Raw genomic sequence first — 233624 nt, 5'->3', positions numbered from 1 at the left:
ATCTTTTAGATTATAATATAATAGAGAGATAATTTATCTATAAACTATAAGAACTATCTAAGTTATTTATATTAACTATTATAATAATTATAATAATTATTATAATAATTATTATAATAATTATTATAATAACTATACCCTGCTATCTAGCTTATTAGAAAAGGAGATAAATCTACCTAATTAAATAAAGCACTTCTCTACTATCTTATTAATAGTAATATATCTTTTAACTCTATTTTAAAGTTAACCTTTAAGTTTTTTACTAGCTTTATAAACTAAAGATAAATACTACTATCCTTTATAATAATAGCTAAGAATCTTAAAGCTAAAGCTTTAGCTATCTAGATAAAAGTTCTTAATAAGATTATTCCTAGTTTAAAAGTATCTCTAATAATTAATATATAGATAATATTAAGTTAGAAGTATATATTACTTAGTATTATAGCTTACTTTATAGATAAGGACTAAAAATACTATTACATTCTTCTTAATATACCTAATATTATAAAAAACTATACTATAGAGAATATAGCTAATATAATTATTAATACTCTCTAGAAGCTCCTAATAAAGAACACACTTAAATTCAACTATATTTCTATAGATAATACTTCTAATTTCAAACCTAAAATCTTATTTAAGTTCTATAGGTCTATATTTAATAAAGTATTACTAATAGTTATTTATATTTAATACCTTACTTATATTATTAACCTTATAGTTTAAGAACTATATAACTACTTTAAAGTTACTTATACACTTATAATAAGTAATCTTATATAATATATATTATATACTAATAATAAATAAATTACTAAGGATATTATACTACTATAATAAACCTTAATAAGATAGTAAGCTACTTCTATTTTATAGAATAATAATCTTAAAAATTAGTTAGATAATAAAACTCCTACTAATTAATATCTAAATAAGATATTAGACTTAAAAAGCTAAATTAGAGTAAGAGGTACTTTAATACTTATAATAGTAATTACTAAAGTAAACTACTCTATTTCTTACTTTTTATCCTTATTATTACTTATCCTCTTTTAGATTTACTATCTTATACTTAAGATTAAAGTTAGTTTAATATAATCTATATAATTCCTAAACCTTTAGAAGAATAATAAAGATAAGAACCTTAAAAAGCACCCTAAATATCTAATTATTAATATAAAGATATACTAGAACTTAACTATATTAATATTAGTCTATACCTTTAAACTTTAAACTTTAATCTAAGCTTAATTTATAAATTATATTAATAATTACCTATTTAAGCTAAATAATCCTAAATAGCACTAAATTTAAGTTATTCTTAATATCTCTATATACTTCTTTATTATTATATATATTTTAAGTTAAGATTAATCTATTAATATTACTTATATAATCACTTTTATAAAGATCTATAATAATTATTTAATAAAGTACTTAGAAACTATTAAGAAGCTTAATAATAATAAGAATTCACTTTAAGTATTAGCTCTTTTAGAAGTAGTATAAGTAGTAATAATAAAACTAAAGAAGTATTAGTTACTATAAGAGTAGTAATAGTTTCTTTATATATCCTCTCTATTCCTCTCTCCTATATTAATATTAGATTTAATAAATAATAATCTAAGATTCTATAGTATTTATAAAGCTTATTCTAACTTATTAAAAGATATAGCTAGAGCAGAGTTTACTTAAATCTATACTAAGAAATACTATAAGGAGGTTCTATAGAATTCTAATACTAATTTAGATAAAGCTTATAAATCTATTTATAGTCTAATAGCTTTAATACTCTAAAGCTTTAAGAAATAAGTATATTATTATACTTTTAATATTATTATAATAATTATATTTATAATAATTTATTATAATAATTAATATAATAATCCTTTTATAATTACTATATTAATATAGTTCTTTAGAAGTAAATAGATACTTTATCTTAGAAAATAAATAATATTATTTATAATTTCTTAAAGAAGTATAAATACTATACTACCCTTCTTTCTAGAAGTATAACTAAATCTATATAAAGCTATTCTACTAAGTAATTAATCTAAGACTTCTAGAAAATATTAGAATAAGAGATAAAGTATTATAATCTCTATAATATAACTTATAACTATCTTTATATTATCTTAAGTTCTATCCCCCTTAAATAAGTATTTAGCTTTAGTTAATATATTTATCACTATATATACTTTAATATAAAACCTAAAATAATTTTCTATTAACTCTTTCTTATAATTTATAATAAATATTAAGACTAGCTCTTATTCTCCTATTTAAAGCTTTTTATTTTAGAAAACTTTATACTTTATAAACTAAATAAAGACTAAAGTATATTAATTTATTAAATATTCTAATATAAAGTTCTTAATATTAAGAATTCCTACTTTATTATTTATAAACTTATTATTAAGTATACCTAAGATATTATTAATATCTTAAGTAATAATAATAATACTTAAGACTTAGTAGAATTAGAGTTTTTAGATATAGAACTTACTAAACTATTTAGCTAAGTCTTAAACTTTATAAATAAGCTAAACTAAACTTCTTAGATATTATTATTTAGCTTATAAGTATTATAATAAAGTTTATAAACTTTTAGAAGCTCTTTATTATTATTAAGTTAGAGAAGTAGTTAGAGAATAAGAGGGTAATTAAGTAACTAAAAAACTATAGAGGAAATAGATTATAGTAATTTCCTATTATTAGAAATTAGTAATATGCTATAATAATATAATTTATTTCTTATATAGTTTTAATATTTTAATTTAGACTTTAACTCTTCTCTAAACCTCTCTTAGTATATTATATTTATAAAATAAACTATTACTTAGAACTTAAATTATAGTCTCTACCCTACTTATATACCTAATACCTAAATAAAAAAGCCTTACCTATTACTTATACCTACCTAGTACCCACCTAGGTACCCCTCTATACTTATAGACTATATAGGTATATACCTATATAGATATCTATAGATAGCTTGAAGCCTACTCTAGACTCGATAAAGCTATCGTTGACGCTTATCCTAAGCGTACTTTGTTTCAGAGAGAAAAACTACATTGAGTCAGTCAATTCCTTCACGCTATTGGAACTAACACATTACTGACTGGTACATAGGGATTACATTCAAGTCGAAATCAAGCGCTTGGTTTCGAAGTCTGAAAATGTGAAGAAGTCATTCGTCGACGCGGAGAGGACTGATCAAGCCATTGAGAAAGCATACGAAACGCTGACAAACATCTTGCCGTTCACAATGAGTGATAAGGCGGATTTTGAAGTTAACAGCCTACCGCAGACTAGCTGCAGCGCCTCAGAGAACATGGTCAAATTTGACAACGACACATCTAATTCCACGTCTTTAGAAAGAGCTCTGGAATCTCAAATTGGAGATACTAACCTGGCTAAGGAAGGTTTTGAACTTGTGCCGAGGAGCCAGTCGCATCTGAATCAGACGAACTCAGACATCGACCTCTTGGACAGGATAACCGACGACCAAATCATGGTAATAGCTGATCATGTACGACTCCAAAGGGCCACCCGGAGCTTTGCAAGGGTGGCCATGGAATGGAAACACAAGAGGGAGCATGGTGTGCCATCTATCTCGACCGCAGAGAACAACACTGGTATCGCGCATTCAGAGGAGATCAATCCCGCCTGGAGTACCGAAAGCTCAGCGGAAGCCACAGAAAATACAACGGCCGAGCCAAAATTCACAGTACCTCCATCGGCAAAGTTCCCTGGGACGCAGGCAACGTTCGATTCAAGCAGTTACACTCAAAACGTACCTCGTGCACCGTTTGAGGCTACGGCTGGTAATTCGACGCCGTCTAATGATACTTATTGGAGGATGCCGGAATACTCATCCCCACATTCAGAGCCAAATCACGATTATAGCTACAGCCCACAACCTGGATCATACCGTGGCTCCCAGATGCCAGCGTCATCCCCTCTTGGATTCCAGCCTTCCGTACACGATCTGGAAAAAATCAGATTGCAGGAGGAACTAGCTTTTCTTCGTAGTGATCGGGCAAGAAAAGAGGAGGAGGAAAAGAACAGGCAGAAGGAGAAGGTTAGACAAGCCGCCGAAGACGCTATTGCGAGACGAATAGAAGATGAGAAAAGAGCCAAGGCCGATATCATGAGAGAGCAGGAAATAAAAGCACTCAAAGACGCTCACGATAAGTTCAAGGCAGAGGCAAAAGCAATGAAAGAAGCTCACGATAAGGAGCAGGCGGAGGCAAAGGCAATGAAAGATGCTGATGCTGCAGCGGCAGCGGCAAAAGAAGCTGAGGACCGGCTAGTTGATGAAGTGAGAAGCCGTACGGAAGCCGAGATCAGGAATAAATTTGAGGAAGAACGAAAAGCCGAACAAGAGACAAAGAGAAGAAGTGGGTTGCAGAAGCTCTTTAGTTGGAAGTAAAAAGATCGATCGAACGGAGTGTTACTTGGGGGAACAGATGCGGGACTTTGTCGCAAGGATGCAAGGTCTTTTTTGGGCCCATTATACAGTCTGCACTTCATACATACCCCTGAGGCTACAATGCTATTGTTGATTATGCCGGAGGCCTGGACGAAGTTAGCAACTGTAAACCTTCAAACTGTGATCGGAGCCGGTACTGCGGGCCCGGGCTTCCGACCAATGCCCGGTGTGGGGCCAAGGCCGTGTCCGCAATCCGAGAAGGCTGGCTCTTACACCCGAATGTCCGCGGCCATTCATTAGGCAGAGGTGACTTGTCAAGACATCAGTTTTGAGCGAAACCACTTTCGATATCTCCACAACATCCCCTTGGCATCGCAATTGACAATGATTCGTCCCCAAGATCCTTTTGGCTGTGGGTCTCCCAGGAAGGGCCGTGTGGACATGATCTGCAGGGGTTATTCAGCGGTCTGGCTTACCAAGTCCTGAACTAAGACAACTTCGACTGAGAAATTCTGGCTTCCTTTAATCCGACGAACTCTGTCAGCTTGCTGCTCGAGCAGTTGGATCATGAAAATCTTCAAGATACGGAAATAGCGCCCGGAAACAGACTGTGTCGGGCTTTTTCCTTTTCCCCGGATTTTGTTAATGCACGTCGCCGTAATCCCCCCGCACTCACCCCCACCGATGCTGACATGGTGATGGCATCGGCACCCTCTTATGTATCTCGTTTTGAATCTGGTCACTTTCTACGAAGTCATGGACAGTTCCAAATCACTGCTGAATCTAACACAAGATCTCTGTCAACATGCCAGATTCAAGATGAAAGTAACCCAACATTGATAGTCTTGGAGAATCTCCAAGAAGCAGTTCAGCCCAAGCAGGCTCCCTTGCTCGACCCCGCGAATTCAAGTGCGGAGAAGCAGGCAAACTAGCAGCGTGCCACCCGCCGTGCGTTAATGCACCCGCCCCCCAATCTGGGGTAATTCGAGCCGCCAGCGGGTCCCCCGAACTGCCCGTATCAAGGCATACTTCAAGCTATTCGAGCACGACGCATCCTTTCCTCCTAGGCGTCTCCAACACGGCCGCTTCTGTGATTTGCCCGGGACATTCCCCGCGAGACCCGCGCTGTGGTTTGGGAACCCCCGCGCGCGCCCGCCCAAACGGAGGGCAGCTGCTTGCGCACTATCGTCTGCAGCTGAGAGACAGGTTGAGACAGAACCCTGCGCGGGGGACAGGCAGGCAGCTCTGGTTGCCAACCTTGGTAGCTCCGCGGCCAACGAAACTCCACAGATTGGCGAAACTTGTTGAGTCGGACAGGGCGGACACCCGCATCTTTTGACGCGAATTCGCACACAGAAGTGCATGTCTACGGGCGTACAGCAGCACTGAGGCCGATCTATCCCCGGACGAACCCCTCATCCTACGTGTCGCGATGAACCCCGTCAGGTGATGTCACGACTCAGCCTCCGGCGCGGAGGAACGGAAAGCTCTCTCTCTCTTCTTCGTGAGGGGTAGCATTGTTCATAAATGTTGCTGCTGGACCTCCAAGGTTGACGATAGCTTCGATTATCCCAAGCCCGGACTACTCTTTCGTTCGCACGCACGACTAGATCGTCCTATCCGCGAACACTGCACACACGCACGCACCATGGCTGGAGCATTTCCTCACAATGATCGGATCGAGCCCGGCTCGGTAAACCTTCCTGCCCGCCCGTATCCCCCATCAGTTCGCTCGACATCGGTTGATGCGGGGAAGGTGGCGGCGGACACCATCAACGCCTTCAACGCCGCTCTGCGATCAAAGAACTACAAGGCGCTCGCGGACCTGTTTGTCTCAGACGGCTACTGGCGCGACCACCTCTGCTTATCCTGGGACCTGCGCACTCTCAAGGGGAGGGAAAAGATTCAAAAGCTGCTGAGCGGTCGGTGTCGTCTTACCGAGGTTGCCGTCGACACATCTACCGAATACAGAGCTCCCCACCTGGCTGCCCTCGACGCTCACGGCAAGGTCCAATGTCTGCAGTTCTTCATCAATGTGAACACCCAAGTAGGCCCTGGCCAGGGTGTCGTTCGTATGATCGAGTCTGATGGCAAGTGGGAGATTCTCAGCTTCTTCACCGCCCTCAGAGAAATCAAGGGCCATGAGGAGCCTCTCCGGCACCGCCGTGAGAAGGGCGTTGAGCATGTCGGCATCCGAGACGGGAAGAACTGGAAGGAAAAGAGAGAAGACACAGTCAATTATACCGACACTGAGCCTACGGTTGTCATCATTGGTGAGTAGGCCTGAAGCTCTTGCGGTAAGGAGAATGCTTACACACTCAAACAGGTGGAGGTCAAGCCGGGTTGACTGTTGCTGCTCGTTTGAAGATGCTCAATGTGAATGCATTGGTGGTTGATAAGCACGGTCGGGTTGGCGATAGCTGGCGCAAGAGGTATGGGAATCGCCATGTTAGGAATGTATTTTGCTGACTTTCGTGAACTACAGATACCATCAGCTCGTTCTCCACGACCCCGTCTGGTACGACCACCTACCATACATCAGCTTCCCACCAAACTGGCCCATCTTCACTCCGAAAGATAAGATCGCCGAGTTCTTTGAGTCCTATGCCAATCTCCTCGAATTGAACGTGTGGACCTCAACGACAATGACCAAGTCATCCTGGGATGATTCCAAGAGGCAGTGGACTCTGACCCTCGACCGCCAAAAGGCAGATGGCACGAAAGAAACTCGAGTCCTGCACCCAAGACATGTCATCCAGGCAACGGGCCACTCTGGGAAGATGTTCTTCCCCGACATCAAGGGGATGGGCAACTTCAAAGGCGACCGGTTGTGCCACAGCTCCGAGTTCTCCGGCGCGAAGCCCAACTCCAAGGGCAAGAAGGCCGTGGTTGTCGGATCATGCAACTCAGGCCATGATATCGCACAGGACTTCTACGAGAATGGCTACGACGTGACGATGGTGCAGCGCAGCTCGACCTGTGTCGTCTCTTCAGCCTCCATTACAGAAATCGGCCTCAAGGGCCTCTACGACGAAGACTCACCACCAGTCGACGACGCAGACCTCTGGCTATGGAGCTTACCAGCCGAACTATTCAAGTCTCTCCAGATCGGAACGACAGAGCTGCAAAACGCCAACGACGCCAAGCTCCTCCAAGGCCTGCAGAAGGTTGGCTTCCAGCTCGACATGGGCCCCGGCGGCGGGGGCTTCTTCGTGAAGTACTTCCAGCGGGGCGGTGGGTATTACATTGACGTCGGATGCAGCCAGCTCATCATCGACGGCGAGATCAAGATCAAGCAAGGGCAGGAGATCACAGAGATTCTGCCTCGCGGGCTGCGGTTCGCCGACGGCTCCGAGCTCGAGGCGGACGAGATCATCTTCGCGACCGGGTACCAGAACATGAGGACCGAGGCGCGCAACATCTTTGGCGACGAGGTCGCCGACAGGATCGGTGACGTCTGGGGCTTCGACGAGGAGGGCGAGTTCAGGACCATGTGGCGGCGGAGCGGGCACCCCGGATTCTGGTTCATGGGGGGCAATCTCGCCATCTGCCGGTACTTCTCTAAGATTTTGGCATTGCAGATCAAGGCCGTTGAAGAAGGCATCGACCAGGCTGGGCAGCCCGACCCCTCGCCCAGGCTCTAGGTTTTGATACCCGATGGAGTTTGCGTAGGGTGCTGTGATTAGATGCGGGCGCAGAAGATGTAATTATTCCCTGTCAGACAGATTCAATGGACGTTTTTTCTCAACGCTCACATGACCACTAGCTCTCTGTCGGTGAGCCATCTTGCGGGACCTGATATCATCTCGACCCCTCAGTGCAGGCTCGGATCTACGGCGGGAATGGCGAGTCGAAATGAGTTCCCGCTCTTCGTGCTAGACAAGCCCAAAGACACGTGAATTTCTGCCCCCAATTCGCGATTCCACGTTGCCATCACCAAGTGGGCACTACAGGGGCCGCATCGTCAGCTTCAGGAAACTGATCAGCGCCGAAAGACGGATTGGGCCAAGTGAAGACACGGTGAAATTGCACAACTCTCATAAAAAACCCTCTTTGGTCCAGCAACGCAGAGCTTAAGACCCAGCCTTATGCCCATCTGTTGATCGCGTCCCTGGCCGATGTAACGTGAGCGTCTCACGTCCACTCATTCCGATCGCCGGCACGGTGCCCTCGTGGCCCTCACAACAGGCCTGACTGCCACCCACAAGGTTCTCCATCCTCCAACACAAATCTTCTTTTGCAACCCGGGAATATCGGAGGCCTGAAAAGGGTCTTTTAACCTCTGTGGACCTGCTCAATTGCGCAGGCAGCCTGGGCTATTTTGCCCTGTTCGCCGTGAGTGATGGCCATCCCATCGGCACCTACCGGCCGATTTCCTATCCACCCTGCGGGCAGAAGATTTTCGTCGCAATGCCGATCACTAGGAGAATATTGGGAACTATTGAAGCTTCTAAGGATTTAGTTTTATCTCTCGTCCTCTGGCTTGCGAATTTTGGTTCTCTCCGGTGAATTTAATGGAGAATTTTGCATCATCAGAGATGCGCGCGGTGGTTCCGAGGTGGGCTGATCGTCACTGTCAGAATGTCAGTTGACATTTAGCGGCTGCGATCATCGACTCCTTCGCACTGACAACGCCACAAATCTGTTCTCAACTGCGCCGGCTGTTCGTCGGCTCGCCGGAGCACCGGAAAGAACTCTTCGAAGCCGCACGTTCTTCTTCAGCCGTTGGAACTAAAATGAGTCCCTTTTGTAACCGGTTTTCAGGAGCATCGGAACAGTGGGCCGTGTTCCAACACGAGGCAATAAGCCCGCTACGAAAAAAAGCAATGTTCAGTGGTTCACGGAGGTCGCGCAATGTCTTAACGAGAGGTTTTCCAGAAGGAGAGAATAGAGCGAAATGTATGCACATGCGCCGCAGACAAGGATCGGAATCCGCGCAGATTCTGCGACGCGGGACCATATCCATAGTAAGCACCTCCACCACACGCCGAGGTCGCACCGCCGGTGATGTTCCTCGATTCTGTGGCCCTCATCACGTCACTCATCACAGCATCTCCCACAACCCGGCAGGGTCGTTGCAAATTTACCAAGTCTGCCGGGAACTCACAAGTCCGTCCGACATGAAAGAAGAAAACCTAAAAAGCGTTATCCCACTGGCGAGCGTTGCGTTGACACAAGTCCCGAGATGCAGGCCTCGCACCTGCGTCGAAGCTGATTGGAGAGGCCATCAACACGCTACGCAAGCGGTCGTCTGCTTCATTCAGGGGCCGCTGTCTGGGCAGCAGAGAAGAATCGGTCTAATGTTCTGCAGCAGCAGCGGCAGCCAACTGAAGGATTCCCTCCTCCCGGCACAAGCATCTTTTCGATTTGTAAACCCCGGTCGGCGAGCTGCGTCTGCAATTGGCCCGCGAAGAAGGTCATCTCACACCGGGGAATCATCTGTTGGGGCAGAAGCCTCGAAACATGGGAGGGCCCCTGGTCATCGGGCTACCACCCTACGGCCTAGGGTGTGGTCGATTCTCACTCGTTGGTGGGCCTGGCGGGATGCTCATCTCCTTTCCCCGGACTGGTAACTATCGGAGGCAATCCCTGCATGATGGCCTTTCTCAGGGCACCAATGCCACTACGCGAGGAGATCGAGTTGCCCTCGACTAGCGCACTCAGCCTCTATTACGACGTTCAACCGAGGTGAGGTACACCCCATGCCGATGCAGAATTTCTCGGCTGGCGCTGTCCTATCCCACCAACGAGCCTGAAGAAAGACATTGTCTTGTGGAGAGACGTCTTATGTGTCTGGGTTGTTTCGATCTGGCAGGGCTGCAGGTGTGCGGCCCGGGGGAGGGAAGACCAGCGTGTGCGATAATAAAGACAGAAAGTTCGTCTCGTCTGCGGCATCTTGTCTCCCCTTTCTTGGTCAACTGTTCTTTTCTCTTACATCAGCCAACACCACTACCATGGCGGCGATACTACCGACAGCGTACCCGGATGCGAGGCAGCAAGCCCAGAATGGGGCGGCGGTGGAAAACATCGACCACTCTCTCGACGGAGAGTCCAGATTCGGCGAGATCGTTGCTATCCTCATCGTCGGCTCGGTACTATCATCAGTCGCGGTCGGACTCAGGGCGTTCACGAGACTATGCATGCTTCGGACGTTTGGTATGGATGACATGGTCATGATAGCGGCACAGGTAGGCCGAAGGTTCTCAATACCGACCTGTACAGGACGAAGAAGCTGATGGGGTTTGCCAGGCACTTGCACTTGGTTCTGCAGTAGCTATTGGACTGGGTGAGTCGATTCATCATCCGATATGATGGTGTGCAGCATTCTGATGATCAACCAATAGAGGGACAGTACGGCCTTGGATCTCACTCATGGGTACCACCTCCCGAGGACTACGTCCCATACATGAAGGTACATTACCTCGCTCTGACATCTTCTTGGAGACAGTGTACTCATAGTGTTGTTAGTCCTTTTACAGCTCCGTCGTTGTGTACAACATCGCCATCTGCCTCGTCAAGATTTCGATTCTCTTCCAATACCGCAGAATCTTTGCCAACGAGATCATGCAAAAATTAACCATGGGAGGGCTGATTTTCATGGGGCTCTGGACCTTCACGCTTTCCATCCTTCTGCCACTAGTGTGCTACCCAGTCGCCAAGTTCTGGGACGACAGCATAGACGGCAAATGTCTAGACTACCTGACGATATGGTACGCGATGGCAGGCGTCAACCTGGTGTCCGACTTCGTCATCTTCAGCATGCCCATTCCCGTCATCAAGTCGCTCCAACTCCCACGCCGACAGAAGCGCATGCTGCTCCTGGTGTTCGGCCTCGGATTCTTGTAAGTCAGACGAACTAAGCAGCTGCAGGTGTGAGCGCACAGGATGTATGCTAACGTCGATCTGTGTCACAGTACCTGCATCATCTCCGCCCTTCGGATCCGAACCCTCCGCGTCGCAGCCGATACCAAGGACCCGTACTGGGACAACGTGGATGCAGCCACATGGTCGTTCCTGGAAGTCACCATTGGAATCCTAGCAGCATGCCTGCCGACTCTCCGACCGATCTTCGTCTCCCTTCTGCCTCGAATCTTCAACGGGTCCTCTTTCCATGGCAAGAGCAGCGGCAGACCATCGAGATACGCAAACCCCTATGTGCAAGCGAGCCACAACGACAGAGCCACCGGTCCGCTGTACAAGAGCCAGCAGCCGCCATCATCAAGCAGCACGGAAGGCCTGAACCACAATGAGGACATCGAAATGGGCGCTCGCGAGGCCGAGTCATCAAAGGACTACACAGTCACCGTGACTGCCAGCAGATCAAAGAGCCCCGAGAACAAGCTTAACCGGCTGAAGAGCCAACGAGACTCTGCTGAGAGACAGGTTATCGGACAGATCATGACAACAACAGTTGTGACACAAGAGGTGACGTTTGAGCGACCGACGAAGTCTTGAAGAGGACGGGAAGAGAATGAGCATGATGTTGAATGATTGAAGCCAATGACTAGAATAATTAACAGTAGTAATTTCTTGTGTTGATTGAACTGCCGCAACACCACGGTAACGTTACGGTGAACTTCCGTGTGCATTCAAATTTTTCATCGCGGCTAGATAACGGAGATGGCCTAGATTCTTGTACGAGCTCCCGAATGCGGGTGCCTAGATCATTCACGAAACCGAGGATGAAAGACATTGCGATATTCCGCAGGAAGAACTTTGGGAAGAATTGTGGGCAAAGCGGACAGAAGAACAGGCAGCCATTTTTGGGCCAATTAAGCTTACATGGACAGCGAGCAGCCCACTTCACCTTCCATGTCCAGCTTAGAGAGCGAATCCCACCAGCAATAATCCGGCATAAAAGCCCAGTTCTGTACATCGCCCCGCTCCGCGTGCACTCCGCCAAGCACACCGGGCCGAGCTGCTTGGCTGCCTCCGTCTCCCGACCCGGGGTTCGGATTCTGATGCAGGACATCAACGGGAGCGGAAGAGGCTTAACTCCCCGATTGTTGCCGGTAGTTGAAGGATCGCGACCAGGGTCGTTGAAGAACCGTCGCTGAGGACTTCGCGATAGACGTTCTGGATGCCTTTCGCGGTTTTGGCTGTTCCCCACTCCCCCTTTCATAAGTCCCATCAACCCTGGGCGTTCGGGTCCACGATCACTTCATGCACACTTGACGGGTGCCATAAGGGCACCTCGCTTACTATCTTCATGAGTCTAGAGTTCTTAAGACTTAATCTTAAAAAAAAATTAAGCCTAAGTGATCATGAGGTCTTCGGCTGGAGCAGTCCGTAAACAGGCAGCAGTTAATGGTGGTGGGTGGGTTCTGTTGATTCTTCACACCACTTACCTTAAGTCGAGGTTGACATGATCATATAAAACTGTTTGGCCGTATCATTTAGCATTCTTCTCTGATGCCGTGATCGACACCGACGACAAGCACGCACATACAACACCATGTATTGGTGGACAACCGCTCTGCTTCTTGCGGGCTCCGGCTTGCTCACAGAGACCGTCGCCTTTCCCGCAAACTTCGACCACCGTCGCGATGACGCTCCCATCGAATCGCATCCGTTCGCGGACTTTGGGCCAGTCGGACCCTCTGTCGTGAAGCGCGCTGACAAGCCTGATTTGCGCATCTTGCCGCTCGGGGCGTCCATCATGAGCGGTGTTGGATCCAGCAATGGCAACGGGTATTGACAAAGATAACGCGTTCTATGTTGTCCGTCAGCTAATATGTTCCAGCTTGAGGAAGCCTCTGAGAGATGCCCTCCGATTCGACGGTTACGAAGTTGACATGGTCGGCGGTAGAAACTCGGGAACCATGAAGGACAATGTGCGTTACCTCAGATGTTCATCGCGACTCAGCTACTAATGTTGTAACAGGACCATGAAGCTGTTCCGGGAGATATTCTCACGGAAATCCGCACGCGGCTCCAGCACGCTCTCGGATACAAGGTAAGTGCCGGCACTTGAATCATTTTTGGCCGCGCAATCAGCTAATTCCCGACAAGGCCAACGTGATCATTATCAACGGAGGCACGAACGATGCAGTGCGAAACATTGACACCGGAAACGCGTACAGTCGAATGAACGATATCCTTAACGACATCTGGAACTCCGAAGACATGGGCGAATCCTGTGTTATCCTGTCCACTCTCCTGGACACATCGGACCCAACCGGCACTGTCCAGCGAATCACGATCAACAACCAATACCGAACACTGGTCAACGACAGGAAGGGCGATGGCAAATGCATAGTCTTGGCTGATATGGATCCCGAGGAAGGATCGCAGCATGGATGGATCGACGCTTGGGAAAATTGGAGAGACTACACTGACAACGAGGACCCTCATACGCACCCCAACGTAAGGCTCAATCACGAACCAGCTCTTGTGACTTTGGCTAACAGCAGACTTCCAGGACGAAGGGCATAAAAAGATGGCGTACATCTTCTACAAGGGCATTCTCAAAGTTCTTGCGACCGGCCAGGTCATGCCGCCATCCACTGAGTTTGAGGTGGCTGATCCAGTCTGCGACAAGTTTTCTGGCACCGGCCTCAATCCTGGTGGAAAGACGCAAAGAGGCACTGGCAACGACGACGACGTCTACCGTCACTACAGCGAAGAGATGGGAGTGAGTGAAGTCACACGAAGCCTGTATTTGAATGTCGGCTAACCCGAGAAGATCGTCTGGACTGCCGAAAGCGAGTGGGATCGAGACCAATGGCGATTCGCCCGGCTGTACTCGAACAAGTACGACGACTTTGTTGCATGGGTCAAAGTCAGCAGCACCGAGAACGTCTTTGCTGTTTGGTGAGTTGGGACGAACTCCTTCTTTTGGGTGTTATCGGCTAATACCCTACAAGGGCAAACTCGGCAGACGGAAAGGGCAACTTCGCCCAGGTTTCTGACCTCTCTCCGGGCATGTACTGCGAGCCTGCCGGCCAATACTTTATTGACATGAACGGTGACGGCCTAGACGACTTCGTATGCATCGACAGCAAGGGCAACGCACACCTGTCGATCAACAACGGCGACGGCAACCGATCAGCAGGGAAGCCACCTTCATTTACGGCTCTCGGGCAGATCAAGACTGCCGAGACTTCGAGTCGATCCAACGTGCGCATGGGTGATATCGATGGCGATGGACGCGGCGATTACATTGTCATCGATAAGCTCGGCACTGTCACTGTCTGGCGCAACGGCTGGGTCGACGATAAGCCAAAGTATTGGCAAGCCCTGGGTACTCGATGGACCGATCAATACACTCGGGACATCACGGGAGTTCAATTCCACGACATCAACGGAGATGTAAGTTCGGCCTGCTTTTGATTTGAGAACGTGTGAAAGGATTGGGACTAAGTGCTCGCTTAGGGACGCGATGATTGGCTTTGGACCGACAAGACTGGTGCCACAACAACCTTCACCAACAGCCGCTCTTGCAAAAGGGGAGTGGAAGGAAACGGCCTCAACGTCGCCTGGCGCCAGGGCTTCTTCGAAACCGAAGGCACCGGTCCTACGCACAAGGGTGTTCCTGGCTATGTCACCAAGGACGAGTCTGATCTGCGCAAGCGAGTTCATTTCGCTCGAGTCTACGGTGGCTCCTCCTCTTTCGGCAACCTCTCCCTGAAGGACTACGTTTTCCTCGAACACACAAAGCTCTCGAACGGAAATCACAGCTTCAAGATGCGCATCTGGAAGAACACTGGTGGTGGCGCATCTAAACTAAAGATGGATGGTAACAAGTACTGCAACATGGTCGGGCACGAAGACGGCCGTTCTGACTACGTTTGGGTGTGGTCTAACGGCAAGATGGAGCTCTTCATGAACCGAGGCAAGAAGGCTATCTCCGACAATGACGCTGAAGGGTTCTGGGACTGGTCGCCCGGTGTGATCTGGACGCCCCCTTCAGCGATGCATCGACTAGACCTACACCTCGCGGACTGGGATGGTGACGGCGCATGCGACATTATCTACGTCAACCCGGAAACAAACGCGCTCAGAGTCTTCATCAACAACTATCCCAAGTCAAACAAGTGGGAATTCAGCGAGACCTCCGCCCCGAGCCCAGGTTGTGGGGAGAAGAGAGGAGTTGGTATCAACGACTGTAGGTTTTCAAAAACTCTGTCTGAGATGACAATGGGTGCTAATTAGACTAGTGGCCGTCCGTTTTGCGGATCTGACGGGCAACAAGCGAGCCGATTTCCTATGCCTCCGTCCAGATGGATACGTCTCGGGAGCTCTCCACCAAAATGACGGAAGCTTCAAGGACGTTGGCCAGATCAAAGTCGCCGAGGGCCATGACCGGGCGATGTTGCGCTTTGCCGATGTCAACGGCGATGGCAAGGACGACTTCCTGTGGATCGAGAAGTTCTCGGGCGACACGTTTGTTTGGTACAATGGTGGCGAAGACAGCAGCCGGCCTCTGGGATCTGCGTTTTACTGGCGCCAGCAGACCGAAAAGGCTTATGCTGGTCTCGCTGCCGGCACTTGTCTCTTCTATACCGACCTTTCGGGCGACTGGCGCGCTGACGAGCATTACGTGCTCGAGTCCCTCAACAACATTGCCGAGACGTCGTTCAGCCCGGCATGTGGTCTGAGCAACGTCGAAGGCGATGATCCTGAGGGAGTGGTCGACCCTCAACTCCCCGTGAGACCGGATGACAACGGCGACGACGAGGTTCCCGACGGCGTTTGTGCCTACCCGATCCTTGGCACGACGCAGTTGACGCTCCAGAATACCTGGGAAAAGTCAGGCGCTGCTGACCATCTGAACAAGTATTTCAAGACGCATGGTACGGATGGCTGGTCGACAAACTACTTGTACGACATTCTTGGTACGCAGCATGACTGTGGCGACATCTTCTCAACAACTTGCACGCCGCCAACTTCGCAATGCTCCACGTACGACCCCAATGAGGCATTCTTTGTCCACCAGCAGATTGCCAACTTGCACAGCGGAATGTTCAAATGGTGGGGCATGATGGTCAACGACAGCGTCAGCGCTCTCGGCAGCGACATCACCGACATTGTGGATACGTACGGCACCCCCAGTGAAGACCCCGTTACCACGCTGAACATGCTCGTCGGCCTCTTCACCAGCCTGGCGGGGATAGCGGGAACGATCGGAGACGCTTTGCCTGGAACCACGGCAGCCGGCCTCGGGAAGTTTGTCAACCCGATGACTTTGATAGCCGGTGTCATTGCCATCACCGCCACCAACGACTTGAACGAGCCCACGATTGACCCTGAGGACCTCGAAAAGAACCTGAAGAAGAGCTACAGCCAGATGTTCTCAGCAATTTCGGACAGGGCGAGGAGTACTCTTGAAGCCACGTTGAATGGAAAGCCGCTTTCCGGGGAGATGCTCGAGAGAGCCGGCGTGGCTTCAATGCAGGAGTATATCCAGCACCAATTCGCTGATGGCGCATGGTTGAGTTCAGAGTTGATTGGCGACTTGGTGGATGCCATGGCGCAAAACGTTTTCCAGAAATTTGTAAGTTTCTTCTCAATGCCGTCATTATATTTGATGCGGGAAATCGCTTACTGACGAGTCGCGCAGAGAGAATATGCCTTGGTCAAAGCTATCAAGACCAACAACAAGAGACAGTACATCTTCCTCGTCACTGGACCGAAAGCGAAGGTAGTTTACAACGTAAGTCATGTTCGCGTCATCAAACGGGCTGAAAAGCTGACCACACGCCGCAGAATGAACTGGTCTACATGAGTCAAGAGGCCTGCGAATCAATGTCAGCCCGTGTTTGGCACGATGATGTAAGTTGCCCCCACAGACACGAAGTACGCGCGATTCCTAATCATCTTTCAGTTGTGCCTTGCGATGGGGTATACCGAAATCAACGTTGCCGATAAGCAGGTCTGGAAGACTATCGGAGACACGGAAGCCGACGGCATGAAGCAGTGGATCAAAGACTTCCGAGCGGCCATGGTCAACAACTACGAGTGCTACAAAAAGAAGGGCTCTGATGGCAAGCTGGATGATCCGGAGTTTCCGAAGCCTTTTGATGCGGGTGCCACGATCGAATATCCGCAATGCTTTTGGAACATTTGGTCTCATGAAGATCTTGATTAGGGGAAAGGGGATGGTGGATTACGGCTAAACGCCCTTAATCTTCTTTGTATATATTTCAACTCTGCTTCGCGCACTCTTTTGACTTTCGTTTGTCAAATAATACATAATATCCATGTATCATTTACACAGGACATGCTTAGCTTCTCCGGTTCTCGCGTACAGTGACACGTCAGCGCCGTATCCACGATCCTTCATTTCTGGTACTGGAGTCTGGCTCACTGACCAGCTCATCATCACAAAAGACTTCCCAGACTTGTGCATTCACAGAGGCCTCTCGGGAACCCAGACTATGGCTCGTTCTTCCGCCATTCCGTCTCACCCCGGCTTTCTGCTAGCGAGTTAAAGGTCAGCCGTGTCTTGGCAACCTCGACGATGACCTGGGTAAGTGGGAGCCGTCGCAAGTTATCCCGAAGATTCCCCTGCGCTCCCGAAGATGTCCCGCCATGGCTTGTATGTGAGTCTGGTAATAACCGGCACGACAACCGACGCAATTACTATAAAAGAAATATATTTGACTAATGTTTCTTTTCCAATTGCAATGCAAAGCTTACGAATACTCTTTTCCGTGCCACATAATGGTATTGGGAGCGAGTGCCGCAGTCGCCGAGACTGTGGAATCCCCTTGCGACGATGTAGGGCGTCATGTAGGGCGCAACGACTACGAGAAGATGCTATCTGGTCAGCCGTGAGTCCCACATGTAATGCATTTGTCGTCTCTGCTGACAAATATAAGGCACGACTGTTTAGCCCCAGCACTGATCGACTTGAGAAGACGTGCGTGTCGGAGAATACTCAAGTATAACAACACCCTCTCTCCAGAATCTTCGCCTGTGGCAGAGCCTTCTTTTCGAGATACTCTGCTTCGAGAGATTTTTGGGAAGACTGGTGAGTCCCCATGGGTTGAACCTCCTTTGACAGTTGGCTACGGCTGCAACATTGAGGTCGGAGATGGCTTTCTCGCTCAATCGAAGTAAGTCACCCCCTCAGCCATTTCTTTCCAGCATTCCACAAATACTGACCACGACAGTCTCGTGATTCTCGACAGTGCAATGGTCAAAATCGGCCACCGCGTTTCCTTCGGCCCATCTGTTACGATCATGACGGCGACGGAAGGCAAGGGGTCCGGCGATGCATGGCGGAGGCAGTGTGCTCAGCCAGTCTTCATCGGAGACGACTGTTGCATCGGCGCAAACGTAACCATCTTTCCAGGAGTATCAATTAGAAGAGGCTGCAAGATTGCTGCTGGAAGTTTCGTGCGAAACGACATACCAGATTTATCAGTTGCACTGGGAGGACCGGCCAAAGTTGCGCCAAAGACGTCGAATTTGGGTTGTCGATGACTCTCAGAAGCTGTCTTTTCTACCACCAAAGAACTTCATGGTAGCTGGCCCACGAAGCTGTCCTAGTCGGATGCGACAGTTGGCGAAGCGACAGCCGATGGACCTTGGTCGCGTGACGACTAAGGAAACTCGCTGCCATCGGCAACTTTTCAGAGCCTCCATCGCGGGTTTCTCCGCTGTTGAGCTGATGCGGTCATGCCGACATCTGGGCTGATCAAGAAGCTCTTGACATTCGCTTGGTGGTGGGCCTCCTAGCGAGTCTGTCGGCCCTGCATTCCGCCAGAAGTGGGCCAAAAGGAATACGGGATTCTTCCCGAGCGCTCGCCCAGCATTGTCTTCCGGACTTCAGCCGAGACAGACGCGGGCCTGGTCAATAGCTACCAGGGGTGCTTTGTCTTGGGCAATTCTCCGCTTGGTCTTCAGTTAGCTTTGGTGTTCAGGGGTACGCGGTCTTCCTCTGGACCGCGACTCACGCGTCTCTTGGCTTCGCTGGGCGGATGCCGCGACACCCAGATCTACGGCCCGTTCTATCTCCGGATGTAGCTATTCGAGTACGAACAGAACGGCGCTGTTCCGAGGGCAGCTTCCGAGCCTGATTGTCCATGAAGTACCCGATCCGACCTGACGGTAGCTTGGCGCTGAGTGGCTCGATGTCGCCAGCCCAGTCTGGAGGAGTCAAAAGTGGAACAGTATGTCTTCTTGGGCATGAATTACCGTTTGAGCGCATGATGGTCGCATCGCTCCAGTAAGTTGTAGTCTTTAGAATGAGATTCACATGAAATGTTTCGGCCTAGAGCGCTGACTATGGGACTCTAGACCAGCAAAAGCCGCCCATTACTAGCCAAGTTGAATGGACGCAGCACTGCCAACACCACGATGAGCTAGCTGACATCGCAGCCGTCGCAACATATCCGTTAGCGATGACACAGAAATCTTGTATAATTATCCTACTTATGTCTCGGACTCTCGCACAACCCGAATCGATGGTTGCTGAGGGCGACAGTCCCCCGACCTGACCATGTTGGCGCTTCCAGCTGCCATTCGATGCTACGCCAAGCTAGAAGGGCCGTATGTCGACCCCGGTCTGCATCGTGGAGACCCCACAAGCTGACATCCACACCTAAGGTGAGCGGCATGGCATCGTGCCCCCTTTACCGCAGTCCGCGCGCAGCAATTGCGATGTCTAGAACCTGTGTCCCACTGAAGTTGCGATGGGGGTGGAATCTCTGGGGTTGGATGGATTCTCCGGGGCTGGGCCACAGTGTTTCGGGCAACCCACTCGCTGGTTCAACTCTGACGACATGAAAGCCAACAGTGGTACGGTTTCTTGGCCTCGGCCGCGTCGTTACCCAAGAGGCGGCTACGATTTAAGTGCGGAGCGCTCCCTCAAACTTCAAGCCGACGCCGTTTCGCTTGTCACCAATCTTATCGACTTTCCAAAATCCTTCCGTGTTGTTTGGCGACCCCCACATCAGCGTTGACATGAAGCAGCCGTCAGGTGGAGAAGCCAAGGCCGTTGGTCATGAATTGGCCAGTGTTCTTCCCAACGATGGCATTCCATGGTGGAAGAAGAGCCACCTGATCAAGCTCAACTTCTGCATCGTCTCCTTCATGCTGTTCACCAGCTCGAACGGCTTCGATGGCTCTGTCATGAACGGTTTCTTGGCCTTGTCTCAGTGGAAAGACTTCATGGGCAATCCCACAGGCGCATGGCTTGGCTTCATCAACGCCATGTACTCTCTCGGAGCCGTCATTGGCTTTCCGCTCACCGCAATGCTTTGCAACCGCTGGGGCCGCAAAATCGGCCTTTGGCTCAGCGTGTTCATCTCCTTGGTCGGCACTGCACTGCAAACCGCTGCTCCGAATCAAGCCGCGTTCATTACCGCCCGTTTCTTGATGGGTGTTTCCCAGGGTCTTTCGGTTGGAGCGCCCCTGTTGATCGCCGAAAACGCGTTCCCCACGCACCGTGGAATTGCTTCAAGCATGGTCGGTCAAGCGATATCTTTGGACTTGATCTTGAGTCACCTAAGCTAACGAGAGAAAAGTACAATTCGGGCTGGTACGTCGGTGCAATTGTTGCTGCGTGGGCGGTACGTCGTTAACTCTGTTCATTCGTCTCATGCAGCTAAAGACTAATGTGTGATAGACCTTTGGCACAAGGAACATGGAGGGCTCAGCAGCCTGGCCAGCGCTCCCCGCAAAGCAAGTAAACTTGTCAAGTTCAATCAATCAATTAATTAATTATAAAGCTATCGCTAGTCAATTAAGTTAAGTTTAAGGCTTAAACTTAATTAATTACCTTAACTCTTTTAATAGGGGGGGAGGGGGGCTACTAGGGCTTATAGGGCCTTATAGGGGGGCCTTAGGGACCCGGAAAAGTCCGGAAAATCGTTAATCTAGCCCGACTCTCGGCCCCGAAAACCCGGCTCCGGGGCCCCCCTTTTAGCCCCCCTTCCGGCCCCCCTTCTGGGGGCCTCCCCTCCGGGGGCTACCCTCCCGGGCCCTAACCTTCCGGACCCTACCCTCTAGAGCCCTCCCCTCTAGAGCCCTCCCCTCTAGAGCCCTCCCCTCTAGAGCCCTCCCCTCTAGAGGGCCCCCCTCTAGCCCCCTCTAGGACCCCCCCTCTAGAGCCCTCACCTATATATGGGGAAATTTGCCAATTAATTGCAATTAATTAGTAATCAATCAAGTATAGCATCGCGATGTGGCAATCAAGTCAATTATGGGCCTCAAACTTGATTGATTGCCTTGGGGTGGGCGCTGAGCCTGGCGTATTCCCTCTGGCCTGATGGCGCTTTTACCCTTGATGACTGTGCCTGCTCTGTTTCTCATGGATGAGTCCCCCCGATGGCTGGTATCTATGGATCGCGCGGACGAGGCAAGAATGAATCTTGCTAAGGCCCACTGCGGTGGCGATATCAATGCACCTCTTGTCACATTCGAAATGGTCGAGATTGAGGAGACTCTGAAGGCCGAAAAGCTTGCTAATGAGAGCACTTCCTGGGCTGACTTGTGGTCTACTCCGGGAAATCGTCATCGCCTTTGGATCTCTGTCTCGCTGGGCATCTTTGCCCAATGGTCTGGTAAGTCAAGTACCGGTTCAAGTCACTACACAGAATGGGACTAATAAGAGCATCGTGTAGGAAATGGAGTGGTATCGTATTACTTGGCGATCATTCTGGAGTCTGTCGGTATTACCTCAGTCACGGATCAGACACTCATCTCCGGATGCCTTCAGATCTGGAATCTTATTTGGTCCGCGGCGGCTGCCATCTGCGTCGACAAAGTTGGGCGCAAAGCTTTGTTCATGGCTAGTGGTATCATCATGCTCGTCTCGTACATCATTGTAACGGGTCTATCGGGAAGCTTCGCGACGAGCGGGAATGGTCCCACTGGAATTGCAGTTGTTCCATTTTTGTTCATGTAAGTCTTAACGCGTTCTACCTCTATTTTGATTCTATGCTAATGTGTCTACAGCTACTTCCTTGGATACGATATCGCCCTCACACCCCTGGTGATCTCATACCCCGTCGAGATCTGGACGTACCAAATGAGAGCTCGCGGACTGGCAGTCTGCCAAATGGTCTCGCTTGGGGCCATCTTCTTCAACACCTTCATTAACCCCATCGCCCTGGACGCCATTCAGTGGAAGTACTATTTTGTCTTCGTTGCGATTTTGGTCGCAATGCTGGTGACGGTGTGGTTCACTTACCCTGAGACTCGAGGACGAACACTCGAAAGCATCGCCTGGCTGTTTGATGGAGATGAGGCAAACGTTGGTATTGCCACCGCTGAGAACACACTCAAGAGCACCAACCAGCATATTGAGGACCATACTACGGACGAATCTCAGGAAAAGCAGTGATTGAGATTGCGGAACACTCGAAGAACTAACACATGCAACCACGCATGACGTGCAGCAATTACAAATCAGAGTTGGCGATGTTTCTGTAGAAGGCAGAGTCAAGAAAAAGGCTTGATTAAATTCCATTTTCCGAGTTCCTCTTAATAATGCTTCTATGACACGGCCAAGTGTTACAGGTCTTTTTGTAAAAGCACTCAGGCTCTAATCTGCCTATCTGAATCTTCCTTTCTCTTGTTCGCGCCTCTGAAGCCATCAGCTTGGGAGAACCAGCTTACCATCAGCATCTAGATATTCCTTAGCAATCACATCAACTGCTCGTCTCAGCCTCGTCACAGATTCTCGGATCTCTTGCTCGGTGACAATGAAAGGTGGCGATACCACAACTGAATCCATCTTCCAAGTTCCGGGGAACCCCATGTTCTTCAGCACAAGAACGCCCTGGTTCTCGACCGCTTCATCCACCACTCGATGTGAAAAGTCGTCGCCCATCGGGAAAGGTGTGCGCGTCGCCGGATCGCGCATGAACTCAACAGCCCACAGGAGCCCACGACCGCGGATGTTGCCTGTCAGTGGGTGTTGACCGAGCTCTTCGTGCAACAGCCTCCCAAGAAGCTCGCCCTGCTTTCTCACATTTGACAGAAGGGCTTGCTCCCTGATGATCTTCTGAACTGCGAGCGCGGCCGCGCATGATGTCGGATGTGCCTGGAATGTGTGTCCGCCTGCCAGCGCGCCTTGTGGCGTTGCAATCGCGTCGAAGATGCGTTGGTGAACTAAGACTCCAGAAACCGGGATAAAACCACCACCAAGCGACTTTCCGATCATTTGCAGATCAGGCCCGCTAATTTCTTCTTGCTGCCAGGCGTGAAGCGTGCCTGTCCTACCCATCCCACATAGAACTTCGTCAAGGACCAGCAATGCCCCATACTTGTCGCATATCTCTCGTACAGCCTTGAAGTAGCCCTTGACTGCAGGAACGGAGGCAAGTGTTGATCCTGCAACGGTTTCGGCGACAAAGGCTGCGACCGTGTCAGGCCCAAGACGCTGGAACTCTGCCTCAAGCTGGTTTACCAGTCGCTCGAGATATGCTTCGTCAGACTCTCCGTTGAGCTTGCCGCGATAGGAGCAGCAGGCATCCACGAACGACACATTCTCAGACATCCAGTGCCGATAGATGTCACGGCGGCCCTCGTGTCCTGTGATACACAAAGCACCAAGGGTATTGCCGTGATAGCTCTGCTTCCGTGCGATGAAGTTGATACGTTGCTTCTCTCCCTTTGCAGCCCAATACTGAGTAACCAGCTTCAGCATAGCCTCGGTCGCTTCACTGCCTGAACCTAGGAAAATTGCTTTGCTGAGACCACCAGGATTGCCTTCAAGTATGTACGAGGCCAGCTCTTCCGTTGTATCTTCACAAAACCCGCCACCTGAGAACAGGTAGCCTAATTTGCTGAGTTGTTTGGTAACTGCTTCAGCTACCTCAGGTACATTATGCCCAAGACAGGCTACTCCAGGCCCTCCCGTGGCGTCGATAATAGTTCGCCCGTCATCGAGGGACAAAGTCGTTCCCGAAGCTGAGACTATGCGCAGAGGCTTTTGAGAGAAGGAGCGGTGGAAGATGCTTGAAGTTTGGAAAAAGTCGTTCAGAGCCATTGTGGAAGCCCGAGAATATAGTTCATGAATGCCGTTCTTTTGCAAGTCAAGGGCTTCGGCCTGAGTATGTTGCCAGGGTTGGCAAGTTTTAAGGAGACTGGAGAATGATAATCTCGATGTCAATCAAATTTATCATCTGAAAGGCAGAGCGATGTCGGTGAGTGAACAGAACTGCCGCAAGGCTCCATGGACATCGAAGTCATAATTTAGATGGGGAGTTGCTTCTGCCACCGGCGATCTTAAGGCCCTCCCGACAACAGCCAATCAAAAAATGCGCGCCGGAACCGCTCTAGATCTGGGGTAAGCTCTTAGTGTTGGGCACCTGCTGGCAAGGGGAGCCTTGTCGCTGATGACATGCTTTATCGTGCGAGATACGACCCCAGCTGTACTTTTATCGCATCAGCCAATCATAAAATGCCCGCCAGAACCGCCCGGCTAAACGCAGGCGGGAATGCCCTCAATTCTGCAGCCCGTGTAGACTAGGGAAAGGTCTTCACCGCGATACGGTGACTGCTTTGACCGCTTTTGGAGAATCGGGGTTGATGACCGACAGCTTAGGTTTAGAGGACGAGGGGCTGACACGGCTACTCGATTCTAAGGAGCAATGTTGGTAACGTTCAGGAAGCATCTCCGATAAAGCGGAGCAAACTTATCTGCACTGCAAGGAAGGGGCTCCGGCCTGAACTGTACCGAGAGATAAGACCTAGAACCACACTACGCCGTATCGCTCAACACTTCAATTACTTATTCGAATGTCCTCATGAGACGTGAATTCCGCCACCGTCGTGAACCATATGTACCTTAGATGAACACTTTTCCCCTTCTTTCTTTTGGTCTTCTGCTTTGACCCAAGCGATCAACAACGTCTTGGTGTCTTGGCTCGTAAAGCAACTCAGGTCTGGTCGTTGGGCAAGACTGAATGACGTCCGTCGATATGTCTGACTCACTACGTATACCGCATGAGGGTTCTCTCGAACAAAAAAGAGCCATGGACAAGGCAGGCCCGCAAGTTGACTTCGAAGACGGCGATGTCCAGAGTGGCCATGTGGACGCATCCGACCACACCCACCGAAGACTGAAGCCCCGGCATATTCAGTTGATTGGGATCGCTGGCACGATCGGCACTGCGTAAGTACCCACGAATTTACCTGACAGGCAAAATAGTTCTCTCTAACATGGTTGACGATAATAGGCTATTTGTCAATATTGGAAAGGGATTGCTGAGTGGCGGTCCAGCAAGTCTGTTCATAGCGTATTGCTTGTGGTACGAGCGTATCTTTCACGAATTATCCGTAACCTCGAGCTGATAGATACAGGTGCCCCGTTGTGCTTTCTATTTCCCTCTGCATGTCAGAAATGGCGACGTATCTCCCGGTCTCTTCACCTTTTATTCGCTTTGCTGGCCGTTTTGTCGACGAATCTTTCGGCGTTGCAGCGGGCTACAATTTCTTTCTATTTCAAGCATCGCTATGTGAGCAAAGCACTCCAATCAGTCCTCCTGACTTAGTGCTAACATACTCATGGTGCCATTTGAGATCACCGTCTGCAATGTCGTGATACGATACTGGACCGATGCCATACCAGTTTGGGCCGTCTGCCTCGTCTTTCTTGCGCTCTACGCCATCCTCAACTTTGTCGCGGTCAAGTTCTTCGGCGAAGCAGAGTTCTGGCTTTCCCTCGGAAAGGTCATTCTTATTGTTGGCCTAATCTCCTACACATTTGTCGTCATGGTTGGCGGTAACCCAAGGCATGATACTTTCGGATTTCGCTACTGGTACGACCCTGGTGCATTCCAGGAACTCTATCGGGAGGGCTCTCTCGGCCGCTTTCTTGGGTTCATGTACTGCCTCATCCAAGCTGCTTTCGTCATCGCTGGTCCTGAGTACGTCTCGATGACCGCAGGTGAGGCCGAGAACCCAAGAAAGGTCCTGCCGAAGGCGTACAGGTCGATATTCTGGCGACTCACAACTTTCTTCGTTCTCGGATCTCTTGCTGTTGGCATCGTTGTGCCGTCTGATGACCCAAAGCTGAAAGAGGCGTACTCGAGCAGCAAGGGAGGCGCCGCTGGATCACCATATGTGCGGTCGATGGATATTCTAGGCATTCCTATCCTGCCTCACATTGTCAATGCCTTGATCTTGACATCCGCCTTCAGTGCCGGCAATAGCACAACATACTGCGCAACACGAACTCTGTACGGCATGGCTCTCGAGGGCAAGGCCCCTCGCTTCCTAGCCAAGTGCAACAAAGCCGGCGTGCCTTACTACTCCGTTGCGGTTGTCATGTGTTTCGGCGGTCTCTCCTTCCTGCAGGTTTCCAACTCGACAGCGGTGGTTCTCAATTGGTTCGTCTCTTTGGTCACAGCCTCCCAGCTGATCAACTTCTGCGTCATCGCCTTCACCTTCACACGTTTCATGAAAGCATGCAGCGCCCAAGGAATTTCCAGAGACTCACTGCCTTATAAAGCACCGTTCCAACCCTACACGACTTGGTTTGCGTTCACTTGCTGTTCTGTCATGGTCCTAATCGCTGGATACAGCATCTTCATCGACGACAACTTCACTGTCCCTGATTTCCTCTTTCAATACATGATGGTAGGCGTGTTTCCGGTGGTGTTTGCTTTCTGGAAGGTATTGAAGAAGACGAAGTGGCTGAAGCCCACCGAGGTCGACCTTACGACCGGCGTATGGGAGATTGATGTTTACACGGAGAACTTTGTACCCACGCCTTCAAAGACGGCGTTTACACGGGCGCTGGACAAGGTATTTAGTTAGGTAAGCGTCTGGATAGAAAGGTCGCGAACATGTGGTTACTTGAGGTAATGTTGCAACAATTGCTGCCAAAATGAAGATCTCTCTATCGATAGCCGTCGGTGAGAGATGTGATATCAAACGATGGAAAGCTTCCACTGCCTCCTATCCAAAACATCGCGCCAATCGACCTCCTTATTTGATAATCGAAGTTGCCAAAGCTCCTCGAGAACTCTCAGCGCGCAGTCGTAGTTGTAAAGATGCCGGGATACCACGATTGACTTCATCTTCGTTCTTATCGCCTCGATGTCGTCCGGGTGGCTGATCTCTCCACCGCAGATGAAAAGGGGAAAGAGCAACGAGCTCTCAACAAGGCTCTTGTGGGGAATCTTGCGTAGTCTTTCAATGATACCATGAGCCAGCGAGGGGGCCTTGGTCTGCAACTCAGTGCTGCCTGGAAAGTTGCGACGCACTACTCGATGAAGATGAAGTAAGGCGGCATCACGGTACATCTCGGCAAGGTCGACTAAACCCTCAGACTGGTCAGCGGTGTCGTATTCCCAATACAGCAACTCTTCTTCCAGCCTCAGCGCCCTCTCTCGACAAGCACTCTGGACGAAGTCCTCCTGAAGATGCGACTGCATCATATCGGCATTGAGCACGCTTGTCTCCGAGATCAGGAACAGTAGCCGAGACCCAACTCCGAATAAGCTGTCTGGGGGCTCCCTCTCTCCAAAGAACCAATAATGCCCTGCCACCAGGAGAGGCCGAGTATCTGCGGCCACAGCCGCCATGATGTCGTGGTAAGCGAAACTGCGTAGAAGCCATTGGCCCTCGAAGGAGCAAAACGAAGTGGTATCCCATGTTGCATCTCCCTTGTCGCAAACAGACCGCATCACTTCATTCGCGCCGATGAGATGTGTAAACCATTGCCTGGTGTCGCCAGATATGCTTTCCAGGGCACACTGTACCAGACAACAGGCCATCTCAATCTCCGGCTCTCGCTTAGCGGATGAGATCAAGGTTGAGAGTGATCGCAACGCCCTTCCCCGGCATTGCAGAGCTAGCCTTTCGTAAGAAGCTTCCAACTGGGCCAGATGGGTCGATGACCAAGCTATGATAGTGTCGAGGAAGGCTGGCGAGTCCATGGCAAGTGGCAGGAAGACCGATATGAAGCAGTTGTTTTCCAGGTTTGTAGTGATCAATGCAGCGAGGGTTTGGGTGTAATATCGCAGCACCACCCTTCTTTGAGCCGCGAAATCTTCCGGAATCTGGGCGCCTCCATGTTGCAGCCAAAAGGCTGAGATGTCCGGAGTCTTGGTAGTCAAAGAAGCAGACGGGCCACGTGGTTCGGCGGAGGGGTCTTGAGGGACCGACTTTCGTGGGCGACCGCGTTTTCGCGGCTGTTTTAGATCCTCTCTGCGGCACATGAAATTCAGGCGGCTACATGCGCCGCAGATGGGATAGACCTGATCGCATTTCTTCTTGCTGTTCACTCATGTTGGCCAAGTCGTCGACGCGGGGAATGAACACTGAGACCCACCGATCGCGACACGTCAGGCAGCCGTTGCGTAGGCGTTTTCGCGACATGCTTGCTTCAACTTCGCTAGCCATGGTCTTGACCTATTGCTGCGGAAAGCTGATGATGCGACTGCCAATTGAAGACCAAGACTGAACGGCCAAAACACCAGACTTTGGAGGGGTAAAGTTGGGTTCATGCAAGCCTTATCATCAGCAGCCTTCGGGGCTTATCTATCTAACTAAGCGACATTGCAGCTACTGAGTCCTTTTTTCTTACTGCGCGAGGAGTCGAGCCCTGAACCTTGCGCACCTTGTTAGCTTCCACTCTCTCAGAGCCACCCACTATTGAGAGCACACGTCGAAACACAGTTGCTATCAGTAAGAGTTCTTCGCCATGTGTTTCTTTTTGATAATGCCACTCTAATTCTTTTAAACAATTATGACGCGTGGAAAGCGTTCACTCACCAGCCTCACCTAAGTACCGAACGCAGCTGGCAGGTCTTCTGGCACGCGTCGTGGCTCATTCCGGCTGACCCTAAATGGGCCTCGCCTTTCTAAGAACCGTTCTCGCACAAGTCACGGGAGATGTGCCATCCACGCTATTCTAATTCTGACGTTCAGTTACCGAATCAGCGGAAGATCTACTGTCTTAAATCCGGTGGCTTTCCACTAGGACAAGCTAGTGCCAGCACGCCCCTGGCCTTGACTAAACCAGCTGAGACGCCGGGGGCCCGAGGGATGGCATCATTGTTTCCTTGGTCTCCCTTGATATTCAAACCTTTAGTGTCAATCTTCCTTGTCTTCCTGCCAATGAACACCTGAAAGGCCCATCATCCATGTCGTGATGCCGCACTCCGCCGCCGACAGAAACCTCTGGCTGGCCTATGCCAACGCAGTCAAGGAGGCCATCCAGTTTGAGCCAACGCATGGTACTGCCCTGTACCTCTCCAGCAAGGCCCAGAAAGGACCCTTTGCTTCGCCACGGATACCTCTGGAATACACCAATGCCGGCATCTATGAAGCTGCGAATAATCATCTGCGAACAGGAGACCTTTTCTATCACCCGGCTTCTCGAGATTCTTATGTGAAGTCTCTCAGAACGTGAGTTGCTTGGCATTGAGAATAGGTAAAACTGCTTAGCTGATCACATTGTTATAGCTTTCTCCAATCAGTTGATGCCGTAAGCGAGGTCTGCCAATCCGCTGCTGAGTACGCGCTTCAACTGACATACACATCTACAGGGTGCCAGGGGTGACGTTCACATCAGTATCGAGAGCTGTATTAGGGAGCTCGAAGATAGCCTTGAGATCTACGAAAAGTCCGCGGATAAGGCTCGCCGCACATTCAAAAAGCACTCGGATGTGGGCATGACTGGTGATTCGACCTTTTCGCAATGGCACCAGACTAATGCGCCGGCGTTTTGTAACTCTATTCGAGATGTCGAGGTTGCATCTGATGCTCTTCTAGCTGCAGGAAGCGTGCTCATTGGACCACGAGCGCAGAAGTGGAATCAAGACTTGAGAAAGCTCCTGTACGCAACGATGTCAGAGCAAGAGATACCAGGGTGAGCCAGAACCAGACATTCACGATATAAGTCCTGGATCTGACAGAAAAAAAGGATGACAATGCCGATTGACATGGACTTTACCCTCAGATCAGGCGAGAAGGCTCAGAAACTGCTCAACAAAATCAAATTGCGTAAGAAGGCAGGTCCGTCAAAAGTTGTGGCTTGCGTTCCCGCATTCTATTGCCCCGACTACGAGAATGTGGTCAGGGATTGGATCGGCGCGGGCCGTCGCGATGAACCGGGTGATAGATTATATGTGCGTTACGCAGAAGGAGAAATAGCCGACGAGGGCGGGTTCGGACATGAAGAGCAGGGCAACAGTTTCAAGTTCACCTACCCACCATGGCTCTCATTCTATGTCGACGGACACGAGTTTCCTTTCAAGGCTGTCATGCAGGACAGCGACGTGGACATCACCATATCTTTTGACAACCTAAGAATTGTTAAAGTCGCCCCAGGCGCATGGTAAGTCTTCGTTAATCCACTTCATCCTTAGAAAAACAAGGTCTGAATTATCTCAACCAGGAATTTAGACAACCTTAGTTCATCATATCCTCGGATGAAGGCAGGCCTTTCTACGGACACAAAGAAGATCGCGCAGCCTCATAGACTCGTTGTGATCAATAATTTGGTCTTGAGGGTTTCATTCAGCGGTCGAGTCGTTGCAGAGGTTGCAAAGCAGCTGAACAGAATACAGTACTACGGGGGATTTCTGAATGTCTTGGGAGTCTCTGCAGCAATAGACCAAGACAGGAGCACGGATCAGACATCACATACAGCCACGTGGAATGCTGAAGATGGTGTCCTTGAGGTCATCCCAACCGTCGATGGAGGCTTCGCAACATTCATTGGGACGGTTGGCAAAGCGCTTTGAACATAATCTTATTAAGATACGACTCGACATCTACGTAGTATACTCTTGTATAACACTGCGTGGCTCGACATACCTACCAAGGGGCTTGTAATCCAGATCATATCCAAATGCCCTTGGTCCACCAATGTCTAAACCGGCCTGAGTCTCTGTCCATCTTGGCGAACAAGTGATACCGATGACCGTGACTCGATACCCGTACTTAAATTCGGGAACTCCAAGGGCTCTTCCTGACTCGTTGTCCAAGATGGAGATCAAGTCCGGAACGGCCGCCAATATGCTAGTCCTCCCATCCTCGCTTGTATGCTCAGCCAGGATGTTCTCGTTCTTGAAAGGAACCTTAAGCATTCCACCTTGAGCTACGGCAGCAGCTCGATCTTTGACACTGGCTGCTTCATCCTCGTCGCCGCTTTCGAAAGCAGCAATGTGCACCTCGCCGTAAGAGTGGCCCTTGAAGAGACGACGCTCAACACGCATGATCTTACCCCTAAATAAGACCTTGGCTGCTTCCGAGCCGCCAGCCTCCTTGATGATAGATTCGGCAACCGTGCTCATTGTGTTTGTTGCTTGGCATAGGGATATACATCTTCCGATGCGCCAAGCGAGGGACACGGTGTTGAGAACGCCGAACTTCTCGACTTTATCAGACGTGGTCGGCTTCGCAGCCATTCCTACTCGAGATCCCATCTCCGAGCAGGATGCGCGGAGAGCACGGTCGACGATCTCATCGTTGGGTGCCCTCGTCATGATGATTGTTTTGCCGTCGCCTGAGTCAATCGCACACGGAACTAATTCCAAAGGTGCATGTACTGCCAAGGTCGTTTGCCAGTAAGTCGGGTAGGCTCGCCCCATCCAGTCTCCATCAATGATGGGGCTGTCAAAGAACCTCGAGGAACCTACAAGGAAAGGTTCGAGGCCATTGGCACCACCGATCTCAAGACCCATCACTGCATCAAACTTGTCATGACGCATGTACTCCATCAATGCTCGAAACGCGTCTACTGTTTCAATAGATTGTAGCCGTTCAATGGAAACAGCAGGAGATCCCATGTGGCCTTTCATCGCAGTTAGCATCGTTCAGTATTGGCTGACATTGGCGTCAACTTACCACCCCAGTAAATAAGGTCTCTCTCCTTCAGTGAAGAAGGCTCAATGACGCGCATCGTATGTCCTTCTCGAAGCATATTCCTCAGCTGTATCTTAGAGGCTGCTGGACTTCCACCTCCAGCACAGCCGAGAACGTAGCAACCGTCGGCGAGGTAGTCCAAGTCCGTTTCGCTGATGACCCACTCCGCGATTCCGTCCTTGTTGACTTTGATGTCGGGCTTGTACGAAGCCGGATCGACCTTCTCTTCTTCCTTCGTAGCGCGGGTCAAGTCTTTGCTTGCCTCCGTTTGCTCTTCTCCAAAATCGTCGTCCCCTAGTTCACCAGCATCGTCCAGCTTCGCATGTAGATCGATATCCCCAACTGCTTTCACCAAAGTTCGGACTTGGTTGGCCACATATTGCAACGGCATTGTCTCGACCTCGGCAATTTTGATGCTTTCCGGGATAGCTCCAGCAGCAATAGCCCGCTCAATCGCTATCTTCTTGGCGTTTTCAATAGCCTGGCCTTCTGTCTGGTGGGTGGTGCCTTGCACAATGTCAACCGCACCGCAGACTCTGGCAATGGCGGCACCAACGGCATTGGCAACGTCGTGGAATGGTGGCCGAATCAACTTCGACGCTCCCTTGAGACTGTCCGGCGATAGTATGGCGCCGCCACCCACGAGGAGGACGGGGACGGGATCCGGCGACGTCTTGATGACGTCTACAGCCCCTTCAAGAAGAGCTTTAATCCGAGATATTGCCTCTTCGACGAAGCCGACCTCCAAACTCTTCACCTTCTCTGTTGCTCCAACGACTGCCTTGCCTGCGGCTACTGCCACGTCCGTTGTGGTGCAGACGTCGCCTCCAAACACAAGTGCACGATTCAAAAGCTCAAGCCCCACCGACTCTGGACCGACTTTGACTTTGCCATCCACAGTTCTGACAATGGAGCCGCCACCAAGACCGATCGAGTGAAGATGTGGCATGGAATAGTTGACTCGGACGCCGGCAACAGTAACGTACGCGGAAGCTTGTCTCGGCATGCCTGAAGGAAGTAAGACGCCGACATCTGACGTCGTGCCACCGATATCGACAACGATCGCAGAACTATCACCGCCAGAATCCAAGCCGGCAAGGTACGCCGCGCCTCGCATCGAGTTGGTCGGTCCACTCGAAAACGTGCGGATAGGAATCTTCGCCGCTGATGCAGCGTCCAAGATAGTGCCGTCATTTTGGGTGAGGAATAAGGGACACGTCAGATTGAGTCTCTTGATGGCCAAGCGGAACCGGCTGACGGTCTTTCTCGCGTATCGCAGGATGGCGCCGTTCAAGATGGCTGCGTTCTCTCGCTCGATGAAGCCGATGCTAGCGCTGGCTTCTTTGCTGCATACCACATCGATTCCGGGAACCTCGCGAAGGACGATGTCGCGGACCTTCTCTTCCTGACCAAAGACCTCGTCAATGGGCGAATAGACGCCCGAAATGACGACGGCCCCAACACCGCTCTCGCGGATCTTGGCGCACTCGGCGACAACCTGAGCTTCGATGACCGGTGCTTCCTGAGAGCCGTCGATGTGAAGACCTCCATCGACAATGCCGACATACGACTTGAGCACGGCTGCCAAATCTGGCGGGAACTCGGCAAAGGCTGGGACCTCACGAAGGAAAGACTTGCTCAGCCGGAGGACACCGACCTTCTGTAGACGCCGGACATCGCGCTCAATAACAGCGTTGATGAAATGTGTAGTTCCAATTGTGACGCTGGCTATGCGCTCCGGGGAGTTCGTGAGATTGGCTGCAGCGAGAACAGTGCGTACTGCGGTCTTGATACCGGAGGTTGCGTCAGGGGTTGTTGGGGTTTTGAAGTGAGCTAGAACTCCACGGCTTTCGGTGTGTTGGAGACTCAAGTCTATTGCGACAGCGTCGGTGTTTGTGCCTATTCTCATGCATCAGCTAACATTATTCATTTGTTGCGCAGTTCACAAAAGGATAGCTTACCGCCAACATCGACGCCAATGCGTACAGTTCTGCGAGAGGGGGGCATTTCTCCCATGATGGTGGTCTACTTCAGAGATCGATGGTCGTACAGGCTTCTGTTACGGTGATTAGAGAGCTTGGTTTCTCATTTAAACCCATGCGGTTTGAAACAACGATCTCGCAGAAGAATTACCCCGAAGATGTAATTACGTGACTTGTTTACAAGATGTCGTGTCGTCGGAGATCATCCAACCGGCCGCGCGGGTCTGCCAAAGCGGATAAGCGGGTAAATGGAATTGGGAACAGAACCGTTAGCCTGGGTTACTAGGTCATTGTCTGCGTAGGCTTGCAACATTAATCATAAGAGAAGAGAGATACTGAGGGATATTCAGGCAGGTACAAGCGCGATGGTTCTCCAAAGGCATGCAGCTAATCATCCCGGCTGTCAGATGCCGAGGGGAGCCATGCGGGGTAGACTGGGTTATCCTGGGATCTCGGTGTTCGACAATTGCCTGAAGTTGCTCTTATCACCGGTGACCCCACAGACGGCGGTAAACTATGATAACAATCGCACAAGACGTTTGGTCTGAGGCTTTAGAGTTGGAGTCGTGACCCCAATGATAAGAGCCCATTCATCCGTTATTCATCCGTTATCAGGACCTGCGCGCGCGGTGCGAGCTTTATCTGTGGAGGCATGATGGCAGTGGCCCAGCATCAGGTGGGCGCGAATGCAACGTCCCCTGAAGCGATAGCGTGCGGTCATGGTAGAATACCGTCCGAAGTGTGCGCGTGGATGCTTGTGATCTCTGAGCCAGTTCCATTAAACTGGGCGCATGTCCTCCGAATTCCTTCCGAGCGATCCAAACTGTCGGGACTACGGATTGCAAAATGGGTCTCAACGGCGTTCTCCGATGGCTACGGTTGCCCGACACAGAGGTCGCCGAGTCCAACATTTGGATCAATGAAGATATTCGGCCAATGCCACCGGATCGTCGGAGATGGACAACTTCAACATTCATCTCCTTCTGGCTGACCAACCAAGTTGCTAGTTAGTGTTCCCAGGCTACTGCTGTATCAAAACGAGTTGACAGCTGACTGATCTAATGCAGTTTCCAATTGGCAGCTTGGTGCATCTCTCGTTGCAGCTGGTCTTTCTGTCTGGCAAAGTGTCATTGCCATTATCATTGGTAAGATCATCATCGCTGTTGTAGCCATTGCGAACGGATGCGTGGGTGCAGAATGGCACATTGGGTTCCCGGTTGTGTCGCGTTACATCTGGGGTGTCTATGGACAATACCTCATTCTGATTCAAAGAATCATCTTGAGTCTGGTATGGTTCGCCGTCCAGTCATGGACCGGTGGTTTGACCGTGGTCAACTGGTAAGTATTGCTACATATAACATCAACTTCATCGCTCTAATTGGAGAATTTAGTCTATCAGCAATTTTTCCTTCCTTCGAGTCCCTCGGCAACGTATTTCCAGAGAACTCCCATCTCACAACCAAAGACTTTATTGGGTGGATTATTTTCAACGTCTTGCTTATCCCAATTCTATACATTCGACCCGAGCGTATCCAGAAGGTGCTTCTGGCGTTCAACATCATCTCGTCGGTGACTCTGGTGTCAAACATGATCTGGGCCTTAGCAACTGCCGGTGAAGCAGGATCATTGGTACGACAAGGCTCGAAGTCAATGACCTCCAGCGAGCTTGGATGGCAAATCGTCCACGGAATCACAACTGTCATTGGGAGCATTGCCGTGGGCCTGACGAACCAGCCTGACTACTGCCGTTTCGCCCGTCGCCCAGGCGATCAGATCTTTGGGCAGTGGTTCAGCATCATCTTCTTCGGGGCCATCTTCCCAACATTCGGATGCCTCGCTGCTTCCGCAACCGGGGTCATCTACGGCGAGCCGATCTGGAACCCACCCCTCATTGTCCAAGCCTGGCTTGATAACAACTACAATGCCAAAAGCCGGGCCGGTGCATTCTTCGCTGGCCTCGGTCTCTTGTGCATCCAGCTGAGCATCAACTCCGTCGATAATGCGTTCTCAGCCGGCATGGACCTCGCTGGCTTGTTCTGTCGCTACATCAATATCCGGCGCGGCGCTTACATTGGCCTGGTGCTCAGCATCGCTTTGTGCCCCTGGGAGCTTTTGTCCTCTGCGTCCGTCTTCATCTCGGTGCTCTCCGCGTACAGTGTCTTTCTTGGACCTGTCATAGGCATTCAGATCTGTGACTACTTTATCATCCGCCGGCGCAAGATCAAGCTGTCCGACCTCTATCATCCTAGGTCAGATGGATCCTTCTACTATTGGAAAGGCATCAACCCACGCACCTTCATCGCCTGGGTGTGTGGTTTCGCGACGCAGTTGCCTGGCTTCGCAGCCAGTGTCACCCCCGACAGCGTCCACGTGGCCGATGCTTGGATCAATCTATACTATCTCGCCTTCCCTCTTGGCTTCACCATATCGTTCTTGCTGCACCTCGCTATCAACACCGTCTGGCCACCTCCGGAGGCCGGTATAATTGATGAAATGGACTACTATGGGACATTTACTGAGGAAGAAGCTAGGAAAATGGGCGTCGTTACACTGGAGACGGAGGTTATTGAGGGGTCACCGAAAGCCGTTGAAGCAAGTGGTTTCGACCAGGGTGCTCGTGGTTGGCTTAAGTCAATGCTGAAGTAATGTGAAGAAGGCATATAATAATGTCTTTCCAAACTTGATGCCCAAGTAGACTTCTGGTTAGGTTCGCACCAAATATTTGAATTGAAGAAAAGCAACACACTCTGCGGCCACGTTGTATCTATGTCTCTTTGACTCCCCTGTCCATGCTTTATGTATGACTGTACAAAGATATATCTCATTCAGAAACCCAGCATCAAGTCTTTTGACAGACAGGAATCTCCATATCCGCTAGTACTGGTCGATGATCCGAATAGTAGACCCCATCGTCGAAACGATTGGACAGCACACCAAAGTTGTGAAACTCAATCCCTGTTGGATTCAGGACGAACAAGTGGTCAATGATCGTGGGCTCTGCCTCCCCAAACGTAGTATACGTAATAGTATTTCCATAGCGATGGGCCTTAGGAACGAGGTTCTTCAAATCTGACATACCGTCAGGTTCCGCCGTCAACAGTCTGTGTGGCTCTTCGGCTGGCCCGCTGTTGAAGTCTCCTCCGAGGAACACAGGAACGGCAGCTTGTTCATCGGTGGAAGCCTCGGTCTGCCACTGTCTCGCAAGTCTGAGGAGTAGCTTTGCGCTTTCTGAGCGTGCTTCGGCGCTGCGATGGTCGAGGTGGGTGCTCATCACGACAACCTTTGTAGAAGAGACCTTGTGGCGGAAAAGTCCGATGGTGACTATACGGTTTATGGTTGCGCCCCAGGCGCTGGAGGGAACCTCTGGAGTAGGGCTGAGCCAGTACGTCTGAGTCTTTTCCAAATCCCAGTGGTCGGTTCGATAGAATATAGGCGAGAACTCTCCGTCAACCTCCCCATCGGCTCGTCCGCGGCCAATGTAACCCCATTGCGAACCTAGCTCAGAACGTAGGTCGAGGAGTTGCTGGTGCTGTGCTTCTTGGATGCAGACGAAGGTGTTGGTCTGCCCGAAAGTATAGATTCTCAGCTGGGCCGCCAGCCTTGGACAGCGCACATCCCAAGGCTCCTCATTGGGGAGAAGCGTTCTTTTGACAGCGTATCTGACGTTAAGAGTGATGATGCGGAGAGGTATTGTGTCTTTGACGGTCTTGTTATCCATGATGTTGGCTGAAGGACACCCAAAATGTTGGAGCTGTTTTCGTACTGCCTTCTTCCGGCCGATCAGGCAGATTACCGCAATGGTGGCCACAGTTGAGAAAGTGAAGATTGTCTGCAGGCGGGTGGGATGTCTGAAAAGCGACTTCCGATCGCTCAAGAGGATCTTTAGGAGTTAACGGACAACATTACATAGTAGCCCGTATAAGACATCGTGGCTTTGTTCCCATTGAGAATGAACCGATTCCTCAATAAGATGGGGTCATTAACCAAAATTACAAATGTGATTTCCAGCTGACGGGGCCAGCTGACAAGTCAGTGCATCCACTGACGTTGGCGGTCTGGGCATCTAAGGTATCAAAAGATGCTGAGCTAGAGGAGGTGAACTCTGCGATTTGGCCTTTGCAACAGCTTGCGGCTGAGTAGTGCAGCGGGCCCCGTCCCAGCCCCCAAGGAATATGTATTCCGGGAGAAGGTCCAACTCACTTGTCCCAATCCAGTATATGTTCCAACCGCGGGCTAATGCACGCTTAAGTTTTAGAAGGAAAACGAAAAACGTCTTCTTCAATCGGATCAAGACTGACTAGAGCATCCCGTCACATCCCGTCACGCCTCACAGACCTCCGCAGTATATCGTTATTCGGGAAGCCTGCCGCTTGCCGCTGAGTTCCACATCGCCGTCCCGCCGGACCGGGTCTAACGCTACCACACTCATTTGCGTTTGCCCTTGCTAAAACCCCTGCAAATGCGGGATTTTTAGGTTTCAGCTACACCACTACCCTAAACGTTAATTAATATTATTATTTTTATTATTTTTAATCAGTTTACTAGTAATTAATATTATTCATATTAATTTATTTATATCTTAACGTTATCTATAGCTCTAAGAACTATATAAAGCGTAATATATATATTTAGGGGTAAGATCTTATTATATATAATAGCACTAGCTTATAGGTCCTTATAAGCTTAATATTTATTATATATATTATAAGATCTAATATAGTATAAAAGTATAATATATATATATATTAGTATAATATATAATTAACTATATAATAGCTATAAAGAAGTTATTCCCTCTTTTATTAACTTTTAGAAAGATTAAGCTAAAATTTATAACGCCTTAATATACTTAATTAAACTTAAAATATATTACTTTTAAGGAATTAAACTAATCTTAATTACTAATACTTATAAAGTTATCTATAAAGTTAATAACTACTAAAAATAAATATAGAAGTATATCTTTATATAATAAGAGTTTTATAAACTTATTATTAGTAAAAGTAAATATAAACTTATATAGTTATATTTAAAGAAGTAGTAGTATTTATAAACTAATTAGAACTTAAGCTTATATACTTTTAAGTAAACTATATATAGTTTTTATAAACTAAGCTTTAAATACTCCCCTAACTAAAATACTAAATAATATAAATAATATTAATATAGAAAATAATATAGATTAAGAAAAAGAGGTTAATAATAAAGCTAAAAAAGAGGAAGTATCTATTTAGTATAAGATAATTAATATAATAAACTTAGAAGATTTTAAAAATATTAAATTTATAGAGGAAAAAGAAATTAAATTATACTAAAAAAAACTTATTTTTAATACTACTAATAAACTTTTTAACTTTAAGGAATTTATCTTATTACCTAAGATTTATTAGTTTAAAATTCCTATTTAACTTAAAGTTATATTTCTTCTTAGCTTTAAGTTAAAGTTTAGCTTTAATATCTATACCTATATATTTAAAACTTATAATCTTATTATTAAGCTTATAATATAGTTTAATTATAATATTATAGAATAACTACTAAAGAAGTTTAATTATTTATATAAAGATTATTAAGTTACTATTAAGGATATAAACTTATCCTATAAGTCTAAATAAGAAGTAGTTTTAAAGAAAAGTCTTAAATAATACTTATTAACTTATTAATAGTATTTTATATATTAAAATTAACTTTTTAGTATTATTACTAAAGATATTAAGTTAAAGAAATAATTAAAGCTATTAATAAGTATAAATAATTTAAAATATCTATTATAAGATTATATATTTATTATAGTTACTTATTAATAGTAAGTTAAAATACTACTAATATTACTATTTTAATACTTTATACTACTATTTTAATACTTTATATATTTTATAATTAAATAAAGTACTTTAGTTTAATAAATAATATCCTCTATACTTAAGATACTTTAATCTATATTTAATACACCTTATTTTATAATATTAATTTTATAAATAGTATAAGTAGATAATAATAACTATAGTATTATATTAGATTAATTAATACTATCTAAAGTATAGCCTAAGTAATATAATATATAATTTATATTAATTTAATAACTTAACTTAATACTAATAGAACTTTATATATAAGAGTAATAAGTATAAGCTACTTATTTAGAACTATAGTATAAATAGAAATATTTACTTACCTTTAAGTATAACTCCTATTTAGATAGTAATAATAAGTATTACTATTATATTAGTAAGGGAATAAACCCTAAGTATTATTAAATATCTAAGGATATTATAGCTAAATAGGTATTAGAGATTATAAGTAGTAATACTACTATTAAAAGATTATTAACTTTAATACTTAAGATAATTAAAACCTTAACTAATAAGAGGAAGATAATAAAGAAGATTATATTAATAAGTAAAATAGTATTAAGTATAATATTAAGTAGTTAAGTAACTTAAAATAATACTCTTTAAGTATTATTAACTAGAAGTAGATTTTATTTTATAAATTAGATTAATATATTACTACTTTATATACTATATATATAGTATTAATATTTATAGCTATATTATTAACCTCTTTTATTAGTTTTACTATTTACTTTTATAAAGCTTTCTATAGAAACTTTAATATTACTACTAATAAAAGCTAATACTCCTCTAGCTATACTTTATTTTAAAGTATTAATTCTATTATTATTACTAGTTATATTTAGAGATAGGTTTATTCTTAATCTTATTTTATAATATTTTAAATAGTTATAAAAAAATATACTACTTAATACTATAAAATAAAATATAGTTTTCTATTAGTTATTAATAGATATTAAGGATAAAGTAGTTAATATCTATTAACTTTAAGAATTAAATATAAAATAGTTTAAGAACTTTAAAATTCTACTAAGTTTTATATTTATAATTAAAAGTAAGATTAAATAGTTCTTAAGTAATATAGAGGTTATAAAGTAGTTTATTAATTTTATATCTAGGTTTAATAAGTTAAGTATAGCTATATAAGGGGATTTAACTAATATATTTATATATAAACTTTTAATATAAATTAAGAAGTAGCTTAATTTATAAAGATAAGGAGTAAATACTTAAAAATAATAAATTAAGAGAGTAAAGACTTTAATAATAAAGTTAGTAATATATAGTTTAAATTTATTTTATTTATTTATTTACTATTTTTAATAACTAGGTTTATATATAATATATTTAACTAGCTAATATATATATAAAAATAAAGAGATATAGAGAGTAATATATTATTAACCTTATTAACTTTATTAAGAATATTTAATAAATTATTATAAGAAATAGTTATTTAGTTATATAAAGTTATCTTTTTACTTTATAAGTATATTAATTTACTTATATAGTATACTTATATTTACTTTAAAGAGAAATATTAAGTATTTAGTATACTTTTATATTAACTAAAACTATATAAAATATATATTATATATATATATAATACTATCTTATAAGTGTTTTTTTCTCTAATCTTTAAATAAACTAGTAGTTTTATATAACTATAATTAAATACTTTTAGTACTCCTTAATAAGTAGAAAGGATTAGCTTAAAGCTTATTATATATCTAAAAGTAGAATAACTATTATATATATATTAGATAACTATTATAATTCCTATTTAGTATCTCTCTTAATATATTTATAGTGTATAAACTATAGATATATACTATTTACTAGTAAACTATTATTAAATAGGTATAATCTATATAGTAATAGACTTTTAGGCTTAATATTATTACTAAACTAAGTTTATAAGTAGATCTTTTTAACTAATAATATATTTACCTTAAGGAACTATATTAAGCCCTTTAGTATACTTTTATATTACTTAGAGCTATATAAAATATATACTAAATAGATATATAAAGCTATATTATAAGTCTCTTTTTCTATTCCCTAGTAAATATTATCTTAGTCTCTTATAATAGTAATATAGACCTTTTACTAGTTAATTAATATAAAATAAGGTAATTAGCTAAGTTAGTAATACCTCTATAGGTAAACTAACTACTATAGAACTATTAGGTTTATATTATTATCTTTATTTAATACCTCTCTTAATATATTAATTATAAATAAACTATAGATATATACTATTTATTAGTAGATTATTAGTAAATAGGCTATATAGAAATAGACTTTTAAGCTTAATATTATTAATAAGCTAAGCTATTTAGGGAATTATTCTTACTATTAACTACTAAATCCTATTAGCTAGAAGCTAAATAGTAAAAATAATTACTATATAATATAAATCTATTATATTTAACGCCTTTTTATATATTATTAACTAATAGCCCTTTATAATATATAAATATATAAACTATATATAGTTATCTACTATTTTTAACTATAATTATTAGCTTTTCCTCTAGCTCTTATAATTATAAGTTTCTTTTCTAGTTATAGTAATACTATTAAGTTAAGTATACTTAAGGGGATACTAACTATAACTTCTATAATAAATATTATTAATAGGTATATAGGTATTAGTATACTTTATTACTATATAATTATTATACTTAAATATAGTTTAGATAGAGAGATATATATAGTTAAGCTAATAGAAGTATAACTTTAATAATATATAGCTATATTATATTCTTCTATTTATATAAAATTATTATTATATCTAGCTTATTATTTAGTAAATACTTTAGAGATAAAACTATTATTAAGCCTATAAGTTTATAACTTTATAATATTTTATATTTAAACCTCACCTCTCTTATTACTAGAGGAATCCTCTTTTAGTATATTAATCTTATAATATTAAAAGTAGCTTATAATTTACTATTAGTAATACCAGCCTATCACAGCATTAATTAAGCTAAGCGCGCCTTACGTAATTAGCGATTATATAAGGCACTAGTCTCTATAATTAACGCTGTAATTATAGCTACTACCTCTAATATAGTTAACTTTATATATATTACTACTAATATAGTTAATATAATATAATATTTACTACCTATAATACTTTACTAGCTAGCTAGTTCTATAAGACTAATACTAATTAGTAGTTAACTTTATAGTTACTACTATATAATATATTAATTAACTATAGATTAATAAAGCTCTAGAAGAAGTAGTTTTATTAATATTTATTTAGATCTATTCTACTTAAAAACGCTTAATTAATTAACTTATACTACTAAAGTAGTTATAACTTTAAAAAGATAGCCTATTTTACTTAAGCTACTTTAAACTTACCCTCCTCTAATTTCTAAAAAAAGTATATTAACGTTAATATTACTAGTACTAATAGGATTAAATAATATCTCCCTATAATATTAATAATAGTAGGATTATAATAATAGCCTTTATAGCTTTTAATCCTATACTTAATAGAAGTAGTTATAATATAACTTAAAGGATAGTTTATTTTTACTTAAAACGCTCTTAGTAATTACTCTTACTTCTTACTTAAAAAGTATCTACTATACGCCTAACTTTTAATATTAATATTAACTTATTAACTTATAATTAATAGTAAAGTTAACTACTTACCTCACTCTTAATTACTTTACTTAGCTTCTTACCCCTTATAAGTAGAGTTTTTACGCTAAATAAATAAATAAGAGATTACCCCACTTTTAATAGCTTTTAATTACCTTCTTCTTTACTAAATTAATATTAATAGTAAATAGCTACTTTAAGCTTATTTAATAATAACTACTTATATATATAGTATATAGTATACTTTATTAGATAAGTTGAGGGTATTTCCCCCTCTATTCACTCTATACTAGAGGGCTTAAGGCCCTAATACTCTATACTATAACTTAATACTAGGTTACGCGCTGCTAAGAAACCCTTTATAGGAAGAAAACTCAGGCTATAAGCGTAGTATATAATTAAGTAGACGACGTAAGCACTTAATACTATATAATTTAATTAGCTAGAGGCTGTTAGTGCCCCTCTATATATATAGGTCCCTCGAGAGAGGGACCTATATCTTATAGTAGGTCCTTAACTAATTAGAAGAGAGGAAAAGGGGTTCCTATAGCTAGGATCAAACTAACGCCTATACGTTTAAGTAACGCACAAGCCTACTAGGCATATACTACTACGCTATATAGGTATATATAGTATACTTTATTATAAGATTTTCCTATTATTTAACTACTAAACGCTAACTGCTAACTACTAGCTATAAGAGAATTTTTCACTATTTTTTACTTTTAATAACTTATACTCTTTCTATAATACTATTATATAGCTTTTTTACTTTTTCTATAATACTACTATACTATTTCTTTATCTTTAGGACTTTACTACTTTATTAATAATATTACTTATTAAACTTACTTACCTTTTTATTAATACTTACTCTTAGTACTTTTTTCTATATAGTTAACTAACCTCTAGTTTATTATAGAGATCTTTTCTAACCTTTATACCTCTATTTTTAACTACTATTAAGCTATATTAAGTTAAGTAAAAGTAATAGAGTAATAAATTATTTACTAGATAAATAAGCTTTAGTTACTATAATATTTAATAAGTTTTTTATAACTATAGTGTAATAATCCTCACTTATAATTTAACTTAATACCTCACTCTATTAGAAATATTAATACTTACTTCTCTATATCTTTAATAAATTATATAACTTCTTAAATAACTATTATTAATTTATTATAACTTTATTAATATTACTTTTTAGTATACTTATAGTTATTAAAAGCCCCTCTAACTATATTTAATTTAGCTACTTTAGCCTCTCTAAATAATTTTTTAGGTAACCCTCTAGCTTTATTAATACTCTTAATACTTCTAGTTAGTAACTACTTTATTTCTATCCTTATTAAAGTTTATAGTATAGTTAACTAGAGCTTTTAGGGAAAGCTTAGTAATATTAATATAGAATTAAGTATTACTACTTATAAATAGGTTATTTTATACTTTTTATTTAATATAAAATACTACTAACTTAATAGCTTTATTAGTTCTACTTTCTAAAGTTAAGCCTCTACTAACTTTAAAAATATACTAAAATTTATTTTTAATAACTATAATATAGCTATTATAAAGGAATTTAGAGATTTCTTTATTACTAATAAAGTCTATATTATCTAAGATAGTACCTCTATTACCTCTAATATCTATATTATCTTTTATAAAGACTTCTACTAATAAACTAATAATAATATTAATAATAAGATAACTAAGTTTCCCTCTTTTAAAAAAGCTATTAAAGATATTAACTTTTTTAATAATATTAAAGGTATTAAGCTAGAACTACTAGCTTCTTCTAATTACACCCCTTTATATATAGCTCTATTTTTTAAACTAATCTAATATAGATTAAGTATTTCTAAAACTTACTAATTAACTACTTTTATCCCTCTAAGAGGTTTTAATATTAATTTTAATAAAAATAATATACTTAATATTATTATACTTAATTAGCTATCTCCTTAATAACTTATAGATCTTATAAAGTTATATAATAATAGTATATAATTTAGAAGTAATATATATAATATCTTTAACTTTAAGCTTTTTATCTTTAAGGATTATTATATTAAAACTAGTATTAATTAGTTTTAAACCTTAAATATTTTCTCTATTATACTTAAAAGTAAAGTATTTAACTACTATTATAATAAGCTCTATAGTAATAATATACTTATTAACTTTATTAGATTAGTTACTAAAGTTAAAGCTTATTTTAAGACTAAAAAGTCCTATTAAGTATATCTCTCTAAGTAGTATAATACTACTTTTAATTATATAATTCTTAAGAATTTTAGTAAAACTAAGATAAAATACCTTAAGATAGTCTTTAATAAGCTTATTACTATTTAGTATACCCTCTCTACTATCTATTATTCTAATAATATTTTTTATAATTAAATCCTTAATACTTATTAAAGTATACTTAAATATAATTATACTTTTATAAGCTTTATTAAGGACTATAAGAGTGTTATTAATTAGCTTAAATTATCTATTAGTATTATAATATAAAGCTAAGCTTATAAGTATTTTATAATAAATCTAGCTCTAATTAATAATTAATATTAAACTAATTATTAATATAATAGCTATAGCTATAGCTTTTAATTTAGCTATTATCTATATATACTTTATAGTTAATATTACTTTTAACTTATACTTCTTAAATTTAAGAAGAAGTACTATATTTATAGCAAAATAAGCTATTAGTTAATAAAGTATCTTACTAAAGATTACTATAAAGCTTTTAACTACTTTAAGTAAATATATATTAATAAAGATATCTCTACTCTTACTTTTAATTACTTTCTAATATAATATAAAAATATTAAGGGTATTAATAACTTTCTTATTAATAGCTATAATAAAGATATATTAAACTATTTTAATACTCTTAATATTAATAACTCTAACACTAAAAATAGCTAATATAGATTAAAAAGCTTAAGTAATAAAAATTAATAATTTCTTATTTTTTACTTTATTAATATCACTTTTAATAGCTTTAAAGTTATTAGTATATTAAGTAATAATACTACTTTTTACGCTATTACTAAGTAAGATTAATATATTATAGTTAAGCTTAAAGAATATACTTTATAGTTCTCTCTTAAAAGAAAGTATAAATTAATAATTTTCTAAAGTATTTTACTTAATATTAATACCTCTAAATATTTAATAATAAGCTAACTTTAAATCCTTATATTTTAATAATTAATACTAAATCTTAAAGTTAATACTATAAGAGTAGCTACTATTAGATTTAACTTTAATAACTTTATCTACTTACTAAGATCTATTAAAATCTTTATACTACTTAGTTTTATTATTTTTTATATTATACTAATAAATATACCTTTTTTATACTATCTTTATAATATAGATAAAATAGAAGTTATATTTAATAACTTTAATAATATTATAAAGTAGAAAAACCTTAGAGTTCTAGTTATTTATAAATAGAAGTATCCCTAAATACTTCTCTAATAAGAATAGTTAATTACTTATTACTACCTTAATAAAGTTAAACTTTAATAACTTTATTACTATTTTAGCTACTTATTAATTACTAAACTTTAATATATCCTTACTAAAGCTAAGTATAAAGTTAATAAAAGCTTTCTTACTTATCTAATTAAAATCTACTAATATTATTAACTTTATATTAATTAACCTAAAAGGTTTAGATTTACTTTTTATAATAACTATAAGTTTAACTATAAGATCTTTATAGATATTATATATCTTAATAATAATAAACTAATACTCTATATTATTAATAATACTATTAGCTTTAATACAGCCTATTTCTTTAAAGATCTATTAGCTTAATATACTTAAGAGGCTTTATATATATATTAAATTAATATATACTAAAGCTTTTTAAACTTTATTACTATAGATATTAATACTAACTTCTATAGCTATAAATTTAAGTATATTATTTATACCTTAGTAATTACTATTAAAGAAGTCCTTATTAAAGCTTACTATAGTATTAATAAGATTAAATATTATTATACTACTTTATATTATACTTATAATATTATCTATACTAAAGACCTTTTTATCCCTTATAAGTAAGCCTTATAAATAACTATTAAGACTATTAATAATACTATTAAGCTTAATAGTTTAATCCTAACTTTATTTATTTTTAGTACCTACCCTTAAGTAACTAAGGATTTAGCGTTATCTTTAAGTATTATTAAATATTAAGAAGCTATATAAAAAGCTACTAATAAACTCTACTATATATATACTAAACGCTAAGTCTCTAATACTCTTACTCTCTATAATAGCCTAAGTATATTATTAATATTAGCTTTCTTATTATAGTTAGATATTCTTATATAGTATAAGAATAAAGGCTAAGCTAGCCTATATAAACTTCTCTCTATTAATAGAGAGAATTATATACTTAACCTACCTTATAAACTAAGAACGTTTTAATTAACCTATATTAAGCTTTTTTATAATAACTTAGATAAAAATATTATTAATACTAACTTATTACTAAACGCTCCTAAAGTATTAATAATACTAATAAAAGAAGATTAAAAAGAATTACTAGTATTAGTATTACTACTACTATATTAATATAGCTAGCTTTATAAGGGAGAAGAATACTTAAAACTACCCCTAAATAAGCTATACTAAAGTTTATAAAGATAAATAGCTATAATAAAGATAGTTAATATTAACCCTACCCTTAATATTAACTTTATACTAGAAGTTAATAATATTAATATTACTACTATATTCTTTACTACTAATAAAGTCTTTATAACTAATAAGGAATATATTAACCTTAACTTAGCTATATAGCTCTATAAAGTAAGTAAGATTAATACGCTTAGCTACCCTTTTAAGTAATCTAATAAAGCTAAAATTAAAGGACTTATTAATTAAAGTATCTTTAAGATAGTTATATATAACTTTATTAAGTATATAAATATCTATATCTTCTAATTATAAATAGTTAATAAGATTAAAAGTAAAAACACTAATAAGCTTTATAAAAAGTCCTACCTTATTATTTAAAAATATATTAATAATAATAAAGAAGTAATTTTAATATAATCTCTAATAATATAGTATATAAACTAACACTTTATCCTTACTATTACCTTATAATTACTACTTTTTAGTAAGATCCTCTAACTTTATAATATAATATAAGTATATATCTAGTTAGTAATAAAGCTTAATAAAATAATCTTTATATACTTATTTACTTAGATTTATAATTAATACCTAAAAGGCATTATTATAAGAGTTATTAAGCTACTCTATAATATTATTAAAACTAATACCTACTAATAAACTATATATAGCTATTACTATAGAGAAGTTCTTTAAATAGTTACTTTAAGCTATAATCCTTACTTTTTAGTCCCTTCTACTATTAACTCTAACTTTATAGCCTCTAGCTATTCACTATGATTGTTACCTGCTTAGAGCGATAGACCTCCTAACTCCGCGCCTCCTGATAATATACACAGCCTTCAGTCATATAATCCTCTCCTAACCTCAGCCGCACTTACATATGCACACAACTTCACTATCTTCAACTTCACTTTAGTAATAATATAGTTTATAATTACTTAATTACTTAATTACTACAGACTACTGAACTGTTAACCTATCCTCTCTCTTACGCATCACCTACGCTACTAACACTATCCCCATTACTACTTCGCTATCTGCTATTAACAGCTATACTATCGTTAGTAATATTCTCTCTATTAGTCAGCGTAAGGCGTACTCACTATGTTCCTCTATATAAGCCTTATGTCCTCTTTAGCACCTTTAAGTGCCTTAGAGAAGAAGTCCTACTTATTAGGGTAGCTAAGGATATAATTAAACTCTACGTTAATATTATCTAAAGCTTTCTTAGTGAGAGGGATAATATTACTACTTATAGGGGCTTCTAAGAAGCTTATTAATAGAGCTATTAGGATAATATGCTTTTAGTCTTCTTTAGATTGTTTTTTAAATAGGAGCTTCTCATTAAGTATACTGAGGTTAAACTTATTCTAGATATGTTATACGTTATTTATAGAGATAAGTATACTACTTAGCTTATACTTAGTAAACTTAAGTGCTTTACGTAGTATAGATATTATAAAGGATTTATTATAGGTTATAGGGTGAGGAAGAAGAAGAGGGAAGGGTATAAAGCCTTACGCGTAGTAGCAGAGCTTTTTATACTTCTAGCTATAAGAACCTCTTATAATAACCTCTTTAGTTAAAGAGTTATCTCTATTTAGTAGCGTTCACACCTTACTAAAAGGTTTAGCAAAGCTATCGCTAAGCTATAAGAGCCTCAGTGACCCCTTTAGCCCTAATATGATTAGCCCTGCTATATGCGGCGCCGCTAGCCCTGCGCTGCGTAGCTAGCGCTGTTACTGTTCTACTGGTCTATTCGGCTAGGGCGTGCGTTCGACTTTATGCAGTGATGTTCAGAGGGTTTACTTACTAGCAGGAATATATAGGGTTTCTATACTATTTTCCTTAATTAGTAGAGGGTATAGGTTAAAATGCCTATATAGTGTTTCTAGAATTATGCCTACGTATAGGGTGAATTTTGCTGTAGTCTTTTTGTGAGGGGGCTGCGTTGTAACTATAAACTTAACCCTAACTTTATAGTTATTAATATATAAACTAATAACACTTTAAGCCTTACTAATACTAATTTCTTAGCTTATAAAGATAAAGCTCTAACTAAAGCCTTAGTTATAGTAAAAGCTAAATAATAACTTACTATTAACTAACTATTAATATTTAATAGTAGTATTATTAATATTAATAAGTTAAGAACTATTATCTTCTACTAGAAGGGTTAAAATAAGAAGCTTACCTTTATTAACGCTAATATTACTTCTAACACTATTAAGAAGTAATATATTAAATAACGCATGCGTAAAGCATATATTATATTAATCTATTAGCTTAAAGTATACTATAATCTATTAACTACTATTTAGTACTAAAACCCCTCACTTAATAATATTAAAGTCCTTAATATATAACTATAGTAATAAATAGCCTTATTAATATAAAGGTTAATATTTATACCTATTAACTTATTAACTACTAAACTCTTTATTTTTATTAATAGCTTATTTACTAATAATACTAACCTAACGTTATAGCTTAATTTTATTATTATTCTTACTAATAAAACCCCTTCTAATAAGAATAAGTTTATAATTAATAGTAATATTATCTACTTTAGTTTTATAAAAAATAAATAAATTACTTAAAGTATATTAACCTCTAAAGTCTATAATATAGTTACTAGCGTTAATATAGCTTATACTATCTCTATAACCCTCTAAATAATTACTAAATAGCTTAACTTACCTCTAATACTTACTATTATCTATATTAACTTATACTTACTATATAAATACCTTATTAAGCTAAATATTATAAAAAAGAAATATTTAATAATTAATATTATAGCTCTATAGTAGTTATATAAATACTATAAACTATATAAAATACACTAAATTAATAGTAATAATAACCTTATTAACACCTTTATTAAAATAAAACTTAACTAATACCTTATATACTTCCTTAATATAAACTTAGTAATAATATAGATAGAGAGATAGGTTATATAAGCCTAAGTAGCACTAATTACTAACGCTAGCCTAAAGTAAGATTAAGTAATAGTTATAGAGTAACTACTATAATAGAGGTTAAGAGTAATTATAGGTAATTACTATAATTACTAATAATTACTGCTTTTTACGTTATATATTATTTAATAACTTCTTTTTAAATTATACTATAGTTACTATTAACTATATTAACGCTAATAAAAAGAGAAAGTTACTAATATTAGTAACACTAGCCTATTATAGCGTTAATTAAGCTAGGCGCGCCTTATATAATTAGTAATTATATAAAGCACTAGCCTCTGTAATTAACGCTGCAATTATAGCTACTACTTCTAACGCAGTTAACCTTATACATATCACTACTAACGCAGTTAATATAATACGATATTTGCTGCCTACAGTGCCCTACTAACTAGCTAGTCCTATAAGACTAACATTTACTCTAAGTATAAACTAATAATAATAACTACTTTATAAAAAAACTACTTAAAGAATATATCTATTATATTTACTTACTTATAATATATAAAATAATACTATAGATATACTTTTAAGTTACTAAAAAATACCTCTATAGAGTTATAATCTAGTGAGTATAAGGGTAAGTATAGTAAATAAATATTAGTAGTATTATATATTATTTAGAGCTTTAATATATAATATTAACTTATATTATTTATAACTAAAACTAAGTTTCACTTTAAGAATAGGTTTATAAGTAGTAATACTAAGTACTTAATCTAATATAAGAAGCTTTTTTAGTTTATATAGCTAAGATATATAATATAATAAAGAATATTATTAAGAGTAAGTATTAATAATATATAATATTATTCTCCTTACTTTAGTATACTTCTCTTTAAAAGTTAAAGACCTCTTAGTAATTATACTATTCTTCTAGCTCTATTATAGTAATTAATACTACTTTTATTAATAAAAATAAACTAATTAGCTCTAATATTATAAATATCTTATTAATATTTTAAGTATTTTTTATTATCTCTCTATAGAGTAATATATCTAATTTTCTTCTTTTACTATTATATTACCTTTAGGTATTATAAAATTATAGAGATTAATACTTTTAAATTAAATTTATTAATAAGAAATATCTATAGCTTATTAAAATAGATATTTAATTTATTATATAATAGCTTAAGTATTACTTCTTTATATAATAGTATTAACTTATAGTTACTAGAACTTTTTAGTTAATATAGCTTTAGTATATCTCTTATAGTAATAAATAAAGTATAATAATACTAAATAGTATATTCTATATATTAAACTATATTTACTATAGCTATAATACTAAAGAATTTAACTAATAGAAGCTCTTTAAGTAGAGCTTTTTACTCTATACTAAGGGGTAATAATATTATTTAATATATATAAATTATTTATTTAATTAGTTTATATCTCTTTATCTTAATACTAATATATTAATATATAATAAAATTAATAGGGAAAAATAAAAGCTATAATATATTAGCTAGATTTAAGCTATTTATATTATATTATTAATATATATTATAGTTATAGCTATAGCTTTCTATTATATCTATATATTATATACTATAAGAAATATAAATATAAAAGTATTACTTTATCTATCTAAAACTACTTTAACTAATAATTAGACCTATATTTAATTTTAATAGGAATAGTTTAACTTTATAACTTATAAGCTTAGATATAACTAGAAATATAACGTTAATAAGATCTATTATAAAGGATATATAACTATATTAATAATAGCGTTAATTTAAGTTTATAATACTATATAATTATTATATATTATCTATAATTAATTAATAATAGTAGAAATAATAGAAAATAACGAAAAGATAATACTAATTAACGTTTAGGGTAGTAGTGTAGCTGAAACCCAAAAATCCCGCATTTATAGGGGTTTCGGCAAGGGCAAACGCAAATGAGTGCAGCAAGGCTTAGTCCGGGAATAGGGGCCCTTCACTGAGTCACTCGGCGAAGGCATGTTTGCAGCTTTGATCAAAACTTCCCCTCCAACATTGAGCTTAATCAGCTCATGTTTGTCAGCCGGGAAAAGTTCCAGACCAACATGAAATTTGAACCGGTGGGCTCGAAGCGGGAAACAATGCCGAGTTCCCTGTCACCATGCCACCCTTGCAGCGGGCTGTCGCTATTACCGCATTAGGAAGCCCGACGCTGACCATTACCTAAAAGTCGGGCCAAACTGACGGAGCCTCTACCGGATTCCCAGCTTGCGCTCGTTCGGACGCAAATGTTTTCCAGCTGCTAACCGGCGTTCAGCCGTTATTATCGGTTGGTCGTCTCTAGGTAATTGATGGTTTGCGGTTTGTACGCGTTGAAACCCGTCAGATTTCCTCCTCGTAACCCCCTGCTCCAGCACTTGAAGGCGAAAGATGGGTCCAAGCAGCAGCGCACAAACCATCGAGTTGCAACAGCTTCCAGCATTGCCACCTGGTGCTGGATTGCATGCAACAACAAAGCTTGCCGACGACGATGTTGCGGTATTGCCATTTAGAGAAACGGAGAGAGACTTGAGTTTGCTGAGTCCCAATCACAGTGGCAGTTCTCCTCAATCTACACCTCCCGAGGATGCTGTTGAGATCTTCCAAAAATGGAACTATCCTCGTTCCAACGTCGCCCGGATACTGTCCATCTTCTGGAGTCTGATGGTCATGGGCGCAAATGACGCGTCGTATGGAGTGAGTGATTGCTGTCCGGAAACTACTAATGTGCAAAGCCTTTTGACATGGTACTTACATGACTATCTCAACTATTTAGGCTATCATTCCCCATGTAAGTCAATACAAGACCTCCTGTGTGTCAGGTGGGTTGGTAAGTGAGGCAAGAAACTAACTGGGCGACCTCAGCTGGGTAAATACTATGAGTTGCCCTACTCGTTTACGTCGCTTATCTTCCTCGCGCCTTTCATCGGCCATACGCTGTCAGCGGCCCTGAACACCGGTCTCCACGAGACTGTCGGGCAAAGAGGAATAGCCATTATTGGCTCGGGATGTCATCTCGCAGCATACATCGCCATATCACTTCACCTGCCATACCCAGCACTTGTGTTCATCTACATGCTTGCCGGACTGGGCAATGGTATTGGTGATGCTGCCTGGAACTCATGGGTGGCCAGCAACCTGGCAGATTCCAATATGGTTATCAATTCCATGCACGCTTGCTACGGCCTCGGCGCCGTTCTGGGACCGGTGATTGCAACCACTATGGTCGTCAAGGCCGGCCTTCCTTGGTACGCGTTTTACTACTTCATGGTATGTCTCTGCAGTTCGTCCACACTTTCTCAAGATTAGCTGACACAAAATCTAGGCTGGCTTAGCGGGCATAGAGCTCGTCACAACATCGACCACGTTCTGGTCTGCAACGGGCAAAGCTTACCGAGAGGCCAACCCCAAAGGCCCGGAACCAAGAGAGTCGATCATTCATGAAACGCTTTTCAAGCTACCCAATGCGAGAACAACATGGGTTTGTGCCATATTTGCACTGGGATATGTTGGACTCGAAGTATCGCTGGGTGGCTGGATCGTCACCTTCATGTTGCAGGCCCGGCACGGCGAGGAATTCGCCAGCGGCATGACAGCAACAGGGTTTTGGGCTGGGCTAGCTGCAGGCCGCATAGCCCTAGGTTTTGTCACTCCACGCGTAGGAGAGAGATTTGCCGTGATGGTTTGTCTACTATGTAGTCTCGGTTTCTGGGATAATGCTGACCTATGTCATACAGGCTTATCTCGGAGCCGCCATATGTCTACAACTTCTCTTTTGGCTGATCCCGCAGTTCTTCATATCGGCCATCACAGTTTCGCTTCAGGGCTTTTTCCTAGGGCCGCTGTTTCCGGCCATCATGATAGCGGTAACAAGGTTGCTCCAGAAGCACTTACACGTCAGTGCTATTGGATTTGCCATCGGCCTAGGAGGTAGCGGTGCCGCGATTCTTCCGTTTGTGATAGGGGCGCAAGCTCAACGACACGGTGTACAAGTACTATCACCGATTGTATTGGGAGCTTTGGTGTTCTTGTTAGTGACGTGGTCTTTCTTGCCTAGCTTCGGTCGAAAGCAGGACTAGAGGGGGAATGGTTCAAAGCAAAATTTCTTCTATTATAATTAGATTCAAATGGTCGTAATATGATGAGCGTGCACTAACCCTCAAATCTGTCTACATATATTCTTACAAGCTATCTGCACAAACAAATGTTTGGCCAGCTTCCATGGATATACACATACAACCGCTACTCAATAAGCGCCCGCATATTTTGGGTATTGACGAAGTTTTGGTGCGTCAAAATAATTATCCAATTTGATAGCTTATTCTAGCTACATGTAATCGACGAGACACTCGGGGGGTTGCTGCTATCGCTCCTTTCCAGCATTTCATCGTCAAAATGGTTTCCATACTCGGGAGGCACGTCCAAACCACCGTCAGGCTCCACCAAATCCGCCGCCTCCGGGCTCTTCGGCCACACAAAATTGTCAAACGCATCAATGGGTATCTTTGGAGAAACAAATAAAACAATAGGCAAAGTGGCGTGGTATCTGAACTACAGTTTCGTTAGCGTGCAGTCTAAGATATGTCTCCTCACATGATACTCACCTTCAACAAGTTGTCGTCGGGCTGAGCAACGTCGACAGCTATATGAAGCGTGTGTGTTGTACCGAGTCCTTCTGTGTCCATATCTGGAGAACACTTCTTCGGGTCTGTTGGTAGTGGTAGGTTTTGTATTACTCGATACACAGGTTGGCCGCAATCTTCCGGGGTTTCCACCGGCGCCAACCATTCCGCAACTTGGCGATCCCCATCGAATTGCTGCAGGGGTCGAGCAGTATTAATGGCAAACTTGTGAGACTCCAAGAGCTCGCACTTGATCTGCTTGATTTGCAACTTCTTGTTCAGCGGCGTCAGCTGTATCTCGAGGGGTACCGTTGTGCCGAGGGCTACAGCCTTGTGTGCTATCGAGATGCAGTATCGGATGTTGTCTGCCCAAGTCCCTTCCATGTACATAGGATCCATCAACTCAAATGCCGAGTTCTGGACCGTTCTGTTGATACGAATCGGTTGGTAGGCGGTAGGCATCGATGTCGACGTCTTTCCTCGGATTGTCGATGCAGAGAGCTGGTATGATATGCTACAGTAGCTGCATCCTCGGAATGTCTCTGGCGTGTTGCCGGGTATGATCAACTTGAAGGGCCACTCGTGGGTTTCGATGTCACCCGAAGCGGTCGAAGAAACCTTTTGCCCGTGGTCGATGACGAATGGAGGCAACTCGTCTTCATATATCGGAATGGTACGAAAATCGGGCCTCTTTGTGCTTACATCGTGGTCTCTAGAAAGCGCATGGTTAGTTTCAATATACTCAATTGTGTGAGTTTCATACGCACCTGCACCGGAGAAAGCCAACCATTCGAAGACGTACTCCGGTGGCATGCTGCCCGCAAGGCAGGCGCAAACTGAGCACTCCGCTTAGCGTTTGGTCGCTGGCTTCATCAACTGACCCTCTCAAGAAAACAAAGTCTTTCTTCAATCTGATGGTTCAGTCGTCAGCAAAAAAATTGCATCAAGGAACTTCGTGTTCCATACCGGATCTTGAGACAAGCACTTCCGTCCCCACCAGTGATTCGAGATAGGAAAGACCGCATTGTTCAGAACCTCCGCTTCTCAAAGAGGTAGTCTGTGTTGATATGGCCAACGAGAACCCATCATGATCATGATGATGGGAGGCGGAACGAGATTAAATCAAGAGATCCAGTGAATTGAAGGTGGAAGTTTCTCGTCCATGTCGCCACAGGCTGATCAATTGTCCGCGGTAGAAAACATTCGGACTGCTGATACAGACCGACACCAGGTCATGCTCAGCCCTAAGGCAGATGGAGGCATCCGCAAAGGAGCCAGGGGCTCACGCGAGATGGAAGCAAGGGTCCAGGCTAGTTGCATGGCGCCAATGCCGGTGGGGAGTATTTCCTGAATAGGAAAAAGCGGTTGGTTGGGGGCAGTTTTCCGAGCTCGGGTTTCCTCCGTTAATGACATATAGCAAGAAAATTTCATACGATCATGAGAGAAGAAAAGCCATGATTGACGTCGTGGCGTCGCCTGATTTCTGCACTGAAAGAATATGGCTGCATACTGGATAATTCTGCGCGTATGAATCGCGCTGGGTTGACTCATGCGTGAGGTTCTGGCCTACAAGGTCTGCGAAACCAAACCTTCAATTTTCCTATGGCGGGATTTGTATTCCGCCTTGTAATAACAGAGAAGCTTAGCATGTGTTAAGCTTCTCTTACAGGGACTTTTTGGTGACACATTTTTGGTTCTTGTTTGCTAATGAGACTCGTCCAAGTCGTGTAAGTCGTGGAACGGACCGTGGCGCCGAATCTCCCTGCGAAACGATGCGGAGTTCGGCGGAGTTGGTCCGGAGATGTCCCTTGGAGTAACTACCGGACTTGCCTGATTCAAGAGATCTGCTTGTGTGGGTAATCCTCGGCTAAGATGCCATCCCAACGGCTTGACGACGTCAGTGTTTCGTAGGACGGAATTCAAATTCCTGGACGAATCAGCGGCGAGAATTCCTCTGTTCGTTGGACTGGACTAGCTAGCCGGTTGCACCACAGAATGCACGCCAGTTCATCGACGATCATATCATCTGACGCGGGTCGCACATAAACCTGCTGGAGCTATTTCCACTAACATTTTTAGTCCCTGGTCGAATGAGACATGAGTGTTTGCTCTGGTCGCAGTGCCGGTCACATGCCTTGGCGTGGTCTTTTCGCAGGCTTAGAAATCTTTCCCCGCCGGGAAGGAGTCATCATTCTTGCTGCCAAATCTTCCCGTTCTGGCTTCATGGAAAACTCGCGATGTGTTGGCCGATGATTTCCCGTCGAACAAACAGCATCTAGGCGGCAGACCACGTCCATCCTGAAGCTAAGAAAACGACATTTAATCCTGTTCCTGTCGTCTTTCATCTCGTATTGTGTGATCAGTGAATTTCTCGGTGATAAGTGGTCGCCTGTTGCCATCCGCCTTCTCTGGATTGCGCCGTCATCGTCTCCATCAATCAGCCTCAGCTGAGGATTCACGCGCCCCATTCACAAGTCGCCTTGGCATTCCCAGCAATGTCGCAGGCCTTATTGTCTATGTCTACCATTACGAACATGGCTGCGCTCCCCGCATTTGGGGGTCCTAGTCTGGTCCAGCTGAGTGAGATCCTCGATCGCTCACTCGATACAAGACTTGGACGCGACCTATCAAGCACCCCTGCAAACCTCTCACGGGTGGTCTACATCCCCAGACACAGGGACATCACTGTCCATCTTCCACTGTACGATGTGTCGAGCACCTACTTTGACGCCGTTAAGAAGGAGCCGATAGGAAGCAGCAAGTACAAGCTGAACCTTGCCATGATGAGAAGGCCAAGCGGAGATGGAACAGATGCCGAGGTGCGCTACCTTGTTGATTTTCAAGAGAATGCCAAAGAAAAGACTGTGGTAGTTGAGCGCAGAGTTCCTACACACAACGGGGAAACAGTCAGCATGTAAGTCAACTTCATGGGTACTTGTTTTCTCGACAGAGATGCTAATGCCTATCAAAAGGACTTTGCCGAAAGAAGGAGACGGTAGCTTCCAAGTCGAGCCGTTGAACACAGGCTCTAATGCGCGCCTGTCGCTTCACAGCTCATTTCCTGTTCCCGACACGAAGATGGTGGAGCAGCAAGTTCGGCACCCCTGGTTCACGATATCTCATCGCACAAACACAAGTGCGGACGCACAGCCTTCAAACCTGGAATGGCAAACATGTCCCAAAGAGCATGGGGCTCTCCGATACACGCTCGTCGACACAAGCGTAGATCCTACAGATGGCAAGCCAGTCGTGCACGCCATTTACCACCACGCTGGAATCGCTTTTGCCCTGCCCCACGACTACAGCGAAGGCGTTCTTCTTCTATCGGAGGATCTTAATGATGAAGCAGAGGCGTTGGCCGTCACGACCCTGCTGGGTCTGCTGGAACGAGTTCGCCAGGTCAACCAGCCTGCACCCCGACCGAGAAAGAAGTCTCTCGTGAAGAGGGTCCTGGGAAAGATTTGAGACAAGAAATGCGGTGTGGAAAGAATTATTGCCAAAAAAGGAGATTGTTTGAAATTGTGTGGGACAGAAGATGTTTCATTGGGACTTTAATTACTACTAACATTCTGCTGGGATTTTGCAACAAGCGGGCCGGCAAGACCGAAACCTCCCTGGCCATGATACCCTCAAATTTGTATTATCAATTCTCTTATACCACATTCATAGTTGAACTGCAGCTCACTCTCCTTTCTACTAGATCCGCGTTTCCCATCTCTACCTGAATTCAAGAACCCTGTTACTACGTATGCTTTATCATGCAGCGGGTAGCGGACAGCGCTCTAAAATCACCTGCAAAAATGGCCGGGCATCCACGAAGTCTAACGTCGTTTCCTCGCCTGAACACAGATGTTTATGGATATGCACTTATGATGACATCCAGCTGATCTATTTTTGCTGCGCCGGAGTACACCTACTACTGTCTCGCGGCCTGCATAAGAGGAGCTTGATAGCCAGACTCGGCGCGAACATTGGCCATGATTACCTTCAGCTTTGGGAAATATTGAGTCGAGTAAGCTATTGTCTTATAAGGTCAAAGTTCACGAATATCAAAGCTGTATGCCTAGATCTTATGATAATTTATGTTTCAGACTCGCATCCCGAACTCCAACTCATGAGTAGGGAACCTAATGAGGCCAACCTAGTCCGTGCGTACCTTCAAAGACGTTGGGACATGGCTTTGAATCTCAAGCTTGTACGTCGTCTATTGATTGTTTGATTGTGGCTTTCAACAATATCCTACTGTCGATATGGCATCGTCTGCTGTCGCTGATGCGCACATCCATCTAACGTCTGGAATGTCGGGCTGCGTTTCTTTTTTGAGAATCGAGAAACACTTCATTGCAGACCGAGGGACATTCTAAAAAGGGTTCCCCTCCCATGGCATTCGCCCTTAAGCCACCAGAGGGCTGAAGTCTAGGTCATCAAGTCTTGACTCAAACGGTTGGTAATGACTGAACGAATTGAATAATTATATCAATTCTTAAAACATCTATAATTACGATTTACAATGCAACTCTGTCAAACGTTCCGATGTCGGGTGTGACACCCAGAAGTCGCCGTCTTGAGTTTCACTTGGTGGTGCCGTTGTCGGGATGGTCACCCGACATGATAAGACCTTTCCGATCCGACATGTCGGGACCGCGCACCGACTAGCCCTTTCCGGGGTCACCCCCCATTCCTCGCCTCCGACACTGCAGAAAATGGTCATTCTTATCTCAAGAAACTTAATTCAAAGGATCCGATAACGCCTCTTCTCCAGATTTTGGGTCGCGCGAGAGCCAATCAGTGCCAATAAACCGTCTTGTTTGCATCTTCAAGTCCCGTCCGTCTTATCCACCTGGTGGAGCTCTGGGAATTCTGGACGAACGCCGCCAGAACCCGCGATGGAGCAGAGCCTCAATGGCACTGACTATCTTTAGTGCGTATCTGGGGTCTGAGACAAATCTCGGAAAGCCGGTCGGTGGGAGGGGTGGTGGGCTCGGCGAAGCTGCTCGACGATACCCCAAGTCATGCCGCCACTTTGACACATCTAAGGTTTGTGCCGGCCGTAGCCGTCCGTAGCAACTATATCTAACCCTCCCTCATCTATCTCTCCCTCCTTCGTGACTGAGCACACCTCGTTCATCCAAACTCTACAACACTTCACGATGTCATCCTCTGTTATGTGCAGGCGCGTGCCCGTGCCTCTTTGCAGATCTCTTCGTCTGCAGGGAGCACCAAGAAATGTACACACCACGGCGGCGAACCGTACTAGCACCGCGGTGTCAAAGCCTCAGACTCTTATTCCCCAGACCACGACCACAACAAAAAGGTCGGCCCTTTCAAGATTACCAACACCAACCCTCCTCCGATCGCTATTCCTCACACAATTCACATCTTCGCCACTATTGATGAGGCTATCACTACCGATCCTCGGCTTTATCACAACATCAAAATCACTACTATTCAACCCCGACAGAAACCCGCTTCTAAACAAGCTGTTGAGATGGACGATATACGACCACTTCTGCGCAGGAACGAACGTTCCGGAAGTTAGGAAGGCAGTTGCCAACGTTAAGCAGATGGGTTACCAGGGAGTCATTCTCAACTACGCTAGGGAAATCGTCCTGGACACGAAGAAGGCACAGGCAGGATCGAAGGAGGGAGACTACGCACCGGCCTTTTATCAGATGGTGCAGGAGTGGAAGAAGGGTAACCTCGACACGCTCCAGATGATGGAGCCTGGCGACTTCATTGCCGTCAAGTAAGTCTATCCAGTCTCGTGCCCTAGAAGCTCAATGACTAACATAAGATCCTCAGAGTTACTGGCGCTGGTCCTATCGCCGTGGATGCTATGCGGGGTTCTGCGGCCGTTCCCAAGGTTCTCAGCGAGGCCCTTGATGAGATTTGTGAAGCCGGAAGACAGAAGGGTGCCCGTGTCTGGATCGATGCCGAGCAGCAGGCTCTCCAACCGACACTGGACGAGTGGACCATCGATCTCATGAGAAAGCACAACCGCGAAGCCCGCCCTCTAGTTTTCAACACTATCCAAGCATACCTCAAAGGCTCCACCGCCAACGTTGAGCGTCACATTGCCCTCGCTGCCAAGGAAGGCTGGAGTCTGGGCATCAAGCTCGTCCGCGGCGCTTACATCGAGCACGAAGTCCGCTCCCTGATTCACGACACGATTGAGGACACTCACAACTGCTTCGACGACATCGCCGACATGTTTATCAGCCAACGACTGCCCAAGGGATCCGAGGGTCTGCAGTTCCCCTCGAGCGCGCTGTTCCTCGCCACCCATAACGCCAACAGCTCCACCAAGGCCATCTCCGCGCACCGACGCAGGCTGCTTGAGGGAAAGACCACGACGACTTTGGAGTGCGGCCAGCTCATGGGATTGGCGGATGAGTTGAGCTGCGAGCTCTTGGATAACTACGACACCTGCGTGACAGACTCTGGGTTGAAGAGGGATGACATCCCCAAGCCTTTCAAGTACATCCCTTGGGGTTCTGTGGCGGAGTGCATGGGCTACTTGCACCGCCGGGCTATTGAGAACAAGGGCGCGGTTGAGAGGACACGGCATGAAGCGGTCATTCTGAAGAATGAGCTGCGCCGGAGAGTCTTTGGTTGAAGTGTTGGTTTGAGCGATGCATCAAAATTAGATTATATCCCTAGATAATGACAAGCGAATTGATATCCTTTCATATGTTCATTTCACGTTCATATCTTCAGCCATTGTGTGATGTTTATGTTGATGAAAGCCAGGGCTCGAGATGTGTCTCCACGTCATGAAATCTTGACTGACATAGGCGGCTTGCCCAGGTGTAAGTCACTTGTACGTTTCACTTCGAGTCCCTAGTTACAAGTCTGAAGAATAATCGCTTGATGGAACCAATTTCATTCCCAATTTGCAATCAACAAAAAAGAATCAAAAACAACGACCTCGCTGCGTCCTGTGCGCCCTGCAGAGGAACGCTCACATGGACACCGCAATCGCATTCGATCCCTCTGCGGCCTGTCCGGGACAAGCCTCGCGGTCTGTCCGTCGCGGTTGATAACAACAACAGCACTGATTGGCTGAGAAAAGTCGGGATGGCTTTCCGGCCTCCACTTTGACCATCAGCTCGGATGTCAGGAATGTCGGAGTGTCCGTCCGACATTGCGTCAACCCTCAGCTAGCCCATATCGAGCAGGAGCCGAGTGATCGAGTGTCGTCCTCCGAGAGATCGACTTGCATCCCCTTCAATGCTGATATCTTCATCCTGATTGCGGTGTCTTTTCGGCTTGAATCTCCATGCCGATGTGTTCCGTCTGGGATGACAACCCAATTGCCTCTGCGTCTCCATATACTCGGCATTTTCGGCTGGGATCATCTATCTTTGGCTCTTCCAAACACCCTCGTGATCTATCAACAAAAAGTCAATATCGAAAGGGGCTTCTGCAATTGCACGGCCGAAATCATAACCCCGTTCAAGCATGGCCAATGCTTTCTCCCAGCCCCGTTTTCCCCGCGAACAATCTTGACTGAAGTGACGATCGTTCATGTCATCCAATGGTCACCGAGCATCCGAACCCCGGACTCCGCATGCTCCCTACATAGACAGACGCCTCTTGCGTTGACATGACACAGGCTCAGCATGGCCACATGACTATGTATGTGTCAATCCAATGTAACCATCTCCAGACAGACTCCGATGCCAGGAAGGACACAAAGTGTGGGGTAACAAGGCATCCCCTCCCTCTGAGTCTTCTCCCTTCTGCCGCACTGATAAGACCCCGGAATACGGAGCAAAAAAAGCCACTCGGCTATCTGCGGTGCGCGTCAGCTACTCGCACCCCAGCGCTGATAAGCCATCCATGAATGCGCTAAACCGCTTGGCCTGCGCAGTGGCAGACACCTAAATAAAGACAACGCGCTGCCGCAGCCATGAGTTCCGTTGTCGGAAGCTCGCTCCGACAATATCTGCAACGGCGACCGAACAACACCAACAAGAGCCCTCGCTCAGCGAAACGACATGGAATTCAGTGACACGAGCCCTCGAAACCGTTCAAGATGCCGCAATTAAGCCAGGGACAATACAAAGTGACGAAAAAATGTCAAAAAGCGTGCGTGCGGGGAACCCCGAAAACGGAATGGGAGGGCTCACATGACTAACATTTTTTCTGTGTTTCTGAAAATAGTTGCGAAAGATGCAGGGTGATGAAGGTCAAGTGCTCGGGCTCACAACCGTGCACGAGATGTGACCGGAAGAAGCATCGGTGCATCTTTGCGGTTGAGGATAAGAGAATATCGGTCCCGGAGAGGTGAGTTGTCGGTGAGCGGGCGGCCGCGTGTGTTGTCGGGACTCTCCAGTTGACCCACTCAATCAGTTACCTCCGTGAACTTCAGAATCGGAACAGCGAACAGGCCTCGGATCGGTCGGTCAGGGCGGTGAGCCGGGGCCATGATATTGACGACGGTCCTTCGCGGTATAGCGAGCCGTATGGAACGCCGCATCGTCAACCCTTGCCTCGGCGCGAGGAGGTGACTGGGCAACTGGAAACTCCAAGTCACGGTTGGTTCTTGAATCCAATGTGGAGGCCTCCTGAGTTGTGCATTGAGACTGACTTGAATACATAGACAGTCCACTACTTGGCGGAGACCAGCAGTCTGAGCCAGAGTCTGAGCCCGATGATCGTGGTGATACACCTGCACACCACGGTGACTTTGGGCCTGGGTTTCGACAGAACCCGTTGGTCGACAACGACTACACGTTTGCCAAAGCAGGTGGAAAGTACTGTAAGTAATTCCTCTCGCCATCTTCTTAAGCATGGACGCGCTGATGGAGGCTCTCAGGGTACATGGGGCCAACTTCATCATGGTCCTTCTGTCGCAGAGTTCTAGCCCTTCTTGGGAAGAGAATCCCAGAAGCAGCGCCAGATCCATGGCATCTCCCCCACGAGGGGGCTTTCCGGATGCAATGGAAACCACTTGGCATCAATGAGGAACCAGATGTGTCGAATCTCCCGCCATTAGACTACGCCATGTTCCTCTTCAACACGGCCAAGTTCTACCTCGGCGCGGTGTTCTACCTCATCGACGAGAAGTCATTCATGAAGAATCTGCATGAGTTCTACGATGACCCTTCTGCGAAAGCAAGCTCGTCAAGGCTCTGGTACGCACAATACCTATTGATACTGGCCTTTGGCAAGGCATTCGTGGTGAATCAGAGCAGCTCCCATACCGGTCCGGCGGGCGTCCAGTATGCCACCAGGGCCATGTCATTGCTGCCGGACCTATCCGGACTCGAACCCGATACAATATCGTCTATACAGGCTCTCGCTTTGGCGGCTGTCTACTTTCAGTGTCTCGACATGAGACTGGCGGCATTCCAACATGTGAGTTGGGGACGACGCACGCCTAGAAGACAAATACTAATTATGGCCCAGATCGGACAAGCGTTGCGTATCAGCATCGTCGAAGGCATATACCGGCACATGCCGGAAGAGGTCGTCGGCGTGGAACATTCGCGACGCTGTAATATTGTGTTCTGGGTGGTGTACACCCTGGACCGGGAGTTCTCCGCTCTGATGGGGGCACCTAGTTCTATTCGAGACGAGGACATCACAGTGAAGCTCCCTTCGCAGATGGACAACTCCTTGGACGCCCTGAATATGACGCTCCACGTCCGGCTTTCGCGTTTGATGGCGCGCATTCTTACCAGTTAGTGTTTTCACCGGACGTCGCTTGAGCTTCCACTGGCTGACTTGAGACCTTAGCGGTGTACGGTGTCGGCAAGTCTTTCGACGGGTCCCTTGTGTCAAATACCCAGTCCATCCTCCGAGACCTTGCACGACTTTCTCGAGACTTGACGGCGCTTCTTGACACCCATTTCCAGGGTTCGGTGAGCAGAGCGTCGAGGATGGCCCTGAGGCTCATCCTCTCATATCATCACGTAAGTCAACACCCTGCCCGGCCGTGACGAGCTTTCAGCTTAGATGTTCAGTGCGTTGTTCTTACAACCCGACCTCTGGTCATGTGCGCCTTGCACATCCATATTGAACATTCCGATCTACGAGCCACGCAGACAGTCTCTCTGACGCCACCCGTTGCGTCATTATTACAATCATGCGTCGATTCCGCTCAAACAGTTCTCAGGACTCTTCGAGTGCTGGGCGACGAAGATTTGCTAGGTCAGTCAATATTTCTCAGATCACGTCAGATTATCCCAACATGGCGATCAAAATGCTAACCGACCATCAGAGGCTTTCCTCCCCTTCCAACTCGAAGACGCCTTCTCCTCCGCCTTCCTCCTCTACCTCGTCCGCGTCATCGACCCCTCCCTCCTCCACGACGACACCTGGTGCGAGAACATCAAGTGTGTCCTGGACAAGATGATATCCAAGGGCAGCCTCGTGGCCCCGCTACGCAAGCTCGAGCTCAGCCAACTGGAGAACATCATGACAGCCTTCACCCCGGCCCCAGAACAGCCCCCGACGCCGTCGCCGAGCACGGCGCATCCGCAGCACCACGACCACGGCTCGTTCCTCGACCAAATGGACCACGAGGAACCTGGCTGGGACATTTTCGACACGAGTGGGATGGGCGGTCTGTCGCCGCAGGCGCTGCTGGACCTGGCTGAGAGGTTGGACGTGGAGGATTTGATGCAGTCTGTGGATCATGAGGTTTCATGAGGTTTCACGAGAATAATGATAGTCATGTAGTAATGTCAGTGGGCGATTCCCAGGAGCAAGTATTCATGTAGCCCAATCGGATGTGTCATCTATTTCATAGAGAAGCTTTGGCTTCTCCGTTGGATGGGCTTGCTAGTCATTGGAGTCCTTGGCGGACAGCAGACATGAACTAGGTGAGAACCCCATTAGCTCAAGGTCGAAATGAGTTTCCTGTACTTGAAGAGGACTTACGGGAATCACCTGGGCCTTCTCAAGGTCCCAAACGCCGTTCTTGGCGTACACGTCATTCTTGATCAACTCCCACGCCTCATCGGCATCCTTGACAGTGTAGATGATCATGCTGCCTTTGAAAGCGGGCGTCTTGCCTTCTGAGGGGTGCTCAGACTCGAACATGGCTCCTGGGATATCTAAGTCAGACCTAGCCAATCATCCATACTCATGAGCTTACGCACCGCCAACAGCCACCTTGCCCTCCGAAGCAGCAGACTTGGCCGCAGCCAAATGAGTCCTTGTGAACCGTCAGCTCCCTTATCACAGCACCATCGTCTATCTCATGCGACAACGACTCACGGTCTGATCTCCAAGCGCTTGGCGAGCGCGTCGGGCTTATCCGGGAGGATGCAGAGGAACTCTTTCTTTGCAGCGGTGGCCATTGTGCGATATGTGAAGGTGAACGGCGAAGTCTGGGCGACGAAGCGGCTTCTTCGGGTTACGTATCGAGATGCGGGGATGAGAGGCGTCCGCAAGACGCGTGTGGGGATGGACATTGTGGGTTGAACGGAGGGGGTTTGCGGAGATGGCTGCCACTGAGTCGCTGACTGTTCAACGGTTCCGTTGAGTGAGAGTGCGTCATGTGATGTGCGGAGGGTGAGAGTCGGGGAGTGCGTGTTCGAATGCTCCGACGTCGGACCCGACAACCGAGACTAGCCGGCGTTGGTCGGTGCTGGAGAGCCCGGGTCTTCCGGCCACGGTGTTCCTCCCGGCATCGTGTAGTATGGATTCAGACTCTATGGAGACGGTTCAGAAGCAATTCAGCGGCATGAAGTCCTCTTGGAGTTTTTGCTTGCTGTCATCAAAAAATAAAAAGAAGCCAAAAAGATGAGGTCGAGCCCGGGTTCGAACCGGGGTTGCCGGAAGACTTTGAGGTGATCAAAATCCGGCTGATTGGGAGTTAGTATGGGAATGAACAGATGCGCTGTTGGTGAGGAGAGCTTACAGTGATAACCACTACACTACACAACCGACTGTGCATCAGAGTGGAGGCACGCGATGCCAGATTGATACACGAATCCACATTATGGATGACAATGACACGTCGCGCTTGCCCGCAAGCGAGAACGCGAGGATGCAAGGTCCTTGACGCGTCATGACACAACGAGGGGAACTCCCGCCCGAACAGTAGCACAAGCTTCTTTGTTGGTCTTGAAACATCAGACATGAAGACAACGTCTATGACATATGCATTGGCTAAGATTAATTACAATAGGTTTATCTAACTACAACACCTAGACTATGCCTGCTTCAAGCGCCGCATCGACATGGAACTCGTAAACCGACCGCCCATACAACTCAATGCTCTTCCCCCCATACACAAACCTGCCCTTCGTCGTCGTCGGCGCCCGAATCGTCACGTAGAGATCGCTCCCCTCAACCTTCCACTCCGCGCTCAAGTCCCCATCAAACGCAGTCACTACCTTCGCCCTCGCCGTCTTCAACCCCATCTCAATACCGGCCGCCGGCGCAACCACCCAGTTCCTGTACCCGAACCCGTCCGTCCCCGCAGCAGGCTGCACGCCCGCCGCCCACTCCGTCAGCACATACGTCGCCGCGCCTCCCCACGGATGGCTCAGGCTCGTGAACAGCCCTAGGCCGGGCTGCAGCGTCGCGGCGTTGACGTACTCCCAGCTCGTGCCGACCGCGCTCTTGTTCGCGGCCTCGGTGCCGGGCAGCATCGCGCCCCAGAGGCTCTCGATGAGCGCCTTCCCCGTGGCCGTGGCGTTGCCCATGAAGAGCGCGTGCAGGAGGAAGCCGTTGGTGTTCGGAAAGATGTTGATGCTGCTGTCGTTGGAGGAGACGAGCGAGGTGTCCTTGTACCCGGGGCCGAGCTTCAGCAGCGACAGCGCCTCGATGGAGCGCGCGGTGCGGTTTGCGGAGGCGACGCCGGAGGTGATGCAGAATGCTGTGCCCGCGACGGAGGTGTCGTTCAGGGAGGCGAGCGAGTATCCGTACGCCCCGATGTCGTCGTTCCACAGCTTCTCGTTGATCGCGTCGGCGAGCGAGGACGCGGCTGTGCGGTACTTGGTCGCGGAGACCGTGTCGTTCAGCATGGCAGCCACGTCGGCGGCTCCGTTCAGGCTTTGCACTGCTTCGCAGGAGATGGCCGAGCCCCCGTCCGCGGGGCCGGTGAAGGCGAAGCCGCCGTCAAAGGTGAGTAGACCCGTTGTCGTGTTGATTTGCGGGAGAAGCCAGTCGATCACCTTCTGCCACTGCGGCCAGGTCGACCGCGCCCAGTCGAGGTCGTTGGTGAGGCGGACGTGGTCGTTGAAGGCCATGAGGCCGAGGAGCTGATAGTCCTGCAGCCCATAGCTTCCAGATGGCGCCAGGGCGTTCGCGATGGACTTGAGGTCGTAGCCCAGGTTGGGTGAGATGCTCATTTGGCCGTTGGCGATCTGAGTATCGAGCAGCACCTGCAGCGTTCCCCGAGACTGGTCTGTTCGTGATGTGCTGATGGCCGAGATGCGGGCCGTGTGGTAGAAGTCGCCGAGCCAGACGAGTCTGTCGCGCTTCGGCCCGTCGAGGCAGACGCTCTCATAGTTGGCTCGCGTGCCGTACTCGACCAGCACGTCTTGCGTTGGTGAGATTGTTCGAGTAGAGGGTTGAGCCGTTGGCCGTATCGTATGCGTGCGCGTTCTTGAAGTAGGCCGCGTGGTCTTGGTAAGCACCGAATCCGAAAGAGCCGGTGAAGTCGGGAGTCCCGGAGTACGAGGCGCCTGATGAGATCAGAGCCCAGGGGTAGTCGGAGCGTGAGATATTCAAGACTTGCGTGTCGTTGATCGAGACCGCCAGGTGACCACTCTGCGACATGGATGTCGAGATGTGGTACCAAGTATCCTCCTTCACGGTGAAAGGAACCTTGAAGACGTCCAAGAGGTAAGATGTCAGGGTCGTCTGGTTCACGAGGTCCGGGCCGTATGAGAGCGAAATGGTGTTCGGAGGTGTAAGAGTCTCATTGACATTGGCAAATCGGTTGGACTCGGGGAGTTCGCCGGTGAGAAGGATGGTGTATCCGTTGCCCGCGATCGCTCCACCCTGGATGTTGGTCAGCTCGCGGTCTTCCAAGACCACCATAATCATCCTCGTGCACTCACCGTAACCCACCAACTACCTCCCTTCTTGATTTTGGTATCGAACTCCACTGTGTAGTTCGTCCACGCAGTCGCCTTCCACGTCATTGAGGGTCTCGTGCTCTGTGCCAGCACACCATTCTCCTCATCAACCGTCCAAATAGCCGGTTGACTTCCCTTATCAACACATGCAGCCGTCGCAGCCCTGGCGCCCAGCTTCCAAATCTCATTCAAAGCCTCATCGTCGCTGGAAAACTGGCCCGGAAGGTCCTCGGGCTCAACGATTGGGATCGTCGCTTCGAATCCCACATTCGAGAACGTGACCGTGGTGTTGGTCAACAGCCTGACGGATTGCCATTTCTGTCCACCTTGAAGAAGAGGAGAGACAGTCTTTCCCTTGGCTGTGATGTTGAACGTTTCGACGCGGAAGCTGTTTCCCAGTTGGTTCGAGAAGCTGTACGGCCCATCACCGAAAGGATGGTTCAGCCCGTCGAAATGCTCGGTGTACTTCACCTCGACCTGGGTGGGGCCGTCGAGAGCGGAGACCTCAAACACCGGAAATCCCGCTCGCTCGGCTCCATAGTCGAGGGTGGCTATCGGGATATCCGGTGTGAGGGTGAAAGGGGCAAAGGCTTGAGTTTTTACTTGGGCTTCCGCGCCGAGAGCAATGCCATGAGGTGTGAAGATGCTAATCGCAGGAGAGAAGAGTTAGCAAGTAATTAGGTGTGGACAGAATGGGATATTGAGTTGAACTCACTGAGCTTCGGATGACTGGTTGGTTCCTGCAGCTGGTGCACCTTCGGCTGCAGCCGCAGCCATAAGCAGCAGGAAAGACAGTACCATAATACCGATTTCGTTCCGAATGGCTGAGGCCCAATGCAACGCAGCGAAAGCCGAAGTCAATCGAAATCCAATCTGCTCAGTGGTTGGGCAGAATACCAACAGCACGGTTCCGGAGTGAGAGAGTAAACAAAGTAAACAATCTGAAGATTACACAGCCATGTCGAACAGCTCAAAGTCTTTAAGCACAACCTCCTCGGGAAATTGGACACCGCGAGGTCCAAACATCGCTCGTCTCGTCCTCCATTACGACGATGTCGTTTGTCAATATTTCGATCGTCCCTGAGATCGCGTCTTCTCCCCCACAATCCGATTGGACCGCGCAAGCAACTAACCCAATCCTGCGCGTGTGTGGGAATTTTCTCGCAAACAATACGACCCTTTCGCGTCGTAGTTTGCGGGGAAGTTTGCGGGGGAGTTACCATGTGGTCGTATCCCGAGTGCATGAGTCGCTTGGCCGGTAGTTCGAGTCGGTGAGGTGTCATTGTCACCCGGACCGAGTCAGATGCCGAACCGAACCGACTCAGTCATGAGGTTGTAGTTGAGCCTCAATTGGCAATATGAACTTCGGGAGAGACACACACGTGGTGGGACGGTGTTCGTTATGGTGAATATGCTGTCTAGAAATACGATTGAGGCATGGTAAAGCTAGCAATAACAAAATGACAACTTTTAACCCTTTCTCAATAGTGAGTCGAATATTAAGATGTCCGTCAAATCATTTGTTCACCGTGACTGCGGGAAATGCCAATAGAGTGAACATGAACGCTTCAGCCGGGATTCACACATGCGTGATAATCGTTCATCATTAAATTCCGAGTCCTAGGTATCAAGAGAAAAACTTCCTGCGACTCAAACCCGCAATTTCCGGCCGAATAACTCCCTAGAAATAACTGACGTTCATGTTGTTGAACGCGTAAGGATCGATAATAAGAGTCCACGGGTATTTCTAACCGCTGTTATCGTTCTTCTTCTCGTCCAAGCAAATACACAGTGCAGCCATGAGCGCCATGTCTACTCCGGGAGCTACTGTGAGCGCGTATGTCTGCTTGCCTCCGAAAAAGTCCCGAGCCCTCAGCATGTTGCGGTCAATCCTGCCCAAGACTTGGCCGGTACTGGAGTCAACAATATCTGCCTGGGTTGAAAGCCAGTTTCCTTTCATTTCCAGCGTCTCTGTCTTGCCGGTGCTTGGTGAGATGAAAGTAGCAGTTGCCTTGGAACCAATCACTGCGGGCCTGGTCAGTTTGATATTTCAAGGGGAGGTAAACTGAGGATCTTACAGGCGAAACTGTTCTTGACTTCCATAATCTTCTTATCGTGTGGGTCGATGGCGGCGAAGGTTGTGTGGAGGTGGAAATGTTCTTTTACGATGTCGAAGAGATGGGTACCGCTCATGTCGTAGACCGACTTGCGCCCCGAGATCGACATGACCTTTCCCTTTACGCTGAAAATCGGTGTGCCGTTGACGAGTTTGATGTCGAAGTTGTCGCCAGTGAGGGAGAGCATCTTCTCCTTCAATATCAAGGTCTCCGTCTGTCGCGCGGTAACTTGCGGGAAGATTCCGACGGAATTGCCCGCGGGTGCTAATTGATGGGCCGCCATTTTCGAATCTTTCGTTCAGATTGGCTCTAGGATGTGACGCGCAGTTTGTCCAGTATTGTTATTTGATGCTATTGATGATACTCGACGGTGTGAAGGTGTGAAGAAACAGGTTGCGCTGTCAGGATCACTAGTGAGTGAAGGGAGGACGTTGTAGTTTTTATTCGGCTTATAAATAAGCAGGCACTCTTCCCCTTTCGTGCCACCCTCAACAATGACGCTGATCATTGGATCGGGAAGAGCAGCACATTCCTTCCTTCCGTCCAAAGTCTCACAGCGATGAGCATGATCCCCGCGCACCGGCTCCTTCTCGTCGCTGAAGCCACAACGAGGTTTCACCCAGTGACGTCACACCCGAGCCTAAAGAGGCCTCATCTCACCACAAATGCTCGTTAGGCTGCTCCTTCCCAACCGTTTACCGCTTAGTGAGGGGTAGATGGACGAAGTCACTTTGGAGAACTGGCGCCAGTGGCGTTGACACCGCCATCTGACGGTTACTCAGCCGCACGCAAGTCGCGGACGAGCCGTCGGCCGTGGGGGATAAGTTGATAGATAGACGCGATCTCCCTCTAGTCGTTTAGCTTTCACATGGAAGAGGACATCATTTCACTGGGATTACCTCGCTCAATGGGCGGGCGGGCAAGCTGAGACATGCTCGCTTTTGGGTAGAGCATGTCGCATTGTCGAACAGCCACAACGATCTGAAGTTTGCTGTTCGCACAGCCACATCAAGGCTTTTCACTGCAGAATCAGCACATTCTGCCTCGAGCTTCAGCCACGAACGCGCGCCACGATGAGAGGCGCGAGACCGAAGCTTTGTGGGGAGAGCTCCAGCCACATCTCTCTGCTGACTACGCGCATCTTCCAGCTTCACAGGGAAGTAGCCAACAATCGTCGGAGTTACTGTCGGAGATCACGACTTTGCACCCTTTTAGAACACGTTTTAACTGAAGCACGCCAACCGATTCCCATTTGTCACAGTAATCTACAGCAACGCGCCGCGATTCCGCGAACTTGATGGCCAGTACGTAAGTATGTCACCTCGCAAAGATTTACCATCTATATGATGGGGCTCGAGGTAAAAGTCATTCAGGGTCAATCGCAGAAGTAGAAAACGTGGATAATTCCAGCCCTTCCGACCATCTCGGGTCTCTAGACTCCAAACCTGGCAGATTTAGCTCGAAGGCGCGGTTTGGCAAGGAGGTAAGGATCCCTCTTCGCGCAGATCCTGTACCATATGCTGCATGGAGTTCACGGAGAAAAGTCATTCAGGGTCGATCGCAGGAGCACAGGAACATGGCCAGATCCAGCCCTTTTCCCCCTCTAATCATCTCGAGTTTGCAGGCTCACCTCCTCAGATTGATGAGTTGTGTCTCTTCACAAAGGTGCCTCATGCAAATGTGCTGTGGTTCATAGAAGACATAAGGTACTGAGGGTCGATCACGGAAGCAACAGAATGCCGAAGCCGAGCGTCTCCCCCTTCGCCTGCCCTACGAACGCGGCATTCGTCTTCACCGATGATCGAAACGATCGTCTCGGGTTTCTTCACTCAACGCGTCAGATTAGGCTCGAAGGCGCGTTTTGGCGATCGTCGGCCTAGACTCTGGCCACGGACCACAAGGCCACCGAAACCACACCGTTCTTATCATAAGGACGCGTGTTATCAGCGGCTCGAACGGCTTCGCTGGCCCTCACCATCGGCGGCGCCGAACACCTTGCTGCCTCCGCGATCTCCGCGGGTTTCCGGGGGCTCGGACCTTTTCCGTGCGCCGACCGGTCCGCAATCCCGGTGGGTCTTCCTGTCCGGGGGTCCCCCTCGTCGGCACCGCCCCGCTGCACGTGGAAGATTATCCTCTTTCTGCCCAAACCCCGAGCTTTGACGGATTACGAGTAATGCCCGGCGAGACGCAAAGACCACGCCTTATGTTATTAAAACACTTTGTGAATATTGGTGTTTGTCTCCATGTTTCCGCCGCAATGGTAACCACAAGTCAGGGAATGCCAGTATCGGGAAATATGGATGACCATAGCATTGCTGTTAATGCCCGTACAAATCCTCGGGGGCCAGTATATTAACTACCACAGCCTACCAAGTCACGAGGTCCATGAGGTCGTGTGAACGACACCACACGTTGCATCACTTGGAAGATCTCATTGGCTTGGGAAATTTCTCGCCGAGAATGCCGACCATGGTAGATGAAATCATCATGACCGCATTTTGGCGGGTATCATGGCGAAAAGATCACAGATTTTCAGGTTAGAGGGGCTCGACATCAAGGTAAAAATAATTAAATCTGGAACAATGGTTCCAATGCACTTCTGCAAGCTGAGTCCACACAGAGCAAGCTGTCTCGTGCCAAGGCAGCCCTGGTCGGAGCTTCGTGGAGCTGAACAGGGACACTTCAGGGTCACTCGACAGGGCCCCATGATGGCCCCATCGTGGCTGGGGCACGGTTGCAACCGAAGGAACCCCCTTAATTATGGTTTCGCTGAAAGAGGATAAGAGGTTCCCAGTTAGGATAGCTCTTCTCCGTCATCTCCACTGAAGTGCGGAACTTCAACGGAAGGAGATCTCTCGCGATGGAGAATCCGTATCACGACATTCCTTCCAGAATGCCCGCCAACCAACCCTACATCGCAACATCAGACGGAAAAGCCCTATGAATAGACACGATGCTTGCTTGACAGCACGGCTATCGGCCGCTATCTCTTCGCTAACATGCAAGATCTTTTTGGGCTGAATGGTCTCATACACGAAAATAACCTTCCCGGTGGGATGTAGCAGCTTTGCTCCACGTGAACATGATAGTCTAGTCTAAAGTGAGGCTAGCGAAGATGCCCAGAGCCAACTTGTTTATCTTATCACACATCATATAAATTCATTTATGAAAATGATCTGACACGTAACCCGGCGTGGAGGTCGCCCATACAGGTGCACATGCGGAAAACGTGCTCTCTCACAAGGACGGGGATCTGAGCGTTAAATCCGGTCATGTAGCGGCTGTGACAAATACGATAAATGCGGTTCATGACTCTTGTTTTCGTCTGGGCACGAATGTCTTTAGACTTAAACAGTTCGTGAGTTTGTTTGATGCGGGGCACCTCACTATCGTGAGCCGGTCTGGAGTAAAGTGGTGGTGTCGGACTCAGGCCGAATTGGTGTGCGTTCCGCCGTAGCATTGCCGAACTTAGCGTGCACCAACCACCATCACGTTGTCGCATCACTGTCGAGTCGCTCGACTCGAGTGACGGAGCAACTATATTGCCCTATATCGCATGACATGGGTCAGCAATATATGCAAACAGACGATACGAAAGCTGAAAATCAACGACACAACCTTGTGATCACATCATCGTCGATTGATAGAGATAGAGTAGCTAGATTATCTTCTGTCGCGGAATGGGGCCGACATGTCATAGAAAGTGAAGATACGAAAGCTGAAAACCAAGCATCGTAGCAGAGGGACCAATGACACAACATCATGATGACGACAAGTTCCGCTGTACGTGATTGAGTGGATATCAAAGCGACTTCAAAAATAGTTAAGGGATGAAATGATGGTGTCATAAGCAGAGTCGAACAAGAGGTAGATACATCGCTACCAATAATGACAGTCAAATCATGATGGCACAGCAATTAAAATAGAGCACGGTAGAGAATTATGCTGGACACAATGCAAGTCTATAGTCATCTATGGGACAAACTGCGAACAAATAGACAATACACGAGACACCACAGTACAGGTATATGATACGAACACCAACAACGCCTAGAATTTCGTAACTAAACGGACCAAATTCCGCTAACGATTTGTCAAAAGCCATTTCCTGGTCAAGATGCCATTTCTCTGAAGATCTCCTAGGCACCACGATCCAGAGAGCCGGCTAAGGATGTGGGTGGAGCAATGATGAATGTTCCCAGCCAGCCTTACGGACAGGCTTCGGCCGGTTCGCTTCGTGTGTGGTATGTTGTTCAAAGGGAAAAGGCAGGACTAGTCCAAAAACAAGCCCTGTGGTGATCTGGACCCCAGCATCTCCACGAGACGCTTAGCAGCGGCCGCGGACGGAGTCGGAGTCGGCCTTGCAGTAGAGACCCTTGCCGTCGGCGCAGGCGAAGCCCTCGCCGGTGGCGACCTCACGGCAGGCAGCCTCCCACTCCTTGCCGGCAATCTGGTCGTTGTCGGTCTTCTTGACGCACTATCGAGCGGGTTAGCGAGATTGATGGGATAGGCGAGCCGCGAGCGGCTGGCTGGGGAGGCAGGGGAAAAACTAACGCGTCCAGAAGCCTCGTCGTAGACGCCGACGCCCCACTCGTAGTTCTTGGAGCTGTAGAGCTCGCAAGCCTTGGTGGTGATGCGCCAGTTGTAGCTGTCGCCGTTGTGGCAGGCGCAGTTGTCGTGCAAGTCGGCAGAACTAAGAGTCTGTTAGCCTCTGGTGCTGGTTTGATGTCGAGACTGAACTGAGACTTACGCGACGGAGAGGAGCACGAAGAGGGAGGCAACCTTGGCAATGGAGAACTGCATTTTGGCGGTGTTGATAGTGGTTGGGTGGGATGTGTTTGGAGAAGGTAGTGACTGTAACGGAGTTGGTGGTGAAATGAATGAACTGAGTTGGTTCTGATTACTAGATCGGAACAAGAAAAGAATGTGGTGGGCGTGGATGGAGCTGGAAGTGAGATATCATGATCCTAGGGCGGAGGCTCTGGTGGTTTATATCCACGGATGACTTCCACGTGCAGTACGAGTCAAGTGCCTACTTTGTGATAAACAACTGGACACCTCCATGCGCACACCCGTCGGATACTGCACATACCACAACCACGCGGATGACCAGGACGTGCCAAGTTCCAACGAGCGGTAAAGGTCATCCGACTGCTCAGTGCGCAGAGCGCGGTCTCCACCCGAACCGCCATTACGTCCGGCGACCCTTTCACCGAGTCCGACGACCCTGTGGCCTGTCCAGGGAGTTTGATCTTCATCTACTGCGGACGCGCCGGTGGATGCCATGTCACCTCTCGGCGCCCCTCCGGGCGGTGCTGGAAATCCCTTGATGGCATCGTGGGCTAGTCTCCTCGCTCCCGTTATCAAACTCTATGCGCGCCCTAAAGGGGAAGCTAAGCGTGAGGCGAGAAGCGAAGCAGGGCATCGTTCAGCCCTTTGGGACTTCGGTGTTGGTGATTTCCAAGCTAGCTGGGCTGATGGAGGAGTATTCGCGTCTGATGGACCATGGTGGGCTTCCTGGTCCAGGGGTGGAAAGACGGGGTCAGCAGGGGGCCCGGGATTGCATGAGTAAATAATCTCTTGCCTCATTGGGGACTGCAGGGGCATGGATGATGTCGCATGAAACGGTGAGCCGGGGCCAGAGTGAGGTTGTCATGACTCGGTAACCTTCCCGAAAGTCAATTGGGCAGAAACGACCTCAGAGCCGCAAAACTCCACGCTCTGCACAGCTTGAGCTCCCTCCTTAGCCCGGATCTGGTTGGACGATTCTCAATGTGAAACTGGGAGACCCCAGTATTGCCTTGTTCGTGTTCGTGCTATTGAATGCCATCTGATATCCATCCGCGCCTCCCCCCACTGCCGGGACCGCACCGATCTCCGGTTTGCAGCTCTCGAGTCAGTGGAAAGTCGCACTGCAGTTGGGCCTGCCTCAGTCATAGTATGAAGCCGATATTATCTCTTCTCCCCATTAGGGAGTTGGATGACATTCCGCCCTGGAAAGCACCTGGCAAGCTGACCATGTCGATGTGATCACAGGTGCTTCTCCTGCACCGGCATCCCCGGACTTGCGCTTGGCTTGTGCTCGACTGTCTGTCGGCCGACTATGTTGCGCGCGGAAGTGCGCTTCACCGTCTATGCTGGGACAAGGGACATTGAGGCAGTGGAAACATTCGAGCGCAACGGCCAGGCTGCGGCTTGTCAAGCAACGAACAGACACCCGATAGTCTAAAGGTTCTCAGACTGGGGATGACCTTTCACAGCCGCCGCTCGAGATGCAACATGTCCCTGTTGTATAAAGACAGCCGACTCCCACCCACAGTCTCGGAATCATCACCTTGAAAGGCCAGTCCATTCTCCGTTACCATTCGTCCCCCACACTCTTTTCCCACAACAACCTTCACTCTTTACTTCTCAAAGACACTCCTTTGCAAGAGACCCATTTACACTCTTTTCAAACCCTCAAAATGCGCTTCTCCATCATCGCCCTCTCCGCCATCCTCGGCGTTGCTGCCGCCGCCCCGGAGCCCGTCGCCCTCAACTACGATGACGTCGTCGTTGTTGGCGAGGATGACTCCTACACCGTCATGAAGGACTACGAGTACGAGGCCATCAAGGCCCGTGACCTCCAGATTGCCCCCAGAGCTCGCGTCGCCTCTGCCCCTGAGCCCAGCCTCAAGCGCCGCGGCTGCGAGGAATCCACCGAGTTCCAGATCCTCACCGACGACACCTTCCTCAACTGGGACGTCCCCATGTCTCCCGTCGTCAACTCTGTCGGCAACGACGTCGCTGTCTCTGTCGACAAGGGCTACTCCCTTGCCAACTCCGTCGGCGTCACTGCCGGCCTGTCCTACACCATCCCCAAGATCGCCCTCGGTGTCTCTCTCTCCGTCTCCTACACCAAGACCTGGACCTCCACCGAGTCTCAGAACCTCCGTTTCACTGTTCCCGAGGGACAGTTCGGTCTCGTCGTCTCCCAGCCCCAGGTCCGCCGCATCACGGGCAACATCCTCGAGGGCTGCACCGACTCCCCCAGCTACACCCCCTTCACCTCCGACACCTACACCGACCAGTCCTACGGCAACCTCAACTGGGTCAAGGGTGTCATCCGCCTTTGCAACAGCACCACCTACCCCGTCCCCTTCTGCATCGGCGAGGGCTCCCACAACTAAGCGCGTGCGCGTTAATCGATATGGACCGACGACATCGCCATTGAGAGCGCCTCGTAGACGAGACCTGGCGAGAGTCATGTTTGTGAACTTTGCGAACTTTGCGAGTAGCCATTACCCCTCAGGGACGTCTGGAACGGAAAGGAGCTTTAGAGGTCTCCTCTTACAACCCCCCGGGACACTGCCACACACGAGTTAATGTCAATACACTTTGTCCTCTTATACCACCCTCTGCATCTGTTATCACGCGAGTTATGTTTGTTTCCTGGTTTTGTGTACTGTTAGACTTTGGGGATAGAACTGGAGTAGACTAGCAACATGCTATGTTAAGATCAATTACTGCCTTTACACAAGTGAATGCCTACTTGAATTTAATGCTCATTCGATTATTCCTGTGTGCGATAAAATGTCTTCATCTTCATAGTCTCTTTTGTTGTGGATGAAGTAAGCTTAATTGCCTTGCGTTGTATTGACTCATTCACACGAGATTTTGTCACAAGACACTTAGCCATTATTGAATGTGTTTGCATAGTTTTGAGTCAGATACCCTATTGCAACTGCCAGTCGGCTTGCAACCTCGCGGCCCGATGCTCTCACGACTTGCTGACTAGCCGACTCCATGTTGCATACCACCTCATGTGATTGCTGCCTCACCTGAATTCTTATCCCCAGCTCATTTGCGTATTCGGATGCGGGTTCTCGGATCCGTCAACTGATCGACGACTCATCATGCCTATCGCTTCGTGCATTGTAGTTTATAATCGGTAGTCAACCCCGAGATTCAATATAAGTTAATTGAGTCAACACGCCTCGAACCTCCGCCAAGCCACCTTTCGACCACAAAGCTTGGTAACGGCGGTAGCTGTAATATTATTCGTATGAGTTGTCCAGAACCCAGCCCCGCCAGTTCCAAACGCTCCCATATTCTGAACATGGTAATATTTGGGGCTAGTCGGAGCCGAATTCTTGAACTCAGGAGATCTCTGGCGAGTCAGTTTTGCGGGATGGCACGTCCCGAATGCAGCTGCTGAATGCTCACCTGATGCTCACTGCCCCTGTCAGTGTCATGAGAGTTTCGGCGAGCTTTCATAGACAATCGTAAATGCCCATGAACACCTCGGCGACGTCTAGGCTCTTTCGGCGACACGTGAAGAGGGTCGTCGTCAGCCCCTACAGCCCCGTTGGGCTGTAAAATATCAGTGACCACGTCGTGTGTCATCGATATTCAAGTGCTGACCGACTCGCGGCCTCTCAAGGGTCGAGTGGATCCTTTTGGATGCCTCCGCGGCACTATTGTCGCCAAAACTTGGTACGCCCAATCTCCCGATTCCAAGTTTCGAAGCGCAACTAGTCTTTGACAACTCACAACCTCCGTTCATCCGCAACCTCACAGATATATAACCCACGACGCACCATTTTCGAGCTACCCTTATACCCATATTGGCCTTTTTGCTTCTTGAACGTTGAACGAAACTCAGCATGTGGAGCGTTCAAGGACTCCCTCACGACGCTGAGTCAGTGTGCAATTTGGATGAGGTCAGCACCGACCACTTTTGGAGCAGTGCAAGCATCCCGCTCACGTGGGAAACAATCAACAGAGTTTACCGAAAAGCCCGCCTGCTCCATCACGGGAGATGTTGCACTGGAAGTTAAAATTGTGGCATTCTGTCAAGTTCACTCGACTCAGTCGAATGCAGGTGATCGGTTCAGATCCGTGATGGACCTTTCACACGTTTGTTTCCCCGGGCCCGCCCCCCGAGATCTTGACATATCCTCCGAAGGAGAGTTCCGCTGGGCAACTCCGGAGCCCGGGCCACCGAAACACTTCGGCCGCGTTGCCCCTTCCGATGTGATCAACACAACGTTCGCCGAATCGGGATGTCAACTTTCCCACTCTGTCCCGGCAACAAGAGTTGGCTTATCTGTTCAGTTGACTCGTGCTCCATGCCGCTGAGGGGAAAATACGTGGTGTTGGTGAACTTTCCGTGCCAATGTGTTGAAGCGGCCCCAACCAACTCAACTCTGAGACTCAAGACTGATGTACCATTTCTCGGTGAGCTACTCACACTGCAATCGCGACCGCGTCATATGGGATTTTTTTGGTCAAGCTAACGTGCAGTATAGGTCATGAACATTGCAATCGATTGAGCGTACCAAAAGTTGAAGTGAGGTTGAAGACCAATTGAGGTTGAAGCGCCACACTCTTATCAAATGCAACCTCATCAGACGAACGCCCGCAGCCAAGGAACCCTGCAAGTCCAACTGTCGGTGCAAACTCAATCTAGGGTTTCCTTGGCATATATTCCGATCCCAAAGATCTGGATTTAAGTTGCGATTGTTTCAAATTCGTAGTGGTGTGGTCGATCGGTAACTTTCTTCAACACACGACTCAATCACTGCTGAAGGTTCACTGGGGGGCCCATGCCAAGAGGTTAAGAGAAAACAACTAAAGTTCTTTGACGTGAAAAGAAGCAAAACAAAGGCTGATGGCATTTCTTGGCCGTCTTGGCATAGTAGATCGCATTAATGTCCGCTCGAACTATTTAAGAGATGGAGACATTGAACTTTTGGCTGTCAGCTACGCGAATGTGACTTTTGACGAAAGCGATACGCACCTGCTACCGTCCACCGCTGCGAAAGCAGTATCAAAGCTTCCATAGCCAATTGCAGAGTCGTGTCTGCGCCATCGGCAACATCGCCCTCGCGGACAAACCACTGGCACTCAGTGGCAATGTCGTAAAGCACTTGGATCACAAGTGGGCTCAGACTGTTGATGTCAATTGCCGCCTGCTGAATGACAAAGGTGGCGATCATTGGGCCGCGTGTTGAAATGATTTGCTTCAACCCTCTTATCGAGGCATTTTGCATGTCGCTTTCCTCCGGTAGTCTCTCCCCTCTGGCGCCGGGTTGGATGCATGCATAGCCATGATACAAAGTCAGCCGTGCGACTGTACAAAGAGCTAGGTCGACAATTGCCGATCCGCCGTCCGTTGACTGAAAAAGGTGAGAATCGAGAGCGCCCAGCGTTGCCTCCAGCTGGAGTGCCTGATCCAGAGTTTCCTTCTGAATCACGGAGTCTTTTCGAGAGTTTCTATGCGCAAGCACTCGACCTAGTATATGGGAAGCCTGACAAGTTCGCGCAAAAGGACCGATCTCCGAGTCGGTTGAGAAGCCTGTCGTGTAAAGCGGTTGGCTTGTTCCTATTGACCCGCGGAACCATTCCGTGTCCGATATAGGCAGTAATTCGCCTTGAACAGGCTCGGGGGTAGCAAGAGGAAATCCTGTGGGGCCAAGGTTCATGTAACTATCACGAGTTAGTTGTCTATGACTGTTTGTCTCTGCTCTGCGAAAATTCCAGGGCTCTGAATTTGTCCGATAAACATACCGCTCTAATATGGAAGTTGCCCACCATGTCCTTCGCTCCTCTTCCCAGTGAGTCCAAGTTGGAGGAATCTGGAAGAGTTGCGTGGCATTGTTACGATCATGCACCCCTCTCAAAAGGCCGAGCCGTGCAGCAAGACTAATCGTAAGGTAGGCGGTGGGACATATGCCGTGGCCAATCTCGTAGAGAGCTATGAGCACGAGAGACTGGAAAAGACGCATAGATGTGGGAATGATGACTTCCAACGCATTTGCAAATCTCCGAGCAGCTTGATAGATAGCTAATTCAGCAGCGGATTGATGCATATTATCAGCTGGGGTAGATCCCGATACAAGTTTCATGCAGAGCAGGAGTAGGGCCAATTCCGCCGAGACACCTGCTTCTAGGTCTTGCCTCACCTTCTTTCTACTGACGAATGGAAACCAGAGGTCAACAGAGCCGGAGTACGCTTCACAGATAGCCATCATGTTGGGACCAAGAAGCTCGGAGATGTACGGGGGCACTTCCGATGTGCAGCGCAAGGCGTCGTGAGAGATCGGCTGGAACAAGTCTGCATCGAGGAAGAATGCAGTCGGAAAGTTGGAAGCAGATGGAGCTACAAATGTTGAAACTTCAGACGCCGAGGTTGGTGTTGACATTGATGTGAACTGCATATCTTCCAAATCTTCCTGTGGCGAGCCATAGGCCTTGCGGCCGGCTGGGTACTGGCACTTCTTTCCGAGCCGAACGCACTTTAAGAAAGTATCATCAGCATCGACAATAGCTGATGAACCACTTCAAAGACATACTAGAGCACAGGAGGGAAGATCTTTCGGGCACTTCCTCTTGAGGCGCCTGAGCAGACATAAACGTTAGGCGTCCGTGGATGGCTCATCTAGCAGCCTTGTGAAGACTTACCTGCATTGACGGCATGATTGAGGTGCCCGTTCCGTAGGGCCATCCGAGTGGACATTTGTCTCGGAAAGGGAAGATGACATAGTTGCGACAGGGGGAAAAGAAAATTTCACGGGCAGGCAGTACGGCTTGCCCTCCTGGGCTTAGGGATTGGAGTGAAGTGAAGGTGTGGTGCGAGGTCCGCTGCTATGTCCGCTCATGCTTTTGGCACCGCTTATGAGATAAATGAGACGAGCATCGGGCAAACTCTTCCGCTTCACGTCAAACGGCCACAGCGAATGCGGGATAATGAGAGAGCGAGCTTTGCGAAACCTCAGTCTGACATGCAGAAAAAGCGGCCGTCGCCGGGCCGCCAACCACGTGTGGCATCTTTATCGGCGCAACCTCAAAGCCGCTGTGTTTCCTCCACTATTTCCGTGTTGCCTGCTGCTGAAAAGCGCATTCGGTGGTGCCTGAATCGGACATAAGCTCAAAAGTCCCTCGAAGGATCGGGACTAGCGACGCCTCCCAGGCTCGTTCCGCTAAGCCCTGTCGATTGCCCTATCCAAGAAAGTTGGAGCGGACAATTGGAAGCTCCTGGGCGGACATTTCAGTACGCCTTTGGCTTGAGAAAAGCCGCTTTCCCCGCATTTTTGGGCGGAAATTGTGAGGGCATCGCGGCGACGTAGTATCGACGATACCCATGAGCGGGCAATTGGGGATGCAGAATACGGAAAATTCAGCATACATGACATGCAGTTGTTTCAAAATTCGAATGGAGTTAAGGGAGGGAAAAGGGAATCTCAAAGATATAAAAGAAGTCTGAATTCTCTGCATCGTGTCTTGAAAAACAGATCATCATCACACTCTTCACACATTCATACCCGCAAACTCCCCAGCAATCACAGGTCTCAAGTCGCTATAAAGCAATTGATCAAATCTTATATCAAGAGTCGCATCATAAATCTTTGAAATGGACGCCTTCCACCCCTACGCTGATCTCTTCGCCAACCCCAAGGGCCCTGGAGATGCCCGCCCCACCGCGCTTCAAGTCATTGAGGATAGCAAGCTCGGCAACGAATGGACGGGTCGAGTCGTCCTCATTACCGGAGGCACTTCCGGACTCGGTCTTGAGACCGCCCGAGCGCTTCACACTGCCGGGGCCGACGTCTACATTACCGCTCGAGACTCCGCAAAGGCCAAGGGTGTCGTTGAAGACATCACCAAGTCTTCCAAGGGTAACGGAAAGTTCGAGGTCATTGACATGGACTTGAGCTCCCTCGACTCTGTCAAGAAGGCCGCGCAGGCTTTCTTGGACAGATCAACGAAGCTCAACGTGCTTATCAACAACGCTGGTAGGTTCCACCACTGAAAGTCACTATTGCCGTTGAGAAATGCTAATTCTTTCCGCAGGCATCATGGCAGTCCCTGAGCCAACCAAGACCAAGGATGGCTTCGACGAACAATTCGGCGTCAACCATCTGGCCCACTTCACCTTTACCACATTGCTTCTCCCGATCCTCATCAACAGCAGCACACCTGAGTTCAACTCCCGCGTCGTAGCCATCACCTCCTCAGGCCACCGATTCTCTCCCATCAGATTTGACGACTACAACTTCACCAAGGGCGAGTATAACCCTTGGCTCGCATACGGTCAGTCGAAGACTGGCAACATCTGGATGTCCAACTACATCGACCGCGTCTACGGTCCCCGCGGAGTGCACTCCGTGAGCGTACAGCCTGGAATCTGCACGACTCCTCTCCACGTGCACATCGACCCTGCGCAGGCTGAGACTTGGCAGTCAGACCCGGCGGTCGCAGCTGGCATTAAGACGCCGGAGCAGGGCGCCGCGACGCCTACTTGGGCTGCGATTGCTGACGTCTGGGAGGGCAAGGGCGGGAAGTATTTGTTTGACGTCGCTCTGGGTGGTCCAGCAGCCGCTGAGACTGCAATGTCAATGGCTGATCACGGATATGGGCCCCATGCTTTTGATGAGGAGGGAGAGGATAAGCTATGGGAGCTCAGCTTGAAGCTTACTGGTGTCAAGCTGGAAGTTTAGATTTTCTTGGCATGTTTTGTATGATATAGAGGCTCTAGTTTTGTTTCATCTCTTGCGGGTTTCTTTGATAGACTGGTTTCCTATGTTCAATAGCAAAATACTACTATATATTATTCAACAGTTCCACTAAGAATAGGCTCGCGGACGAAAGCGCTCCTTTGACTTCCCACTGAGGTAGGGCTGATTCACATTCGAAACCCGAAGTAGTCACTAAGTCATTAAGTTATTGTCAATTTTTTATTCATTTGTTGTGAAAAGTCTCTGAGTTGTCGGTTGAAGTGTCTCAATTGCCGACGTAGCGTCACATTGGCGTAAAGTAGCGCAAAGCAGCCGGTGGGATATGCATGAACGTACCATTTCACGCAGGCTTTCATAAATACATGCGCTTTTAATCAGAAATGAATGACTCTAGCACCTGCGTCCAATAAAAATAGCGCACGAAATATCCATGAGTTCATCACACCCAATCGTACTAAGCATTACTCGATATCTTACGAGACACCTCGAACAGACAACAATCCAGTATCCACCCAACGTGCTTGCTTGAAGTGATTCGGAACCAAGACTGCTTGCGAATAATCATTTGTATTCGTCGGCCTCGGAAGCCAAAACTCGAGAAGATGCGAACCGGTCGGGTTGCTCGGCCTACGAAAGCACCGGAGTCTACGGATCAGCCCTTGCGGTAGTTGAATTGAGTTTGATTGCTAGACCGAGCCACTCGGGTCACCTTAGCTCAACTCTTGTGCGCGTGCAACCCGGTGGGAGATGTTTAAAATGCGGGGGATTCGCCGCTCAGCACTGTTCTGATTCTCTGCTTCTTCTTCGCTTCATTTGGACCTCACATCATTGTTTGCCCAAAGTCAATCTGTGGGATGATGTGGAGCAGCCTGGCCCAACAAATGCGCCACACATTACTGTTAGGCTTCATAATGTCAGTCCTGCTCGCAGTAGAAGGCGTTGCCTCCTCGACCGCTGATGAGGTTTGTTCAGCTCTTGCTGCGACGTTGCCAGCCGAGGCGTTCCTAGCGCCGAACACCACCGGATACCAAGCTATCAAAGATAACTACTGGAGCCAAACCGCCGGCAGTCTGAGCCCGATTTGCATCACTCGTCCCAAAGACGCACAGCAGGTGGCATCCATCGTCAAGATACTGTCTTCCTCCGGCAAAGATGTCCGACTAGCCATCAAGAGCGGAGGCCATGGCTCATCGCCGGGTTGGTCAAACACCGATGGAGGCGTCCTCATCTCGCTTGACTTGATCAATGGGACCCAAAATGTGGCCGACAAAGGCCATGCTGTCGTGGGAACCGGTGCGCGTTGGGTGGATGTGTACAAAGCATTGGAAGCCGAGAAGGTGACAGTTATAGGGGGCCGGTTCTCAGCAATCGGTGTTGGCGGCCTCCTCGTCGGAGGCGGTCTCAGCTACTTCAGCGGGTTACACGGATTCGCATGCGACAACGTCCTCAACTACGAGGTTGTCCTTGCCGACGGAACTATCGCCAACGTCAATCAAACGTCAGAGCCTGACCTTTTTCGCGCACTCAAGGGCGGCGGTAATCAGTTTGGCATCGTGACACGCTTTACTCTCAAGACCTATCCTCTCGAGCCGCAGATATGGGGCGGCATTCTGTCTTTCTCCATCGACAAAGCCGAAGAGGTTTTCAACGCTACGCAGACCTTCAGCGCGAAGTACGACCCCAATTCACACATCTACCTCAGCATGGGAGGCGGCGCCAATCCACAGTTGTCCTTCCTCAACGTGTACGTCTTTTACAACGGCCCCTCTCCACCTACTGGGGATGCCAGTCCCTTCGCCCCTTTCTACGCAGCCAAGCCCATGGCAGACAGCACCGCCGCTCAGAGTTATTCAGCCCTCATTGAATCAAACAACAATGGAAATCTGCCTCTCAAGCGCTGGCTGATCGGTGGTCATACATTCCCGAACCTTGAGGCGCCGCATGGGGGCAACCTATACCTCAAGCACTGGCAGAATTTCCGGGACAAAGCCAACGCCACGGCAGCCGGGGACGTAGGTCTGCTTTTCTCCATGGCACTTGTCCCAGTTCCTGCCCGCGTGATGAGCGCGGGCGAGAATGTGACGGGCGTCAAAAATGTTATGGGTCTCGAGCCAGACGCTGGCGACACTGCGTGGATCGACTACTCACTCGCATGGGGAGAGGCGAAAAACGACGCGAAGATGTTCGGGTTCGTCGAAGAAATGAGCACGGAGGGTGATTCAATGGCGACGACCTTTGCCCCCGGCGTGCTCAGTTCGAATGCTGTCACTGGATCTGCAGCCGTCAAGAACGCAGACTTCTATCGGACGAACCCAAGGTACATGAACTATGCACTGCTGAATCAGCCTGTGCAGGCAAGTTACGGCCCGGAGAATCAAAAGTTCTTGCGGGATGTGCAGAAGCGATATGATCCAGCTGGTCTGTGGAGGCGGGACGGCGGGTTTTTATGGGATTAATGAAATTGCCTTGGTTAATTCTGTTTCCAAAAACAGTGTAGTAAACGACCAAACTTAGAAACCAACGTGCTCAATCACCTCTCGAGGAACGTTATCACTGGTCTCGCAATGTTTGTATCTTGACGTGACCACCTCTATGGCGGATTCTCTGCAGCTGCAGCTACTATTGGAAGCTAGCAATCCAGTGATGGGGCTGTGTCCAGCTACGCGATCCTGCTGAGATGCAGTCAACGATACACAGGTCGCACGCTTTCAGACTTTTGCGGCTCAATGAATCGTCGCATACTCTGACGTCTATCCACTCAGACGCGGCAAGTCTCGCCAAGTATGTGTGCCGCGACGCAGCCCCTTTGCGCGATGGAGAAGATTACGGTGCTCGCTCATATGAATTTCTTGATCGATGTTCTGGAATGCGTTCTCGGCGAATCAAAGCTTGCTTCTCACTTGTGTTCTGTATCCCGAACCCCGATGATGCAACCGAACACAGCTCACAACTTTAGAAGTCCTTCAACGGCAGCGCTAAAGATAAGTATTCTGTTGTTCTGAATGCGTGCTTCAATCAAATTTCAGTCTCACCTAAATCGCGGAAAATCGAGAATTAAGGTGCGATGTATCCGTTCGGCACCTGTTGGCTTCCTGGTCCAATCAGGTCGCAGAGATTCCCGTCCAGCCCCAAAAGTCCCCTGCATAGCTGCGGGAGACTTTTGGCACCCTTGAAGCCATGCAGGAGGCCCTTGGCAAGCTATGCAGGAGACTTTTGCTTGTCGATATCCTCAACCTGAGGAACCAAGAGAGCCGTGATAAATAGAGCTCACATCCCGGACTGCGAGATAGGAATGTTGTTGCGCTGCTTCTGTGTTTCTTCACGGCCACCATGTCTCCCAATGACATCACTGACCCGATATTCGACCTCGAACTCGACGAATTCCACAACAATGTCTTGCTTTCAGGCCTCTACAACACTTGGCAGGAAGGGCTCAACTGTGACAACACCGATTTTAGCACTGCCGCATCACAAATACCCACCTCCTTCACGCCTGACATGTCCTTCATCGGGGCGCAAACGAATATAAATGACTTTGACTTCGGCCATCAGATCTCGCTCCAGCAGGACTATGTGGGTCGTTTCACGCCACAGGAAACCGCAGCCCAGAGTTTACCGGAGTGGCAAGGTCTACTCGACAACCATTTAGGATCTCACAATACTGCTGCCAACGCCAATATGTCACAACAGGGATTTACGGTCGCTCAAACCCAGGCTATGCCAATACCCCACATAACAAAGAAGCGACCACTATCAGCCAGCGATTGGGATGACAGGCGTGACACAATCGAATATCTCTACTCGATAGAGGGCAAGAAGTTGTCTGAGTTGATGAGTATCATGGAGGGCGAGTATGGCTTCGTCGCTACGTAAGTCAACACTCTCCCTTTAATCAGATAGATGTCGATGAAACTCACATCCGCATGCAGTCAAAGACAGTATAAGCGTCAATTAGGAAAGTGGCATATTGAAAAGAAGGTGAAAAGAGACGAGATGAGAAAGATTCTGCAGATCCAGAAGCGGCGACGGGATTTGGATGGCAAAGAAACAGCTTTTGTTGTCAGAAATCAACCGGTAACAGAAGAGAAGATCAAACGTTTCGTGCAGAGAACACGTATTGCAGCAAGTCTACGCAGCCCTGCATGTAAGTTAAGCTTGTGAGACGGCTAAGAGAGCCTGTGTCCCATTTGTATTCTGACCGCTTACAGGGCCAACTCCACATTTCATGTTGTATTACACACCGCGCGTTCGCATGCCCTCTTCGAAAAGTGCGACGCAAAGGCCGACGAAAAGGCCGTCCGCCGAATCAACAAAAGGGACCGTAAGGTCGGTCAAGCCCTCCAAGGACCCTCGCAAGGGCTTGGGGCGTTGCCACAAAGGGCCCGAAGTTCCCTTCAAATATAGCTTTAACGTATTCCGGAGACAAAACGTTATACAATCGTGCGTTGGACTGAGAAACAAAATGTGTTGGTCTTTTCCAGAAACATCAGTCTGCTTCTGGTGCACGCAGAAGTACTCAGCCCCAAAGATATCGACGATGAAGCAGGCATGCGTCAAGTGTGTACCAAACGGGGAACGGTACCTTGCGGAATCGCGCAATTGGCGCAGTTATCATCCGCGGCGATCTTACCGTCGGACGTCAATGCACTGGTAGATCCGAAAATATGAGTAAAACTCTCTGGAAGTTGTATGGTTTGTCTGCTAGAGAGTATGAGAAGACATTGATGAATATGGTTCTAGTGACACAAATATCAGTTTCAGATACTTCAAGCCTCAAGCCTGCTGGTGTTACCTAGGCTTCACCCGATTTGCACCTCGTAGTGCAAGTGATGCATAATTCGACGAATGCCAATGATAGAGGCAGTCCCTGTTGAGCCGTAGTCGACTGACTTCTGCGCTTCGAAACTTGGTAAATCATGCAGAAAAGGCTCATTTCAGTTTTCACGCAGGAAGGTCAGAAATGTTTTTCCCCTTGACTCCAGGAAAAATGAATGCAAGTTCGAGAGAGATGTGGTGCCTGCAAGATGTTTATTCACTCGGCGATTTCTTTGGGACACAAAAAATCAAACTTCTTCGCAGTGTATGACAAAAAGGCTTGCTACCTGACTAAAGGTAATCATCAACCGTCTTTTGGTTCTATACTTTCATAGAGTGACTTCTCAGGAGCCAATAGCAACATGGGGAATGACCGAGAAAAGACACGCTGGACTTTCAATCTCGCCGCTCGAACAAGAGAGAATTTCGAGTCATCTATCGCAATATTCCCACCCGAAGTCAGCAGGCGTGGCCGTGGCTGCAGGGAGAGTTCGATTAAGTTGGCAAGGCTGATGATATGTTGACTACATTGCTGTACCCATCTAACAGTGACATGATACTTCAAAAGCGGGAACTGGGTTCTTGACTCAAATGGCGCGTGGATCCCGAGAGGAGCGCTGAAGATACTGAGCATGTCTGCGTGGTCAATAGGCTCAACAAGGCCAGGAACGCGGCCACGTACGCAAAGTGTTTAAATGTCGAGATGTGTACCGCCAGGACTTGGCGAAAGAATAGTCTGATATTCCGAATCTAATTCAAAAGCTGCTGAAATAGCCCAACGGTTGCCAATAATGGAGCTGCGAAGCACACCAGATCAGCAACGTAGAAGGAGAAATAAACAGGACTAGAACTAGGGCACCAGCAGGAACCGGAGACAAATAACAGTCGGAAGCACATCATGGTGCGCGACACCGAATTGGACAATCAAAAAATGACATAGTGTTGCCCAGGTTTCTACAACGGCTTCTAGGAAGGCCTCGACCATGCTATGTCACTTATACGTAAGTCTGACCCGTGCTTCGAAGATGACGCTCAGCTCAACCCAAATGATGACACAGCACGTCGTTTGCACTCAACGCGGGTCTCATAACATCAACCTACGCATCCAATACAAGGAAGGCGACTGCATCGGCAGTTGTGTTTGCGGGTTAGGCTGCTGGTCTGATCGCAGGACCTCGTGCATAAGCATTGAAGGTTGAAAAAGAAGAATACTGACCAGCTGATGCAGCGATAGAATTCTTTTTGGAGAGCGAGGCCCCGGCATACAATATGGCTTGCGGAATGTTGAGTAAGTGGCCTGCGCTTTTCGTCGACTCACGCTCATCTGAAGGACTTAGTAGTTTGCTGCGCTGTTATGATTTTAGTGTCGATCTGCCAGACTTTCTGGTACAGACGTGAAAACTCACGGCGTCAGAAATGTACTGAAGAACAGAACTCCAGTATCTTGCCTACATCAAGGCCTAATTTTGCGGATAAGACGGACTTAGAGCAGTTGGAGTGGCACAGGGGAAGTGGGTTGGGAGTACCGGTAATCAATTATTCAATTCATGATGCCGTGTGATGTTACACGATGGGTTCCCCGATCTTTGCTATCTGTACTGAAGGAGGATTCGACCGTTGTTAGTCCTATTATAAGCCCTTTGCCACCATCTTCTGCCGCGCCCTTACGATGATTCCTCTCGTTGCGCCTACCACTTCCCCAAATGTCGTTGTTCTCTCGATATTATTTAGATATTCGCCTGGTTACACGTAATACATTATCTGTTCATAGTAATCACTACTCATTGAGATTGTCTGCTTGCTCAGCAAAGCACAGCACACGCCGTGGTAGAGATGATGACGCACTTACGAATCTCAATCGAAGTCAAAGTAGCAAGAAAAACGAACAACGAACCGTTGGCAGTCCGATTTACAGTCGGTTGTCCATCAAAACTTTCTAGATAGATTATAGACTCCCCGAGTGTCATGAGGACCGGCTACTCGCAGACGTATCACCAAGGATGACCCCGCTGATTAGCCACATACAGGCATAAGAGGCATAGCGCATGCGGCGGCAGGGGTCATGGAGTTATCAATCCCGGCCGTGTTCGCTCCCTGATTGCCAGTCACACTTGATTCTCCTTTTGACAGCCGATAACAAGCGACATAGGAGAAACAAGTTGACCAATGCCACAAAACACCGTTGCATCTATATCTTGAGGACTATGGGCCGTAAAAAAACATGATAGTTGTTCTCTTTCATAGCTAGTGACTTGTCGGTTTCACTACACAACAATGACCATCGTGAGGAAAAGCCCACACGCCGGTAGGTTCTCTTGAAAGACAAGTCCACGACATTAGCTGACACCAGCGTAGCATGTTACACGTGCAAGACACGCAGAATTCGCTGTACTAAGGGCGGAGGTTCAACATTATACACAGAAGCAGATAAGCCTTCGACATGCTCCAATTGCGAAAGGCTGGGGTTTCAATGTCATTGGCGTGCCCCAGAAAATGACGATAATTTAAATCCACCACCAAAACGAAGGCGGACGATTGATCAACGTCGGCAGAAATCGCGGACCGCAGAGAACGGACCTTTGTCCTCAGTTGATCCCTCGCCAGGTGTAACGGAAGCGAACAACGAGAACAATACACCCGTGTTCAGACAACTGACATCGACGATGACGCGAGACCAACCTTCAGAAGACGTTGACCGTGTATCTCGTCAGTCTCTTAGCACTCCGAACAGTCATTCCACCACTCTTGGGTTGGACCTCAGCTTCGAGGCCGATTGTTTCGGTTTCGATCTTGCAGGCGAGAGCTTCGATGACTTCTTCCCTTTCCCAGCTTTTGCGGGTTTGGCAGATTTCACGGGTGTCGACTCCGCTGCTGTTTGGCAGTCTGCGGGGGACAAGCCCGGCGCTCTTCTTGCTGAGCCCTCTGTTCAGAGCCACGGCGAGGTGTCGGACGTCATCAACGACGACAACCGCCACTTAATCCAACATTACTTAGAGGTCATCAAGGGCTACTCCAAAGTAGACGACCGCGCAAAAGAGTCTAGCAATCTGTTCGTCTCGGCGTTCACGCAGTCGCTGAAAATTCCACCTCTTCTCTACGCTATACTCGCCTTCTCGGCCTCCCACCTCTCAATCAATGACCCGACTTATTGCGATGGAGCTATCAGATTCAACCAGCTGGCCGAGGAAACCTCTTGTCAATACAGAGAGACTCACACGAAAGAGATTGCCAGTCTTCTCTCGGCCCTCTTCATCCGGATCAAACAGCTTCATGTCATGGGTAGCAGTCTCGACGCTCTCCTCGATCTCATGACGGAGGTCGTCGAGATCGTATCGACCAAAGAATGCGAAAGGGCGCTAGCTGACCCGAATAGTCTAGTCAGACGAATAGTCCTTCGTCTCGCTCTGCTAGACGCGCGCGGTACATGCTTTCGATTGGGACGTGGTAAGCTTGTAAGAGCTCTCGAAAGAATACCTGCTTTGTCGTTCCTTTTCGCTTCTAACACCTCCGTCGTCTCTACTCCGTCTTATAGTCTACTTCGAGCAGATATTCTCCGCTACAGAATCGGTGAAATTGACGCTAGACTTCACGATCAGCTAGAGGCAGAGTTTGCCAGTAGCGCGCCTGTAAGAACTGCGGAGATCAAATTACTCTACGAGGATATTCGGAGGGAGCTTGAGCGCTGCGAACGTGGTATGCTTCAGTCGACGGGAACCCAAGCCTCGGGCATCACAACGAATGAGGTTCTTGGTACAGCCGAGTATAACTATCACATAATTTCATCGGCTCTGCACTCGGCCATTTTATACCTCTCACAAGTCTACGTAAGTCAATTCCTATGTTACTCTGGATGAGTCCGTTCTCACGTGGTGTAGCCGATGCCAATCTTTGACGTAAATCAATCAATATCCAACATCCTCCGGCATCAACTCAGGATCCAACACGACCCATCGCGAGCCAACTCGCCGCCGTCCATCCTGCCTTCCTCGATGTTCTTAGCCGGCTTGTCTACCACGGACCCCATACACCGTGACTGGGTCATCAAAACGTTGCGAGAGGCAGAACCTTGGGGCGTTTACATCAAGAAGATCAGATTGCTTCTGGAGGCAATTCACACCATGCAAGCTGGCGGAAAGAAGGTTCATATTTGTGACGCCATGGATCAGGTCACTGGCAGGTTCTTGATGTAGCTTATGTCAAGAAATCCTTCGGGCTCGCACCATCACCTCGATCACTTACGTATATCATCTCGGTCACCGAACGGTCTTCGAGAATATGTGGTTCTCATGTGACACATTAACTGCAAGAATGTGATGTCATGTCGACCTCAGATCTACGTGCCCCCGAGAAGACAGTTACTTAAGACAGCATTCGCAAGATGACTGAACAGACAAAAACAAGTCCGTTATCTATAATTGAAACACCAGAATATTCAAAAGCAAGCATATTATTGAAATAACCCATAGTCCCGACTGTCAATCATGGCCTCCGGCGTTGCATCCCGACTAGCCAGCCGATCGGCCCTCCGTCCGGCCGCATCCGCCCTCCGCACGGCATCAGCGAACTCCACCCCGCTTACCCGGTCTTTCATGGCATCGACCCCGGCAGCCTCCACAGCCCCCGCGCGACCAAAGGTCATGCTCGAAGATGACAACGGCTACGGCTTCATCAGGCACAACCCGCGGGACCCCAAACCTCGCACCAAGTCGGTGACGGAGATCCGAGGTCCTTACTACTCGGTCATGGGCAAGCGGCACCTTGAAGATGTTCTCGAGACGTGAGTACAACCTCGAATCACCTCATGACATTCCTGCAAGTATCTCACACTCACTCCCAGGATGGGTCACTATGTAGATGGCCTCAAATTCGCCGGCGGCTCCTTCTCCCTATTCCCAGAGGACAAACTCAAGGAACTAATCGATCTCGCCCACCACCACGACGTCTACGTCTCCACGGTGCGAACCATCCCACCCCCCCCTCCTTCTTCCCCTAGCCGGACACAAACAAGGCAACTCGACCTTACAAAACCGTCAGGGCGGTTGGATCGAGCACGTCCTAACCCAATCCGCCCCCCTAACCGCCGTCGACCGCTACCTCGAAACCTGCAAACGCCTCGGCTTCGACGTCATCGAGCTCTCCACGGGCTTCCTCTCCCTCCCGCCCTCCGACTGGCTGCGCCTAGTCGAGCGCGTGCAGTCCTTCAACCTCACCCCCAAGCCCGAGATCGGGATCCAGTTCGGCGCCGGCGGCGACACTTCATCCGCCGGCCTCGAGAGCATGGGCAGCCAGTCCGACCCGTCCAAGGTCGTCGACCTCGGCAAGCGCTTCATCGACATGGGCGTCGAGCGCATCATGATCGAGAGCGAGGGCATCACCGAGAACGTCACGTCGTGGCGGACGGACGTGATTCAGAAAATCCTGCGCGACCTGCCGATGGAGAAGGTCATGTTCGAGGCGGCGGACCCGGCGGTGTTTAACTGGTACGTGAGGGAGTTTGGGGTTGATGTGAATCTGTTCGTGGATCACTCGCAGATTGTGCAGTTGAGCGGGTTGAGGGCTGGGATTTGGGGGATGGCGGACACGTTTGGGAAGATTACTACGTTCCGATGAACGAATTCTAGTCTTGGAGTTTTCTTCCAGAATACACCGCGGCTATGTCGAGGAAGTCTCACTGTACGAGTTTCACAGTAGGGGTAAGGATCACTCTGTGACTTTTTTCCCTCTAGATTTCATCAAGCGAAAGTTTGTCTTGGACTTCTTGAGGCTGTTTGAAAGTCTGCTGTGTGTCGAGGGTGTTGGATTTGGCCAAGGACAATCTGAGTGATGCGAGCCGCTCGTAATCGTGTAAAGGCTTGACATTTGAGACCAAAGCTTGAAAAGAAAAGAAAACTCACGAGAGGGATTTTCGTTTACGGTGATAACGAGCCGTATCCCTCATCCTGGGCGCGTATCGAGGCTGAACAGTCCACGTGGCCGTCGACTGGTGATAGTTTCAACCCCAAAATGCCCCGCCTTGCACTCCTCCGCCTGAGATTCCTGTCATACAAAATTGGCGCTCAAAGTCAATATGAATGTGTGCAATAAGCATACGCGTTCACGCCCATCAAACCTCCCATCCGGCACTCCTGTCCCGAGCCCGGTGCGATACCGCTAACTACACCAAAAGGCCTCGTCATCACGCCTCCCCTTCCCGTTCCGTGTTATCCGGCGCCTCACCCGACCACCCGGCCCCGAACGCCGCCTTCCGCCCATCCGTCGACCGGCCAGGCTCCCACAAAGTGAACCCCGGTCCCGACTCGGCCAACCCCAAACCCCCTTTTCCTCCCATTCTCCATCGTAGAGAAGTTCCAGACGCGCATCGCACAGGAATCTAGACCTGTCCCTTTCTCCAACCGGGTCCCAGCGGAGCCGCCTCGCTCACTCCAAACAATCCACACCTCGGCATATCACGATCTCATCTGCACACCCTTCGCCGCCATACAACAGAAACGTCCCCTTCAGGGTCTCACAGTCGTTCGAGACGGTGGATTTCCGTTACATACAAACCCTTTCCAGTGGCTCCCCCCATAGGAAAAAACTCCAGAACGGAGCCAAAGGACCTTCGCTCAGGGGCTAAAATCAGGCCAAGCTTTTTCGGTCCGCTGTACTTGGCGCACTCACCCCAGGGGGAACGAGAAAGAAAAGTCGCGACATCAGGCATAATGACGTAGCGACCAGATGAACAAAAGAGAAAATGTAGATAAAACGCGAAAAAAAAAAAGGCCCAAATAGGACCACAAACATGGCACCATGGGCCCCCCAATCCGACCCAATATCTTGCGATCGAATCATGCCCGCCAATAGGAACCCGTCGGAGCATCTAACCGGAGTCGAGGAGCCTCCGTCTGTAACAACCGCGCAAATTGAAATCGAAATGAGCCGCCGTTTTACTACCGCTACACCACTAAAAAAAAAAAAATCTAATCAATCACATACACCCATCCAGATTGAAACAAACCACCCCAAAGAGATCATCGTCATCCATCCTTCAATTCCCCCAATTCACCATCGGTCCTCCCAATTCGCCCCTAAAACCCATCATCCATCCCCTTCGGATGAAGAACAAAACATTTTTCCAGGAATCCAATCCCCCAAAATCCCGCGTATTCACTGTTGTTCCTTCGAGAGTGGGACCCTGGACCACCGTTGCGAAATTGTCACACCCGAGTTTATTCAAATAGAGTTGGGCAACGTCCCCACCCTCATCCAACTTCAGATAAATTACCACACCTTGGCCACCGCAACAGGGGACCGTCCGTTTGTCAAAAGCCCGCACAGTCTGCGACGGGGGCGTGACGCGCAATCACCCCGCGGCAGGCCAGAGTGGATTTGCTGTGGCTCGGCGAGAGAATTGCCGACAGGAGATCCTCGTCGAGCTGGTCATCGTTGGTTGCTGACTGAGCTGTGGTGACGGATGCGAAAAAAAAACATGTTTTTACGGCTTACCTTGGTTGGTGATGGCTTCACGTACGTCGTTAGTCACAATCGTTCTTCATCACTTTCAAAAGTCCGTGTTCAGAGTTTTTAGAACATGTATGTTGGGTATATTTATCCCAGTATCAGCGAAAGCTTTCCTGCTCTACCTCTCGGCAGTTTTTGTGTAAAGGCCAGAATTACAAAGGTGGCTAGACCCAAAATGTTTCTCCAGCGTGGGGAAGTGAAAGCGAATGGTCTAGGGAATCCAAAAGTCGGTTCCCTAGACATGAAGAAATAATAATGTACGCCGCCCATTGCCCGTTGCCCTTTCCTGAACGCCTTACTGTGCAGCATAGTACTCATTTAATGTACGTGCGGCCGTGAATGCTTGTAAACATGCAAAGCATCTCCCATGTCGCTCCCGACTCCGCTTCTCTTGATCCGTAGGCAGTGACTCCACGCGAGCTAGAGCTCAGATGACGAGTCCCTTGCCGATGCCCTGTACTGTGAAGCCCAGCTTCTCAAGCTCGGGTCCGGAGACGACGTTACGTCCGTCAAGCACAAGGCGAGGGCGCTTCATGACAGAGGCGGTCCACTCCCAGTCGATGGGGTCGCCGAGGTCTTCGCTCGCGGCGTCAAAGTTGCAGCCCTTGCAGTTTTCAGGGCAGGCGTTCTCGGGCTTCATGCGCTTGAGGGGGTCGACCGGTGTGTGCGAGGCTCCGCGAGAGACGAACTTCTCAAGCTCGACGACGTCCATCTCAGACAAGGGCGCCTCCTTGATGAAGGTAGCAGCCTCCTCCTTGGAAGCCTCGTTGCTGCTCCACATGGAAGAGCGGCGAGCAGAAGCCTGGGCCTTCTTGGGGTAGCGGAAGTGGTACCAAGGGGTCAGAATGCACATGGCACTGGAGCCGTGGACAGTCTCGCGCCACGTGGAACGGACCTTGACGCGATCCAGAACGCGCTGGTCCTTGATAGAGTGGCGAACCTCATCCATGACCTCGACGGGGTCACAACCGGGGTCGAAGATGGCGATCTCGCTGGGCATCTCGTGGGCGAGCTCCGCAATAATGTGGACAGCAATGCTGTTGCGGGTGTCGTTGGTGTTCTCCTTGAAAGCGAAACCAAGAATGGCGACCTTCTTGCCGCGGAGGTTGCCGTTCAGAGCGCGGTGGACCTTCTGAGCGAAGCGCTCACGCTGGTACTTGTTGATATCAAGGACGCCCATCCAGTAGTCGGCAACGGTGTCCAAGTGAAGAGTGCGAGCCATGTAGGTCAAGTTGAGGATATCCTTCTCAAAGCAAGAGCCACCAAAACCGACACCAGCGTGGAGGAACTTCTTGCCCAGGCGAGAGTCAGCGCCAATACCCTGACTGATCTCCGAGACATCGGCACCGAGCTCTTCGCAAAGGGCACTGATGCTGTTGATGCTGCTGATACGCTGAGCCAGCATAGCGTTGGCAACCAGCTTCGTCAGCTCGCTGGACCAGGTGTTCACGGTCAGAATCTTGGACTCGGGAACCCAGGAAGCGTAGACGCCCTTCAGAGCGTTGGCAGCACGAATGCCAGCAGGAGTCGTAGAGCTGCCGATGAGCATGCGGTCGGGGTGCATGAGGTCGCGAACGGCCGTTCCCTCGGCAAGGAACTCGGGGTTGGAGACAATCTCGAATTCGGCATCGGGCTGGTATTGGGCCATCTGTTCCGGAATTAGTCACTGCCCCAAACTTTCCTGCATCGTGCTCCCTTGCGGCTCTGTCCCGAGAACCCGGCTTGTGGGGGGAAATCCGAATGCTGTGCCGCAAGGGGCTGACTGGCGCCCATTACGATCGCACGTGGGAAAAGCAACTTGCTCATGTCATCACCGGTGTACTTACAATCTCCTTGATCATGCGGGCAGTTCCCGTAGGAACGGTGCTCTTCTCGACAATAACAGCGCCGGGTCTAGCGTACTTGGCCACGGTCTCGCTGGCACCCTCGAGAGCGCTCAGATCGGCGGTGTAGCCAGCTCCGAGACCGTACGTCTTGGTGGGCGTGTTGACGCAAATGAGGACAATATCGGCCTCGCCAATGCAGCGCTGAACGTCGGTGGTGAAAACAAGGTTGGGCTTGCGGGAGCCGAGCTTAAGGGACTTGCCAATGGCGGGGAGGAAGGCGGTCGTCTCGTTGGTGCCATCGCGGGCAATGCGAACAATCTTCGGGAGGCCGGCCTCGTGGATGGGAAGGTGAGGAGAGTTCCACGCAGCAATGCGGTCGGAGTTGAGGTCGACAACGTTGACAGTCAGGTCGGGGTTGTGGAGAGCTACCAGAGCAGCAGTTGGGCCACCTGCGAATGTGGTTAGCTCGATCTTGACTCAGTCGAATACGAGTTGTCGATTTGACGACGTAGAAGCGGCTGCGTGTGTAAGTCGCTGGCGCGGCTGCTCGCGGTTCAGACTCGCAAAGCTCATGATGATGACTACAGCCACTGGAGATGCGCTGTAGATGCAGAGCAGTCCTTGTGTGCAAGGACCCAGCGTAGCCAGGATGGAGGGTCGACGAGAGTCATGTTAGGGCAAAAGAAAGGAGAGTGAAGCTGACAGCTGCCACCCGTGCGTTACTTACCAACAAAACCAGCACCAACGAAGCAGATGTTCTTGACGTCCATGGGAGGAAGAGGCTCGAGGTCGGCAGAGCTCGTCGTCGCATTCTTCAGCTCAGGGCTGCGAGGTCTGGAGGCGGGAGGAGAAGAGTTGGGAGTGCCGGTGCCCGAGCCGGCATCAGAGTGGCCCGGGGTGCCGTCGGCGGGTGATTGGGAAACCATGCTGCCGATGGTTGAAGACGAATCTGCGGTAACGAGGCCTGCGCGCGCGAAGCTGGCAGCCATCGATTAACTAGCTCTGCTGGTCAGAGCCGTTGGCGAATGCAAAGGGCAAACGGGTTGTGTTTCCCGAATGTCTGATGGTAACGACTGGCGTTGTGTGCGAGACGAGGCGGCGGTGGTGTGTTGTTGATTTTGTGTTTCCGAAGAGGAAACCGGTGGATTAGAGAGGCTTTTGTGTAGACGTCGATGTTGTTTGGGACTAGAAAGCCAGGTGTGCGGGCGGATATTCCGGTCTAAGTGAAACGAGCGGAATGATGATTGACGTTGGGTGGTTGTGCTGTCTATTTGAGGCGGCGAGAGTGGCCTTTTTGAGTGTGGAGAGCTGGTGCTGGGGATTGATGAAGTCCTGCGGACCAGGTGTGTTGCGGATAGGAGGAGAAACCGGTCTGGTCTGAATCCCTGGTCGATGCCTGAGAGGGGAGGGGGGGGTTCAGGAAGAGAGAGAAAAAAGCGAGACGGGTTTCTGAAAAGTCGAGGAGCTGATTTCCCTTGCTTGGCTTGGCAATCGATCTTTGCTTCCTTTTTAAAGTGGCTTCTCAGACGGGGTCTCTCGCTCTGGTGAATTGAGGGACGTGAGTGACGGCCGGAGCAAATTCACTGGACTGGGCGGGAATCGGGAGAGTGGGTGCGGCGGGTATTGTACGTATTGGCGTATGTAGACGTAAGACGCGGTACAGCCAATGTAGTAGACGTGGGAGCGAAAGTGGGATTGAACAGTGACACTAACGCTCAAACCGGGTTCACATGGAGGTGGCGCCCGTTGTAAGAGGTTGTAGATGCTGATCTGGATCTGGAGCTGGAGGGTAGCGAGCGATGCGGCCGGAGAGGTGAGATCAGTGTCTTGCGCGCCCGAGGTGAATTCGAAGGGAAGGGCGGGATGTCTGGGTTTAAAGTGTTGTTGATTGATGCGCCTGAAAGGTGGGCAAAAAAAGAAGAACAGTTCAGGAGGGATGCGTGGAGCGAGCGGCAGGTTTATTGAACCCGGGGAACCATTCAATCTCCAACGAAGGTGACGGGATAGTAGCAAAAGCAGCAAGCTGGTGGACGTCTAGACGAGTACACGCGGGTAACAGCAAGCAACGAAGCGGGCTGGGAGTGGGAGAGAGCTGGCAGGGCCACAGGGGCTCTTTCTTGATATATCCTCAAGGTCTTGGCTTTCCTTATTTTTGCCTGCGTCCCTCCTTCTCGACGGTGCACTCGGCGCTTTGCAGAGTGCACCTACCGTATCGCTGTAGTACTACGAATAGCACGCAGTAAAGTACTCTGTAAGAGAGTAAGTACCTTATTCAGTGTACGGAGCAGATACTGTGGGTTGCGGGCCTGGGACCGCTGAATTGGACGGTGGGAAAGGAGACGGGGGGACGGGATGGGATGGTTTAGGATGGGATGGGCAGTGGACAGGATGGGACGGGGAACGCAAGTGGATTGGACGGGCGGGTGAGAATGAGGGCGCATGGCATGGAGAGAGAAGGAGATAGGCATAGCCATGGGCATCAGATCCTTGTTCGACGAAGCAGGAGGGGAGGAGCAATTCGCATCCCATCGCCAGTGATCCCAGAGACCAGACCAGTTGGCCACAGAGACTCGATCATTGGGAAAGAGGGAACCAGGACAGGGGAGAGGGAACGGCCGGGGGGTGGTGGCCAGGAACTGAGGACTGGGACTGGGACTGGGACTGGGTCCGGGTTGATGGGCTTTTCCACTCCCAGAATAGTGAAAGTCATATCTCCTTAGTCCCTGAGACATGGGTTTTTTCCTAACTGCGAGTGGCAGCTAGTTAGATTATGCCCTTGGTGCCCACAGTATATCTGAAAAAGACGTTTGTAGTGTGGATTAGGCTGGCGAGGAGTCTAATTAGAGGTGATAGATATAAATTAGAGTTATACTAAATATAGTATATTATCTAAGCTTTCTAGCTATTATAGTACCCCTACTAATACTTAGCTTTTCTATAGAAAGCTATACTATAATCTTTATAGTAGAACTTTATCTTATAGTCCTTATACTAAGCATTAGTAGTACTCTTACTAAGGACCTTCTTCTAAAACCTTATTAAGTATTAGATATAAGCTTTCTTCTTTAGTAGTATTAATTTAGTATAGTTTATATAGCTAGAAGGTAGTTTTAATATTATTATAGAAGATTAAGCTATAACTACTTCTTACTTATACTTTATAATAATCTTTTTAAATAGCTTCTATTAAAACTAATTTTAGGTTTAATATATATTAGTTAAGTTATTACTTTATTTAGAGGTATTAAAAAAAGCCTCTCTAAATAATAAGTAAACATTAGTAATTATAATAGGTAGGATAAAGTTAAATCTAAGTACTTAGGAGCTACTATAGCATATATATCTACTATAGGCGCTAGAAGCTTAATACTAATTACTAATATTAATAGTATTTATATACTAGTTATATTTATAATATATAAGTAGGAAAGGTAGAAGCTTTATATAGATAATCTCTATATTACTAGTAATAAGATTAGTAGTTTTAAAAGGTACTTAAGATATTCTAAAATAGGTAGTACTACTTAATAGCCTCTTTCTAACTTTAGGCTAAGTATATTTATAGCTATAAAAGCTAATAGTAGCTATTAGTATTAGTAATCTATCCTTAAAAAGTAGCTAGTTAACTATACTATTATCTATTAATTTAAGGTAAATAATACCTTATAGGATATATTTACTATTATTATTAGATTACTTAAGCTTAATAAGAGTTTTATTAATATTAGAGTTAAAGTAGTAGGTGCTTATAATAATAATATTATAGTAGCATAAGTATTAAAATAAGTTAAGTAAAGTAAATAAGTTATTAATAAATAGGTAGTACTACTACTTACTAGAAGGTAGTAGCACTTAGAGGGTAAGTTATACTATAAGAGCTTTAGTATCTAAGAGTAGGTATTTAATAGGTTAGTTATATATAAGAGGTGTAATTATTAGTCTATGATTTATATGCTAGGCTTAGCGTAAAAAATACTTAGCTTTACTAATAACCTATATCTTAAACCTTATAGGGATAAGCTTATTAGATATATATTACTTATTAGAGTAATAGCCTTAGTAATAAATTATACTCTTATTAATAGTAAAGGTACACCTTAGCGTCTAGAAGTAAGTAGCTATTACTTATACCTAATTGCTCTAGTTAGCAACCTTCTTATAGATTATTAGTTAATAGCTTTTTTAAGCCTTAATATTAAGGTTATAAGTATAGAAGTATTAGTATAGCTAATAAAATTAGTCCCTTAAGATCTAGCAGTTAATCTTATAATTAGGTAAGTATTTACCTTTAACCTAATAGTTAGTAAGGCGTTATTTATAATAGATAGTTATATAGATAAATATGCTAAGAAATATATATATCTTAGCTTTATAAGTAGCCTATAAGGTCTTACTAGCTTAAGTAAGGTTTCTAGTAGTTTTATTAATACTACTATATTAGAAGGCTTCTTATTAATATAGTTCTAACTTATAGTTAGTCTATATAGTATATTAGAAAGCCTTAATAAGAGGTAGGAAGTTCTCTTATATCTTAAGAGGGGTTTTATTATATAGTATATAGAGTTAATATTATTAGGCCTCTAAGACTATTTTTTAGAAGGATAGAGACTCTTCTAGCAGCAGTAGTAGTAATAGCCTAAGAGGTATTATATCTTTATAGCAGTAGCTATATAGAAGCATTAAGTTAATAAGGTTATAATATATATAATTATTACTAAATTATATAGCTAGAGAGGGGTTATTAGGCGTATAATGCTTCTTCTACTAGTTAATCTTACTAGCTAGCATAATAAGCAGTATATTAACTATTAGCTAAGCACTAATAAGCTAGAAGGAGTTATTAATAATGCTAATACTAATAGGATTATGAAAAAGCTTAATTAGAGGGTTAAACAGCTTAAATTTATCATAATAGTTAACTTTAGAGTTATATAGATTAAGTAATTTAATTAGTTAATTTATTATAGTGAATTTTAGTAGATTTTTTAACGTATAAAGTAAGGGGTAATTATAGGTTATAGTAGTAGTAGTAGTAGGATTAATCCTTATATTATTAGTATATAGACGTCTCTAATAGGTTTAAAAAAATAGGTAAGTGTTGCTAAGTCTAATTAGAAGTACTTAGTACTTAAAAAGTATGGTTTTAACAGTAAAAGAGAAGTACTTGTACTAGTAGTGCTGACTGGTTGTAATTTAGTGGCTTTTTTTTGCAGGTACTGTGGGGCGGGCTAGAAAAACCTATGTCTCAGGGACTAAGGAGATGGGCAGTCATTTAATGTGAGGTGAGGTATCTGACGGATACTCCATGCATCCATACAGCTTGCAACTGCTGCGTGGCAGTGACTGACTGACGGTGACGGCGACTCCTGATGACTGAGGAAAGCCTGCCTTCAATGCCTTGCCTGCCTTGTGTTGATGACAGACTCAAGGAAACAGTACGGAGATACACGAAGGTGAGATGTTCTTACCCAGACATGTAGGCATGGAACAATCAGGCAGGCAGGTACTTGGCCATGTGGAAGGAAGAAGCCAAAAGAAAGAAACAAAAGTGCAACTGCAATGTGTTCGGTACGTATCTCGGGAAGAAAAAGACGAAATGCAAGAGCAGCCGCCTCGGTGATTTGCGATGTGCGCACCTTTTGCCTTGGAGACTCTTGGCCTTATCGCACGGCAACGTTTCCACCGCCTGAAGCTTGGCACTCGGTACGGCAGCCGTGTCGAACCCAGCACACCTTCTTTTTCTTTGCCTTGCATCAGTAGCAGCACGGAAGGATGAATTGTCAAAAATAAAAAAGAATGAGCCCAGGGATGGCAGCCGATAGGCACGCATGCATGTACTGCAGCTGGATATCAAAGTACATACATACATTGCGGCTGTCATCTATCGTCAGGTACAGTCACAGACACCAGGCGACAGCATCGTACGCTGTGGCCACTGGGCAGGGCAGGGCAGACGAAAAAAAAAAAAAGAACACACACGCGGGGGGCTCCGGATGGCTGCGGCTCCTGCGACGATGGCGGGATGCCCCGGACACTTGCAGCATCACGTACAATGAGGATGGCGTGGAAGGGAGGAGTTGCGTGTCCTCCGTTTTGAAGTCGAGGGGCTCAGGGCCTGAGTGTAGGACGAACGACGGGAAGGGCTTGGTCCGGTCCCTGAAGTCGAGCTTGGCTTTTGGGGGGTCTGGCGATGATCATTCTGTGCTGCTTGCAAAGGGGTGGAACGCCTCGTTGCATCTGCCGGTAATACCTGTTTGGCCCTACAGAGTACTGCCTTTTCATCATCATCATGAAGTTGCATGCTGCTGCAGATGGATGGAAAAGGCTGGTTCGATACCACCGACTATCAAAGGCGTCAAACCTGCGGTGTAAATCTGGCCCCAAACGTGCAGCTAATTGACTAATGACAAGACTTCCATTACGCGGTCCCATGTTTCCAAAATGAAAAAGAAAATGACGGCGAGGGGAAAAACGCAGCCAAAATTCAAAACGGACCGGCGGGACGGCAGCATAGCACCCCAACTGCGACTGCTACAAGTCTGCAAGTACCTCACACTGCACTCACATTACACGACATGTTCCTCCCGCTGGGCTCCAGTTTCCCCAAATTCACAGTGGCTCCAGCAGTCCCAGCCGTGATATTGCCTTCTCTCTTGGTGCCCCGTCCGTTGTTGGGGGGTCATGGCATGGTACATGTCTCCATCAGCCGTCACCGGTGCCGGAGCATGTACCACCGCACAACATTGGAGACTTGGAGATTGGAGATTGGGGCTTCTTTACAGGGACAGAGCACAGTGCCTGCCAAACTAAGCTCAAGCTCAGCAGGAAGCGTGGAATTTAGCGGCAGTTACGGATACACTACTCCTGTAAGAAGACTGCTGCAACATGCTGCTGGGGACACACAACAACACGGCGTGTTCAATGTTGTACTTGTTTCTGTACGTGTACTTAGGCTCTGCATGTACGTATCCTCGGTACCGTCGTCGGCCTCTCGTCGCTACCGCTGCCGTGTCCCAGCAAGCAATCACCAAATTGGCGCTAGCAAGGCAGCGTCAGCATGGCAGGCCTGGCAGCAAGGGGTCTCGTTCTGTCTTAGCCTGCCCGCCTGTGCTATCTGGCCTTCTGTGACATCATCCGAGAGGGTTCTCGACTTCCTCAGCGAAATGTCTCTGCATCAGAAGACCTTTGCGAGACAGCGCTTATTCTTAAAGCCGCCGCAGAGGCAAGGGCCTGTATGTTCCAGCGGTGCATTGGTGCCCGAGCTGCTGCTTCTGCTGCTGCTGCAGGACAAGGAGCACATCAGAAGAAACTAGAGAGGCAAGGGGAAAGAAGGAACATGAGCAAGAGGTGTGAGACACGCTGATCCGGAGCCAAGTCCACAAGCTTAAACCGCCTCCGACAAGCTCACCTGCCATGTTTTGTTAACGCCAATGTCAAGTCAGTGTCAGTTGAGGAAGGCAGATTGATACCAACATGAACTTGCCCAAACACAGTCTGGTCGGCTATCACGTCTATTGACTTTATCCGTCTCGCTCAGGAAGTGCCACTGCTCATCACTCCACCATCACGACCTAACGACTCGTTCTCTGCGAGTCCGCATGGCTAATACCAATACCGACCCGACCAGACCCCACCGCCGCCGCAAGCTGTCCATTGTATGCGCTGGTCGGTAATCGTGTGGTCCCGGGTCCCCAGCAAGGCCAAGGAAACTCACCCCGCGCACGTCGGTCGGCCTCATCTCTCACGAGGCCTTGGCTACATGCCCGTCGTTGGATCCTACTCGTGTTCTGTGCGTTGTTCTTCCGCTGGCCCCTCCCGCCGCCCGCTCATATCCACCCTCTTTCTTCGGCTTCATTATCGTCATCGACACCACGGACCACAACGTACCCGTAACAAATTCCCGCGTGGCCTGCTCGTCGTCAGATACGGCACCTGCAAACAGGAAAAAGACAAGGGATACAAAAGACGGTGCTCAACACGGTGGCCCGCATACTGCCGTCGTGTACTCGTACCGCTCGCATACTGTGCCTACCTTGCCCTCGTCTCATCAGCCTTTGGCTTGTCTCCAGCGCCTCAGAATTAAGGTAGTGGACTGGAGATCTGCCTGACACGCTCGCTGATCGCCATCATCCGTTTACTGCGGTGTTTTACCCATACAGCCCGCAGAGGGGTCATCCCGACCCTGCTGACCCTCAGCCGCCTGACAATGGAAGCCTCCAAGCCAGCGGAAGCCTCATCCATAGTGCTACGGACGACTGCCGGTAATGCCCTATCATGGCCACTCAGAGGCTGAATAGGCGCCCGTTCCAGGGGATGCTCCTCGCGCCGGCGGACGGGATTGGTGAGCTGAGACACGAAGCTCACGAACCACTCTCGAGTCGCCCTCCTTGCCTCCTCCCTCCCACCACAAAGCCTCCACCCCTCTCCTCCCGCCTTCCTCCTCCATCGGAGTGGCGGAATCCAGGAGATGAGGGACGGGGGTTTGGACGGGGACCTCATTACGGGTGCAATCACAATATCAGCTTGGCCTTTTGGAGGTACCTTACTTCAACTGCTCTACATAGTACCCCCGGATGAGAAACGTCCAGTGGTCAATTGAAGCTGATCGCCTCGAGCTGGACCAATTCTGAGCCTCCAATCGATAACACTCTCAGGGATATGCACAGTCTGTAAAACGGCGCCACGAACCGCACACTCTGAAGGTGACCCCGGACATTCAGCCGAGGCGAGCGAGCCAGATGCGTCGATGCATCGGAGGGGCAAAAAAACAGATTGATATGAGTTATGAGGCTCCTTGAGCCTAACCGTCTCGCACATATTAGTTGAGGCGACAGGATGGGAGAATGGTGGCGCGACGGCAAAACCACACCGTTCCCTGCTGACGCCATGCACACTGCAGGGCTAGCAGAGAGAAGCAAAGACGCCGCGCGATCTTCAGGCACGAGACATGCTTGACCACGCTGGCGAGACCATTGAACAATTGCCGCAGCGCGGGGACGCCACAGAGCGTGCCTGTTGGCTCGGTCTTGTCCCACACAGCAGCATAATGCGTAGGCTGAGTCTAGGGAACGAGCGGCAGCGTGGGCGAGAGACAGAACTTTACCTTTGCACGAATACAGAGGCCACAGAGAGGTCTCACTCAGCAGCTCATTGACATATGCTGCGCAGGGGCAAGTGTCACTCATCAGCACAGAGGGAAATCGGAGGAACCGCCAGCCACAGACACAGACACAGGAACAGACACAGCACATCAGCACTGCCGTCCGTCACAGCCAGAGATGAAACTCAGTTCTGCCCCCCATCCACTGACGTGCTTTTGTGTGCACCCAATCGGGAAACTCAATTGCAGAGGGCAAAAATATTGCTGTGGATATCGATCCGGACGAGTCCGTTTCGCTGACGAGGAGATCCCCGTTAGATCGATAAGGTGTGTGGCAGGCGGGATCGAAGTCTGCTCTCGACCTTCTTTTTCGACGCTGAACCTTGGCGCCGGTACGGTGAAGGGAACCGTTATTCTCCGCTAGACAGGGGGTCTTGGCTCGCTCTCTGTCTGTCTGTTCATGTTTGTTGGAGCTGTCAAGTTCTGGCCTGCTCGCTAGTAGCCGAAGCTGCCGTGGAGGAATGGCCAGACTGTGCGATAGCTACACGGCGCGGCGGTAAGCCATGCCAAGAGGGAAGAAGCAAGCAGCTCGTGCTGTTCGTCCCGAGAGCTGAGCTGATGAAGGGTACATCAAACACGGAGAGCGTGCGAGATGTCAATATGCGGTGGAAGGGAGGGAGACACATGCACACACACACACAGACATACACACAAGTACTCACCGTCCAGCCGCTGTGGTGTACGGATCGGATGCAGATTGTACGGCAGGGCAAAAAAGAGGTACCTTTTCGCCTCCAGAACCTGGTGCAGCCAGCGGACCGCCAAGCTGGCACCAAGAGCGGAGAGACGCAGGTTCCCACCCGGACCAGCCTCGACCCCTGTCACTGCTGACGACGCCTCGTTGATTACAGGCTCGGCGAGGTGGATCGTGGGCACTGGAGAAAAGGACTTCGGATTCGAGAAGAGAGGGAGGGGGGTTGGGAGCCGCTCGCTTTCACCTCTTTGCCTTTGGTCTCCGTGGGGTGTTGCGAGTTATGCCGAGCGTCTCGCTGGAATACGCCTGTTCAGGTTTGGTCTGGGCCGGTCTGGCTTGTCGTTCGTTCGGCCTGCTGTGCTGTCATTATCAATCGGTCGGTCGGGTCGGTAGTGTTTTAACGCCGATGCGTCGCCGTGTCTGTGAAGCCCATCGCGCGTCTTCTTTCCCCCAACCAGCAGGCTCATCAGAGAAAAATTCTCTGATATTTCGTTTATCCGCCTCTTCACCCCTGGGCCCAAACCCTTTTCAGGCGCAGGTGGCCGATCTCACTCGGTCACGCTTCGCGATGCTGGTTGCAATTTGATCCTTCCCGTTCGCTGGAAGATGTTGGCTGCATCCACGAACGACCTTTTGGCGAGAAGGGTCGGGTACGGCGGCACTTTGCCCAGAGAATCATCCCCCCTTTTTTTTTGCTTTGCTTCCCAACCTCGTGTCGCTTAGGTGCTCATCGACAGTAGGGCGATTGGAGTCTTGGAAAGTCGGCTCCCTCCTGTTGGTCCCATTGTTGGATTGTCACCCAAGCCTTGGTGTTGTCTTGGTGCGTGGTTGTGTGGCCAGTCGCGGTCTTCGGACGAGGGAAAACAAGGCGAAAAAAAGGGGGTCTTCCCATGTGCTGGGTGGAAATTCAGGGTTCAATGTTTGCTGTGTGTCTCTCTCCTTGTAGTGGGTGTTGGTGTTGGTAGTGGTGGTGGTGAGTGATGGTGGGATGGGATGATGACTGTCTTCCCTCTGTCACTCTCCCACACATCGCCGTATCGTATCCTCCTTACGAGGTCATCGTCGCTTACTCCGCCGCAGAAGAAGAGGAGGAAAACAGGTTGAGACGAGAAACGAGGGGGCGACGGCCGCGATTATGTAGCTGCGGCGCAAATACGAGAATTTGTTGGTTCTGGGGGCGCGCCCTATTGTTTCTCCTCCCCCTCTCGCCCTCTGAAAATGTGCCTCAACCACTGCCCAAAAATTCTGCCCCCTTCTGTTTTGGGGTCGTTACGGGTTACGAGAGCTGAACTTCGGCGGTGGCCGAGAGGTGCGAGGGCCCGTTGGACTGCCTTAAGCGATGGGCGCTGGGTGTATGACTCGCCCGGCGCAGTTAGGGGGACTTACCGGTGGGATTAGTCAGGGCGGTCTGGGCCGGTCTGTAGCGCGGCTTGCGGTTTATGGTTATGAGTTTAATTCAGTGGTTCTGGGGAGAGATGATAGGTTTATGTTTTTGAATGGTGAATTGATGGGAGGTAAGTGTTATAATGGATCATTGAGAGAGAAGTGAAGGTGTATAAGTGAGTTGTGCACTGCCCGAGGATCTGGTGGTTTGCTGTTGTTGTGGCTATTGTCATGAGTCCCCGGGCTTCATTGAGAGGGTTGGTCAATTTTAGCTCATGACAGCTGCATGCAACCTCCGCCCTCCTGCACTCCCGTCGACGAGCGTGCGTCGGAGTCAGTTACGCTTAAAGGGTATCTCCATGCCACTTTACGAAACTGCATGTTTATCTGGTAACCGTTATTTCCTCTCCGATGGTTCGTTCGTGATGTGGGAGTTCGGAGGTTGTGGTGGTTTTCTGGACCCGGTGTACCCGATTTTCTTGCTGTATGGGGAACCTGTGTGGCCGTAGAATGAGAGTGCTTTACTTTGGGTTTTGTTGAATGATGGATTTACGAGTATGAGAGCATGAGGTGACTGAGATGGAAAGTTTGGTTAAGGGATCTGAGGTGGGTTTGATGTTGCGTTGGTTCTGAGACGCTTTGTAGCCTGTAGACGAGTGGTGAACTAGCTGTGTTGAACGAGTATTGATGGCAGAGGAGTATGGGAGCTTTGAGGGCATTAGTAAAGCAGGCTCAAAATTCAATAGACTCATTTGACCTGAATGTGACGTTATATCGTGAGATCAAGTATGTTGCCGATGATGGGATTTTATAAACCCTTTCACATTACTCTGCGTCTCTTGCAGATAGCTTCTGGAATGCAGTTCCACAACGAGACCCTTAATTTCATGCAGAGCTTCATGATATTTTCAATATCTTGATAATTGTCCGGTCCTGCTGTGGATGAAAGTGAGTGTTCGTGAAATAATACTGAAGGGTCTGCCCCCAGTTGCTCGCGGCCGCCGTCTTCATCCTCACCACTGTGTTTAGGATTGATACATATTCTTCTTGTTGAGTCTACGTGCTATGCAATAATTTTAATAACTATTCTAGTTATCACTAAGGCTTCTGGGTTACAATCTTGATCTCATAGGGGAGGACTACCGAAATCAGCCTCTTCTACTAGGTAGGTGGTGGGAGCTGCCCATCTTCAAGGCTCATCTTCACCCACAACCTATACTTTCCTCTGGAAGTGAGGGTTATTATTTGTATTCCATGTCTTGCGTCAGCAGCTTCAGGTGTGTGGCAGCATGTTATTATGATTGGGCGTCACATTCACCAGCCATATCCTTCCTCTCAAGGAAAATAACGATGACGATGAACTAGGCACTGCACCTGAACTTGACTAAGCCTGAGCTTTTTATCTCGAAGAGCTTACCACTTGGGCATCCATACAGTTGTTACTTGACAGTGAGATAAACTGTCAATACATAGGTTCACCTTTCGAAATGCGGATGCCGGCTAAGTTACAAAACGGTATTTGCGAACTAGCTCACTAATGTTCAGTATTGCAGCTTGGTGTATCTCAGTGAAGCAGTATGACCAGGTTTTAATGGATACAGAACGTATCCTGGACACGAACTCAATATCTCAAATCTCATTCGGGAAGGACTTGAAATAAATCCGCTCGGTCATCATCCAAAGCTGTGGATATCGGTCGTCTTCATACGTCACCGGCCACTGGCGGTGTCACTAATGCCTGTTCAAGCTCATCTTTTCAGAACGAGATCAGGTAGCGATAGGTTCCATGGCAGACATATAGATAGCCGTAAGTCAATATCTTAAACATTACTTCTACTGGACCTGAGAATCGCCATGCCGCCTCACACCCAACAGCAATCCCAGACCGGTCCTTCCCCCGGCCATCGGGCAGCAGCTCCGGATTAGGTAAGCCTCCCATCCGGTGTTAGTGCCAACCAAGGAACCAAGGAAACCAAGAACTGCAGGTCGCGCCCTCGACCAAGCCTGGCCAACACAGCAGCAGCAGCAGGCAGCGGGGGCAGCCAAGCTGAATCTGCAGGCTGACCTCAGTCTGTATCGCTGCTGCCCATTTTTGTTTTTATTTTATTTCATTTTTCTCCTGTCTCCCAATAGGTATCGGAGAAGGTGCTCTAGGTACGTATCTATCTCTTCCATTCCCATTCCATCTACCGGACCCCTGCCCTCAGCGACCCTGGTTCCTGACCTTTCTCACTCTGGTCCAGGCCCGGCTGGCTACGCGCTTGCTCTCTCTCACCTGCTCCTCCCCCGGATTGTCATTCACTCCAGCGACATCATCGTTTTCTCATTTCTCGAATTTGTTTTCGGGACCTCTCGTGTGTTCTCTCCCTACATTACTGCCGTCCAACACAGTCGAGGTCGAAAGCAAACACACAAACACCTCTCCCCAGTTCTGCCCCTCATTGATCTTATACAATCTGCTCCGCGGTAGCTGCAAACGCCGTGATGAGAAACGCATTGCTCGCCGCGGCCGGCCTCGCTGCCTTCAAGACCGCGCTCGCATACGACGCGACGGTCTGCGGCAAGGACAAGTTCACAAGTGAAGACACCAACTACATCTGTAAGACGACCCGCTCCCCTCCCTTCTGTTCTCCGGTGGCCGAACACATCGTGAGATTCACACCACACCCCCCGTCCCCTCCTCTAATGCGCCCGCGCTGACTATAGACCAAAGTCCAGTCAAACGCCTGGGCGCCCGTTGGCGATGGCTTCCAATGCGTCTCCGTAAGTCACAATCGCCCTCCCGGAGTCCTCTCCGCCCTGCTCCTGAAAACCCCCGACTAACACGGCCCTCCAGATCGACCAAGCAACACCAGCCTTCGACGCAACCTGGTCCTGGGATGAGAACCCCGAAAACGTCCACTCCTTCCCCCACGTCCGCTTCAACTCGACCAAGCTGCCCACCCGCCTCGACGCCATCAAGACCTTCCGCCTCGCCACCAGCTGGACCATGACCGCCGGCAACCCAGGCTCCTCCGCCTCGCGCGACTTCTCCACCTCCGCCTGGGAGGACAGCAAGGCGAACCTCAGCGGCGTCGTCGCCAACGCCGCCTGGGACTTCTTCGTCGACAAGAACAAGAGCAGGACGTACAACCCCGTCGACGCTGAGGCCGAGATCATGATCTGGCTGGGCAAGGTCGGCAACCCGTACCCGCTGATGGGCGACTCCATCCTGACCAACATTACCCTCGGATCGACCGAATTGTGAGTTTTCTCCTTGATCATTTTGCATCACATGTGACGCTGACCACTGGAAATTAGCTCCCTCTGGTACGACACCAACCAGCGCGACCAAAAGGTCTTCACCTGGGTCACCCGCGACGGCTCCGACGTGAACGAGTTCGACGAGGACGTCAAGCCCCTCTTCGACTACGTTCTCAACTCTGGCGAGATTGACAAGGAGTCGTGGCTCGGCCTCGTCGAATTCGGCTCTGAGGCCTGGCACTCCGAAGACAACACCACCTTCAGCGCGGCCAACTTCAAGATGGAGCTCGACAACGGCGACTCTGGCTCCGGCGACAGCGAGGATGCCGCTGGCGTGGTGACGCTGAGCGCCTGGCTCCTGGCTGCGCCTGCTCTTCTCATGCTCGCTGGGTTATTTTAGATGATATCATGGATACGGCCGTTTTAATGTCTAGGTAGACGATAGCCGGGCTCTACTGGCCCCGACTTAACATAATAATAACACACATCATCACCACACGAACAGGGCTGAAAACCAACCAGCGCATTCACGAAGACCGTTGGGTCAGGTCAGCCTTGCATGCGCGGATCAACAGTGACTAGACTACTTTGAGCACCCTGAACATCCATCACGATATGGCGGTCCGCAGAAATCATGTACCTGGAGTATGGCACCATGTGACCCTCTCCGATGCAAGATCGTTGATCAGGACCCTGCCAACCACCCCGCGCAAGTTTGCAGCTTAGAAGTCCCTTTGATTTTGCGATGGCGGCCTCCCGTTGAGACCTGTCACTTGAATTCTTTGTCTTCGGCCACGACGTGGAACACAAGTCTCAGCTAGCATGTGAATCTGCATACCGATGAAGCCTGTCTCACAGAATACGCGTTGCCCAAGCCCCCAGCCACGACGAGATCAACGCCAACACACGTTTGGTGTGGGAGAGACAATGTCAGCCACGTATAGGCGGAGGTGGCTGGCTGTCCGACACGGGCATCAATAGCCTCGCCAGCTTGCCATCCAACGTCGCTGTCATGACGTCTACATATTTCTACTCGGGGTCCAACGGGCATACTCTGTGCATTATTGCTGCGATTCCCGCAGGCTGCATACGGTGTTGCATATTTCCAAGACACCATAGACGGTAGCCTGGGCAATCGCTGGGTGAGCCTCAATTCCCGTGCTGTGACCGTGGTTTACAAGTGGTCTGCCTAATGGCTTTGGTGTGTCTGGCAATCTCTGCTGGTGGTGTGGTGTGCTGCTGCAGTGCTCCCACACATCTCACGAAGGAACAGGTCCCCGGAGCTTACACGAGTCTTGGCGGAACGGTTGGCGTCCGAGGCGGGTAGGAGGGCGGAGCGGGATTGGGGGCAGGTACCTACCACCTCGAGGGGGAGGCCACCCGCAGGAGAGGGAAAAGGGCATCCAGCGGCCTGTTGTCATCGAGATCGACACGCCGGACAATAGTCTCGAAGCAGGCTGGGTTAGCTCTGATGTCCCGCTCCGAAGGTGCCCATGAGTCTGTGTGTATTTCCATTATCCACACCCGTTCGATAGAAAATCAATGGCGTGGAAAAAGTCGTCGAAGAACAAGGTGCTTATCTGGCGAGACGGCTTCGTATTGGCGCCTTGGCGCGCGTGCCGCCATACCGAGAAGGCCAAGCACACGGCCACAGAGGAGGAGACATGCCCATCACGGACTCGTCGGATGGAGGCGGAAACCAAGAGACTTTTGCCGCTGCCGTGCCGTTGAGCCTGTCAGGAACAGAGCCGAGATGAAGAGGTCATTTAAATCTCTTGCGTGCTTTTGTCGGACATCCGTCAGGGTAATCTTCCTTCCGCTGCGGTTCTTCCTTTTATCACGGTAGAACCACTTTTTCTCTCGGATCTTCAGAGCCAAAAAGTCCCCAATGATCTGCGACCACGATCCTTTGATAAGTGGTTCTGCTGATGAGAGATAGACTGTGCCGTGGTCGAGCATATGGCGCTCCGTTGGATGCATGTCGTTGTCTTGGCGTGTAAGTGAGCGGGAGGCGGGAATTCGAACACGAGGCAGGGAGTGGCCCGGTCGCCATTTCGCAGCGATTGTCTCGGCATAGAAAAACCGGATCAGCAAGGTGAGTGGGCATCGTCGTTGATTTTTGGCGCGTAACGGTGGAGAGGAGGCTTTTTCGTTGGGTTCGGCCGGGGTTGCGGAGGAGCAGGGATATTGTCGGGGATGAAAAGTCGATGCAGAGGGAAATCTCGCCATGGTGACATGGTTGGTTCGACCATGGGCTGCGGTCATCGGCCCAGAGACGGCGGTGCTCTTGGGATCGACGGTAGAAACCGTCCGGCAGGCCCGCCGGGGCCAGTGATCGCTGCATTCTGAGTCGAAATGGAGCCTTTGGGTGTCCTTGTCGAGCTGAAGGCCTCTATGCCAGACTCTGGCGGCGTCATCATGGCCTTGCCGAGAAAACTAGAGAGACATGTTCGTCAGCGATGTCCGGCGGAGGCGGGACGGCGGCAAGGCAGTCGAGCAGAGCAACGCGGCGTGGAAAAAAAGGAAGCAAAAACAAGGAATTGGCCAAGAAGACACGCGCCAACGAATGGGGATGTCGAAATAGCCTATCTGGTGGAGGCTGTCAAGGTTACGCTTATTACCTTAGGTTCCTCTGGGAGCGGGCTAAAAGGCGACCATTGTTCGTTAGTGAGGTGGGAGTCGGAACGGCCAGCTGAGAAAAACCGTTTTCAACCTGGGTCGCAACTTGCTGCTTGGATCGTTTGGAGTCTAGACCTGATGTCTTCTGTTTGGGTCCACTTCCGCTGTTCTATTGTTCGGCGCGTTTGCCCGCTGGTGAAACATTCTGCATCATTGACGTTATTTCGCATGTGCCGTGGAGGAGGCGCTGCTGCTTTGGCGAGATTCAAGACTGGAATTCTGTGTCTTGTCCTTTGGTCTAGCCATGTTTGCTGGCCGCGCGTAAATGAAGTCTGGTATCAAGGCGAGACAAGCCACCAGCCAGGACGACGGAAAACGGTACATTCGAGAAGCCAGCGTCTTTGTCTCGTCGGGTCGTTGAAATGTGGTCGAACCCGTTGGTGGTGGGATCTGCTGGTGGCTGGGAGGGTCCGATTTAGCGCGGTGTTGAAGGCAGGATTCCCACCGAACCCATCAGATAAGAACCGCCGCTATTGCTGACTCGAGCCTCACGGCCAGTCCAGATCGGGTTTAAGGAGTGCGAGGCAGGCTGACATTGGAGATTTTGAGCATCATGACAGAGATGAGGCCGAGGCAGCGAGCAGGATCTAGGAGAGTCAGGAGGAAGTTCAGGACTGCCCGTCCTGCTGCTATCATGACCCCTGCTCTGATTAGCGAATAGGAGACGACATGATTTCCCATTCGCCAATCAGAGCAGGGGTCATAATAGCAGCAGGACGGCATGATTTCATTTTATGAAGAATTCTTTTGTGAATTTTTATATAACTAGAGATATATAAGAGGTCCTCTTTACTCTAACTACTCCCTATATATCTAATTACCCTTATTAACTACTACTCTATTAAACTATAGTACTACTTTAAGTTCTACTAATAAACTCTTTTATTTTAAATAGTTTAACTAGTTTATTTTATAATACTAATTATTAATTATTTTATTATTTTTAAATACTTTAGTAATATCTTTAAATTTATTAAATATTTTAAGAAGAGATAGATTATTATAACTATATTAGTAGAGGATAATATATACTAATAAGTAATAGAAGAATAATACTTCTTTAAATTTATTATAGTTCTAAAGAAAAAAGTATTTACTTTAAAACTTATAAATATTATTTTCTTTTTCTTTAATAAGCTAAGTAAGGCTATTATTACTCTTAAAATAGTTATAGAAATAGTAAATATAATATTACTTTAGTATTTTAGTATAATAAGTTATAATAATATAAAGAGGGAGATATCTACTCTTTATAATTAAAGTAATTTATGCTCTCTTTATATACCCCTATAAGTAGCTATAGAGGTTTCTCTATAAACTATCCTAGCCCTCAATTATTCCCTATAAGAGTTATATAGTAGTTAATAAGGTACGCCTCCAGGCGGCAAACTACAGAAGAAAAGTTAGAAGGGAAGAAAGACGACATAATTTGATTAGGACCTCGCACCTGCCCGACTGACACCACCCGCCCCTGCCTACCTGCTCCCGCTGTTAGTGTAAGAGGTACGTACTGGGGCACTTTGTTCTTTCCGTTCTGCTGTGATCAAGGTGAAGGTGATGAAGGAAGGAAGAGCCTGACTGATGGCAATAACATCACATCGCACCCGCCCGCTGTAGGAGAGAAAGAGTGGGGGTGCAGCTGCAATCCGGGAAGGACTAGATGAGGCGGCGTCGTGGCTGCAGGAGCTGCTGCAATTCAATTGCAAGTGCGATGCAGGCAGGAGGGAATGGATGCACCTTCCTGCTGTCGCCTGTCGTCTTTCCCTCCCAGGTCTGGGCAGGCCCCGGCGGCCGAGACTAACAAACGGCTCCCCGCCCCTGCCTGCCCTGTCAAAAAGTGACATCCACTTCCACTTCCCGTCGCCCTCCACCCCCAAGAATCCCGCTACTTGGCGGCTCTTTCTTGCACCTTTTTTTCAATGTGCCGCGCATGCGCTAATTTGAAGTTCCCATCTTCTTTCACCTGCGCAAATCCAAACTTTCGAAAAAGCCAACAAACGGGCCCTGTTGTTGCCCCGGCAGTTACGATGATGCTTGTGGCGTTTTTCGTTTCCCTGCCCCTTTTCATGGCGGTTGTCCACCTCACCTTGCGGCCAAGTCCGCCTCCGAAGTACCTTATTCCTCCAGCTGGCTTGCTTCTCTCAGTATCTCGCATGTTTCCGTATGTACCGTGTCGGTACCTGCCTTCTCGCCCTGGTTATTATTAGGAATATTTACCGTATCTGTCTGCCACTGCCACTGAGGCAAAGCGATGCGGATGCGGCGTTGGCGCCTCCACCTCAAGGCATCGAGCGGTTGTTCTGATGCTGAATCTCACCTATCGTTGCCGTTCCCCTGTCTTGGTCCTTTTGTTCTTCTCCGTCTCACTCCTCCCCTGGTCGAACTGTCACCGTCGTCTTTCTCCGTCTCACAGTACCATGGGCAAGGTATCCCGCGAGCACTACTCCTACCTGGTGCCCCCAACGGTGTGAGCCCATCCCTGCCTGCCTGCCTGCCTGCCTTAGACCATCTGCAGCTTCATGGGAACCTCGCATCCTCCATCTGTGGAGTTCGTCCGCGCAGGCAATCTGACTTAATCTTGGCACTGATGTCACGAACGCTCTGATTCTCTTTCTACCTACTCGTTCATGGTCAAGGAGTACGAGACTAAGAAAAATGCAGGCCACCATCCATCTGCACTTCTTGCCCCCCATGCTGCTACCCAATCGCCGCATCCCGGTGACCCAGTTCACGTCTGTTGCCCATGATCTGAGTGGGCTTTCCTGAATTCCATGGCAGGGGCAGGAAAAGTCCATCCCATGTAGCATTGCCCGGGCAATATTCAACGAATAGAGGCGGGCGACGCCTCTCTGGAGAGAACCACACGACTTACCCAAGTAGAGTATCCGTAGAGGATGAGCCCGTGTTCGGCTCCGTACCGACCGTATCTATCCTTGCAGACGACGGCCGCACCTTCCCATTGGTGACAGACGCCAGACGGACGACTCACTTGCGCCTGCCTTGTCTCTGCATCGCCTGTTGCTGTGTGATGTTTGTGACTGCGGGCGTGCCTTCCTCTCCCATCTCCCACCACCTGCCACATGGGAAGGTACCTACCTGCCCTGGTCTGTCTGCCTCAGATTCACCACACTCACCCCGTTCCTTCTCACCTTGACTTTGGGTCCTGCTTTTTGTCTGCCCATGACTCCTTCACCATCGACATTCGTTTTGTTTCTCGTCCACGCCCCTCCGCCTCCCACCACCACCTCCTCCTCCTCCTCCTCCTCCTCCTCTCCTCCCCCCCTCCGCCAGCTAAGATACGGATCCCTGGTAGCTTGCCTCTAACAAAACCTTTCCTGCCTCTGTCCATCGTTGCTCGCAGAGGCTGGCCGTTAGCTCAAGATTGCACCTGCGTATCCTAGGTACGCGCGCACACGCTGCCATCGTTGCTTGCTCTCGCCGCCTTACACTCGCTACGCTAGCTCCACGCTCCACGAGGCTGGACACCATTTTTTCAAAACACCATACACGTCTCTAGTCACTCGCTTTGACGACGTTCGCTGATTTTTGGGATTTTCTTTTGCTTCTTGTCTCGGTTTACCTTCCCCGCTCTCGCTATCCAGACGCCCTTCACCCCGTCCGCCGTCCAAGGTCAACGTCACGGAAGAGACCGTCGACAACTTGAAAGCCATTTTTGTTTGACTTGTTTCCTCCTCTGGCGCCTTCGTGCTCCCGTCAACGGAAACTTTCTCTCGCTATCCTCCACACGACCGTTTGACGAATCTTCTCTGTTGGATTCCAGGTCACCACCACTAATACCATAATGTCGCGTCCTCTCACTCCCCGGGGAGGTTCCCCCGACTCGGGCCTGACGCCCCCGAATAATCCCTTTGCTTCGAACCCTTTCGATACCGACAACGATTCCAGCGCTGTCGCTTCTCTGGCCAGCGATTCCACCTTCACTGTGGTATGTTTACAACATCCTCATGCGACGATCCCAAACCCGACAAAGCAGAGACTGATTCCTGTCAGAATGCCATCAATGGTCCATCTCCCACAGACACCCCGCAAAGATCAGGCCAAAGAACCAGCTGGGCAGACTCCTCCCATCACCGCCTTAGCCGACCTGACATCGTAAGTCTTCACATATCCTCGCTGCCACCCGAGCTACGGAAGGGACTCCGGCTGACCGTGAAACAGGAGCCTTCGCCTTTGGCGCGAGAGGTCTACAACGAAAAAGGCCACCAGCACTCGTCGTCAGACACAGACATTGAAGCCAACCATGTGCCGCCCGTCGTTTCCGACCCGGAGAAGGCCAACGAGAAGCACACGACAGCCCTCCCGCCATCTACGGGCGAGTCATTCCCCAAGCGTCTGTACAACCGCTTCCGCGCGACCTACTGCCCCAAGGAGGAGCCACCTTTGGTGCTGCCTGTCTGTCCTAACGACACAGAGAAGCTCACCTACGTTCACACCAACCGCATTCTACTCTACGTCTTTGGCGTGTTTTCGTTCCTTTCGCTCGGCGCTGGTATGTGGTTATTTGCGCTATCTGCCCCGGCTTTCTACTGGTACGGTGTTTTCGCAGGTGCCATGTGCATCTACCTGTTGATCTCGTATGCCGTCGGTATCATTGGAAAGGACTGGGACTACAAGGGTCACCTGGAACTGGTGGAACGCTTCCCCATTACCGAGGAGAACGCGCCAACTGTGGACATCTTCCTGCCTTGCTGCTCCGAGCCTCTCGAGATCCTGGAGAACACTTACAAGCACATTGTAAACATTGACTGGCCAGCCTCCAAGCTTCAAGTGCACGTCATGGATGACAGCGCTTCCCTTACTGTTCGGGTTCTTGCCGAACAGTACGGCTTCAACTACTCCGTTCGCGACGATCGGCCCCGCCTCCGCAAGGCCGGCAACTTGAGATGGACTTTCGCACGCACTAATGGTGACTTCTTTGCCATCTTCGACGCAGACTTCTGCCCCCGCCCCGATTTCGTGAAGGAACTGATTGTGGAACACCTGGGCGACGATAAGACGGCCTTGGTCCAGAGCCCTCAGTACTTCCGAGTCACCGATGACCAGACCTGGGTTGAGCAAGGTGCCGGTGCCACACAGGAGCTGTTCTATCGTGTCGTTCAGGTCAACCGCAACAAGTGGGGAGCATCAATCTGTGTTGGAAGCAACGCTCTCTACCGTCGCGAGGCTCTGGTTGAGGTTGGCGGAACGGCCGAGATTGGATTCTCCGAGGATGTCCATACTGGGTAAGTTCGGCGATGCGAGCAATCGTGAACAGGGCTGACGTTGTGTAGTTTCGGCGCTGTTGATCGTGGCTGGAAGGTCAAGTACATCCCTCTCTGCCTTGCCACTGGTGTCTGCCCCAATTCCCCTCGAGCCTTCTTCTCCCAGCAAATGCGTTGGGCCCGTGGATCTACCACGCTGTTGACCAACGGTCACTTCTGGGTTTCAAACCTCACCCTCATGCAGAAGATCTGCTACCTCTCTGGTAAGTCTCATTCTCACAATCACCAATCATTCACAGCTAACATTCCAGGTTTCCTCTACTACTCTGCCGTCTCGCTTAACATCTTCCTGGCCCCGATCGCAGGTACTCTTCTGCTTGCCATCCGTCCTGAATGGTTCAAGTTCTGGAACCTTGCCTTTGCCATTCCCTCGATTCTCTACGGTGTTATTCTCATGCGCGTATGGGCGAAGGCTAAGTACGGCTTCAACGTACAGCATGTGGTGACAATCCAGAGCTACGCCTACCTCACCGCCATCAAGGATCGCCTCTTCAACATTGAACTCCTCTGGGCAGCTTCTGGTGACGCCAAGGCCCACAAGAGCAACAAGTATCGCAACATGCGAATTCTGTGCATTCTCTGGACTCTTGTCGTTACTGGTGCTATGGTCGGTGTTGTCACCTGGCGCCTTCTTAACGGTTTCACGTCGTACCACCCACTGCCACTCATCATTATCAACGTTTACAACTTCTTCATCAACCATTACTTTATGTTCTGCAACTGGTAACGAAATTCGTCGATACCCAATAATCTTGTACGTAAGGAGGGAGAGGAGGATGGGGAGGTGTTTGTGGATCAAGCCTTGCATCATACATGGATAATGGAGTCAAGACATTTGAATTAGATGAGAGGTTGGCATAACAAGTGTCGACCTCATGGAAACGGCCGATATCATCGTAGAATCGCGCGTAAAGCTTGGCACCGCGCGTACACACTCACAGCTTCTGCAGCATACATACATTCGAGAGTCTTGTATATCTGATGGATAGAGCGAGCGCGAAGTACAGGTCATGCGCCGCCGCAGTAGTAATAATAGTAAAAGTTCCTCTGTCAACTTGCTGAAAGAACTTATTGAGATCCACTGATGGCAGTGTTACCTGATGCACTTATCTGTCTGGATGACAACGGAAAGGAGGCACGTGGGAGGTATAGGACCACCTGGCAGATGGCCCGGGAAGACAATCAAACTGAAGAAGCTTCACATCGATGTGCGCCACATTTGTCACCTAGATCAACAGCACGGCTCATGCAATTAAATGTTTATAAGAGTATTTTTTCTCTTTTTTCTAAGCTAAAAAGTCTATCTAGATCCCGTCCATGGTGTCGGAAATGTCTGAAGTGTCGAAGTTATCGGAGGTGTCGAAGGTGGTGGACGTTGGCGAAGGTGTTGGTGGTGTTGGTGGTGTTGGTGGTGTTGGAGGTTGGAGGTCTCGAAAGTGTCGAAGGTGGCGGGCGACAACCAGTTGCCTGAGTCTACCTGTAGAGGAAGATAGACTCGAGGGCTTGTTGCCCGAGTCGTGCCTGTAGAGGAAGGCAGAGTTCGAGGGCCCATCAGCGATATTGGCTCCGGAGAGCTAGCGCTGGCATGGCCTGAGTCGTGGCTGTAGAGGAAGCCAGAGTTCGAAGGCCGAAGAGGAGGAGGAGCCAAGGCGGAGAAGAGGGGCCAAGGCTGGAGGTAGCCGCTGCTGGAACTCGCGGGTCTTTGGGGACGCCCGCCCCAGTTCAGGGTTGTTTTCTTTGGTGGAGGCTCGCGTATGCAGAAGCACTTAGCGGATGAGGAGGAGGAAGGAAAGAAGAGATGGAGACGGAGAGGGAGGGAGATTGGGGTTATATAGAGGTTTGGGATGGGAGCTAGCTGGATTCTACTGATGGGGGTCTGATTGACCTGGATATCAATTCCGGTGAGGGTTTGAGGGTGTAATTGGCATAAGGTTCGTGATTGTAAGGTTCGTGATTCCCTAGGTTGTCGTGGTTGGGGCAACCTCTTCGTCCGACTTGGACTGGTCCCGGTGTCTACGATGCGGAGCGTTGTGGGGAATGCAAGGACTGGATGGTTGGGAATGCCTTCATTGGGAACGATGACAAACCACCAAGGTTGCGATTTTATCGTGTTGCTAGATGAAGCAACCTCTTTATCCAACACAGGCCTCCTGATGCCTACGATGCAGAATGTTGTGGAGAATGCGACAACCGGGTTTACGTGATGCTCACCGACAACGAGAAGCTGCCTGCGAAGAGAAGATGGTTCTAGAAGATGCTGGATGGGAGTGGAGGATGCCACGAGAGCCCTGTATCGAGGAAGATTTGCTCATGCCTCTGATAATGCGATTGACGATGTCTTCGCATAGCATAAAATCTCACTGATCTCCAAGACGTGTGTCATCGGGTGGTAAACTGGTGCGATAGGTGCACCACTCACGTCTGAAGCTGTACAGCAGCTGAGGGACATGGAACCAATCCTAAGGTACGCAATTGTACCTGCGAAGGAAGGAAGAGGAAGCAACAGTGTCAGTAGGTGTGCGACACAGGGTGAACGCTTACAGGGGCCAATTGCAGTATGGGATCAAAAGAAGAATTACTGAAATCCACCTCCCTTCTAAATGATGAACGCCCTGTGATCTATCTATATACAACCGTGCCGCTTCTTTGTTGTTCTCCCCCGTCCCCCTCGTTCCCCTGCCTCCCCTTTCTAGCTCCTTCCGAAACGATCCTGACAAAAAGATTGACAGAGTCCAGCTGTAGAGGAAGATGGAGTAGACGCCGGGTGCCTCTGGCCCACCTGTAGAAGGATAGGCGAGCCAGGGGCTGGAGGAGTCTGTCTGTAGAGGAAGGCAGAGTCAACTCCGGGGTGCCCGAGTCTGCCTGTAGAGGAAGACAGAGTCGAGGGCGGGTGTCCTTGGCCCATCCTGTAGAGGAGGGAAGGTCGAGCCAAGGCTAGCCGAGTCCACCTGTAGAGGAAGATGGAGTCGAAGCTCTTCAAGCTTTTGACCCGGAGGCAAGCTTGGAATGTCCCACCCGAGTCATGGCTGTAGAGGAAGCCAGAGTTCGAAGGTAGGTAGCGGAGTCCGTCTGTAGAGGAAGATGGAGCCGAACGCCAAAAGCGAAAGCCTGAGATAAAGCTGTAGAGGAAGCTGGGATTGAAACTCGAAGGCTGTAATGGAAGATGAGGAAGAAAGAGAAGAAAGAAGAGGAAATTGGCAGGGAGGGATCGCAGGTTTCTTATTCACTCCTCCGGGGGACCTGTTTGGCCTGGAGACCGGAACAGCTGGTCGAGGTTCGGTGAGGGCCGGTAGATGTGTCGTGGATCTACGTTTCATCACCACCTTTATGTCCGGTATTTGCGACGGTACCACACAAATGCCAGAGTTAGACTGGCATTAATGATTGATTGAACTGTGCTTTACCTTTCCGGCCGGGGAGACGTTCGGTGAACACAGAATGGATTTCATTAACGGTATATGTCGCATGCGAGTGGATACTCAAGAGACGAAGTTGGCCAAATCCGACTTTTGATCTTCAATCTTCAATCTATACACAAAATCGTAGGCTCAGGTCTTTCATACATATGTACAGTGCAGGAAAGATAAGATCACGGGAAAGACAAGCCCCGTTCTGTTGCTGGCTTTACCGAAAGTGTGTCACTCTACAACGACGAACTCGGAGTTGCCAGAGCCCCCATAGTAACAGTAGAACACGGGGCGCCATACAATTCCGGCTTCACAAAGCTTGGTTGAGGGTTGTTGCCTAGAGCCAAGAGAACCAGAGAGTCTGTCTCTGGGTTAAACTTGGGCCAACCAATCACCTCACTCAACCCATTCTGGGGGTCATTCGAGAACGCAGCCCAGGCTCGCTGCATGACCTTGGTAGTCTCCCTTTGCGCGTCTGAAGGAGGGATACCGCTGACGTCTTCGGATGCGCCAAAGATCATGTGCAGATCGACGCCATGGTAGGCGCCGCTGGTGGGGAAGAGGCGGGTGTTGTCCCAGTCGCCAAAGTAGCGGTAGATCCAGGCCGGCACGCCTTGAGCGAGGCGTGCGTTGGCTTGGTAGAGGTTGGGACATGTGAAGGACTCCAACAGGAAGGATGCCACTTGCTCTGGAGTTGGCACTACGCCGTTGCCGTAAGCTGGTATCCGGTAGTATCCGTCTTCGTTGTTGTTGTTCCCGAAAAGAATGGGCTGTTTTCTTGTTTGAGTAACAATTTGAGAGGGACTGAGAGGGTTGGATACTGACCAACTTGGCAAAACTGCCGTTCTTTGTCAAGGAAACGTAGTCTGGAAAGACAATCTCGTTGTCGACAATGGGATAGAATGGGGGAATAGAGCGGAGAACGCTGCTACTGGAGGTCGGCTTCACAGCCGCAGCGGCCGCCTTGATATCCTCCCAGTCTTTCTCGCGCATGCATGCCAGGACGTCCTCAGAGCCAGTGCAGTTAACAGCCCCAACAACAGTGTTCCAGTTCCGCTCAGGTATGCCCGGGCTATTCAACGGGAAGCTGAATGCGTTCCCCGACGGCGCGATGAGCCCGTTCACAATGGGGTCTTGGGTATACGCATATGACCAGTAATCCACGCTAACGCCGCCGGATGATTGTCCGGCAATGGCGATCTTGCTCGGGTCGCCACCGAAGCTGGCGATGTTGGCATGCACCCATTCGACAGCGGCACGTTGGTCTCTCAGACCAAGGTTCTGCGGCTGCCCAGTGATTCCAGGGAACCCGAAAATGTTGATGCGGTAGTTGACCGTCACCACTACCACGTCTTGAGCGTCTGCGAAATATTTGCCGTTGTAGAAGGGGCTATTGGTGTTGCCGATGGCAAATCCTGCGAATTCAGTCAGCATCTGGGTAGAAGTCCGCTGCAGGCTACTCACGTCCGCCGTAGAAGAAGATAATCACAGGCTTGTTGGAAGGCTGTGACCTCTTTGCTGGTTTGGCCCAGATGTTGAGGGTGAGGCAATCCTCGCTTTGAGGAGTGCCCGCGCCGGAAGCGAAGTAGCTGATGATGCGCTCGGCTTGGGGAGTCATGTCGGGATAGTCCACTTGTTTGGATGGCGACAGCGGACAGTCGAACCCGAACTTTGATGCCTCATATGATGCATTGCTCGTGAATTGCACCGGCGGAGCGAATCGAAGGTCGCCGACGGGAGGTTTCGCGTACGGGATTCCGAGGTACTCAATCACGGCTGAGGCATTGGACGCGATATGTCCGGTGATGGGGCCATTCGTCGTGTTCACCGTTAGCCGGTCTTCCCTATGGTGGTTTTGCGAGGCGGCGACGAGGCTCGCAAAGGCTGCGAGACCAACCTCAAGCCAGAAGAGACGCATCTTCGGCTTCGAGAGCGATGTTGAGGTGAAGTTGAAGTTGCTCAAAATCGCGGAACTTTGGTGTTCTTTTGTGTGACCGCCACAACGTTGTATTGGGCTTACTGAACCCGCTTTTGCCCCCGAATCCTTCTGAATGATCGCTGTTCGTTGAGCTAAAGCAACTCCCATGTTCGCTTCTGCACCGCTAATCACCGGACGGGAAACAGCGCCGCAGCTAGCTGGATCGAGCGGCTCGTACGGAGACAGCGTCCCTCGTCATCAAGAATGATTTGCTCGACCCCCGTGAAAAATAGATTGTGATGATTTGCGTGGATCGGACTCTCACATTACGCCGAAATGGAACAAAATAGAGTCGCATTGCCGATCTCTGAATCGACCCCTTGTACGTCCGCTACAACTCTCATTGCCTATTCATCAAAGTCTTGTCGGTCCAATGCCACCCCACGCCCAAATGAATGAATATCAATGGTCGAGATCTCTGACCTTGAGAGCTCATCCTGCAAAACAACCGACCTACCCGTGGTAAACAGTAGAACCTTCCATTTGTCTCCGCGTAAGATCTTCAGGAGATCGGAAAGGTAGTTGTCGGTCCCTCGATCAGTAAGCCAATGAAGACCATCAATGATGCATAGCACTGGCCCGGGCATAAGACCGCCAAGATCAGCAAGAATTGAAGTGGCCTGGCTCCAAGTCCCCAGAGATCCGTCAAGAGCTGTAAACCATCTCTCCGAAAGGTCGATAATAGTATCTAGCAACGGAGGAAGAAGCTCGATCAGCTGCCTGATGAGTGCATAAACCAAAGATAGCATCGCTTGTGCCTCCATGGTGTCGTTCCCATCCCTTAACCTCTCGCCTCGCCTGAGTTCGCAGAAGTACGAGATGACCGGCAACTTTGTTCTCTCGGCAAGGGCTATGATCGTAGGTGCCATCATTGTGACTGGATTTTCGAAATCATCACCATCCACCGGAGGACCTTCAAGCCACAGCAAGTTTGGCGCCGGTGCCCTGACCCAATCACCGATTTCCCTGAATGACTCTGGTGGTACCATTATTGACTCAAAGGCTTCGTGTGAGAGTCGTACTCTGTCTCGGTAGAAAACGTCTTCGAGTTGACGGGAGCAAATGGCAACCTTTTCAGAGGTATACTCCGATACTGCGTCAGCAAAATTAGCAGTTAGACCCTAGCATAGACCAATGAAGCTAGCATACCTTGTGCAGGCCCATCTAGTGATACGAAAGCCGTGGAAGACAACTCCTGCCTGTTCGTTTGGGCTTGATTATATTCCAACCAACGGATCGCTTTCTCTTCCAGCAAATTGACAATGCTGTTGGCCAGCTGCTGCTGCTTTTCAGCAGTCCACATTCCTGATATCCGACTTTGCTCCCTCGAGATACTCTCAGCACAGTACTTCATCTCTGCCTGATACCGCTTCTCACCCTCAAACCCCGCCCGAAGATCTCTCGCTGAACTCTCTACTGTCAATCTTAAGGATCTGAGTTCTGCTCGAGATTTCTGCGACGCTAGGTTTCGGATACGATCCGAGATGCCTTTGATCTTGTTCATTTCGTTCTCAAAAACGCTGGGCAGATCGTCGTTGAATGAGTCAAGTAGTCGTTTGACCCTCTTTTTCATCATCCAGTCCATGATGCTACCCATGAAAAGAAAAATGTGAGCATAAAGCTCCGCAATGAGGGTCTTCATGTCCTCCATGTTGAACAACTCGAGGTCCGTTTTGCAATCATCGACATGCTTACTTATGATGCATAGTGATTCCGAAAGCCCTTCGGCAATCTTTTCGTGGTTGGCACTTGCCTGGACAAAACGTGGGTTAGCTCAGCTCCGCCGGCGACATCTTCCTCAATTAGGTAAGTGGAGACGTACTTGTATCAACACATTGAGAGTTCCAGTAAAGATGGAAACGTATTCGTTTCCGGATGGCAGAATTTCTAAAAAGGACTGATGAGATTTGAGAGTTCCGCAGAACTGGTGGAATAGTCGCTTGGCTCTGCCCAGCCGGCCATTGCTGCGCTTCAAATCCCACGCCCGTTGAATCTCATGAACAGCATGAATAACTCCATTCATTGTAGGTTCGGATAATCTGATATTCAGTCGGTCTTTTGCTGTGCTAGACCCTTCGAATACCTTCCATTTCTCACGTAATTGCTTGGTCTCGACGTCGAGGACTTGGGTGACTGGGTTCGAATTTCTATGGGACTGCGTGAGCGCCAGCTAATGATGCTGCATTATCAGTGGAGGTTCATACCTGGATTCTTCATTGTCAAAAGGTGACTCGAAGAAATACCGCCATGGATCTCGAACGTCGTCTCTGCCTCCTTGGTGTTGAGCCCATACGTGCGCCAGACTGTGAGCATCCCTGTCTGGGGGTAATCGTTCTTCGACCTCGAAGCTGTATGCGCGGACAATTTGTCTAGATTCGCTGATAATATTCATTCTGACCACGCAGAGATAGCGTAGACTGTTTCGTGGCCAAATTCGTTGAGAGTGGTACACTAATCAGCAAGCTTGGGATGGATGGGTGATGGATCAGGCTGTGAAAGAACGCGAGCAGAGGGGTTGAAGATAACGGCTGAAGCGAGACCAACCTCATGTACCCTCAACAAGTGAGGCGTCTAAACGATTGGATATTATTCTGCCCAGAATCATCTGCAGCTGACATGCAGCAAATATTGCATTTCAAAGGATGCCACCAATCCAAAGGAAGCTCTCGTTACACACAACGTCTGTCGCCGGGGCTGAGCCCGTAGGTGGCCGGTTACCCCGCTCCTATCGCGAATTGATAAATGCCGCGGTTGTCTCTATTTTCTATAAGTAAGTTCAAATCCCTCGTTGGAAATTTTGACGCCCTATCCAAGAAATGCGATCTAATCTCTTCTTTTCGCAAGCTTGAGCGCTGAAATGTCGGCCGCTAGCACCACCACCGATTCATCGAGACAGGTTTTGGAAGGGGATGAAAAGGAGGAGCCTGAGTCTCACCCATGTGCCGATGTCGAAGACGATGCGGTTGCTGAAGAGAATGTCGGGAATCTCACCGGAGCCGAAGACGCGCTAGACGAGCTTGGACAAGTCGAAAGGGATGAGGTCGCCCACGAAGCTGAACCGGCAAATCCGAGAGTCGGCTACCGTGTCGAGTATCGAAATCGACGGACGAATGAGTTTATATCACACAGAATCCATGATGGAACCTACGCCCCAGACATCGATCAAACAGGGAATCCTATTTTTGAAGTGATAACTTCCTACAAAGTACTCGCAGACACGACCATAGACCTAGCTGTCAACTCCCTAGCTCTTCCGACTTACAGTCTTCGAATCCACTCCCTAGCGCTCATTAACGCCATTCAATCGGTGGTACGGTACTACCCGGGCCAAGACCTATCCGGGGAGTATATCAACGTTCCATGGCCCTATCCAGTCCTGGTTCATCACTTCGATGAGTTACACCAGTTTCGCCAGGACTGTTTGTCCAAAACACGGGATGAACTCTGCAGTCGAGAGAAGGATGCTGCTGAACACCTTCGTATCCTTATTGAATACCTAGAACAAGAAGTCATGAAAGAAGTCAGAGAAGAGCAAGAGCGGAATAAAAAGGGCATTGAAACATTTGACTGGATGTGGGTAGCTCACAAACCGGGTGTCACTGTATTCCACAAAGGCCAAACTCATCTCGAATGGGACGCGGGTGTGGTGCATTCCGTCACAGGAGGGACACTCGACAACCCCCCCTCATCTTGGGCCATGGAAATTTGGAAACTTCAGTACGGAGGTAATGTCGTGAACCGTGTCTGGGATGAGACGTTCTTGCGTTGGAAATTTGATGGCGAGAGAAAAGAGATAAGAGAGAATAGTGGCTTAAAGTTCATGGACCCAACGACAAGCGATCAATTCCTCGACGATGAAATTGCTCGTGGACTCATCAAAAGGGGTCAGAGCTATGTGGAGATGCTCAAACCGAGATGCTATCAGTACAAGGGGAAGAGCGAAGACTTCAATTCCATCGGTGTAAGTTCCCTTCCACTATATGTTAAAAGCCCTTTACTAAGACGTGCTTCAAAGATGGACAGTTTGGTGATGGTGGACTTGAAAACAGTCTATGATGATGAGATTGATGAAGTTCCAGTGCAACTAGCGCAACAGGACCTTAGGAGCTGGGTGAGTGACTGCACCTGCGACGTGTGTCGACGGAGGAAGCAAGATGAAAGTCAACTAAAACGCGATGCTCCCCAATTCGTCTCATTCGGCAACAAGACCAAGGATTTCACTGCTCACGAGCTCCTTCTCATGCCAAAGTTTGTCACAGCTTACGTTTTTAGGACTCGTACTTGGGGTGAGAAGCATTCAGATTCCTGTTCCCATGTTTCAGGGTACTGACGGAACCAGAGCCTGTTCGAGTATGTGATCTTCATGAACCCGAATTCAAAGAGAACATGATAAGTCATTTGGTCATGAGTGAGAGCCGTCTGAAAACTCTCAAAGCCTTGTCAAAAAGCTTCACCAGGGTTACTGTGAGGGAAGAAGTCCTCGCAGAAAAACGGTGGAGCGCAGACTTCGTCCGCGGAAAAGGAAACGGACTGATTTTCCTCTTGCATGGAAAACCCGGTGTTGGAAAGACTTGCACTGCCGGTAAAGGGCACACTCTTTGGTCTTCCTTTACAACAAGTCAAGCTAAAACAAATCTTGACAGAATGCATAGCCGAATTTACTCGGCGTCCGTTGATGATTTTGACGACAAGCGACATTGGAACCGATCCCGAAGCAGTTGAAAACAATCTGACAGACAACTTCAAGAAGGCAATGAAATGGAATGCTGTTCTTCTTATTGACGAGGCCGACGTGTTTATGGAGCGCCGTACAACGTCTGATTTGACCCGGAATAGCCTGGTGGCTGGTGAGAACATTGTCTTCGCTTGCTGTCAGGAAGCGTGTCCACTAATAGTCTGATAGGGTTTCTGAGAGCCCTCGAGTTTTATGACGGCATACTCTTTCTGACTACAAACCGAGTGGGATCGTTCGATGATGCATTTATCTCCCGCATTCATATTCAATTGTACTACCCAGACTTCAGTGACGACGAGCGACAAAGGGTGTGGAGGACCTTTATTGACAAGCTGGGCCGAGAGAGGGGCGAGACGATTCGCCTAACCATGGACGCCAAGGAGTATATTGAGTCAACCAGGATGCAGGCCCTGAAGTGGAACGGTAGAGAGATACGAAATGGTTAGTAGCCTGAGGTCATGTTGCATAGTCTGTCGACCCTTGCGCTAATATGTATATGCTGCAGCGTTTCAGACAGCTGTGGCCCTGGCAGAGTATGAAGCGGACAAGGACAGCGAAGGTAGAATCAAGGTGAAGGATGACCATCTCAAAGCGGTTGTCGACCTTTCGAAAGACTTCAAAAGCTATCTGAAGGATCTCCATCGCAAGGACGAGGGGAAGAGAGCAGAGCACAGACACGAGAGATTAGACAGCTTCGAAGGATCTAAGTAAGCGCCTTGACAAAGGTTGGCTTAACTGGTTGAACAGGCAAGTGCCCAAGATTGGTCCGATGGCATATTGTTTTATTGCGAAATGGGTAATTTGAGCTTTTGCTTGTCGTTGTTAAGTATCCTCTTATTCTCTCTCCTGTGGTGACTCTACCGAGACCAAGCTAGGCCTTATTGTATGTGTTATTTGTGCCACTCAATACCGCGTCACTTTACGTCACCAAGGATTGATTTGAGTGAAACGAGACAGCTGATAAGGCATTCTACCTCGGTTTGGCTTGAAGGATTCAACCAGAATCTAGGCGGTCCGCTATACTCTAGTGCGAGGTATGCGCCAAGAGTAAGCTTGTGATCCTTCGAAAACACCTTCCTTGATTAGACAAGCTTGCCAATCCCAAGTTTACCTAAGTCTGTACTGACTGGGGTTGATCAGCTGTTCGAAAGCAGGTATATAGAGCAGCCCTCTCGGGAAACTTTGGTTGGGAATACAATTGAGCCCAAAACACAAGTTCCCGACAAAGCTTCCGTCGCACATCACAGATACTCAATTCAGGTTAGAGGCCTCCCAGTATAAGCACATAACTTTGAGTTGATTATGTGATATGACAATGCTAGACGCTAATGTGAGAAAAGCTCCCAAATCAAAGAAATGGTCAGACTCAACTTCGCCGTTCTCGTCATCGCGGCTACCGTGGCGTTTGCTGCTCCGGAGGCTATCAAGGCACGACAAGCTGCCGGATGTCAGCCTGCAGAGACTGTCTGCCGCGATGGTTGGGCTTGGTGCTGCTCTGGATCTACCTGCTACGAATTTGCTCCTCCCGTGGCTTGTTAAAGACACCAACGTCCGCGAGAGGCATTGCGAATCTGCGGCGAGAATAATGGCTATCGTAGACAGGATTGCTAGAATCAAAATCTAGCCAATGGTCTCTTTTGCAAAGGAAATAGCCTTGTTTGGGATGAGAGTGTGGTACAGAGCATGGATAGCCGTAGCGCTATCTTACATGGACTGGTTTTGCTGCTGTGTTCGTCGCTGCACTTCTCCTGCACAAATCGAAATCATCGAGCGCAGCTGTATTCTCATTATATTCCATCAACCACTTTGACCACCTGGGTCGTCTCTCTCTGTTTGACACTATTATCACATGCAGCGTGAGTCGGCATGCTATCAGACTACGCAGCCGCCTTCTGGCCGTACACAATAACACCGGGGAAATTTCCGCCCTTCTCCGTCATGTCTTTGATGTATCTCTCTTCGAGGTTCTCAAACACGGAAGCTGGCATCTCGGGGCACATCACTAGCGATGCAACGTCAGCTCCATCACAGTTGGCGCCAAGGACGTGACTGACCTTTCGCCTGTCTTGAAACAAGGGCGATTGTGCGTTTAAATGGCTCAATGGACATTTTCATGTCCTCGTCGTTGGCATGTACTCTGCCGACGCCGCAGTTGATCCGCTCCAATTTGACGTTCTGCAACCCCGCCTTTTTGAATGCCTCGGGCAATTTCTGCTGATACCCCCGATCCATGCCCACCTTCTCCATCATCGTTCCGATAATGTGAATGACATCCTTCAGGGCCTGGGGCTGGTCTGGTTGGTCGGAAGACACATCCAATTCCATAGCCTGCAGCCATCCACCAGGCGCCAATGTTTCTATCAAAAGTCAGGCCACAATGCAACTCAGAAGTGGCGGGAAACACGAATACTCACCCGCAAGATTCGCCACGGCCTTCTCAACGCCGGATTTACTTGTGCTGTGAAGTACGTTGCGGACATGGGTCATGTCGAACTTTCCCTTGAGGTCGTCGGCGGGTGGATCGCAGACGTCCTGGGTTACGTAGCGGATGTTGCCCTGAGCTGACGTGGGCATGAAAACGGTCGACACGTCTGCGCCAACCAATTCGGCGGAGGGTGGGACTTGTTTCTGCAGGTCCCTGAGAAGCGTCCCTAATCTTGCGCGTCAACTTCAGGTTCTGGTGAATGCAACTGGCTACGAGAGCAGCGTACCATCGGCGCAACCCATGTCGAGGACCTTTAGTCCGTCTTTCTTGAGGTCGACGGGGGCGAATGCGATTTTGTCGTTGAGGCACATCTGGATCCAGCGGTGCTGGATTTGGAGACGCTCCACTTCGGCGTCGGCGTTACCAACCATGGCCAGGTATGACTTGTCGTCCTGGGCCTGGGCCTGGGCCCCGTTTGCACCGTTTGCGCCGTTCATGTTGAAAGTATCGTGATAATTGAATTAAATAGCTGAGATTTAGAAGTAAGAAAGAATTGATGAATCACCAAGAGATGTTGAGAGATGGTGGAAGAGCAATCACTTATTATATGCAGGTCATCGTCCCAAGCTTCAACACCAACTCGCGAAAGTCTCAATGTCAGCTGCTAGAGGCATCGGCAAAAACATACCGAAAAGCGCTGGCTACCGAAGAGACGGTAGCCAGGGCGCAGTTCTAGAATGCGACAGCTAGTCAGAATATTGCCTGTTTCGACCAATGGCTACCGCTCAGTACCTACTTTTGCCATGCAAACTCAACCAGAAAGCCGGGGAGCATGAACTTCAACTTGTGTTTGCAGTATGGCAGAAGTTTCGATTGCTCAGGAAACAACATGGAATGGCAACATGCCGGTTAGCGAGCCTCGAGATACGGATCCGATAGCGATACCGAACGGGCTTTGAGAGCGCCAGAGCGCAATAACATTTATTCCATCGAGAATCTCACTTTCAGACGATCCGATTCTCCGTCCGTTGAACGAGCAAACTACTCGACTTGACAACTCTCCCTCCGGCTTCAGATGGATGGGGAGTTAGGGATGGTGAGGTCAGTGACGTGTTGGTGGGAGGGAGGGTTCATCGGGTGCGGGCGAGAGGGGCCGGCCGAGCTCCACGTTTTCCCTTCCCGTTTGCCCCTTGCCATCAAACATGTGCCTGGTGGCTCGAGCCACGCAACAGGCACTATCAATCAGTTACAGACGTGCGGACTAACCGAGGTTTACGCTGTCATGTTGCTTCTGTATTTAATTCTGTTTCGTTTGCAATTGAGTTCCCCTTTGTCAGCCGACTGCAGCAAGTCTATGCATGCCCCCGGCGTACTTTCATCTGCTATGCCGCTTCCGCCGTCCGCAGCCGTGGCGGCGTGGCTCCGTCTAGTCAGCCGGACGGGGGCCGGGACGAGAAAAGCATCAATTCGGGGCTGGGCACTATTCGGGTGATCCGAGTAGATTGTCGCTTAGAGGCATGGCAATTCGGAGAATCCTGCATAGCAATTCAGCCGGCGCCGAGCGGTTCCTGGCGTGCCTGGCAGAAGAACGGATGGGTTACAATACTGTGTCACATCGCCCGAGCCAAGCGGGTTGATCCATGCCCTGCAACGTATATCACTGCGCGTATCTCAACATACATGAAACCGCTGCCCCAATCTTGAGCTAAATAAGCAAAGTCACGCCATCCCTGGGAAACACTCACTGTAGGGCTGTTTCTCAGCGCCCTTTGGCTGCTCTCTCAGTGCCGCTGTGCCGCTGCCCGCATGGCACAGCAGTCAACCCTTGAGTCCCTCACATTGCCGAGTCATTCTGGCTGATCCCCTTACCACCTTCCCTCATGGCGCGTGCGAAGATCCGAATCTCTTACGGCCATTGGCTCCACCCCAGAGACGATCAAGGTTTGAACATTGATTAAGAGCCATTATCATCCCATCTAAGCCGTCCGCCGCTGTCTCGTACTTAATGACCCCGTCTACCCTCCATCTTCTTCGACAGTGTTTCGTGTTCGCGAGTGTCAAGCCTCAGTGTGTGGAAAAAAACTCCGTCCGTTGCTCTCTGTCCTTTTTGCCTCTCTCGAGTTGACCTCGACACCACCGTTCACTCCTTACCACCACGCCTTACACCGCGAACGCGAAATCGATATCGAACCGCAGCGCAGATCGCTTGCTTCGACAACCGTCATCATGAAGGCCACATTCGCTTATGTCATGGTCGCCGCGCTCTTCGGAGTGTCGCAGGCTTCCGTTACCCCGCTCAACAACATCATCCGCCATGAGTACAACCTGAACGCCAGAGCTGGTGTTCACGGCAACCTGGCTGCGATCGCTCGCCGTGATGAGGCAGCGGCGCACACGCCCGAGTCCGACGTCTTGCAACCCGTCGTCTAAGACCACCACAAACACCGAGCACACGATGGCAATCCCAAAGCTACCACATGGGCGCACCGGCAACACCAGGCAACGGGCCACTTGGTCCGCCAAGTCTTCTTCACACCAAACGGAGCACAGCCAGATGCATGGCTCTCCAAGCAACTTTCAACCTTCAATTCTTGCATGCGTTAGACATGCCACCTAGGGTACATGAGCGGGAGTTTACGGGCGAGTTGGGAATATGAGGGAGGCGTTCGCAGGATCCGAAATGAATTGGGGGTTGACCGGGCACGGGAAAACGGGACACGGGAGGGATGATGGCGGAGGGCGACTTGGCCGGACTGGTCTCAACAAACATGACAGACACCACGCTTGACAAGATTTCATTTTTTTCTTCCAACAAACAAAACAGAATTCGTTCATCTCATCACACACCTGCCCCTCTCGAACAAGATTGACGTGATTTAACCTGCATCAACCCCTGCCGATAAGATCCCGCCCTAGCTGAGCTATTTTCTCAGCCCAGCGCTATCGCTGATAAGTCCAGGTGTAATTCCACGTCTTTTGCCCTTGAACCACCAAGTCGTAGTCCACCACCAAGCGATCATCTTCCGAAGTGTCGAAGGAAACAACGCCGAACTTGGAGCTGCCCCAAGGATGCGAATGCACAGAGACGTCCGTGTCCTCGATCTGCCTGTGATACCGAGTGAACGGTTCGTAGAACTGGTTTAGAGGGGACGTGGAAAATTCTATGATCGCCTTCCCACCCTTGTCGCCAGGCGGGAAAATTGTCGTCGCGTGTTCATGGCGATCCTAAAAAGCAATGTTAATCTCGACAATCACAATAGAGGAGATTGCCATCTCCACTGCAGTTTTCGGCCGGAGAGAAGCTTAACTCACCCCACTCAAGATAACCACTCCCTCGGTCAACCTCATCATGTCTAAGACCTGCCCCCGCTCGTGGAGGTATCCGGACCAGCTGTCGGCCGAATCGGGTCCCCTCCAATTTCGCGTGAAGGGCACGCTGCTCACGACGACCTTCCATGCTTTTTCGGACGCCAGCCACGCCTGGAGATCCGCGAGCTGGGCGGGGCCCAGCATCGTCTTGCCGGGCCCGTCGTCCATGGATTCCGCAGATCGGTATCGTCGGGTGTCCAGGACGAAGAAGGAGATGTCCCCCCTGCGGAAGATGTAATGCGTCTTGCCGAGGCCGAACTGCGACGAGGGGTTCGCGTGCCCCTGGTAGGCCCAGAACGGCTGCATAGCGGACTGGTACAACCCTGTCTCGTTGGCGGCCCAGTCGTTGATGATTTCATGATCGTCGTAGAGATGGAGCCATGGCAGGGAGCGGAGTGCCGGCGTCCAGCTTGGCGAAGCGTAAACCTGGCGGTAGGCGGTGGTGTAGTCCTCAGGGGTCCAGCCCAGGGCGATGGGTAAGTCGATGTAGATGAAGTCGCCGAGGAAGAGCATCATGTCGACCGGCTTCTGCATGAGATATTGGTCTAGGTATTCGAGCCCCTTGATTCTGAGACCATGATCCACCGGGCTGTAGGGGTAAAAAGGCTTTATGCAACTAGTTGACACTAGACTCCATCGCTTGGGGTCTCTGGCTGCTGTCTTGAATGAGCCTGCATGGCTTGCATTAGTAGTGTAATAGTACTCAGTATTGGCTTCGAGTTCTTCAAAAAGGAATGTTCCGGTATAGTCGTTTGCGTCGGTCACAGTGATGACCTGAGACTTTGGCTGCCTTGCATCTTCATCCGCCGAAGTAAGTCTAATTTCGACATGTGTGATAGGCGCAATTGGGGCACGAGCAACGATGCGCGCTGAGGTCTCGTCGACGTAACCCACACGAGAGAATGAGATGCCGTTGCTTTGATGAAGGTAATGACTTCGATACAGGAAGTCCCAAACGGCTCCCAGAGACAGTAGATTCAACAAAATCGTAATGAAGCTCGAAAGAAACTGCCTTGAGTCCACCCAGCCACATAGGAGCAGCAAGCTTGGATGACGGCGCTTAGGCTGAGAATTGCCCGAGAAGAGTTTTGCGATGAGGTAAAGGACGTAAACCGCAAAGTTGCCGTAGATGCGGTTGAGATACTTTCGTCCCAGAGGATGCTGTCTCAGTGTTAGCTGTTTGACTTTTCCATAGACAACTCGAAGTTCAGATAGTCAAGTACAAATCTTGTGAAAATCACCGCAGTGATCCTGAGAGTGAGCGTCGTGATGGCGGCCACGGAATCCAGAACGCTTGACAATGCCATATTCAGACTGCTTGTACCCTGGTTGGTTGTTCCCCCGATGTTGATTTTAAGTTGCTTCCGACGCAAGACGGTTTGTCATCCGTTTATCAGTCGACATGTTCGGTCAAAGTTGGTAGGAGGAGAGACCTAGACTTCCTAGTTTCTCACCCTCTTGCCGAATCTTCAGCCCAGGTCCGTGGTCTTGGAAATATGGTCCTTGTCCGGTGGAGGTTCAAACCTTCCATGAAGTGGCCAGCAATCCAGTCTTGCCAATGAGGAAGACACGTGCTGCATCTCGTCGGCTCAATCAGCAGTTTGCAGTTTCTAAGATTCACCAAGAGGGGCCTGTGGGCTGGCATGCGCGTCCCAGGCCGCGTTCCCGAGCCGATCGGATTTAAACCGACTGTTAAACACACATCCAAACGCTCTCGAATTGCAATGGCCCCCACCGAAGGATTGTGTTCACGAACTGGTAGGGTTCATATCGGAACCAACATGTGGACCGCGGGCAGCGGGACTCCACTCCGATCGACGTCTGACAAGTCCGCATTCCACCACGTGGGTGCCGTTGAGCGCCGGGACCCGACGGATTTCCTCCGACAGCGGGGACTTCTCAACAGCATCCAATAGAGAGGTTTTAGAGCTTGTGAAAGCTTGTTTTCGCTCTTAACTTACTGGCGAGGAAGCTCGTCCTTGTCATGCGAAGGAACGCTATGCTCCTGCAAGAATCAACTTCCGGTATTCCTGGTTTCGGTCATGTTCCGTACATCTAATTGCCATCCTTTATCAGTCCTTGAGTGCAAGTTTTCAAGCACGTGCCCAATGGTTCGCGACGACTGGCAGCTCCCAACCATGAGAATCACTATTGAGCTCCAATGGCCGGCACATTTTATCCAACTTGGCGGGGGACCGGGAGCCACCAAGTGGTGCGTTAACACATCGAGTGTCGGTTCGCGCCCGGATTCCTTCTGGTTTTGCGTGCGAAACCCCGTCGAAGATCTTCAAAGTCCTTGCGTACCGAGGGCTTGGTATGATCAGGGGTTCCACGTGCAGTAGCTGCAAAACTTCCAGGTGCCGGGACTGTACCATACTTAAGTCTTTGGTCGTCCATATTCCGTCTCGACCGAGAAACTTTGGTGGAGTTAGCCTCAAAGTCGCATCGAACATCTTCAACATGGAGACCGTAACACGCTCAGAAGCAGGCTCCGAGTCCGCCAACGACATCCCACAGAAAGATGCCGGAGTTGTCGTCACATCCCGAGACGACGCCTCGTCACAGGAGCAGACTCCTCCGGCCAGGACGGCTGGCAAGCTCGATGTGCTGGTTCAAGGTGTCGCGCTGTTCTCGGATGGATACAACATTCAGATCATCGGCTACATGAACACGGTCTTGGCGAAGCTGTAAGTTCCCAAGGTCCAGCATGTTCCGTCGAAAATCGAACCTTTTGACTGACATTCTCCCCAGCTATCCGAAGCAAATGACTAGCGAGGTCAAGACCAGACTTTCCAACTCCATTCTTATTGGTGACATTTTTGGCATGCTCATCTTTGGACTCTGCATCGACAGGTTCGGCAGAAAAGTTGGCATCGTACTCACCACTTTCTTCCTGGTTTTGGTGAGTTGCTAGCTGTTTACTCTTCTAGCAAAGACATTACAGCTAAGATATTCAGGGTATCGTGATTGCGACTGCCGCGCATGGAACTTCCGTGGAAGGAATGTTCTGGATGATGGTTATCGGGCGTGGAGTCGCGGGAGTTGGTGCTGGTAGGCCCATGCGGACGCCTTCATTCTAATACCTCGACTCACCCTTTCTAGGTGGAGAGTACACTGTCTGCACATCCCAAGCTCTCGAATGCGCCGACAGTACCGAAGCCATGCGAAGGCGGCGTGGAATGCTCGTCGCCGTTTCCACGAATGCTGCCATTATCTCGGGTTTCGTAGGCTCCAGCATCGTCTCTCTCATCGTCGTCGCAGCTTACAACGGCCAAGCCAGCGACGGTATTTGGCGCATTTGTTTCGGCATTGGTATCTTCGTAAGTAGATCGTTCCGGTTCCCAGAGCCCCAGAAGGCTGACTATCGGCTTGAAAAGCTCCCCTTGGTGATTTTTTTCTTCCGCATGCGACTCGTCGACTCCCAGCAGTACAAGAAACATGCAATCCAGCAGAACATTCCTTACAAGCTTGCTCTGAAGTTCTACTGGAAGCCTCTCCTCGGCTGCTGCAGCGCCTGGTTCCTCTACGATGCCGTGGTCTATCCCTTCAACCTCCTCGCCCCTACCCTAGTCTCAGGTTTCTCCTCCCAGCAAACCATGATCCAGTCCATCGGTTGGTCGGCATTGATCAATGCGTTTGCTCTTCCCGGCGCTTTTATCGGAGCGTTGTTGATGGACCGCATTGGTCGCCGCCAGACATACGCCCTCGGCTGGGCCATCGTCTGCATTTTCGGTTTCGCAATCGGCGGGTCCATGATCCAGCTCAACAACGTCTTCCCTCTGTTCGTCACTTTGTACGGTCTCTTTCAGACTTTCTTGTCTGTGGGACCGGGCGACTGCAACTTCCTCGTTTCCAGCGAGTCTTTCCCGACTCCGCTCAGAGGGCACTTCCTTGGATTTGCGGCTGCGGTCGGTAAGGCTGGTGCTGCTGTTGGAACGACGGCACTCAGCGCCGCTCTCGCCAGCTTTGATGATCGCCTGAAGGGCCAGCAAGCCATTTTCTTGATTGGAAGTGGCATTTCTGTCATTGGCACTCTGTGTGTCTGGTTTCTGATTCCTAACGTGAGCTCCAAACCCTCTCCCCTTCTCCTTTGCCCTTTTGACTTAGCTAATCATGTGCAAAGGCTCCTAAACATCTGGAGGATGAGGATGTGAGATTCAAGAAGTATCTCGAGGCGAATGGATATGATACCAGCAATATGGGGTTGAAGGCTTAGTAGTCATTCGACCGATAAAGCCGCCTAGACATCACAGGCTCCCAGCTTTGAGAAAGAGGAAGGGACAGAAGGTGTTTTCCATCAAAAGCAAATGTATTTCGCTACCTAATAATGCAAAGGAAAAGCACGCGCATTCTATAATGATGTGGCCTTCTCCGAGTTACCGCCGATTTGCCTTGTCCACAGATCCATGTATCTGCCTCCAAGAGTCAGCAACTCATTATGAGTTCCACTCTCTACTACCCTTCCCTCATGAACCACGATGATCTTGTCTGCACTGACAACCGTAGATAGTCGATGCGCAATGACAAAAGTCGTCCTGCCCTCCTTCAACACGTCCAACGCGCCCTGGATGCTCGATTCCGTCTTGGTGTCTACCGCGCTGGTAGCCTCGTCGAGAATAAGGATTGGCGGGTCCTTCAAGAAAACTCGTGCAATAGCCAGTCGCTGGATCTCACCACCTGACAGCTTGACACCCTGCTCTCCCACACGACTTTGATAGCCATCCGCAAACGACAAGATCCTGTCGTGGATTGCGGCCGCTCGGCAGGCATCGAAGATCTCCTCATCCGTGGCCATCGGCCGGGCGTAGCGGAGATTTTCCATGACTGTTGCATTGAACAGCAACGGATCTTGCGGGACGACGCCAAGGGCATCTCGAAGTGAGCTGAGGGTAATGTCGCGAATGTCGTGGCCGTCGATAGTGATGCGGCCGGAAGTCACATTGTAGAATCGAAGCAGAAGTTTCATGATGGAGGACTTTCCAGCACCAGTCTCTCCGACTAGGGCAATGGTATGCCCTGGCGCAGCCGATATGTTCAGGTCTTGAATCGTAGGCCGTCTTGGATCGTAAGAGAAGCTGACGTTCTCGAACTCGACGTGCCCCTTGACGTCCCTCAGCTCTCTTGCATTGTCACTTTCGACGATCGTTGACTTGGTTTGGAGGAGATTGAGAAGACGCTCGGCATCGACCAGATCATTCATCAAGTACCGGTAATCGTGCGAAAGCCACTTCAATGGCCAGACCAGATAGTCCCAGTACTGAAGCAAAAAGACAAAGTCGCCCGCAGTGGCTCTGCCTTGCGAGATCTCGCGCAAAACCAAGCTGGCAAGAACGAAGAAGGTGAGCGGAACAGCCATGTCGAGAAGGCCTTGAACCAGGGCGTCGCCAATACCGTATCTACGGCTCGCTTCAAGTCGAGACTCAACGGTCTGGCCAAAGCGACGCTTCTCATAGCCAAACATGTTGAAGTAAGTGACAGTCTGCCAACCTTGGACAGCCTGGTGCATGACCCTGGCCTCCTCTCTCTCAGCCTTGCTTGAGGCTCGCTTGTTTTTGATGTTCATGCTGGATGTGTAGACTTCAAGTGTCATGAACGCTGCCGCGGCCAAGGCCATGGCAAGAGCGAGGTAGACATTGAACTTCCAGTAAAGCAGCCAAAATGCCACAAACAGATCGATGACGGTAGGCAGTATCTCGTTGACAGCGGTGTCCAGAACGTTGGTGAGCGACTCGCCCTGCTCAATAGCCTTCATTACTTCAGCTGAGTCTCTCTCAGAATGAAACTCCATAGACAGGCCCATGACATGACCAAAGGCGGCGTTAGTAACTTGGCGGTAGGAGAATTGCTTTATCGGGATCTTGGCGAGCGCGTCAAGAAGACCGAGGCCTGCATCATCCTTCAGAATGACCAAACCGAGCCAGATGGCAAGAGTCCCGTAAGGAGCCTGGTTGTTGAGGATCTCATCCGTAACGCGGCCTAGCTGACTTGGGATCAAGACGTTCAAGACTCTCCGTCCAGCGATGGAAAATAAGCAAAGAAAGATGGAGAGCTGGACTTTCCGGTCTTTCTTTGGGATCAGATAAGGCAGAAAGATGGCGAAGTCTTTGATGTACCCTAGCCAACCTCCCGTCTCTTTAAGTCGCTTAGCACGGCGGCGTTTGATGCTGGCGCTGTCATCCTCGTCATCTTCGGAATCGGAGTCAGAGTCCTTGCTGGCCATTTCCGTCTCAGTATCGTCGCTAAATGGCACGCTGCCGTAACAAGTTGAATCGCTTCTGTCGGTAGATGAACTCGCCCGGAGGAATGGCTGGCTTTCTTCCGAGGGATCTTGTTGATTCTTGCTCAGTGATTGACTTAGCCGGACCGAGAGAAGGAGCAACACAGCCAGCAGGCGGACTGCCTGGCAGCAGAGAATGGCGATTTGTTGGATAGAGTTAAGATCGCCAACAGCGGTCAAAACTAGTAGTGGAGTTTCAAAGAGAACTGTGGCGGCGGGAACGCCCAGAGAAAAGCCGCGTCCATGGCGACGAAAAAAAATGACTGTCCAAGCGAAAATAGACACAAAGAGATGAACCAAATGAGATTGTTCAGTTTCCAATGCGTTTGGTTGATTAGCAGTGATAACGAATTCTGAGAAAAGTGTAGAAAAAGTGACAAGTAAAAGAAATAATCGTGGTTTTGATTGATTTTGTGGTAATGGTCGTACTCTATTGTCTGTTACTCGGCGGAGTTGTGCAAGTGTTGAAACAGCTGGGACTAGAGCGACGCCCAGTGCACAGCCGTAGTGAAGGGCTTGACAAGCCCCAAGGCGAGTGACCATACTGGATGGGAGCGGTGACGCTTGGCTGAAGATGATCATGCTTTGGTGAACAGGAGGCTCAAGATCAAGGCGGAAGAAACTTAATAGATATATAAATCTGAGTTGGTTCGAACTGGCGCGTGTGACGTAAGACCAAATGCCGGCGTGCATCGCAAACCAACAACAGTCTGCTTAGCTGTGTACCGTACCCTTTAGTGCTGATTCTGTCATCCCCACTACATTTACGATGTCCCGCAGTGGGCAAGTTTGTCTTGACCTTTTTCGTGTGGGCAGTGCTCATACACTGAAATCTGACTCTTACCGGGCCCGGGCCGTCTCTAGCTAGACTGTTTAGACTGCGCTGAAGCGCGAACTTGAGTCGGAACGCGCGGGCTGCGGCATAGCTGTAGCAGTTCGTCTCTATTAGGCTATCTTCAACAGGTCCTAATTGGACCATTTTCAGTGGTTTGCCGCGGTGTTCTCGGGGTCCACGATGCACAGCCATACCTTCAGCTGCAACCCAATTCATGTTCCCTGTAAATGTTTCTTTCATTTGAGCCAATCCCCACTGAGGCCAAACCCAACTCAATTTCGATGCGATGCTATCCATTCGCAAAAAAAGCAGCAGATCAATCGACATTGGGTGAAAGCAAGTCACAATTGTCTGGGAGCATCATGATGAGCCATCATATGACTCACATATGCACATCAGCAGTGACATGCAAGACCCGAATTGAGCTTTCTTGAAGAAGAACTGTTCTGTTGTCAGACGACAGAACCAATCAACTGATTTCGGCAAAAGTCCTCCACTTGCGTAACGGCTAACATGCTGTTTGGGTGGCGAATTCGATGCTCAACCAACAGTCCGTAAAATTCTGTCCAATTTGTCGACCGCAATGCAGCAAACATGAATCTCAAAGTCTAACTTGTACCGGTTCTCCCACTCCCCTCGATTTACTGGCACCTCATTCGCTTCCAAGACTGAGAGCCGTCATGTTTGTCGCAAGGGCGGCTGCGCCCTGGTGCTTGTTGTCAGGAATCGCAGCCAACTCCTTCAGCTTGGCCTGCTTCTCCATCCACGCTCGTGCTCCACCGTAATTGCAGTTGTAATCCATGAACTCTCCGGGATTCCTGTCCATGTCAGAACCTTCACTATCACCCTAATCGAAGAATAGTTTCACTCACATTGTGATTTTGTTGGTGGACTTGTCAGTTGCTGGCTTGCCTGACTGCCTGCTGTAACCCTGGATGAGCGTTGCGCGATCGTATCTGCATTCGAAAACGGTCTGTTCTGGTTGTTAGGATAAGAAGCATATTGCGCAGATGTTGTGCTTGCCTTCAGCAAACTAGCAACCTCCTCCTCCGTTGGCTTAGTCTTGACATCGGAGAAGATAGCTCCAAGCGCTTCTGCGTCTTCGACACTCTGGCTAGCTCCTTGACCCTGGGTCGGAAGCATCGGGTGGCTTGCATCGCCAATGATGATGGTGCGTCCTTTATGCCATGTCTTCAGAGGATCCTACAAGACAGCTGTCAGTGAAAACCCTCCTGAATTTGGCTTCGACTTACAAGATCACGTAACTGCCACAGGCCAACTTCGGTGCAGTTCTTAAAGACAGCTCTTGCCCAAGGAGGAAATACTTTGAAAGTTTCCCTGAGCTTTTCGGGATCTCCCTTAGTCGTCCAGGACTTGCCTTCTGCATTCTCTTGCATTTGATCTGCTAACTATTAGCAACGGCTTCGCATCAAACGAGACAGCTCACGTACCATCTGGGACCATTGCGACAATGCTGTAAATTGAACCATCTCTAGCAGGGCCCATGATGATTCTTCGGTCATGGCCCATTATCATCGTGGTGATTGACTCTTTGGGGTCGATCACGGATGTGAAGTCTTTGTCTTGCTCGAGTTCCGAGCTGTCAATAATGAGTCGGTACGCTACTTAAGATTAGCTGCTGCAAGATGCGAGAAATACTGCATGTGGGCTCACCCGACAATCCGGTGGGTATCGCGGGAGCCTCTTTTTCAATGACAGCCTGTCTCAGGACACTCTTACTGTCATATAAAGTAAGCCAAAACCGAATTTGAGAAAGGGCGGTAACTTGGACGTGATACGTACATGCCGTCGGCACCTACGACCAGGTCCCCAACGATCTCCTCGCCGGACTCAAGCTTCACAACACCAGCGTCTGGGTCACAACTCGCGACCACGCAACCAGTACGGACAATCACTGGGCCGTCATCTGACGTTTCTCTTGTTGCAGCTTCTTTGAGTGCATCATGCAGATCAACCCTTGGCAGTCAGCTTCTGCATCTTGACTCCATACCGCTCTTCGCCTACCGGTGGTAAACCATGCGTTCCTATGCGGCCGGTCAGTTATCATTGACAGAATGGCTCTTATGCAGTGAAGGATTTACTTACGGCTCCATAGTTCTTCTTGAGATGAAATGGGATCTCGGCGTGAAGTTTGCCGTCGGTGTCATAAATGCGGAACTGGTGAGAACATCAGCGCCATGTAGTTGGATGTCTCGTTGCCTATCAATGCGCACCGCCTTGTCGGCCATGGAGCCCTTCTTGGCAAGTGAGTCTTCGAGACCCCATCCCTTCTCAACAATTCTGCAAACCGATAGTTAGCTAAATGAAAGGAGGTAGCCATGTCCAGGAAGTCGAAGGCAAACGCACTTCGAAGCATTCGGCTGTAAGCTGCGATACCAAGTCGGCCACGTCAGCTTAATCGTTACAGGAATAGGCTCATAGCAGCCTTGTTCATGGAGTCCTACGATATTGTTGCACCGATTTCCTTGTTCAGATGACTTTGTTCTAACACAGTGATGTGCCGATTCGGCCCACGCAATGCAATGGCCTGTAAGTATTAGCAATGATGTGTCAATGACTTGGCAAGGGTTCAACATACCGAGGAGAGGCCTGCGATCCCGCCACCGACGATGACAATGTTAAATGTACTAGAAATGGCAGCCATGGCGATGTATTACCACAGGTCTCACTGAAGGTATGCCGAGTAAAAACGCCCAGAGCACCCTAGCAAGATCAAACACGAATCCTAACCAAGTTTCGACGAACCAAAGTGAATTTTAGACAATCGGAAGATGCAGACTGCTCCGAGGGAAGTCATATGCCTACCGCATCCTCGCTCATGGTAATCATCCTTCAATCAATGGCCGTCCACTTGCCGACGACCCACCGTAGTCGGCACGCGTGCCATGGCAATGTGGAGAAAGTTCAGGGGTACTTATTTCGCAGTGAAATCCGAACCGAACAAACCGAACCGAGGATTTGGAGGGGCCCGAGTGTAAGTCACCACGGGCGACCGTCGTCGACCTCGGAGACTTGGAGGAACCCCCGGGCGCACGGAAAGCTATTATTCAGGAGTAGAATATTGTGGCAAACATCCAAGATATCAATAAGAGCCGCGATCGTCTAACCCGAGTCAGACCTTTTGCAACAGCTCTGCAGCAGTCCAAGACGCACTTGCATTGGCACACGTACATCAACCACATCCAACATGGCCACCACTACCACCATCACTGAGCAGCCCAGCGCTCCCATCACGGCCGTCGACGATGGTCGCATGAAGATGGATGGCTCAGACCCGACGTTTGGTGACTGGAGAGATGATCTTCTTCGCGATGGCTATGCCTTGATCAAAGGTGCCATCCCGAGAGAGCGTGCCGATGGCTACGCCGACAAGATGTACTCAGTCCTTGAGTCGTTGTAAGTAAATATCGCCCTCTAGGAAAAGCTCGAAAGCTGACCAATTTGGCAGTGGTCTTGGATACGACCGCAACGACCCGTCTACCGTTCACCCCGACAAGCTTCCCGTCATCAACGAGAAGGGCATGCTGATGGCCTACGGCGCCTGCCACGAAGACTTCGTCTGGAGCATCCGTAGCGAGCCTGGGGTAGTCGGACCCTTCGAGCAGGTCTACAACACCGAAGACTTGATTGTATCTTTCGACGTCATCAACTATGGCTTCGCCAACCGCGCCAACCTGCCAGAGAATAAGCCTTGGCCTCACCAAGATCAAGTATGTGTAGGACAGACTCAAGACAAGAATCGCTACTAACACCATGCCAGGACCCCGAGAAGCCTGGTTTCCGCTGCCTCCAAGGCCTCGTCAACCTCCACCCTTGCGGTCCCAATGACGGCGGTCTGATTGTCTGCAAGGGCTCTCACAACCTCAGCGCCCAATTCCACGAAGAGCTCAAGGACGAGCCTCGCATTCCCGCCTGGACGAAGGAGTGGTACGGCTTCACCGACCGCGGGATGCAGTGGCTCAAGGACCACGGCGGCGAGTGGATCAAGGTCTGTGCCGACCCCGGTGACTTGATTGTCTGGGACTCCCGAACCGCACACTACAACGTCCCTGTCAAGGGCGAGATTGACCGCATGGCTGTCTACACCTGCTTCATGCCCGTGACCGACGCTACTCAAGAGGACCTTTTGAGGAAGAAGGCCGCATACGAAGGTAAAATGATATTATTCCACATATAATTGGGCATTTCGCTAACCCCTTGCCTGCGTAGCCCGCCTAGGAACTACCCACTGGCCCAACGCCAGACACACCGGCTCGAACGCTGCAGTTCGCAACGGAAAGCCCGATCACATTGTGAGGGACAGGCCACTGAACGACGCGGTGTTGAGTGAGAGAGCTTTCAAGTTGACCGGAATTCCCTATATCCAAACAAGCGCATGAGCTAAAAACACGGGCTCTTCTGGCTTCATCTTCATGTATTCAAAAGACATTGTCATTCGCTAGCATAGTGTACAAGAACAAGACTGCTATCCTTCAAACCATTGTCTCACCAGTGAAAACCGTGATATACACCGAACTTCGAGCAGGGCAAGGCCTGCAACGTGCCTTGTTGCAACATGCATCGCCAACAAGGGCCCTTGCCTTCAACAGACACTCATGCAGTACTCTTCAACGATGCATTGGCGCATGCATTGTCAATCACTGTATTCCGAGTCTTGCTCCGAGGATTTCGCGTCAAGATCCGAAGATCCTGGCTCTTTCTTCATGGCATCGCCATCCGTGAAGAATTCCCGATTCCGCGGATGTGGTAGCTAAGAACAACATTAGCCCAAACCGTACCGAGCTGCGTTCGCCATCCGAGATGAGCCCAATCACGAAAGATGCCATCGCGACTCTATCCAATAGTTGCCACATAGCAGGGGAAAGCATATCCGCGATGATCCGCTCTTGGCCAAGGGCGAAGGCACTGATAAGACAATAACAAAGACGTCGCTTTCCGAACCGAAGCGTCGTGTCCAGTGTGGCACAGCAATCAAACCGAGGACTCCAACTCCGGGGTGCCGTGAGGGGCATTCTGCTGGGCCTCCCCTTGTTTGGCTAGTCTTCCCCGCAAACCAGCTGAATGGGTACGGAGCCCCGAACGACACTAGCGACTGACCCAAGCCCGGGGCCCCTCTCTCACAATCATCTGCACCCCAGCTTCCCCAGTCCGTACCCCAGGCCAAATCTTGGTGAAGGCTGGGGTAAGGGGGGAGAGACACAGCCAAGGAATCAGACACGTAGAGACGAGTGTCGTTGAGGCATGTCGAGTTCGGCAAATGGCAACGTCGACATTTGTCAGGTAACATCAATCACAGAAATAGAACCATCTTCCCCGGATTGTCTCTGGATGGGGAGTTCTGATCAACATCCTCATTTCACAGTCCTAATTTGAAGGACAGAGGACAGAACACAGTCATCCATAGGGATACCCAAGTTCCTCGTTTTATTTGAAATTCCACTATCAATCGCTCAAAGTTCTTCAAGATGGGCGAAACAGACAGCAAGATTACCGAGGAGAGAGTCGAATCCGCCGATCTCGCCCAAAAGCCCCCGATTGAGGATGGAACTTACAAGCCTAACGTGCAGTTGGCTGATGGAGACGTCACATATCTCATCCCGACTCCGAGTTCTGACCCTCGAGGTAAGTTATCTCGATGTAGTCAGCTTGAAAACCGAGTTGAACACTGGATTGGGAAGCAAGGAACTGACTTGACACCATCTCAGACCCTCTCAACTTGAGCAAGCTGAGAAAATGGGTAAGTTATCCAAATCACAGCGAAACGATAACATGACGATGTACTGACCACATCTTAAAACAGATCATTACGATGACCTGCGCTACCTTTGCCGCCGTTGGCTTGGTACAAGTTTCCGGACTCGGTGCACTCCTCGGCGAGTTTATCCCACAATACGCAGCGGAGGGACATGGCAGCTATGAGGACATCTCACACCTGATGACATACCCATCGCTCTTCATGGGTCTGGGTAACCTAATTGGTATGCCTCTGGCCCTTGCCGTTGGCCGTCGACCTGTCTTCCTTGGATCCTGCGCCCTGGCTGTTTTGGGATCCATCCTCTGTGGCACAGCCAAGACTTACAACTCGCATCTCGCTGCTCGCATGATCCTCGGTCTAGCGGCTGGACAGAGTGAGGCTCTTTGCCCTTTGATGGTTCAAGAAGTTCACTTCCTTCATGAGCGAGCCCGCTGCCTGATGTGGTTCACCCTATGGCAGTCTACCCTCAGCGGGGTCTACACCCTCCTCACATCTTATATCGCCGCCGGTATTGGCTCTTCCGGGTGGTACTTTCTCGGGGCCGGCATCGCTGCTTTAACCTTCCTCTTCGCCATCTTCATGGTGCCCGAGACCAAGTATGATAGACCCCTTGCTGCCTACCAGGGCCAGGAGGCCTCGGTATCTCGCTTCGTCACTGCTCATGCCCCGGGTGTCGACGATACCACTGGTGTCTACACCGAGATGCTCACCCGCAAGACGACCACTGAGCCTCGCGAACTCGACTTTGTCAACTTCAAGCCTCGCACTTTAGCCTCCGACATCCGCATTCTTAACCAGAAGCCCGACTGGAAGGAGGGTTGGCAATGCTGCACCGGCATGGCTATTGTCACCTTCTTCCCTGATATGATGTGGGCCCTACTTCTGAACGGCCTTACAATGTAAGATGCAGCCCGGGCGTTTGCCAACCTACCCACAAAGTTTCAGTGTACTGCCACTAACGTATTCTTCTCGACAGCGGCGTCAACATCGCACTTGGCACCACGTATGGAGCTATCTTGCAGGCAGCCCCCTACAGCTGGAGCTCTTCCGTCGTCAGCTTCGCCTTGACCGGCCAGATCGTCGTCGCCTTCCTGGCTCTGCCCCTTCTTGGCCGCGGCTCAGATTGGATCATTCAATACTTCGCTCGTCGCAACGGCGGCATTCACAAGCCCGAGTACCGCCTCATTCCTCTCATCATCCCCGTCATCGTGGGCACGCTCGCCTCCATCCTCTACGGTCAGGCGGCGGCACACCCGGAGAGGTTCCATTGGTTTGCCATCGTCTTCTCCATCAACGCTTACTACTTTGGCTTCGTGGGAGCAAACCAGGTTGGAATCACCTACGCCCTTGACGCCTACCCAACCCGCTCTGGCCCTGTGCTTGTCATCATCTGCGCCATGCGTGGTGTCATTTCCTTCGGCACTAGTTACGGAGTCACGCCGTTTGTCAACTCTATTGGATACGATGGAGCTTTTGGAGTTTACGGTGGGCTGACTGCTACCCTTGGAGCTGTCGGAATTGCTGTCTTCATTTGGGGTACCCAGATCAGAGCCATGGTTGCGAAGTGGGCTGTTGCGGAGACTAGTGCTACTCCGTCGTACAACCACTAGCACGGGATCGTGCCTTTGAAGGCTGAGATTCCCATTACAACTGGAATTTGCTGAAGCTTAAGAGGCAGTTCACGATGCAGGATGACAAGGTCAGAGACGAAGTTGAAATTGGGAACTCGAATTTGGAATGGGAACAGACACCAGAATAGCGAACATCATTGAATTAGTCGCTTTTGAATGATACTACGATAAATTCGAAATGACCCTTGTGTAAAAGCATGGTTCCTGACTGTACATTTAACCCCTAACTCAAGTAGGTGTTTTGAGAATGGGTATTGCTGTGCTTAGCACTGAGCACTGAAGCAGGTGTGAGAGCATGGAAGTAAATCCCTCTCCAGCTGCTAACACGTTCTCTTGCAAAACCTGAGCAAGCCTGGAAGCTTCATTATTTTGATCAAGTACCTTCACAATTGGATCACGTCGTATATGGGGAGAGGTGATGGTCCCTTATACCCTGACACTTCACACATGCGAGATTCATAGTTCTTATGGCCGATTCTTTAAGCAATATCCAATTATGAGTAATGTCTATGTAGGAGTACTATCATTGAATAAACGGCAAGATAATCCGACTCTGATGTTCCGGACCACAGTGAATGAAATGCTCCCCCTTATTCCTTTCATGCTCGGGCCGCTCGGTCGAGAAGGCCTTGTACTCCGCGATCGAGGGGAATTGACCGCCAATCTGAACCTGTACAGACTCGCCGGCCTCGTAGTCCACACCCATAGCCCAGATGCCAATCTCCAGCTCTACAATCTCGCCAGGTGGAATCTTCTGCTCCTCGTCATGCGGATGGAAGGGGAACTGGGGATGCATCGAACGCGACGTGTCGATCTTGCGGTGCGATGCCCTCAGCTGGCCAACCGAGCCAAGGTGAAGGTTCGTACTGCTTCGCTCCTTGGGGGCGATGTCATGAATCGACTTGACGGGCGCCGCCCAGAATGGGAAGCACAGATGCATCATTGGGTTGCCGTCCTTGTCGAGCTTGCGGATGTTGACGAAGACATTCATGTCGTCGTGAGAAGGGCAAGACACGTAGAGAACTGCTTTGGGAATGCCAATCAGGCGCGAGGGCTTGTCGAAGGTGTATGTGAACTTGGCTAGGGAGTTTCCGTCCTCGGAGTTGTACGTCGCCTTTGATGCACTTGCTGGGACTGACTCAGACAAGGCGCCGTTCTCAAGGTAGAAGGTCTTGTAGTCGGTATTCGGAGGAGGGAAGTCTTCGAAGAGGATATCGCTTTCGGGTTCTCGATCGCCGAACTTGAGGGATGTCCAGCGAACCTTGGGTGTCTTTTCCCAGTCATTTTCGATGCCTTTCAGGTACCTATCAAAGAATTTCTTTGCAAAACATCAGTCATCTGTGAAAACGGGGTCCGGGCTGTTGGAGACTTACTGCAAGGTCTTCGTTCGTCTCGGGAACGCTGTAGAGGTCAAACCACTCTTGCCAAGCGCTCCAGCGAATCCACTTCTTTTCACAGCCTAGCTCCATGAATCCTCTGATGCTGCCCATGGTGTGGATTGAGCTGAAGTCTGATCCCGAGATGTATGCCGGAATGTTGATGGCCTTCATGTTCGCGCGCTTGTCTTCCCACCAAATGTTGGACAAAGGGCTGCGACGGTACATCTCGGCAAAGTCCTCCACACCTGAAGTTCCCTTGATGATCAAGCTTGTGATGAGGTCGAAGTTGCTCATGGAGAAAATGCCGCCCCTGACAAATTGCTCGCGAAACAGATCACCGCTGGCCTCCCAAGGTGCGATGGCCTTCAGCGACGGAGGATTCAGGGAGGCCACGTGCCATTGAGCAATAGCAAGAGCAGAGTTGCCAGCCATGCCGACGCTGCCATTGCACCAATCCATCTTGGCGATGGTCTCAATGACATCGTATGCGTCCTCGGCATCCTGCAGACCCATAATGGGGACCTGACCGTCACTGTTGCCGGCACCTCTGCTGTCGACGCTAATGATGGCGTAACCCTTGGGGCACCACCTCTGAGGATCTAGGCCCTCAAATTTCTCGAGGCCACTGAGATCGCTCTTCTTGACGCAGCAAGACCACGGCGTCATGGGCAACATCGTCAAGGCGCTGTACTTCTTGCCGTAGGGAGACCAGCCGACGATGGCCGGGATCTTCTCCGTCGCGTCCGCTGGGCGGTACACGTCGATGTAGAGCCTGCACCCATCTCGGACCTTGATTTCAACGTCGTGGTCGATTCGAATGTCGCTTTCGAGAGGCTTCGCGTTGTACCCGTTCCAGCCCTTGGGAAGGACTTCGGTGCGGCCCGGGGTAAAGCCTTGATAATTGTTGACTCCGATTTCCGGCTTGCCAATGGGCTTGTGCGCGATCTGAATTGGGAGAGGCATGATTGGAGAATGTTTGATTAGCTGGGGTCTTGAATGGGAATGTACAATCTCCTGAAGCTGAATCTCTAGTCCAGGGTGTTGCCAATGTGGCGCTTTTTATTGAACGCGCCAGAATACTTTCTTCGTCCTATCAACGACACCAATTGCTCAGCACGACGCGTAGCTCACAGCTTCGCGGGTCAGAGACCTCGGTCTATTGCTGTCCGTTGCGGGGATAGTATCGGAAACATGTTCAGCCAAGCCAGATTTCGTGGGGTTAGACCGCGGGGTGAGATCCGGCCCAGATCCGTTCGGTTTAGAAGCGGCCGCCGGCCCCACTCCCGTGTCGAAAAGGGGTCCTTGCAGCACCCCGAACCGAACCGAACCGAACCGAGTCCACTTCTCACGCCCACGGATAGAACACGAGACCGAGGCGAGGTTGGTAGACCGAGCCGGATGGGGCTGGGGGAGGAGTTCGAGACGAGGTCTGACCAGGGTAAGCTGGAGAACGCGGGGATCACGGACAGGGGCGCATCTGAGAGCTTCAGATCGCAGGCAGTGCAACATGTTATGGCTTTGACTGGAGTTGCATATAATGAAAGACGGGATTCTTAGATTTCAGCTTCAATTTCGCAACATTGATCTTTATCATACCATTAAACATCAGTCAGAGCTCAGAAGTACATTTTCTTGATCTCCCATATCAACCAAAATGTCAAAGTCCCTCCTGGAGCCAAAGGCTAACTACGGCGACTGGCGCGACCACTTCTTCGAACATGGCTACGCCATCCTTAAGAACGCTATTACTCCTGAGCGAGCTGAGTACTACAAGCAGAAGCAGATCGACTGGCTCAAGTCCTTCAACCGCGGGTTCGACCCCGACAATGAGGACACTTGGACATCGGAACACCTCCCAGTCTCCTTCAAGGGAGGTATGTACGGGTCTTACTGCGCCCCACATGAGCGATTTGCTTGGGAGGCCAGACTGTAAGTGATCTCTTTTGGAGCGTAGCATGGACTTGGCCTAGTCAGGGTGACTTACTGGATCTGGCTGACACATTTGTAGGGAGCCTGGTGTCATCAACCCGTTCATCCATATTTGGGAGACTGAAGAGCTCCTCGTGAGCTTCGACATGTTCAACGTTACTCTCCCACGACAGAAGGATCTCAAGTGGTCTCCATGGCCTCACTGTGGTACGTTTGTTGCTTGGCATACGAGGGCTTTCAGTTTCTGACTTACTTGAACAGACCAAGATCCCAAGCGAAAGGGTCTCCAGTGCGTTCAGGGACTGCTGAACTTCGCCCCGAACGGCGACAAGGACGGTGGTCTAATTCTCATGAGCGGATCAGCTAAGCTGTACGATCAGTTCTTCCAGGAGACTCGTGTGATGGCTGCTCATGAAGATGCTCCTCCTCCCGAAGAGAACTACAGGGATCTGTTCATCTTCAAGGAGGAAGACGTCAAGTGGTTTGAGGACCGCGGCTGCAAGCTGATTAAGCCGAACCTCGAGCCCGGTGACCTGGTGTTGTGGGACTCTCGGTTTGTATTTCCATTGATTCCTGTCAGAAGTTGGCTAATAGATGTTTGCCAGATCCATGCACTACGCCAAGCACCCCGAGGGCACACAGATTCGCCATGCCCAATACGTCTGCTTCACTCCCGCTAAGTTCGCCGACCCTCAGAGTATCAAGGAGAAGGCCGACATCTTCCGATCGTGGGGAGGAACCACTCACTGGCCTCACACAAACATCCATCCCCAAGGCAAGGCCAAGAGGGATGGTGTGATTGATCCGCAGGAGCGCGAAGAGCCATTAGAGAAACCGGTGATCACGGATAGGTTGCTGCAATTGGCGGCAGTCAAGGCCTATTAGATTCAAGATATATGAGTAGCAATTAAGCATTCTTTAGAAGTCATAAGCCCAAGTATTGCTACATCAGTTCCGAACAACTTGATTCTTTGATACGTTATCTTTGAAAACAGACGCAAATTTAGGGCTTGAATGCTCGTAGGCCATATTAGGTACATGGTCATTGGTAGACTGGATATAGTCAAAGATATCATGAACAAATAAATATTGCGCAATGCGTTCTCTGTATTTTCATCGGGGGAAAGGCGTTGAACGGAGGGTGTTCTTACATGAAGAACTGAAACTAGCTTGGGGAACCCTGTAAATGTATGCGATGTCACACTGCTGCAAATGACCACCTCAGCTCACGTGTAGCCAACTGCTGAGATGAACGCTGCACATCCCTGAACGCATCAAAACATGGACTCTTCAACACGTCGCCAGTTTCCACCGAGCATGCAACGAAACAGATCCACAGCTGCAGCAGGGAATGAAACCGGCTTTGATCAGTGATCAGCCATTAATAATTACGACGCCTCCAGTGGCCACTACCCGAGGCACATTGCCGCGGACCCCCGCCCCCGGACTGTTCAGGGCGGGGTCGCAGCGAACATGGGTCAATTGGGGGGTTTCTCCCCCTTCCCCACAGACTGGTCACATAACCTGGGGAAAATGCAAGATAAACTATTCGGCTCAGCTTGTTGAGTTTTCCTGGCAGATGCATACCCCAAGGGACCCTTTCTCCGTGTCTCCAAATCTTTCCGTTATATACCCAGCCTGCCATTGAGACACATCCGAGCCCGACCGAGGAGTCTCCAAAGTCTCTCCCGTTCCGCCTCGGAGTCGAGCACCGGCCATGAACAGCCCATCCTCTGCTGCAATGGCGGACTCGATGTCAAGCTCAAGCGAACAGCCGCCGATCACATCGAACGATAATCAGTCACATCCGAAGCGCATACGCCTCTCCCTGGCATGCAATCAATGTCGAAAGCGCAAAGTGCGCTGCGACGCCCAAACGCCCAAGTGCCATAACTGCATCCTCCGAGGGGATGACTGCCAGACTACCAATCCTCGCAATCCAAAAGAGAATGCAGTTCGGAGATGGGCATCTAAGAGCAATGCCACTCGGAGTGAAAGCAGCATACCGGAAGGCTCTGAGCCTCCCCGTGATCGTCACCTCCGGACGGTATCTCCCAGACCACGCCAGTATCTATCACCGTCCTATGAGGATGGCTCTGAGGGCGAAGATGCGGCCTCACGCCGGCTCTCATGGGTAGCGCAAGCGTACCGAGCCAACGTCCGAGATAATGATAGCGGCCATGCACCCCACGACCACTCGGATCTCAACCCCGACATGGCCCTGAACACTGATGAAAGTCCCCATAGGCTCAAGTTCATGGGTGGCAGCAGCGTGCAGTCGCTTACCATGTTCGCCGACCTGTTCTTCCGCAAACGCGGCCTTCGGACCCTGTCGCCTTACTTCCGCTTCGGCATGCACCACGTGGAGGAATTCCAAGTTCCCCTGACACTGCAGCTGCCATCGCTGCCACCTTTGTCAGCCCTGGACGCGTACCTGGACGTGTACATGAAGCGGATATTTCCTCTCTTTCCCGTCTTTGATGAGCCTACCTTCCGCTCGGACATGGGCCAATTGGTCTCGCTTCAGGATGCCGATCCCTCTGGTGGGATCCAGAATGCTATCGACCTGTCACAAGTACCGACTCTTGTCTGCATTTACTCTATCATCTGCATCAGTGCAGATGAGGAGACAGGTACGGTGACAGAGATCGGAACGCATTTCCTGACCGCTGCATACAGCCTTCTGGCCCATGTTATCTCAACGCCATATCTGGCTTCGGTTCAGGCTCTAGTCCTTCTCACTCTTGCCCTTCGTGGCCGAAGCAAGGAAGGACAGGGATGGCAGACTCTTGGCCAAGCCATCAGAATAGCCCATTCTATCGGTCTTCACAGGCACGCCTCAACAAGACACATGAAGAGCCCTCCCCCAGCAACGGTCAGCTCGGCCCCATCTCCAGGTTATCAAGGCTGCAGAAAGCTTCACAGTCAGCTCTGGTGGACTTGCTATACTCTTGAGAAGCTGATGCAGCTGGAGACGGGTCGCCCAAGTGCCATCCACGACTCAGACTGCGACCAGACATTGCCCGAACCAGTCCCTGTGCCCGCGGCTGGCATAGCCGTCTCCATCGGATCCTCTCCAGAAGGGCAAGCCGACCGCCAGGTGATCGACTACTTCCAGCCGTGGGCCTCATTGACACGCATAATCAGCAGTATCAGTGGTCATATCTACCGCCGGTCCGGCCAAGCACAAACTCCCCGCGTCCTCCTCGGCGACACAGTCCGCCTCGACTCGGCCCTCACAGAATGGGCTCAATCCTTGCCGCCTGAGATTCGTCCCCCAGGACCTAATAGCGGAAACGTAATACTTTGCGAGACGGGTCACAAACACCTCGCCATCTTTCTTGCAATCCACTACCACCATGCCCTGATATCTCTCCACCGAGCCGCACTCGTGTTCCCGGAAGCCATGTACCGAACCCACATCAACTCCCAAGCAGACTCGACCAGCATCTCAGCCGTTGAACTCAGCCGCCTTAGACGTGGCGCAGAGATATGCATCGGCTCTGCAAGGGCTATTGTGAGACTAGTCGGCGAAATCGCCGACGACTCAACGCCGACGCCGCGAACCAGAACGGGCATGCTTGGAGAACCACACATCAACCGTTCCGAGTCGGTAATCTTCACCATCACACAACCTCTCATCTCTGCTGTTGCTTTAGCGCTCCATATACTAAAGCAGCCCGGTTCGCGCCTCGCACGGTCAGATCTCGAGCTTTTGGGCATAGCAGCGCAGTATGCAGAAGAGCAGTACACCAAAGTTACGCAGAACCCCCGCTTCATCCAAGCCTGCTCCGTCTTGCAGTCAAACATGTCCGAGATTGTATTCTCGCAGCACGGGAACGGTCAAGGCAGCTACTCCCACCACAATCACCGGGGTTCTATCGCATCTGACAACATGGCATGGAGAGGGGAGGACCAGACTCCAACGGAGACATCCAGCGCCGGGAACATCGCCGCGGAGATGGACATAATGGATCTGGAGCTACCAGACTTGACGGGCATGTTCACCGAGATCAGTAACACTGACATATTTGGAGGCGTTAGGCTTGAGGACCTTTGGGGAATGTTAGGCGCGCCCGCAGACGGGCAGGTAACCGATGGTTCGGAAGGATCTTGGTCGCGGTCTTGAGGCAGGCGTCGGGTAATCGGCGTGGACGTGTTTATGAAACGTATGTATGATTGACGCATCAGGCATAGGTCCTGTTAATAGACATTGCTAGTGCAAGTTTTGTATGCAGTCATTGGCAAAGGCCCCTTGTGCTCAATGGCCTCATCACTGCTGAAGGTAAACCTTGAACCAAAGGATGCAGCTGAAAAGTGGCCCTCTACCCGACAGTATGGTCCGATGCCGACAGCCGCAGAGACATTCCCGACAACGTGGAAGAGACACTCGTTAGCGCTTCTTTTATGCTCCTTGGCGCTATTATCATTCGTGGCGGCGGGAAGCTGCCAGTCGACTTCCGGCGATCCAACAAAGGCGGCAGTATAAAGCAACATCTTTGGCTGGCCGGCGAATTACCCAAAATAGCAGTCTGAGGTGTTCTGGCCGCTACCTCGATTGTAAGACATCAGCCAGCTCTACCCGATTGCCCATTGCGTACTGCGTGGCATTTGTCTCACCGAGTGTTCAACGCCCTTGGCGCGCAGCGATGGAGTGGCTTTTGGGCTCTTTGTCTTGCTGGACCTTTTCAACTCGGACAGAGCCGCGAGAAAATCTCAAGCGGTCATTTTTGCATCTTTCGTGGACATCGAAACGAAGATGCATTCCCTTGTAGCAGCGGCACTTATTTTCATTCTGTTCCCAGTGTTGATCTGGCACTTCATCGTTTATCCGCTATTTTGGTCTCCTCTGGCGTCCATCCCAGCAGCTCATCCGTTATGCCATATCACATCGCTCTGGATACACTGGAAACGACTACAGGGACAAGAGTACGAATGCGTATCGGAGGCCTTCCTTTCAAAGGGCTCTTATGTGCGCCTTGGTCCTCGTGAGGTTGCCGTCAACGACATCGAAGCCGTCCGCAATGGCTGGGGCGTGGGATCGTCCAGCTTTGACAAGCACCACTCTTATACGTATTTCGGAACTCATGGGTTAGTGAGACTTTCTCATGTGCTGCTAGGTCCGACTAACGCTTATTAATTCAGCATTACCAATACCTTCACAACGCTCGGGAGCAACGAGCATCGAGGACGTCGCCATCGTCTCCGGATTGCTCACTCTCGTCAGTTTTTGATGAAATCGCCTGATGTGCAATCTATCCTCGCTTCTCTCGTGCAACAGAAGCTGTACCCTCTGCTGGCTGACGTCGCCTCATCCAAAGATGGAACTGCTTCCATAATGCCCTTGGCTCAAGCCTTCGCCCTCGACTACGTGTCGGCGTTTGCATTCGGACTGTCTCTTGGCCACAACTTTCTCAAAGATCGTCTCGCCTACGACCAATGGTTTGCTTTGAACAATGACTGCTACCCAGGTGGCTTTCTCGGTTACCTCCTCAAGGAGCACCCGCGATTCGTGGAATTTGCTCGTCGACTAGGCGTGCCGATCCTTTCTAAGACCTATGTCAACGCTCGTCGAGAACTGGAGACATGGGCGCTGCGGAGAGTTGATGCTGCCGAAGACCTGCTACAGTCCCGAATGCAAGGTTCGGAGCCTGCACCGGGTGACCTGCCCGTGTTGTACGATGCCGTCAGGATAGCTATGGCACAGCAGAGCGGTGTCAAAGATGCTGATTTTGTACCATCGGCGACCCAGAGGCTTGAACTGGCCAGCGAGTGTCTGGATCACATCAGTAAGTTGTCTCAGTACCTCCTATCAACACAGCGCTAACACACGATAGCCTCGTCGGGAGAAACATTTGGTACTACCTTCACCTACATGCTATGGGAGCTTTCCCGACACCCGGATATTCAGGCTGCGCTTCATGTCGAGCTCTCGTCTCTCAAGCAGCCTCTCAGCGAAAGCAATTTGCCCGAATCGCGGGATCTTGAGCAGCTAGAGTTGCTCAACGGCATCATCAAGGAAAGTCTGCGTCTGCGGAACACGGCGCCCGGTCTGGACCCGCGCGTAAGTCCTGCGCACGGCACAAGCAAGTTCGGCCGCATCGATGAACTCCCCAGCCACACGCGAGTCGGCACCTACGGCAGACATCTCAACCGCAACCCAGATGTTTACCTGGATCCTGAAGTTTGGAACCCGTACCGCTGGGTGTCCAAGGAGCCTAAGGACTTGGCCGCGATGAACAGGTGGTTCTACGCTTTTGGTTCAGGGCAGCGAGGATGCATTGGGCAACCCATTGCCATGGAATGTAAGTACCAATCCCCACTCTGTCTATGCTTCGGTCACTAACAAACGCGTAGTACTGCGCATGGGGATCGCATCCATCTATACCAGCTTCAAGACAAGCGTGGCGGACGAGACGGAGTATCCAGGGACCGAATGCATGAGCGCCGCATGCACAGAGACGTTGTTGCTGCGCTTCGAGAAAGTGCCTTCAGAGCCATGATTGCTCAGGGTTTCAGCTCTCGTGGGCGGGCATACATGAAGAGGGTTCTTTTCTGTCATGACCGCACTTAATTAAAATAACCAAAGAAGTAAAATCAAATAATTCAAGAACACCTGCACACTGTATATGACCTAACATAATTCAATGCCGTCGGTGTTGTCCTATGTCCCGACATTTCTTGACTTAAGCATATGTTCGACTTGACAAATTCTATGACAAGCACGCTCACAGAATCGGGTTATGAACATACGACGTCACAACTGGGGTGGTTTATGTTAAACTTCGCTAACCAACCTTCGAGCACAGCCATCAACTCCTGGCCCACGTTCGAGCCCTGTTCTATTGTGTGACAACAAACGCCCAGGCCGCTATGAGGTTCGTCTGTTTACCGAGTCAGTCGCATTGGGAAGGATTGTAGGGGGGATTTGCGAGTACCATCAACTGAATCGACTGGCGCTCAATTTGTTTGGGTGAGCCTTTCTCGACACGAGTAGGTATCCTGGCACAGTGGACCCCAAATGGTCCAATGGATGCAACTTTGGGGTGGACTTTCTCCTCTTGAGATACGGCGAAGCCGAGTTGTGAAAGACTCTGGTTCATGGACAGTGCACGAATAGTGGGCTGTCGAGAATAATCATGTCACCCACTACACTATCTTATAAACAAAGGCGGTGCGCCGTGTCTAGTTCAAAGCTGTCTTCGCCTCTGTTTCCTGGAACGTCGCACCTGTGCACCTTCACTCGCTACATCTCTCCATTCGTTTCCTGCGTTGTGGATTTTGTCGCTCGGGTCAATCTCACGCTCATTCAGACCAGGTCCTGAGAATTCTTACCCACAGTGATCTTCCAACTTACTCGACAAGCGAATCTCAAAAGTCAACAAACCTTCATCATCATGCGCTTCTCCGTCGCCACGTTGGCGGCCTTGGCCCTTGTGGACCACGCCACAGCCGATCTGCACTCTCTTGCGGTAGCAGCAGGAAAGAAATATTTTGGAACGGCCACGGACAACAACGAGCTTGCAGATTCGTCATACACTGCCATCACCAAGGTTGTGGGAAACTTCGGCCAGATCACTCCTGGGAACGGGCAGAAGTGGGACTCCACCGAGCCTACGCAGGGCAAGTTCCAGTACGCGTATGCGGACGTGGTGCCCAACTTCGCGAAAGCAAATGGACAGATCCTCCGGTGTCACACGCTGCTGTACCGGTCTCAGATTCCTTCCTGGCTGACTGGCGGATCTTGGACTAAGGATTCGTTGACGGCTGTTATCAAGACGCATATCGAAAACCTGGTTGGCCACTACAAGGGTCAGTGTTACTCATGGGACGTAGTCAACGAAGCCATCGACGACTCAGGCAACTACCGCGACACGGTGTTTTACACCGTTCTCGGCCTCGATTATCTGACGCTCGCTTTCAACACGGCACACGCTAGTGACCCTGCAGCCAAGCTGTACTACAACGACTACAACATTGAGAACCCCAACGCGAAGCAGAAGAAGACGGTCGAGCTGGTCAAGTACGTCCAGGACGCCGGTGCGCCGATCCATGGAGTTGGTCTGCAGGGGCACTTCCTCGTTGGCAGCATGCCCCGCCAGGAGGACCTCGAGTCCGCCGCCAACTCTTTCACCGCGCTAGGGGTTGACGTTGCCTACACTGAGTTGGATGTCAAGTTCACCAGCTTGCCCTACACCGGTGCCGGTCTTCAGTCTCAGGCCGAAGCCTATGTTTCCGTGATCAACGCTTGTCTCAATGTCGAGCGCTGCGTGGGCTGGACCGTCTGGGACTGGACGGATAAGTACAGCTGGGTGCCAAACACGTTCCCTGGCCAGGGCGGCGCATGCCTGTACGACAACAACCTCAAGCCCAAGCCGGCTTATACTGCTGTTCGTTCTGCTCTCGCTGCTGCTTCCAAGAAGGCGTAGTGTCCGAGGCTTCAACTGCCGTTGCTATCAACGGCACCTCTGCTATCCAGGCTACATCCCTCGCCAGCTTGAGCGCTGTCGCATCCACTACGCTTAAGACTTTCTTTTCTTCCCAAAGCGTGAGGATTTCCCGTGCATTTCGACCATGGATGTCAAGAATTTTGTGCCGTTCAAGCATATTGTATAATCATAGTAATAAGGCACAAAACAGATACACCCTTACGCGTTATGCTTCAAATGCTGCAGATTCTATTGCACTTTGAAGAAGCCATAAAGCTTTCGACCAACGTGAACCTTCAAGCTCCACGCCCTTGTTACAGTAACACATTCGCAGCTTCGACAATGCCATAAGAGCTCGTGTATTCGAAGAATGACTTGCTAAATCAAACAGAATCCAATGAACAGAATCGCGCGATAGTACATGTAGTAATCTAGCTAAGCCATACGGGCCCTAGATCTTGTGTTGAGATATCAAGCAAGCTTGTCTGTGCATGTCTATTGCACTTGACTGAGGATGCCAAGCACATCGGCCATGAACTTCAAGTGTGTGATCTTGCCATCCTGCCATCGTGCAATCGTGTAGAACCAAGAGTCAAAGCCCTTATTGGTTGCATCGATTGGAGTCGGGGAGATGTACTCCGGAACTGCCAAAGCATTCGTGAGGTTGCCGCTGAGCCGAGCCACTGACGCAGTCCAATCGCCAGATCCGAAAATGCCCTGAGGGGACAAATGGACGTTCGAGAATGACTTCTGCAGCTGGCTGACAAGCGCAAAGAACTGGTCGCTGTTGAGTCCATTGGGAGTGTCCTCACGAGAGGTAAAGATCGTGACATTGGGGGAAAGCATCAGGCTGTCAGAATTGAATTGACCGTCGTTCAAGGCCGTCTCGAACTTCCGATGAGACGCCTTGTTCGTTTCTGAGGTGTTGACGAATGGGTTGACCGCAAGGGGTATGGTATAAGGGCTCAAAGTGAGCGACTGAGTTCCATCTGTGGTGATTGGGGACGGGAAGAAGCCCATCTGACGCTCCATGGTAACAAGATCCATCCAGAGGTGCTCTATGACGATTCTGCCTTCTTGCCAGTACGCCGCGGTCATGAACTCATAGTTGACGTGGCGGCCGGTCGGACCCCGCCATCCATCTGGAGCCTGAATTGGGCCAGTATTGGTTCCGGTGACATCGGTCATGGTAATGGTCCAGTTGCCCTCTCCAAAGGCCACCTTATAAGGATGGTTGGTGACTGCAACATTGGGGAAGCTTGCGTATGTGTTCTGCAGGTCCTGAACATGCTGCACCATATTAAACTCTCGGCCTCCCGGCATGTAGACGATAGTGTCCTCCCGGTGGTTGAATCTGGAGAAGTCCAGCGAGTTGTAGGCATCGTCGGTGACTTGCATTTGTCGCACATTGGCGGACGAGTCCCAGGGCCCAGCGGAGGCATTGGGATAGGGACAAGTGCCAATGAGCTCACAAATCACAGGTCCTAAAGCGGCGTTAGTTGAATACAACTTTCTTGACAATTCTTTCCTAAGGTTGAGGGAGTGAGATCGTACCTGGAGTAACGCATCCGATATAATCCGTCTCGGCACGCTTTCCCAAAGAGCTGCTGCTTCCAACATTTCTCATATGCAGATGACTGTCACCCACGCAGGCGTAAGCGACGTCGGTCAAATACACAGTCGCAGCCAAAAGGCTAAGAACAGAAGTATGGGTTTTCATGTTGAAGATTCGAGGTAGAAGTGATTTCAATCGAGTGCTTTTAGCTATGGGATTGAAAAGGCGAAGGAATTTTGATGATATTGATGATTCTTTCATGGAGTCTTTGAAGATGGGCACTGATCACTTTTATAACAACTAGATCTTCTTCTTGACTTTCAAGTGCCTTCATCAACATATTCCCATGCTCAGCATATACTCTACCAAGTCTTGCCGCGCGGGTCGGTTGCGCTAAAAGGAGCTAAAGTCCAACAAGCCACACGGTTTTCTGCGCCTACAACTGTGACGTACTGTACGACGGTGAACTTGAGGCGCTAGTCCGAGCTGGAACCAAGCAATCAACACTGTTCGGTAGCGATTACATTCTGCGTAGGGCTAGCTGCCAATCTTGAGCAATAAGGCAACCTCTTACCATGGTCTAAGCCCACATCAGTACGATATGTGACAAAGCACGCTTACGACACGCCATGTCTAGGTCTGAGAACACCCTTCGGCCGGAACCAAATCTCTTCCGGCATTACTAAAAAGCATCACCAACTTCAGATATTCAAAAAGCTGTGGAGTTGCTCACGATCTCGGCGCTTTCGTCAAGGGCCGAGTAGCGAGGCTGCCAACCTCAGAAGCGAACCCCATGTCCGCGGTGGGTGCGGTGCAGTCAGCTCGCGAACTGCTTATTCCGGTGGGATACCAATCTAGGACCCGTCCAGAGACAAGGTAGACTCTCACTAGCAATAAGTGCCAGCTTGTTATTTAAAGATAATCGCATGTCATGAGGCGCTGTCGTACATCCACTGCATGTTGGCGCTCGGAGAAAGACCAAAAGAGGAATTTCGCACATTACGAGCAGTCCGTATGTTGAGACTAGCTATCGAACTCAATTGATGTGGGCCAAGCTTCACTTCAACTTTCAGTTTTCCATTTGATGTTCTTCAGCTGATATCCTCGGCTACAAGCTTCAGCTTGGGCAGAAATGTGAAAGCTATCCCGCCATCCGTGAACCTTGGGGCCTTGGTATGGCACACAGTTCATCCCATCATTTACTGGGCAACAATGTTTTCACGTTCTTTTTGCCGATGATGTGAATATTGTCTGAAAAGGTGCCCATTTCTTGTGACTCACCATGGCACATTCTTTGTGGCCCATCTCTGTCGCATGACTTGCCGCATCTCCCATAATAGTTGAGCTCCCAGACCAGGTTTTACAAGCGAAGACCTGCAATGGCAATCTGCGCCAGGATCTCATTATCACCAAGATGCATGTGAGTCTAGCGCTTTCCGCGGCTTCCACGTGGGCGACCGCAAACTCAGTCAACATGGTATTACGTGGATTGACAGCAGAGATGGATGAATGCATGCAGCAACGCAATGTCGTATGTTGGCGGTGCTCGCTGCTATAAACTCTAGGCGCGCACAGATGCGAAGGGTAGCATGAGAGGCATTTCTCTACACCGACTGAATCATGTTAGGCTCAGTCTCAACAGCCAGACCCCAGATAGTTTGGATGCATGAAACCTCGCCTAAGTAACGTTTCCGGATGAAAATCCACGTATGCTCAATGCCCATACTGCCCAGGTGAAAATTCTGCTTTTATGTCCTTCCCCCCCTGCCGTAAGACTTGCTTCAGATCAACGAAGAATTGCAGCCATACAAACAAACAAATCATCTAGTATCAAATCAAGATGGGAAGTTACGAGCAAACGACACCTATGAAGAAGCAGCAGGTGTTGGGCTCTTTCAGCTACTATGACAGCTCTGGGATTCCCGCTCTCGACGACCTCACGATCATCGAGGGTACTTTCCCTGATAACAAAACATATAAAGTCCCGGTAACCGACCTACGATCTCTACCTTCACCGCTTTCAAGCTACACGCACGAGAAGAATGGCTTCCAAATCGTACGCCAGCCTCTTCCGATATCTCCCTCGTCGGCCTCGGTGCACAACCACAAGTATATGACAAACAAATACTATCCCGCTATGACCGAGCTATTGAGAAAGACTCTGGGAGCAAGGTGCGTGGTGGTGCGAAAAAACTCCATCCGAGACATGCCGAGCTGGTCCGAAATTGGTATGAACCCAGAGATTGGGTTCAGCATCGAGTCCTTGGCCCCATTCAATATCGCGCACGCAGATCATACACCGGCCGGTGCTCGTGCGCACTTCCGCGCCATCAAGGAGTCAAACTGGTTCTCGGAGAACGACACAGCGGACGAAGAGTGTACATCACCGAAAGAGCGTACCGAGTTCTTCCGCCTTCGACGCGAGATTATCGAGGCCGAGGATCGCGCTATTGCGGAGGCTGGACTAGACCCAGAAGTGCAAGGAGAGACAACCTTGCCGAAGGGTGGCCATTGGGACTGGGACGGCGCCAACTACGAAGGCCCGCGCTATGCTTTCTTCAGCGTATGGCGTCCGTTCGAAACTGTCCACCGTGATCCGTTGGCGGTTATGGATATGAGTTTGCCAGTGTCGAAAGATGTCGAGTTCGCTCCACTAACACGAACGTATCGCAAGCGCCCCGGGTGCGTCCCGTTTTACTATAGTCAAAATGCCATGGTGAGGCCGTTGGATGGAGGAAGAAGAGATTCCGGATTCCAAGACGGAGAAAACGGGGAGGCCCGAGAGCATGCCTGGTGTTATCTCAGCGGGCAATCTCCAGAGGAGGTCTATCTGATCAAATTCTACGACAGCGAGGCTTTGGTTCGCAAAGAGAAGGGAGAAGACGAGATTGCTTTGCTATGCCCGCATAGCGCTTTCTACATATCAGGGACTGAGAAGGAGCCGGTTCGACGAAGCTGCGAGCTAAGGGTTTGGTGCATCTGGTGAAGCAAGACACGGGTCGGTGATCAACGGGGCAAAAGGGACCAGGATTATGAACTATTAATAGACGAACGAGGATGGATTACAACTTAGATGTATACCCGACGTCCTTCAGATCCAAAACTTCGCCTGCCCTCCAACTGACATTACCGCCGGCATCGCTTCCTTCCTTCCACTTCCAACGAGGGATGCTCTGCTCTCCCTTTTCAATCAGCGTCTTGATCCAGTCTCCAACCACAGGTAACATCTTGAATCCATGTCCAGAGTCTCCAGTGGCAAGGAACAAGTCCTTCTTTCCAGGTACTGCATCAATGACATAGTCAGAGTCCGCAGTATCGGCACACCAGCAGATGTGCTTGTTAATGAAAGGCCTCTCTGCCAAACTTGGGAGAGTTTCTCGAAGAAGCTGACGAATCTTTTGTTCGTCTGACTCGCTCACGAAGTTGTTATCGATGGGAGGCACGGAAAGCCCAGTCGTGGGAGAGTAGTTGGTATATCCTCCGCCACTGGGCGAGAACTTCAGAATACCCGTGCCCGGTTCTGGCTCGAAGTAAAATCCAAGGTCGCGCGCATATGTGACCGGGATGCCTTTCAACTTCTCGGCCTCCTCCGGCTGAAGCTGAATATGAAGCACACTCCAAGCCTTAGCGGTAACTTGTCGGCCGACGGAGGGAAGGACATTTCCCAACGACGCACCAACCGTGATGATGGTCTTGTCTGCGGTGAACTGCTTTCCTGATACAGTCCGAGCACCAACGCACCGACCGCCGTCGTACTCAAAGGCAACAACCTCATCGCCAGTGTAAATCTCCACCCCTTGACTCTTCACATAGTCGTAAGTCGACTTTAGCGCATTTGCAGCATGTGCATACCCAGCGAAGCGGTTGAAATAGCCCTTCCATCCTTCCATCGGGCCATCCAAGGCTGGGGCAGCCTTGGAGATGTCTTCACGGCTCTCGATGGCATCAATCCTGCCGGCCCATGCTGGGTGCGTCTTGATGCTCTCCAGAGACTTTGCCAAGGTCTTTTTCGTCTTTTCGGGTGCCGCTGCCGAGTTCGCCAGCAGGTATCCGGTCTGGTGGTAGTGCGGGGAAAATGTTGGGTTGTTTGTCCACTCTTCCATGGCCTGGAGGGCTAAGTCGGTGTAAAACGGGTCTTCATACTCTGCACGAATGATCTTGTTGACATCGTTTCCTGCTGAAAGTTCGGATGGTACTGTTGTGCCTTTTTCGAGTATCGTGATGGACTTGTAGCCGGCGCGGGTGAGATGATAGGCCGCCGACAGCCCAAATGTGCCGGCGCCAATGATCAATACTGACGGCTTTTGACTTGACATCTTCAAAGTTATTCGGGAATCGAGACCGATCGTGAAATAGGAGGAGGACTGGCTAGACTTGGCAGCGTTCGCTGAGGGAGTGCCTATTTTGAGTCGCGACAATGTCCCAACTCCGAGGGCAACACCTCCGACGTCGGATACCTCCCGATTGCGGCTTGCGCCGGAGTCATGCGATACCCAACCGGGACTCTTCCAATTGAAGCGCGGAGAAGTGGAAACCGCGACTCAATAGCACTGATGTAACTCTCTGCAATTTGGACCCTGTATTGCAATCGGCCCAGTCGCACCGACGCCGACGCCGATGTCCTCCAATCGCTATGTATCTCCACCATGGGCGGCATCCGTATCTGCGGGGTAGCGATTAGCCAACTGGGATGATGCCGTCGATTCGACTTGCCAGCTCTTATTCCCGTTATCATCTCATCCTAACCTAACTGTTGATTGACACAACAAACGATTCTAGGTGACGCCGTCCAGAATCGTATGAACACTTGGTGATCTTTGCATGCGGTAGAACTGCGTCTCATTACCAAAAAACACTGATACTTGTTCAAAGTTAACATGCCAGCTTCAACACAACATACGACTCGAAAGCGTCGGAATGGGGAACTTCGCGTGAGAAGTGGATGCTGGAAGTGCCGAGGTGGGTTCATGTCACACTGCCATGTTCAAAAGACTATCCAGCATGAACTAATTGATGTACAAATTCAGAGCGACGCGTCAAGTGTCCTGGTATACAAATCACAAGATTTTGTGCTGCTGATGAGGCTAACTTGAATCCACAGAGCAGCGACCCATCTGCAGCCACTGCCAGAGACTGGGTTTCAGCTGCCATTATGAAGTGCGGCTTTCCTGGCAACGGCTACCGAATCATGGGGACCGCCTAAAGAGTCGTTTGCGACCTTGTTCCTACAGCAGCTTGGTTGAAGAGTGGGTGTTTCTCAATACAACTTGGCAAGACTTTGAAGAAGTTTCAAAGATTCTTACCGAGCCATGGGTCGACAACTCGGATAACCATTCCACACCGCCAGGAGCGCCCTGCAGCTTGCTCTCGTTGAACACAAGCTCATCGGACCTAACGATTTCGAGAAGTCTTTCCCCGCTGAATCTTTCATCGGGAGAAGCTCCCCTATGGAACTACTTCAATGATTTCATTGCTCCACGCTGTGTCCTGAAAGATGGCATCAACCCCTACCGTCAGATCATTCTCCGAATAGCTGCAGCATCGCCTGGAGGGCCTGTATGCCGAAGCATCCTCGCCGTTTCAGCACATCAAATGCAAGTTCTTAAGCATTCGGAGCAGATGAGGAGTATCTGGATCTACCGAGACCATGCATTATTTTCTCTAAGAAAGACAATATCTGAATACTTTTCATCGACAATCGGCGGGTCCTTGAGAAAAGCATTGGCCCAGCAAATCATGGCGTCAACATTGATGATGTGTTTCTTCGAAGTACGATCTCCAATGTTGCGTTCTCTATAACGCGACACCATCTCCATGGACAAGTAACTAACTATTCGTCACAGATCCTGCACGACTGCTCTCGGTCATGGGAAGTCCATGCAACGTTTGCCAGATCCTTCTTGATGTCGGAAATCTGCCATGAAATCAAAGACGACGATTTCTCCTCCAGCCTATACGCGTTCGCCTCCACATATTTTGTCTACCACGATGCCCTTGCATTCACTGCTGGCCCAGACGCAGCAACTGTGCCACGGACGGCAAGTCAGCTGTCAAACCTCATTGACGGGTACGACTCGTCTATTTTCATGACTTTAACTGGCTGCTCAAAACGCCTCATTGATCTCCTCTCTCAAATCACGAGCCTGGCCAACAGTTCATCAATGCAAACCTCTAGCCGTATTGACCAAGGTCCCCCTGAAGGAGATGTCTCCATTCAAAACGGCAAGCGAGATTCAATCGAGAGGGAACTGCATCAAATGCAAAACCTTTTAATCCAAGGCGCAAAAGCAAAGTCTTTCTCGGATGAACCCCATGAGTCGGAGTGGATTTCTGAGCTGAAGCGTCTCACGAGCTTGATGTACCTGTATGCCCGCATCGACGGATGTAGCCCTTCGCACCCGCACATGTTCAGACTCACCACCCAAATTCTAGAGATCATTCCAAAGATCTCCCTTCGCACCAACACTCTTCTTTGGCCTCTATTCACTGTTGCGACGCTTGGTATTCGCTCTGATTCAGACGAAGACCGGCGGATGATTCTGGAGAAACTCCACCTACTGCAGCAAACAAGACAACTAGGCAATGTTAGAAAGGCCAGGCGTATTATAGAAGATGTTTGGAAAGCACGAGACTTAGAGACGAGTAACGCGGAGCAAGGTTGGTCAATACTTGCAGGCCGGTACGACACCATTAGCCTAGCATGAAACGTCGTATCGCGAGTCCCGATGTATCGCATTAGCCAGTGAAATCGACTTTCAATCCACGTCCGCTCTTCTTCAGACTCTTATTTGACCAATTTCTTACGCTCCTAGTTCGTCATCTACCCGTCGCTTCCTACGGAGAGCACCAAGCTAGGTGGTATATCTAAAGTCCTTTTGCTTCTTGTCCGTGATATCTACGAACCCGTCGACTGTTCCCTCGTGAACCGCTTCCGGCTTGCCATATTTCTTGTCACGCCTCTTGTTCTCCAAGAGCGCCACCAGCCAGTAAGCTAGCATCAATACCATGCTGACAACGTAGCTCGTAAGCATCGCAATGACTGCCCCGTTATATTTCGGTGCCTGGGTTGAGATGAATGTCTGCGGTCCAATCAAGTTGCCAGCCGCATAACCAACTTGGACCAAACTGAAGCAGACAGCCTTTTTGGTTTGTCCTGCGGTGTTGGCTTGCGGGAGAGAGATGCCGACCACGTACGGGGCTGCAATTATCATTAGACATTGAGAACAAATTCTTGGGTCGGCTGCACTTACGCCAGTAGAAATACATGAAATAGAGTCCGACCATTTGTGCTGCAATGTTCGTTCTTGGAAGTCCATGAACGAGTGCCGTCCCAAGGATGGGCAGCAAAAGAGCGATGCAGGCAACGAGCGTTCTTCGGTTATGCCATCTAGCTGCCAGATAGCTGAACGCCCAGGCGCTGGATGTCGCCAGAACTCCAAACGGCATGGTCAGTAGACTAGCTTCCAGGGAAGTGAATCCCAGGTTGTTGATAATGATGCTGCCAAAGTTGACAAGGCCCCCATTCGGAATGTTGATGAAGATATTGAATACGAAAATGATCCAAATCTTGATGTCCAGCAAAGCTTCCCAAACTTGATCCCACTTCCAGACCTTGTTGGCAATACCAGTGCGATTAGCAGCGAGACGCCTTGTCGCATAGTACTTCTGCTCATCGGTCAAGAAATGAGCGTTCATAGGGCTGTCCGGTAGGGTAAACCAGATGAATATCGAGTAAAGAACGTTGATGGTTCCGGTCAGGAGATATAAATATTGCCATTTGAGAAGAGGGGCTGAGTCCGGGATCTTGCCGACTAACCATGCGAAGAAGCCATTGAAAACCGAGGAGAAGTAGGCAAAGATAACTGTGAGGGATAGGTCAGCGAGCTCTTTTGGCCATGGAATCGACGTTTCGCTTACTAGCGTTCCTTGGGGGCTGTTCCTTCTTTGTGTAAAAGCTTGAGACGAGAATCGTCAATGATGGGGAAATAGCAGCCTCGATGAAGCCCATAAAGAATCGAAGAGCCATGAAACCGGACCAACTTCGACATGGTGCATGCAAAAGCGTCAAAACCGACCAGAGTAAGGATGCAGCGCATAGAAACTTCGCGGGTGGAAATCGGAGGACAAGGTAAGACGCGATGACATATCCGATCAGTTGCTGGAAATTTAACGTCAGCAGTTGCATGTTCGACAGTGACCACGAATCAACTTACCCCCAAGGGCAGAACACTTCCGAGCCAACTATACTGTTGTCCAACAAAGGAATTATCTGTTTGGAAGCCATAGAGAGATGCCGTTCCCATTTGGACTTTGTCGACCGCTCCGAGGGTGGCGGTAAACAGTAACTATGCACGTTCAACATCAGCTCTGTGTCACAAGATGAATGAGCAAAACTTTACTCACAAGTGGAATCATCCAAGCATCGATTTTCTTGACAATCTTCTTCTCGATCTCTGGAGTCATTGGCGGATAATCGTTCGCGTTCGCCAAGAACTCAGCGGCCTCGTCAAGGATGCCATCTTGTGGCGCTTTGGTTATTTCAGACTGTCCTTGAACGTTCGAGGAGCTCGGATGAATGGCGCTGATATCCGGTTGCTCTGCCGGACCATCTTTCTTCTCGGCCATGATGCCGTTTTGGCACCTTCGTTTCCAATAATGTTGCTGCAGTAATTGGTTTTGTCTAAAAGCAATTCAAAAACACCTATGCTGGGACCGAGATGCTAATGAGGGGGATATCATTTGTATTTAGCTAGATATTGGGTCCTGGTCGGCCTGGCGAGGCGGCTGTTGGAACTGGCCATCTTGATATCACTAGCCATATCTCCGACCGGTAAGGGTCAGCGTCGCCGACTAGCATAGGGTTGGTTCGGGGGTTTATCGTCGACCGCATCAGCCCCGGGTTCTTATCACCCGCGTTGCAACTTCCCCATGCATGGATCCACCCAGCGACGTGCTGCTCTGAGACAAGAGCTGTGATAGGACTCTTATCATTGGAAGGTCTAAACGACGAGGTTGGAGAACAGGGTTTTGGTCATATCTTTCCCCTTGGCTTCCCCTTACCCCGCTATCGACGAAGCTGCATGGGCTGCAGATCACCTATCATCGTGTATGGCTGACTGATAGGTGCATGACTCCGTGGCAGGTCGAATCGACGGGCGTCCGTTGTGTCCAATTTCATCGTGCATCTTGGGATAATGGTTGCCGGAGCACTCGCCGATCGAGTCTGCGACATCGGCATCTAGCCATTTCTGCCGGAATGGTGATGATGCATCCGGAGGTTGTGTGTCATATAACTTGATGAGGTTCTTGTGAAGTCTTTCGTATCGCAAGTCGTAACCTCGATTTCTTGTCGGTTCCATAGTTACTATCTCTCATTAGACGTAAAGATGGCTGTTGGAGCAGCTATTCCCCCAATTGAGCCGAAGAGCATCAACTTCGCGATTGGTAAGTCGGCAATTGTTCTTCGCCGCTAAAAATACAAGCTGAACATTACATGGGCAGATCGTGGTGGTACTTTCACGGACGTCTGGGCGTCCATTCCCGGACAGCCCGATGTGGTGTTAAAGCTGTTATCTGTCGACCCCGGCAATTACGATGATGCGCCAGCCGAAGGTATCAGGCGGGTACTAGAGATGGTGTCTGGCACAACCATCCCTCGTCGGTCGCCAATTCCTAAAGATTTAATTCACTCAATACGCATGGGAACTACCGTCGCGACAAATGGTAAGCAGCTCAAGCTTTTCAAGAAACTATGTCGACTAACTCAATAATCAGCACTTCTCGAGCGAAAAGGAACCCGGCACGCCTTCGTAGTTACCCAAGGATTCCGTGACCTTCTCGACATCGGCTACCAATCCAGACCAAAACTCTTTGATCTCGGCATCCGCAAGCCAGAGCTTCTTTATGACGAAGTTATCGAAATCTCAGAACGCCTCACGGTAGAAGCGTACGATGAGGATGTCTACAAGACCGCTCGTACCCAGCCCAAGGAGTCGCCTGGTTTGTTCGTCAAGGGCATCACGGGAGACATTCTGAGAGTCATCCGACCCTTGAATGAAGAGGAAGTCCGTCAGAAGCTCACGGACATCAGGTCCAAGGGTATCGAGACTCTGGCCATCTGTCTGGCGCACTCTTACATCTACCCTGACCACGAAAATAAGGTTGCGGATATTGCGCGCGATCTTGGCTTTCAGCATGTTTCAACGTCATCGAGTGTGGGCGCGAACATGATCAAGATGATTTCAAGAGGAAGCTCAGCGTCGGCTGATGCTTACCTCACTCCCGAGATCATCCGCTACGTAAATGGATTTGCGAAACAATTCCAGGACGGTAACCTTGATGACATCTCATGTGAGTTCATGCAGAGCGATGGTGGGCTGGTGAGCCACAAGGCGTTCAGTGGGTTGCGCGGTATTCTCAGTGGTCCTGCTGGTAAGTATCACGCTCTTACAATAGCTCAGCTCTCTGAAGATAGCCGCTGATTTGTTTACAGGAGGAGTGGTTGGTCATGCACGCACGTCGTACGACGGCAAATCCCCTATTGTTGGGTTTGACATGGGTGGAACTTCTACCGACGTGAGTCGTTATGGAGGATCCCTGGAACATGTCTTCGAATCCACCACCGCCGGCGTTTCTATTCAAAGTCCTCAACTGGATATCAACACTGTTGCTGCAGGCGGTGGCAGCATGCTGTTCTGGCGTGACGGGCTCTTCAAGGTCGGACCTGAGGTATGAGCTTCTACTCTAACCACCGCTTTGCTTCGGCAGCTAACTTGCTACAGAGTGCTGGCGCGCACCCCGGCCCAGCTTCATACAGGAAAGGTGGCCCGCTCACTGTGACTGATGCCAACCTTTTGTAAGTCGCCCGCGTAAAATGGTGCTTCCTGACGCGCTAACCTTGTGAAGCCTTGGACGCCTGATCCCAAGCTACTTCCCCGCCATCTTCGGTCCCGATGAGAACTTGCCGTTGGATTCTGAGATCGTCGCCGCCAAATTCGAAGAACTGACCAAGACGATCAATGCTGATACGGGACGCTCGATGACCCCTTATGAAGTTGCAGTCGGCTTCATCGACGTTGCGAACGAGTCGATGAGTCGACCCATCCGAGCCCTTACAGAGGCCCGCGGTTTCGTCACCGCTGACCACAACCTTGCAACGTTTGGTGGTGCAGGTGGACAACATGCGTGTGAAATCGCGGAGAAGCTCGGAATCGGCTGCATCGTCATTCACAACTATTCAAGCATTCTCTCTGCATACGGAATGGCGCTGGCGGAGGTGGTTCAAGAGGCGCAGGAGCCAAGCTCCGAGATGCTGTCTGATGAGTCCCTTCCCAGACTCAACGAGAGGATCGACTACCTCAAGACAAAGGCAACAGACGGATTACTCTCTCAGGGTATAAAGGATGCCTCTATTCAACACGAGCCATATCTCAACCTTAGATACAACGGGACCGATACCAACTTCATGATTCTTCAACCTGAGGATGGCAATTGGCTCTCGGCTTTGGAGAGAGAGCATCTCCGAGAATTGTCTTTCACTTTTCCCAGATCGAGGAAGGTCCATGTGGACGACATCCGTGTACGCGGAGTTGGTAAGGCCGAAGAGTCTAGCACAGATAATGATCGGCTCGTGGAGGAACTTAAATCGTTGTCATTCAGCGCCGTCACCAAGGGCGAGGACACCACTGTAGGCAGCCTCCCACGGTCTTCATTCGAAGCTTTCACTAACTCATGTACAGACCAACGCATATTTTACTGAAGGCGGCCTCCAAGCAACCAAAGTCTTCCGCCTCAACACACTGCAGCCGGGCGCAATCGTCGCTGGCCCAGCGATCATCATCGACAGCACGCAGACCATTGTCGTCGTCCCTGGCTCTCAAGCCAAGATCCTCACCTCTCACGTCGTCATCGATGTCGTCGACAAAGTGAACAAGAATAAGCCGTCAGATGACGGAGAGCTTGTGGTTGATCCCGTGAAGCTCAGCATCTTCGGTCACCGTTTCATGAGTATCGCAGAGCAGATGGGCCGAACTCTTCAGAAGACGAGTCTTTCGCTCAACATCAAGGAGCGTCTGGACTTTTCTTGTGCCATCTTTAGTCCTGATGGAGATCTGGTCGCCAATGCGCCGCATGTTCCCGTTCATTTGGGAAGCATGAGCTATGCTGTCAAGTACCAGCACGAGCTGCACCACGGAAAGTTGCGCCCAGGCGATGTCTTGGTTTCGAATCACCCCGAGGCCGGCGGCACTCATCTCCCTGGTTAGTCACCCGGAGCCCGGGCCCTCTGAGTCTGAATGCTGACTTGAACAGACATCACGGTCATTACTCCAGTCTTCGACGAAGACGGAAAGACAATCTGCTTCTACACCGCTTCAAGAGGCCACCACTTGGACATTGGCGGATCCAAGGGCAACTCCATGCCACCGTAAGGATTTTCTCAGTCATGTCATCGTATTTCCATACTAACAAGACGCAGTGATTCAACCGAGCTTTGGCAAGAAGGTGCTGCAATCAAGTCATTCTTTCTCATCCGAGACGGCACTTTTGATGAGGAGGGCATCATCTCAATCCTCCTCGCCCCAGGAAACTATCCCGGCTGCAGCGGCTCTCGTCGTCTCCCCGACAACCTTTCCGACCTCAAGGCTCAGGTCGCCGCCAACACCAAGGGTAGCAGTCTCATCAGAGCCCTCATGGAAGAGTTCGGGAAGCCTATTGTGCACTTCTACATGACGAAGATCCAAGAGAATGCCGAAGTATCCGTCAGGAAGTACCTCCTTTCTGCTTACAAGAGATTCGGGTCCAAGCCCCTGAAGGCCGTGGATTATCTTGACAACGGCTCGCGCATGCAGGTTTCCATCACCATCGATGAGTCAGGGTTCGGCACATTCGATTTCACGGGAACTTCGTGTGAGATGCTGTCCAACATGAACGCGCCGCCGGCTATTACCTACTCGGCCCTCATTTACACCCTTCGTCTCCTGATTGGATCCGACATCCCTCTTAACCAGGGTTGTCTCACTCCCACACAGGTCATCATCCCCAAGAACACCTTCTTGAACCCTGGTCCGACATCAGCGGTCTGCTGCGGCAACACCCTTACTTCCCAGCGACTGGTCGATCTCCTGCTCAAGGCGTTCCGAGCAGCCTCTGGATCGCAGGGTTGCATGAACTGCTTCGGCTTCTTTGGCAACTCCCTCGACCCCGCAGCTTCGCCAGACTCAACGACCAATAACAGCGAAGGCTTTGGCTTCGGTTATGGAGAGACAATCTGCGGAGGCGAAGGAGCCGGTCCGACGTGGAATGGCGCATCAGCCGTCCAAATCCACATGACGAACACCCGTACCACGGATATCGAGATCATTGAGAAGAGATACCCGGTATTGATCCGCGAGTTCTCGATCCGACAGGGCAGTGGCGGACGAGGCAAGTTCACGGGTGGTTGCGGAATTGTGCGTGACTTTGAGTGCCGCGCGCCATTGACATACGGCATCATCTCGGAGCGCCGGGTCCACCAGCCCTACGGCATGATGGGAGGTGAGAATGGCGAATCGGGCGCGAATTACTGGGTTCAGAAGACGGAGGATGGCGGAGAAAGGTGGATCAACATCGGGCCTAGAGGTCAAGTCGATATGAAGACCGGAGATCGATGTGTCATCCATACTCCAGGAGGTGGTGGCTGGGGTATTCCGGACGAAGACGAGGGCAGTCAGATAAACGGGACCAATGGCGTTGACGGTCCTTGGGAGGCGAAGGTTGAGTACCCAAGAGCGACCGGCAGTCTTCACACGTTCGCCGCTGCTCAAGAAGCTTCGTCGTAGAATATTTGTTTAGGCACATGCAGTCATAACAATAGATCGAGACTTCCACAAGATGGCAACGATATTGATTCCATCAACCGTTCTGATCTGAGTCTCCGACTCCCTTCGTGCTTTCAACGAGTACTATCAAGACGATGTTCCCTTGCTCACTTTGATGTCTTCTTCGCCTTTGCCCTTTTCGTCTCTCTCGCCATCAACTTCAACCTTGTCCAGAGTAGCGACGCTATCCCCAGCCTCCTTGATGGCCCTCCAGTTGAGTCCAAAGTCAAGAATGTCAGGATACCTCTTCACATACCAGTACATTCCCATCATCGCCGCAATGCTACCCACACTGAATGCTGCAGCCAGCGGGAATCCAATCGGATATCGTGGAGAGTCCGCGGTCCGCCATGCTCGGAGCGGAATCGTCGCATGGCCGACGTACACCAACGTCACGGCGACACCAACAATCACAGACCGCGCCTCCGGCTCTTTGCGCAGGATGATAGCCAGCCAAGCGAGCAAGGCATATCCCCACGCCGCCGTCGCAAACGTCAGGAAATAGAATGTCATGATCGTGCCGCGGCCGCCCGGCCATGCTGCTAATACTGAAGTCGCAACAAGCTGTAGGAGTGCGGCCCCAACGCCAACCTGCCAACGCCAGTTCTTCCAGTCGCTCAGCGCATTGAGTGAGATGTTCGACACGATGGAGATGGCGTAGCCACCTAGGGGTATCAGGTTGACGGTATACACAGAATACAGCGCGTTGCCCTCCCCGTCTTTGAGACCCTTCAGATACAGCAGGAAGTAAGAGTTCGCGCGCTGCGACCACGCAAATTGGAGATAGGCGGCGAGGAACAGGTACGCCACTGGCGAGGTGAGGAGCTTTTTGACCTTGTTCCAGAGAGCCCTGCCTTTGATGATCTCCTGCGTCGTCGTGCCTGACTTGGCCATCCGAGAGGCGGCCAGGACGCGCTCTTCTTTAGTAAGCCACAGGGCTCTGGTAGTCGTTGGCGCATCAGGGATGACGAGGAACCCGTACAGGCCCCACACGATTGTCATGATGCCCGACACGACGAAAAGCCACTGCCATCCCTCGAGACCATGTACGCCGTTGAGGTTCTTGTACAGTGCGGCCTGGAGGATGCCCAAGAACATGCTCCCAGCGACGCTGCTCACGCCGAAGATCGCGAGACGCTTGCCGAGCTCCGATGGAGTGTACCAGTTGAAGATTAGGTTGACGATGCCCGGCCAAGACGTAGCTTCGAAAACGCCCAAGGCGAATCTTAAGCCATAGACCGTTTTAGCGTTGCGGGCGGCAAAAGTCGCAAGCGTAATGGCACCCCACACTACCTCGCAGAAGGGTAGCCAGAGTGATGGGCGCACGCGGGTTTGGATGAGCTGGGAAGGGACGATGAAGAGGGCGTAGCCGATGGAGAAGTAGGTCGTGAACTCGACCAATTCATTGCCGTAGAGTGAGAGGGACTCCTGCATGCCGGACACGTAGGCAGCTGTTGTGGCGGACTGGTCCATGTCTTTCATAAGACCGGCGACGAAGGCCCATGATAGCAGGAGAATGTCCAGTTTGAGGACTAGGACGTGCTCAGGATCCTTGAAGTAGGGGTGGACTCTCGACAACCACGATGTTGACGAAAGGGCTGGTCTTGATGCGGAGGTCGTCACTTCTGTGTCAGAAGGCAGAGTTTCCGTTGTTGTTGCCATGATGATGGCTGTCGTTCTGTTCGCCAACTGATGCTGGGCAGAACCAGTTTCTATGGCGGATCAAAGTCTGCCTTTATGAACATCTCATGAAGACGGCATATGCTTCGAGGCAATAATTTGAGGCTACCTCGTTATTTCAGCGAAGCCACACCGAGCGGGTCAAGTCCGATGTGAAGTCGGACCGTCCCGATCTTTGACGCGTTCAAAACTTGCTGAGCGCGGATTACAACATCGCCAATGTCAATGGTGGAATTGAGGCCATCTGTGTTTGTTGCTCTGCCCGGGCTGAATTTCTTTCTCGGTCACAGAAAGGGGGGTCTGGCCGTTAGAATTTCTCCAGCCGGGGAGGGCGACTAGCGCTTCATGGATGTTCCTAGCTGTGGCGGACGATGTCGCCATCACGACGGGTGATGCCGTCAACGTCGGGGACCCGCCGAGTGTGCCACTAAATGGAGTTTCCAGGTGAGAATCGGTTGATCTGGCATCCAAGGAGGAAGTATTGATCGGGTTGGCCCCGATAAAGGATGCTGAGGACATCGACTCTCTCACAGTCTAGTGACAACCGAAGATGTCAATACATATACTGCAAGAAAGCGCTGGATAATGACGTGCTAGCATCGCCAGCGTACAGCAACACCCCAAGAAATTGTTCCTTTCAGGCCGAGTCAGTTCATCATGGCCTCCCAGCCGCTCTACCCAGCTTACCTGCCCACCCGGCCCGATGGTTTCCAGCCAACCATTGACGTTCCATTCTTTGAGGCAGACGAGCCTGGGGTGAGAGCGAAGAAGTCCAACAAGCTCTCCGTCTTCAAAGCCCAGGATGCAAAGGTGGAGAATATTACCCCACGGGTTGGGTCTGAGATCCGCGGGGTCCAGTTGAGCCAGCTGTCTGGCGCCGGCCTTGATGAGGTCGCGTTGCTTGCGGCCGAGAGGGGCGTGCTCGTGTTTGTGAGTCAAGGCGACTTTCGAACTCAACTGTCTCATTGAGGGTGTTCCATCTAATGAAGAATTATCGTAGAGAGATCAAGACTTTGCCGACGTGGGGTTCGACAGACAAAAGGAGATTGTCCGCCACTATGGACCACTTCATCAAGTGAGTGCTCAGGTGATGCGAGATAGCTCAGAAGTTGACCATGACTCTAGCACCCGACGATGGGCTATCCAGAGGGTACCGGCCCCGAGTTCCACGTCGTTTACGCAGATGAAAAGGCGTGAGTTCATCTCGTCATCAAACCTCAGCTCAGGGCATCGTTAACTAACATCCAACAGAGGCAACCTGCGAAACCTTCTCGGTCCACGCACGAGCTATGATCTCTGGCACGTGGACCAAACCTTCACCCCAAATGTCCCATCAACCACGTTCTTCTGGGTCCTAGAGTCTCCGGCTTCGGGCGGCGGCGACACGGCCTTCACCTCCTTGACCGCCGCCTACTCCGCTCTCTCCCCCGCATTCCGGCGGACCCTCCACCCCCTCCGGCTCTTCCACACCTCCGCGTCCGTGGGCGAGGTCGCCCGCGTCGGCACAGAGCGGGCCCTCAAGGAAGCAGTCTCTACCACTCATCCCCTCGTCATCAAGCACCCGGTCACCGGCAAGCCCAGCCTGTTCGTCAATCCGACCATCGCGCGCAAGGTAGAGGGTTTCTTGCCGGAAGAGTCGGGTGCACTGCTGGGATTCCTGCACAACCACATTCGCAGCTTGGACTTCAGCTGCAGGGTGCGGTGGGAGAAGGGAACGGTTGTGGTGTGGGATCAACGGAGTGTGGCGCATACCGCCGTGCCGGATTTCCAGGACGGAGAGAGGCGGCACATGGTCCGCATCATTCCGTACGGGACGAGACCGGAACCGGCTTTCCCTGAAGAGCATGAACCGGCCCGGGAAGACGAGGGCAAGGCGGGAGGCTCTGATTAGGTTGACTTTGATAACGAGCTACTAATTGCAACGTTCAACGGCCCGGTCCAGCAATGGACATTGTTGGCGATAACAAACTCAATTGTCTGGGTGAATACCCGGTGCACCAAAGTATATGCATGTCCGTCGAAGCTCAATTACACCGCCAAAACTGTGAAGCAAGCCTCGCAGACCCATCATTGGAGAATCTGTGTTGCCGTGGTCTGATTTCAACCTCTTCAGCTGGCAAACCCGCCCCCTTATCGGAAAAAGCAAACCTAATTAACGCGACAATGACGCGAAGCATTGAGCTACAAGTCACGTCATCCCTGAATCGCGACACGCCAAAGGGGTAAATGGAGACAAGCAGTGGATACGAAATGGGTCCCGATTGCGAATGGTCGCACGGGCAACCCAAGATAAGGGAAAGCTTCCTGTAACAGATAATTGAATAGAATTTTCCTCCCCTGACGCAGTTGAAGCTCTTCTCCTTCACGATCATCAATCTCCTCCACATTCCACAGTTCCCCAACTTTCTCCCCACGATCTTCCCGTACACTGAAACCACCAACAACCGTCACAATGTCTACCGCTTTCGTCCAGCGCCCTGCTCCTGAGTTCAAGGCCACCACCCTCTTCCCCGGTGGTGAGTTCAAGGACGTCTCTCTGTCCGACTACCTCGGCCAGTGGTAAGTAGCTCTCCTGCTACCTTGCGAGACATCATATCTCCCAGGGAGCGAACGACCTCCATGCCACAAAGACAGATAACTAACACGCACCGTCACAGGGTCGTCCTCCTCTTCTACCCCCTCGACTTCACCTTCGTCTGCCCGACCGAGATCATCCAGTACAACGACGCGCTCCCCCGCTTCAAGGCCATCAACACCACCGTCCTCGGCGTCTCGACCGACTCGCACTTCTCCCACCTTGCCTGGACCGAGCGCCCGCGCAAGCAGGGCGGCCTCGGCGACGACCTCCAGCTGCCCCTGGTCGCCGACAAGTCCCACAAGATCTCGCGCAGCTACGGCGTGCTGATCGAGGACGAGGGCGTCGCCCTGCGCGGCCTCTTCATCATCGACCCCAAGGGCGTCCTGCGCCAGATCACCGTCAACGACCTGCCCGTCGGCCGCAACGTCGAGGAGACCATCCGCCTCGTCGAGGCCTTTCAGTTCACCGACGAGCACGGCGAGGTCTGCCCCGCCGGCTGGCAGAACGGCAGCAAGGGCATGAAGGCCGACCCCAAGGGCTCCCTGGAGTACTTTGCTGCGCAGAACGGCGAGAACGGCCACGCCAACGGTAACGGCACCAAGAGACTTCGCGTTGATTAAGCTGGGAGAAAGAGCGTGTTAGACTTGTATTATGAGTGTAAAGAATTAGAAGTATAAAAGTAGAACTAGAAGGGCGGCTTTAGATGTAAGGTAGAAGGCCTGGCAAACGCTCAGACGTCTAGACCTAGATCAATGCGAAGACAGGTGCGTTTGCACACTTCCCCATACAGGCATTGGCTATATCCAGGGTGATTCTTCACTCCCACCACTTGACATCCGTTTCTCTGAGGGTGTTGCTTCCGCAGTGAATCTCTCCAAGCCCAACATGGTGCGACAAAAAGTCGTCGACGAATCCAACATCCATACCAGTTGCACCATACACCGCCCTCACCCTCTCTTCAAAGAGATCCTTCCCGTCAACCAGAGGTCCCCACGGCTTGGGGCTCAAATAATGCTCTCCAAGCACAATGCCGTTGATCGCAGCAGGGCTGAAGCTCGCCACCAGAAACTCGTCCGCCATCACCGTGTCCGTGTGTGAGGGCAGGCCGTCGTCGGAGCGGCTGAACCCCTGGCCCATGTTGAGATCCTTGAAGAGCACCGGGACCCGGACGACATGCTCTCTCGCGATCGGGATCTCGGAAAGCAGCGTCTCGAGGTTGGCGTCGATGTGCTTCTGGGCGTACGCATTCACCTGGTGGAACGTCTCGTTGGCGAGGATCTGGTCGATTGTCGTCGCCAACTCCTCGGCAGAAGTCGAGAACGCGTTGTCGAGGCTGCCATTGAAGGACACAGCCCGCACCCCGCCGTGGCCTGCGGTAGATGCGTTCCGCAGGATCTCGAGAGCAGAGACGGTATCCGCGATGCCGATAGTGAATCCGAGACCCGTATTGTTAGACGGCAGGAACTGCACGAACTCGTCGACGTGCCCGATCAGTAGCCACCCGGTCTCAAGCATCAGCGGCGTCTGCAACCCCTGCCCGTCGAGGAACTTCGTCATCGACTCCGCAGGCATCTTCTCAAAGTGCTTGCCCTGAATAATTCGTCCGACGGGGTACTTAATACCGCTTTTGGAGATATACGGCGGGATCGTCTCGAGGTTGCCAAAGGAGTTGATCTCAAGATGTCCAAAGCCCCGACGGCCCCCTTCAGGCTGGAATCCGCCCACGCCCTTGCCCCTTAACTGCTCAAATACCTGACGGCCGCCAGTCCGCGTCGACTGCGCGGACCGCAGAAGAATGCGGATCGATACAGGCCCGTTCGGGCCCGGCATGCTGGCGTACGCCGGCTCGATGAAGTCCTGCGCCCAGATGTCGCTGCTCTGGTTGAAGAGGTAGAGCGGCGTCTGCAGACCGGCGGCCGCGCGGCCTGCGTCCAGCTGGCGGATGAACTCAAGCTGGACGGGGTCGGAGTCGTTGGCGGCGGTGCTGATGAGGGTGTCGACGCGCTGGAGGTGGTGGTGCGTGAGGACTGGTGCGACTTTAAGCTCGACGGCGTCGGAGAGGATCGTGGTGTTGACGTGGAGGTCGAAGTGGACCGTGACCTTCCCATCCCACTCCGAGGCGTCTGTGACGAATTCGCGGCCGTCGATGCCCAGGGAGATGCCGTTCTTGAGTTGTGTGGCGTTGAAGATGAATTCCGGGTCGACGAACCTCCATGCGGCGGTTTCGCTGGCGCGGGAGGGAAAGTCGTTCACGAACAGGCGCACCCTCTTTGCCGCAGCTTTGGGGGTAGCATAAATATGAGCAAAGACATCATCCGAGACATCTACCGGGGCGGTCTTCAACGGCGCGACCAAGCCTGGCTCGAGGAGCAGATGGCCGGAGGCGTCGTTGCATGAGGCGAGCTCATGGTTGCTCAGGGGGTTGCCTTGCAGATCGGTGTTTGCGCAACGACGGAGGGAATCGCCGACGTTCGGGAGAAATATCGCTCCCCGTGCCGGAGTCCAGAACGCCTTGTCAGCGTCATCGGCCTCGTTGACGGCGCCGTCGCGGTTGTTGTCTGCCCGGATGATGGGCCGTTGGGCGGTGGCGGCTCCGAGATGGAGGGCGGCCAAGGCGATGGTCGCCAAGTTTGTCGAAAGAAGCATCTCGGGTACCGAGGATATTGAAGACCAGTATGATGATATGAGCTTGAGGGAGAGTGCCTGGTTTGTTCTCAATCTTGCCGTGGAAGTTAACTATCTTTTATAGTGATTTCTTTGCTCACCAGGAACGCCATGAGCACCGCCATCACCGACCATACAGACCTTCCCGACTTGGATAAAAGCTCATCGGTGCCCGCGGGCGACAGATTTAGGTGGACTTTACGGACTTCGCGATCCTCATCGTCGCCTCTGATTCGACGTTGTTTCCTCGATGCGGTCGCCATAATTGGCGATCCTACCTCGTATGGTATCCTCTCCACCGGAATATTGATAATATTGCCGTTATCAAATAAATGTAGAAAAGAAATGGGAAACTGCGCCTTCATGCTAGAGAAAACCCGCAGCCATTGAGGCTATCTCGACTCATAGATCGCGGTGCACTAAGCCAGATCGGGCAGATTTCGTGGCCAAGAGATTTGGGTGGGGTTCCCCGCTTGAATTGCTGCCCAGATCCTGGGAATCAAGCGGCCCTTGACGTGGTGGCCAGTTTATGAGGCATAATGAATGGACGACGGGATTTAAGCTAAAAGGGTCTGTTCAACGCAAAAGAATTCTTCACAAAATGGACTCGGCAATTGAGATCCTAAGAGACTGGACCACTTAAGGACTACCCGTGGCTCAGGTTATTCGCACAGGATTGAGAAAACTGAAAACTCTATGCTAGTATCTGTAATTCGGTTGAACTAAAGCTCTATCAAATGCTATGAAGTCTGCTCTTTGTCCATTCTTCGCAAACCCAGTGGAGCTTTGAGATATTACTGTACATATGATCAACGAGCGCAGTACCAAAATTGAGACAAAAGAAATACTATGCGCCGAACATATAAACCGTCTCTCGTTGAGTGGTGTTGATTATTTGCTTTCTCCAATTCTGCAAAGTCTCTCCAGCGATACCGTAAACGCACACCAAGTAGCAGCTAAACCGACTGCAGATGCAGCATTAACCTGGCCGCAGGTTCGATCGAGTAGCAGGTAGGTTTCCGAGTAGAACGACTTTCATTGCTCCTCCTCGTCGGGCTCGCGAATCGAGACAAACATCGCAGGCCAAACGACGAAGAACTCGGGGACGATGAAGGAGAAGAGGCACGCCGCAGCAATGACTTTCGTCAACACAGACGCCTCGGAACCGAATATGTTGATGGACGTGTAAAGCATCGCAGCGGATGGGTAAACCCGGGGCAGAAGTTTGTCGACCACTATCTTGAGAAGATGAGGGCGAACTCGTAGTCCGGCGTGGTGCTGAACGCTAAATCGCCAGCCTAGAAGAGCTCCCATGGCCCTTTCGAGTGATCTCTCATAATAGAGAGATTTCACAAAGTGACCGATGATGTTGATCGTATCGAGAAGGCGGATAACAGGAGATATACGAAGAGGTAAGGCCACGTCGGTGTCTGTTTCGTATACCAGGCCAGATTGCTGGTTCATGAACCCAAGGGCAAAAGCAATCAGGGCCCCAGTCATCTGTCCGGCGAAAACAATGTCGGTTGTGTTTGTGGTATGGTCCATGACTGCAGTGAGAAGATGTGGTGCAGTGAGTGTGAGAAAGGATATGGTGTAATGAGTGTAAAAGGAATGGTGTGTTGTAAGATTGATTGTTGGCTGGTTGAATGGGTGTCTGAGTTTCATTTATTCGTGAAGGGCTCCGAACTTCTTATAAGATTTGAAACTTTCTGAGGCAAACGATCTGCTTCTGTCAATATCGTGAAGAGGTAGCCGACAACGTCATAGCCACAGATCTGACGATGTAACTCGTAAGCTTAATCTCCGATGCATCGTCCTCGGACTTCAAAAACTCCTCTTGCCACAACGCCTTCCTTCCATTTGTCTTCTGGAACGCAAACATAGAAGTATAATGGCCTTTCAATTGAGCGGCACCTGCGTGAGAGTGCGAGAACAACGCATTCCAGCCCCAGCAGCCACAGAGACTAAGGTACGTTGATGGCTTAGCGCTTTGATTCCCTTAGGCTCTTCCCCAGGCTGAGAGTGCACCGGAGAGAACCGGAGAGATTCTGGCCCCGGGCCATCATATATGCAGTCTACAACGCCAAAAGAAAAACGGCTGCGTCCGGATATCCCCAGGGCAAACTAGGCTCTTCACCTCGCTAAAGTGCCACTGCATGAATGCAAGCCATATAGAACTCCGAAACATCGCTCCTCCATTCATTGTTCCTGGTTCTCAAGTATTTTGATGCATCTTTTGATGAAGCCGCCATGTCCCTCTTCGAGGTAGTAGTCAAGTTGCATCACCAAGAAAGTCACGATGCGCGTTGCGGACTGCACAGCCTCGCAGCCCTGGCTGAAGCAGCCTCTTTGAAGCAGCCTGGTCGGATGTTACCGGACACATGTCATCTGCGGATTATATTCCGTACAATTTGGTGCATATGTAAGCTCTATGGTGGTAGAAACCTCCTAGAATTCTCAACTTCGCATGCCATCCTGTTCTAGTCGATATGTTACAATCAACGAGGCATACATTCACTACTTCAAATTAGGATACATGATAATCAAGCCCTGAGTTGTTTAAACTCCCAAGTGCATAAAGAAATCCAGAGGGCATCAAAATTCAATACATAAATCAACTATTTCTTCACATTTATTTGTTCATTCACGTATTTATTTTTTGGGGAAAAAATCATTCTCTTTCCCCCGCCTTGTGTATTTGATGTCCGACTTATTAAAGTCCCCGCCCCGGACATCATTCATCCAACCATCTCGTAAGAGACATTTTCCTGACGCCCTCAGACTTTCAAGCAAATATGCCAATCAAAGGCAACGGCCAATGAAAACATGAAACAAAAAATGATCAGCACTGCATTGTACTTTTCAAGCTTGCCTCCCTCGTGCCACCGCAAACCAAAAGTCCCAATCCATGGCTTGGGATGATGTGTCAGCAAAGTCAACCACGCCCTTGTTACAACCTCAATGACATCAACCTCGCTCGTCCTTGAAACCACAAAAAGCCCAAGATCCCAACCCAGACATTCCTCTCTCCGATATCAATATTTCCTGCTACCATTTCATATACAGAAGCAATCATGTCCGACTACGCTCAACCCCCACACACCCCCACCCTCGAAACCTCGCCCTTCCGCCTCTCCACGCCACCGGAAGAGCTGCAAGAACTGCGCGACCTCGTGCGCCTGTCGAAGCTCGGGCCAAGGACGTACGAGAATTCATCTGCGGGCGGGAAGTACGGGATCGAGTATGAGTGGATGGCTGAGGCGAAGGAACGCTGGGCGGAGGGGTTTGACTGGTGAGCATTAACCCTTTACGTCGTGTGTGAAACCTCGTCTAAGAGTGCGAGTAGGACGGTTATTGAGACTCGTGTGAACGAGCACCCCAACTTCAAGGCCAAAGTCGTCGACGACGACGGGGCTACGTACACCGTCCACTTCCTCGGCCTCTTTTCGCAAAAGAAGGATGCGATCCCGTTGATGTGCATCCACGGATGGCCGGGTGAGTACTCACCACTTCGCAGATCACCATCTCAACTAAGTATGCACAGGCAGCTTCCTCGAATTCATCGGCTTCCTCTCAGCCTTGAAGACCAAGTACACCCCCGAGGACCTCCCCTACCACGTCATCATCCCGTCCCTCCCAGGCTACGCCTTCTCCGACTCCCCGCCGGTAGACAGGGACTGGGTGCTGCAGGACTCTGCGCGGCTGCTGCACAAGCTCATGGCCGGGCTGGGATTCGAGGGCGGGTACGCCGTGCAGGGCGGCGATATTGGGAGCTACACGGCGCGGATCATGGCGCGCACGTATGACTCCTGCAAGGCGCTTCATCGTGAGAGACTTCCCTTACTAAACTGTGATTGATGATCATCAGCTGAGCTGAACATCAATTACCTAGTGAACTTTTGCGCCATGACGTGTCCCGAGGAAGCAGCAGACACGCCGCTCGAAGAGTATGAGCGAGAAGCCCTAGAGAGGAGCGACAAGTTTGTCAAGTTTGGCACCGCGTATGTAATGGAGCATGCGACGAGGACTGCTACGATCGGGTTTGTGTTGTCGTCGAGCCCTCTGGCGCTGCTTGCTTGGTATTCCCACCCCCTTCATATTGACGGACGTCTTACTGATTAGCTGGGCAGGATTGGTGAGAAATTCCTCACGTGGACGCACGAAACCCCCTCCATGGACGAGATACTCGCCTCAGTCACGCTGTACTGGCTCACCCAGACCTTCCCCCGCGGGATCTACCCGTATCGACAGGTACGTCATCCCCCAACATGGTCGTGTTTTCAGTGAGTGGCTGACCCGTAGCAGGAAGTTATCGACGACACGCGCGGGTCCATGACCGACGCGGAGTGTCGGCGGGTGATCAAGGACGGCGCGAAGCGGTACATGTTCCACCCGGACCCGGAGTACTACTGCGAGAAGCCGATGGGGTACTCGTGGTTCCCGTACGAGATTGTGCCGGTGCCGAAGGCGTGGGCGGCGACGACGGGGAATCTGGTCTGGTACCGGCCGCATGACAAGGTGCGTTTATGCATGTGGGCTTCCTGGACTTGTGGAACGGTTTGCTGACTGCGACAGGGTGGGCATTTTGCTGCGTATGAGCAGCCAGAGGCTCTGCTGGGTGATGTCGAAGACTTCTTGAAGCAGGTCTGGGTGTAGACAGCCGGGAGGCGGATGTGAGAGCGTTGGGTTTCCAGGGAGGAGTCTTAGACTTGATGATGGAATATGCGTACACCTATCCCACGGTGTAAACAGTCACGTAGACAGGTAGACACTAAGCATTATGAATTATTGAAGAGTCCTTCATGCAAAGGAGACCGGCCTCTCCTTCTGGAAGGTCGAGCAACGCAAGTCTTGGCATAAAATGAACCCAGGTATTCGGGAGCATCCACATGGTTGCGGCCCGACGTGAGGTGATGCGCTAAGCTGTGGATTGAAATCACGATGCGGTCACGGACCTTTGGTTTGCGGTAACGAAATGAGGGCATGGGGCGCGTGTGCAAGATCTATCTTTGTGCAGTGGACCGATGATGATCAGCGTCGCCTGCTCGTGCCGTCCAGCGATCGCCTCAGCATGAGACCGTGAGAGTGATGATCAAATGGAGAATCTGACGTCTGTTCATGCGGGCAGAGACATTTCTCTTACTTGACGAGCGGCAGACCGACGGCGGAAAAGGGTGATCAGACTGGAATTCGTAAGCGGCATGCATTCAAGCTTATTGAACAAGCAAGCAAAGATGCTTGAAAATGGTACGAAAAAATCGATAGCTTGTGCAGAGGCCTTGCAGTGGTTGACCCGACGGCAAACATTTAATGTCGGTTAATAACAAGTTTTCCCCGGCGTGGTCGACTCGGGGCAGTGATGGATGGGGCGGGGAGGTCGGGCGGGTGGCTCCAGGAAGAAACCCCTGCGAGCCCACAGGTCGCAGTTCACTTCCCAGTGAGCCCACCGATGGCCGTGGCAGCGATGTAACGCCGAGTGCGAAGGTTCAGGAGGTTATCCGTAACCCTGAAGTGGCGGCGGGGCTTACACGAGATTTTCCCACAGTTTTTTCTGCCGGGGAATTGAGAGAAGACGGTTGATGCTGACGGTGGGAGGCGACACAACACGGATTTCCAGCGGCTGGCATTTGCGCTGTTTTGGAGACAGGAATGGACGGGGGCCCAGATCGGTCGTGGTGTGCAGAATGCAGACTGATGCAGGACTAAAAAAGATCGCGGGGCATTCCAGGCTTGATCGACGCGGAGGATGTTTGTGTCACCCGTCGAGTCGTGGATTGTGGTAGGCTGAAGGCGAGAATAAAGCATTGCAGCTGGAGACTTGCCCAACGGGCCGAAACGGGCTGAGCCACAAAAGAAACGACAATGGCGTTTTGAACGGGCGAAGAAGAATTAAATCTGGGGCGCGACGGTTGAAGAAAACAAAGGGGACGAAACGTTGGTGAAGAAGCGGGAAAAAAGAAAGGAACAAACTCGACAAAGAAGGACCCAACGGTGGAAGGTGCAGCTGAAGCCTCAAGAGCACGCAACAACTGTTGGATAACGCCTGCCTCCCCTCGCAGGCGGAACTCGTGGGACAATGCAGCTAACGACTCGGTCGAGCCCACTCAAAGGGGAACAGCAGCCGGAGCAGAGGGCAGGAAGCAGCAGCCGTGTCCGGGGGCCAGCAGGAAAGAGCACATGGCCGAGCAAGGAAGCCGTCCAATGCCGTGGGCGGGATTGCACGAGAGTACTCCACACAATGTGGATACTTCACAGGTAATGTGGATATGGGTGGAGATGCATTCGACGCCACGGCCCAAAGGGGAAACGATGGGCAGGGACTGACAGGGAAGGAACGAGGCATGAACCAGTCCGTCGGGGGACCGTCCCAAGCGTGCCTTCCATCCCAGACGAACCAATGGGCGGCTGTGGCTTCCCTCCAGAAGGTGGGAAAGAGCCATGCAGAGCCATGCGCCTGCAGCTGTCGACTGGTCCAGAAACCCACCCACCTGTGGATGTGGATGTGGACACTCAGTGTGCTGCGCTGATTTGGCTGTTGGTGCAGCAGGTGCAGGTGAGAGTCTCCATCCATGTCACTTTGTTCCTTCCATTCCTTCTTACCTCAAGGTACGACGGGAAGTACCTACCTCAGGTACGGTGTTGTTGCTCTTGCTGCTTGTGCTACTGCTGCGGGAGCGAGTCGCCAACCTTGGAAACTGCAACACACTTCCACTTCCACTGCTCCTACCTTACGGAGTACCTTACGTTACCGCTGGCCGAATCCTTCTTTTTCGTCTTCTTCTTCCCTCCCCCTCCTTTTCTTTGCATCTGCATCTGCACCTGTCTGCACCTGCGTCGACATCTTCCACCACTCACTCTCACCCAATCTTTTCCCGCTTCCCTTGTCATTCCTTGAAACCCCCCAACAGCCAAGCCGCCGTCAATCATCCAGTCCACCCCGATTCAGTCGAGTCGACTACAGATACGGATACCTCATACACACAGACACACACAGATAGAGTCCGAGTTCCAGCCACGCGCTGCAAATACCTCACTCACCCTACCCTCGCTCAATACCACCACCAACCACCAGTCCACCACCCACCTCACGGTACCGTACCTTTACCTTACGGATACCGCACCAAACCAGACCAGGTCCAGATCCAGTCCCGGTCAAGTCCAGTCCGGCCCATTCGCTCGCTCGTTCTCTCTGTCTTTTAATACATTACCACCTCGAGGCCTCGAAACCCGGTGTTTCGACCTCCTCTCGTCCCCTCCCTCTCTCTTCCACTCTCGCACTGCCCGCAACACAGACATCACCGTCTGCCACCCGCATCGTCCGTTCTCTCTCTCGACGAGTCTGAGCACCCGCCCCAATCAATTCCCGACGCGGCATCCCAACGCAAACGAACCAGGAAAAAGGGGGAGACACCCTGACCGGCTACTTCGCATCCATCAGAGACATCTGTGTCACAACCTTGCGACAGTCATTCCACGCATTCCACCCGCCGCGATAAGCTTTTCGTCCGATCAATTCGCCCTTCCTACTTTACCTCCTGCATCTGCCACCGACCACAGACTCCGTCCTTCCACCTCTGTCATCTGTTGTACTACGCAGTCCTCACCACCACGCAATTGAGTTTGGACACTCCCGCCGTCAATCGCACCTTACCACCGCACGAACCTCAGGAAGGCACATTAATCCACCACAAACACCACTGTTGCAGTCGCAACAGCACAAATCATTCAAAATGGCTCCCGGCATCATCGAACGCATCCAGCAAAAGATCGAGCTCTTCCGTCTCGAGCAGCGCTACACTCGTCGCCGCCATCGTCGATCCACCTTCATGTCCAACGCTGTCTACGTCGACGGCGAGTACGTCTACCAGACCCCCAACTCTACTGGTTCCTCCTCGTCCGGCAGCACCAGCAGCAAGGGCGTCAACGCCCTCCACCACGCAGAGCCCATCTCTCCCACCGTCGCCCCGTCACAGACCGAGCCCAGCAAGAAGCGATTGAGCCGCTTCTCCTCCATGCCCGGCTTCGGCTCAGTCTCAACCAAGCAGAGCCCAACCCAGGACTGGCGGACAAGCAACATTACTGTCGACGAGGTCAGGCGGTAGAAGCCCATTGCCGAAAAGCGTTGGACGAATGAAACTAAAAAGGTGGACGATACTCGGGTCAGGACGGCGACCCATGACACGGCGACATGACAACACTCGGGGCTAGTCTTCGAGGTGCGACGACATTGCTGGAAAAGCAATTGGCACATTGCTCTTACGACTCTCCTCGGTCACGTCTCTACAGCGGCGCATTGCAACTGCATTGGGGGTGCCTGTTCTTGATCTTATTTTTTTATGTTTGGGAAGACCTCAGTAGACCTCAGCGGTCGATGCCGCGTCGCATAACTGCACACGGCACCCCAAATCACCAGATGTCGCGACGACGACGACACTGGATCTTGCTTGTCTGGATACACTACACCGACTTGTAATTTTGACTGTTGCTCGGGATACCCACCGGCATACCGGCGTTTAGCACGCATTTTTCTCTTGTACATATCCAAAAGGATTATATGATTACTTCCACCATACTCTTGCTTGCCTCTGTTTTTCGTGATTGCTGACGTTAATTGCAAGGGCGCACAGGGGATGTGCAGGAATGAGATTGAAATTGCAAACGCTGAAGCCGTTCCGTGTCTCAGACTTTTGGAGCCGTGTCGGCAATGATCGGCCTTGCGTTTGCTCAGCCACGCCGCCCACGCGACGTGTGCGGCAGGCACCTTGAATGATCTTCCCGGATGCACCAGCGACACTAGGCAGTTTGACCTAATGTTTCCCGCAGGCGTGTGACCCATATAGACCCTTGCGGGGATGAGCAGTCCCAAGCTCCCGCAAGTGCTTGGGACGATGTTGGGTTAACCTTGGTATTCTTTGACAGAGTCTTGATCACATCAAGAACAGGGGTGCCCCGTCGAAGAGGGCGTCCCAAGACGTCGGCTCGTGGCCGTTTCTATGCGCTTGGCTCAACTTCTCCACGAGACGGGCACCGTCTATCATGCTGACCGTGCCCAGCTCTTCGCCGATGGACTGCATTCCCGAGCACAGGTACCCGGCGGCTTCGTCGTCGCGACGGACGAGCGCGGCTTGGATACCGCCGACCACCATCGGCCAAATGACGAATTTGTGCAGCAAACCGGCGCTGGTTGCGGGAGGATCCGATTTGAGGTCTTGGGGTTCCCGTCGTGGGGCTCTTTGGTCGAAGAGGATGCGAATAGAAAACATCAGTGCTTCATACGCTGCCGCCTCCCTAGAGACAAGGGACGACATTGACTCTTGGGAGGATGCGACAGCTCTCCGAGACGTCTCGCCTAGTCCCGCCAGGCTATTGATGGCGTACAAGACCGTGGCATTCAAGAAAGCAGTCATCAGGGCTATCCACGCTGTCCTCGTCTCGACGTCTTCACTCAACCTGCCGGGCGCCAGCCAGACGGTGGCATTGGTCGCGACTTCAGCAGCCCAGGCATCGGGCAACGCAGCGTTGAGGAACTGCAGCACTGCCAACAGGCCTTGCGTGCGCGATTCCGCCGACGGGAGAAGAAGATTCTCTGCGCGCAACATATTGATTTGGTTGATAGTCCTGGCCAGCCCGTTCGGCATAAGCGTCCACGGGTTGGCAATATCAACCATGCTCTCGTCGAAGATCATCGCGTAGGGTGCGTACCGCGAGAGAACAGTCTTTGCTGACGCCTCTGTCAGCCAGGTCGTCGACATGCCGAATATGTCCACGACGGCGACTTGTTGCAAGACGCGGCAGAGGTCCGTACTTGCCTTGGCTAGGACCTCCATGCCGCCTTGCGCGGCTATTAAGCTCCATGCACCGTGGATGTGAGCCTGCCACGGCGCGTATGCCGAGTACTGGATCTGTTCATAGGTCAGTAATACGACAGTGAAGAAGATATTGGGAAATCGAACCTGTGATGACAGCATCAACATGATGCCAAGCAAAATCTCCGGTCCCGGCCCGGCGCTGTTCTGGTCGGACTGGTGCTTCCCGAGTTCCTCGCTCAGCGCCCTGATCGCAGCTGCTTGCGACGCAAAGTGCACGCTCTTGAAATCCCCCGCCGCCATGAGCTCCGAAATGTCCGACCCGTCAGGCGCCGGGACCGCGGACCGGAGGGCCCCGGGGCTAACTCGTGCCACTCCCGCCGGCTCCCCGCTGACGAACCTATGCAGCGCCGCTATCGAAATGTACGATTTGCGCACATACTCCGCCAACTCCCCGATCTCACTCGGCGAGATCTGGTACGGACTCCGCTCCGTCGCGTACGGCACCAAATCCGGTGCTACATGTAAATTATCTGTGCAAACCCATCAACTCCGTCCCGGCGGGATGTGATCAAGATAGGTAGGTAGGGAAGGAAGAATACCCACAATACTCAATCGCATCCGCCGCAATGCGCAACTCCACCTCGGACCGCACGCTCCGCGGCGCGCGGCACACGATGCCCATCACGCTCTCGCGCCCGAGGCCCGCCTTCTCGTGGGCCCCGTTCTCGCGCACGCGCACGATGCCGTGGGACGTGAGGAGGAGTGGGTTGCGCCAGGCGATGGGCCGGGTTGGGGCGTAGCCGGGGCAGGAGACGGAGGCGAGGGCGCATTTGCGGCAGGAGGGGAGGGAGGAGTCGCAGCGCAGGCGGCGTTTGCGGCAGCGCCAGCATTGGGGGCCGAGACTCATTGTGGATGGGACGCCACGGGGGGTGGCGGTGCGGGTGGGATGAGGATGAGATGGGAGAGAGAGATAGGAAGAGGGAGGAGGGAGAGGTAGGTGGACGGGGCTGCGATGGCCGAGACGGAGGGGGTGGAGGGGAAGCTTATCGGCAGTTGGGACGCGGGACGGCGATGTCGGCCCCCGATGGCCCGGGCGTGGGGGGCGGGGGGTGCCGGTTTCCGGAAGTTTAGCGACGACGTTCAGATGACGGGCTGTAAGTTGTAACAGCAAATCAACGCAAACCCATATTGATAGTTGCCAATATTGAAGATTCATGTTAACGACTGAATACGTTTCTGAACTACTTTGGATTGCAGTCTGGTGACCATCAAAAAGTATGACCCATTCCCAATAATCAATACCTTTCACAAGACGTGAATGCGCAGAGATTTCAAACGGTTGCTTCTAGTCCTTTTGGCCGTGGTTTCAGGAAGCCTGGATCTAAGGCTCGCTCTCGTGCTGCTTCTTCCCCCTCTTTCTCCTACAAGTCATTAGTCACTGATCCAAATCTGGGAAAAGAGCTTGGGCATACTCGCTGATCTCCTTCGCCTCCGCGGCACCAGCCATAGCGCCTCTCATGGTGCTCAGGATACCCCCGCCGAGGAGATGTGCGGTCAGGCCACCGGTTGTGGCGCCGATGATGCCGGCGCGGCTTGATTTGTCTTCTTGGACTGGTTGAGGGGGGTTCTGGTGGGAATATTGGTAGGGAGGTGGATTGGAGAGTTGAGAGTGTTGATGGGGAGGTTGAGGGGAGCAGGTGTAGGTGGGTTGAGCGTTGGCCTGAGGTGGTGTCAAAGATGTGTTCTTGTTGGAAGAGGGCCCGCGGGGGCAAAGCGGATTGGAAACTTCTCGCAGAGAATTGTCAATAATAGTTGCCCTGCTTGGGCAACTACAAATCCGGAATAGGCGCTTAACGTTGCTCTGGGGAACTTTCTTTCCCATTGTTAGAGTTTGAAAAGTGGGAGGCCCATTAATGAAAACAAACTATGTCTTCATTCTAGAGTAATAACAAACCCCTTTCTCTTACTGTCCTAAAGTTTCACAGCAACCTTTCTCGTTCTACTCCCGTCTCCTACATACGGTCTACTACTTCGTACCATTTCTAGGAGGAACCGAAGTACTAGATTTCCAATCCCTCAGGTCCGCTTCCAGTTCTATGCAATTCCTCTTGAGCCAGTCTAAAATCTGAGACCAATTATCGTCGGCTTCGCGTACCCGCTTCCTTGTAGTCCGAATAAGACGGTCACCTGAGTCATAAGCTTGACAAAGCCTCTTGACATCGACATCCCGGCGAATACCAAGGGCTTTGACAGCCTCCACATTACCAGCCCGTACAGCTTCGCATAGCGGGGTATCGCCATTATCTGTCTCATCTGGCCGGATCGAGGGTGCGCTCAACACCAATTGCATGAGGTCGTATCCAGCAAACTTCGCTAGCGAGTGTAATGGTGTTACGTCTTTGTGGAGCGTGTTGAAATACTCGCTAGGGAGCTTTGATATAATGAGCCGGGCTATGTCGCTATTCCCCCCGGCGTGTATCAACGCGGTCCTGCCTTGTACATCGCCCAGTGTGAGGTTGATTCTAGGGTGAGCCAATAAAGACCGCACGACGTCGAGATTTCCAGACTCTGCAGCCAGCATGAGAGGAGTTTCGAACTTCCGATTCCGAGCGTTGATGAATTGTTGATCCTCAGAGTGGGCGGCGAGCATATAATCGATCATTTCTTTGTGCCCATTTCTGGCTGCAATATGCAGCGGCAGCTGGCGGCCGTCGCCTGGTATCCTTTGCGGCGTTTTGCTTTTGTTGCACTTCAATAACTCACGATAGCAATCAACGGATCCAACCGATGCTGCATGGTGGAAAGCGTTGAAGCCTGCCCGCGTGCGTTTGCAGACTTGATTGGGATTATGTTCAACAAGGGCTCGCACGATCCGCGGTTTGTCGCACAACACTGCAGCATGCAGTAGTGAATGCAACTCAGAGTCCGCTGCTTCGACGTCGATAAGATGGCTAAGATGGAAGCAATCAACAGAATCGTCGGCGGCGTTCCAAATCTCAGTGACTTTGCGAATTGGAAAGAAGACACCGTTGTCAGACGAACTTTCGTTGGCGATGACGTTGCGAACCCAGTTTCGAACCACATGCTGCTTGAAATCTTCAGCCACAACAAGACTTATAGAGGCTGGGTACAAGAATAGTTTGGGCTTAAGCTGAAAAACGTAATCAGGGCCGAGAGCGAAACTTGTATGCCGGGTTGTCCATTGATCGTGAAGCTGAGACACTAAATTTGCTAGAGGCTTGAAGTCGCAAAATCCATGATCTTGGATGTCAAGTTTGAGTCTTCGAATGAGATGGCAAATTTGCATCCCGAGTGGCAACCTGGCCAGAGATTCTTCGGAGATCGCAGACTGTCTGGGGATGATCAATTCCTCGCCGAGAGCCTCATGAGCGTTTTCGCACAGTATCCGGTCGGCCATTGGAAGAATTCCTGAGTGCCGGCGGTCGTACAGAACCTGCCTGATGCGTTTAACAAGTTGTTCTAACCATGCACTCAGCTTATCGGCACTTTCTGCGAAATAACTGATAGGCTTGCGGCCAGTCCCTGACAGAGTAAGATTTCTGAGGTATGAGCCCGTCTGAGCAAGGAACGACCGCTCATGATTCAGCAATTGCACGAAGATGACCAGGTTGGTTCTAGGTAAACCTTGTAAGCTGGAAAGATCAAGACAAATGTGATAAATTAAGTTCTGCTTCCTCGCAGCTGCAGAGAACTTACAAGTCGGCGCAGTTCCAGTTTGCATCACCACCCTTAAAATGGAGCTCAGTAGATCCCTCGCCTGTCTCGCCTCGAACTCCTGTGGGTTGAATTTGCTGGAGTGTAATTTCCAAATCTGATGGTAAAGGCGACATTGGCGACATTGTCTTTCTCGATTGTTGTTTGACCTCTCCTGGTGAGCATTGAAAACCTTTGCTCTTGCATCGCTCGCATGTTTGCGGCCAGAGACGAGGCTGTGGACTACACTCATTTGCGTTTGCCTTACCCGAAACCCCTGTCAGTGCGCGATTTATTACCCCTCCACGCCACTTTTGCCCATTCGTACATACTAATACTAAAAACGCATTAATTAACGCGAATTATCGTATAAATTGATTATTAATAGCTTCAGAAAAGCCTTTTTTCGCTAGAATCTATATTCTATCCTTTTTTTTATCCTTATAGAGTTAACTCCTCTTAAGTATATATATTAAAGTATTATAGGGGGCTAAAACTATTACTAAGTATATTAATTTAAAGCTTATAATATTATTATTATTTATCTAGCTAGTATTATTAGTAAATTAATATATATTATTATAAAATCTAAGTATAAATTAACTATTAGTATTATTAATAAAACTCTTTTTACTATATAATACTTATAGGATTATATCTTATCTTCTAGTAGTAAAGTACTTTTAATATATTAATACTAAAGATCTTATTACTAAACCTATCTAGTAATATAAAGTATATATAATATAGCCTTTTTACTATCTATCCTCTTTATTAGTATTATATTTAATTAAAATTATACTAATATTATAAAGTAAATAATACTAAAGCTATTAAGTAGTAAATAATAAACTTAGCTAAAAGAGTTACTACTTATACCTTATTTTAATAATAAGTTAATTATAAAGCTTATTAAGTATAATATCTTAATAGTTTAAATTTATTATTAATAATAAGAAGTATTTAGAGATATACTAAAACTATATTAACTAATAGGTTCTAAGTATTATAAAATAATACTAATTTATAAAGAAGTAATCTTTAAACTCTTATATAATAAAACTAATTATTACTTTAATAAAGTTTAAAGTTTTCTTATAAAAAAGTTTAATTTATCTATATTTATATTAATAATCTCTTACTACTTTAAAAAAATATAGTAGAAGAAGAAGAAGATTTAATATATTACCTAATAATAAAACTAAGCTATATAAGAAGTATATATTATATTAATCTATAACTATACTACTAATATATTTATTTTTATTAATAAGAGTAATATTAATTATTAAAGTAATACTAAATATATAAACTAAGCGCTAAAAAGTATAAAACTATTAAAGTAAAGTATTATAAAAAGAGGTATATAGTATTATATTTTACTAACTCTCACTATTAATAGTTTTCTTAATTATATTATTTATCTTAGATATATAGATACTAATAGCTTCTTATTCTAGATTAAGAACTTTATACTACTAAAAATAAAAAAGTTTCTTAGTTTAAAGTTAGTTTTAGTTATAAATAATATAATATAGTATAACTAGAAGTAGTTAGAGGATATTTATTAATAATATAGTATTAAGTTATAGTATTTACCTATATACTTATTAGATTTTAACCTTATTAAAGCATTCTTTAATAACCTTAAAAACTACTTATAGAAGTAATATATAAAGTATAAATAGATTAAGGTAATAAACACTTTCTTTATAAACTTTCTTTATAATTATACCCTTAAAATAGCTTAAAATATTAACGCTATCTTATATTACTTTTATTACTATAGTATTTATATTAAAAAAGATAGAGATATTAATAGAGAGGAGAGTTTACTATAAAGTTAAGTTTATAGCTATAGTTATATTTAACTTTAATACTATTAAAAGCCTTCTTACTTAAAAGAACGTAATATTAATATAAAATAAAATAATTTAATCTTAATAGTTAGTTAGCTTTATAATATTTTAATTATAATATATTTCTCTTTAGCTATAGTATTAGAGGTATATCCTATTTATTAGATAAATTACTATTAGTTATTAAAGTTAAGATCTTTATATTTATATAAAGAAGTAGGAAAAAAACCCTTTCTACTTATTAAAGCTTACTATTATTATTATTATTAAGTAATTAAGTAAGAGAAGTAGTAAGAGAGTAAATATTATTAGTTACTTTAATTAGAAGGTCTTATTTAATAGTATTAGCTAGAAGTATTATATTATTTAGAAGTATTATATTATCTACTTAAAAATCTATTAGTTTTTAATATTATAAAGAGGTAAGTATAAATTATAGTTAGTTATTAAATCTATAATATTTTGCTTAATTAGGAATTATTTAATTTTACTTCTAATTATCTTTATAATACTTATAGGGATATTATTCTTATTAAACTAATTAGTTAGTGCTTTTTAAAGGGATTTAAGTTAGAAATAAGCCTATAGAATAACGTTAAGAGTAATAAAGAGATTAGTATCCTATTTAGTATCCTTAGTCCTTTCTATTCTTTATAGATACTTTAGATATTTATAGAGAAGTTATAGTATAAGCTTAATCTAAGGAATAAATAGAGAGGAGGATAAAATTAGTAAATCCTATTTCTTAGTATATAATAGTATTAATAGCAATCTTATTAGTAGTAATATTAATAATAATAACTAAATAGGAGCATAATAATTATAATAAAGATAAGTTAGTAGTATAAAGTTATAAAATAGCAATAATAATAATATATTAACTTAGTTTATAATATAGAGGTTAAAAGAAAGTAGATTAAGCTTACTAATACTACCTCTACTACTTCTATTACTATTTACCCTTAGTGTAACCTTACTTTATAGCTTAGATTTACTCTTATAAAAGTAGTTATTATAGTATGAAGTTATATTAATAATAATATTCTCTAGAAGTTTATTAATAGTTATTTCTCTATTAGCTATAGCTTCTACTTAAGCTATAATATATTATTTATAGATCTAAAGATAAATAAGTAGGCTTAATAAAGTAAAAGGATAAGTAATATAGTAGTTACTAATAATATTATTATAATTATTAAAATATTTAACTCTTAACTTATACCTATAGAGGGCTTAGATTACTTAGTATATATCTTAGGTCTTTTTCTACTTTAACTTACTAATTAATAATAAGTTACTCTATTACTTTTATTAATATAATAGTCTATTAGTATTACTAAGCTTAATAAGAATAAACTTAATAAAGTTATTATTTTAATATAAAGTTTATAAAGTTATACTAAGTTATAAAAGCGTCTTAATAGAGTTTTAAAGTAGTATTACTCTAACTAAGGGGGTTATTTAAGTAGAACCTATATTAGATAGCACTAGAGATAACTACTAAAACTTATAATAATAACTTATAAAGACTAATATATATTAGTTAAGTAGTTTTAATATAGTAAGAGTAATAATCTTAACCTATAATAACTTATTCTTCCTCTTATTATTCTTAATAATATTACTAATCTATCCTTAATACTTAAATAGCTATAAGTTTTAGTTATTAAGCTTTTAGTAATTAATATAGAATATCTTTTTAAAGAATATAGCTTAATAATTTATACTAAAGAGGAAAATAACTTAAGTAGAGTTAAATATAAAAAAGTAATTATAGTGTTATAAAGTATACTTATAGTAGAAGTTTCTAATTATATTATAGATAATATATTTAGCCTAATTATCTATATTCTCTTATTTAATCTCCCTAACCTTAATATCTAGTTATATCTTAATATTATTCCTAAAAATCTTAATCTTTATATAAACTTAAAGTTCTATAAAAAGTAATAATAATAGTAATAATTATAATAGAGGTAATAATAAATACTTATTAAATAAGTTATCCTCTTTAGTAGTAAGATTAATTAATAGCTTTATAATAATCTTAATAATAGCCTTAATAGTAGCCTTAATAATAATATTAGTATTATTAATTTTTAGCTATTATATCTCTTTAACCTTATTAGTGCTATTATTTATTACCTCTAGTATTAATAAGTTATACTACTTATTTATAAAGTTTATTTATAGCTAAAGCTATTAAGTAATAATTTTAATTATAGTTTTATATATATTACTATTAGTATAAAACCCTCTTCTTCTTATATTTACCCTACTTTAAAAGTTCTAACTACTACTATACTCTTTATTAATTAAGCTAGCTTTATTTCTCTTAAAACTAATAGAGGACTTTACTATCCTTTTTATAGTTAGCTAGAAGCTTCTTATTATAGCTATCTTATTAAAAATAATATATTTTAAGTTAGATTAAAATTAATATAGTATAAGCTCTCTTTTATAATCTTTTTCTTAGAGAATTAAAGTAAGTAAAAAGGATTTTTATATTACTAGTTTTATTAGTAGAAATCCTAATTTTAGGGAGATATTCTTACTTCTATATAATACTACTAGCTTTAATAACTACGCTAGTTATATAGAGACTATATTATTATTATCCTACTTTAGTATTATAATATTATACTTATATTACGCTCTAAATAGTATTAAAAAGCCTAAATTACGTTAAAAAGCGCGTTAATTAACGTCGGTAGCGTTATTATTAATAGTAAAAAGTGGCGTAGAGGGGCAATAAATCGCGCACTAACAGGGGTTTCGGGTAAGGCAAACGCAAATGAGTGTGCACTAACGAAAAGATTATTAGCCCCACCTTCAAGGACTAGGTAAGTATTCAAGCGCCCTTACCTTCACCTTATCACGGCGGCATCGTGCACACTTTTTATTGTCTAGCTTTCTTGGGGGCTTTCCCTGTTTCTGCGACTTGGCTAGTACAATCGTAGGCATGTGGTGGAATTCTGCTGATGTCTCCTGGGCGGCCCATGGCGTCTCTGGTTCTGGCCAACTAGGCTGTGTCGCCGCAGCTGAGGGAGTCCCGCCAAAAGTCCCAGTGGCATGTGGCATTTGCAGGGGATGTGATTCAAAGTAATACATTGTAGAGAACAGCTCCTAGGTGTGTGAGCAGTTGATTTCTTCGCAAGGCTGGCAACATTGAAAGTCGAGAGCAGATAACTGCGATGGCCGAAGTGCGACGACAATGCGCGGAACGTGCTCCTGAAGTAATTAAGCCACTGTTCTGCCCCAGCTACTAGAGGCAGCATGCAACCCGTTCTTTTTGGACAAGTTAAAGGGGACGGGTTGGAGATCGATTGGTTGTCGCACTTCGACAAAGTGAAGTGTCGTTGCCACCCTGGGTAACTCAGCTCGTGGCCTGCAGCTGCGTCTGGGTTTGGAAGAGGCGGTGTTCCATATGCATGCAACCAAACGGCATGCACCGGCTTCCATGCCGGCGTCATGGGTGGCAGATCTACATGTACTATCGCATCTTCGTCGCACTGGCAGAATGGGTCCTCATGTACTGCAAGACTGCCTGACAAGTGATGACCAACAACCAATGACAGAAGTAACAAAATATCGCACTTATCGCACTTTAATCTTAGCTCCTCGCATACCATCACCCCTGTCTCTTGGTCTTACATGCTGCAATAGTTGGCCTGGTGTTAACCACATCGCATATTCCCTCTTCGCGCCTGCTTACTTACTTGCTGCAGCAGGCTGAACAAATTACATCGCACTCTATCGCACTTAGCTTTGAGCACTGGAAGCCCCCTGAGTTTTGTGATCCTTGCACTGAACATCACTCACACCGACCCGACCCCTCGTCCCGGAAGTCTGCTTTTCGATGCCGTACAAGAGGCTAGATCCCTCCAGCCAACCCGTTGATCCTCATGTTTGTCCTTGGCCCCCGCTCCTCTGACGTGTAATAACTGAGTGCGATCAAATGCGATCGATTGCGGAAGCGTGCCTCATATTCCGCTCGGTAAAATGATTGCGACATTGAGACCTGGTGGCGTGCAGCCTGACGGGACGACTCCAACTTGCCAACGTGGTTGGTACCCCTGGTAGTTCTTACCGGCTCCCTACGATTGGCTCCGCACGGTGGCATGTCACCTATGGGACTGTCGGGCGTCTAGTTCTCGGTGTCCTTCTCCACACCAGAAAAATGAAGCTGAGGCCATCGCATTTCTATCGCACTGCAGTTTGGCGATATTTCCTACGTCCCGCGGAGGCAACGGCGCCCGTAACTGCTTGACCGGGCAAGTTTACAGCACCCCGAAACAGAGAAGCAGGGTGGACCTCCATATTCGGAACAAGACGCATCGCCTTGCTGCTTTTTACTAATAAATGTTTCCAATCCTCACTTCTATCTCTACCATCTGGCACTTCCTTCCCGCGAAAGCGTCGCTTGCCTCTGCTTCCTCATTTTTCCCTTTCACAGATACAGCCTCTTCAGTCAGTAACTTGCTAGTTCTGGTGGCAGTTCACTTCGTCCACAACTGTTCGACTTAGTCTGCAACAGTGAATTGATCCCGGAAGCACGGGGGACTCCCATATCAAGATCAAGTCGTGTTGCTTGTTGGTCCCTTTGTGACCAGTACACTTGATCCTCAATATTCAAGTCAGAGTACTTCAACCAAAATGATCATCCCCACCGCCAACCTTACCATAACACCGGATCCAATCTCGACCGCCGTGTCGCAACCCACAGGGATCACCTCAGCATCATCGTTTTCCTCTCTCGGCATCAATGAAATCCTTACAATCGCCTTCGGCATCGTCGCATCGCTTACCGCAGTCATGGCCGTAATGCTCGCTTGCATGCAACTCAAGCGGACTCGCTTGCCTCGACCAGCTGAGATGCGGCGGACCCACGTCAGCAACGGCATGGAGCTACGGCACCTTCGGAGAAACGCTCGGGCTTCTTCGGCGCCCCCTTCACCGGGCCGTAACTCAATAGGTTCCACTCTTCCGGGAAACAATCAGATAAGAAATGGGTAAGCCCCGTGTCCCGCGCCACGTGCACTGTACCGCGCTCGTTTTTAAATCCTGCTGACATTGGCTCGTTTAAGCAGAGCAACGATGTAATTTGATTGAACCGCATGCACGCACGACTAGCACGACGATTGACAGAATGTTGGGGAATTATTTGATCCGAAGCATGAAGTTATGAGTTCAAAGAACAGTTTTGCTGTGAGCAACTCTTAGTTCTCAATGGATAGGCGCGATGTTGAGCCTAGAATATGGCGGCTACAGCAGTGAAGCATTTGTTTAGATAAGAAGGTATATGTACACTTGTGTTGCATTAGGATGGATGTGATGTTAGATTGGGATGGTTGAATTGAATTGACTCCTCCTTCTCCTGCTGCAAGTTGGCTTGAATATGGATGGGGTAATCGAATGGGAATCGCAGCCGGCTGAAATGCACTGCCACCGCGAGCGCTAACAGATTCGACAACCCTAGCCTCGACAGCTATCGACATGAACCTGAGCAATTCCATGTCAGACGCTGCCATCGACCAATGTGGACAAGCCCTTTGCCCAGGCTGGCGTCCCGCATGCGCCTCTTATTACTAATACCAGCCCCTGTTACTTGGATGCGCCTGAGCTGATTCTCCGATCATTCGGATTACGGACTCTGAAATCCGTTCTGACACCAAAGTTCCATGAGGAATTGCCTGAGATTGCTTTCTTCACCATTACCAAGCATGGAGAAACGACGAAGGGCAACTGGTCACGCAGCACCGTACGGACAGTCATGCACGAGCTGCTTCAAGTCCAAGTGCAAATGCATCTTGCGCGCCGATGGCGATGGATGTGAAAGGTTAGTGCGTGCATCACCCCTTCATGGGACGCCCAGAGATGGGATGAAGTCGGCATCTTGGTAACACGACGCACAGATGTCACCGTCTCAAAAAGCCGTGTCACCCTGGCGATTCAATCCGACGACAAGCCGCCGACAATACCCAGAGAGCAAACGCGCGGATTGCGGACCTCGAGGGCAAACTGTCGAGTCTCGTATCGCTGCTACAAGAGCGCAATGTTATCGACAAGGACGCATCGGCGACGTCTGACACCGGAGCAGGCTATGATGAGCCGGAGTTGAGAGAGGCAGATGAAAGCGGCGGGCTAGATAACAACACAGCTCGCGATCTAAATTTCCAAGAACAGGACGATGAGCCCCAGTATACCGCCTCCGTGCTCTCACCTCCACTTACTGGATCACCCGGTACACAGATAGCGCCCACCCCAATGACCGCGGTATCGGGGCCATCGACCGATGCAAGCGCTGAAGACTTCGAGCGCTTCCGGTCACTGATGCTTCCGAATTTCCCCTTCATCTGCTTTCCATCCGACAAATCTTTCGAGAAGCTACAAAACGAACGTCCTCTCCTTTGCGAAGCAATCCGGTGCGTGGCCCCTCCGTCGGCGAGCGAGAAGCGGACGCGCGCACGTAAGCTGAAGCACACTTTCGGCGTGATGATATTTCATGAAGAGAAAGCCTCCAGCAAACACGCGTCTATGGATCTTCTCCTAGGGCTTTTGGTATACATCGCGTGGGGATGGGATCACGTTCTTTCAGGGTGCAGCTTGACAAGGCTCATGACTTTTGCCACGACTTTGGTCGGGGAAATGCGTTTGGACAAACCTGAAAGACGACAGTTGAATCAAACGCAATTCTTCGCCCCAGGGATTCAAGATAAAGACATCGACAAAAGCGGCATGACAACCACCCAGATCCTGGAGTCTCAGCGTGCAGTTCTAGGTTGTTTCGCTCTCAGCTCTGCCGTATCAGCCTATTTCGGCGAGACGGAGCCGCTGAAATGGACGTCCCAGATGAGCGAGGGCCTGGCCGTTCTGGAAGCTCATCAGGAGTTATCTGACAAAGCTTTGGTTTTCCAAGTGCGTCTTCAGCTGCTAGCCACCAGAAGCGCACAATTCGACCCCCAGGCTTCAATGACTGGACTGCCATCTGCAGCTGTCTTGGAGGGACAAATGTTTTTGTCACAGCTACAAGACATCAGGGCATCTATGGAGTCAGAAAACCTTCCTAAACAAGGTGATTATAACTCAAAGCCCCCCCTTTTGTTTTGTAGCAAACGCTGACCATGAGCTTCAGGTGTACTCCAGGCTCACACACACTACACCGAACTCCGCATCCTCGAAGCAGGATCACAAATTCGACCCCACGAGCCTACGGAGATGTGTCCCGGACCTTTAACCAACATGACGGCTCTCCCAAGCGACAGCGTCTTTTGTCTCTGGAAAGCAGAGCTCGCCGTTAACGCCTGCGCGAGGGCCCTCCTGTGTCTACCCGCCTCCGCCTTTCTCGGCGCATCGTTCATACAGTCAATCCAGTGGTCTCACCTAGCCAACTGTATTGCCATACTTTGCCATCTCGCCAAATCTTATCACGACTCTGGCGCGGATCCTGCTGTAGAGAGGGCCATCGGCGAGCTTCCCGGTGTTCTGGATCGCTTGGCTGATAAGTTGAATGCAGCTACTGCCGAAGCTGGGGAAAACGGTGCTGACGATGTGCTTACACAAGTCGCGCATGGGATGCGCGAGTTTCGTTATTCGATCGACGTTGAGGCGCACAGTTCTGGGGTAGAATCTGGGTCGGGTACTGCCATCTCAACGGTGCCATTCCGAAATCCTGGGGCGTGGTTGGGTCACATCTGGGATGATTTGAGTTCATAAACATAGTATTTCTAGATAATTAATGAGGTTTTACTTTCTATAAAATCAAAAAGTCATAATCATTGACAGTTGATTGAATACCTAAGGTAGGCAGTAGTGAGTTTTCAACAAGGGCTCCAGACGTAGGTGGGCCTTGGCAGACCGGATTTCAGAATCCGGCCCGGATGACAGTCGGTGAGACTTCACACCCGTTGTGCCCCTTTCGTCCCGCAACGCCCTACCGGGCAGACTCAAGGCCGAAATTCAGCTGATAAATGCAATAAGGAAGGAGAAAATGGAGGAATGTCGCAGATTAGCGGAAATTCGAATCACTCGCCCGCAAATCCTGTCCGAGATAGCATACTTATAAAGATGGCCTCCCGGCGGCCCGTATTTTGGCTTTACTATCCATCACAAGCTAAACATATCGCAAGAATTATTGGGCTAAACGACTTATTTTTCCATTAAAATGGCCGTCTCATCTTCCGACTCAACCAGGCCACCGAAGGCTTCTGTTACTGATCAGCAACCGCCAGAAACTTTGACCGACACCTCTCAGCAACAATCGGATGCCGAGAAAAGTGGATTGGACGGTCACACGGAGCCTGAAGATGCACCGAACTATCCAAGCGGTATCAAAAGGGCCCTGATAATTCTCCCACTCACCATGGCCTACTTCCTCCTTTTTCTCGACCTAGCCATTGTTTCAACCGCGACCCCGGCGATCACCTCGCGCTTCAACTCCCTCATAGACGTGGGCTGGTACGGTGGCGCATACCAACTGGGGAGCTCTGCGCTGCAGCCTTTGAGCGGCAAGATCTATCAGCATTTCTCTGCGAAGGTGAGACGTCCGAGGCCCTGGAGCGTACCCCATTCTGCGGACCATTAACAATGCTGCACAGTGGTCTTTTCTCGCCTTCTTTGCCATATTCGAAATTGGTTCGCTGATATGTGCCATTGCGACATCTTCATCTATGTTCATTGTCGGAAGGACTATTGCTGGTGCAGGATCCTCGGGTCTCGCTAATGGCGCCTTGACGATCATCTCCTGCATCATGCCCACCCGAGAACAAGCGAAGTTCTTGGGCCTCAACATGGGTATTGGTCAGCTTGGCCTGGCTTTGGGACCTGTGGTCGGCGGATTGTTTACGGAATATGTCTCATGGCGCTGGTGTAAGTCTTACTGCAGTGACCTCGAACCCCTTACATTGGATCAGTCTACAGACACTGACGCATTTGATCCAGGCTTCTACATCAATTTGCCGGTCGGTGTCCCAGTCTTTGGGCTCATCCTCTTGTTCCGTATTCCCGACGCCGAGCCCAAGCTCCCAGTCCGACAAGTTCTTGGGACGGCGGTCAAATCCTTGGATCTTCCCGGCTTCCTGCTCATCAGCCCGGCGGCCGTCATGTTTCTACTTGGACTACAATATGGAGGCAACCAACATCCTTGGGGCAGTTCGGTTGTCATCGGGCTTCTTGTCGGCGCCGGAGTCACCTTCATCTTGTTTCTCGTCTGGGAGCACCGCCAGGGCGACGCGGCCATGGTGCCATTCGCTATGCTAAGGCATCGTATCATCTGGTCCGCAGCAGGAAACCTGTTCTTCCTGCTCTCAGCTATTCTTGTTGGCGATTTCTATCTTTCGATATACTTCCAGGCTATCATGAACGACTCGCCTTTCATGAGTGGAGTTCATTTATTGCCGACTACTCTTGGAATGGTCCTGTTCACCATGATTTCAGGTGTTATGAGTACGGTTCCAAAGTCACAACTGTCGATAGTGCCGGGCTGACTTCGTGTCCTTAGTTGAAATGCTCGGCTACTACCTTCCTTGGGTAGTGAGTGGAAGTTCAATCACGGCCATCGGCTATGGGCTCTTATCGACTTTGAGTCCGACAACTCCTGCCGCGAAGTGGATCGGGTACCAAGTATTTTATGGGGTGGGAAGTGGTGCAATGGCATCGTCTGTAAGTCTGCTGACTCTACACGTCTTGATTGAATAATGCTTACCAGGTTGTGTGCAGGCCTACATCGCTGTTCAGAATCTCGTCCCGGCCCCTCAGATCCCTGTCGCCATGGCCATCATCATCTTCATGCAGAACATCGGTGGAGCCATCACTCTTCTTGCCGCAAACTCCGTCTTCAGCAATTCTTTGAGAAAGGAATTACAGGAGCGGGTCGCCTTGATTGGCATCGAGCCCGATGTGATTATCAATGCTGGAGCGAGCTCCGTGCGCAAGCTCGTTTCGGGCGACCAACTCCGCCACACACTGCAGGCCTACAGTAACAGTGTTGACAAGGTCATGTATCTGGGCGTTGCAGTCAGTATCGCTACCTTTGCGTTTGCGTGGGGTCTTGGATGGAAGGACATTCGAGTTGAAAAGAAACTGAAGGCCATTAGGTCCGAGGCAGATGGAGAACAGTCACTGAAGTAAGGAATGGAGGTTTCGGCATGTGCTACCCGTGTAAAAACCCAACCACCAAATTGATACGAAGCTACTATCAGACTGATAGAGTATACAAGCTCATCAAATGGAGCAGAATCAATCGACATTTACTGATCCTGAGACGGAAAATGATCTCCACGGGGTATTACAATAGCCCCGGTGTCGACGTAGTATTTGAAGGAAAAACATGTTTGGCGGTTAATGAGGCCCAACTGGACGGAAATCGAAGTATCCTGGACAAGCATTAAGGCGTAGCGGAGGCCCCATGGTAGGTGGAAAGCCTGGGACTGAAGGTCGCAAATATGGCGTGAAGTCGAAGCAATTCTTCGTGCAATGCCTGAACATGATAACTGGCTTGAACTTTGGCATAGCATCGAGTTCGGCCATAACCCACGGATGACTATTGTTCCAATGTCGGCCTTTCAAGTTGATCCTGGCAGGGTCGAAGATTTCCACATCTGCCGGTGGCTCCCAGAGCAGCTGCTTCGGACCTTGTATGCGGGCCCAACTCTCGGTGTATCTGTAAAACAGCCAAAGATCGCAGACATCTTCGCGCCATGTATGCACTTGATGCTCGAACGCATCTCTGTTCAATATCTCGCGGAACAAGATCTCAGATTCACCGTCCCCGACACCATGTCCGATAAAAGGCAGCCCATCCTCCCATAGGCGGTGCATCCTTTCCAAAGTCTTGTGATCGAAGGGACTCACCAGCCTTATCGGACTGTCGAATAGATGTTTTCCGTCGACCAGTTGGGCTGGAGCGTGTATGTTGAAACTCATTAAGCAGACAAAACACTCTTTGAGAGACCCCAACAGCTGTAAATGTTGGACCCATCTCTGGCGAAGAAAAGGTTTTCCATGGTAGTCGCGCTCTAGGCCGTTGAAGAAGGTCTCAAACAACAAGAGCTCATTCGTGATCGAGACACTCTTTGCGAATTGAGCGCAGGCTTTCAGAGAGGGTACCGGGCTTGGCTCGTCCTCGATGGCAGTTACCGAGTCATATTTTAGGTCCCAGTTCAGGTGAACAATATCTTGATGTTGAAACCATTGTCCTGTGATCTTGTTGAAGGTGTCGTTGGCCTGAGTGGGGTGAAGCCTTTTATCCAGATAGCATCCATTCTCCTGGACGACCTGACGGGCTTCTCGGCACACTCTGCCGACCGCTGGTGGCCCGCCATTGCGGCGCGAAGCATTGCGCATGTCACATAATCGCTGATTTGACAGCCAATGTGACAGGCTTTGTTGGCGCGTTGAGTAAGGCGCGTCGAGTTCTGTGACATGGTCGGTGGGAATGGAAAACTGCCATATCTTGAGGCGCAGCTCTGGAGGTAGCTGTTGGAAAACGGTGAACTGGGTTGCCATCCTGGAAAAAGGAGTCAGGCAATTGCACAAGTGATTGATGGTTGATTGCTGGTCCGGTATGAAAATAAACACAGAGTATGCTTTCGATATTGTAGTCCGAGGAGACAGGAAATCGTATAGATATTTTTTCTTCAGTTTAAAGGGTGGGAGAGGGCGTATTTGAAAGTGCTTAGATATTCGCGGCATGAGAAATGGCCTCACCCAGGGTACATGTCAATTTGACAAGGGTTCCATGGTTGCCTGGGCCGGTGGATACAGCATACCGCTCCACTCATTTGGCCTAGCCACGGTCTTTTGATCACAGGCCCTTTGTCGTTTCCACCGTCTCACGCTGCGAGATTGACTTAGAGGGAAGAAAAGAAATTGCAATGCTGACGTTTTCAGAAAGCATACTAAGAGATACACTTGAAGCACAAGAGGAAGATCTGCGGTGGAAGTGGCTGTAGGTTGTGCACCTCCATGATTTGAGTTTACTTCGCCAAAAACACCAACTAGCTACTACTTGAAAGTACATGAGAGTCAAGGGACTGAAAGAGATGTACACATATTATATCGTGGCGGGTTTTGACAAGAAAAAACAGAATGAGCCCTTATGCTGGACAATAGTTTGCCAACGTGGTCTTCGAATTGCTCTGCAGCCTGTCCAGCTGCTGAATGACACTGTGATAGATGAACAAATTCTTGTCAGTTTTCAGCGATTCAATGAAGAAATTTTGCGGTATATTCACCGAAAACAACTTACCTCGTATGGCTTGCAGATTGGGCGCTCTTTGAAGTATCCACAAGATGGATGTACGAGGCGCCGTTCATCCCGCTGTTCGGGAGAATCTGTACCGGGTCCAGCTCCGTCCACGTGGTTCTGCCATCAACTGACGAAGTGACAGTCTTAGTGAATGGCGTGTGGCCAGCCTGAGTGAAACCGTTCTTAACGTTGCTGAGTTCCTTGTCCCACTCGTCGGCCTCACGCATCTCTTTGTGACCCTCGACAGAAGTCACGAAACCTTTCCAAATGTCCGAGGTGCCACTCCACGCGTCAATGTCGACACTCGTATGTTGCAGAATTAATTGGCGAAGATAAACGATGTTTGCATCCAGGGACTTGATCATATCGTCAAATCTGTAGTTCGCTTTGGGGTCGGTGTACTTCGCTGGGAAGAGCTTAGTGGGGGCCTGCTGTACAGAATAAACCTTCTCTCCCAGGTTGGCCTGAATTGCCTGAACAGCCTTGAGGGGATCAGGCAGATCTCCTAGACCTCGACCGTCAACAGTTCTGTCAATAAGTATCAGTCGTATGCAATACCACATGTATACGGAAGAATGAGTGCCTCTCAACGTACCCAATCGTCCACTGAGTGACTGGATAGTTCTTCGACGTCCTTTGCACATATTGAGCAAATTCATCAAAGGAGCAGTAGTTGTTGTTGCTCGACACACACGGAGCGAAGGCTTGCACGCCGGGACCAACGACAGCAAAATGTAGCCGATACGTGTAGTACCACATTACCATTTGCCATGGACTGGCTCTGGTCGACGCGCAAACCCCCGCAGCCAAGTGAAGGAGAGCCCAGAAAACGATGGAGGGCTTCATGATGAGGATTGTCCGCGCCACTTTCGTTCACCTTAGGGAAAAGACAATTTGGGTGTAAAGGTCTCGCTTACGAAGAAGAAGATATCGAGACCGATTTGTTTGAGTAATTACACTCTGACAAGAAGATGGAGAAAGTATCAGAGCACATCATGCAATATTCCAACGAGGGTGCCAGGACGTAGATAACCTCTTCTCTTGACTCCATTTTCTGAGCTGAAAGATTTTCCTCGGCTGCTGTGAAGCTGCTAGTGTCATTGCACTTCTGCGACCCGGATGCTTGCAGGATTCGACTACTGTTCTCGCCCATGCAGGGACCGATGCAACTTTCGCTATCACACGATATCACGGTAAGGATCACGGCGTTATTGTGGATAGGACTTTGGTAAGATTTGGATGCCTAGACAGAGGTTGATCCTTTCCCAATATCTGAAGTTCTCACCAGACCCTGCTTTTCAGCTTCATTGATCCTGATGGTAGTGGTCAAGTCGGCTAAATCGGCAACAAGCCAGATAGCCCAACATCTTCTAATTTCCCTCCGGACTTCAGAACTCGGCTGCCTGGCTTCGCATGCCAATGCAAAGATTTTATTGCCGCATCCAACGTTGCTATCCGGTGGTGTTCGGAGCGTTGCGTCGCATTTTGGAACTTTGGTGAAGATATTGGTCGGGGATATCAGCGCTTGGGAGAAAAGGGACGACGCACCGGATGAAAGTGGATCTTCGAACGCTAAGCTTTTGATATCGAGGACCCTGCGATCAGGTGGGGGTATTCCAACTTAGCACACATGAACAAACTCATGACAGGGCTAAGCGATATCATTTGGCACCTGAAGAATTGCGGCAGGGGCCGCAGGACGGCAAGGCAGCCGTTTAAACGTTCTGGACCTGCAGCAGGCTGCCAAGTCGGTTCGAATCGAGCTCCTTCGGCCCACGTGGAAAATTACATCCTTGACATTCATGTGATGGGAGCAGGTGGGACGAGTTGAGGCGCCAGTAAGATGGTGATACCTGAGAGACGGCTTCACTTTACTTCTCGCAGAAGGCTGTGTAGAAAAGCTAGACATGCCCTCACCAGATCGCCAGAAGATTTGTCTCAAGTCACCCTCATTAACTCTATACAATTGTGTCATTCTCTTGATATCCTGACTTTCTTTCAGCATGAAGATTTCCATTTCTTCCGCAGCAGCGTTGCTGCTAAGCCTGTCTCGGCATGTACAAGCGAAGGCAGTCTTTGCGCATTTCATGGTAAGTTTGCGAATAAACCATCAGACGAAGCCGCTTAATGGCATACGACGCACAACCACAATGCTGACAATGATCAATAGGTTGACAACACCGAGAACTACAGCACCTCATGGTGGAAGTCTGACATGGTTGAGGCAGCCACTGCCGGAATCGATGCTTTTGCTCTCAATATTGCAGCCGGATCCAACATCACCGACGCGCAGCTTCCCAACGCCTTTGATGCAGCTGCATCGGCTGGTTTCAAACTCTTCTTCTCCTTTGACTACGCTGGCAACGGCGCATGGGACAAGGCCGACGTCGTGGCCCTGCTAACCAAGTATGCGCACCACAGCGCCTACTTCCAACATTCAGACTCGACCCCTCTTGTGAGCACGTTCGAGGGTCCTGAAAATGCTGCTGATTGGGTTGAGATCAAGACATCTGTTGGTTGCTTCCTCATCCCCGACTGGAGTTCTCTCGGCGCGAAGCCAGCCGTAGCACTGGAGGTAAGCCGACATCCAGTCAGTGAGGCAAATGTTCTGGCGCTGACTCAAAGTAGAATGGTGTTGCAGATGGTTTGTTCAACTGGTCTCCTTGGTCTTGGGGAGGCGAGTCCATGGACACCTACACCGATGCTTCCTACATCCAATACCTCGATGGCAAGCCTTACATGATGGGCGCATCTCCGTGGTTCTATACGAACCTTCCTGGGTACAGCAAGAATTGGATGTGGCCCGATCACACCATGAAGCTTTGGGGTGATCGCTGGACGCAGATCATGTTTTTGCAGCCTGAGTATGTTGAGATCATCAGCTGGAACGATTTCGGAGAGGTGAGAAGTCCGATACTTCAGATGCAGGGTACTCACTAACCTTACCCAAGTCTCATTACATCGGCGACATCATCGATACACCTCCCTACCTTAGCAATGGCTACGCTGCTTTTGACTACATCACTGGGATGAAGCATTACCCCCTGAGATGGCCTCTCCAGGTCTGGACCGAACAGTACAAGACCGGAAAGGCCACCGTGAAGGAGGAGAGCCTGGTCCTAGAATATCGTCAGTATTTGCGCAGACCCATCGATAATGCCGCGTGCTAACGAACTGCCAGTCCTCCACTCTACTGACGGCTGCAGTGATGGTGGTACTCCCGTCAACACCGCGACTCAGCTCCAGTATGAGTACTCTGCAGGTGATGTCCTCGGTGGTGGCAAGTACATCGGGTACTATGCTGTCCTTGCATCTCCCGGAAACATCAGCATTTCCGTGGGCGGCAAGAACATGGCCGGATCCTGGGCATCTGAGCCCGCCGGTGGTGTCGGCGTCTACTACGGATCGGTCTTTGTCGAGGATGGTGCATCTGGAACTGTCGCTGCATCGATCATTCGCAACGACCAGACCGTCTTTGCCATCACCTCTGACAAGGACATCGGCGGCTGTGATGCCGACGGCAATGCCAACTTCAATCCTTATGTTTACGGTGACTTCTCCACCAAGGCTGTCTCGGCGACGGAGACTGCACACGACGTCTCGGACCTTGTCTGCACGGCCGGTACTGGGGCTGAAGGCTTTGCGGGCATTTGCGCCATCGTGTGCAAGTATGGGTATTGCCCGTCCAGCTCCTGCACCTGCACCAATATGGGACTTCAGAACGAGGAGCCAAAGATCACCGGAGACGAGGGCCACGCTTTGAGTGATCCCAACTACGAGGGCCTCTGCAGTTGGGTCTACAATCATGGATACACGACTGAGTTTACGAAATACTGCACGACGGAGAAGAAGGACCTTAGTGCGGCAGCCGTTTCGCCATTTTTACACAAAGCTTGCACATCTGGTCAAGCTGGCTCGGATGATTCCACCCAGGATCTTTGCGCTTGGGCGTGCGCGTATGGATACTGTATGTTCTTCCTCGTCCATCTGTTTCTTACCGTTCATGAAACTGATACAAACTTTTTCAGGCCCCAACGCGGTCTGCCGATGCACCGGAACCGGCACGTTGCTCTCCTTAGACGATGCTTCTGTTCCAAGTGAGGGTGATGTCGACTCTACTGTCACTTTGGCCGACGACTCCAGCATGTTCTTGGAAGCCATCTGCAGCTTTGCCTGCGACTACGGCCTGTGCATTTGCTACAGTGGCTCCGACGACGGTGATGGGGATGGGGCCGCCGAGCCTCCTTGCGACTACTCTCTGACCTTTGACTCTTTGGAGGCTCTGGCTGCCGCCGCCGACTCTTACGAGCCCTACTGTGCCGGGATGTACGCCTTGGGTGTCTTATCGAACAACCATACTGCAACACTCTCCGAATTCAACGATGCCAACAACAACTACGACAGCCTCTTCGGGTACTACGTCAAGTACGTCAAGGGACTGGTTGCGCCTAGTATCTGGAGTTTCATGAAGTCTGATGGCTACACGTACTTCACTTGCAACTTCAAGGGCGGTACCAGCACTTTCGACTGCCCCAACCCCAGCACGCTCACCGGCGACTCATACACGACAAACGTCGAGATCGAGTGGACTCTCACCAACGAAACGGGCTTCCACGCGGTGTTGGGCACAACTTACGGCGTTGAGCCGGGCTGGGTCAAGTTTGCTGAGCAAGATATCACGCCTTACTGCGCGCCGCAGACGGTTCAGGGTCAGCCGATTGACACGTGCCATGCCAAACTCGTCAAGATGGACAACTTCCCTCAACAAGCGGATGATATTACGGTGTCGAACCCCAAGGATCTCTTCACGGAGGCTGGAGCGAACCTCACGGCTTTGCCTACCAGTATCGATGCAACTCTCACAGACCTCATGCTTGGACAGTGGGGCGGTTCGATCGAGGACATAGTCGATGTCTACACCATGCCTGTGGCCCTGGCGTTCCAGGCCGTGAAGGCGATGGAGCAAGTCAAGTCCATCGGCGAGACGGAGAAAGAAGAGGAACAGAAGAATCTGATCCTCCTCATCGTCACTGTTGTTCTAGCCGTCGTTCCCTTCGTCGGCGAGGAGTTAGCTGGAGCAGCTGGCCTAGCAGCGCTGGCAAGAGCCATTGCGATCGCGGGCGAAGCAGGAAATGCCGCATTCGACATCTACAGCATGGTAGACGACCCTTCCAGTATCGGATACACGATCTTCGGTACACTGTTCGGGGCTGCCGGAATAGCCAGCTCATTCAGAAATGCCGACCATTTCAGCTCTGCGGGAGAGGCACGAAGGGCGATGGGCGAGGCGAAGGTTGCGCAGATGGGAGATACCTTCAAGGGGTATTCGGAGTTGACGCAGAAGATTGTCAAGTCGTGTAAACTGTAGATTCCCACTCAGAGGAAACGTTTCTTTGTATTCGTATTCCGCCAGACATCTTCATTTGTTCAATATGTTCGATTCTTTTCGTACAAAAGGGGCTCGTTGCATTTCGGGAACCCAATCCGTGATGAATGCCGGGGCTTTGATGCCAAAATGGGCGACAAATATGGTCTCAATCGGCCCGGTCCACTTGTAGAGTTATACGACGTATTCGGTAAAAATCCGGCGGATGCAAAATCGTAGTTGGTGTCGTAGATCGTCGTTCGTGTGTGCCTCGTTGGAAACTCGCAACTCAACCATTGAATGTTTTGAAGATGCATTCGAAATACATCCTGATGGTCGATCTTTCCTGGGAATCAACATAACAGTCTCTGACATGCACATCCGCTCGATGAGAACCCGGCGGAATGTAGTTAATATTTGAAGACCTCCGTGAAAGACGGCCCTCCGAAATCTTGGCTCCACGCCGAGACCGAGACCGAGAGCGAAGCCCCGGCGCCATTGCGGGTCTCCCCCTTATTAGCGCCGTGTCGGGAAAGCTTAAACACAAAACACAGCCATGTTCCGCAGCATCCAGACCACGTAGATACGGGCAATAGGGAAACGATCACTGTAAAGATGACTCGTTATTCGTCGAAGCGTTGGAATATCGCCGAGATGTTCAGTAACACGGACCATTCGGATTCAACCGCCCCCAACATGCCATCCCCATATTGAGAGAGCCGTCTCTCTTCCCCTTCGTTTCTTTGAGCTCTCTTTCGGACTCGCAAGAAACATTTCCTAATCATCAACCAACGAGGCTTTTTTGACAAACGGATTTTGTGGCGTTCTCGACGTCCACCATCGCCGCGCAATCATGGCGAAGCTCCCGAGCAGCCAGGTGCGCCGGGTCGATTCTGATAGCTCGGAAGTCAGCTGGTGAGTAAAGAGTAGCGCCTCGCGTAATTCCCATCATGCCACTTGTGTTGTTTTGCACATGCACCCATCTCGATGGAATCCTCCCGCATGCAGCTGCCTAACCGCCGTCCAGGGGCCTAGACTACCTCCAGGAAGAGAAGATTACGCCCCTCACCTGGATCGAGACCCCCGTGATCTCTTCCGACGAAGACACAGGCGAGGTGAAGCTCTTTGTCAGACACAATGCCAACACCATCGAGCTATTTTCCGATCTCTTCTTCGTCGCGAACCTCGAGACGTTTACGCAGACGCATAGCATCACCAACCTGACCAGTCTTACGGCGTATCTCGGCTTCTTCAGTATCATCTGGTTTACGTGGTTCCAAATCACGCTGCACGATGTCAGGTTCTCAATAGACTCCGGCTACGAGCGGATGTGCAAGATTATTCAGTTCTTGCTGTTCGTCGGGTTCGCTTTGGTTGGGTCATCGTTTAGTCCCGGTACAAAGGAACACAACAATGCGGTAAGTTATACTGACTCCAAGGATCGACCGTATTTCTGATCATTGAATAGAGCTTCCAACTTCTCTGCAACATTCTCTTCGCTACAAGACTGCTGCTGGTTGCCCAGTACTCTGTCGCATTGCACTTCGTCCGTAAGAAGACAAAAAGCCTAACATGGCCCCTCTCTCTGACCATTACTCTCTTCATCTTCTCTGGTGGAGCCCTCTACTCCATGACCCCCGCGTTTTCCCCGGAGTCCGGTAATGGCTTGGGTATTTACTACGTCTGGTACATCATTCTAGCTATCGAGGCAGCCATCACTCTCGGTATCTCTTCGATATGGCGGAACATGGGCTTCAAGCACACGCATCTGACGGAGAGAATGGGCCTCTTTACCCTCGTCATTATCGGCGAAGGTGCCATTGGAGCAACCAAGACCGTCGGCAACCTGATGGGTGACACTGGCCTTAGGCTAGACGCTTGCCTTGTTGTCGGTTGCATCGTCTTCATCCTGGTAAGCACTTCCCACCTCCTACGACGACTCGACCTAACATGGATAAAGATGTTCTGCTGGATGCTTTACTTCGACAATCCTCCCGAGTGCAAGTTCGGTACCGTCCGTCAGCAGATCTGGGCCGTGCTCCACTTCCCATTCCATCTCGGCATGATCGGTGTCGTCGAAGGCTCCCAGCAGATTGCGCTCGCATGGCAGGTTCTAAGCCAGTTTGGCAATTTCTTCAACGACCTCCGCAAACACTGCGTAAACCTCAACGAAGATGGAGTTGCGCTTACAAACGCAACAATCACCTCATTTCAGAGCCTGACCATGCCGAACAGCCTCGAAGTCCGCGATATGATTCCCTTTGTTTACCAGGAGATCTACAACATCGGCAACATGACTGGAGTGTGCTCAGCTGCAAATACGACCAATGGCGATGACCTGTTCCTACCTCCGCCTTACAAAGCTCTCACCCAAAAGGTGATCGGAACGCTGTTCGAGTCCTACAACGGGCTGAGCTCAAGCGGGGAGAGCGATCCCGGCGAAATTGCCCAGCCAGCGTTTACGACGGTGTACATCTACTACTGGGCATCGTTCCTGTTTGTGGTCGTCTTCTTTGCTATCTTCATCCTCATCACTAGACACAAGGATCGTCCTCTCAACATCTTCGACAAGGCAGCTGTGGCGAGCCGAGGGCTTGCCGCGTTACTCGCCGTCGGACTGGCAGCTGGAGCGGCATCAGAAGAGTTCATCTTCAAGTACCTCAAGAGTGCGGCAACACTCCCTACTGTTGCCTTGATTTTCCTTGTTATTCTCGCCATCGATAGAACGACCAAGCATTTGAGTGCGAAGACCCTGAGGCGGAACTTGACAGGGTTGAGCGATTTTGAGAGTTTATCTTCGGAACCTGCAATTGAGTTGTCGCAAGGACGGGGCGTCTTGGTGGACCAGAAGGTCGACATCAAGACATGATCTGGCCGTCGTCATCATTTGTTTTCTTTGTCATGGGTTGGGATTTGGGATACAGGTGTGAGCGTTTGATTGATTTAACGAAGAAGACTTCGCTGGAAGTGACGGGAAACGGCCGCGACTCGTGCCCTTACGAATGCAAACAGCTAATGGGCACATTACGGGAGCCTAAAATTCCGTTTGTAAAATACATACCACTATCAGGTGGGCAGGCTCCCATCGAAATACTTAAGGCTTCTAGAAAATACAAAACTTGTTGCCTGATCGCGCCGGATCCGAGGGCACACCAACCCCTCCGCTTCATTCCGCCCCAAGCGCCGGAGACCAACAGACCCTCTTTGGCCGGCTATGGCGGCATCGTTTCTGCATCCGCAGGGGAAGTTCCCGTTGCCGGCGAGGGGCTGTTATGGCGGATGAGTGCTGCCTGCGGGCTCTGTATGCAGGGTCTACTAGCTCGTGTCGGGGAAGCCTGGAAATGAAGCCGTGGACAGGGTTTAGTGCGAAGTCGGTGCTTTCCGAAGCCTAATCAACAGCTCCAACCGTTGTGTTTAATGACACGATTGATGGAGTTCCAACCGATGTTGGGACCAACAACATTTTACAGGGCATGCATAACGCACCTTCCTATCTTGCACCTTTCGGAAACCCGGCTGCTCCGTGAAATCGTCTGCCTGGAATGAGGAGAATTGGTGTTGCCTGAGAGTTAGAAGGTGGAGTATTATAAGATCGCCAAGACCGTCCTTCCCAAAACATGCTCACAACATCTACACCACCTCAGTTATTAACGTCTCAAATTTGAATTGGGGTCTCACCATGGCCTCTGCTAAACCCCGCAACCCGCCTCAGCTGCCCCCGCTGTTCACCACAACACCGATTTCCATCCTCGAATCTATCAACGAACTTATTGAGACTTCGAAGCAAGCCCACAAGGACCTCGTCAACACCATCTCGCCCTCCTCCGCGACATTTGCCAACACCCTACTGCCCCTCGCTCACGCCGAGAATGCTTTGTCTTCAGAAGCGACACTGCTGATATTCCTCAGAGATGTGTCTCCCGACAAAGACGTTCGCGATGCTGCGGCTCAAGCGCGGACAATCCTTCGGGATTATCAATTAGAGGCATCAATGAATGAGGACGTCTTCAAAATGGTCGACTCTGTCTTTGCCACTGCAGACAAACAATCTCTCGACCCGGAGTCGCGGAACCTTTTGAACAAAAAGCACAAAGAATTCGTCAAGAACGGTCTTCGGATCCCATCTGGCGAACGACGTGACCGTTTCAAGGAGATCCGCAGTCGCATCGATGCTCTCACATCCAAGTACTCGAAGAATTTGGCCGAGGATAACACCGCAATTTATTTCGCCCCCGATGAGCTCGAAGGCTTCCCGGAAAACACCCTGTCTGAACTTGAAAAGGGACAGACGGGCACGGAGAACGAGGGAAAGCTCAAGATTGAGATACCCATGGACCTGAGCTCCGTTCTCAGGGCAGTGAAGAACCCAGCTACCCGTCAGAAAGCTAGGCTAGCATACGACAACCGATGTCCGGCGAATGTTGCTATCTTCAAGGAAGTTGTGCAACTCCGTCACGAAGCAGCACTTTTGCTGGGTTACCCGAACCATGCGACGCTGAGCGTGGAGGACAAGATGGCAGAAACACCGGATAGGGTGAACTCCTTCTTGAGCTCTCTGCGCTCGAAGTTGACAGAGGCTGCGAGTAAGGACGTTGAGACCCTACTCCGACTTAAGAAGGTCGATGTTAAGGCGAAAGGTGAAGACTTTGATGGGCACTACTTCACTTGGGACAATCCATATTACGATAATATGCTCTTACAACAAGACTATGCAGTGGACCAGGCCAAGATATCGGAGTACTTCCCACTGCGATCCACTGTGAATGGGATGCTCGGGATCTTTGAACAATTGTTCGGTATGGTGTTTCATGAGATCTTGGATGAGGAGAGAGCTTCATTGTCTTCCACTGGAAAAGGAGATGATCTAGTCTGGCACCCAGATGTACAAATTTTCTCCGTCTGGGACAAAGATGAAGAAGGCGGCGAGTTCCTCGGATACCTCTACCTGGACCTTTACAGCCGTGAAGGGAAGTATTCAAACCCGTCCAACTTCAGTGTTATCCCTGTAAGGTCCTGCTCTTTTCTTTTCTGTGAACTTAGACTAACACTGTCAGGGGTGTTGCAAAGAGGATGGAGCGAAACACTACCCGTCTACAGCCCTGGTCTGCAATTTCCAGCACCCAAGTGCCTCAAAGCCCACCCTCCTCTGTCACCCGGACGTCGTTGTTCTCTTCCACGAACTGGGTCACGGCATTCACGACCTTGTATCGCGCACGAAATTCGCACGTTTCCATGGGCCAATGGGTACTGTCGTCGACTTCGGCGAGGCGCCGAGTCAAGTCCTCGAGAATTGGTGCTGGACGCCCGAACAGATCATTTCCCTCAGTCACCACTACTCATATCTGTCCGACGACTACCTGAATACCTGGAAGTGTAAGATAGGGAAGAATGAAGATATCATGCAGCCACCAAAGGCATTGCCGCGGGCAATGGTTGAAAGTCTCCTAAAGGCGAAGCATGCGAACAAGGCTCTGGACACTTTGCATCAGCTCTTTATCGGAACTTTCGACATGGCTGTCCATCAACTTAATGATAGAAGTGAGGATCAGAGTTTCACAACATTGTGGAATCGCCTTCGGCGGGAGATCGTCCCGACCGACGACCTCTCCGCCTTGGGTGCTGGCGACGAGTGGGGGCACGGATACACCAATATCGGGCACTTCATGAACGAGTATGACGCTGGGTTCTACAGCTACCTGTTGTAAGTGCTTTTGAGCTTCAGTTTCGAACCTTTCTAATCTGTTGTTTAGTTCAAAGGTTTATGCGCAAGATATCTTCTCCACCGTGTTCAAAAGCGATCCGATGAGTGTTGAAGCGGGTCGAAGGTATCGGTACGGTGTTTTGGAGAAGGGTGGCAGCCAGCCGGAGATGACTACTTTGCAAGAATTTCTTGTTAGGGAGGCGAAGATGGAGGCTTTCTACGAAGAATTGGGTCTTGAATTGTGATAGAACTGGGTTAACCTGTAAGGGGGCAGCTATTGAATTACTACTATGCTTTGATGATTAATTACATCAAGGCCATATTGAGGCTTTCATATAGCGAGTTTTGTTCAAGAATTGTTCCATCTCACTATCCGCCAGCAGCCACTTCAGCCGTCGAAGTACCGATTGAAGCTGGCTGTGGACCAAGGAGCCCAGCCCTCTTCAAGCTTTCATCGTCCTCCCCGGCTTCGACCCTCCGAAGAAGGTCCTCAGGATCAAACCTCACTGCTCTAATGTTGGACGGATCTATAGCCTTCATGTGCCTCTGAACATCGTCGGGGTCACTGTAGGCCTCGATGTGTGCTTCAATATTGTTTCCGTCGGGGTCCGTGTAGTACAGACTTGTTGTCACGCCGTGGTTAAGACAGAACTTTGGCGTGATATCTGCCTCTTTTGCATGACGGTACACTTGCACAAGGTCTTTGGCCGAAGCAAACTTGAGAGCGATGTGATCCACTCCGCTCGCGTTGGTCTGCTTTGGGACGGCCGTCGCGTCGTGGATTATGGCGAGCCGGTGATGCTCTTCGTCCCAGGTGAGAACGGAGATGAAGTCGTTGGTAATAACCAGTCTTGCACCGAGAAGGTCTTGGTAAAAAGAGACCAATTTATCCGGGTTTCTCGTTCGCAAGCCAATGTGGGCAATCGCCGTCGGGACAGGAACGGGATCCTGAGGCATATTTCCGATGCGACGTGCAGTAGTAACGGAAGAAATTGTATGAGTATGAGTCGAAGCCGAATCTTTCTTATTGCTTGTTGATAGACACCGAACACGACCAAGAGCACGGCGGCGAGGGGTAATGTAGTCGAAGCACCTCTCTCTTGACACAGAACCATAACTCCGCAATCATTTTGCTCACTGACAAATTTGAGTCCGCATGTGTAACTACTCATGTAAGAGGGGTTGGAAAAGGGTCAAAGAGCTGACAACGTGATCTGAATATCTGCCACCAAACACGGTAAACTTTCCGATGTCCGCAAACCTCCGCAAACCCCCGCCGACCACTCCGATACGCAATTGCTGACCGGCTGGCTCAATGTCTTAGATCAGCTTCAATTTACAATTTCTCGAATACCCAATTCCAGAGAAGTTTTCTGTCCTATGCTAACGAGGCCCGCCATTCTACTGCGGCCTACTGCCCTCCCATGCCCTATATACCGTAATGGATGAACGGGGCCCAGAGAACAGGCATGCTCAATTCCTTATCCCGCTCTCGCATCACCGCCTCTCGCAAAGACCTTGCCATATTTTCATCTTGCCATTTATTCCCATGAAGGCTGAAAAGCTCCGTATAAAAGGCCTCCGCAACACCCGGTTGCTCGACTGGCAAAGGTCGAACGAGGGCAGTGCTATAAGTGAAAGTAAGTTGGCAAATAATATCCCAACCACTGCTGTGTGAAGTGGCTTGATCAATCCGTCCGAGGATCTTTGCGCGCGCAGGCTCCCCTCCCCTACTTATGTGTAGGGGGTTAAAAAATCAAGTCTTATAATTCCCGGGTAGCTACGAGCGCCGGGCGCGCCTAGCTTCAAAGAGATGTGACCGGCTCCTCGGGTACAGACGGGATTCGGGCGCGAGGACGGGTTCCGTCATGCAACTGCATATCGTCTACTCGTCCAAATTCGCGGTATTTGAACTTAAGCGCTAGCGGTAGGAGGCCAGGGCCCCAGCTGTCTCCGCTTAATGATGTACCCACGTCACGCAGCAGTTGATGGAATACGTCGTATTCAAGCGGCGATCGCAGCTCTTGCCAGTCGCCTTCGTCCAACGTAACGCTAAAATGTCATTGAAGATCAAGGGGCACAGCCTCAGCTTTGGGGCTAACTTGATTTAATGCTACGGAGTCTTGCTAACACTGTCGTCTCGATATTAAGCAAAGCCTGAACAGTCGTTTCCAAAGCCCAAAAAGGCCCACAGCCGAGAATGCCGAATAATAGGGAGCAAACAAAAAAAGGGCCGGTATGGGGTACCAATAAGAATGCGAACGAGAGCGATGGCAATACGAAGTGAAAATACGAGAGAGCGAGGAGAGATCACGACGGAGCTCTGGAGGAGGAAAACCACAGGTGACCTCATTCTTGGGGCATGGGAGCTAGGTACTTAGATGAGCATATATATACCGAATGAAGGTCTCGTTGTAAAAGACTTCTCTCTACACTTTCACAAGACTTCTCTACACACTTTCACGAACATCTTTGACAGTCGTGTAAACATGGCTAACTCCAACCTTTCATTCATTCGTTTCTTTACAGTCATTCTCGGACTTCAAGCATGCTCGGCGGCTGTGGCGCCAACGGGGTGCTCTAAGCTCCATACCGATGATGACTGGCCCGCGGTTGAAGAATGGCAAGCAAAGCTGCCTGGGATCGTCAAGCAGACTCTCAGCGACGCCAACGGACTGATTCCCGACTATCGTATCCGTGCTAAGAGCTACTCGGAGGTTCAAGACGCCGTCAGGTTTGCTGCCTCGAACAACATTCGCCTTACTGTCATTACGACCGGACACGACGAACTCGGCCGCAGTGACGCCGGTTCCGGGCTCATCATTGACCTGTCACTTCTTCGAGGCGCTAGAGTGTCGAAGTCTTTCACTGCTACCAAGGAAGGCGTTGCCAGTCCTGCTTCCGATGAGGAATTGAAGACTATTCAACCCGAGAGCGGTTCTCAGGCGGCGGTCACGTTCAATCCGGCTGTGGGAAGTCTGGCCTTGAACTACGATCTTGACGCATCTGGCTTGTTCATTGTGGGCGGCACAGCTGTACGAACCCCTAATCCTCCCACAACCTGGAACCTAACGGGACTAACTTCTAATAGCAAGGAGTAGCCATCGGAGGTGGCTGGGGCCAAAATGGAGGATACGGGCCGCTCACTGCACAGTACGGCATCGGTGTAGACCAGTGGCTCGAAGCTAAGGTAATCACACCGGACGGTGAAATTCGAGTGGCCAATGAGGTGTCCAACCCCGATCTCTTCTGGGCCATCAGAGGCGGCGGGGGTGGCACGTTCGGTGTCGTCGTCGAAGCAACATGGAAGGTGTATCCCACTGTCCCCATTCTCGGCTTTCATTGGTACATCAACTCCACCCTCGTGGTCAACGAAACCGACGCAGAGAATGGCAAAACTCCTACCAGCGAAGCTCTCGCATACTTGTTCTCAGAGCTGCCGGAACTCCAGAAGAAGGGTATCTCTGCGTATTTCTACGTTTTGAATGACAACATCAGGTGTCACGCCATCCACCCGGGCTCATTGGCAAACGCTGAGGCTGCGAACAAAATTTGTGGCCCGATCCTCGAGAAGATGCAGTCTTTCGAGGGGATGACTCCTTTCCAGAGCAAGCATTTCAATTTCAACAGCTACAAGGAGTTCTTCCGGGAGACTTACGGGGCTCTTGAGTCATTCAACTCTACCGACCCACCTCGCAACCACGGCATCGTCCCCTTTGACAGCCGTCTCTTGGGCGAGGAGCACCTTAAGAGTCCCAATCTTACATATGCCCTCCGAAAGACTGGGGGAAACTTCGGCATCCTGATGACCACGCCAGGCATGGCCGTTGGTGACGGATCAGACACCGCCGTTAACCCCGGTTGGAGGAATGCTACTGTCTTTCTGAACGGATTCAAGTCCAATACTACCAACGTCGACGGACTCCGCGAGCTGGCGCCCAACATGGGCACTTACATATGCGAGGTCTGTCAATCTCATCCCCTTGAATTCAACTACGCTCACAATGACTTAGGCCAGTGCCGACGAGCCCAACTGGTCGGCTTCCTTCTGGGGCTCAAACTACCCCCGCCTCTCTGCCCTGAAGTCGGAGCTGGACCCAAACATGGTCTTCTGGACGACCCCTGGCATCAACGCTGACCACGTCAAAGCTGTGGATGGCCGAGCCTGCCTGGTCGACGCTAAACCAGAGACGCCTTCGAAGTACCCGCCGCAGAATGAGAGACGTGTTGTTGCTGACATCGAAAATGACCGCGAATTCCTGTTCAGCGAGCAGGAGATCAACGGAATCCAGTTCCCAGCGCCGGGAACTTTTGTTGGCTTGCAACCCGCTTGAACGATGATCCCTGAATGACTAATTGCTTCTTTAATCAACTTGATGATTCAACCCAATTCAATTAGATAGAAAGGGGCTACTAGACCTGAAGGGTTGTTCATTAAAGCGTTATATCACGCAGCTTTGTTAACAGTACATGGAGAAACAATCAATGTCCACTTAACATCCATGGTATCATTGATCACTGTTATATATCCCAAGCGGGGAGAGAAGGAAACTTAATGTGGGATATTCACAGCCTTTCGAACTTGAATCGTCGAAGAAGCCCCGGAAGAACAAGTACCTAGACCAGCTTAACCAAGATGATTCGGAAGCAATAATACGACAGTTTCCAAGATGGGTTTGCGTCAGGGCGTTATTACTAATTATGGAATCCTCGATTTGAACCTGGGTGAGCCCGCTGTGTTTGGAGGGTCTCGCGGGTCAAAGAGTTGGATATCGTCACCCACCTTCAACCAGGAACAAGAGCAAAAACAAAAACTACATACAACACCGGGCATTCGCCGGTCGTCACCGACCCGACTACTACTCCAGCCCTCACTGGTTTATCGATGGGAGAGCGGACGGGATCCCGAGTTTTCCAATGGGTATGGTCGTATGTGATAGAACCTCCCTCTCGTTGAGATTAAGATGGACCGGCACCACACCTAACATCACACAAAGGCCAACAGTTACGAAATTCGAAGCGGCCTCGATTAAGCCTATCATTTGACAACATGCCTCTTACCTTATGTTTTAACATACATACTACCTGCATAGGCAGTGTACAGAGGCCTAGTGCTTAGGCGTCACGCTCCACAGCCTTGTCAACGACACCCGTTGAGACGATCAACGTCCACTCAACGTCCCAGCCATCGCCATTGTACTTTTCCTCCAAATGCTTCTCCACCAACCCCCGTACTTCACTCACAGGATGCGCTGTACGCGTCTCCTCATCCCACCATGACGCCAAAAACCAACCAAGCATCACCCCAAAAGTGGCAACGAAATCCTGGGCGTTCTTCACGTGGTGCTTCCTGGCGACAACCTTCACCACGACATCCTGAAAGCCTTGACTTCTGAGATGCTCCTCGATCCACTCGGGATCTGTCCAAACCCCCTGCGCATGGAGCTGCATGGGCACTTCGTCTGGGAAGGGAGCTGTGAAGGGAAATGAGGCGAAGGCGGAGCGCATGTCTGGGACCCAGAAGATATTGTTGCGGTGGAAGGTTGTGGCGCCGAGTATGCCTCCTGGCTTGAGAAGGCGCTTGCAGTCTGTGGTAACTTTTTTTAGACTGAAGTCGGGACAAGGTAGTGGCGTGTGGACTAACCATTCAAAACAGCGTCTGGATCTGGTATCATGTGAAGGCTCATGCCGAGTCCGATATGCGTGAAAGTGTCATCAGGAAGAGAAGTGTTCTGCGCAGTCATCAGCATGCGTCGCCGAAGCCTTTACAGGTGATAGATAATACCATTGCATCCAAGTTCGTAACTTTTGTGTTGGTCCAACCTTCGTCAGCGACCCTTTTCTTCACCATGTCGACCATGTTCTGAGCCTTATCCGCGCACAGAAAAGAGCTCTTCTGGATGATCTCATTGGTCAACATTGAATGCAGCTCTTGAGTTAAAACCCCGGTGCCGCATGCGTTGTCGAAGAAATCCACCGGTTGAGATGTGATGTTCGTGATACCCATCTGAGTCAGCAATGGCGATGCCATCTTGGCTAGCATCCCACGAGAGGTGGCAATCATGTCCCGGTCTGAATTAGACATTTCGCTAGTGTGATGAGTACTAGAATGAACAAAGCCGCGAGTTAGTAAAGATTTGATCATTAGATTTGCCAACTGTTTGGGTTGCTGGATTTCACTAATATGTAGGTGTGAAAAGTGTCCGAGAAGTGCCCGATTGTCGCCGAGATGTCCCCATCGGCGATGTAGAGCAGTTATGATGAGCAAGTTTGCACAAGCCTGATCTCAGGGTGAGTGAGTTTGCGCCCTTTGACTTGACGAGAAAAGCTTTTTGAACATGTGAATTTGTATTATTTCTTGGTACAAACATTGAAAGAACTGCGTCATCTAGTCATTAGAATAATCGTCCAACCATCTACACCCTATCATACCCGCCGTGACCGCCCGAAAGCGATCATAAACATTACAGCTTTAGTCTAATTAACAGGCCGGGGAAGTAGGTGCAGTAGTGAAGTATGTCTTGTAGTAGACGTTGTCGCCAACATTCTTCGCAACACTTGGCGGCGTGTTGAGCGGACCGCCCTGGTTCTTGGCATTAGGGTACAGGAATGAGGGGTCGTTGGGAGACAGGACACTGAGAGGGCATCCGAGAACAGTGTTGCTGAAGTAGGGGTCCAACTTAGCGATGGCCCAGGTGGTGGCAGCGGCGACCTGCTCCTCGCTACCAGCGACGAAGAGAGGGACGACAGAGTTCATGCCCTGGTACAGGTCGCAAAGAACCGTCGTGGCGTTGAGGTTGGCAGTACCGAGCTGAGCAACGCCGGGAACAACGGGGTTGCGGATATAGATGTCAAGAAGGCCCTCGAGGACAGTCTGGACTGCGCCATAGGGAGTGGCACGGCGATACCAGTTCTTGGGCCAAGTCTCGGGGACGTACTGGAACTCGCCGGTCTTGTCGTCGTACTTGGCGCCGATGATGGAAGAGATGGACTCATAGTTGGCGACGCCGCCGGCTCCATATGTTCCGTTGCTCATGAACTGGGACAAGTCAGCATCCAGGGTTACGGCGGGGTTTGTTAGGGAGGGGTTACCTGAGGGTAGAATGCAAAAGCACCGAGCGAGACGATTAAGGGGAAGGGGAAGTAGTAGAGGTATGGGTTGTACTTTTGAGAGAACATGGAGTTCTTTTGGTACTGTGTGCCCATGTTGGTGAGATCGAACTGTTTGCTTGCACTGCTGGCAACAATGTCGACGTTCTGCTTGAACATGCGGGATGAGACGTGGTGGTTGTCACCGCATCCGTTGTAGAAATCCTCACGGTTGACCGAAATGTCGGCCTTCAGTATTTAGTTAGATTATGCTGATCGAAGGTGGGACATCGCTTAGACTTACCTCAACAGTAGAATGGCGGTTGAGACCACCAACACCACCTGGTCCAGCACCCAGGTAGAAAGACTCGGTGGCGATATCGCCGTCCGCTAGGACAGCGAAGACGCCAAGGATAGTTGAGAGATCGGCGCCCATGTTGAAGCCACGAGCAGTCGCCTCAATGACCTGGCCAAGAGTAACGTGACCATTACGGGGGAGGTAGCCGTGGTTGGCGAGCAGGTTGAGGCCTGGGCAAGGTCCTCTGCTGTCTCCAGGGCCAGGAGCTTTAAACTCGAAGCCCTTTTCTGGACGCGCATTTGCAGGGTTGATGTTCTGGGCAACGGCACCGAGAAGTCCGCTGATGGTTCCAGTGAGACCTCCGATCACGCCTCCAAGAAGTTGAGGCTCTGGGTTGGCGACGGGCTCAGGTTTGCGCTTGAGGAGCTCCTCAAGTTGTTGTCTGGATCCCATCATAGAGGGGAAAGCTGTCGCTGATGTGGCCAATGTGGCCAGGATGGTGGTTTGGTACTTCATCTTGACGGTTGAGGGTGAGTATGGTTGACTAGTGTCGAGAGTTGAGGCAAGATCTTGACGCTGTCGTATCTCTTGTCGAGTAAGTTGTGCAGCAGATGACTTCGAATCTTATATACCATTCTTCAGCCATCAAACTAAGCATTGCTTTTGTTTTGGTGATAAATCTTTACACGACCTAAACATACCGGACCCCAAGCATGAGGTCAGTGGCCAATTCCCCGAGTCGCTACTATTCCCGCCAACACCACTATTTCCTCCCCTGAAGAGCTTGAACCGCTTGGCACGATGATGCGCAAAGGTCAACGTGCCCCTTCCAAGCCGAGAC

At 49.2% G+C, this 233624-nt stretch overlaps 71 protein-coding genes across 71 annotated transcripts; 42 read left to right on the top strand and 29 right to left on the bottom strand.

Annotated features, from left to right (window-relative positions):
* Positions 1 to 6086: 6086 nt before the first annotated feature.
* YUC11 (putative indole-3-pyruvate monooxygenase YUCCA11) lies at positions 6087 to 8082 on the top strand (the record flags this gene model as incomplete). Its single annotated transcript, XM_036639213.1, has 3 exons — positions 6087 to 6711; positions 6765 to 6870; positions 6924 to 8082. The coding sequence occupies 3 exons, from the start codon at positions 6087 to 6089 to the stop codon at positions 8080 to 8082; spliced, it is 1890 nt and encodes a 629-aa protein (XP_036496536.1).
* A 2310-nt stretch (positions 8083 to 10392) lies between these two features.
* On the top strand, positions 10393 to 11893 carry CGCS363_v007363 (Satratoxin biosynthesis SC1 cluster protein 4; the record flags this gene model as incomplete). The annotated part of the gene is made up of 5 exons (XM_036639212.1): positions 10393 to 10626; positions 10688 to 10724; positions 10783 to 10850; positions 10907 to 11280; positions 11353 to 11893. 5 exons carry the CDS (start codon positions 10393 to 10395, stop codon positions 11891 to 11893), a joined length of 1254 nt encoding a protein of 417 aa, XP_036496539.1.
* A 1000-nt stretch (positions 11894 to 12893) lies between these two features.
* On the top strand, positions 12894 to 17528 carry CGCS363_v007362 (uncharacterized protein; the record flags this gene model as incomplete). The annotated part of the gene is made up of 12 exons (XM_036639211.1): positions 12894 to 13129; positions 13182 to 13272; positions 13323 to 13394; positions 13451 to 13804; positions 13860 to 14072; positions 14124 to 14251; positions 14305 to 14749; positions 14813 to 15545; positions 15598 to 16934; positions 17001 to 17093; positions 17147 to 17212; positions 17265 to 17528. The coding sequence occupies 12 exons, from the start codon at positions 12894 to 12896 to the stop codon at positions 17526 to 17528; spliced, it is 4032 nt and encodes a 1343-aa protein (XP_036496538.1).
* Positions 17529 to 18103: 575 nt separating this feature from the next.
* On the top strand, positions 18104 to 19997 carry at-1 (Sophorolipid acetyltransferase; the record flags this gene model as incomplete). The annotated part of the gene is made up of 5 exons (XM_036639210.1): positions 18104 to 18213; positions 18262 to 18498; positions 18556 to 18721; positions 19872 to 19936; positions 19994 to 19997. 5 exons carry the CDS (start codon positions 18104 to 18106, stop codon positions 19995 to 19997), a joined length of 582 nt encoding a protein of 193 aa, XP_036496541.1.
* Positions 19998 to 20350: 353 nt separating this feature from the next.
* On the top strand, positions 20351 to 21153 carry CGCS363_v007360 (High-affinity glucose transporter; the record flags this gene model as incomplete). The annotated part of the gene is made up of 4 exons (XM_036639209.1): positions 20351 to 20854; positions 20914 to 20958; positions 21015 to 21074; positions 21148 to 21153. The coding sequence occupies 4 exons, from the start codon at positions 20351 to 20353 to the stop codon at positions 21151 to 21153; spliced, it is 615 nt and encodes a 204-aa protein (XP_036496540.1).
* A 599-nt stretch (positions 21154 to 21752) lies between these two features.
* Positions 21753 to 22733, top strand: CGCS363_v007359 (Lactose permease; the record flags this gene model as incomplete). Its single annotated transcript, XM_036639208.1, has 3 exons — positions 21753 to 21951; positions 22012 to 22291; positions 22346 to 22733. The coding sequence occupies 3 exons, from the start codon at positions 21753 to 21755 to the stop codon at positions 22731 to 22733; spliced, it is 867 nt and encodes a 288-aa protein (XP_036495587.1).
* Positions 22734 to 22985: 252 nt separating this feature from the next.
* Positions 22986 to 24383, bottom strand: CGCS363_v007358 (putative aminotransferase; the record flags this gene model as incomplete). Its single annotated transcript, XM_036639207.1, has 1 exon — positions 22986 to 24383. One exon carries the CDS (start codon positions 24381 to 24383, stop codon positions 22986 to 22988), a length of 1398 nt encoding a protein of 465 aa, XP_036495588.1.
* Positions 24384 to 25903: 1520 nt separating this feature from the next.
* On the top strand, positions 25904 to 27157 carry AGP2-5 (General amino acid permease AGP2; the record flags this gene model as incomplete). The annotated part of the gene is made up of 1 exon (XM_036639206.1): positions 25904 to 27157. One exon carries the CDS (start codon positions 25904 to 25906, stop codon positions 27155 to 27157), a length of 1254 nt encoding a protein of 417 aa, XP_036495589.1.
* Positions 27158 to 27270: 113 nt separating this feature from the next.
* On the bottom strand, positions 27271 to 27927 carry CGCS363_v007356 (uncharacterized protein; the record flags this gene model as incomplete). The annotated part of the gene is made up of 1 exon (XM_036639205.1): positions 27271 to 27927. The coding sequence occupies one exon, from the start codon at positions 27925 to 27927 to the stop codon at positions 27271 to 27273; it is 657 nt and encodes a 218-aa protein (XP_036495590.1).
* A 1571-nt stretch (positions 27928 to 29498) lies between these two features.
* Positions 29499 to 30690, top strand: CGCS363_v007355 (uncharacterized protein; the record flags this gene model as incomplete). The annotated part of the gene is made up of 4 exons (XM_036639204.1): positions 29499 to 29755; positions 29813 to 29834; positions 29896 to 30218; positions 30273 to 30690. The coding sequence occupies 4 exons, from the start codon at positions 29499 to 29501 to the stop codon at positions 30688 to 30690; spliced, it is 1020 nt and encodes a 339-aa protein (XP_036495591.1).
* A 435-nt stretch (positions 30691 to 31125) lies between these two features.
* Positions 31126 to 34234, bottom strand: hyuA-4 (putative D-/L-hydantoinase subunit A; the record flags this gene model as incomplete). The annotated part of the gene is made up of 3 exons (XM_036639203.1): positions 31126 to 32147; positions 32201 to 34117; positions 34180 to 34234. 3 exons carry the CDS (start codon positions 34232 to 34234, stop codon positions 31126 to 31128), a joined length of 2994 nt encoding a protein of 997 aa, XP_036495592.1.
* Positions 34235 to 35046: 812 nt separating this feature from the next.
* Positions 35047 to 36846, top strand: aclS-1 (Transporter aclS; the record flags this gene model as incomplete). The annotated part of the gene is made up of 3 exons (XM_036639202.1): positions 35047 to 35206; positions 35268 to 35538; positions 35592 to 36846. The coding sequence occupies 3 exons, from the start codon at positions 35047 to 35049 to the stop codon at positions 36844 to 36846; spliced, it is 1686 nt and encodes a 561-aa protein (XP_036495593.1).
* A 193-nt stretch (positions 36847 to 37039) lies between these two features.
* Positions 37040 to 37918, bottom strand: CGCS363_v007352 (uncharacterized protein; the record flags this gene model as incomplete). Its single annotated transcript, XM_036639201.1, has 1 exon — positions 37040 to 37918. One exon carries the CDS (start codon positions 37916 to 37918, stop codon positions 37040 to 37042), a length of 879 nt encoding a protein of 292 aa, XP_036495594.1.
* Positions 37919 to 53724: 15806 nt separating this feature from the next.
* CGCS363_v007351 (Bypass of stop codon protein 6) lies at positions 53725 to 55412 on the top strand (the record flags this gene model as incomplete). Its single annotated transcript, XM_036639200.1, has 5 exons — positions 53725 to 54030; positions 54110 to 54124; positions 54199 to 54603; positions 54659 to 55015; positions 55071 to 55412. The coding sequence occupies 5 exons, from the start codon at positions 53725 to 53727 to the stop codon at positions 55410 to 55412; spliced, it is 1425 nt and encodes a 474-aa protein (XP_036495595.1).
* A 244-nt stretch (positions 55413 to 55656) lies between these two features.
* On the bottom strand, positions 55657 to 56768 carry creD-1 (putative HECT-type ubiquitin ligase-interacting protein creD; the record flags this gene model as incomplete). The annotated part of the gene is made up of 3 exons (XM_036639199.1): positions 55657 to 55884; positions 55938 to 56667; positions 56719 to 56768. 3 exons carry the CDS (start codon positions 56766 to 56768, stop codon positions 55657 to 55659), a joined length of 1008 nt encoding a protein of 335 aa, XP_036495596.1.
* Positions 56769 to 58450: 1682 nt separating this feature from the next.
* On the top strand, positions 58451 to 59420 carry CGCS363_v007349 (uncharacterized protein; the record flags this gene model as incomplete). Its single annotated transcript, XM_036639198.1, has 2 exons — positions 58451 to 58869; positions 58928 to 59420. The coding sequence occupies 2 exons, from the start codon at positions 58451 to 58453 to the stop codon at positions 59418 to 59420; spliced, it is 912 nt and encodes a 303-aa protein (XP_036496489.1).
* A 1685-nt stretch (positions 59421 to 61105) lies between these two features.
* On the top strand, positions 61106 to 62571 carry CGCS363_v007348 (putative proline dehydrogenase; the record flags this gene model as incomplete). Its single annotated transcript, XM_036639197.1, has 2 exons — positions 61106 to 61701; positions 61758 to 62571. The coding sequence occupies 2 exons, from the start codon at positions 61106 to 61108 to the stop codon at positions 62569 to 62571; spliced, it is 1410 nt and encodes a 469-aa protein (XP_036496488.1).
* A 1422-nt stretch (positions 62572 to 63993) lies between these two features.
* PUT3-4 (Proline utilization trans-activator) lies at positions 63994 to 66614 on the top strand (the record flags this gene model as incomplete). The annotated part of the gene is made up of 9 exons (XM_036639196.1): positions 63994 to 64046; positions 64137 to 64244; positions 64311 to 64495; positions 64561 to 64719; positions 64777 to 65318; positions 65370 to 65643; positions 65700 to 65875; positions 65927 to 66113; positions 66184 to 66614. The coding sequence occupies 9 exons, from the start codon at positions 63994 to 63996 to the stop codon at positions 66612 to 66614; spliced, it is 2115 nt and encodes a 704-aa protein (XP_036496493.1).
* A 136-nt stretch (positions 66615 to 66750) lies between these two features.
* atnB-1 (Aspercryptin biosynthesis cluster protein B) lies at positions 66751 to 67381 on the bottom strand (the record flags this gene model as incomplete). The annotated part of the gene is made up of 4 exons (XM_036639195.1): positions 66751 to 66783; positions 66846 to 67012; positions 67067 to 67122; positions 67185 to 67381. 4 exons carry the CDS (start codon positions 67379 to 67381, stop codon positions 66751 to 66753), a joined length of 453 nt encoding a protein of 150 aa, XP_036496492.1.
* A 738-nt stretch (positions 67382 to 68119) lies between these two features.
* On the bottom strand, positions 68120 to 70801 carry CGCS363_v007345 (uncharacterized protein; the record flags this gene model as incomplete). The annotated part of the gene is made up of 4 exons (XM_036639194.1): positions 68120 to 69397; positions 69447 to 69923; positions 69983 to 70646; positions 70716 to 70801. 4 exons carry the CDS (start codon positions 70799 to 70801, stop codon positions 68120 to 68122), a joined length of 2505 nt encoding a protein of 834 aa, XP_036496491.1.
* A 5643-nt stretch (positions 70802 to 76444) lies between these two features.
* Positions 76445 to 76920, bottom strand: CGCS363_v007344 (uncharacterized protein; the record flags this gene model as incomplete). The annotated part of the gene is made up of 3 exons (XM_036639193.1): positions 76445 to 76594; positions 76672 to 76810; positions 76868 to 76920. The coding sequence occupies 3 exons, from the start codon at positions 76918 to 76920 to the stop codon at positions 76445 to 76447; spliced, it is 342 nt and encodes a 113-aa protein (XP_036496490.1).
* A 1661-nt stretch (positions 76921 to 78581) lies between these two features.
* CGCS363_v007343 (uncharacterized protein) lies at positions 78582 to 79286 on the top strand (the record flags this gene model as incomplete). The annotated part of the gene is made up of 1 exon (XM_036639192.1): positions 78582 to 79286. The coding sequence occupies one exon, from the start codon at positions 78582 to 78584 to the stop codon at positions 79284 to 79286; it is 705 nt and encodes a 234-aa protein (XP_036496497.1).
* Positions 79287 to 81826: 2540 nt separating this feature from the next.
* CGCS363_v007342 (Transcription factor BOA15) lies at positions 81827 to 83642 on the bottom strand (the record flags this gene model as incomplete). The annotated part of the gene is made up of 5 exons (XM_036639191.1): positions 81827 to 81847; positions 81906 to 82587; positions 82669 to 83396; positions 83454 to 83499; positions 83563 to 83642. The coding sequence occupies 5 exons, from the start codon at positions 83640 to 83642 to the stop codon at positions 81827 to 81829; spliced, it is 1557 nt and encodes a 518-aa protein (XP_036496496.1).
* An 869-nt stretch (positions 83643 to 84511) lies between these two features.
* On the top strand, positions 84512 to 85598 carry CGCS363_v007341 (Short-chain dehydrogenase TIC 32; the record flags this gene model as incomplete). The annotated part of the gene is made up of 2 exons (XM_036639190.1): positions 84512 to 84893; positions 84952 to 85598. 2 exons carry the CDS (start codon positions 84512 to 84514, stop codon positions 85596 to 85598), a joined length of 1029 nt encoding a protein of 342 aa, XP_036496495.1.
* Positions 85599 to 86527: 929 nt separating this feature from the next.
* Positions 86528 to 88072, top strand: CGCS363_v007340 (putative FAD-linked oxidoreductase; the record flags this gene model as incomplete). Its single annotated transcript, XM_036639189.1, has 1 exon — positions 86528 to 88072. One exon carries the CDS (start codon positions 86528 to 86530, stop codon positions 88070 to 88072), a length of 1545 nt encoding a protein of 514 aa, XP_036496494.1.
* A 5022-nt stretch (positions 88073 to 93094) lies between these two features.
* On the top strand, positions 93095 to 94621 carry CGCS363_v007339 (uncharacterized protein; the record flags this gene model as incomplete). The annotated part of the gene is made up of 4 exons (XM_036639188.1): positions 93095 to 93760; positions 93805 to 93875; positions 93964 to 94255; positions 94307 to 94621. The coding sequence occupies 4 exons, from the start codon at positions 93095 to 93097 to the stop codon at positions 94619 to 94621; spliced, it is 1344 nt and encodes a 447-aa protein (XP_036495752.1).
* A 291-nt stretch (positions 94622 to 94912) lies between these two features.
* On the top strand, positions 94913 to 95976 carry HSA32 (Protein HEAT-STRESS-ASSOCIATED 32; the record flags this gene model as incomplete). The annotated part of the gene is made up of 4 exons (XM_036639187.1): positions 94913 to 95208; positions 95269 to 95386; positions 95466 to 95911; positions 95973 to 95976. The coding sequence occupies 4 exons, from the start codon at positions 94913 to 94915 to the stop codon at positions 95974 to 95976; spliced, it is 864 nt and encodes a 287-aa protein (XP_036495753.1).
* A 2382-nt stretch (positions 95977 to 98358) lies between these two features.
* Positions 98359 to 100746, bottom strand: sqv-4 (UDP-glucose 6-dehydrogenase; the record flags this gene model as incomplete). Its single annotated transcript, XM_036639186.1, has 3 exons — positions 98359 to 99579; positions 99758 to 100206; positions 100485 to 100746. 3 exons carry the CDS (start codon positions 100744 to 100746, stop codon positions 98359 to 98361), a joined length of 1932 nt encoding a protein of 643 aa, XP_036495756.1.
* A 12732-nt stretch (positions 100747 to 113478) lies between these two features.
* cel12A (Endoglucanase cel12A) lies at positions 113479 to 114637 on the top strand (the record flags this gene model as incomplete). Its single annotated transcript, XM_036639185.1, has 4 exons — positions 113479 to 113593; positions 113708 to 113757; positions 113831 to 114237; positions 114295 to 114637. 4 exons carry the CDS (start codon positions 113479 to 113481, stop codon positions 114635 to 114637), a joined length of 915 nt encoding a protein of 304 aa, XP_036495757.1.
* A 6081-nt stretch (positions 114638 to 120718) lies between these two features.
* CGCS363_v007335 (Cellulose synthase catalytic subunit) lies at positions 120719 to 122925 on the top strand (the record flags this gene model as incomplete). Its single annotated transcript, XM_036639184.1, has 5 exons — positions 120719 to 120862; positions 120928 to 121029; positions 121096 to 122159; positions 122208 to 122401; positions 122450 to 122925. The coding sequence occupies 5 exons, from the start codon at positions 120719 to 120721 to the stop codon at positions 122923 to 122925; spliced, it is 1980 nt and encodes a 659-aa protein (XP_036495754.1).
* Positions 122926 to 125841: 2916 nt separating this feature from the next.
* Positions 125842 to 127523, bottom strand: BCHE-4 (Cholinesterase; the record flags this gene model as incomplete). The annotated part of the gene is made up of 3 exons (XM_036639183.1): positions 125842 to 126375; positions 126431 to 127020; positions 127070 to 127523. The coding sequence occupies 3 exons, from the start codon at positions 127521 to 127523 to the stop codon at positions 125842 to 125844; spliced, it is 1578 nt and encodes a 525-aa protein (XP_036495755.1).
* Positions 127524 to 127930: 407 nt separating this feature from the next.
* CGCS363_v007333 (uncharacterized protein) lies at positions 127931 to 129975 on the bottom strand (the record flags this gene model as incomplete). The annotated part of the gene is made up of 4 exons (XM_036639182.1): positions 127931 to 128676; positions 128733 to 129336; positions 129406 to 129730; positions 129788 to 129975. 4 exons carry the CDS (start codon positions 129973 to 129975, stop codon positions 127931 to 127933), a joined length of 1863 nt encoding a protein of 620 aa, XP_036495760.1.
* Positions 129976 to 130440: 465 nt separating this feature from the next.
* On the top strand, positions 130441 to 133029 carry lon (Lon protease; the record flags this gene model as incomplete). Its single annotated transcript, XM_036639181.1, has 6 exons — positions 130441 to 131544; positions 131599 to 131869; positions 131923 to 132165; positions 132227 to 132430; positions 132487 to 132759; positions 132824 to 133029. The coding sequence occupies 6 exons, from the start codon at positions 130441 to 130443 to the stop codon at positions 133027 to 133029; spliced, it is 2301 nt and encodes a 766-aa protein (XP_036495761.1).
* Positions 133030 to 134195: 1166 nt separating this feature from the next.
* Positions 134196 to 135240, bottom strand: psoC-1 (Methyltransferase psoC; the record flags this gene model as incomplete). Its single annotated transcript, XM_036639180.1, has 4 exons — positions 134196 to 134320; positions 134373 to 134675; positions 134733 to 134969; positions 135030 to 135240. 4 exons carry the CDS (start codon positions 135238 to 135240, stop codon positions 134196 to 134198), a joined length of 876 nt encoding a protein of 291 aa, XP_036495758.1.
* Positions 135241 to 136969: 1729 nt separating this feature from the next.
* Positions 136970 to 137173, top strand: CGCS363_v007330 (uncharacterized protein; the record flags this gene model as incomplete). Its single annotated transcript, XM_036639179.1, has 1 exon — positions 136970 to 137173. The coding sequence occupies one exon, from the start codon at positions 136970 to 136972 to the stop codon at positions 137171 to 137173; it is 204 nt and encodes a 67-aa protein (XP_036495759.1).
* Positions 137174 to 137683: 510 nt separating this feature from the next.
* phoD-3 (Alkaline phosphatase D) lies at positions 137684 to 139419 on the bottom strand (the record flags this gene model as incomplete). Its single annotated transcript, XM_036639178.1, has 3 exons — positions 137684 to 137968; positions 138056 to 139273; positions 139336 to 139419. 3 exons carry the CDS (start codon positions 139417 to 139419, stop codon positions 137684 to 137686), a joined length of 1587 nt encoding a protein of 528 aa, XP_036496659.1.
* A 1153-nt stretch (positions 139420 to 140572) lies between these two features.
* GIT1-2 (Glycerophosphoinositol permease 1) lies at positions 140573 to 142328 on the top strand (the record flags this gene model as incomplete). The annotated part of the gene is made up of 6 exons (XM_036639177.1): positions 140573 to 140799; positions 140864 to 141014; positions 141070 to 141163; positions 141215 to 141432; positions 141490 to 142173; positions 142236 to 142328. The coding sequence occupies 6 exons, from the start codon at positions 140573 to 140575 to the stop codon at positions 142326 to 142328; spliced, it is 1467 nt and encodes a 488-aa protein (XP_036496658.1).
* A 135-nt stretch (positions 142329 to 142463) lies between these two features.
* Positions 142464 to 144332, bottom strand: hmt1-0 (Heavy metal tolerance protein; the record flags this gene model as incomplete). Its single annotated transcript, XM_036639176.1, has 1 exon — positions 142464 to 144332. One exon carries the CDS (start codon positions 144330 to 144332, stop codon positions 142464 to 142466), a length of 1869 nt encoding a protein of 622 aa, XP_036496665.1.
* A 1544-nt stretch (positions 144333 to 145876) lies between these two features.
* Positions 145877 to 147889, bottom strand: CGCS363_v007326 (FAD-dependent monooxygenase OpS4; the record flags this gene model as incomplete). Its single annotated transcript, XM_036639175.1, has 12 exons — positions 145877 to 146042; positions 146097 to 146197; positions 146266 to 146427; positions 146478 to 146626; positions 146676 to 146846; positions 146899 to 146963; positions 147028 to 147201; positions 147250 to 147269; positions 147331 to 147402; positions 147459 to 147525; positions 147690 to 147772; positions 147824 to 147889. The coding sequence occupies 12 exons, from the start codon at positions 147887 to 147889 to the stop codon at positions 145877 to 145879; spliced, it is 1296 nt and encodes a 431-aa protein (XP_036496664.1).
* Positions 147890 to 148432: 543 nt separating this feature from the next.
* CGCS363_v007325 (uncharacterized protein) lies at positions 148433 to 149624 on the top strand (the record flags this gene model as incomplete). The annotated part of the gene is made up of 4 exons (XM_036639174.1): positions 148433 to 148641; positions 148694 to 148955; positions 149006 to 149396; positions 149455 to 149624. The coding sequence occupies 4 exons, from the start codon at positions 148433 to 148435 to the stop codon at positions 149622 to 149624; spliced, it is 1032 nt and encodes a 343-aa protein (XP_036496667.1).
* Positions 149625 to 150710: 1086 nt separating this feature from the next.
* CGCS363_v007324 (putative MFS-type transporter) lies at positions 150711 to 152610 on the top strand (the record flags this gene model as incomplete). The annotated part of the gene is made up of 4 exons (XM_036639173.1): positions 150711 to 150867; positions 150951 to 150982; positions 151046 to 151899; positions 151977 to 152610. 4 exons carry the CDS (start codon positions 150711 to 150713, stop codon positions 152608 to 152610), a joined length of 1677 nt encoding a protein of 558 aa, XP_036496666.1.
* Positions 152611 to 153154: 544 nt separating this feature from the next.
* On the bottom strand, positions 153155 to 154973 carry cocE-7 (Cocaine esterase; the record flags this gene model as incomplete). The annotated part of the gene is made up of 2 exons (XM_036639172.1): positions 153155 to 153949; positions 154005 to 154973. The coding sequence occupies 2 exons, from the start codon at positions 154971 to 154973 to the stop codon at positions 153155 to 153157; spliced, it is 1764 nt and encodes a 587-aa protein (XP_036496661.1).
* Positions 154974 to 155664: 691 nt separating this feature from the next.
* Positions 155665 to 156824, top strand: CGCS363_v007322 (uncharacterized protein; the record flags this gene model as incomplete). The annotated part of the gene is made up of 4 exons (XM_036639171.1): positions 155665 to 155939; positions 156019 to 156146; positions 156201 to 156492; positions 156545 to 156824. The coding sequence occupies 4 exons, from the start codon at positions 155665 to 155667 to the stop codon at positions 156822 to 156824; spliced, it is 975 nt and encodes a 324-aa protein (XP_036496660.1).
* Positions 156825 to 157656: 832 nt separating this feature from the next.
* CGCS363_v007321 (putative transcriptional regulatory protein) lies at positions 157657 to 160068 on the top strand (the record flags this gene model as incomplete). Its single annotated transcript, XM_036639170.1, has 1 exon — positions 157657 to 160068. The coding sequence occupies one exon, from the start codon at positions 157657 to 157659 to the stop codon at positions 160066 to 160068; it is 2412 nt and encodes an 803-aa protein (XP_036496663.1).
* Positions 160069 to 160698: 630 nt separating this feature from the next.
* On the top strand, positions 160699 to 162442 carry yanH-1 (Cytochrome P450 monooxygenase yanH; the record flags this gene model as incomplete). The annotated part of the gene is made up of 4 exons (XM_036639169.1): positions 160699 to 161030; positions 161085 to 161728; positions 161777 to 162244; positions 162297 to 162442. The coding sequence occupies 4 exons, from the start codon at positions 160699 to 160701 to the stop codon at positions 162440 to 162442; spliced, it is 1590 nt and encodes a 529-aa protein (XP_036496662.1).
* Positions 162443 to 163336: 894 nt separating this feature from the next.
* xyn1-2 (Endo-1,4-beta-xylanase 1) lies at positions 163337 to 164368 on the top strand (the record flags this gene model as incomplete). The annotated part of the gene is made up of 1 exon (XM_036639168.1): positions 163337 to 164368. The coding sequence occupies one exon, from the start codon at positions 163337 to 163339 to the stop codon at positions 164366 to 164368; it is 1032 nt and encodes a 343-aa protein (XP_036495706.1).
* A 495-nt stretch (positions 164369 to 164863) lies between these two features.
* CGCS363_v007318 (uncharacterized protein) lies at positions 164864 to 166088 on the bottom strand (the record flags this gene model as incomplete). The annotated part of the gene is made up of 2 exons (XM_036639167.1): positions 164864 to 165852; positions 165923 to 166088. The coding sequence occupies 2 exons, from the start codon at positions 166086 to 166088 to the stop codon at positions 164864 to 164866; spliced, it is 1155 nt and encodes a 384-aa protein (XP_036495707.1).
* A 1675-nt stretch (positions 166089 to 167763) lies between these two features.
* Positions 167764 to 168909, top strand: DES-1 (Gibberellin cluster GA4 desaturase; the record flags this gene model as incomplete). The annotated part of the gene is made up of 1 exon (XM_036639166.1): positions 167764 to 168909. One exon carries the CDS (start codon positions 167764 to 167766, stop codon positions 168907 to 168909), a length of 1146 nt encoding a protein of 381 aa, XP_036495702.1.
* Positions 168910 to 168985: 76 nt separating this feature from the next.
* On the bottom strand, positions 168986 to 170239 carry fap2-5 (L-saccharopine oxidase; the record flags this gene model as incomplete). The annotated part of the gene is made up of 1 exon (XM_036639165.1): positions 168986 to 170239. One exon carries the CDS (start codon positions 170237 to 170239, stop codon positions 168986 to 168988), a length of 1254 nt encoding a protein of 417 aa, XP_036495703.1.
* Positions 170240 to 171659: 1420 nt separating this feature from the next.
* Positions 171660 to 172627, top strand: CGCS363_v007315 (uncharacterized protein; the record flags this gene model as incomplete). The annotated part of the gene is made up of 2 exons (XM_036639164.1): positions 171660 to 171692; positions 171767 to 172627. The coding sequence occupies 2 exons, from the start codon at positions 171660 to 171662 to the stop codon at positions 172625 to 172627; spliced, it is 894 nt and encodes a 297-aa protein (XP_036495704.1).
* Positions 172628 to 172774: 147 nt separating this feature from the next.
* Positions 172775 to 174548, bottom strand: CGCS363_v007314 (putative transporter; the record flags this gene model as incomplete). Its single annotated transcript, XM_036639163.1, has 5 exons — positions 172775 to 173121; positions 173174 to 173785; positions 173841 to 174081; positions 174137 to 174268; positions 174327 to 174548. 5 exons carry the CDS (start codon positions 174546 to 174548, stop codon positions 172775 to 172777), a joined length of 1554 nt encoding a protein of 517 aa, XP_036495705.1.
* A 761-nt stretch (positions 174549 to 175309) lies between these two features.
* CGCS363_v007313 (Uncharacterized protein) lies at positions 175310 to 179740 on the top strand (the record flags this gene model as incomplete). Its single annotated transcript, XM_036639162.1, has 9 exons — positions 175310 to 175367; positions 175425 to 175646; positions 175698 to 176354; positions 176416 to 176651; positions 176705 to 176778; positions 176829 to 177609; positions 177662 to 178181; positions 178233 to 178347; positions 178399 to 179740. 9 exons carry the CDS (start codon positions 175310 to 175312, stop codon positions 179738 to 179740), a joined length of 4005 nt encoding a protein of 1334 aa, XP_036495698.1.
* Positions 179741 to 179866: 126 nt separating this feature from the next.
* On the bottom strand, positions 179867 to 181441 carry CGCS363_v007312 (Pantothenate transporter liz1; the record flags this gene model as incomplete). Its single annotated transcript, XM_036639161.1, has 1 exon — positions 179867 to 181441. One exon carries the CDS (start codon positions 181439 to 181441, stop codon positions 179867 to 179869), a length of 1575 nt encoding a protein of 524 aa, XP_036495699.1.
* A 675-nt stretch (positions 181442 to 182116) lies between these two features.
* JLP1-3 (Alpha-ketoglutarate-dependent sulfonate dioxygenase) lies at positions 182117 to 183350 on the top strand (the record flags this gene model as incomplete). The annotated part of the gene is made up of 4 exons (XM_036639160.1): positions 182117 to 182389; positions 182460 to 182534; positions 182585 to 182652; positions 182711 to 183350. 4 exons carry the CDS (start codon positions 182117 to 182119, stop codon positions 183348 to 183350), a joined length of 1056 nt encoding a protein of 351 aa, XP_036495700.1.
* Positions 183351 to 183911: 561 nt separating this feature from the next.
* On the top strand, positions 183912 to 184657 carry PRDX1 (Peroxiredoxin-1; the record flags this gene model as incomplete). The annotated part of the gene is made up of 2 exons (XM_036639159.1): positions 183912 to 184018; positions 184117 to 184657. 2 exons carry the CDS (start codon positions 183912 to 183914, stop codon positions 184655 to 184657), a joined length of 648 nt encoding a protein of 215 aa, XP_036495701.1.
* Positions 184658 to 184853: 196 nt separating this feature from the next.
* Positions 184854 to 186964, bottom strand: Padi3 (Protein-arginine deiminase type-3; the record flags this gene model as incomplete). The annotated part of the gene is made up of 2 exons (XM_036639158.1): positions 184854 to 186740; positions 186803 to 186964. The coding sequence occupies 2 exons, from the start codon at positions 186962 to 186964 to the stop codon at positions 184854 to 184856; spliced, it is 2049 nt and encodes a 682-aa protein (XP_036496599.1).
* Positions 186965 to 189775: 2811 nt separating this feature from the next.
* On the top strand, positions 189776 to 191357 carry epoA-2 (putative epoxide hydrolase; the record flags this gene model as incomplete). Its single annotated transcript, XM_036639157.1, has 7 exons — positions 189776 to 189993; positions 190048 to 190196; positions 190246 to 190527; positions 190594 to 190702; positions 190832 to 190952; positions 191007 to 191219; positions 191277 to 191357. 7 exons carry the CDS (start codon positions 189776 to 189778, stop codon positions 191355 to 191357), a joined length of 1173 nt encoding a protein of 390 aa, XP_036496598.1.
* Positions 191358 to 194431: 3074 nt separating this feature from the next.
* On the top strand, positions 194432 to 194803 carry CGCS363_v007307 (uncharacterized protein; the record flags this gene model as incomplete). Its single annotated transcript, XM_036639156.1, has 1 exon — positions 194432 to 194803. The coding sequence occupies one exon, from the start codon at positions 194432 to 194434 to the stop codon at positions 194801 to 194803; it is 372 nt and encodes a 123-aa protein (XP_036496597.1).
* Positions 194804 to 195628: 825 nt separating this feature from the next.
* On the bottom strand, positions 195629 to 197417 carry CGCS363_v007306 (uncharacterized protein; the record flags this gene model as incomplete). Its single annotated transcript, XM_036639155.1, has 3 exons — positions 195629 to 196603; positions 196655 to 197040; positions 197114 to 197417. 3 exons carry the CDS (start codon positions 197415 to 197417, stop codon positions 195629 to 195631), a joined length of 1665 nt encoding a protein of 554 aa, XP_036496596.1.
* Positions 197418 to 197945: 528 nt separating this feature from the next.
* CGCS363_v007305 (uncharacterized protein) lies at positions 197946 to 198392 on the bottom strand (the record flags this gene model as incomplete). The annotated part of the gene is made up of 1 exon (XM_036639154.1): positions 197946 to 198392. One exon carries the CDS (start codon positions 198390 to 198392, stop codon positions 197946 to 197948), a length of 447 nt encoding a protein of 148 aa, XP_036496595.1.
* A 9414-nt stretch (positions 198393 to 207806) lies between these two features.
* Positions 207807 to 209799, top strand: CGCS363_v007304 (uncharacterized protein; the record flags this gene model as incomplete). Its single annotated transcript, XM_036639153.1, has 3 exons — positions 207807 to 207922; positions 207999 to 209158; positions 209219 to 209799. 3 exons carry the CDS (start codon positions 207807 to 207809, stop codon positions 209797 to 209799), a joined length of 1857 nt encoding a protein of 618 aa, XP_036496594.1.
* Positions 209800 to 210247: 448 nt separating this feature from the next.
* On the top strand, positions 210248 to 212211 carry afoB (Efflux pump afoB; the record flags this gene model as incomplete). Its single annotated transcript, XM_036639152.1, has 5 exons — positions 210248 to 210619; positions 210681 to 210951; positions 211024 to 211527; positions 211583 to 211743; positions 211801 to 212211. The coding sequence occupies 5 exons, from the start codon at positions 210248 to 210250 to the stop codon at positions 212209 to 212211; spliced, it is 1719 nt and encodes a 572-aa protein (XP_036496593.1).
* A 210-nt stretch (positions 212212 to 212421) lies between these two features.
* CGCS363_v007302 (uncharacterized protein) lies at positions 212422 to 213588 on the bottom strand (the record flags this gene model as incomplete). The annotated part of the gene is made up of 1 exon (XM_036639151.1): positions 212422 to 213588. One exon carries the CDS (start codon positions 213586 to 213588, stop codon positions 212422 to 212424), a length of 1167 nt encoding a protein of 388 aa, XP_036496592.1.
* Positions 213589 to 214178: 590 nt separating this feature from the next.
* CGCS363_v007301 (uncharacterized protein) lies at positions 214179 to 215176 on the bottom strand (the record flags this gene model as incomplete). The annotated part of the gene is made up of 3 exons (XM_036639150.1): positions 214179 to 214248; positions 214331 to 214858; positions 214926 to 215176. The coding sequence occupies 3 exons, from the start codon at positions 215174 to 215176 to the stop codon at positions 214179 to 214181; spliced, it is 849 nt and encodes a 282-aa protein (XP_036496591.1).
* Positions 215177 to 216333: 1157 nt separating this feature from the next.
* On the top strand, positions 216334 to 219698 carry Mutanase (the record flags this gene model as incomplete). Its single annotated transcript, XM_036639149.1, has 6 exons — positions 216334 to 216420; positions 216501 to 216905; positions 216959 to 217231; positions 217282 to 217459; positions 217512 to 218297; positions 218359 to 219698. 6 exons carry the CDS (start codon positions 216334 to 216336, stop codon positions 219696 to 219698), a joined length of 3069 nt encoding a protein of 1022 aa, XP_036496590.1.
* An 850-nt stretch (positions 219699 to 220548) lies between these two features.
* On the top strand, positions 220549 to 222564 carry CGCS363_v007299 (uncharacterized protein; the record flags this gene model as incomplete). Its single annotated transcript, XM_036639148.1, has 4 exons — positions 220549 to 220610; positions 220723 to 221113; positions 221164 to 221607; positions 221656 to 222564. 4 exons carry the CDS (start codon positions 220549 to 220551, stop codon positions 222562 to 222564), a joined length of 1806 nt encoding a protein of 601 aa, XP_036495604.1.
* An 810-nt stretch (positions 222565 to 223374) lies between these two features.
* PRD1-1 (Saccharolysin) lies at positions 223375 to 225641 on the top strand (the record flags this gene model as incomplete). Its single annotated transcript, XM_036639147.1, has 3 exons — positions 223375 to 224700; positions 224750 to 225396; positions 225446 to 225641. 3 exons carry the CDS (start codon positions 223375 to 223377, stop codon positions 225639 to 225641), a joined length of 2169 nt encoding a protein of 722 aa, XP_036495603.1.
* Positions 225642 to 225765: 124 nt separating this feature from the next.
* CGCS363_v007297 (Biphenyl-2,3-diol 1,2-dioxygenase 2) lies at positions 225766 to 226353 on the bottom strand (the record flags this gene model as incomplete). Its single annotated transcript, XM_036639146.1, has 1 exon — positions 225766 to 226353. One exon carries the CDS (start codon positions 226351 to 226353, stop codon positions 225766 to 225768), a length of 588 nt encoding a protein of 195 aa, XP_036495606.1.
* Positions 226354 to 227885: 1532 nt separating this feature from the next.
* hpm9-1 (FAD-linked oxidoreductase hmp9) lies at positions 227886 to 229730 on the top strand (the record flags this gene model as incomplete). Its single annotated transcript, XM_036639145.1, has 3 exons — positions 227886 to 228431; positions 228488 to 229360; positions 229410 to 229730. The coding sequence occupies 3 exons, from the start codon at positions 227886 to 227888 to the stop codon at positions 229728 to 229730; spliced, it is 1740 nt and encodes a 579-aa protein (XP_036495605.1).
* A 781-nt stretch (positions 229731 to 230511) lies between these two features.
* tpcH-1 (Methyltransferase tpcH) lies at positions 230512 to 231427 on the bottom strand (the record flags this gene model as incomplete). Its single annotated transcript, XM_036639144.1, has 3 exons — positions 230512 to 230984; positions 231041 to 231128; positions 231182 to 231427. 3 exons carry the CDS (start codon positions 231425 to 231427, stop codon positions 230512 to 230514), a joined length of 807 nt encoding a protein of 268 aa, XP_036495608.1.
* Positions 231428 to 231877: 450 nt separating this feature from the next.
* On the bottom strand, positions 231878 to 233299 carry CGCS363_v007294 (Aromatic peroxygenase; the record flags this gene model as incomplete). Its single annotated transcript, XM_036639143.1, has 3 exons — positions 231878 to 232435; positions 232489 to 232734; positions 232790 to 233299. 3 exons carry the CDS (start codon positions 233297 to 233299, stop codon positions 231878 to 231880), a joined length of 1314 nt encoding a protein of 437 aa, XP_036495607.1.
* Positions 233300 to 233624: the final 325 nt, after the last annotated feature.

This window comes from Colletotrichum siamense (assembly GCF_013390195.1).
Source record: "Colletotrichum siamense strain Cg363 chromosome Unknown KSG_Cg363_contig04, whole genome shotgun sequence".
NCBI classification, from domain to species: Eukaryota; Fungi; Ascomycota; class Sordariomycetes; order Glomerellales; family Glomerellaceae; genus Colletotrichum; species Colletotrichum siamense.
The sequence above is the reverse complement of the archived record's forward strand: the minus strand, read 5'-3'. Positions and strand labels throughout refer to the sequence as shown.